The 281,046-nt window shown below is 43.2% G+C and overlaps 21 protein-coding genes and 1 pseudogene across 32 annotated transcripts; 14 read left to right on the forward strand and 8 right to left on the reverse strand.

The window, feature by feature from the left end:
- Positions 1-17,662: 17,662 nt before the first annotated feature.
- Positions 17,663-19,393, reverse strand: hic2 (hypermethylated in cancer 2; the record flags this gene model as incomplete). The annotated part of the gene is made up of 1 exon (XM_079269944.1): positions 17,663-19,393. Exon 1 carries the CDS (start codon positions 19,388-19,390, stop codon positions 17,663-17,665), a length of 1,728 nt encoding a protein of 575 aa, XP_079126070.1. The 5' UTR covers positions 19,391-19,393.
- An 11,995-nt stretch (positions 19,394-31,388) lies between these two features.
- Positions 31,389-32,285, reverse strand: LOC306779078 (adenosine receptor A1; the record flags this gene model as incomplete). The annotated part of the gene is made up of 1 exon (XM_079270827.1): positions 31,389-32,285. The coding sequence occupies one exon, from the start codon at positions 32,283-32,285 to the stop codon at positions 31,389-31,391; it is 897 nt and encodes a 298-aa protein (XP_079126953.1).
- Positions 32,286-34,194: 1,909 nt separating this feature from the next.
- Positions 34,195-35,613, forward strand: LOC306778310 (uncharacterized protein; the record flags this gene model as incomplete). The annotated part of the gene is made up of 2 exons (XM_079269775.1): positions 34,195-34,224; positions 34,720-35,613. The coding sequence occupies 2 exons, from the start codon at positions 34,195-34,197 to the stop codon at positions 35,611-35,613; spliced, it is 924 nt and encodes a 307-aa protein (XP_079125901.1).
- Positions 35,614-39,522: 3,909 nt separating this feature from the next.
- LOC306778453 (uncharacterized protein) lies at positions 39,523-40,392 on the forward strand (the record flags this gene model as incomplete). The annotated part of the gene is made up of 1 exon (XM_079269949.1): positions 39,523-40,392. The coding sequence occupies one exon, from the start codon at positions 39,523-39,525 to the stop codon at positions 40,390-40,392; it is 870 nt and encodes a 289-aa protein (XP_079126075.1).
- Positions 40,393-43,456: 3,064 nt separating this feature from the next.
- On the forward strand, positions 43,457-44,338 carry LOC306778675 (annotated as a pseudogene). Its single transcript has one exon. The product of its transcript is annotated as an uncharacterized misc_RNA (transcript).
- A 1,219-nt stretch (positions 44,339-45,557) lies between these two features.
- Positions 45,558-48,619, reverse strand: LOC306779185 (protease-associated domain-containing protein 1-like). Its single transcript, XM_079270991.1, has 5 exons — positions 48,457-48,619; positions 48,131-48,231; positions 47,905-48,014; positions 47,382-47,549; positions 45,558-47,281 (listed from the first exon to the last, which is right to left on the reverse strand). The coding sequence occupies exons 1-5, from the start codon at positions 48,530-48,532 to the stop codon at positions 47,161-47,163; spliced, it is 576 nt and encodes a 191-aa protein (XP_079127117.1). The 5' UTR covers positions 48,533-48,619; the 3' UTR covers positions 45,558-47,160.
- A 936-nt stretch (positions 48,620-49,555) lies between these two features.
- Positions 49,556-53,602, reverse strand: il12b2 (interleukin 12B 2). 2 transcript variants are annotated; one of them, XM_079271070.1, is made up of 7 exons: positions 53,468-53,602; positions 53,134-53,370; positions 52,781-52,886; positions 52,472-52,659; positions 51,989-52,137; positions 51,775-51,885; positions 49,556-49,835 (listed from the first exon to the last, which is right to left on the reverse strand). In XM_079271070.1, exons 2-7 carry the CDS (start codon positions 53,180-53,182, stop codon positions 49,677-49,679), a joined length of 762 nt encoding a protein of 253 aa, XP_079127196.1. In that variant the 5' UTR covers positions 53,183-53,370; positions 53,468-53,602; the 3' UTR covers positions 49,556-49,676. The 2 variants fall into 2 exon arrangements, with proteins under 2 accessions (XP_079127196.1, XP_079127195.1); XM_079271069.1 differs by lacking the exon at positions 53,468-53,602 and having other exon boundaries at positions 52,781-53,182.
- Positions 53,603-56,569: 2,967 nt separating this feature from the next.
- LOC306778375 (transcription factor BTF3-like) lies at positions 56,570-59,569 on the reverse strand. The gene is made up of 6 exons (XM_079269861.1): positions 59,491-59,569; positions 58,573-58,641; positions 58,343-58,456; positions 57,999-58,200; positions 57,234-57,296; positions 56,570-56,959 (listed from the first exon to the last, which is right to left on the reverse strand). Exons 2-6 carry the CDS (start codon positions 58,639-58,641, stop codon positions 56,913-56,915), a joined length of 495 nt encoding a protein of 164 aa, XP_079125987.1. The 5' UTR covers positions 59,491-59,569; the 3' UTR covers positions 56,570-56,912.
- Positions 59,570-59,907: 338 nt separating this feature from the next.
- On the forward strand, positions 59,908-66,584 carry utp15 (UTP15 small subunit processome component). The gene is made up of 12 exons (XM_079271125.1): positions 59,908-60,049; positions 60,766-60,882; positions 60,988-61,080; positions 61,165-61,349; positions 62,031-62,209; positions 63,275-63,400; positions 63,616-63,751; positions 63,854-63,938; positions 64,972-65,127; positions 65,286-65,387; positions 65,638-65,771; positions 65,910-66,584. Exons 2-12 carry the CDS (start codon positions 60,793-60,795, stop codon positions 66,208-66,210), a joined length of 1,587 nt encoding a protein of 528 aa, XP_079127251.1. The 5' UTR covers positions 59,908-60,049; positions 60,766-60,792; the 3' UTR covers positions 66,211-66,584.
- A 248-nt stretch (positions 66,585-66,832) lies between these two features.
- Positions 66,833-102,825, forward strand: LOC306778465 (rho guanine nucleotide exchange factor 28-like). Of its 3 annotated transcripts, none has more exons than XM_079269958.1 (39): positions 66,833-66,862; positions 67,717-67,765; positions 71,364-71,505; positions 72,327-72,436; positions 72,717-72,903; positions 75,044-75,227; positions 75,808-76,009; positions 76,219-76,294; positions 78,114-78,154; positions 78,734-78,803; positions 86,592-86,713; positions 86,814-87,190; positions 87,993-88,161; positions 88,656-88,767; positions 89,998-90,040; positions 90,830-90,919; positions 91,467-91,590; positions 92,301-92,445; positions 92,658-92,713; positions 93,474-93,531; positions 94,047-94,173; positions 94,448-94,569; positions 95,689-95,829; positions 96,051-96,301; positions 96,381-96,506; positions 96,608-96,725; positions 97,233-97,487; positions 97,574-97,650; positions 97,751-97,929; positions 98,042-98,139; positions 98,235-98,426; positions 99,131-99,262; positions 99,395-99,528; positions 99,613-99,660; positions 99,748-99,852; positions 99,993-100,157; positions 101,032-101,283; positions 101,375-101,756; positions 101,878-102,825. In XM_079269958.1, exons 2-39 carry the CDS (start codon positions 67,733-67,735, stop codon positions 102,066-102,068), a joined length of 5,436 nt encoding a protein of 1,811 aa, XP_079126084.1. In that variant the 5' UTR covers positions 66,833-66,862; positions 67,717-67,732; the 3' UTR covers positions 102,069-102,825. The 3 variants fall into 3 exon arrangements, with proteins under 3 accessions (XP_079126084.1, XP_079126085.1, XP_079126086.1); XM_079269959.1 differs by having other exon boundaries at positions 101,881-102,825; XM_079269960.1 differs by lacking the exons at positions 66,833-66,862; positions 67,717-67,765; positions 71,364-71,505; ... (5 more) ...; positions 78,114-78,154; positions 78,734-78,803 and adding an exon at positions 81,925-82,069.
- A 221-nt stretch (positions 102,826-103,046) lies between these two features.
- osmr (oncostatin M receptor) lies at positions 103,047-111,265 on the forward strand. Its single transcript, XM_079270586.1, has 17 exons — positions 103,047-103,119; positions 103,196-103,350; positions 103,489-103,642; positions 103,958-104,233; positions 104,487-104,616; positions 105,278-105,426; positions 105,552-105,685; positions 105,787-105,928; positions 106,265-106,350; positions 106,444-106,657; positions 106,816-107,007; positions 107,121-107,222; positions 107,686-107,829; positions 107,949-108,101; positions 108,241-108,322; positions 109,640-109,724; positions 110,402-111,265. Exons 1-17 carry the CDS (start codon positions 103,089-103,091, stop codon positions 110,777-110,779), a joined length of 2,607 nt encoding a protein of 868 aa, XP_079126712.1. The 5' UTR covers positions 103,047-103,088; the 3' UTR covers positions 110,780-111,265.
- A 659-nt stretch (positions 111,266-111,924) lies between these two features.
- Positions 111,925-114,246, reverse strand: LOC306778173 (uncharacterized protein). Its single transcript, XM_079269602.1, has 5 exons — positions 114,109-114,246; positions 113,573-113,627; positions 112,707-112,778; positions 112,466-112,550; positions 111,925-112,246 (listed from the first exon to the last, which is right to left on the reverse strand). The coding sequence occupies exons 1-5, from the start codon at positions 114,160-114,162 to the stop codon at positions 112,198-112,200; spliced, it is 315 nt and encodes a 104-aa protein (XP_079125728.1). The 5' UTR covers positions 114,163-114,246; the 3' UTR covers positions 111,925-112,197.
- Positions 114,247-114,881: 635 nt separating this feature from the next.
- ykt6 (YKT6 v-SNARE homolog) lies at positions 114,882-119,010 on the reverse strand. 2 transcript variants are annotated; one of them, XM_079270964.1, is made up of 8 exons: positions 118,983-119,010; positions 118,262-118,433; positions 117,925-118,007; positions 117,398-117,498; positions 117,204-117,308; positions 116,844-116,909; positions 116,591-116,692; positions 114,882-116,489 (listed from the first exon to the last, which is right to left on the reverse strand). In XM_079270964.1, the coding sequence occupies exons 2-8, from the start codon at positions 118,363-118,365 to the stop codon at positions 116,454-116,456; spliced, it is 597 nt and encodes a 198-aa protein (XP_079127090.1). In that variant the 5' UTR covers positions 118,366-118,433; positions 118,983-119,010; the 3' UTR covers positions 114,882-116,453. The 2 variants fall into 2 exon arrangements, with proteins under 2 accessions (XP_079127090.1, XP_079127089.1); XM_079270963.1 differs by lacking the exon at positions 118,983-119,010 and adding an exon at positions 118,830-118,961.
- Positions 119,011-124,178: 5,168 nt separating this feature from the next.
- gck (glucokinase (hexokinase 4)) lies at positions 124,179-127,996 on the forward strand (the record flags this gene model as incomplete). Its single annotated transcript, XM_079270292.1, has 10 exons — positions 124,179-124,253; positions 124,683-124,845; positions 124,979-125,133; positions 125,276-125,395; positions 125,496-125,591; positions 125,689-125,788; positions 125,887-126,070; positions 126,687-126,842; positions 127,437-127,670; positions 127,849-127,996. 10 exons carry the CDS (start codon positions 124,179-124,181, stop codon positions 127,994-127,996), a joined length of 1,431 nt encoding a protein of 476 aa, XP_079126418.1.
- Positions 127,997-129,807: 1,811 nt separating this feature from the next.
- On the forward strand, positions 129,808-131,485 carry myl7 (myosin, light chain 7, regulatory; the record flags this gene model as incomplete). The annotated part of the gene is made up of 6 exons (XM_079269480.1): positions 129,808-129,921; positions 130,701-130,776; positions 130,878-130,982; positions 131,080-131,158; positions 131,237-131,285; positions 131,381-131,485. Exons 1-6 carry the CDS (start codon positions 129,886-129,888, stop codon positions 131,483-131,485), a joined length of 450 nt encoding a protein of 149 aa, XP_079125606.1. The 5' UTR covers positions 129,808-129,885.
- Positions 131,486-133,036: 1,551 nt separating this feature from the next.
- agpat9l (1-acylglycerol-3-phosphate O-acyltransferase 9, like) lies at positions 133,037-140,049 on the reverse strand. The gene is made up of 14 exons (XM_079270994.1): positions 139,983-140,049; positions 139,428-139,639; positions 139,238-139,304; positions 137,948-138,096; positions 137,716-137,861; positions 137,020-137,094; positions 136,817-136,906; positions 136,639-136,732; positions 136,430-136,545; positions 135,951-136,006; positions 135,741-135,826; positions 135,487-135,615; positions 135,282-135,361; positions 133,037-134,587 (listed from the first exon to the last, which is right to left on the reverse strand). Exons 2-14 carry the CDS (start codon positions 139,569-139,571, stop codon positions 134,485-134,487), a joined length of 1,335 nt encoding a protein of 444 aa, XP_079127120.1. The 5' UTR covers positions 139,572-139,639; positions 139,983-140,049; the 3' UTR covers positions 133,037-134,484.
- A 2,559-nt stretch (positions 140,050-142,608) lies between these two features.
- LOC306778580 (A disintegrin and metalloproteinase with thrombospondin motifs 12-like) lies at positions 142,609-163,322 on the forward strand. 3 transcript variants are annotated; one of them, XR_013772061.1, is made up of 25 exons: positions 142,609-142,876; positions 143,041-143,399; positions 148,157-148,334; positions 148,466-148,671; positions 148,762-148,845; positions 149,525-149,649; positions 149,793-149,942; positions 150,664-150,807; positions 151,570-151,714; positions 151,819-151,911; positions 152,064-152,209; positions 152,314-152,483; positions 152,781-152,914; positions 153,075-153,195; positions 153,876-154,120; positions 154,421-154,562; positions 154,696-154,822; positions 155,550-155,760; positions 155,853-157,043; positions 157,896-158,048; positions 158,223-158,399; positions 160,053-160,199; positions 160,328-160,481; positions 160,665-160,868; positions 160,901-160,941. XR_013772061.1 is itself a non-coding variant. In XM_079270155.1 (25 exons), exons 1-25 carry the CDS (start codon positions 142,759-142,761, stop codon positions 162,400-162,402), a joined length of 4,800 nt encoding a protein of 1,599 aa, XP_079126281.1. In that variant the 5' UTR covers positions 142,609-142,758; the 3' UTR covers positions 162,403-163,322. The 3 variants fall into 3 exon arrangements, 2 of the variants coding, with proteins under 2 accessions (XP_079126281.1, XP_079126280.1); XM_079270155.1 differs by lacking the exon at positions 160,901-160,941 and adding an exon at positions 162,399-163,322 and having other exon boundaries at positions 160,665-160,740; XM_079270154.1 differs by having other exon boundaries at positions 160,665-160,943.
- Positions 163,323-169,515: 6,193 nt separating this feature from the next.
- On the forward strand, positions 169,516-183,096 carry LOC306779222 (fibroblast growth factor 10-like). Of its 2 annotated transcripts, XM_079271048.1 has the most exons (4): positions 169,516-169,847; positions 169,994-170,900; positions 177,387-177,490; positions 182,255-183,096. In XM_079271048.1, exons 2-4 carry the CDS (start codon positions 170,438-170,440, stop codon positions 182,444-182,446), a joined length of 759 nt encoding a protein of 252 aa, XP_079127174.1. In that variant the 5' UTR covers positions 169,516-169,847; positions 169,994-170,437; the 3' UTR covers positions 182,447-183,096. The 2 variants fall into 2 exon arrangements, with proteins under 2 accessions (XP_079127174.1, XP_079127173.1); XM_079271047.1 differs by having other exon boundaries at positions 169,516-170,900.
- A 3,105-nt stretch (positions 183,097-186,201) lies between these two features.
- paip1 (poly(A) binding protein interacting protein 1) lies at positions 186,202-192,767 on the forward strand. Its single transcript, XM_079269651.1, has 11 exons — positions 186,202-186,563; positions 187,666-187,808; positions 188,036-188,233; positions 188,366-188,478; positions 188,676-188,787; positions 189,408-189,533; positions 189,622-189,728; positions 190,095-190,212; positions 190,504-190,558; positions 191,205-191,289; positions 191,728-192,767. The coding sequence occupies exons 1-11, from the start codon at positions 186,374-186,376 to the stop codon at positions 191,813-191,815; spliced, it is 1,335 nt and encodes a 444-aa protein (XP_079125777.1). The 5' UTR covers positions 186,202-186,373; the 3' UTR covers positions 191,816-192,767.
- Positions 192,768-201,499: 8,732 nt separating this feature from the next.
- itga2.2 (integrin, alpha 2 (CD49B, alpha 2 subunit of VLA-2 receptor), tandem duplicate 2) lies at positions 201,500-223,735 on the forward strand. The gene is made up of 30 exons (XM_079270945.1): positions 201,500-201,594; positions 202,916-203,039; positions 205,166-205,275; positions 205,528-205,619; positions 206,102-206,216; positions 206,654-206,781; positions 206,885-207,033; positions 207,304-207,454; positions 210,437-210,602; positions 210,819-210,895; positions 212,542-212,680; positions 215,087-215,232; positions 215,329-215,472; positions 215,617-215,820; positions 215,956-216,086; positions 216,216-216,379; positions 217,203-217,354; positions 217,528-217,638; positions 217,979-218,064; positions 219,107-219,248; positions 219,510-219,593; positions 219,686-219,762; positions 219,872-219,955; positions 220,069-220,171; positions 220,268-220,378; positions 220,583-220,693; positions 220,999-221,112; positions 221,254-221,343; positions 221,450-221,566; positions 221,853-223,735. The coding sequence occupies exons 1-30, from the start codon at positions 201,549-201,551 to the stop codon at positions 221,940-221,942; spliced, it is 3,558 nt and encodes a 1,185-aa protein (XP_079127071.1). The 5' UTR covers positions 201,500-201,548; the 3' UTR covers positions 221,943-223,735.
- Positions 223,736-226,512: 2,777 nt separating this feature from the next.
- fsta (follistatin a) lies at positions 226,513-232,830 on the forward strand. 4 transcript variants are annotated; one of them, XM_079269696.1, is made up of 6 exons: positions 226,513-226,665; positions 227,868-228,065; positions 228,266-228,484; positions 228,570-228,794; positions 229,502-229,732; positions 231,246-232,830. In XM_079269696.1, exons 1-6 carry the CDS (start codon positions 226,575-226,577, stop codon positions 231,395-231,397), a joined length of 1,116 nt encoding a protein of 371 aa, XP_079125822.1. In that variant the 5' UTR covers positions 226,513-226,574; the 3' UTR covers positions 231,398-232,830. The 4 variants fall into 4 exon arrangements, with proteins under 4 accessions (XP_079125822.1, XP_079125823.1, XP_079125825.1 ...); XM_079269697.1 differs by having other exon boundaries at positions 227,868-228,059; XM_079269699.1 differs by having other exon boundaries at positions 227,868-228,059; positions 231,652-232,830.
- A 1,040-nt stretch (positions 232,831-233,870) lies between these two features.
- Positions 233,871-255,326, forward strand: ndufs4 (NADH:ubiquinone oxidoreductase subunit S4). Its single transcript, XM_079269848.1, has 5 exons — positions 233,871-233,981; positions 236,567-236,645; positions 250,021-250,193; positions 250,508-250,581; positions 255,129-255,326. The coding sequence occupies exons 1-5, from the start codon at positions 233,899-233,901 to the stop codon at positions 255,230-255,232; spliced, it is 513 nt and encodes a 170-aa protein (XP_079125974.1). The 5' UTR covers positions 233,871-233,898; the 3' UTR covers positions 255,233-255,326.
- Positions 255,327-281,046: the final 25,720 nt, after the last annotated feature.

Below are 281,046 nucleotides of genomic sequence, written 5' to 3' on the forward strand. Positions count from 1 at the left end.
AATAAACAAACCACGGACTTTATAATAAAATAGAAATGATCTGCTTGGCTTGATACAGAAATGAAGTGAATTGAGTATTTGGGTGCAGATTCGATTTTTAACATTGAAAAAGGTTATGAAGAGTTGATATTGATGAAAACCAGAAGCTGCTTGGAAAAACAACAGAGTGGTTTGGATAGTTTTTAGTTGTGAATTTTCCTAAATAGGCCAAAACATGCTAAACTAATTTTGTGATCCTTTAAAGATGTTTTATTGGACCCTTACAAAGTGCTGCGCTGCAGAGAAAAGGCAAGTGTGGCTGTTTTTGTTTTTTCCTGAATAAGAGCCATCAGTGGCCATTCAAAGAGACCCGACCAATGACGCCACATGAAGAAATGCCACAGTGGAGGGTCTTGTGACCTGACAGCCTCACTGCCACGCTAAATCCATGATCATTAAGGCTGTAGCTATGTAATGTTAATTACATACATAACATTTTCAAAACGCCACACCGAGTCACACAAAGGAGAGGCTGAAATGTTTGCTCTAAATCGATTGCACGGGGCCCTCCTTATGACTCATTGTACCGGCGCTTTCCTAGATGTGGATCATCAACACTTCGTTTGTGCTCATCTGGAGAAAATTGATATTGCTGTAGAGGCACATATTAACACTAAATAGATGAGCTGCTCGTCTTCGATCACGTGAAATGTGGAATCCACTCCTGTGTTGCAAGCCACAGCATATTTACCCTCCTCCCTGCCTGCCGTGCACATGCACGTACACACGCACATACACACACAAACAGTATGGCTGCCATGCAGGCAGGGTGGAATTACTAGAGATGTGCTTCAACTTGCCCAACGATATTCACCAGAAACCATGGCAACCCAGGTATAGCAAGGGTGTGTGTGTGTGCGGTGTGTATTTACTTGCCTTTAAGGATCTCCAGTGCCCATCAGCCTCACACAGGCTTGGCTGACTGCACCGAACCCTCTCGCTGGAGCCACTCCACATCTTTCAGGAGCTGAATGGGGTCAAGCCTGCATGGCAACAATCTCTTCCTCCTTTGTGGCTCTCTGGGATCCTTAAAAAGAAACCAGGAGGGCATAAAACCCATTCACTGACTTACCCACTCACTTGGACACACACACACACACGCACACATACACACACACACATGTACAGCTGCAGAATGTGGTGGTCTTGTGGGACTAGAAGGGTAAGTGCAATGCAACCTCAAACTGACCCTTGGTTGAATGAAGGTGCATGCATTTGTGCACACACACACACTGAACTTAAGAAGGACTAAGCCTAACCCAGGTTTCAAATGGAAATCCAGCATCGCCATTCAACTCCATCTATCTTCAACCCTTTTGAATAAGTATCTGGTATATTTTGATACTGTGCACAGTGGACATGGATTCCTGAGCGAGGCTGGCTTTCGGGTGAGGACAGCTAAGGGTCAGTTTACACATCTCTCCCTCTCTCTCTTTTTTCCTCCCTCTCCTCAATTATTCATACACCATAACATCCTCTCTTGCACCCAGCCAATCGCCATAGGCCGAGAATGAGGAGAGGAGGCCTGGGGGGGGGGGGGGGGGGGGGTTCATACAGCTCTACAGGGTCAGACACAGCTCTTTTGGTTATTAGACTCACTCCAGGTGCCTCAAATCTAAAACCGATCCCATTCAACCAGGATGCGGGCTCATTTCTGCGGTGTCAATATGACGTTATTCTATAAGGGCTCACTGATATTTATGGAATTGATGTAACTGTACTTAAAGCAGGCTAACCGGGGCATAACATGTGCGAGTGAGTGCAAAGGTTACCGAGCGGGAAAAAAGATTAGGACTCTTGTCTGGATGAAAAAATAATGAAGGACCCAAAGCAGTAAAGCAATTAGCACAGTTCTACAAGCTGAACTACAGTTCAGCTTGTAGATTGCCTTAATACAGATTGGTAAATGGGGAAACGTTAGCTAGGTTTGCTAAGTCTGTGTCAGTTATGTCTGCGTTAAGAAACCAAATGGAATTTCTATGTAGCAGAAAGCAGAAAAAACATTTGTTTTTAAAACATTCGCAAACTTCAAGACATTTTTTCATGCAAAAAGTTACATATATATACACAGTTTTATATACGGAGTGAACTCGAGTGCAGATCTCCACCACGTGTGTCTGCAAAGACCACTGTTGTAATGTTTGACTGAATAAATGCAAACCACAATCGGCTCCGTGCAGCTAAATGTGCGTCATGTTGACTTTTGAACATACTTAACTACCTCTGAACAGAAACTGTCAGGTCTGCTGTGTGTTTTGTTCCGTTAGCTTTTAGCTCTGTTAGCTGTATTAGCCCCGTTAAGTGTTAGCTCTGTTAGCCAAACACCCCACAGGACTCTGCTGCCCACCAGCTGCTAACAGCTAACTAGCTCCACTCCTGCCGACATATGAAAACATATCTTGTAATCACAAGAGACAGACATCCAGAGACCGATTTGCAGTCTCTACTACGAGTCAAGCTCCAAAAACACTGAATCCTACATGTCCCATAATGCAACTTGACAGAGTATGTTATTAAAACCCTACCCAATTGTCCACTTTTTTTAAACCCTACATCTCCTGTTTGAATGGGACACCATGACCCGTGAGCCATCTTGTACTGTCAGCTCACATTAGTTACCATATTAAATGAATCAGACTTAACCAAGATGAGGTTACATATTACAGTAATTGGTGTAATGAGCTACAAAGTGTTTCAGTTGGTTAACATGTCAGTAATTATTAAAAAGCACGATTTGCATTGTGTTGTGAGGAACTGAGCAAAAAGCCTAATCACAGATGCTCTCCGGGGTGACGCTGCCAGTGACCTCCTTCCCACAATGCACTCTGGTGGCTTCAGGGCAACGGGCGTAGCTCGGTGCCGCAAGGGAGCTTTCCTCCTGCGCTGTGACAAGCAGCCATTACCTTTATTCTACTCCTCTCTTCTTCTCTGTCTTTGAACACAAAGTAAAAGCCACAAAAGAGAGTGGAAGAGCGAGAGCAACGGAGACAATGAACAAAGGCTTTTTATTTTTCAATGAATATACTGCATTATGGGGAAGGAGAGCAAGACAAAGAAGTTACCAAAAAAGGGAAAATACAGAAAAAGAAGACAGAAGAAGGAATGAGAAAGAGAAGCAGATCAAATGCTGTCCAATTACAGCAGGAGCTGAGGCGTAAAGTGAAACGGTTAGGGGAAGGAGGAGGTATTCTTTCTAACCTAATGTAACCAGACAGAGGAGGGTCGAGGGAAGGAGAAAAGAGGAGAGGAGATTAAAACCAGTGGATGTTGAGTCAAGAGAGGTGAGAAAAGGATGGTGTTGTGAAAACTGATGGAGATAAAGAGGTGTCAAATGTAGCAAGAGACAAGAAACTAGGTTACAATAGGGGGGATACAAAATGGGTCATTGACAACCTTCTGTTCACAACTGATTCATAAAAGCTTTAGATGTGTTTGAGGATTTTGCAAAATAGAAAAATAAGTGAATACGAAGAAGTATTCAAATCAACATTAGATCCAATGGCAGTAGTGGACATGTTTACAGAAGCAGGTCAACCTACAAAACTCAAACTAACACTGAAGGAAACACAAAGGGGAACTGAATCCATGCAGGACAAGAGTAAGAGGATACAAAATACATTGTAACTCATCCTGTGTGTACCTATAGGTGGAGGCCTGCAGGATAATGACTGGCAGTATACATTTACTACAGTTCTAATTACATAAAATACCCTTTTCATGGGAGAATTTAGCTGACAGATATAGTACATTAATATGAATCTTAATCTGCGTACAGACACACGATTTATAAAACAACAAAAAAATGCTGACATAAAGTCTTCAAAAGAAAAGTCTATTATTTGCTTTTCTGTTTTAACGATTAATTAAAATAAATATTAGAAGAAAGGAAAAAATGTGTTTCTGTGATAGTGATGCTTCCATAAGCTAATTAATGCTACAAGTGTTTGGCTACGTAAACATATTACTGTTTTGATGGGGCTGTAACATGACTTCCGTAAACACGCCCCATCTAATATGTAACTCGCAGGAAGTAGAGGCTGGTTTTGAAGAGCGAAACTCATCATTGAATAACTCCAAATGGACATGCAACGATGTGCCTATTATTTCAACATGTAAAGCCCGCATAACAGCTTTGTATTGGGGATCCTTTACTCCTCTGGGCCTTTAATGAGGAGCAAAAGAAGGAGAGCAGCGGAATTTCTCTGAAACTGAAACGTGCGTCTCTTCACAGACTCACCGCTTGATCTTCTAACAGGGCCAGATCTTCCAAGGCTCTTTCCGTGCCATTATCGTTACTCCTTTTAAAATATTCAACACTGAAATGAGATGTGGGGGCTTTTTTTTTCATCCTTTGTTCACATGTACGTGCTTTGATTTTTACGTAGGGTCAGAAAGGACTGGTAAGAGACGTAAGAGAGAGAGTAATACACCCTGCTTTTTATGTGAAATCGTATTGTGAATGCACATATCTGTTTTTCCAGCAGTTTTGTTCAATGCCTTTTCTTTTCTTGTGAAACACAGAGCCACATAATAAATGTGCCACGCTGTATTAATGCAGCAGCCAGTAATTCAATTTTTGTTTTCCCCACAAGATTATCTGTATGATTGTGTCTGTGTGAGATGAGTGTTTCGGTGCATTAATATGCACATTGTGATCAACACTCAAAGTCAGCCTGTGAATGATTAATTAGGCAAGTTGTATTTTATCCACCACCGAAGGGAATTATAATCAAAATACAACCACGCACACACGCACGCACGAGGGAAAGAAATAAACAAATTAGTACAAAGGGGAGGAGATTAGAGACTAAATGAGTTTACCCATTTGCCATGACGCTGATTACTCTGAGACCTTCCCCCTCATGATATCCTTCACTGTTTATGACCTGTTGTGCTGTATGTCTCGTTGTAGAGGGCGAATGAATGAGAAACAGTGGATTGCCCCATATAGGACACTGTGCTGTGGAGGGGTTTCAAGTTTTCCGTAAAATGTGCCTTCAATATTAGACTACTGTTAATTAAATGAAGTACGGCTGCAATTTACAATTGTTTTCATTTGCAAGCAATCTGTTGACTTCACTTTGTATTAATTGGCTTGTTGATTAATATGTAAAGCAGAGAAAAGCACATTTGACAAGCTTGAAACATAGAATGTTTGGTAAATTACCTATATGACTATTATCCGCCAGGAGGATCATGCGATCAATCGCGCATGTGTGTCCGTGAGTGACTGTCCACCTCTGGATCTGTCCACGACCATCTCGCATTCTGCTGCAGCACACTGCATTAGATTTTGAGTGGCCCATTATGACTGCATGCTCAAGGACCTACTCTGCGACTAGAGACACATCGGAGGGGAAAACTGTTTGCTCACTTTTATTGTTTTGGATGATGTGTTAGCTAACAGCAAAACACCAAGCGGAGCTACCAATACACACACTGCTGAGTCAACGTATCCTCAAAAAACCGTTCGTTTGATATCTTGCAACTATACTCGTTTTTTGTGTTTTTTCTACGAAAGCCAATATACACGTGTCAATTTCTGCTCGTTTTTTCAAAATAAACTTCAGTCTTCACAAAAAACTTGGTTAGGTTTAGGCTATCATCAACCAATGATGGGTTGTAGTCATTCATTCACATAACACAGAGGTGGTTGTTGCACCTGGTGGAAACCTTCACTCCATGCACCTTTCTAGTTGATTATTTTCCCAGTTGATTAACCAATCAATTGAGTTTCACAGCCTTGGCAACAACCAAAAATCCCACCTCAAGGTCTATTCAAGCTCTGCTGGGGCTTTTGATCATACACACATGTTCTTCATCAGCAGATAATGATGAGTCTGCCCAGTTGACAAAGCCTTTCCTCTCTGATACATTATTTTTTTCTGAGTACTTTCCTCAACTGCTGCTGTAACTCAACTTTTATGCCAACGTGGACGAGAAGATCTGAGGTGTTTAGGGGGAAAAATAAGATACATCTTGTACGTCAATGATGTCAACAACATCGGGGCAAGTTCAGCTGGGAAGTTTGTGACTGTCCAAAAGCACTCCCTACTCACTGTATAGTACACTACATTTACTGTCTGCCATTTTATTTGAGTGTCTGAACTCTGCTCTCTACAGTGCTCTCAAAAACAAACAAAAACTTGTGTCTGTCTTGTGTTCATTACTTTTTGCTCACAATCCTCACAATGAAAGTGTCAAAAATCTATTTACTAAACAACTTAGCGCCTGTTGTTGCTATAGGTTTCAAAAGGGCACTAAGACTTCATAGACATAAGTTGGTATCAAAGAAGAAATCATTTTTCAGGTGCTCAGAGCATCAAGTCTTCTTACTTACTTCCTTGGATCCGGTCAAAACGTTTTACAGCCGACAGGAAAAGTTTACTGAAAGCCACTCTGATTTCTCTTCACGGCATCACCTCACAAAACAATTTAATAAAATATATATTTTCTTAAATCCACAACAAAAACCAAAAGCAGAAACTCACCACGAAGCCGGTCAGCCAGTCTCTAATTCTTATTTAGCTCTTAAAATGGGATAATGATGATAATGAGTATAATTACTGAAATGGACGTCTTTGAGCACAATAATCTAAACTGTCCATCACAAAGAGAAAAAAAGATCTGTGCATTTGTGTGTGTGTGTGTGTGTGTGTGTGTGTGTGCTCTAGTGTGTCACAGCTTACAGTACTACTCTGTAAATGAACTGGCATTAGCATGCTCTGAAAGGAGCAGGGCCGGGGTTGAAGGGAGCAGGTGAAAATCTCACTTTGAATCATTTCCCCTCCCGGTCCCTGCCATTGTTCCCGTTTCTCACACATGGCAGAGGCAGAGAGAAAGGATCCTATTATTCTGGCCCATGCCTGTTCTCCTCGTTTATCGTTTAACGAGGGGGAAAGAGAAGGGGGAATATTCTGATGGAAAGCAGGGCCTCTGTGGCAGCCCTCGCAGTTGTGTGCCAGCTGAAAAGACTCCGCAGGTCGAAAGCTGCGGCGGTGCCCACCACCTGCTGAGCCCTTTCTCCTTCATCTCTCCCTTCTCCCTCTGCTCTCTTTCTCTGCCTTTCACCACCAAGCGCTCGGTGACTCAGCGGTCCAGGTTCAATTCAGGCTGAGGCCTCATGAAATAAAGAAGGAGAAGAAAAAGAAGGTTACAAAAAGAGAGAGAAAAGATTAATTTCTTGAGTGGGAGAGAGGAAAGGAGTGAAAGAAGACAGATACTTAGGTACTGTATTTTGTGTTGCACTGAAAGGAGAGGGCTAAGCTGCACCTGGCTCTGGATTCTGAAGTGATTTTCATGGGTGTTGAAGAAGGATGAGTTTTACCTAACCCACCAAGAATCACAAGCTACAACTTCTGGTTTGTACATGTATCGCCCAAGCCCCTCGACCGGTGCCTACTTTGGCCTTGTCTTTGCCTTGCCGTACCTGCAACACAGGCCTTGGACATCCTCCCCGCGCTCCCTTAAACAGACCCACTGAATTTAAGATTAGGTATCGATGCTGAGTGTACTCAGCCCCCGTCAACACTGATGGGTTATTGATGAAGAAGTGAGTGAATCCCTGCACCGCATCGTCATGAGACCACTGTAGGGTAACATCTGGGCGTGATGAAATAATGAGACAGGGGCTAGAGCAAGGTGTTGTCTCATATATATATATATACACACACATATATATATATATATATATATATATATATACACACGTGCGTTTGTGTGTGTATACGTGTGCAGACCCACACAGCAAAATCAATGAAAACCCCACACAAATGGAGATGTATACATTGCCTGCAGTGTTGCACTTTTGTGCCAAGACACGTGTCTTCCCAGTGGGATGGGATCCACTGCACTCTTCCCCGAGGGGAGGGGGGCACAGTTAACTACATGGACAGAGGGAACGGCCCCACGGTGCAGAGGCAGAGGGATGAAAAGGTGAAACTATGAAGAAGCGATAAAGCGTTAGATCCCGGGATGAACCAGGACAGAGCTTTGATTCAGAGGGGGAGAGTAGCAGTGAATCAACACCTCTTTCTCCCCGGCTTCACCGGGCACCACATCTTCTAATGGCTGTACAGACAACCTGGGGGTTCGAGGCGTAAATTCAACACATTATTAATAATTGATGTGCATAAAACATTGAAGATATTTGCACACATGATCAGAATGCATAAATTCCACTTGTGGGTGATCCGCTCGCTCTCTCTCTCTCTGTTTTTTAAATGTATTAATCATGTATGTATGCAGCTGGTATATCTTTCCGCACTCTTTAAACTTTGGACGAATAGGAGACTCTTTGCATTCAGTTTCTGCACGAATCACAATAATCATTGTTAACTTCGGCTTAAATATCGACCCGATCACAGGTGGAGCTTTTACACAGCGAATGCAGAATCCATTTTGGTGGTGAGACTGCACTTTCTCTTAAAGATCTCACGAGTCTCCATCTTCATAAAAGCAGGTTCTTTTACCGAGCATCGCAACATTCAGAAAAACAAGTTAATGCTTCTTCCACGCACTCTGTCAAAGGGTAGCACATTGCTATCGCCATATGAGCGACATCTTTGTTCGACTCACTTTCTGTAACCAGTGTAGCAAAAAAGCATGATGGAATTTCATGCTAGCTAACTAGCCAGTTAGCTAGCTAATTTGCTTAAACGCTACACTGGTTACAGGAAGTGAGCCGAACAAAGATGTCGCTCATATGGCGATAGCAATGTGCTGACAGAGTGTGTGGAAGAAGCATTAAGTTGTTACATTTTTCTCATTTACTCCGGCTCTCTACGCTTTATAACGGTTAATATATGGTTTTAGTTGTTACCAGTGGCGGCTGGTGGAAGGTTTTCTAGGTAGGGCCATCCTATCAATCAAGTGTAATTATGAATACTGATGTTAAATTAAGCTATGATGAGTTTTCACTGTTAATTTAACATCTCTATTACATGTTGATGTCTCCATGACCAAGTTAAGCAGATGAGACTGAGGACAGCTATGTAGAAGAAAAGATGTTCACTTTGTCTAATATGTAGCTTGACAGAGTTCTCCATGTGTGTCCTGGTGTTCTCATGTTTCCTTACCTCCTCATCCCTCACTCCCTACCCTGGTGTTCTCATGTTTCCTTACCTCCTCATCCCTCACTCCCGTAGCTGTCCGTGCTGGATCCGTCCCCGTTGTTTTAAAAAGCTAAATAAGTTATTAGCATGACGTCATCCAGCTAGCCAAACCTGTCTGGTGTACAGCTAGTAGTGAAGCTTCACATGTACTGCTTCCCTTTCCCGCTAGTCTGCTGTCTGATTGTGAGGTCAGGCTGATCTGATATCAGCTCTTTGGCTGCAGAATCTCCGCCAAAGTTCTCCTCTCAAACGGGTCTTGGAGTAGTGCTCGCGCTGGCGCGCGCCTGTAGACACTTCTCCTGACGAGAATGTGCAGCTAGGACGTAAGTTATACAAATATTAACAATTTGTACAATTTATTATTATTTTTTTTTTTGTGTGGCTCAAGGTGGGGCCAGGCCCCATGGCCCTCTATTGACCAGCCGCCACTGGTTGTTACTGCAAAGCTACAACGGTGCACATAACAATGGCCGCTGCTCTGACCATCCTGCTACATTGATCTGAATAGGAATGTACCCTCTACTCCTACTCAAACAATGTCACACTATTCCTCACACAGAGGTTAAAACAGAGCCAGTGACAGAGCCAAGAGAAGAATCCCTCTGCTTAATATCAGCATGTAGACAAGAAGGTCCTCTGGCATTGGAGATAAAGCTGGGTGTGGGTTGTGTGTGTGTGTGTGTGTGTGTGTGTGTTCCACTTATAACAGAGGCTGTCCATCTCCCTCGCCCACCATGGGCAGGCCAGGCATCCACATTCCTCAGATAATGGAGGGCCATCCCAGACAAGCAGAGGCAAGCCTGGACCCTCCTGGGCAGACCCTGGTAAATTCCTCTCATGCTCGCAGACCCACTGGGATAAGAGCTGGGGAGAGGTGGGGGCATTTTTTAGAATTTCTCTCTTTTGCTCTTGAAAGCGGTGTTCTTGAGGAGCCAAAAGAGCACTCGACACGAATGACCCCTGGCACCTCTGGGTCTTTGCTGTGGGTAATGGCCACCCTGTGCCGACCAGACCAACCACCTACCTACAACCCCCCCCCCCCTCACTATTTTGTTTTCTTGACACTGATGTTATGGGGGAGAGAAAGAGAGGGGCTCGGGTGGGGGAGGGCAGGGAAGGGCCAGCGACACCAGGGCCATTGTTTCTCAGCGACCCCCATTCAGGGTCATTTAGCATGTGACACCTCTGGGGGCACAGTGCATTGCTAATGGCACAGAAGAGCAATAAACGTGCCAGCTCCCGGCACTCTGACCTGAGCCAGGATGGTGAGAAATAAGGCAGGCGAGATAAGAGGGAAGGAAGGCGGCTGGCGGAGGGTGAGCGGAGTCATCGTCTCGGGATGAGGGACAAGGAAAGCATCAGACGGAACGCATGAGAAAGACCAACGTAAAGCAGACAGAGCAGACGGTCGGAGGAGCCGTTCTACATACCTGGGGAGGGCGTGTGCGCGAGTATGTGTGATCTATGCAAGTCTGTGTTTACCTTGAGTGACGGGAAGGTCAGCGGCCCCCAGCCAGGGGCATTCCTGCATGGGCATCAAAAGACAGTGGGGGGGAAGGGGGGTGCCGCAGGCAAGCTGGAAAAGGCCCAGTGTTAAATTGGGCTTGTCCTAAGTACAGGAGGTGGAGACGATAGCTGAGACAATACAGTCAGGTGAAGCCCATCGTGTTCAGCTTGCATGAGATTTTTACAATTTTTGTTTGAATCTTAAAAGGAATCGTTTGACTGTTTGGGGAATAAGCCTTTTTTCCATTCATGCCGAGCGTCAGTTAAGAAGATCACTGCGGTTAAACATGAAGCTATAAGACTATTAGCCTAGCTTAGCATGACGACAGGGTGACTGCAAATTAACAAGCAAGTGTTACTTTGTCTATCTAGATTTGGCAGCGAAGGCGAATCTGAACGGCTACAAGGATTCCACAGAGGAAGCTAATCCCCCGAACACTTTGCATATTCCAACACAAATTTAGCGGGATGACCCAGATGCTTCGATGACACGATGGAGGGAGTTGTTCCAGCAATAAGCATCGGGATGAAAGAATCAGCAGGGTAACAGAGACGGTTTATTGAAGGCCCCAAAACACTTCTGATTGGATAATGACGGTCACCTGATCGCAAACATATCATCCATCAATAAGCCGATGATATGTTACAGCTGATGTAGATTGGCCGACGTGAGCTAATGCTAATTACTCTTCTGTCCCCACTGTACTTCACTTCAGGGGCCCCAATGCTTTTATCAATTGTCTATGAAGGACACTGCCAACAGGAAGGACATACACACCACACTACAAATGTCACTTGCGTGCTCATAGAATGCAAATAAATGAACCCCAAGGCAAACTGCACAGGGTAGCAACACCTGAAATGAGACCGGAAACATGTGACCTGCGAGCGGGGCGACATTACCAATTGGATGTCGAACAGAATCACTTGCACAACTCGAGAGGGGAACAAGGCACAGAAAAGTCCAAACACACTCTTGGTTTTCAATCAAGCTTTTAATGAAAAGATCATAAAATAAGTTTATTTTTCCTCACTGCTGTACATTAAGACTGCAAGGTTGTGAGTGCTGAGGTCAGCTGTTTTACACATTTTATGACACTGAGTTTGAGCGAGCCCCATCACTTTGCGCGGCGGCGGCAGCTCTGACCTGAATACGAGCTCTCTGAGGAGTGGAGATGAAGATAGAAACCCAGCCTGCGTGCTGCCAAAAGCCACAAAAAAAATGTGGGGGGTCACAGAATCTCACCTCCAATACTGGTGCGCGCATGTTAGATTGTGTTTGAAGTCTAGACGGTGGCATCTGCGTTCACATGGGTGGTACATAAGCAAATGCACCTGGGTGTGTGCCCCTCTGCATGTCAAGTGTGTTTGCCAAGGGGGAGGGGCTTCTCAGACTTTAAATTATTCATCAGCAAAGACCCTAATGTCCATTCCAGAGCCTCCGGAATCGTGATACATTGTTGAGAGGACGTTCCTGAAGAAAACCAGACCAGAGAGGAAGCTTGATACACCCACTTCATGGGCAGCTCCACTAATCAACTCTTCAAGTACTATATAAGTATTTGTTTCAATCCATTCATTAGCAGCTAATCATGTCTTTCCATTAATGTAGTGCACGTCAAAGTGACACTGTGCCTTTGTAAATTCAAAAACAGATGGAAATTAAATGAAAGGTTACATGCAAAAATATGCTGCTACATACTCCATATTTCGATATTTTGGTTACGGATGGACGGCAAAAAAAAGAAAGGAAAAAAGTAGGATGTAATGGCAAGAGAAGCACATTTCTGTAAACACTGAACGTTTTGAGGTAATTTGGTGTTTCTCAGTCACTACTGCAAAACGACACAGGAGGTACAGTAAACACTGATGTGAAACGTAAAAATGCCAAGAGGGCCATTTAAAAACTGGCTTTGGTTTTAGTCTGCCGAGGTAAGAAGGAGCATCTCCATAATAACCAGACAGACCAGCCCCTCTGCTTTACAAAATGCCTGAAAAAAGGATGGGAACGGCGACAACCGCACGACAATAATACCAAGAAGTGAGACGGAAACGGGAACGCCTCGGAGCCGAGTACAGTCCCCTCGGTTTGCGTTTTCCTGCTTTGTATATTCAACTTTTAAAGCTTTCGTAACACTGCATAATGATATGATACTTCAACAAACACACTGGAACAATGATGAGGTAAGGGGAGAGGGAAAATAGAGTGAACCGTCTGTAAAATGGAAACTGGTATGACAGCGCCCCGCTGTCATACCAGAGGCTTGGACAAAACATACAAAGTGCACTTAGTAAAGCTATCTCGCCCAACGTTTCTAAACTCCTCCCTTGTAGAACTAACAAGACGCTAAACAACACATATGTCATGTATAAACAGAAGGAAGAGGTGGCAAGTGGTTTTAAGACGAGAAATGTAACAATAGTCACCAGAACGGAGCGAAGTGTCGATTGCGTGCATGTTTCTGCTGCGTGAATGTATTTTTTTTCTGTTTTTTGGCAACACCCAGGGAGAGCAAGATTGAAAAGATACAGTAGCCTTCGTTCTGCACAGGCAGGTCAACGCGTCCTGCCTGCGTCCACAGACACACATGCACACAAGGGGTTAAAGTTCAACTCCCCTGATGTGCAAGAACACATGGGCACAAAAAAAATAAAATAAACACCCATAGTGAATCACATGAAATAAAAATAACAAAAAAAAGACCCTACAGACTGTCAGGTATAACTGAGAGAGAAGATATTAAATGCCATCGACCATTTTCTTTAAGTTGGAAAATAATAGAAGTCAGTTTTCCCCACAAAAAAAGGTAAACTTTCACAGGTTGTGGTTGATGGCTATATTTTGTGTCTCATTTTTGATTCTCAGCTTGAAAACCTCAAAACAAACTAAAAAAGAAGATGGTCCTGCCTCCACCTCAGTCTCACACACTGAGCTAATTCTTTGCAGAGGTTAAGGGAGGACCAGAAATAAATACATTCATCACTGACAATAGACATTTGATAAGAAAAAAGAAAGAAAAATAGAACACTGTCAATCAGTGTTTGCACCAACTTTATATGAGGTTCGGCCAGCCAGAGGTTTGTGCTGCTTTTACCCTCAGAACACAGGCAGCTCAGAGAGAAATAAAAGAATTCCAAAAACATCATAAAAGCAGAAAAACAACCATAACATTCACAGTTAAGACTACCAGATAAGCCTGTTTACATGCAGTGAACAAAACAGAGCTACATTCTCCGGGTAGGTTTTTTCGAGAACCGGCAGCATAAAAGAGATGTACCATGTTACTAAAAACAAAAAAACCATTCAAGCGTCGCCCATCCCAGCGCCTACATAGTACAAGACCCTAACCAGCAGAGGTAGTCCTCAAGTGCTTTCGGGTAAACGGAGACAAAAATTGAGCTGAAGACCCCAAATAACAATGTCTTTTGATTAATACGTCAAGGACGCACTGCCCCCCCCATCTCTGTGGTCCCATCTGAAGACAGGCCAGAGGGCAGGGGGGACCAGGGCTCAGGGTCACCCCAAAGCCAGCTGGCAGGGGGGGGGGGGGGGTTTAAGGGTCCCCCCCCCTAAAACCACACACCCCTCCCCTTAATTGAATATGCAGCAGTTCACCAGCAGTGTTTGACGCTATACTTTTGTTTTGGCAGCAACATCTGAGGAAAACCATCTTTATTTAAAAAAAAAGAAAAAAGAAAAAAAAGTTTTTAAATAACACAAAAAAAATGACTTCACCTCTCTGACTGGCCGAGCCTCGACTGAGGTCTGTAAAACTGTAAAAGTTTATGTAAACAATGAGATAAATACATATGTTTCTTTCTAGAGCCACACATGGTTCCATAATCATTCAAATGTGCTTTGGTTTAAAAAATAGTTTGTGGATTTGGGTATGAGCTTCTTTTTTTCTTCTTTTTCTTCTAAGTTCTTTGTACAACTCTGCAACTATTTCGGAACACACCGTGTCACTAACTAAAATGTAGACTTGTTTCGAGCTGCCTGGCCTTTGTCAAGACTCTTTGTGTTAGTTGAAAAAGTACCCCCCTGCTTGTCTTAAATATGAAACTAGTGTTTTTGCTTTTCCCATGATTAAAATACAGAGAAATTGATACAATACTATGTCTTACAAATGTAGCTGAGAGTCTGCATCCACAGATGCCGAACAATCCCTGAAGTAGTTGAATAGTAGTAGTAGTAGTAGTAGTAGTAGTAGTAGTAGTAGTAGTAATAGTAGTAGTATGGTCACAGTTTGGAGTTCGTGTTTTTTTTTCTGGTTTTGTTAATTGTTTTCGTTATGTCAAACAAGCAAGCATTCAAATGCGGCTGCAAAGTCTTTTGCAGAGATGGCTAGAGATCTTGATGTACAAAAACACCTTTTGCAATACAGACATTACGCTGTACTGCAGTAAGTGTTGACAAGTACAATAACGTTTGAAGGCAATGCATTGCGGACTCCCTCTTAAGCCAGGAGAGGTCACAAGCAACAGTGGATCAGGCGATAAATAACATGTTTCTGGTTGGGGGGGGGGGGGGGGGAGTGTGAAAAATGTGTAGATGTACCATGCAATCACTAAACGCCAGCTGCTCCCAACAGCAAGACACCGACATCCAACATAACCAAGTAACAACTCTGGGAGTCCTTTAAGGGTACCTTAAAAGGGTAGTGATGTTTGTGTAACTGTAGCTGCATCCCTGTGATAATAAACATTTCACAGACCATAACATGAGGACGAAGGAGGATTTAAAAAATCAAAAAAAAAATCAAGAAGATAGTTAAACCAACATAATAAAGGAATGCCTATACCAAAAACTTGTAGTGCAGGTTCATGCTCCACAGCGTAACTGTTAAAGAGTAGATACACTGGACAGGTTTCAGTGAAATCAACAAGACAACGGAGGGGGGCGTTCCAAGCTGACGGTTGCTTACGATGAGATAAAGCCTTAAGAGGTTAAAAATAATTTAAAAATCATTCTGTGATATCATACAATCAGGAACAAAAGGATGCCGCAGGAGACCGATGAGTTGTCCAACTGTCCAGTGCATCTCTGCTTCTCCCTTCTTGTTACAAGTTTTCACAAGTCCGGCTCAACAAAAAAACAAAAAAAAAAAACAACAAGCATCTTGAACTTCACATTAAATTCTGATTATAATACCTATCTTTTTTTTCGTTGTTTTTTTGGTCTGAAACAGAACACATACAATGTCATCAAGTCCTGTTTTTTTAAGTCAGGGAAGATAAAGTGATAAGGACTCTGGATATAAACCAAAAAGACATGTTCAGGGAACATGTCTTTTTTTTTTTTTTTTTTTTACTTTACCATATCCATTCGGGGGGTAAGGTTTAAATCATACCAGCCCACCAATCAGCACAAGCTTTCCTTGCAAACCTCGAGAATCTGCCTCAGTCTCAGAGTCATTAACCGAAGCTCCGTCAAAAGAGTAGATCTCTTTGTCCGGAATATAAATTCATAATTTGTTTTATACAGCAAAAAAGAAATCAAAAGTGAAATAATTTAGTGTGCTATATATCTTAAGTACATCCTTTTTTTTTTTTTTTAACTTTGGTTATGAACTTGTCTCGCAATTTTAGTTAGTTAGCTCTGTTCTCCTCAACATTCATAAGATCTTTGGAACACTATACATCTACACTAACTAACCACTATTTGCTCCAGGAGGGAAGCTACAGTACACTTTGAGGTGGGGCCGCACTGAGGAGGGCCCCCAAAAAGCTATATTTGACAAGTAAAAACAACAGCTAAAGAAAGAAAAAAAACTATATTAATGTGTAAAATCTATGAGCATTAAAAACCTGTGTTGAGAGATGGGCAGGTTAAAGCATTAGGTGAAAAGTTACCATAATCTACACACTTTTTACAATTAATTACATAGGAACTTTCAACTAATCAACATAGAGTTTGTAAGAGTAATCAGAGGTAGCGAGGTCACAAGCCTATATAAATAGACTTTTTTTTCTGAGGGGAGGAAAGCTATACAGACAACAAACTAAAACGTACCCACTGAACATAGTGTTCAGTCTAAAAAAACCCCTCCTTACCTCCCCCCCCTAAACTACCCACCCAACCCCCCTCCCCCCTCCACAAGAAAAATCCCAAGACTTTCCAGTTTAAACATTCACTGAAACATTACAAGTTCTTTAAGTAAATCAAGTACCTCGAAGGCGTTTGTCTTTCCAACCAGGATTCATTCCTGGGAGTACTAGCAGGCAAAACAGACAACAATAAAAATCCACCCTGAATCGCTGCGAGCAGCCATAGAGAGAGACTTTGAGTATTTGTGGTCTGTAAAACAAAAACTTAATCCAATGTCATCCCACCATTACTTTCAGGACTTTCAGTTAAAGCATGGAGATGGTCCCAACCCCAGTTACCCCTCCTTTCACACACAGATCCCCATCACCAACATAACAAAGGATATAAAGCTGTCAGGGTTAAAAATAATCTTTTTGCTGAATTATTGCCAGTATTGTTTGCACGGGTTTTTGGTCAAGATAGCACTGGAGTACAGAGGGGACTCTTGAGTTGATCAGTTTGAGGAGCAATCTGAAAAGCTCAAAAAGGGTAGTGGAGAGAAAGGCTGCTGAGGGGCATGAGGTGAGGGGGGCTCGACTTTACATCAGCTGCCACATTCACATTTGACAGACTTGCAATGCAGACCAGAAGTCGTGCCACACCACCATGGCTTTGTGACTTTGGCAAGAGACGGAAATAATGCGTCCCTCCAGAACTCCTGAGAGGTGAGCAGACGTCGCTTGATATAAATGATGACATGATCCTTGCATCAACAAGTTCCCACCGTCACCAAGAGTCCACTGTGGCTAACAGCTATATCATCCACTAAGCCGGGGCTTCGTAAACTGGAATTCATATGAAGGGAACTGCGAGTGTATGTGTGCATGTGCGTTTCTTTGCTTTTGAGATGGAAAAAACAAGGTAGAGGTTTTTTGTTTTTTTTCTATATCCCAGAGTTCTTTGGCTTGATGCGTTTCTAAGAGGGTGAGGTGTGCATCCTCAGGTGACTGATGAGGTTACGCTGCTGGGTAAACTTCCCCCCGCATAGCTGGCATTCATACGGCTTCTCCCCAGAGTGGACACGCATGTGCTCTGTCAGACGGTACTGGCGCGTGAAGCGCATGCCACACTCTTCACAGGCAAACGGCTTGAGGCCGAGGTGGCTGCGCATGTGGCGCGTCATGGTGCCCCTCTGGGTAAACATTTTGCCACAGATGTTGCAGGGAAAAGGCCTGGTCAGCCAATGGCTCTTTTCGTGTTGCCTCAGCGTCGCCGGGTCTTTGTAGCTCTTACTGCAGACTGTGCACTTGAACGGACGCGCTTCGGAGCCAAAGTTGGAGGGGCCCACGGCTGCAGAGAGGTCCTCTGCCTCTTCCTCATCCTCCTCTTTCACGAAGGTCCCTCCCTCCTCTTTAATGTAGAGCTCGTCCTCGTTGTGCGTCTCCACGTGGGCATTGAGCTGCTCAGAACTGGGGAAGCCCTTACCGCAGGGAATGCACACATAGAGGTTGTCTCCGAACGCTGGTTCAAAACCTTCCTGCCGGTACACGTAGTTGGCGCTGTGGTGTCCCCCTCCTGTTCCCCCTCGACCCCCTGCACTCTCTCCGTCACTTTGCCCACTCTCGTCAGTGTGGTCCTGTCCGTTCTCTCCACCGTCTTCCTCATCTTTACATTGAAAGGCCTGGTCAGAGGAGCGGCCATCTTTAGGACCCACAATCACCCCATTAACCAGGGGCCTGTCGTGATCTTCAGACTTCAACCCTGACGCCTCTTTCTTAGGCCATTCGTTCTTGCGAGCACCCTGTCGGGATTTCTTCTGGGGCGGGGGGCCATCGGGCTGGTTTTGGGTTTCCTCTGAGGCTTTAGAGGAGGAGTTGAGATCCGTGGTCTCTGAGCCACAGGTATCCACACCTGGTAGGGTGGTAGAGGAGTCATCCAGTGAGGCACTGTTGGTTGTGGATACTGAGGCAGATTGAGGAGACTCTTGGGAGTTGCTGTGTGGACTGAGGGCATCAGTGGCTGTGCCCGCAGAGGGAGGGCTCTTCTTGGACAGGTCCAGTCCAAGGTCTGGCTCCCCAGCACTTCCTCCACTGCTGAGATTACCGTTACTGCTGCCATTCCCCCCGTTTCCGTTCCTCCCAGAGCTGCCAACAAACATTTCATCGTCTGAGAGCTTGTCCCGAAGGCCTTCATCTGGCTGCGGCTGGTCGGCATCGGAAGGGGTCGGAGGATAGTGGTTTTTGGGGCCAGCAGGGGTAGAAGTGGAAAGGCGCTGGTTGTTGAGGCGTAAGCGGCTAAGGGGAGCTGGAGTGGAGGGTTTACCTGGCAGGGGTTTACCACCACTGCGCTTAAGCTTTTTTCTGCACAGAGCAGCGAGGTCATGGAGCTGGAGGTAGCTGGCTGCGGTTAAGAGGGCACTGAAGTTCTGCTCACTGCTCTGGTCCACCGAGGACAGGAGCTTCCCAGTGTAGATGAAGTCCAGAACTTGTCTGAATACAGAGGGGTTAACCATCTCTGTGTCGAGGTTAATGAGGTTATCGTGGAGGACCAAAGATTTGAAGTAGATGCTGCTCGCAGCCAGGATGTTCTTGTGGGCACGAAAGAGTGCATTCTCCACCACGATGATAACATCACAGAGGAACCCCTTGGCTCTCTGCTGGTTGAGTTGCAGCAGCAGTTGTTTGGCATGATTTGGCAGTTCCATTTCCACCTTCCTTCTTTCTCTCTCTCTCTCTTCCTACACGAGCACCACCTGAAGCTGGAAGAGAAATGAAAAAAGGTGGTTAACTTTACATTTTAGACGTGAAGAATTAAGCTTAGTTTATACTCGCCGTAGTCAAGCCGGCGCGAACGCAAGAAAATGCTGTCAAAACACACGTGACTGTCACAAATAGTTCACTTATAAAACTTATTGACTTATTGTACCCCCTCTGACATTTCGAAGAATAGTGTATAGAGTATAACCCCCCCCCCCCCCTGCGGAGGCTTGCGCTAAAGCTTTAGACTGTTAGGATAAATGACGAGTTGTTCAACACAGCGTGTACACACCAGAGTAAAAGACATGAAAGAAGTGTAGTGGTCTTTGACAGATCGCACAAAATGTTTTCACACTCAAGTCGAGTAGATGCCAAAAAATGTCGACCAAGAAATGTGTTGTATCAGGTAGTTGTACTGAGAGAGCTTTACTGTAAAGAACCAGTGTGTTTTCTGCACAATCTTGGTTTAATCTTTAGTTTCAGTAGGATTAAAATTTAATACAGGTTGACAGTTACACTGCTCGCATGTCTGACACATCAAACAATTGAACTGTGTTGCGACTCCCACGGTGAATACATCAATATAAGCTTTTAGCTCTCACAAGGAAATTAGCAAACTGTCAGCACAGCGTGCGACATAATCACACGGCACCTGAGAAACTGGAACCCTTCCCTTCCTCGTAACTTCCTTTTTAAACAAATTGCAACCCCATGTATATCAAGTTCTAATACACATTGCCACTGTTCTGGCACAAAAGCCAAATGGGCGGAGAAGAGCAACGGGTAAAGTAACTACTTTTCCAAGGTGCCCGTCCCCTCTGTTGTAGGTGTGGTTGCCCTCTTTGGAAACTCGGCCCACTCTAGTCTCCATTAGGTCATGGTAATGTCAGCCCTGCCCCATTGTCTAGGGGTGGGGGTCGGTGCCACAGCAGGGCCGGGGGAGGGATTAGGTGACACCTGAGCAGGTAAAACTACACAGGAGCAAGGGCAGAGGAGGGTGGGGGGGATGCGGCTCAACGACAAGGAAAGCAACACCTGATCCTCCGGAGAGGCCCTCATTTATGGAATTAGGACGGATGAATCTCATTCAGTGTTAGACGACATAGTGATGACCTACTACAGACCACAGTGCTCTACTTCTAGTCTGACACTGAAAACACTATTCATTGTAAAGAAATGTACTGCACTACACTCATAGAGCCTATCCACAGCTCAGGTGTGACGCAACAGTAGCAGTGTGCTTTAGTCAGAGCAGTCGGGTGTGTTTAACATGTTTAAAGCCCTGGGCATGCTGGGAAAATGGACACACAACTTTAATGTCCCTGATCAGAGCAGGGTATACCGTATTACAGGAGATTACACAGTAATGCAGAGAAATGCTTAACTTGAGCCGTAAATACATGTGAAAATGCAGCATTTGGAAACGGTGCCAACCTAGAGATTTGTTGAGAATCATGTTTCATACTGCTGGGGGAAAAGGGAGCGGTTCCTGAACTCAGCTAGAAGCATCGAAGTGGCAAGCCTGAGGGCAAAGACACACGACTGAGCTCAGTTTCTCAAAACACCCCTCTGAAATAAGCGTTCACCTGAAGGCTGAAATTCACAAAAATGTACCAGGCCAAAGCTCTTTCTAAAAATCCCGATATAGTATTGCCACACCTTTACTCATCCGTTCCATTAACCAGTCATTTCAGTTTGAATGAATTTAGCAAGCTTGTTCTCGCTATGCTTCCTCAAGGATTCCCTAGCGCAATAACGACATTCCGCATCACACCATTCTTAAACAAAGCCTTAAATGTATACTGACCAGGGCCCTACATTCCCTACACAAGACCCTGATGTGTGATAATTAACTCTCACAGGGTGAGAAGTGTATACTGGAGATGGCTGGCTGATGTATCAAATCCAGCTCTGTTGGAACAGTCAGGTTGGCTGATACAATCAGCCGGAGTGATCATTACTCTCAGGTCCAGGCCTGGGCTTGCCTCCTCTGCTTTGACACTTCTACTCATGGTCTTCTTCTTCTTCCCCTCCCCCATCTTGCCTCTGCTCCTCACCGGGCATGCAGACACATCCCGTCCCCAACGTGAATTACAACTAGCTATTCCGGAATACGTAACCCAGATCTGCAGTTAATTGCAGAGTGTGCTACAGGGGTGCGCGTGGCACTGAACGGAGGGGAGGGCTGCTAGACAAAGAAGGGCCTCTGCTACGATGCCAGCCAGGAAGCCATATATCAGTCAAGACTCTCCCTTAACATACATACACACACACACCTCTGCAGGCTTTAGGGGGGGGGGGGGGGGGGGGGGATTCAAGACGCTTTTCCAGCAGGCCGACATAAAAAGGGGGCTGGGCTCTAAGTGGAGAAGCTAGCTCAGGAAGAGAAAAAAAAAGAGAAAAAAAGAGCCCACCCCCTACTCTTCTCTTCTCATCCCTCTCTCCTCCCCCCCATCACCCACACATCTACCCTCTCTCCCCCTGGCCCCTCCAGTGCTCTGCTGTGCCGGCTGGATTCCAGGGAGCTGCTAATGGATTACGGCTGATCTATATGCAGCTAGGGTGGGACACGTGTAGGCCCAGCTCCCCTTCCAATGGTGCTGCCCAGGAAAGCAGGCTTAATACCACAGGAGACGGACAGGCCCGCGCCATCATGGCAGCTCTCCATCTGGGAGTGCACGGGCGCTCTGTGCCGTTTGTAGAGACATAAGCAACACAGCATCTAGGGCTGGTGCTCATTTTAAATCAGGGATGGATGCGCCATTAGTGAGGTGGCACTACTAGAATGATGTTTTCAGTATAGAGGATGACTAGTTCATTTGCATGATGTAATTGGTGGGCAGCATTTTCTGCAGGGTTGGCCCTTTCTTAGCCTTATGCAAAGGGTGGCAGGGAGGTTGAGAGATGCAAACATAGCCGATGAGGAGGGCCGCGAGAAACATTACTCGCTGAACAAATATTGCACCACATACCAACCGAAGTCAGCTCCGGGCTCGCACAGCGCACCAGGGTAGACGTTGCCCTTCGAGCACAAGCACGGGATCAGCTTACCTTGGCTGCAGTACTAACCTTTTCAAAAAACAGACCACGGTGTAATGATAGAGGGCAAACCTCATTTTAAAAAACACAGCACCCCACTGCTTTGCCTCAACCTTGGCTTGTGCCAGGTGCCTGCTGATGAGGAGATTAGCGGACCGGGGTGTTTACAACGACTTGACAGATCTGATCAGGATGACAAAATCCACGTGGCGCTCCACCACGAGAGACCGAAAACTGGAGCGTCACAAAGTTCCCCTCGGCGGTGAATTAATACGGTTACATCTGCGATCTGGATGATCTGGTTCTACACTATTTGAGACTGCATTCTGCACCCAAGGAGTTTATGATTAAACCGCGAGTTAGTGAACTTTTCAGAGTCCTAGTCCATGCAGCGACAGGGAGAGCAGTGGGCTGTGGCACTAATCTCCTGAGCGGAGGGGTAGAGAGCCAGGGGAAGAGGGCAGAGGTGAGGTGAAGTCCTGTGGCGCAATAACAAAACACACCCTACTGCTGCGAAAGGTCACCTGCTAAAACAACCAATAGAAAACAAGTGGGATTTCAAAAACATGTTCTACCTGGGCTCGTCCGTCCGTCATGGCGATTCCTTTATTAAAACGATACACAGCAGCGAAAAAAATAAAAGTGTGCAGGTGCTCAAGCTGTGCAGAAGACAGTGGGCGTGCAGGTGAAGACGAGGAAGGGAGCCAATCATGTACACGAGCAAAAGGCCTCCCTGAGTGTACACACTCAGAGACAGTGCACACACACGCACACACACACACACACACCCAGGGAGTATGCTGGTGGGCAGAGGGAGTGGGGGAGGGGTTAGGGGGGATGGTACAAAGCCAGTTTGAAATACAAACACCGAGCAACTACCTCTGAGCCCTTTTTTCAACATGGCTGCCGCTGATGCATGGGTACGGTTGGACTCTCTGATGCTGCAATTATCGGGGGAGTGGGGGGGGGGGGGAGGGGGGTTTTGAGTAACGTTGGGCAAAGTTTAAACGCTAAAAATATTAAAGGCACAAATTAGGTCACGGCAGGTAACTGGAGTATGGGTTTCTATGCAACGCAGTAACCGGGTGACTGCAATACCTGCAGTGTAATTTTATTTAATGCTATCTTATTTGAAGTGTACTAGTGATGGGTATTTTTCCCCAGAGCATTTGGTTTGGGCAGGCTGTGCAGTACATGCCGTGCATATGTTTAACAATCTGTTAAACTGTGGAAACTAGCTCACTTATTTAGTTTTAACCAGTTTGGATTGGGAGACATGCACTACAGAGTAATGATGTTTCATTTCATCCTGTCACACTGTCGTCACAGCAATACTTTCCACGTCTGAAGTCATAAGCTAAAAAAACACCTTTAGAAACCTCGATAACGTGTACATGGCAAAGGAATCCAGTGTAATGCTTTTTTTTTGCATTGAAATTGAAAACGATCCACAAGAGTCTTGGATTAGATTTTTGTAAACTGGATACAGTGATGCATCTCTCGCAGTGCTGCGGAGAGCAGAATATTCAGGGTTATGTTCCAACCAGAGACGACAGAGTGTGAAATAAAAAGTGAAAATCACCAGCTGGGGTCTCTCTTTGGAATAAAAAAAACATGCCTATGAATGCGTCTCCATGGCAAACGGCTGAATAGCTCCAATGCGGAGCATCTATTGGAATTCTGGACACTGATCCAATTCTGGTTATATACTCTCTTCAGAAAAGCTGTGGGGGGGGGGGGGGGGGGGGGGGGCATCCTGCTGCACAAAGTCTCAGAGACAAAAAGGAACGGCTGATCTGGATTTTTTCCTGCAGGATAGTTGGATACAAATACTAGAGAACAGGTGAGTGAACCCAGTGCTGCACAGCTGAAGGGGGGAGGGAGTGCACGAATTACAGTGTCCCTACCGCAGTCCTTCCAATTAAGACTCATTTTCTGTCAGGCAGTTCAGCCGTTCAGACAAACCAGTCCTGCCCAGGGTGCAGTGGAATGAAAGGAGCCCCGTCCATTTCCTCACAGGAGGGGGCCAAAGGTTGCTGCGTAGTACGTACCCCATGTGTAGCAGAGCTGCACAGCAAAGGGAAGCAGATCTGAGACTCTTTCTTTTTTCTTTTCGACACACAAGCACGTGTCCACAACTCAACCTGTGAACCAACTCTCTCAAGAGAACGCCTGTCTCAATAACATATTTTGCATTTCATGGTTTTCTCACATCGACACCGGCGGAAAGAAGAAGGAAAGCTCTTTGAGGGAAATTTCCGTAAAAAATGACAAAGCAGCAGTGCGAGTCTTAACCTGTTTTCCTGTATCACAATGAATGTATTTCTTATGTGGTGTTCGTGTCATCCACAAGTTACACTAGACGCTGAAGCCACAGCAGAGTCAAGAGGCAGTAATCGGTACGCTCTCTGGCCCCCCCTCATCGCACTTATTGTCGCGGTGCTGGATGCAATCGCCTACCGTCGGCTCAATCTCCCTCCGTTATATTTAAGACTGTGGCAAATGATTTAAAGTCATGATTAACAATACAGTAAAATACACAAACAGGCCGCCATGTTTAATAATGGCTGCAGAGGTATCAGCAGGCAGAGGTCAGCAGTCATGTGCATCAAACTGAAAGTACAATGCAAGGAGACAAACGTTCTGTAACATGAGGGTCATACAGTTTTCCAAAAATGTTTATTCTCCGTCGGATTTTTGGTGAATTAGAAGATTTCACTTCAAGATTGTTGAAACATCTGCAAAAAGCATGTTTTCACTTTAACATTATGAGTTACTGTGTGGAAACTGATGAGAAAACTGAATCCACTTGAATTACATCTTCAATGCAATTAAGTGCGTGGAGGTTGGTCGGAATGCTTTCCTTAGCAACTGTAACTGACAAGAACCAGGAGGCAACTGGAAATATATTAATATTTCATAGGATATATTTAGCTTCTTTTGCTTTGCCGTGCAGCAATTGTTGGTAACAAAATGAATTAATAACTCGATATCTAAATAATAACAAAACAACAGACATTCAAAGCCGTGCAGATGGCATACTTGCTATTTCGTGAAAGGACCACCTGAATGTGTGTTCTTTGTTGACAAAAAGAAGATTATATGTGAGATGTGTTGGACTGGGATGAACAAATCCAGGTAACTAATCAATAGAAATGTCTAACTCAACTAAGACTAGCTCCTATTGCTCTCTCTCTCGCTCTCTGCATGTGTGCATCTGTGTCCTCCATGCTGTGCTGTACTCTGTGGTTCTGTTGTGCTCAAAGTGCCCCCCCCCCCAGTAATCAAATAAAGACACAAATGAACACAGAGACTTTCGCCAGCAACACCCGCGAGCGGCACATCCTGCATCCCACTGTGCGCTCTCGCCCCACAACCAGTGAAGCAATCAAGCACTTCCCTAGCGAGCGGGCATATGATTGGAATGATACAGTGACCTCTGTCTTGAGAGAATGAACTTTGTTGATGAGATAACCCACCCACCCCCCACCTCTCAGTAAAAGGCAGCAGTCCCACATGACCTGGAGCCTAACGCTTTGGCTAAGGACAGAGGGCATGTTGGGTAAGGAGGGATCCTGTCTGGTCCAAGGTTTTACAGAGCTACCACCCCCTCCTCCCCCAGCCTTTAAACACAGCATAACCTTCTGGCTATCAGCGCTGCATTCCACAGACTGTTTCTTCTTCTTAAAAGAACAACAACAGCCCTGCCCCGAGGCCCTTTGGCCGACCGCACAAACCGAGCTGAACCTCCAAACACGCAGCACGGCAAGGCACGGGACAGGTTAGGTCGGATCCGTGTGTGTGTGTGTGTATATATATATGTATATGTATGTGTATATATATATGTATGTGTATATATATGTGTATATATATGTGTATGTGTATGTATGTGTATATATATATGTGTATGTGTATGTATGTGTATATATATGTGTATGTGTATGTATGTGTATATATATGTGTATGTGTATGTATGTGTATATATATATGTGTATGTATGTATATATGTATGTATGTATGTATATATATATATATATATATATATATATATATCTCATCAGCCAAGCACAATCTATAAGTCCTCGCCGAACATGTCAGCAGAAACATATAGCCTAAGTAGTCTTACCGCATTGTGCTGCCCCACCCACACACACACACCACCGTAAGCCACGATCGCCGGACACACAGTGTGTCAAGAAGGGGAAATGGAAGGGAACGAGCAGGGCGAGGCAAGAACCCAACTGGCCGATCATGAGGCTCATGAGGCAACAAACGCACACACATGGGCCTCAGATAACCATCCAGGCCCCGTCTTTGTAGTCCACGGTAATTAATGAAACTAGTCACACTGATCAGTTGACCTCTCTTGGTAATTTCTGTAGCCTATCAACTTGTTTGACGCTTCTCACTAGATGCGCCTACTGACAATGTACATTTGACGACAGCTACAACATGGTGGTTGGGCTTGGTGATGTCATGGCACGTCAAAGAGTGCGACGGGTTGATTTATTGAACTTTTTGGTCAATGTTTCCTCCTCGTTTCTGTGGGAATATCACAATCATTTGTGATATAGTTGACCGCTCCTCTTTGAAATGCAGCTCAGTATTCTGTATGAGTTTGTGAGTGAGACACTGGTCACCCGAACACACCGGCAGTCTTCGAAGCTCACTGCTGTTACAGATGCACTGTGATCAAACACTCTCCAACCTTACGAGCTTCACCTAATTAGATGATGCACATGCATGAAGTGGAACAAAAAAAACAACACACATTCGGATGCACCTCGACAAGCTTTCAAAAATCTTTATTTGGCTACATTGTTGGAAAAAAAAAAAAAAAAGCACAATTCAGCAAATTGCCCGGCTGAATTTCAGGTTAGAGCAAGGGCCCACTTCAACTGCACCTTCTGGGTGGGTGTAACCAGAGAAAATGTAGTCCTATAATCTTCACATTATAGGCTGCAGCACTCTGCAACACTCGAGCGGGATAGCAAGTTGAGAACATAGATGGATTGTGACAAAACTTCCCCTAAGAAATGTCTCAGCATCTAAAACAGTGAAACAATGCTTTTTTTTCTTCTTCTTCTCAAAACTCCTATCAAAATCCACTTAAAGAAAAAGACAAGCAGTTTACGTCAACAACTGCCCCACCGGACACAGTTCACGGTGTGTGCTTAAGCAACAAAGAGGACAAGAACAGGCCAAACAGACAGACATATCTGACAGTGGACCCAGGTGAGGGGCCTCCTGCCTCAGCTAGGGACAGGGACACGCTTAATACCAAGACGACTTTAAGAGAGTTACCAGAGTCTTATCAGAAGCGCATCGTGATTGTTCTCAGCCGAGGAAACTTAAGCAAAGCAAAGCTCACCCTTTTAACAGAACGACACATTCGGTTGTTGCATTACTGACATTCCTGTGCCTTATTATCTCCATGCCCCTTGGTACTTTAACTACACTAATCACCTGAGAAGCAGCCTTGGTGTTCACCTGCACATGCATTTAATCAGCGACCAACTCATTTGTTGTTGTTGAGTTACAAAATCAAATATTCTACATATATATATATACACTGACGTGGCTTTTGTTGTTGTTGTTGTTGTATGAGACACCCGGAAATCAATGGCAAGCAACACTAGTTTCCAGTTTTGGGTCACAATGTAACGTTACGCCCACAATGTAGCCGATCACAAAGATGGTCGATAGCAGCACCTTTACAAACCCCCTGCATGGATAGGCCTGCGATTCACGGTTACAAGTAGCTCAGCCTGCATTGTACTGTGTGTGTGTGTGTGTGTGTGTGTGTGTGTGTGTGTGTGTGTGTGTGTGTGCGCGCGCATGTTTTAATTAGTCGAACCTTCAACCAAGGTGGCTTACCCTACATATAAACAATGCAGGTTGCATCACACACACATCAGGAAGATTGCGCTAAAACAATACCGTGCGTGAAACCCGCAGTCCTGTTTTTTTTTTACACATTTAATTCAAGTGACTGAGAAAAAAACCCATCAGTGTTGTGATTACACGAGCGGATCTAAATGAAGCATTCGGTTCAGTCGCCTTGCGGTAAACGATGCATTGAACTCGTTGGATTGTTTAGTTAAAAAAAAGAGAAAACGACGTAATAAGTGCGGAAACGTTTCAGCGAAGACACCGTTTTTTGTTTGTTTGTGTGTGTGGATCGTTTTCTGTCGCCCGCTGCGCTTTGCCAGCCTGGTGAATATTTGGTAGCACACACTCGGTCCCGGGGGGGGGGGGGGGGGACATCTCTTATTATTTGCTCACGACGCCAAGAAAAGAAAACGCCACAACATGTGCCAACCCGTTCGTTTTGCGCTTACCAAGCCGGGGGTTACTGCTGACCAAAGCTAGGCTGGTAGAGCCGGAATAGGCACCAGCGGAGACCCCTTTTTTTTGTTGGCACGCCGTGGAAAAAAAAACACACCACCGTAACGCCGGAAAAAAACCCTTGCGATCCTTGCAGAAACCGGGAGAAAAAACGACCCGATCGAAAACGCGTTGCGCGTTTACGGTCCACCTTTAACAAAAGAGAGATTATATTTCTTTAAATACCTTATTACATCGGTAGGATCGTCCTCAAGCGTTCTTTACCATCCTCTTGCTCATCTCACAGCCTTCGGGACGCCATGTTGCAAAGCGTATGACGTTAGGCTTCCTCACCCCTGACCCACATTTGAATAGAAACCAGCCCAGAGTGCAGCAGGGGGAAAAACACAGCCCACTGTGGGAGGGTTTGGCCACTTTCTCAGCCCCAGGACCCCTGGCAACTTTACCTGCAATATGGCAGAGAAAGATGGGGGGTGTGGCGTGGGGTGGGGGGGGGGGTGAGAGAGAGGAAGAGGAAGACAGAGGGGAGGGATATGTTGTGGTTTTGGGCCTCCCCTCTCAGCCGTGGTTCTATACAATGCTTATAATGCAGGTCTACGCTGCAAAAAGTGTCCGACTCGACAAGTTATTTAATGTATAGCTGCTTCCTTGATTAAAAAAAAAGAATAATGAAACAAAGCATTTATTCATGAGAGGGTGTGAGCGAAACCCGCAGGTTTCGGGGGGTAGTTTCACCAAAATTCATTAAATAAAATAAAATAACAGTAGTGAGTTGAAACAAACTTTGATCACCAGACAATTCTCAATCATTGTATGATTGACAATATTGTACGGAATTCAATTATAAATTAAATTCATCATTTTAATTTATTCATATTTTTAACTTTTCTTTTGCAGTGTACACCATGTTTATGTGGAAGCTCCAGTCTTCACGGGGATGTTATTTCTATATGCAAATCATTTTAGTGCGCGAATTAAGTGCGATCAGCACAGAATACGTGTTTATCTTGAAGTCAGTTCATCGGCTGGACTTGAAACCACAATCACAATTTGAGACTTCAGAGGATTTGAGTCCTCAGAGCCATCACAGATCTCAGAATGATTGATGATCGAATGATTCACACGTATCAGCAGAGAGAGAGAGAGAGAGAGAGAGAGAGAGATGGTTCAGGTTCAAAAATTGGGCACCAGATGTGCGGAAGTGTGACGATCTGCTGGCTCCTCCTCTCAGCCCCAGAGAACCCCCGCCGAGCCAATGGACAAGCAGGGGACGTGGTCCCGTTTATTGGCCCCACCATCAACACTTTGATGATGCCACCTGTCTGTGGCTAACAATGCGCGTTCTCGCCCGTCGCTCGCAGCCAGCTGCTGGAAAGAGACACCCGTTTGATCCACATGGAGCACATCGGTTTGATCCTTCGCGCTTTATCCGTTTTATGACTCACATTCTGTGGATGGCGACGTGGTGGCGCCGTGCCAAAGCGCTCTACTGACGCGCTGTGGTGGCCGCGGGAAGTGCAGCATCCTCTGGCACGGCACGTTGAGTTGCATGATTAAGGTGCTCCGTGTGTTTGTGAGGCGTTAGCTCACGAAAATACAACACCTTATAAGACAGACATAAGATAAACATCATAAGGATATTATATACATCAAATGTCTAATAGTCAATGCAGAAGATAATCCGGTCATAGTTATTTCCCTATATGCTTTTATTAATGACTATTAACATGTATTATAGCAAATAAATGTATTTAATTAAGCTGTCAGGAATATAACAGTCTCTGGATATGGTGGTGGAGGCTTATCAGGACAATACATAATAATAAAGGCGTCGACACACTCTTCCCTTTTTCATATTTACCTTTTAATCTTTTCCAACAGGGAACCTTAGAATCGCAAAAAGAAACACCAGCATGCCTGAAAGAAAAAAGCTGCCACAGTTCCAAATTGTTGATGAACTTTTCTTTTCTTTTTTATTCATAGTATACAAGACAACAACATCAAATTACAACGTGTCATCTGTTTCATCCGGTTTTTCTTTTTTGCGGTACAACATTTGTCATTGCGACATTCAGACGACACATTTCACATTCAAATTCTTTTTTTAGAGCGCTTTGAGAACAACAATGGAAATAATCGGGCGTGCGAGGATGAGACGTTTTCCAACATCTTCCGACCTGGAAACCCCCCAAAAAACACGACGTTACTGACTTGATTATAGTGTTGGAAAGAGATGTAACAACAACGTTGGCTTTGACATCCAATACGTTCAAATTAGGCCGCATGGGGACTGGGTGTGTGTGTGGGGATGAACGATGACTATCAAGCACTAGCATTTAAAAAAAGAAATAGTTAAAGCATGTATAAGTGCAACATATTGCATACATTTGTTTGACCCTGCACAGTGTATATTCGTGTCAACGAGCTGTTAAAAATGAAAACATGATCATTATCTAAACAGGCCATGAATCCGTTTCCTGCCAAGTGATTCTGGGCTCAAATGAATGCGTAAAACCCTTTTAGAATTGAACTCTCGTGTAAGGATGACACTAAAACACGTTAACAGCGTGCCATCACCCTCTTACCCCCACCCACCCCGCCGCAGCGGGGTCTCCACACTCTGGCGAGTAGCGTCGCGCGGAGCCCGGAGCACCCTCTGATGTACAGGATGGGCGTCAGGGCGGCGTTAACTCGGGGCAAAATGCGCAGCGGGTCGGTGCCTTCGTTCTTGAACGTATAGCACGTCGTCCCGAAGAAATTGCACACTATGACATGACAGAATATGGGGAGCCACGTGCCCAGGAAAAACACGGCCACCACCAGTATGAGATACACCGACGAGCGCTTGCTGTCCCTCTCTTCGGAGGGTGGCTCCCGCTCCAGATGGAACCTGGCTATCACGAACAGCTGGATGTTCAGCCCTATCATTATGATCACCGTCAATATGTTACCCACCAACGAGCCAAAGCTCGTGATCCTCTTGGCGACCCCGATCGTCACCAGGTTATTCGCGGCCACTATGAGGAACGCGTAGACCCAGCAGGCGAGGATGACCAGCAGGGTCCGGTTTCGGGTCATGCGCTGCGAGTATTTAAAAGGCGACACCACCGCGTGGTACCGGTCCGCCTGCGCGGCCAAGATGGCCATGTAAGAGAGCCCCAGGAACGTGGGCACGATGTAATAGGTTCGCGTGGGGGAGTCGAAACTGTCCCTAACGTCGAGGACACCGGCGTAGTAGTACGACACGCCGGTGCATACGTCGCTGAGGCAGGTGCTCAGCATGTACATGAAGCGGTTCTCGCCGCGCAGCGCGCCGTCCAGGAGAATGGCGAGCGACACGGACACGTTGAGGAAGATGATGGTGGCGGCGAGGAGGATGTTGAAAAGGAACATCAGCACGTTGCTAAAGCTCGTGAGGGGCAGCACGGGAGACAGAGCCTGGCTGCTGTTACTCATCGGAGCGGCGTTTGCAACTGTTCAGGTCTTCATCGCACACACGGCAGCGGCGCAGCTGTGTGACTGCACATCTGTCCCCCTGGTCACCTCTGCTCTTATTTATGTATAGAGACAAGTCCTGGGTGACTTTGATGTTCACAGACAACAAGTCAACAAGCTGCTGATGCAAGGGGTCAACACGTTATTGACCTATTAGTGCATTTTCCCCCCTCAGTGCATAGATTATTAGTTTCAAGTTTCCATTATCAGCAGTTCTTACAGACTTTAACAGTCTTTATATAAAACAGAGCAGCCTCATTCAATGCCTTTTATCATTTGGATTGCCAACAACAAACCAATATATTCAGCTTTGCTTTCAACTCAAAATATGTTATTGCATCTCCAATTAGGTTTTGCGACTTTAAAAATCTTTCTTTTTTGGAGAATCTATTGCTGCATGCATGCTAAACCTCATACTTCTGTTTAAGTTGTCTGACCTCTCTCAATGTAAAGCACTTTGACTTTATACGAGCACTTCAGTCATATGAAAGACATCACACACGTTTATTAATGCCTTGAGAAACTTTGTGCTTGTTATAAAGTTTTAGGACAAAAAATGAATAAAGTAGGAAATATTATGATTATGTAATCTGCTGTAATAGTTAAATGTTCTTTTTACTTTATTTTGTGCAGTTGTTTCTGAAGTTGATGCTCCCAAAGTAAGGTTTAATTTGCTGCTTTTGGGCCATAAAAAGACCATTATCAGACGATCAGTTTTGATCTCTCGATATCACTCATTCACCTGTCTGTAACAGACTTACCTGTATAATCGCTTTGTATGGTATTTTACTATGCGTTATATTCAACACAGTCTCGCGGCAGTTCGTAAGTTAGTCATAAAATGCAATATATTAAAAAACATGTTTTTTTCCATAGCCAAATTGCTTTAGCCTACATAAGTAAAGTTATAGTTTAGGCAACGAAACAACTTAGTTAGGTTTTGGAAAATTCATCATGGTTAGATATCAAAACGAACATAACCGTCACGAATGTTATGTTTGGGCAAAACCACACAGGTTTAGAAATACCTACCGATAGATTTAATCATTAGCTTTCTAGCCTGTTTGACACTTACACACTACTAAACTCAGTTTTTATAAACAATCCCCAAATTCAGCCATACTTATAACCAAAACATGACTCTGTTTGTTCATTAAACTGACTTTAGCTCACAGAGAAAGGTACCCGATGGCCTTTTAGTTTAGCTAGCAGAATGTTTTTGATTTTCAGCTAAGATCAAATTCAATGTATTTGTATGTTACAGCTACAAGTAAGGCTATTCTCTGTAGTGTATTATTGTCTTATTAACAGGGTTTATGGTCAGTTTACTTGGAAATATGAAAATCGGTTGAAGTCAAAACCGCCTCTCTGTTGCGTACACAGCATTCGTGACAGTCTTCCTAAACCTAACTGTGTGGTTTAGTTGCCCAGACCTAACGTTCATGATGGTCTCTCTAAAGTTAGGTCTCGAACGACCTTTGTAACATTGCTCAAAGTGTCTTCATGCAGATAGCAGACTTTTTTTAAAGGTGTTTCAGTGACTTCACTGCTTTAGTATCAATCCGTGTACGTTAATCGTGTTTGAGGAAACTTCCGTGAACCAAAAGCATTAAACTTCTTTATGGCCTATTTATGAGAGAAGCTTATATATTTGGATTCAGTACGACAGTGCATTGAATATAAACTCAATTCAAAATGTATAGGCTTGAACTTATTTCATGCAAGACCAGTGATCACTGCCATCAGCAGGGCAAGGCCTTTTTGGCCTTACAGTGAAAACATATTACCATAACTCCCTCTAGTGGTTAAAACACGCATCGGCTTTAGTCCGATATTGTAGGTTGAAAGTTCTCATAGCTCGAACGATTTAATGACTTACAAGCGGACAGACGTTAATGAAGTAAAGCAATAAACAATACGAAGAGGTCCTCGAGTGACCCGCGCGTATTTGTTTTGCAAAATGCAACTGCAATAAAAGACAATCCTGTTTGTCTTTGTGTTCGTACGAAGTTATTTGTTTTTATGACAGAAACGAGAACTTTACCTTTGATGAAATACGTCAACTCATTAGTTCATCATTTAAGGTTACAGATTACAGATTCATGGGAAAAGTGAAGGCATCGAAGAAAAGTGATTAAAACATTGCTGAGTCATGACTTCAAGAAGAAATCAGATTAAAGCGGGCCGCACCGAACCACAGATTATGTTATGGAAACCACAGGACGCACTAACAAGCCACCAAACTGATCATCTTGTTCGTTGATTTTCACCATTACCAAACACCCGTGGGACTTGTCGTGATTCAGCCTCATTTATTCTGCCTGTATGTCTGACATGCGTCTTCCCTTTGGAGGTTTAAAACGCTTAAATTCAGAGCATCGCTCGTCTTTAAAAGCGACCAGTCGTCTCCGTCTTCTGGCGGAGCGCCAGGATGCTTCTCAACGGCACCATCTCTCTGTCTGTGGACTTCGACACCTCGGAGGACTACCTTATCTTCGCCTTCCACATCCTATTCGCCACGAGCGCCGTGCTGATCGCTGGCTCGGTGGTGGTCGGCATCTCCTCCACGCGCTCCCTGCGGGGCCAGAACCGCTTCTTGTTCATGCTGAACACGAGCGTCAGCGACACGCTGACCGGCTTCTCGGTCTACTACCTCGGCCTCTTCGACGTCCAAGAGGGCTACCCGTCCAGAAACGGGACGTACTATATCCTGCCCTCGTTCCTCGGTGTCAACCTGATGACCTTCCTCTTCGCCCAGTTCGACCGCTACTTCGCCGTGTGCCACCCGTTCTTTTACAACCGCTACGTCACGAGAGCCGCGGTCATCGGCATCTGCGCGTTCTGCTGGATCTACACGTACTCCTTCCTCACCGTGCAGAACATGATGCCCATCTCGAAGGCGGCTCAGATAAACGCGTTCGCCGTGATGACAGTGCAGATCATAGTTTTCGTGAAAGTGCTGATGACGATCAAGCTGTACATCATAGCCAGGAGCCACCTGGTGAGGGAGGCGCCGAGCGCGGAGCGCGACAACAAGAAAGAGTCGCTGCGCATCATCGTGTTCGTGGTCATCTGCTTCCTGGCCCTGTGGTGTCCGTCCTTCGTCAATATAATCGTGAGGCACCTGACGCGGAAAGGCCTGAGGTTCAGGAACGAGGCCACCAATCTGTTCGCCAGCATGGCGCGCCTTAACGCGCTCGTGACCCCGGCTGTTTACATCTGGTGCAGCCCGGCGCTGCGGGAGGCTGTGTGGAGGACGGTGTGCCCCTGCCGCCGGAGGGCGAGGTGAGAGAGACAGTCGTGTCTGCGGGTTTTAGCTGCAACCCGCGCGTTACGCACCGTGTTGAATGAAAGGTCTGTTTGTTCTGTTTGTAGAATTTTTTTATGCAAGACACTAACGTTAACTGTCTCTGTCCACCACCATGTCCCTCTTTTTTTCAGAATTGGCTTTCACTTTGATGGCGTAGCGGAACGTTGATAACGAAGCAGCCATCATCATAAGGAGAAGGGGTTAAATGGCCAAATCGCTCGGCCGACGTGAGAATGGCTCTCTTTCATCCCGTTTTCAAAAAATGACTGAAACAAAAAAACGCAGATGAACCCTTTTGCGTGAGGGATACAGGTGTGATAACAAAGGTGAAGTGTGGATGTGTTTTGGGGGTTGAAGTGAGACCAATGAGTGCCGCATATTTGAGGTAATCCATGACCGTTTGGGGCTAAGAACACGTATTTCTGGCATTTTTATTTGGAAACGATGTTTTTTTTTGTTATAAGAAACACACCTGTTATATTTGTAATACACGCTTTCAACAGAATAAAATTAAACTTGTGGATACATTTAATTTAAACAACTGCCTCTGTTGCTTATCTTGATTGTGTGTTTTTATGTTCCGGGAAACTCGTCTCCGTTGCAGGTTATGTCAGTTATGTCCCCTGTATTCAGTGTCTTGCTATGCTGTTTTACTTTTTCTTTAAAGCTGGCATTTGTTCATGCAACTTCCCATCACGGGTGAAACTGTTGAAATAAACATTTTGAATTCATCGCATGCAGTACAGGCCCTCAGTTCACATTGGACATTTATGTTCAATGATGCCCGATCACATTGGCAGTACGATTTGTGAAATTCAGCATATCATAATATAACAGACGGGATTTTTTTTACCAACTGGGAGAAAGGGAAATTTGAGCAATATTAAAATGTTTTAAAGACGCAGGACCCACTCCTTCCCTTCAGGCATGTTCATGTGTCTTTGTGGATGCCTCTGGTTACCGACAATGTGCATGTAAACATGACTGTACTGAAATAATATGTTCAGCTGCGATTAAGGTTCAGGCGTACTTCTGCTTCCCTGTGGCTCAGCTGGAGCGTTTGGAATATTCTAGCGTCGTGACCGCTGTCCACGGTGCTGATCCCGGATCAGGGAGCATTCTCGAATGTTTGGAACCGCAGTGGCTGAAGTTTTCTTGGTTTATTCTGATGTTTGGTCACATTCTGGACTTGTTTTATTTCCGTCCCTGAATAGCAATGGCGGTTGTGTCGTCTCTGAGCCCTTCTCTCATGGAAGTGGAAAAACGGCACGGAGCAAAATCTGCTGCGCGACAGACAAAGGTTGGTTAAACCAACAACTTTAAGGGGAAACTCTACTTGGTTTTGAATTGTGGAGGGTTTAGACTTGATATATTCGTTCGTTTCAGTCGCTGTAGCTCTGCAGGTGAACACAGCTGTATTTGAAACACATGACGCATTAAATTACCTGTTAAATGTATTGTTACAGACAAACGAGCGAACAGAACGGCAGCAATACGGGCCTTTTTCCACGGAAGGTATTTCCATTTTCAGGGCCATGGTATTGTGCTGGCTTGTGTTTTTTTTTTGTTGGCCTACCCTGTCTCCTTCCAAAAATACGTCCAATGCTATTTACAACATCAAATTTCTGTAGGAGAAAGCGTTATGTCGCCCGGATTAGTATTTGTGGTCGATGTGAGGAAACGCTGTTAATTAAATTGCAAAATGTTGATACAGATTCAGCAAAAAGCAACAGATCTTAATTTGTGTGCATTATCGAATGGTCAATTGGATGGTTTATGGTAATGATTTATTATTTATTATTCATTCAATTATTATTAAACAAATAAATAATCACAATGATCATTTAAGCAGCCTGTCCGTTTTACAAAGGTGTGGCTAATCTGTGTCCTAGAAATAAGCTTTATACCAATTTATTGCCCAACTTGTTGATAAACCTGCTGCCTGGATGTGTTCAGGCAACGTTTTTCGAGCAAATTCAGATACACACATCATGCTGGACATAAAATTGACAATATTTCAGTTAAAAGTTCTAATCATGCTACTGTCTTTGCTTTCATATCTATTCTTTTTTTATTTTGTTTTATATATGTTACATCTTGTTTTATTCTCATTTTACAAAGTGAACCAAAACACAACGAGAAAGATCTTGGGTATATAGATAATAAAGAGAGTAAATATTAAACCAAATTCAAACCATGCTAAGTTATTCAACTCGCCTTGGTGTATACGTGCTCAACCTGTTAGTCCGTCACCCTAGATCATCTTTGTAACATACAGTGATATAAATAAAGTTATTAGTATTATTATTATTATGGCACGCTGCGGTTGCGTGGTGGCTGAACGGCCCTGATGAAGGTCATCATGAGGGTCAAAGTTGAAGGTGCTAAGCTATGACCAAGTCATATGTCCCAATCTTTGAATGCTGCTCAAAGTACGAGCAGTGCGTATACTTTGGAACGGAATCTGCAGTGCTGCATGTTGTTTGGGAACACTCAGCAGCTATGATGACTTTAAAGTATCACATCCATCAACCATCAGTGAGTGGGAGGATGTTTTTTTGGTGTCTCTTGGTGACTCCACGAGGAACTACAACAGTACCAAAGCATACACTCAGCATACAGAATGACATGGCGACTGTATTCATGTGATTACTCTCACTGTCGGAACTCTGCATTGAGTTGAAATTTAAACAAAACGGTCTGCTATAGTTAACGAGATAGCTCGTTAGTTAGTGTGCCTTAAACAAATGAATGGTTCTCGACTTCATTAATTATTGTCGGAGAGTAATTTCAAAAACACCAGGGACCGACAGCAGCTTCTCACAGCTCCAAAAAACGTCACCTTACATTTCCAAACTTATTATAAACAAATTCTTTGGTTAAACAGATCTCATGCTGGGAATCTTAGTTGATACTTTTCCCCCGTATTGAAAAGTTTGTTTTTGTTGTTGTTTTTTGCAGGTAAAGCATGATAGAGCTGGCGACTGTAAGCAAAAGATACATTCCTCCCTAAAATGGAAGTAACATTAGAAAATGCAACCCTGTATCCTAAAAATTACTTTCTCCCGAAACTAAAATGCATTCTCAATTACGTTTGACCATAAACGTATTTTCTCTCTGATTATGTTTGTGTTTGACGTATTACAAAATACGTTTCAAATCAAAATTTTAACACTAACCTTTTTTTCCCTCTCCACCACCGCCTCTCCTCCCTATTATGCGGTCAGAATACTACCGCAACACGCCGCCTGTCTCCGGCAGAAATGCGCTGATCCACGCACGGGGGGACGTGGTTATGGTTAGGGTAATAGTAAGGACAGGGTTAGGGTTAGTAAATAAAGGCAAGGCAGATGACAGAAAAATAATAAAGAGCAGAGTATGGCAAAGATATGTTGATTAGAAACGTATTGGTAATACGTCAAACACAAACGTAATCAGGGATAAAATACGTTTCAAACGTAATTGAGAATGCATTTTAGTTTCGGGGGAACGTAATTTTTAGGCGATCGGGCTCAGAAAATGACGCAATGCACCCTTCAGGCAAAAGATACGGTGAATATGTTGCAAATCCCTGAATCAGTATGTTTAATCAAGTTACCACACAGCAAATGTGGGAACAAGTAGCACAGAAAAACTGTAGAGGGGAGGAATGGGGGCAGGAGGGTCAAAAGTGGCAGCAGCTCATGGTTTTCTGCAACAGCGCGTACATAGGGCATATTTAAAATGAGCTTAAATGTCTGTCATTATTTTAAAAGTTTAAGCTTAAACATTGATATGGAAAGTGAGATGAGGTCATGCCTCATGGGGTAAAAAACAGTTCAGTTTATGGGCAGTGGCTTCACAACCAGCTGTAAAAGGACATTAAATGCAAAGCGCATTTTTGGAACAATGCTCCTCCCCAACATCACAGACTCTGGAGGAGTTCCTCTCTCGGTGAACTTCGACAGTCCTGTAGATTTTCTCCTTTTTGGTTTTCACATAGTCTTCGATACAACCGTGGTTCTGGTAGCTGGTTCCGTGGTCGTCGCCATCTTGGCCACCAGAGCCCTCCGCCCCCAGAACCGGTTCATTTTCATGCTGAACACCAGTATTGCTGACACTCTGGTCGGGGTTTCGGTGTATTATCGCGGTCTGTTCGATGTCAGCGAGAGACATCCGCCCACAAATGGAACTATCAACTTGTTACCGGCTCTCCTCGGGGTGAACTTGATGGCATTTCTATTCGCACAGTTTGACCGGTACTTTGCCGTTTGTCATCCGTTCATCTACACGCGCTATATAACCCGGCGGGTGGTTATCTCTGCAAACGTCTATTGTTGGTTTCACGTCTATAGTCAGTCGATCGTTTTAAGTTTTGTGCCACTTTCCAAAGCGTTACAGCTGTATGTTTTCAGTATTATATTCTTACAAATCATCGTGCTCACCAAAGTGGTCATGACCGTCAAACTGTTCGTGGTCGCCAGATTCCAGCTCGACAAAGAGCCTCCCGGCGCCGACAAAGAGAGCAAGAAGGAATCGTTGAGGGTTATTATTTTCGTCGTCGTAAACTTCTTGGTGTTGTGGCTCCCCTCTTTTTCAAACATCATCATCAGATTTGTGTTTGGAAGAGGGCTGACGTTTAGGAACGAGGCCACCAATCTGTTTGCCATCATGGCTCGCTTCAACGCGGTGTGCACGCCGTCCGTGTACATCTGGGGAAGTCCATCTGTGAGGGCAGCCCTGGTCAGGACCGTGTGGGGCAGAGTGTGTCCGAGATAGAAGGAGGTAAAGGAGGAGGGGGACACTGTGCGGAACCGCCCGCAAAATGCATCATGTTCAACTTTGTTTTTATACTGTGATTTGATTTAGTTGTAGCCATTGTTCCTTATTGTCTACGTGTTTATTTAGAGTCGGCTCCTGTCACGGGAAGGAAGGTATAACAATTGATGGAAATAAGAACCAGAGGCCACAAATCAGCACGTTATTCTCATACTTCAACTGTCTTCTTTGTTTTGCGCGCTCTCTCTCTCTCTCTCTCTCTCTCTCTCTCTCTCTCTCTCTCTCTCTCTCTCTCTCTCTCTCTCTCTCTCTCTCTCTCTCTCTCTTTGAATAATTTGGATTGAAACCATACAGCCTATACTCAACCTACAGTCAAAAAGTGTATTATGCAAACGCTATTTTCAATGTTTCCATATTTTCATTCAATTTTTTTTTTCATTTTATCCACAATCAAATTAGAAGAGAAATTTCAGACAAAGCGACAATATGAAAGATGATTTTGAAATAAGGATTCAGTTTCAATTTGAAATAGATTAAACTAATTTGCTCTCATGATGGGTTTAGATGATAGCCAGGCTCCAGTTGATATCTGCTCAGATGAACATGACCAATGAACAACTCGGTGTAGTGAGATAATGAGCTTTAGCTGAAAGAAAATGATGTTGGTTTTTTGATCACTGATGCTTCCGTTGTGTTTTCGGCCGTGGTAAATTCCCTGCAGCTTCATTTGCTGCTTTCAGCGGTGTCGCTGTCCGCTGCTGTGGTGCTGAATCGCAGCTATAGGCCTATTTTCTACTTTTTCTCCCTGATTACGTTTGTGTTTGACGTATTACAAATACGTTTCTAATCAACATTTTAACACTTTAACCTTATTTTCCCTCTCCATCACCGCCTCTCATTCGCACTATTACGCGGTCAGAATACTACCACAACACGCCGCCTGTCTCCGGCAGAAATGTGCACATCCACGCCCGGGAACAACACCGAATTGTCGGCCGAGATACCACCAAAACACTTTACTGCAACGACGATGCCATTCTTTTCTCTCAGCAGTAAAGTTGCCATGCATGGAGTTGAGTCGGCTTGAGACCGGTCGGTGAGGGGACGCGGCAAAGGAAAGAGCTGTGAAGATCCAATGTCCGTGAAAAAGATGAGTTAACCGAGGACTCCGTCAGCAGCTGTAGTGCAATAATTCTGTGATGAACGGACTGTATGAAGATGACTAAAGAAAGACATGAAAAATAATTCATCTGCAAAGAGCTCAAGATCCTTTAACGTCATTTTCACCATGTTTCGAAGACAGTAAAATAAGTCAAAACTATTAGAAAATGCCAGGTGTATCGCTCTTCATATATACTGCTCTGTTGAGGGCGACTCTGCAGAGTCAAACTATTTTTACCGGCCTCCAAATGAATTAATTTACCTCAGGCTTCATCCACACGTTTCAGCACCGTTCTTAACTTTAATACAGATACTGTGACGCAGAGAGCCAACGTGAACCCCAATCAAACCAGCCTCATTACCACATAACAGTTACCCGTATACTTGACGACGGCATAACTTTTGCCTCGATTGGCACGAGGTCATTGTGGACAGCTCCCGGTGCTGAAGTTGTGTCGAAAAACAGATCAAATCAAGAGTACAAGTTAATTTAAATAAAACATACCTCGGTTGAAATAGAGTTTGAAGTCCACAACGACTTCTAAAAAAAACCCAGATTAAACGTCCCACAAACACAAATGATGACGAGGTTCAATTCTTTACCATACGATTTGCTGACATTGGCAGATTAGATTAACACTGTTGTCCATTCGTCTCAATATTTTATTTCGGACATGTTTTAATTGGTTATGTCACTGTGTTCAATGACGTTGACAAACAAAACATCCCTGCATTTTGAACTTTAAGAGGAGGATAACTTATGGAGGCTGCTGCTTCCTCCTGCTTAAAGAGACCACAAAGCTCCATGAACTATTAACGCACTAATGTAAGCATTCAGAAGTGTATACACTGTATCAGGTTCAGTTAGAAACATATTTCAACAACAGCGAATGTCTTATATTCAGCTCAGTAAAAGCCCAACGTTGCTGCACGTGAGGGTGAAAAAAAGACAAAGCAAAGGTTCTGGGCAGGATTTCTGCATGCGGCTCGTGTTAAAAGGGGGAAAAACAATATTAGATTTAATCTTGAGGACTCTTCTTGATAATAGTCCCTTTGCTCAAATTTAGTTAGTGAGCTTTATGAAAGTAATTAACTCAGTTGTGTGCTTATATGTTTCATATTCCCAAAATAATGTGTTTTAAGAAATTGCCAGAAAGCAAATGTTGGAGCAGGTTTGAGAGAGAAACACAAAAGAGAAAGAGGCTCTAAAGGGGCCCAGCAGATTCATGCGAAATTAACTTGTATTCTTTTTCTAAGACGTTTTTTTAGACATACTAGACTGACATTTTAAAAATAATGTTGGTATCACATACGATGCTTTTTACATTCTTTTGACATTCGATACAAGTACATTTTTTAAACATAGTACATGACCGTTGTCTTTGACTTATGACGTGGCTATTCGATACCATGAATTTTTCTCAATATAATTAAATTTTTTCGGCCTATACCATTTTTACGTTACTTTCGACACATTATGGCGTGACTTTCTAGGGTTCAGAATGTGATTGTGGTTTTGTTCCATACAAAACTTAGACTTTTTACTATACTGTGACTTTTTTTAACGTACTATTATCAATTATTTCTGTCCCTGTTTTATAATATCCATTAAAAAAATCTGAATTCTCTGAAAAATCTGAATAATGAAATGGAAAAACTGAAGGAAAACAAATGTAGACTCTACTGTTAAGAGTTTATTTGACAACGACTAAATAAATGGAAAAAAATAACCGAAAACGAACTTAAATGTCTGTCATTATTTTAAAAGTTTTTAAGCTTAAACATTGATATGGAAAGTGAGATGAGGTCATGCTTCATGGGGTAAAAAACAGTTCAGTTTATGGGCAGTGGCTTCACAACCAGCTGTAAAAGGACATTAAATGCAAAGCGCATTTTTGGAACAATGCTCCTCCCCAACATCACAGACTCTGGAGGAGTTCCTCTCTCGGTGAACTTCGACAGTCCTGTAGATTTTCTCCTTTTTGATTTTCACATAGTCTTCGATACAACCGTGGTTCTGGTAGCCGGTTCCGTGGTCGTCGCCATCTTGGCCACCAGAGCCCTCCGCCTCCAGAACCGGTTCATTTTCATGCTGAACACCAGTATTGCTGACACTCTGGTCGGAGTTTCGGTGTATTATCTCGGTCTGTTCGATGTCAGCGAGAGACATCCGCCCACAAATGGAACTATCAACTTGTTACCGGCTCTCCTCGGGGTGAACATGACGGCATTTCTATTCGCACAGTTTGACCGGTACTTTGCCGTTTGTCATCCGTTCATCTACACGCGCTATATAACCCGGCGGGTGGTTATCTTGGCAAACGTCTTTTGTTGGCTTCATGTCTACTCCCAAACGATCGTCATAAGTGTTTTGCCACTATCCAACGCATTTGAGCTGTACATGTACGGCATTGTCAGCTTACAAATCATCGTGCTCACCAAAGTGGTCATGACCGTCAAACTGTTCGTGGTCGCCAGATTCCAGCTCGACAAAGAGGATCCCGGCGCCGACAAAGAGAGCAAGAAGGAATCGTTGAGGATTATTATTTTCTTCGTCATAACCTTCTTGGTGTTGTGGTTCCCCGCTTTTATATACATCTTCGTCACATTTGCGTTTGGAAGATACATGACTGACTTTAGGAACGATGCCCACAATCCGTTCGAAATCATTGTTCGCTTCACATCGGTGTGCAGCCGTCCGTGTACATCTGGGGAAGTCCGTCTCTGAGGGAAGCCGTGGTCAGGACCGTGCGGGGCAGTGTGTCCGAGATGTGGAAGGAGGTAAAGGGGGGACGGGGGAGAAAAACACCGCATGCAAAAGTCACTCTCATGGTCAACCTATTTATCTATAAATGTCTTATAATCTAAACCTCATTTTATGTCTGCCCCTTTTTTCTTTAGAGTTGGCTCCTGTCACGGGAAGGGAGTTGAAAAGGCATTGAAATAACAACCCGAGGACCACCAGCTGATCAACTGTTTATTTTGCCTCCATCTCTCCCTCTCTTAATCCTACCAGAATTATTTGGATTTAAGCCTATGCGAGTTTTTGACTCGCATAGGCTTCCTTCTAGATTTTACGAGGTCTCACGTGTGGCCCATCAGTCCTGAAACAGCTCATATTAAATGTTAAATGATCTGCTGTGGTTTAGTGGTGCGCTGTACTAATGCCAACTGCATCCGCTTTGAAATTAGAAAAGTTATAGTAAAGTCAAAAAGTGTAAACGATTTAATAATCTATATATATATATATTTTTTTACAAGTTTACATTTACATCTATTATTTGCTCTGATAATGTGTGAGGGTACAGGTGGGCAGATGAACATGACACGAAGAACTCGGTGTAGCCTACTGAGCTAAGGAACATAAATTGACGTAAAAACATTGTTTAAAATGTATTTATTTTGTATCACCGATGCTTCCATTATGTTTTCCCATCAATTCCCACATAGGTTCGTTTGTACGTTGCTGTCAGCAGTGTCGCTGTCCATACTGATGTGGTGCTGAATCGCTATAAATCCTGTTTAAAACGCAGTAAAGTGCAGTCATGTCATATTTGGCTTTTGTGGTGTTTTTTTTAAACATATATATATAAAGTGCATTCTCTTAGGTTTTCCTGGTGTAGCTGCTGTTGCATGTAAGCTTGTATACATTAACACTTTTGGTGGTGTGCGTAAAGCTGCTTTTTGTACTCGGACACCAAGTTACCACTGAGCATTTGAACATTAAATAGACGGAATGGAAAGATTCAAAATATGCACCTATCTCTAATTGTTATTAATTACTGACATGTCTTCTTTCAAAAAAAAAAAAAAAACGGACAGCGGTTTTCACTGGGTTAAATAACCACCACACCTGCTATCACAGACTACACCTCTGTGAGGATCGGTGTGAGGTTGAAACATTAGTTAAGATATTAGTTCGTTCAGTAACCTTCTGAGTCCACAAACTATTTATCGAGATGGAAAACACTGTTTCTGAAAAGAATGCTACAATTGTGATGCAATATCTATTATTTATCATATGTATGTCCCTTTTCTCTAAGAGAAAATGGCCAACAATGGCTATCACATTATAAGGCAATACAATTTGAAATGACAGGCTACGTTACCCATATGCTGAGTGGTAGACAAATACAGATCCTTCTCAGATTTCTACTTGCAATCCACACATCAATAAACAAATAAATACAACACTATCCTTGTCTCCTCTGCTTTCATCTACGAGTGAATATACCTTAAAGTAAAGCAGTACATCTCTCAGATTCAAATGTTCTCACAGATACAATATTGTAATTTCAGCAAAAAGAAATAAGCAATTCATATTATATTCCCTAAAGAAGCTCAAGCTCTCTGAAGACAAAGAAAAGTTCACATGAAGACGGGCAGAAAGCTCATTGTGGACACCAGCCCCTCCCTCCATGGAGGGGCAAGTAGCAGACAGTCCAATAAAATACAGGTGCCAAGGTATAAGTCCAGTAAGTTTAATGTATCATTCTAATATCTGTACACTATCAGTACAAAACTACTGAATATTATAACAATGACAGCAAACAACCTAAAACCTTTAACAGGAATATGCAGTAATTGCAATGAACTTGAAATTTTGTTGAAAATAAACCATGAAAGAAAATGTGAGAGATCAACTAAAACCAGAAATCTAATACTTCATGACTCCTCCATAAGTTTCATATTTGAATGTTTTGTGCTCTAGTTTTCCAGATTCAATTTCAAAGAATCGTACTGACCTCTTTGCACGTTATTAATAAACATATACAAGAATATAGAAGCAGATACAAAACATCGTTGCATGCCATATAAAATCCAAGATGAAACTATTTCTTATTCATTGATCAGCTGCCATTAATGGATGAAGACGTATTGCGACCATAAATGCATTTACCTTTTGCTTTATTTTTGGCAGAAGAGATTCTGCCTTTGCGCTAATATTAGTATATATGCAAAACAGACAGAAAATGTGGGTCTTTAAAGTTATGTAGATATGAAAGGCAATAAATGATTTTATGCAAAAAAAAATACCCTTCCTGTTTATTAACCATATGAGAAACCTTTGAGTCAGAGTGCCGCCCTGTTTAACTTCATGCAAATAAGCAGTAGTTTATTATCATTTTACAGTGAGATGACATGCCTGGTATGTTGTAATGTACAAGAGTTAAATAATATATGGTGTCAGGGACTGTTTTGTTGTTGTTTTCACCCCAAAGCAGCCTGCGTAAGTTGTACCATTTCACAAGGCAAAAATAAATGGTGCACTTCAATCTGATACGAGTCATATTAACGTAAATTTTCCGGTTTCACCAACAAATCGCCCGTACAGAAGTATCTGGAGACTCATGTTAAAAACCAGCTGAGCACTGAGAATAAGCATGCGTGTCTCTTGCTGAAGTTGCCTCTCCTCACCTGGTTCAACAGCTCTGGTCGAAGAGTCCACTCGGACACCGTTGAAAGGCTCGCTCCTCATGCCTCTGGCCACGTGTTTGAGCGTGACATAACCATGTGTACATATGCTAATTTGACTGGTCCACCAGCAGTACTTGCGTATTTGTTTAACACTGAAGAATCTTTCCCTGCGAGGCTGCGGGTTAATTTCTACCACAGAGTCCACGGGGGCTGCTTGAGTGGGAACGAGGCAAACAAGGAAACATTAACAGGAATGGAAATGACAGCCCACGGCAGCGCTTGTCTCTGAAGCGATCGTCTGATCATCATCCTAGAATACATAAAAGGGCAGGGGGGGAGGGGGGGTTGTTAATGTCCCAAAATGTATTGCGTTAATCTAAAATAAAACAGGTCTGAATGATCCGTCTTACCCATCGCGTCCCAGCAGGAACAGGGCAGGAATGCTTGGTTTGGCAGCGCTTCCGTCGGTGATCATGTCAAGGTACTGGCTGTCATTGTCCGCTGCATCATCGGCGATCAGAACGGCTTTGCCTCCAGCTTCCTCCACGTGTCGGGCCTTTTGTACGAAGGAGCAACCTCTGCAGGGGCACGCACGCACACAAGTTGTGAGGAGCCACAAAAGGCCGACACTAAAGGTGGTTTGATTAAAACATTCCAGAAAAGCAACGTCTTCCCTGCAACTTACAACTAACTACAAGTCACTACAATTTCCCACAAGAACCCAGGTCTGCAAAGCCAGGCTGTGTTTGTTTTGTTAAAATATCTTTACAACTGAAAGAGTATCATTTAGGTTTAAGAGGGCTAAAAGTCAAAACCAATATCCTGTGTTTACCAAGCAGCTTAATATTAGACTACGTCTACAATGTAGACTACCAACTGACTCCATCCAAGCTGATACAGGTGATGCAGGCACGTGCACACATACATACATACCCTCTTTCCACCAGCACTACTTGTCCCTGTATGATCTCTATGTCCTCCAACTCCGAGCAGCCGTCTGCTGGGTCTGCTGGCACGAGGAAAATCTCATCATATGATGACGTCTGGTGGGCCAAAGGAGAGGAGAGGAACGTGATTAGGTGGTGAGCGTGCGGGTGTCTGAAGCTTTTAGAATCCCGTGGCCAACAAATGGGAAATCAGAAAAGGGCAGAACACTAACAAAATCTCCTCCGAAGTCTTTAGCAGGTGCTGCGCTAAAGATGTACCCGATCTCCTCTGGACTGATGACCCGGAAGTAAAGCAGCTCATTGATCCCGAGACCTAGGGCAGACCAGAGAAAGACGTTAGCTGGCTTATCTCAGATATGTGAATGACTGCATAGTCAGTATGCAGCCAGTGTTTGGTAAAACACAGCAGCGGGGTGAAATGAGATGTAAATGCACATATATTAAACACACAACAGCTACGACGACCCGTTAGCTCGCTAAATTAGCTGTCTACTAGCAATTGAACATTGCCCCCGCCCCCGCCCCCTAACTTACTCACCTGAAATGCGACTGAAGTGCATAAAAACACTCAAGAGGAATACAACTAAAGCTTTCGTCCGAACAACCTTTGCCATTTTCAAGACATTTGTAGAGCTCCTCCGCGTTACGTAGACGAGACTGTGCGGTATTCGTCCATGTGTGGTACTGTATGCTAGCTGTTGTTCTTTCAACAACAGAGCGGCAGGTTAGCAGCCACTTCCGCGGTTCTTTTCATGCGCATGCGTATCTCGCAAAGCCGGATTACCCTGCGAGGGGTCCGCGGGGTAAAGATGAGCCCTTGGGCCCCATTAGCCCCCTCGTTCGTTTCTACAATTATTACAACTCTCTGTGCAATATGTAGATGAGAGTTTTATATTAGCAGCCAACTTGTCAACAGATGTTATGTTATGTTAGCCTGTCATAGAAAGAGAAGCACATAAAATAAATCGTTTGACATTTTGGGAAATGCACTTATTTGCTTTCTTGCAGAGAATAAGATGATATTGTTGATACCAATCTCATGTAATGTTTCTAATATGTATGCAAAGCTAAATCAACCAGCTTCTGGGGGTCACATTTATCAATCTTCTTATCTTACTTTTGGCAAGAAAGCCTTGAAACATATTTCTCAAAAGAAACGATCGCTCCCTTACAGTTTACAAAGATAATAGTTATTTTCAGCTATAATTAATGTTGAGAATGTTACAGCTCCTTCAAATTCAGCCACAGGGACTTTCTTCAAGTCAGAGTGTCAAAATTGGGTAATAAATATTGCAAGGCCAACCTTAAGGCTCATCGCCACTTGATGTTCTGATTTAATGTTGCTTTTTTTTTGGTCCCAAACCAATTTTCGAAAACTCAACTGGAACTCAAGAGGAGGGAATGGCTTGCATTTCCAATCCCTTGCAAGATTGTCATGCAAATAAAATGGCAAAAAAAAACGGAACTAAAAGTGTTCCTCTGGTTAGCAATAAAGTTTACATTTTAGTTATCCAGCTGCTCAGAAAATGATAACTAAAATAGTAACATTGAAGCCACCCTTCATATAAAATACAGACAGTTTAAACAAAACCTGAACAACAAGACTTTCATGAACACTTAGATTTATTGCACGGCTATATGTGTTGCACTATCCCCAATGTTGAATCGTTTGACAAATACAATTGAATTACTTCAGAGAAATACACCCAAATCTGTGTCCACTTTTCCCAGACAGCATCCCAGTCGCAATGCATGTTGTTATTGAGAACCTTCCTTATAAATTGCCTGGCTCTGCTTGGCATCTTTTTTCCTTTCTTTCTTCTGTTTCTTCTTGCATTTGTCCAAGTATCCAGATGGCAACTCTGGGCAGCAGGATTTTGCTGTGTTTTTGCATTTGCATAGATTCCCTCTTCTCACCTGCAATGAGTTAAATGACAGATTAGGTTCTGAAACGATGACAAGAACATTGAATAAGAAATGCATACAAACTTTAATGTGTAAAATGAAATGAGTCTCTGCAAGTTTTGAGTATAAATATCAAGAATGACCTCTGTTACAGAACTTTAAGAGTGACTGTTTGGTCACTTTCACACTGAGCACGCTATTTGTCATTTACTGCTCAAGCTTCAAGCCCGCTCTGCTCCAAATGTGTCTTTGCGAGGCTCTCAGATAAAGAGGGCTTTGCCTGTTAATGAGCTGTCAGCCAATATATTGATTGTTTTACTTTTTAAGATTTGGGAGTATCTAAACCAAATGTTAAATTATTTTAATGTTCGTCTTTCGGCGTGTTAACCAGTTTCAGTGAATATTAGATGGAAAAATTTCCCTCTTAACCTGTTCATGTTATGAACTATAGGAGGAAAAAGTAAAATATGGAATTTCAGACAGCAACTGGTGTCATCACTGTGCATTTGCTCTCTATAACAAATCTGGTTTGCTAGTTTTAGCTGGTGCCTTAAAGGGTCTGTGATGTCAGCACATGTGTGTAACTGTTGAATGATGATATTGATGTAAAAAGTAAAAATATTAGAATAACACTGTAGCTGATAGTCGCTTGAGTGTCCCGTTGTTTTCCTAACTGTCTTAGGTGAGAAATTGTTTCATTTTTTTCTTCTTTTTTTTACTTTTAACTTCTTCAATGTTGGATTACAAGAATTAGCAGCCAGGTATTTCATTGTAGGTTTTACTCCCGAAACTAGGTGATCTTATCAAATTAAATAAAAAGTATTCATTGCTGGAAAGCTTCTATTTCTCATTCAATACCAACTAAAAACAGTTGAATATTATAAATATGAATACGGATTTTCTTTATAAGGACTAACTTGTTTGCTGATAGATTAATTCGTGTGAATTCAAACAGGGACTAGTCATTATGATCAAATCAGACACCCATTGTACTTGTTACTGTGACCCATAGTCATTAGTCACTAAAAGTACAAGCATCATGTCTCTTCATCTCATGCCCAGCTAGGAATATAAATAACACCCACTCAGTGACTTATGTTTCTAGTATTTTGTCCACCCCCCCCCCCCCCCCCCCATGTACATAAATGTGGACTGATACTGCATTGCATCCAATGGGGATTTCTAATTCGAGTCAGTGGTTGTGCACATGACATAAGCGACACATAAATGAAGAAGGAACATGTGTCAGGAAGGAAGCACAATGTTCTTTTAATAGCCGCTTGTTTTTGCACGGTGCCAAACAGAATACACAGAAACGCCAACACACTTGTACAGAAATACACAGGGCCGAGAAGAGTGTCGTGAGAAAGCCTGTCTAAAAGCAGACTCAAGTGGACACTCGTGTGAAGTGAGGTAATATGTGGATTTCCTTAGATTTCAATGTCAGGAGACCCATTTTATGGGATTTGGTCTCCATGAAACCTGACATATTTTGCTGGTTGATAAGATTTCATGTTGAATCACAGAACACAGAACACCCCCAATTTAGACCTCTGGTGGTTACCAGACCCCAAACTGGGGAAAATCATGTCTATAATGGTGTTTGCTTTACTTTTTGTGTGTATGAGTTAGAATAAATAATAAATATTAAGAATAAATACATAAATAGTTTAAATATATAATATAAATACAAATAATCTTTATTTATATTATATAAATAATGTATATATATAATCATATTTATACATATTATTTATATAATATAAATAGCAGTGTATACTGATCTTCTGTCCTAAAGCTTCAGTGTGCGATTGCCCCAAAGGGGAGACAGCCAGAGACACAATGAAAAACTCAGTGGGTGAGAGGACATGAGCGGACATTGTGGACATGTAAGGACGAACGACAGAGCACGAGAAGACAGTGGTGGGTTCGAAAAACATCAGTGGGTTACATTTTTCCAGGGGGTCCACTGGCTCCAGTGTGAGAGCACCAGCGGGTCTCTGGAGCGAGCCCTCAGCTTGCTGATGCCCTTCGGCAGCAGGACGGATGATGAATGTCCAAGCTAGAGTAAGACAGGTCACATGGTAAGAAAACAAAAAACAAAAACAGAAAAAAAAGCAACAGAGAGACTGACGGACAACGCAGAGAATCGCTGGACTTTGTACCTTGCCATTGTCTTTCAACACGTATTGGATCTCGTGCTCCAGACTGAAGAAGCTGTGCGGGGTTGACCAGCTGGACGGCGGCTCAATGGTCACGTTCAGGTCCTCTTCCCCCTCCTGACACGTCACAATCTGGGGACTGTCGGGTTGAACTGGACGGAAGACAAATAGAGCAAAAAAGTGCATCAGTAAGGATTCATGTAAATATGTATTTATTTACCTGCGTTCTTGTCTTATTGTACATGAGTTCTAAATGTTCCAAGTCATGACAGCTGTTTTTGTAATTGTTATTTTTGAATATTCAATTTGACACTGAATTTTATGTAGTTATAGTTTTTATGTAGAATATATCTTTTTACGTCATCAGAAAGTGACTTTTCTTTACAATGTATCATCGGGACTAAACCCTAATCGTTTGAATTCAAAATATTTGATTTCATCCTTTGAATCGTCTCTTTTTTCGTACATTGCGACTACAAAACTTACCGATGTCCCTGAGGTAAAATTTCTTGGTCTTCCTGAGGACAGAGCGGTGGACGATGGCCTCGGCGGTGACTTCCAGCATGGTGCTCTCCTCGGCGTAGGGTGAGAGCGAGTGGGACAGCTCGAGGTGGAATCTCCCGTCCACGAGCTGATCGGCACTGATCCAGTGACAGGACGTCCTACCTTCACTGCTACAGGGGGCGAGCGGTAACAACAGATCAGAAAGGCTTGTCGGTCTAGCTGTATGAACTTTTTGCAATACTTTTACTTGGTAATTTATCTGAATCTGCTTTAAAAAAAAAAAATCTTTACCAGTCATGGCCCAGTCCAAAGCGCACCGCTGTTTGTTCACTGTGGGTGCACTCACAACTGAAGTTACAGTCGTAAGACTTTGCCCGACAAATGATGGAGAGAGAATCTACAGATAAAAAAACGTGAGTGAAAACCGGTTTAATAGAAACCAACAAAATGAAGAGGACAATGTCACTAAATGCAAGACATTTATGTTGGAAGTGCATCGTAGAGAGAATCATCCACATGCACAGAGTTTCCAGACTTTACACATTTTGGATGTTACAATAAGTTCCCCTATTTGAAAGGACTATCTGACATTTATGGCACATGAACAGCAGAAAGAACGGAAACCGAAATTGGCAGCATCTCACTTGACACTTCCTTCTCAGCCTCCAGCAGCAGATGGGTGGATGATAACATTTCCGTTCCCCTCCAGCAGCTGTATTCTCCCAATATGGGCGTGTCCACCTCCGACAGGGCCAGGTGTAGTCCGTTCTGCTGGACGTCCTCCGGTTCCTCGTCCTGAAACTTCCACGTGACGGCTCCGGGGGCCTCCGTGCGGCAGGTCAGTGTGACTGGATTTGCGTCGTCCCTCTTCGCCACCACGACTGCCACATTTAAGAACAGGACAAGATGAACAGATTTAGAACCATTCACGACGATTTTAAAAAATATAAAAACATGTGGAGAGTAAATAAGACGTACAGTTTTCTGGGAAGCGGTTGAGTCCATGTGCTCTGGTGAGGCTGGCGAAGAGAAGCCCACATAACCACAGTGACAGAGTCTTCTGAGGAAACAGCAGAAAGAGGAGGGGATTATTTTAAAACATCTATTACTACCATTAAAACCTCAATAATGATCCCTTAAATTAAGGGAAAAAATTATACATTTCCAGGAGCTGAAAGCTTTTAGTTGAGAATATGTGGTATAATAATGCAAAATGACCAAAGTAGCAAAGCTGGTCCTTTACCCCGTTCTACTGAATCATTTACAAATAAAAAAAATAAATTGCCACATTAACTGGCCAGATAATAAGTACAAGAAGCATCTTTAATTCCAATAGTTATTTCTTACCATTTTGGATGAGTTTACACTGAAGCTATACCAAAGAACAAATCAGGAGAGCAGAAGTTCCGTGGTCGTAATCCAGAGGATCGTATGCTGCAACTGCCCACTGAGCATCATTTATATATCGTGGCATGCATCATCGTCATGTCACCTTTGGAAGCGTGGGGGGTGGGGGGAACTGAGCGATGTATTAAAGCTGATAAGATCTCACTGGTGGCGCATTTCCTCGACACCGTTTTGCAAGTCAAATGTCGTAGACCAAAAGTGCGAGTTTCGAGTGAGGGACGGTGGAGATGGAGATAAGAAGTGTTGGGTGTGGGTGTCCAGTAGGGCGGGGGGGGGCTGCCCTCAACCTTTTAAGTTGAAACACCGCAGTGTAACGCCGCATGTGAGATACGACATATCTGATTGCAAATCCTGGAATCATACAGAGCACACACACATTTGATCTTTAATCTCGTATTTTTGAGGCAAATCCTATCCCCCCCAACCCTGAAGTTCCTCAAAACTTAAACCTTTTCTGTAATTTTACTAAATTATAAGTCTACAGATATCATGCCTTTGGGAGCAGAACATAAAGGAGTTGAATAGAAAGTCGACAGAGATGATTGTTACGTTTCTCTCTCTATTAGTGAGCTTCCTTTTGTGGAAGTTATGAAATCTGTTTTTAGATTCACAAATGTTTATCTCATCTAAAGATCAGAGATTCGTCTGCAAGAGTCGAGCAGAAACTGACAAGCCATTAAGTCTTTGTTTTTAACCTTAGATGCTGACTGAAAATCACTAGTTGTTACTTCTCAAATGTGAAAATGTGCAGTTTTCGTCAATGATAAAACAAATCTTTGAAATTATTTGTAGCACAGAAACAAGCAATTTAAAATATGTCAACTTGGGCTTTGGGGCATTTATCACTATTTTCTCACACTTTCTAGGACATTCAAGTGAAAAATAATTAATCATCAAATGAATCTAATGAAAAACATCCTCATTCTGGACTCAAATCCCAGAAATTACCCAGCGTTACCGTGGGCATTTTTTAAACGTTTTATCTCCTCCCCATCATTGTGAGACATTTGATGCTCCCAGTTAAAGAGCACACACACACACATACACACACACACACACTAGGACTGTCCCTGCCCCATTAGTCATGTACGGGGGGACACCCACTTTTGTCCGGCCAAATGTCACGAGCGACTTCATGCTCAAATTTTATTTTATTTTTAAAGCAGTTTTCATTCTTGTGTCTTTTCCCCCCGCACTTTGTTATTGTGTTCATCCTAACAGATCATCTGACGTGTCAAACTGCGCGTGAAGTACTTCCTCAGTAAACAAAGCCTCGGAGGGCTGCGTTCGACATTTGTTTGCATCTCTGTCATGCCGTCGGTGGGTAAGCACATTTTACTCCAAGTTACTTAGAATCCAGCACCTACGGTATGACAAGCATATTGTCACCGCATTATGACCTAAAATTCTGCGAAGCCTGTCTGGTCATTCGAACAGAAATAGTTGGTTTCAGGTTTCAGTTCCTTAAAAGCATAAACAGCATTATTCATGCATCTGCTGCTAATTTAATGTACTCGAATATCCCTTCTCTCGTCTGTATTCGCAGTATTTAACGACAGAGACTGTGGTGAATTCTCACATTGTTGATAATCTATAGCTGCAACAAAAAGGTCCAGCTGTTGAATGAATGCAGAGCCGGTAAATATACGAGTTGATCTACTGATGGAGGACAGAATGGGTCACACAGGGGGTCTTGAACTGACCAGGAAGAGGCACAACTGTGTGTTGGTGGCCGGCACATTAAATACGTTGCTCTACCACTGAACTTACAATTTGATTTAGTTTAGTTTGTTTTTGTAAATTTTGTTTCAGTGTAGCTTCATGTTTTTTTTCTTCCACTCACACTTTTCAGGTCTTAAGACAGTTTTGAGTCAGCCAACTTCTTCTTTTTCTTCATCTGAATCTGATGATTCAATGTGTTACAAATCCCCCAAAGGCCTAAACCAAAGAACCTTTTCTAAACCCGGCTCTGAGGTCACTTCAGTCCAGAAGTCGGGGCAGCCCGTCAAGGTTTCAACATCCACCCGACCAAAAACACATCAGCGTCATATACAGACATGCCTCATCATGCTCCGTACGGCTTCTTTTGTGCCCCCGATTCAAACCTTTTTGGACCCTTTCACATCATACAGCTGAATGTTCACCTTCCATGACTGGTTGGCAACATATTGATCAGACATATCGCCAGCTGATATTCAGTGGTGAATGCCAGAGATGAGGTGACCTTAAGTGCTGATGTAGGAACATTGTAATCTTCTAGAAACTTTAATCCCAGTATATCACCGTTTCTGAGATTCATAGATTTACAGAAAAGCCCCGAGGTCTTGGGCCAGTAGATCTGTAGCACCTGAGATAAAACATGAGCACCGGCTCCTGTTTTCACGACACACCTCTGACAGACACGTGAGGAAGAGGCTTTTGTGTTTCGTGACTTAATATACAGTATGTTATTTCAAAGTGATATCTGACAGATTGTTGAGCGAACATTGTACTCTGGCATTTGGGCCTTCAGCATGGGTCACTGTGAAGAGGGGCGGCTACAGACAGAAACTGCTATACTTTCCCTATTAGGAGGAGAACTGGCCTGATTTCCATCACCTCAATCCCCTGTGGACATGTATTTAACTAGGACCATGAGTTTGATTATGATACAACTAACAAAATGCCTTCTTAATTTCTGATGTAATTTTTATTACATGATTCATTCCACCAATACATTTTGGATGTGGGCATCACAGGAGAGGCAGGGCATGTAAGAGCACATTCCACTGAATTAAATCATCTAATTTGTACTGCAGAATGAGGCAAATTGAATAGGAGGATAAATGAACAGTTACCATAAAAAAAAAAAAGAAGAAGTACATTTTAGCCCAATTGTCATGGTTAAAATTTTTAAAACCAAATTATTTTTTGTTTGTAGCCGCAGAGCGATTGCAGAGATTAACAATTTGAAAATGTGTTGCCGTGTCAAAGTACGGTGAGCCGAGAGGGGCCTCGACATGTTTGCTGGCGTTTGTTAGTTTGCCTCGTCCTTTGAGGCCTCGTCAAAGTTTTCAACGAGATCTGAGAACGGAAACAGGAGGGCAGAGAGGGGCGGAGGGCAGAAAAAGGTGAGAGGATGGCTCAATAAGCACAAGTTAAGGCAGACAAATGACAATTACTAAAGATGAATAGAACCGAAAAAAACATCAGCTCTCTGGATGAATCCGGGAAGACCAGAAACGTCTAGATCGGCCTGTTATGTACGGTTCATAATGTGGCTATTTCAATGCTTCATTACATTTACACTACAACTAATGCGACTTTGTTTTAAAAGGGGATGTGTAAACTTGCTCACCTGGAACCTCATCATCCTCCTCGTCCTCCTCAGCAATCACCATGGGGGCTTTGTTCTCTCCAGCTGTGAGGGGAAGAAGAACAAACTGTTCACAGACAGGACACAGAGCTACTGAAACAGATCAGCTAAGAGTTCTCCATTGATTATTCTAAATAGTTTCTATTTAATTCCCAATTAATACCCAAAACGTATTATCACCCATATAAATATAGAAACTGGTCTGATCCATATTTAAATATTTTATTCAATCATCTTCTCTTAAAAATAAAAATGTAACAAGATAAGAGACCCCATTTGTCAGACGCCTGATTTAAATCTAAAGGACAGATTCATTTTAACGGCGTTTGTCATAGCAACACTTTCCCGAAACTGGATCTGTATTTTTACTTAAGTACTTGATTTAAAACGGTTACGACATTAATTGATTTCATCACTAAAGTATTATGCAGTTCAGATAAGCAAATGTGCTTTTGCATGAGTGTGGGGTCGAGGGAAATCATTTACAGACTGTAACAACAGTCTGTAACATCACTTTAAGCCATTGCATCGCTCACACACACGGCTGTTTAAGTAAACAGGAAGCAGCCATGTGTGTGTGGCTATTCCACATCGTTGGGTCTCAGTTTAAAGTACTTCCAGACTTTAGAGGATCAAAGGGGAAGTTTTCGGGCTGCAGAAGTGGGCGCAGCCACTTCTTACGACGCAAATCTGCCATTTCTTTTAATAAATCTATGATGTCGTCAAATCGCTGCCCTATGTGGGTACCTGGTCTGGGCAGGTTTTCCGCTAATCTCCTGAGGCTGGTGAGACTGTCGGCTCCCAGCTGGTTTAGGATTCCCGGGAGCATCTCTGTGAGCTGCTTGTTCTCGGCGTGCCCCGTGATCGTGAAGGTGTTGGCAGCCAAGGAGGCCTGAACCTTTGGGTTGTTGAAGTGGATCACCGTCCCCTGGTTTGTGAACATATTCACCTACAGTGACACACAAACAGGAAAAAGTGAAGAGTTTGAGGTCAGAGGCAAAAAGAGTGAACCCTCCTAAAAGGATAAATGTCATGAAAAAAGCCCTCTCTGCACACTGATTGCTGGGCATTTCGGAAAGAACTCGCCGTACCTCCTCAATGCCAGAGATGTTGTTGACTCCCAGTTTCTTGAGGGAGAACTGCAGCTTCTTGTCATCTGCTGTTGCCGTCCTATGCACCACCTTCTTCTTCCTGCGGGCCGACCCCTACAGAGCACAACAATGAGCTAATACATAAACCAATAACCTGATGATAAAAATCTGGGGGGGAGAGAACAAACTAATTTTCTTAAAGAAGCTTGCCGGCACGCGTTCCAACTCACCTTGCCGCCTATGCGGACCTGCTCCTGCAGTTTGGCGAGCTTCTCCTGGTTCATTATGTACTCCTTCATCTGACACAGGGAACAACACGCACACATAATTAAATTATATATTTGCACACGTCATTTTGGAAAAAAACTAATTTCCACTAGACAGAGCTGGGAGACATATGAAAGCACCCACAGTCATGCCACATCCATTGAAGATATTTTACTCACAAATCCTGATTCTGTTTTCTACTAACGCTCATCTGCCTGCATAGTAATAGTTTGAACTTAAAATGAGAATCAGTAATAGAGAATGATGCAAAATGGTGCATAAGTCTACACTTAATGGCACATAATGTGTGAATTCAATAGTCCATTAGCTACAGGGGGGTTTGCGATTACAATCAGGTGTCAAACCTACCCCCCCCCCCCCCCCCCCCAATCGATTTGCCTGTTGGCACAGCGAACGAACAACAATGTACAGCTGACAGAAGTTCAAAAATAGCTGCACACTTTTTAGTCCCGACTCAGGTTCTGCGTGAATGAGATAGAGGTGGTCGGTTGGAGTTCGTGGCTAGGTTAACGTCGGGCTTCTTCTGTAAAGCGAACGTGACGAGCCTATTTTCCCAGAGTGCCCTAAAGAGAAGATGTGCTGTTGGCTCGTGCTTGACCTTTCTCACACCGAGAATGGGAAGCTTATTTGTCTTAACCCGGGTTCTCAGAAATTATGACAACTGAAGCTGTCGGCTCGTTAGCCAGCCGTGCTAGGCAGTTAGCTCAGGCCCCCTTCAAACTGATGCTAGCATCACGTATAATTGACCATTTCTCCCACAGCACGCAATGTGATTCGGTGAATTGTTATTTCTCTACAGAGTCAACTGACGTTATACGATGTTGATGCATCTTAATAAGGCCACAGAGACGTGAACTGACCTGGGAGTGTGTAAACACGCGGGTCACACAGCCGATAGAAGCTCAGAGAAAAGAGCGAGGACCGGAAGTGACGCAGGAGATTGATAACTTGCCGGATGAGCCGTTTCTTAATTCCCAGTATTTTCTAAATAATATAATCAGTCTAGTCATATTTTTAAAGTCGCAGAATCACGTACAACAACAACCTGCTTTGTTATACTGACTAAAAGTAGAACAATTGAGAAACTTTTGAAAATGAATTGCATTTATTTTTACGGTAATGGCTATACATTTTAACCATTTAATTTAATTAATCAATACATGGGCATATTCAAAAATTGTAATACAAGGTTCACAATCAGTGCCATTGGAAATATAAAAAAAATGAAGAAAGGAGTGTTCCTTTCAGTGAACAATAAATATATGACATCCACACCGGAAGTAGTCACGTTAGTAATCATGGCGTCCCCCAGTGCAGCGAGAGGCAACGTGATATCGCCTTAAAATGAGCAACTCTTGGTTTATATCAAAAACCAATATCGGTATCAACAAATTTTAACAAATCCTACTTTCAAAAAAAGTAAGTCTGCTCTCCCGGATGTTTTTTGTTCAAATGTTAGAATGACCAGGAACAGTTTAGTAGAAAATGCTAGGCGACTAAAGCTAAAGTGTGCTAGCTAACTCACTCCTGCTGTGCTGAGCACGTTGGCGCAGGCATCCTTTCTAATAAGCTGCTCTTACAGTAACACTATGTGTAATGTTACCTGTTGGATGAAACGTAATTGTAACGTTAGACTTTCTTATTTCATTAAGCGATTTGTGTGTATTAATAAACCGCAGTCCGAGAAGAAATCGAAACGGTAAAACCGTTAGCTTAGCCTTTACGGATAGCATGGCTTAGTGGGTTGTGATGCTATTTGGTGCGAAGTTGGAGTGTGAACTCCGTGCCATTCAGTCCGCGTTGTTGTTGGTTTTGATGTCCCGTTTCGCCGGTTGTTCACTCGTGGATCAAGCAACAGATCAAGCTTTTAACTCCTTTGTTACCATTTAATTTACGCAAGTTTATTTTCAATGGATAAGCTGTAAAGTGGTAAAATCCACTTTGTCTGACTGTCATATTCTGTGTATGATCGTTACAATATAATAATCGACATTTTGTTGTTTTATAAACCTAGTTTGAGTACTTTTGGACTGCACGTGATGAGTTTGTCTAAAAGTACCTACTAGCAGGCTGCCCGAGTGTCATGTCTCTTGCTATATGTAATAACCATGTTTTTATTTTCTATGTCTCAACAGACAGAGTGTTACGTGATCGGCAGTGAAATGGCTTCGTTTAAACCTACCAAAATCCCACTCTATCCAAAACTTGGCGAGAAAGTCACACAGGACACGCTGTACTGGAAAAACTACAAGGTGAGCCTCTTCCACTGTGCGCTTAATGTTACCGTGGGCGGGAGAAGCACATCCTCCGTGTTGTTTCTCGATCTTAACAATGCGTCTGTGTTTCTTCTCCCATAGGCTCCGGTCCAGATAAAAGAATTCGGAGCTGTCTCAAGCATAGACTTCTCCCCGGTGGCTCCACATGACTTCGCCGTGACATCATTCACCAGAGTATGTTGTCTTGAATTCAGCTTTGTTTATTGGAATGACTCCCTCCTTGCATCGTATGCACAACTAACTCTGTTTCCCAAACAGATCCACATATACGGGCCATTCTCCCAGGAGCCTGTGAAGTTGTTCACACAGTTTAAGGGCACCGCGTACTGTGGGAGGTTCAGGTCGGACGGTAAGATGCTCGTGGCGGGATGCGAGGATTCGGTGGTCCGGCTGTTTGATGTTGGCGGCAAGGTGGCACTCAGGATGTTCAAAGGGCACACAAAGTAGGTATCCGCCGTGTGTCACTGTCCGATGGTGTGTTTTAGTTGTGCTGTCCCGGCCTGAAGAATGAGTGTTCTCAAATAAGGCCTGGAATCGTTGAATGATGATATTTTTGAGTGATCCATCGTCTGAATTTCATGATGATTCTCAAGAATTCTGACAAACTGTCTGGCAGACTTGAAGCCTTCACACACTGGGGGTGCTTTTTGGGGGGGTTTTTTGCATGTCAATATACTTTTTTAAACTGTTTTTGTTGTGAATACTTTCACAGGGCTGTGAAAAGCAACATTTTTTTGCTCATTCCAGTCTTACCTTTCACAATAAAAGCCCTAGAAATATACACTGTTTACCAGCGGGAACATAATTTCCCCTTTAGAGCATTTCATTACAAGGAAACTCAATAAAATAGCTTATAGTAGCTTAGGCTGTACAGCTATTTACCTCAGACAGTCTGCCAGACGCTGCTCTTGGTCAGAAGGATCCTGGTAGTTGGCAAATCTATTTTATTCCGTTTTATTGAAGAAATGCTTCAACTGTTGCAAATTTGCATCGCTGCGTATATGAATAGTTTTGATGCAAAACATTTGCAAGTGAGTATCGCTCACTTTCGCATCGGCCTTTATAAACGTCTGGTCATGGAAGTGAACTGATGTCAATTCTGTCTTGTTTAATTTTCTGCTCAGGGCGGTCCATGTCACGGACTTCACCTCGGACAGTTACCAGATCTTCACGGGGTCAGACGACTACACCTGTCGACTTTGGGACATCACGAATGCCAATGAGCTCAACAGCTACAAAGAACACACGGACTACATTCGCTGTGGCATCACGAGCAAACTCAACAGAGATCTCTTCATTACTGGTGAGATGGAGGCGAACGGTCTTAGGAATAGTTAAAGCGAGGACAGTCAATTAACTTTAGCATCAATGATTTGGTGCATGCCAGAAGTGTTGGATCTTTTTGTAGCCGGTACCACCAATGAACGTCATCTCTCACAGTGGCTCTTAGATTAAACTTAAATAACAGGAACAGAAAAAAATCTGGCTACATTTGGCTTTTCATGACTACTAGAACTGCAACTGTGGCACTTACCTCAGTATTCCTATCCATATTTTAAGACGTGACAAATGATACCCAGCTATAAGAACAGCCTTAAAAACCAGGAAGTTAAAAACGGAGGCACAGAGAGCCGTTGCAATGGAGACAACACGCGTCTCGTCGCGTTGGTGTAAACTTGCCGGTATCAGGACGTTGCAGACCAACGCATTTCAAATAGTTGTAAGTTCCAATTCCTCTAATTAGGGGTGTAACGGTACGCGTATTCGTATTGAACCGTTCGGTACGAGGCTCACGGTTCGGTACGCATGACGAACCGAATACGTTTGGGGAAAAAAAAAAAAAAAAAAAAAATATATATATATATATATATATATATATATATATATTTTAACCTTTATTTAACCAGGTAGTCCCATTGAGATTAAAAATCTCTTTTGCAAGATGTAAGTAACAATACAAGATGTAAGTAACAATACTACATAACATTAAGGAGCAGTTTTTGTTTTTTATGCTTATGTGTTGCTAAGAAGACACCCCAGAAGACGGGTCACTCAGGTATAGTTCCATCATTGTTCAAAGTCAAAGAATAACTTCATGATGTTAGTTGTAATGAATAAATATATTTTAAAATAAAGTACATTTCTCTGGCATTTATAGTTTTCTACTGTACCGAAACGTACCAAACCGTGGCTCCACTGTAGCTTACCGAACCCAACCGTGAATTTTGTGAACCGTTACACCCCTACCTCTAATTCCTCAAGTTTAAATCTTTGGTCCGAGCTGGGCTCGAGACGGACTGCCACTGCAGGTTGAAGGACTTTTGTCTGTTTTCGTGTGACTAAACAACAGTTTTTGTTTAAATCCTAGGATCCTATGACCACACACTGAAATTGTTTGATGCCAGAGCAGATAAGAGTGTGATGACCATGGACCATGGCCAGCCAGTGGAGAGTCTGCTTCTCTATCCCTCTGAGGGGCTCCTCGTCTCTGCAGGTAGTCGGCCGGTCCAATCATCACATTTTCAGACAGAACATCCAGAAAAGGCGCCCAGATTTTTATTTATTTATATTTAAGGGTCCCTCAGCCTTGTTCAGGCTGTTGTTTGGACTTAAATTGGGACAAGAACAACCTGAACTGCACTTGTATGTTTCATTATATTAACAAATGTTTATCCAAGGCATTACAATTATTCTTGTCTCTCTCTTTAGGTGGGCGCCATGTGAAAGTGTGGGATCTGCTAAAAGGGGGCCAGCCTCTGGTGTCACTGAAGAACCATCACAAAACTGTCACCTCTTTGTGTCTCAGCAGCAACGGACAGAGACTGCTGTCGGCTTCTCTGGACAGGTACGGGGACAGGTGTTTGGAAAGCGTGCATGTCTGACATAATCAACTTTTTATTATACGAACCTGACCTAATTTAAATCCTTTTTTTTTTTTGTCTTGCAGGCATGTAAAGGTGTACAATACCACCAACTACAAAGTGGTCCACAACTTTGACTACGCTGCCTCCATCCTCAGTCTGGCTCTGGCTGTAAGAAATCCCATCGTTCATCCTCACAGGAGGATGATTGTTATTTATTGTTATTATTAAATGTTTTAAACAACTTAACAATTATTAAGTCAACGATGCCTTGATTACATATATATCAGTCATTGTATGGAATTATTGAGAAAAAATATTTTTGTAGCACCTCAAATATTGTGATATTACCCATTTTTGTGCTGAACTTATGCATTAGTTGTTGTGTGGAATTTTTGAGAAAACATTTTTATAGCACTGTAAAATTTTTTAAAATGTGCCATTTGAAGGTACAAATTCAGTTCAGAGTTTTTAATTAGTAAAATATCTTAATTGACTGTCAGTCAGGTATTATTCATTTCCAGCAACCCTCAAATCAAAGAATAAAGACACTTTAAGCACAATTTAGGTGTATTTTCCCTTTAACTCACGAGATGCAGGTAGCATGTTTTATACTTAATGTGAACATAATTAATTTAATCTCATTTCCATTATGCAATATGTATACTTTGTTGGCATCTTATTCTGAAAACCGGATGTTCGTCTTAAAAACCGGATGTTGTCTCATGTTAATCTTTCCGTTAACTTTCAAAGTCCTTCGCTTGCTCCCGATCTGCGCCGTTTAAATGCGTTTACCGTGAATGTCAGCATATAGGTGCACTGACATCTGAGTGTCTGCTGAGTTGACCGCAGTCACAGGTCTGATTTAAGAAGCGCCCCATTTTTTTCGGGGGCATTTTTTGCCCCTCTCCTAGTGATATCAGGGGCAAAATGATATTTCTTAAGGGCAGTTTTGCCCTTTGCCCTCGTGTCTTTCCGACGCTGATACCAGGTGATGGTGTCTTTTGGAGTTCTTGTGCATAAAAGGAACCGTTGAATGATGATCTCTTGAGTGATCCATCGACTGAATTTCCTGATGATCTCAAGAATTCTGACAACATTTTAAATCATTTTATAGACTTGGCGAACTGTCGTAAAATGTCTTCATTTCGTTCATTCCTGCTGGGATTCTTGACAAGTCAAACTTTTTTCTTTTTCTCCTCAGCCGGACGACGAGTCCATCATCGTGGGCATGACCAATAGCATCCTGAGCATCAAACACAGGAAGAGCCCCGAAGAGTCGAAGGAAGTCTCCGGCCAGCAGAGGCGACGGCCGTCGTATCGCGTTTTCATGAAGGGGAAGAACCACGCCCCCAAACAGGTCTGTTCACACCTGGTTAACATGTTGAGGCTGGCAGTCTGAATCGGGACGTTTTCTGCGGTGTGTTATTCCCCAACAGATGCCTTATTTCTGCGTTTATTATAAAGGGCTTTTCTTTCTCACCGTTTTTGATTAATTTCCTTGTTTCTCCTCTTCAGGGTGATTATCTTGTCAGCAAGCCAGTGAAACAGTATTTAGCCAAATACGACAAGCAGCTGAAGAAATTTAATGTGTCGAAGGCTTTGGATACGGCTCTGGAGGTATGCATTATATGTATTTTACAACATTAAATGTTAAATCTGTTGGTATCATTTACATGAATTTGCTTCTTGTTTCAAAGTTGTTTTCTTGTTTTTTCGTGGGTTTTTTTCAATTCACAATACAAAGCCGCAATATGCTACTTTGTACAAAGTGAACTCGCTGTCCTGGGAATGCGGAAGCCGAAAAGCAAAGTCGCAAAAAGGTGGTTTGATTTGAACTTTAAAAAGCATAATTTAATTGTATTTACAGACATGGACAAGACTGAGAAAGCCTGAGATCATGGTGGCTGTTATAAAGGAGCTGGATCGAAGAGGAACGTTGAAGAACGCTCTGGCGGGACGGGATGAGCAGGGGCTCTCTCGCTTGCTCAACTTCCTCGTAGGGTAAGAAGCAGAAAAAAAACGTCATCGCTCAAGCAACCAAGTGTTGAAATAACGTGTTTTCGGATGCTTTGAATTTGGGCGCTTGTACATGAAAATATTTTTGCACGTACCCTTCAACTTTTTCCGCGTGTCCTCCAGGAACGTGGTCGACCCCAGGTACGCCCCCGTGCTCGTGACGGCGGCCGAGATGATCCTGGACGTCTACAGGCAGATCATTGGCCAGTCGCCAGTCGTGGACCGCCAGCTGCTGCGTCTGCAGGACCTGCTGGAGAGAGAGATCGACTACCAGCAGGACCTCCTGGAGGTGCTGGGCATGTTGGACACCATGTTCGCCTCCTCCCTCCCCAGGATGGCGGTGCCGTGCCCCGGCACCAGCAGGGCTAACGGCCTGGCCCAGGGAGAAGCGGGTACCTTGAGACCACAGCTTCAGGCCACCTGAGGCTTATAGGGGGAGGGGGGGATGGCTTCAGATTTGAGTTAGAGTGCCTTCACAACTCTAAAACCTCTTTTCAAAACAATCGGACACACACTTCCCGTTGGAACAGGTTTTTAAGAGACTGACAAACCCATGGGCACATCACTTTGGTGTTTTAACTCCAGCGCAACAAAAAGAGGACATGCATTTACTGTGTGACGAATGTGTGAATGGAAAGTGTTTTTTTTTTTTTATTGGACATCTTGTAATTACACTTTGTAAATGTAGTGTTTGTGTTTCGAATGATTCAACTGAATCATGTCTGCTTTGTGTTTTCATAATATTTGGCATCTGTAAATGTTTCACAAGCAGATATGAATAAATCTTTGTAATATTGACGCTGACTCATCATGATTGTGTTGAAATAGTTTGAATAAGTCTCTGGACAACACAGATTGTTTTATCGCTGCCCACTAGAGGGAGGAGGAGGGCTCTGGTGAAAACAGTGGCGGCACCGACCCAACGCCATACCTCAACTTGTAGCTCCTAACACTTGGATTAGCAGCTAGCAACAAAAAAAAGCAGTGTGTCCGAGAGTTTGGCGCTCTGTTTCCTGCCGAATTTAAGCGGACTGTCGGTGTTTTCGTCCGCGGAGTTTGAGCTCCTGTGAACGGAGGTATGTCAATAATGTGAACCTATTTCTAACTAACGTTAGCGGTTGACTTTTTTTCTTTTTCTTTAAACGTGTCCGTCTTACATTATTGACAATTTGCTGACATGTTGACCCTGGTCAAATGGTGAAATGTAGCCGTGTAAAAGAGCCTCACTGCGGCTAAATAGGTCAACATTAAACTGTCAGTCCGGTTCATTTGAGACGTTGAGCAACAGCACAAATGTTTCTTGAAGCTAAACCGTCGAGTATTTAGTGTTAAATGTCAAATATTGCGTCCGCAGCCGTTGTTCTGTGACAATAAAGCTAGCACACTTACTAAAACGGTACTAAGTCCTCTCACTGTTGCACACTGTGACACGTCTCATGATTATGAATATATTATCAATACGAAATTTAATGTGACTGCGCAAGCAACGCATTTCTTGATGAGGCCTTAATGTTGTGTCCCGTTTATGAAGTGGCCACTGATGAGCAGATCTGAGCCCTGCAGCACTGAGACTCAATCGATTTCCTACTTTAGTTCACGCGCGCGCGCACACACAGGAGTAAGGTACGCGTTGTCTGCAAATCAGATTGGGGGCATATTTGGTGTTCTGGTCTCCAAACAAGGTACAAAAGCATCATTAAAATCATTTACACGCTTCAGATCAAAAGATGATCCGGTTTCCCTCAGCGGACCTCTGACTCTGCTTGGCAGTGGCACAGATGAGTTTAGAAAAAAATGATAATCTCTTCAGGATCAGAAGAGACAGGCAGACTAACCAGAGAAGTCATGAGGAGTCACGTGGGGCTACACTGATGTGCCTTTTCCTTGTGTCTCTCTAAGATGTCTTTTTAATGTCCACATTTACCTGCAGTTGCCGGGAGCTGGAGATGGAGCTGAGCAGGAGGAGAGTGCCTCTGTATGTGAGTATGCGCTCCAGTTGTGGTGTCAGGCTTGAGACCAGCTTCTCCGACTAATATTAAAAAGAGTTGGTTATCCCTTTGGAAAAATCTCTGCAAATTGAGTTTGCAATGCAGTGAGAGATCAGCAGCCTCATTTATTTATTTATATATATATATATATATATATATATATATATATATATATATATATATATATATATATAAATAAACATGTTTTTTGTGCTCAGGACCAATGCTTAATTAAAATGTATCTGAAAGGAATAGTTTTCTGCCCATGCATCATAGCTATACTTTATATTCAAGTTCACAAAAGTCACTAAGTGTAAGAAAAACAAGATTTGGCGCCATCATGACAGCAGGCTGGTGTTTTTGACTTTGATCAAGGGACTTTAATGGTCTTTGAATGAAACGTCTCAAGGTTTCACTGTTGGACTATTTGAGCACTGAATCATAGTTTCATAGAGTGACAATAGCCTGGCATTTGTGTGTATTAATTAGCAAATCAGTAACTCAGTGTTTTGTTCATAGTGATGTTTTTTGTGTGTTTTACTCGCTCAGAGTTGGAAAAGGAACTTAGTATTTGCGATCAGTTTGATTTGTGATGTCTCTGGTTGTTTGGAGGTTAAGCTGTATTCAAACAGGGCGGGACTGCGATCAAATATTTCTTTATTGGTTTCACTTTAGCGTTTTTTATCAATGTAGGCAAACAGGAATGAGAGCTAATGCTTCTAGATCAAACGGACTCGCAATGTATTCAGTCAATTGAACCCTTATGTGGCATGTATTCAATGCCTTTTTCCTTTTCGTCAAGATTACTTAAAGGTTACCAAATGTTTGTAAATGCTGAATGACCATGTAATGAAACACTATACTCCTCAGAACTGTAATAAATAATGTAAATAAATTATGCAATACATTATGCAACAACTATATTTTAACAGCAGAGGGAAGCGAGTGAAACTGAAGGAAGTTTTCAAAAATCAGAGCTAGCATGGCTCTGATTAGCTCAATTTTGAAGGTTTTTTTTATTTTTTTTTATTTTAAAAGTTGTGTAGCTTAAAAATACTGAAGTAAGCTGACCAGTGTTTTTCAGAAGGCTGGTCCACAGCCATGCTAGCAACTCAGAGGCTTGGAGCTAAATGCTAACGGCGGCTTGCTAGATGCTCACAATGAAGATGCGAACATTCGTAGCCTATTAGCATGCAAACATTTACTATGTGGCCCTAAACATGAAGTACAGCTGGATTTAATGGGAATTAGGTAAAAAAAACCTTTATTAGTTTGTTAACTTAATTAGTTTATTCATTTTATGTTCAACATCTGGTCAATCACACAGAGGTGAGGAGTCTCACTGAGGGAAGAGGAGAAGCTGCGTGGACATTAAAGAATTAGTGTTCAACCTGATGCTCCCTCTGTCAAAGAATTGACCAGAGAAATGAATAAATGAACCTTGAAGGTGGGATTAAGTGAGACGGAGAGAGAGAGGATTACTCTGTGCCTCTATGTGAAACGGTGAGAGAAGTAAAAAGAAAAGCCTTTCAGTTTTATAACGCATTAGGTCAGCTGATTCAAGGCTGATGGACTCTCACTCTTTCACCAGACAACACTAATCTGAGATGTTCATTTCATTTCAAGTCTTAGAATTCAAAATTTTTTGGGTGTCCCTTCTTTTCTTCAACCTGCCTCCTCTGCTCGTGCCTCCGTCAGTGGGTGGACGTGTGTCCCACAATAACCCACACGGTGTGTCTTGTGGTGTCTGTAGTTTGACAAGTTGATATCTTCCACAATAGATTTATTTCCCTGCAACTGATAGATGTTGGTGGAAAGCAGCAGCTACAAAAAGATGATTTTTATTCATTTGTTTTTTACTGTTATTCCGAGGGAATGAAACTAAAAGTGGATGTTTAATCTTTATATTTAAATAGTAAAAAAAATAAAAGAAATATATCTGCCTTAATAAAGCTCAGTTAAAGTTGCATTGGAGATCTACGCACTGCAGCTATTTATCCACAGTATGGGCATGGGCCCAGAAAAGTTTAAATCAATGCACCAATCAATATTTTTAATCCAACAGTGAGTTAAATTACTTTTTGTAGTGGGAAAGGGGTTGCTCGTTGTGACTCAAAGATAATTCTTATACCCGTAAATTTAGGTTTCCTCAGCTCTACAACGCTTGTGAGCCTCTTTCAGCTCGTTGTCCCGGTTTGATGGCTGCAGCTTTAAGACCAGTTCATACTCCGTGTCTGTATGACCGTGAGGGTTTTGGTCCAGTTTCCTTCCACAATCCAGTCCAGTTGATGGCTTGCGATGCTCAAAATTCAGGTCGTACTTGTCTCTGTATTATCACCAGTTAAGTCTGTCTGTGAGCAGTGTACTGCTGTTAAGCTTTCTATTTTAAACTGTTGATTGATTGAAAAATTCAGCCGTTTCAGGTTTAATTCATAAACAGTCCTTCAGTCTGTCTGTCTGTGCATGTCGCGCTGTGTGTTATCACCAGTTATAGCCAACAGTGACATGTTCAGACACAGAAACACACAGGTGATTTGGGTTAGCTGATTAATGCTCAATCAGTGTCTACTTTTTCTGATTGGTGCATCGCTTTTAAGCTCTTTTTTGGGACTCTGAAGTTTTTCTCTCTCACACTCACACAGACATAAACAGGGACATTCATGCTTTTATTCAACTTGTTGTCAACCTTTATGCTTTTAAAAATATCATCCTTATCTCTCTCTTATGCTCACATTAAACTGGTTTCAAATGTTGTGCTCTTTTCATCATAGGCTGTGATTGCAATTATATTACATTTTTATTTTTTCAATTCTTTAGAGTCCATCCTAACTTCCAGCTTTGACAGCATTACAGTTTAGTTTCCAGCATTTTTATCAATGTACTCAACTTTTAGCTTAAACCAGTTCTTGCAGTTTTCCATTTCTATTCCCAGGTTTTTCAGCAGTGCAGTGCCTTGTGCTTTAATACTTCTGCATTTTCACCAATGTTGTACAATTTTAGTTTTCAGCATTCACAGGCATCTTCTGCAGGAAAATGTATTTTCTAGTTGAGTACCGGTAAGTTGTCCTGTTTTTGGGAATAATTTTCTTTTTAAATTACACAAAAAAAATGTAATTTTGGTACTACTATCAAAACTACGATACTGTATTAGCTCATGTATCAAATCACTTCAAATGGCACCCAGCCCTAGATAAATCAATGACCTAGAAACAGCTCAACCTGGGCCTCTTAAGTGAGGATGTAGCGTCTAGTGAGGCTGGCACAAAACATGCAGTCAAAGGGTTTTTAACATATTGTGACTGCTCTCCCCTATTTCACCTTCTGCCTCAGATCAGAAGTCTAAAGTGTTCTGGCCTGGTGGGATCAGAGCACGTCTTTACAGTAGACACCAAGACATTCCTGTTTTCATTAAGGGTGAATGTTTTCTTGTACCCTCGAGAGGCATGCTGTCAGGGGATTTGGTGTGCTTTTGGAAATGTAGAACACTGGATCAGAATAGAGTCCTAATCTGAAGTGAGCACGCGTCTTCAGGAATAGATATATGTTTTGCTCTCTAGCGTCTTGATGCTTTCCCTCTCTCGCTCCTCAGGGCCAGGCGAAGGTGTTTGCATTACTGGAGGGTTACGACTCGGTGCCGGAGGATGCAGAGGTCTACGTTGTTCTGGAAGGGTCCACTCTGGTCCATGTCGCCAGGGCTCAGAGTGACGTCATGCTCTGCTTTATAGTGCCGGGTATGTTCATATGTATGTTGCGTACTGTGTTGCTGTGCTATTGTATGCATTTTGGGGTAATTTGCTACATTAGAAAGGAAGAATTTATTTGAAAGTTCAAATCTTAAACTGCACATGCTGACAACCCCAGGTTTCACAATCCTGTCTGATGTACTCAGGAACAGTAGATCGCGTTTTCAATCTTCACACACACACACACACACACACACACACACACACACACACACACACACACACACACACACACACACACACACACACACACACACACACACACACACAGTCTGTGACTTGAGGTCTGGAAAGGCACAGAATCTTATCAGCTTCCTCTCAGGAGGGAAACGGCTCCATAAACAATATGTCAACATTACCCAGCCTCTGTGTAGGTTTACACAGACAACAGGCAGTCCTGCAGGCTTGAGTGCTCTCTAAGATAGCGGAACTATTAAAAGCAGGTCTCCTTCTCCATCAAAAAAGAAGAAGAAATACCTTTAATTAACATACAATTTCAGACTATTTTTAACCACACAATGATTTTCTAAGGCACTTTCCTGGACTGAAATATAAAAGGCATATTTTTATTACCGCTGTTTTCTGTATTCCGTATAATTTTAATAATTTTTCATTCATTCATCAAAAACCACGAGTGTTTTTAGATTTCTTGCCCCATCAATTTCAGCTCATTTTATGACTAACTTGAATCCTTTTGTATGCTGTATTTCTGTATTTTTTTTGTTGCACGAGAACGCAGCTCCAAGCACTGAACTTATCATAGACCCTGAGTAAAGTCTGGCTTTTTGCTGTGTTGTGTCCGTCTTTAGGACACAACCTGGCTGAGGTGGTCTCTGTCCAGGCCTACCTGTGCTCTGAAGCCACACCCGTCGCCTGGGTGGGCGGGGCTTCACTGGAGTATGTGCAAGATGACGCTCAGGTAGTGACGACAATACAAATACGATCTTGTACATCTCACGTAGGTTTGTGCAACCCTGTGGTAAAATGTTACGCACACACATTCTAGTACACAGATTCTACATGCTGTGCAAAAAGAAGACACTTGCCTCGAGTCATACAATTCTCCAAAGGTTGTTTTGTATTGAAAGCAAGAAAAATCACCAGTTGCATAGCAGTAGTTTTGACTTGTTGCTGGTTTTTTTGCATTGCACACCAGTTGTCACAGATTGTATCTTAATCATGAACTGCTTCATTCTCAGGACCTGGCAGAGCACCTGGTAATCCACGGGCATTGCCTGAGCTCCACGGATTACAAGGAGCTGAGCAGCCTCTTCAACCTGGGCCAGGAGAGCTCACGCTGGGCTATGGATCGGCGCGTGGCCCTGGCCATGGCCAATCTGGATATCCCCCGAAGCTGGAACGTGCTGGGGAGCCACGGTGGAGACGGTGAGAACAGGATTATTCTATCACGCTGAACAGGCTTTCCTGCACAGCTGTGTTGATCAGAAGCACATCGTGGGCAGATGCAGGGAAGGAATGAAGGTGAACTCTTCATCTCCCCCCACACCCCCCTCCTCCCCCACCATCATTCCCATTTGACATCCTTACTGGGCTGAAATCGGAAGTGAACACGGTCACATGTGTGCTTCTGTTGAATTCATCAAAGCCAATTAAGCAGCATGTAATGTGGTTAATAGAGCCTTTCCTTCTGGAAGTAGCCCTAGGCAGAGCTGTGTGTGTGTGTGTGTGTGTGTGTGTGTGTGTGTGTGTGTGTGTGTGTGTGTGTGTGTGTGTGTGTGTGTGTGTGTGTGTGTGTGTGTGTGTGTGTGTGTGTGTGTGTGTGTGTGTGTGTGTGTGTGTGTGTGTACGAGATGCCACCATCTGTTTCTATGATCCGAGTGTTTGTGTTGGGCCACCTACACAAATAACAAACTGGATTTAGCGATAACATAGTTAAGGCAGTCTGTTTCATTGCAGCGTCTCCTTCTATATGTCTGCAGTTCATTTGATAACACCGCTTATGACATCACCGATGCTGCTGTATGCGACCGAATTGTACATTTTTAATCAATAGATTTCGTTTGCTTATAGTATGTTCTGCATTTTCACAGGCGCTGGAGATGCTAAACCTCATTCTGTCAAAAATAACTTGATTGGAGCTTGGAATCATGATGTTCTCTCTGGAGTGCAGCCATGAAAAATGTAGCATTCATATTTTTACTACAGCTGGCAAAAGTGTTATCTTTTGAACGATGTCTTTATAGCTCAACAAAGCCTGCACCCTGATGCAGAATATTCTCGTATAAAGAGAGAAACCGAGTTTTTAAGAACCAATGCCCTTCAGATCTGTAAAGTAAAGCCTGTTTGTTTGTATACTATAAAAACTGCGGTTCTAAATATTTTGTAACTTAAGGCCCTCTTCTGATTTAAAAAAAAAAAAAAAAGTATTCCAATAAATGAGGAAAAACAGGACAGTTAAACTCATTATGTGTTATGCCATTGTACCAAAATACACATTATTCTTGCCCTCATCCATCACTGCCTACCATTATGAATCCATATTCAATGCATTTAGGCTCATTTCCTCACCACCCGCTTTGTAGCCTTTACTTTGGCACAGCGGTGTCTCCCACGTCACGCTTTCATTTTAAAAACACGATCCATTTTGTGTCTCTGCGTCCGAGGGAACGGTAGCTAACAGAAACACGTTTCTCTCCACCTGATGATTGTGGTGGTGATATTCAAGCCTAAGTGGTCATTGAAATTATGCTTCCTTTTGGATTATTATGTTTTTTTATTTATGTGAATTCTTAAGCACATGTACATGTGACATTAACTAGCTTTTAAATGACCAAAACAACATTATCTTTAACATATAATCCAACCATCTGGCAGTACATATGCAGCCCACTAGATGGCGGTCTGAGGCTGGATAGTTGAGAACACCCACTATAAAGTAACCTTGGTATGAATACAAAAGAATATGAATCGCTTTTAAAAGTATTTCTTGCACAGATTGTGGGTGAAAGGTTTTTTTTGATTACCTGTAATCCTTATGTTTGTGCCCACCATGAAAAAATACTTCATAACAATAACACACCAAACCTAAAGAAATGTTCCGAGATCAACAGACATGAAGATGATGGTGAATTAATGCTGCATCTGAGATGCAACCTGCACGATTCCAGGCTTATGAGTCGCTTGAATGTAGCTGCTTCGATGCAGGCCGGTTACCCGGATCTTGTCGGACTGCTTTGAGTGTCGAGCACAGAAATAAGAAGCTGTCACCACTTTGTCGCAAAGCTTTGATCGCCTCAAAGTGGGTCAGTGGAGCAGAGGGATCCAGCGTGGCGGGAGAGACAAAATCAATCATTGATATTTAGGTTAATTATCACAAGGAGGTGGTTATCAAGACTGCATTCTTGTGGTGTCAGTTTCCTCCTGTTTATCTCACGTTTCCCCCAGTGGCTCTAGTTTTACCGTGATTCACACCTCCCCATGTTCCATTCAGCAGCTGTCTTCGATCCCACTTCATACTTTTTTTTTTGCAGTTTCACAAAATTATATTTCTCCCCTTCTTCTCCAGAGCACACCCTCAGGGAGTCGCCCCTCCACCTGGCCGTGCGGTGGGGTCTGTGTCGGCTGGCAGAGCTGCTGCTTTGTCAGCCGGGGGGTCTGATGGCTGTGAGTCTGCCAAACGAAGAGGGAGTCACACCACTGCAGCTGGCGCAGACGGCGGGCAACACGGAGCTCCTGGAGCTGCTCACGCAGTAAGATTCAGGTTCACAGCTTTGCTGTGTGTGCGGGTGAGGGAAAGCTTTCCTGCAGATGTAGAAACGACCCCATCCGTCCATTAGTTATACCTGCTTGTGCTATTCAGAGGGTCGTAGTGGGCTGGAGCCGATCCCGGCTGACATTGTGTACACACTGGACAGGTCCGCTAGTCAATCACAGAGCTGACGCATGGAGCGAACACGCAAACTCCACACATTGCTTTCTTTGGATCTGTGAAATACTGTAAATAAACCAGTTTGAAGTACATTTTATGACCAAATAAAACACTAAACACCTGTTAGTATTACCTGTCAAACTCAGGAATGTGTTGTGCCCAATCAGTCAGGCTCAATGTGGATCCATAAATCTTGAGCACACCCTTAAAGGCCTGTTTATGTGGCCTGAAAAATTAGAAGACCATCATCTGACGGTGCTTTTAGACGATGTTTTATAGATTCTAATGGCTTAAAAAGTCTCCCTACACATATTTTTAATTGTGTTTAATTTTCTCAGAATATAAATTTCTAATGTTTTTTGGGGGGAGGGGAGTTAACTAACCCATCCGTTGTGCTGCAGCCCGCCCAACCCTCTAGCCACGCCTCCAGCAGGTCTGTCCCAGGTGTGGGCAGACCGGTCCCGCTTGCTGAGGTTCTGCCACGATACAGGGAACCTGACTCTGACTGTCCGACAAAACCTGCGGTGGAGCTCAGAGGAGAGCCGGCACGCTGACGTCCTGCTTCTCAGGGGCCGGCTCAGAGATGAGTACTTCCTCAGAGAGGTGAGTTGGAGTCATCAGTGTTTACTCGTGCTGGTAAGAGGTACAAGATTAAATGCAAATACACCTGCAGTTTAAATAGCACATTTACATTCACAATTCTGCCACCAATGTACCATTAGAATAAAGCCAGCTAGGTAAGCACAGAGTCAAAATCAGTACATTTTAGGTCACAGCATCTTCTTACTCAAACGTCACCTTTCCTCCCATAGATCAAAGCTCTAAGGAGGGAGCGCGTGGAGACCATCTTAGGGAAGGAGGAGCTGGTGGATGATCCCACAGAGAACGGTATCCTACATACATTCCTAATGTGTTTGAGTGGTCTGGTTAAACTAAGCCATCCAGTCTTCTCTTTTAGGTATGTTGCTTTTTTAGGCTTGATACTGTGTACACTGACTGCTCTCCTGTGGGGGGTTTGAGGTATTGCAAGTCTAAAATGAAGAAGGTAGGGAAAAGAGGAGTAATCAGGCTGTTGCAAAAATTCATCAGAGCGAATTCTATTTTCTTGTGTGAATTTGATTAACAGTTCAGTGAAAGGTTATATGATCATAAGCAACCAAACGTATCTGATCTTTGATTTGAAGCATGTGAATCACATGTATCGATATAGTGTGCAAAATAGCAGAGCAAGTAAGCTATACGTTTATAAGTAGTGCTGAAACTATTAGAGAACAACTCCAAAGTTCATGTGATGTTCAAGAGCAAAGCATGTGTATGGGATGGAGTGGACACAGTATTTACGTCTTGGCCAGGACTCGAAAACTAGATTTGAATTCTCAATGACACTATCCTGGAAAAATAAACGTTTGATTAAAAAGTAAAATAAATATATACATAAAACTCATAAGAAGGCTCTCATTCATCCTTTCTTTAAAAATGTTATTGTTCCCAGTGCCTCTAAAACATCAATAATTACACCAGTGTTCAAATCAGGTGAACATTTTCATGATTACCTACAGACCCATCAGTATCCTTCCAGCAGTATTAAACATTGCAGATTGGATCTCTGAACAAATAATATCACATTTGAATGCTACTTCCTTCTCAATGAAAACATCAATCCACTGACACTGCAAATAGTTTTCTTTTGATCTGAAGAAAGCCTTTGATGGAGTTAATCATGCCCATCTTACTCAGTAATCGAAGTTTAATTCTTCACCAAATGTAATAAAATGGATAAAATCATACCGTACAGACAGAAAACAATGAGTTTGTGTCCCATAAAAGCTCACAAATGGTTGATAAATATGTTGGTGTACCTCAAGGCTCAACTCCGGGTCCTCTCTTCTTTAGTTTCTATATTGATGACTTACCTGAAGTTTGTCTTTCTTCTGTAGCCTATCAGCTTCATACTAGTGATACCGTCGTATATATCTACATGCTAAAAACAAGAAGCAAGCCTGAGAACTATCAGCTTTAATGGCCAATATCTCAAATTGGTTTACACCTCAATATCCGCAAAACTGTGTGTATGTCTTTTTTCAAAGTGTGGAAATAGAGACCCAGATAGTAGGGAGTAGACTAGTAGTGCCTGAGTTTAAATATCTAGGCCCAATAATAGATTTACAGCTTACACCAGGACCTCAGCAGTGAAAATACTTTAAACACTTTATAAGCAGGCGAAATAAAACATTGAATAATACAGGTAGAAATGAGCCTGTATGGACCTCTGTCAGATCACGATTATCTTTTCCTGCACATCTTTTCCTTTCTCAGCCTTTGCTGTTGGATTCTCCTTCCCCTCCAAAACCTGTACATCCTTTATGGGTCGCTTCCACTTCCCTCTCCCACATTCATACGCCTTTTATACATTTTTACGTGACCCCAGGCTTCGTATCACACCACCCAAACACTAATTCCTGCTTTGTTTCTGGTGAGCAACAGTGCACCGTGTCCTTTGATCTGGAATGCATGTGGTAGTTAAGGAGATCAAGACCACACGGTAAAGATCTCCCCAGGTTATGTTTAAAAAAACAAAATAGAATAACAAATGAAGACTTTACATGGTTCATACATCGTTAAAAAAAACTGACAAACATCTGTGCTTACTTGAGCCTCTTTTGAAGTTTAATGGCTGCTGTGTCTAAAGAATCTTTCTTTCTTTCAGCCCTGTATTCTGATATCGATGGAGCAGCTGTGGAGGAAACTGTGAGTATTTGAAATGAGGGCAGTAATGGAGATTCTCTTAATAAATGTGACCGGAATCAATTTTTTTCTCATACTCTACATCTCATGTGTGTTGACTCAAATATGAACACAAGTCATCTGTCCTTCCAAAAACGTTCCACACCAAGTGTGTGCACTTTTAACTATTTTGCAACAAAAGGTTGTCGCTGGAAAAAAGGGTTAAAAACTCTCACGGCTCCATTCAATCTCCGTCAACATCTGCATCAACCGGTGGCACCGCCTGCCCCTCAATGCTTCACATTGTTTCCCGCTCATTGTCGAGGTGTTGGAGTTGGCACCTTGCGCACGCCGCTCAATTGCCCAACTTTGTGAGCAGCCAAGTGTGTTTTTAGAGGCGTGTGCACATGATTCCGGTCATCCAATAGGACCTCTTTTATGCGATACAGATGGGTACACACCTAGGCACCAGCCAGACACTTGTGTTTTTGTACTTAGGTCCACTCTAGTTTCTTTTGCAGGTACGCTTGTAAGCCTGACGAGTGATGTGTCACGGTGGGAATGTGCGCGCCATTATCTGTGAACGGTTCTCTGTTTCTTCAGGACTACGAGGAGCCGCTGATGTTTCGCCTGAACGACGAGGAGGAGGACGACCCATCGCAGTTTGACTCCGGTAAAGATTTTGTCTTTTTAAATGGGAGCGAGGTCACTGTTTGTAGATACGGACTTAATTTCAGAGCTTGCGGTGCCTCAGGCTGGAGATCATGTTTTTACACAGACTGAAACCGCCCGTTGTTGTTTTAGGTGGCATTATATTCATAGGAGGTTATCCAAGTGGCGTCTAATCATTACTGCAGGAAGCGTTTCCTTTCCTGAACAGAACTTGGAACCCAAGTCTCTACCGTCCCCGCAGACTACAAGATCACATTTCAGCTTCTCTTGACCCCCCCGCCCCCTCTCGCTCTCTGGAGTCTTTGGAGTCATGTCACTCCGTGTTTTCAGTGATTGTGGCGCTAAGAAGGAATCCGGTTAATGCGCCTGTGCAGAGAGCAATCCCGACTCATCCTGTTCCTGCCAGCGGCGACACAAATGACTTCCTACCATGTGGCCGAAGGTGGCCTCACTCTGATCCTGCTTCTGCACAGGGGAACGGGAAGGATTCCAGAGTGGGAACAGCTTGTATCGCCGCAGAGCAGACCGATGCTTCGGCGTAAGAATGCTGCGGTCACAAGCAAGAGGCTTCAAGCTTTTATAACTCTTGGCACTGGACGTCTGCAATCTGAACTGCCTGCGGCTGGTGGTGTTGTCCATGCTGTACGGTTTAGTCATTTCACACTCGGTGTGTGTTTGTTGGCTGGTTGAGGGTTTTTCACATTTTCTGGTCTTTGAAGATCATTTGCCTCTGACCTCGACTGGTCCCCTTCAAACACTTTTTTTGTGGCTCAGACGAATAACGCTGCTCACTTGAATCCTGTTTTCTCCACGGTTTCCCCTCAATGCAATGCCATGCCAAGAGAAAAGCCCTGACTCAGAAGGATTCAGGCCTTACACATGTTATTCTTCCGGGATTACAATGCCTTTTTTGACCCCTTGAGAATTTCAACTCCTTATTAGACATTCCCAAGCTGTCGGGCATAACGAGTGACCAGCAGGTTTTTGTTTATTTATTTTTTAACAAAGAAGTGAAGCATGTACTGCGATTCCAGTTCCTGTTTTCATCACTGAGCTAATGCGTCATCCGATAGACAGACGGGGCTTCTGTAGCCAGAGCTTCAGCAAGGATGAGGAATTTTGAGCATAGCTGTCATGTCGTCGCCCCCCCCCCCCCCCAGCCCATCGTCGCGATGTCAGCTCTTTCCTCTCTCCAATTCAAATGGCATGGCCGTGATTAAATGCAGTAGAGCCACAGCAGGTTGCACCAGCTTTACAATGTCAATGTAATCGTTTTGAAGAGTAAAAAAGACAAGTTCCTCTCTCTTTGTCTTCCATCCTTCCCACACTTCTGCCCTCCTAATGCCACCAGAATTAAAGTACCACACCCAAAAAAACTAATTCCACACACTTACTCCCAGACCCATGTAACACTTGGGTCCCATCCTCCCAGATCAGCATTTTAATGTGAGTTCAGTGAACAAATGACAAATGCCACTTCATCCCAGAGGAGCTCTGCTCTCCACGGCTGAAAGAAAGGAGGGGGGTCGATGCATGTTTTTTTTGTCAGTGTTTGTCTGCAATTGTGTGTTTGAGAGGGGAGACTGCAGTGGGGAAGAGTACTCTGAAGGGGTCAAAGGGGTATGGGGAAGTAAAAAAAAAAGGGTGGGGTTGTTTGTGGCTGAATGGGGGTTGCCAGGGCATTGCTGAATGCAGTTTTCCAGCAGCTTGTAGAGATCGCCAGGGATGGGAGAGTGGAGGTGTGTGTGTGTGTGTTTATGTGCGCGTAATAGAGGGATAACAGAAAGAGATTTATGATATGGATAGTTTGGCCGTGTGACAACAGACAGCGAGCGCAACGCCAGGAACGCCAACAAGAGTCTCCGACCCGGGCCGAGGGATCTAATTGGAGAACGGAAAAAAGGGATTAAAACCTCCCACAGACCCCCACAAAGGCAGCATTAATGTTCACCAGTACAGTGCCAACACCCCCTCCCCATCTCACACACACACACATCCTCACACAGCAACTACTTTCTATAGTCTCAGTGTACCTATGCCCCCCCCCTCACCCCATATATTCTGCCGACAAAACCCTTCTCATCCCCCTTTTCTCTCTCTTCCCATTCTTTAATCACATTCCTTCATTTATATGCATTTATAAAAAGCCATGTTTGGCATATTTCCACGCTGCCATTGTCTGATTTTGTCTCTTAAAGCTCTGTCACTTTTACCACCTCGAGCTAAAAACTTACTGCCGTCCTTGCTGCTGCAGCAAATGGAGCTCTGCGCTCCTGCAAGTTGGCAACAGGAGAAAAGGGGGGGGGGGAGAAAGAAAAAAACAAAACTGTGTGGAAGAAGAAAACAGCAGCAGCTCTCACTGCTGTCTCCATGGTGAGGCTGCTGACCCCTCCACCACCACCACCACGCGTCCCCCCCCCTCAGCTGTGGCTTTGCCGTGCTGAAACATAGAAAGAGGGAAGGGCTCTCTTCAGACGTGGCATCGGGCAGATTCGGACAGTGTGTGCAGCTCGGCATGTCTCAGAGGCAATCATGAACTCACGGGGGTTAATGATTTCTCCCCTGTTCCAGAGACTCACCTCCGCTAAGCTGTCTGCCCCTCGTGTTTGTCTTCGCCGCACACTCTGAAGTCACTCCCATGTTTGACTTGGTCTCTCTCTCTGTTTCTCTCCCTCCTTCGGTCACTCTTTCCGGCAGCCAATACACTCCACCCCCCCCCCCCCCCGCTCCTGACAGCATGTGTTGATCTCCCTCCCACTCTCCCCCCTCTGTGCTGTGTGTGGTAGATGGTCAAAGAGAAAGACTTAAGAGACCCTAAAGGTTCGGCACAGATTTGAGGAGAGCAGTCAGAACAGACGGGAAAAGAAAGTGGACAGACGGAGAGGAAACCGGAGAAAAGGAGAAGAGAGTTCGGCTCTGTCGGACAGTTGGTGTGGAGTTGTCGAGGGGGAAGGGGAGGATTTCAGGGGGGAGGGGTAGCTTGGGGAGGGGAGGGGGGTAGACAGAGGGGAACATGCTGGCTCACTCCTGAAGTGTCAGAGTGTGTACAGCGGGGCTCTGGAAAAAGGAGAGCGAGCGCAGAAGCTCGTCCGCAGTCCATTGAGCCGCTTGGAAATGGATGAAGACTGATTCGCTGCTCACTCATTAATTCGGATGAGGATCCCCTTGAAGTTAGCAAAATCATGGATTCTGACTCGGACTCTCCTTTCAACTACTCCTGGCCCTCTTTTCCCAAGATGAGGATGCGCAAGAAGACGTGCAAAAAAGGTAACCCTGATGTTTTTCCATCCTGTCACACGGACGGTCATCTAACGGTCGCTGTTCAAGTTGACAGGGTCACTATTTCATCTCACAGATGGTCAAATACCGTCTGTACAGTTAAAGAGCGAGCAAAGTGCCACTGATATGTTCGACAGACGTTCCACGCGTGTGGTTTAATGTCATAAAAAATGTTTCACGTCTGTTCAGTTTCCCTGTTTCTCAGCTGCATCCCTTTCCTCCATGCATCACGTTACAGAAGACCATATGGAAGACATCGCCACAAACACTCACCGTGGAACAATACAGTTAAAATTAGACTGTTCCTATTACACATCGGCGCTCACAGGCCTGGGCCCCGAGTCCAACGGAGTGGGACGTCTGCTGGTGATGTAACCCGATATGTGACAGTATGTTGGGGAATGTCAGACGTCCACTCAAAGTCCATTGAGCGCTTTTCGGGGGGCCTTGAGCGTCCTCGGTCCTCTGTGTCGAATGGAAACCCTCAGAGGAGTCGTGGCCCCGTGTGACTAGCTAAAGTGGAGGCCCCATGCTTAATGTGTGCCTATATGCTCAGGCACCTGCTCTTAATAGTCTTGATCAGCGATGTGTCACCGAAGTGCCATTGCATGATGAATTTCCGAGAAACTGCACCAAAATCAACCTGAACTTAACACACAAGCGTGTCGCCTCGTCGTATGAGAGCTGAGGTGGATGCTTAAAATGGTGCCAAATTAAACCGGAATGGTTAAACAGTTCATCGCTAGAGAGAGAGAGAGAGAGCGCCAGCGCGCCAGCCAGCCAGCCAGCCGTGTGTGTGATGGCCCAACTCCAGCGGCCTCTTTTAACCCTAACCTCTGCGAGATTATCCGTGCTATTGCTTCTAAATTGTGATTGACATCTGCACGTTTTACACTCTTTATAAATATGTCGTGGCTTTAGAAACTGGTGAGAGGCCAAACGGCTCTGGCGGCAACAATGCACCTGCAAAGTGAAATGTGATTTCAGGTGTGCGGAAGCCACGAGTTTATTTCTTCACTCTTGAGTTTACCTCTCCCTGGATCTGTCGGAGCAGGGTGACGCACTGAGACGTAAACATGGCGGCGAGCGCAGCGGTGAGGGGCTTGGACCGGTACGTTTTGACCGCAGGTGTCATGACTCAAAGACCGGGTTTGTGGACTCTGGTGGACAATTGTTTTCACGATTCGAAATGGCCCTCCATCGAAAAATAATGAGCTCTCTTATAAGGTAATAACGGCTCTTTGTTTTCATTCCTTTGGACCCTGCTTGTTATTTCACTCTGCTCCCAATTTCTCCCGGCTCTCTGCGGAGTGACAGTTGTTTCGTGCGATCCTTAAAAAGCTGACTTACATCATAACAAGTATAATAACCCATTTTATACTCATAATAAACAATCCGAGATGTTGTCGCAATTGAGAATTAGGATTCTCTGTTTGTCTTGAACATTTCGTTTTTTTTGCCATTTTCAGCACCAGCGGCCTGAGAAAGAGAGTCAAACCTTGAGAAAAGAGCCCTTGTGACGGCCCCGCCTCCCCCACTCTCCATCCTGCCTCCTTCGACCTCCCTCTCCCGTGGGGTGTGCACGGGGTTGAAGGGTCACTCTCTGTGTTTAACGGCCCTGGTCTGGAAACCTGGCCACTGACTGCCGCCTTTGTCTGCGTCTCCGTAAAGCTCCGCCTCTCTTTTTCTCCTCTCCAAGCGCCGCTCCTGTATAGGGTTGGCTATCGCTCAGGGACATGCTCCGAATATCACATCGCTCGTCGAATGCACCGCCTGTTGAGCAAAATGCTATAGAAACAGCCCCACGCGCTGCTCCGCATTCCTCAAAAAACCCTCCTAAAAATAGCAACCCGTGGACCGATCTGCGTCCCCTGCGATGAAGACGGCCTCCCCCTGCGAGAAAGATTGATTTTGCTATCTTGTTAGAAATATGAACTCCTCGCTCCTCTGTTATTCCCCCCAGTTAACTAATGTTAAACACAGATCGCGGCGCCTGACAGCAATGTTCACTGAGGCCATGTTTATGGGTCAGGAGAGGTGTGTGAGCGATCGGGGCCCCCGTGGCAGCCAGCTGTGGCTTTGGACCCGGCCCCAGAACCTTTTACTATTAGGCCCCGTCTGTCAAGTCCTTAAGTGGGTTAATGTGAAACGATATCTGCTTTCAAACAGCGGTTTGACCCAGGTCCAGAATCTGCCCCCGTCTCTGGATTCGTAGGTCTACCGTGACTTTAGTGTCACACAGGTTCATGTACAGTATGATGTTTTCATGTGGAACTAAGAGGATCCAGACGTTTTAAGAACAGCAACTTGCGGTACATTTCGGTTCTGGGAGATATGATGCCGATACTCAATGACCTTTAGGGTTGATGTGGAGTCGGCTCCTGCGGTGGTTCAGCTGGAGTCTTTTGCATTTGTTGCGGATGGAGCCGGACTCATCTGGTGTCCTCATCAATGTCTGCGTGACTCCCTTTTTGCTTCTCAGATTTATAGCACTCTCCGCCTGCAAGAAGCGCAGCCAATTGTCGCTCTGATTTACTCTCTGCGGCGCCGGGAATCTACGCCGAAACCGAGGGTTTGCCATCGGTTCGATATCTGCTGCATGAGTTTAGGGGGTGAGAGCGGTGCCAAAGACATGTTTTTGCACCTCTGGCTTTGTTTCAGGCACGGCTTGGCCAGCGTGAGGCGAGACTGTCATTGGGAACATAATAATGTAACTGAGCTAATGAGGCTGCCTCTGCTGGTTCGTGTGACAAGCACTGCATTACCAGTTGTTAATGTGGTTAAAAGTTATTTTTTTTCCAGTGAATGCTTCGCACCAATTTCCTTGTCATTTGGTGATGTAGTTTTCTGTCTCCTGTTCATGACCAGCCAGCTGTGAAACACTTTAAAGGTGGTCTAAGGGCTTCTTTTTTAGACCAGCTTGTGTTTTGTTCAAATGTTCAGCAATCATACTGCGAGAAATTCATCATTAAAGAGAACGAGACAAACCTGCAAAAGCAAATCAGTCCTCATGGACTTCTATGTTAAAATCATAGGCTGTGTATAAGTAGTGGACGTAGTCATCGTGACAAACCACCGGTTTGTGGACTGTCGTTCTGAACCTCGATGTGGCCGTCGCCGTCTTGGATTACGGCCGTCACCGTCTTAGCTTTTTGCAACCAGTGAACGGAAGTGACCATATCAGGACTACGGAGCGGTGACATAGAGCGTATGGCTCTGGCAGAAACCTGTCAATCACAGTAAGCCCGCCCTAAAGCATACCCTGCTTTATGGTCTATTTGACTCTAAATGGACCATCATTTACTAAATGAACATCGTGCTGTATTGAAGAAGACTTGAAACTGGAGATTGAGACCATAAACTTGTGTTCACAATGTTTACTGAGGTAATAAATCAAGAGAGAAGTAGAGTCATCTTCTCATAGGCTTCTATACAATCTGACTTCTTTTTGCAACCAGAGGAGTCGCCCCCTACTGGCCATTAGCATTAATGCAAGTTTAAGGTACTTCTGCATCGGCTTCATTCGTCAGAACATGGTTCTGGTGTCTGTATTTAACATCCCCGCTCATGACAGCTGCACTAGAGACACATTTGTATACAACTCACCCGTTTAAATAATGGCATAATTGAGGGCGTGGACTCTTTGAGTGAAAGCTGGCGGCTGTTCCAGGTCGCTAGCTGCTAGCTCTCCCCTCTGCTGTATCAACCGGGCCCGCCTCAGCTCCATCGAAGCTATTTACCCATTTTTAAAGTTAGGCTGTGTCGTGTCTGTGACGGCCGGAGCCTCCCACTTACCTTTAGGTAAAGCTACGGGTGAGGTCACAGAGGCTACGTCCATATTTTATGCCGTCTATGTATATAGTCCACAGACATGCAGTATATAAAGTGTGGGCACCATATACTGTATACCATATGAATATAATTGTGTGTTCATTTTGATGTTCCACTGTTTATTTGGTGAAGGTATGTTTCATTACAATGTGCAAATGAGCTTAAACAGCGCTCCACTGTCTCATCAAAGGTTCCTGTTGTAGTGGCTCATAACGCTCTGCCTCTTTGTGTTTGTGCGAACTAGCAGGTTGTTTTCTAACCTGGAATACTTTCCAAGAAATCGTGTTTGTGGAGAAGCTGTGCTTTGTACAGAGCAGCCTCCCAGAGGAGGGGTGTGTGTGTGTGTGTGTGTGTGTGGGTGTTTTGAGAGCAGTGAGTGTTTCGCAGCAGCACCAGGCCGCTGCTCACAGGGACTCTACTGTGTTGGACGGGGTTTCCTCTCAATGCCACTGTGTGCTCACCGGGAGTTGTTTCCACCAGGGCGGGGAAGCACGCGCACAGACGCCCCGCTCGCAACTCTGCCGTTCAGACAGACACTCGTAAGGGACTCTCGCTCCTGAACAATGTTGTGCGACCGCCCAGGACGTCTACGTCACTTCCGGTGTTTGCGAGATGTTATTTGAAGTTGCTGTGGAAACTAAATAGAATACTCGCTCTCACTCCCTCCCTTTTTTTGTAGAGAAAGGCCAGTCCATAAGGGAGAGCCAGGCCCAGTCCCCGACTCTGGCTGCTGCTGTCAGACTCTCAGCGATGATACACGGCAAAGACAGAGTGTACGCCAACGCCATGCTGGTGGACCAGGTGAGTCGTTAGTGGTTCTTTCTCAGTAGGTTGTATAGTATATAACATTTAGTCAGAAACAGACTCATGTGATGTCAAATGTTCCACTTTTCTGTTCCAGGTGGATGACACTGATATTAAATACCGCTCTCCGGAGGAGGAGGAGGTGAGCCCTGAGCCCCGTCTTGGCAGCCCATGCTGGGACTCCTTCTCCACGACTCCCCCGGCCTCGGGGAACCTTTCCCAGAACCGGCACCCGTCCTCACCCCGTGGCGGGGAGAGGGGGATCCGAGGCCCGGAGATTCGCAAGGAGCCTTCCCCTCGCACGTCTGCCCCCTCTCCTTTCGCATCCTCCCCGTCTTTTCCTTCCTCCTCCCTGGCTTCCGCCTTCCGCTTGTTCGAGGGAGCGCAGAGGCGTCGGACGCAGCCGTGCCTGCCAGTTTCTCCTGCTTTGAACCGCAGAGGATGCAGCTTGACCGAGGCCAGCCGGGTCCTGAGGTAGGACGCTATAACTGTTCATTATTGGAGAAACAAATCAAATGCAGAGCTATTCTAATTTATTGCAGAACCTTTAACGAGAAAGCATCACGACTTGGTTGAGTATTTTCATGTTAAAGGGAGAGAACAAACCCACTGCATTATGGCCAAGTGGATTTTTTGGGGGGAATTATAAATTCAGCGCACCAATGTAGAAACTCGTTGCGAACACATACCACGACTAACAAGTAACATCCGTAATTTCAGCACAAGCCTTTTCTTGACATTTTGTGCAGTGATTGCAGTCAGAGAAGGTGCTGAAAGTGACAGGAAGCCCGGACACAATTGAGCTTTTTGTGTGTTGAGGTCGCTGAACATTCCTCCCAGTTTCCTCAGAGCTGCAGGATCCTCTCCATTAGCACTGAAGCCGGCCAAATGCTACACAGTTTAACGCCTATACACTCGGTGGCCACTTTATTAGGAACGCCTGTACAACTGCTCTGCCATGAAGAGGTGTTAATTAAATTATATGTTTTGCAACGAGGTCATAGTTAGTGTTGAGAGGTGTTTCTAATATTCTGCCCTCTTAGAAACATCTCTCTCAATATAATGTGGTCCACAACAACAGCACCAACAACCTCAATATTAAACCTATAATCAAATAATGAGTCCATACAGATTTGTAAGATCAAGACTGTTTCTGCTTATCTGTGCAAAAAGAGTCATTTTGTAGTGTTCCAACAAATGTGAATGTGTTATTGCCAGGAAATCAGTATGTTCCCAACTTTTGTGTGTTTGCATCTGTGTGTGTGTGTGTAAATAGTCCTAGTGTCGAGTGCGACAGTGGAGAGGAAGACATCCTGGGACACTCCTACCCCTGCTCGTCTGCGAAGAAGCAGTCCCTCCTGCGATCCAGCTCGAGGGAGGACTCTTACGACGTGTCACCAGACTTTAACCGCACGCACACTGACAGCACGCACACGCCCGCCAAGGTACACACTCAATATACACGTCATTGTGTTTCTTCATGTGTGTGTGTGAGATCCCATGTGGCCTGAGACACAACGCCTGAAAAACCTCCCCTTCTGGTTCTCTCACTTCATTATTCCAAACAATTATCTCAAACTAGAATGATTTTTTTTTTCTTACTGATTGCCTACTTCTACGAACTCATTCATATGCTTGAGAGGCTTGGTTTATTACTTCAGTTGACACATGATGTATCATTATTTCATTAAATTATCAATACATTTTTTTTTGCATCAAGATTTATATTAAAAGTGCAATTACAAACACATAAAAAAAGTAATAACCCAAAACTGTAGATAAAAAAGTAAAGCACATTACAGTAGACACACTCAATAATGTGGACAAAAGGTCAGACAAGTTGAGTTTCCTGCTCCCAGAATTGAACCTGTGAACTTACTGCTCTGCCTGATCCGTTTCCTTCTGATCTGTTTCCTTCTGATCCGTTTCCTCCACCCAGAACCCGCAGGAAGCGGAGGTTCGCCTGCGCTCCTACTCCTATTCCTCCCCCAAGGCGACGCCGTCGCGGCCGCTGCTGAACCGAGACGAAGCCATCACCGACCTGGCAGAAGGTGAGTCAACTTTGACCCCGTGACCTTTTCTGTTCCCCCGGGAGCCAGCTGAACGGACACATGTGCCACATGTCTCAACAGACAGGTGTCGTAAATCAACTGGACCTCTGTGGTGTGTGTGTGTGCGTGTGTGCGTGTGTGCGTGTGTGTGTGTGTGTGTAGAGCGTCAGCTCCGCTTTGATGCGTAGGAGCAGCGCAGCATTAAGGCCATGCTTTGCTCCCGTCTAGATGGTGCATTCAGCGGTCGCTCTCTGCTCCAAGCTTTATCTCTCTCTAAATCCCTCTCTCGTCTCAACCAAGTTAGTAAGTACAAGAACAGCGTGTCGGCATTCCAGTGTGTCCCTCTGCTCTTTCTGGTGAACCGTGGGATAAACCGGTGATTTTCAAGAGTTGCACAATTGTAAGGCATATCTGGTGTATTTAAACTGTCCCTGTATGATTTAACGGATACAAGATGGAAAATCTGGGGTGAAATTGGAGATTGAATGAGCCTTGAATGAAACCCAATAACTTTGCTTACATTTTGCTTGCAATTGATTCGCCTGAAGATTCTTTTGATTTCTTACAATTTTTGCAAAACAACGATGTTTCTCATTGTGGCCCAAATTGTGCAGCCCTTTATCTGTGGTAAGATTTAGTTTTTCAGCGGCGAGTGTGCGGCCCTCACATTGTAGAATGCACAAACTGCTGTCAATGCACAAACCGCTGTCTTATGCTGATTCTGATTAAAGGGGGAAAAAAACATATTCATTATTATTTTGAATCGCTTAAAGATCAAGAGCAGACTTTCTCCAAAGCTTGACTTCCTCTTTAAAAAAACTAAGTCCTCTCATTTATATGATGAATGACACGTAGAGGTCTGGATCTTTAAGACTGCTTATTTTTAAATAAATATATCCCGAGGCTTTGGATAAAATACTCTCCACATAAGTCTTTCAGATCTTCTGGAGGAGGAGCTGTTTCTACCCTGAGGCGGCTGCTCTGCTTCCATTTTGGTGCATATTATTTTGTTTCCCTCTTTGTTTTTGGTTTTCCATCTTTGGTGTCATCTGGTTCTCCGAGTCATCTTGTGTGGTGTTTGGTCTGTCTTTGTAGGGATTTGCTGGATCCGGGCTGTTTCTCCTATTTTCTTCTAACTCTATTCTGATCGGGGTTGATGGCTTTTTAATACATGTGACGTGTATTTCGACCGTACTCATTTCCCTTTCCCTGTTACTCTTTCCTTTACAGAGCAGAGAGGATTCAGCCTGACTGAGACTACCAGAGAGAAGAGGTAAAAAGGAGCAATTCCTTCCTTTTTTTTAGATCAAATGCGCCTCCATATGTGTGCGTTTTCATGCGTCTCTCCAGTATTAAACCTGTGGTTGGGGTCTGAGTGTGCAGGATGTTACATACTTCCTGTTGCAAGGTCGAGGCCACAACACGCCCTGATTGCAACCTCAAACCAATAAACATCAAAACTCTCCTGCCCTCGAGACCTCGGATACATCTTAGCTATTGTCTGAAGCACATCAGTCATACTGAATTTGTAGCGTAAACATGTTGCAATATATGTTTTGGTTATAGATTTTTAACAGGCGCACCTGAATTAACATTTGCTTTACAATCTCACCCTGTGGCACATTTTGCCTCCTTTTGTTTTCACTTCATAAAATCCCACAATTCATCCTCATTTTGTAGATCATTTCACCTCGCCGCCCCGTGCATATGTCACACGCTCATACGTGTTGTTTGATGAAAACCATGCATCGCTTATTGTTGAGGAAACATTTTCTGATCATCCTATGAGGCAATTATCATCTAACATCGTTGGATTACTGTATCACAATAGACATCTGAATATTCACAACACCAGCCTTATGAGACTCACTAACTAATATGTCACCTCTGGCTCATACGTGATAAGCTTTACTAAATCATCATCAAATCACAGGCATCAATATGACCATCCACATGTAGTTGGGTTGTACACTCTAATCTTCAATGCCACACATATTAATATTCACATTGTGAGTCTACCGAAACATTACATCCCGGTCTGAGGTGTGTCGTGTCCACGCAGGGTTTTGGGTTTCCGTAAGCGGGCCCAGTCAGCAGAGGAGGAGAGCGGCGCATCGCTCCAGCACCTCACCCTCACAGAGTTCCTCAAAGAGTACGTGTTCGCCACAACGGCCTTGCACCCATGCATGTGTAGCTTAACTCACTCTAACCCCCCCCCCGCTGTAAAAAGAAACCACAACCCATTCCCCGACTCATCCATTAACCACCCGGATTCTTTTTCTGCAGCTGTATGTGACCTTTTTTTTTTACGGCAGGTCACTGCATATGTTTGTGCATGTTTCTCTTCTTTACGTTCTGTCGCCTTTTTACCGGGAATGCTGAATGGAGGTACCGTAGGTTGGTGCAAATAGCTGACACATCATCAATTGCATCTTGCCAAGGTCAGACTATAAATAGTATCCCCGAGAGTCCATAGTGACTTCCAAGCATGCCAAGCATGTTGTTAAGAGTAATAGTCTGTGGCCCAGGGTTCCTGGAAGACCGTCTGGACATTGTTTCATTTCAGCATGACACCAGTGTACCTGGTTATCTGAGTCTTAGTGTATGAAAAGTACTGAAATGTTCGTTTTAGAAAGAGTTTACATGTTGGACCTGAATGTTGCGATGACCGCTGACTTGACGTGTTCACGCTGGAACAGGATCGAGGACGAGGAGTGGGATAAGTACATAATCCCGTCGAAGGTCGAGTCGGAGAAGTACAAAGTCAGCCGGACCTTCAGCTTTCTTAAGAGCAGGATGTCCAGCACTCGCAACAAGACCAAGGTGAGCGAAGATTTCCCATCTATGTGGGTTTAAAAAAAACGGGGATTTGAGAAAGCTGAAACAACCCTCCCCCGCAGTAGCGCAGTAAAAGGTTTACCACCTTCGGCGGGACGGGCCGGGTCTGAATTCCTGTGCTGGGGAGCCCATTGTCTGCGTGTGGTGCCTTTATTTGGCGAGGGAGGAAAAAGAAAATTCCCCTCAGGTCTTAGCAACGGGACGCAGTGAAAATATCCTCTTACATAACGCGTAGAACCCCCCCCCCACACATACACACTCACACTCACACACAGCGAAAGGAGCCAAAACACATTCCATAGTACAATCTTAGAAACGTGCGCATGTGTTCAAGAACAGGTTTGCGTATACAGACGCACGATGCACATGGAGAGTCGAAAAACAAAACATGCACTCCTAGAGTCTGATGAGAAAATAAGCATTGCACTATCACACACATGCACAGAGGAATCCCCCCCCCCCCCCCTCTCTCTAAGGATGAAGCACCATAACAGCAGCCGTCCACAAAGTAAACACAAGCACAGAGGCCCCCTTCATCCACAACTAACCCCACTTTAACAGGTGCGTTTCATCAGGAAGATGACCGCTTCTGGCTTCTTTGAGTCATGGTATTTCTCTGCGGTGTACGCGATATTGTGGCACATTGACTGCAGTAAACGCCAGCTGTTTGTGAATGTTCATGACTTGCGTTTCAGGTGAAGGGGAAAGAGGTGAAGGAGGGAAAGGAGAAGACGGGAGCCGCTAATGGACACCAGTTTGTCCCAGCGACTCCATCCGGTCCCGCTCTCTGTGTGGCCTGCGACAAGCCTGTTTCTGGGAAGGAGCTGCTGCAGTGCTCCAGTAAGTATTTTGCTGTCAGCGCTGTAGTTGTGTTTATGTCTCGCGGCGGCTGAACTGTTTTAGGGTTTGTTTAAAAGCTCTTCGCACGTGCCGCCTTGCTGTTTTTCTTCACTCGGCAGCCATCTGGACACTGATTCCAGAAACGTTGTCCTTTGGTTTGTTACCAATCATCTGATGAAATTAACTGGGATTTCATTTGTTTTTGTCCGTAGACTGTTTCCTCTATGTCCACAAGAATTGTCGAGAGTCTGTTGCAGCCTGCGGCAAGGTAACCACCACAATTCTTAAAATATTTAAAATCATACATTAGTAGAAGGGAGAAGCACGGGCCAAGGAAGAACCTATTCGATTTTGGCACAGATCCGAATCACACGGCAGATATACGCTTTTCTTTTTCACTTATTGAAACGGCCTTGGCGGAGGTCTGCGCTCTCCAATTGCCCCATTGGTTTACATCTATGTTTACTAGCTTGCAGTGTTCTTTTTAACTTCCTTTTGTTGGCGCAGTTGGATGTCTCTTTTGGCGCAATGTCAGCAGAACAGCGTCGAACCAACAACCTGCGACGGATTGTAAGCGTCCTTTACCACCAGTGGTGAAAAGCTCCACAAGTCGCCTTTAAGTACACAATTAACACTCGGTGGTCTGAAAATCTGTCTCTCTCGTGTTGTCACTGTGCTACAGCTATTGTTATTTAAACTCTGAATCCAATAAGTTCACATATGATCTAAAAATCACTGGAAATTAGAAATCTCCATGTCCAGCGGTTTGAGGCGCGTGCCGTGCAGCGTTAGCGGCGACATCCCCGGTTCAAATCCAGCTTTTTTTATTGCAGCTCATTCCCTCCGCCTCTGCCTGTGTTTCCTGTGCCGTCTCATAAAGGCGCAATGCCAAAAACAAGATATAAATCAGCGACAGGCTGAAAGGGAAGCGGGTACAACAGGAAGACTCAAATTCCACGTATAACAAAATGTGCCTTCGATGTTTCACCAAACGTTACAGCTGCTGATGTGATTATGTGTCTCCTCAGAAGCCGCAGGAGAGGAATGTGTTGCTGCTGAAAAGCAAGGGCTCGTCTCTCCCACACAGTGAGTCAAATATTACCCCCCCCCCCCCCCCCCCACCCTGCACCTTCTCTCCTGTAACATGTCCTCCCTTTTGTCCTTGATTAAGTTTTTACCTGTCCTCCCTGCCCCCCCACTACTTGTTGTTCTTGCTATGGTAAAAAAAAGTTACATTTTAATCCGTCTCAGTGGGGGATCTGGCCTGGATTGTGCTTGTGTGTGTACACAATGAATTCCTTGACGTGAAGCTCTGTGTCTTCACCGTCCGAGTGTTTGATGTCCGACAAAGATGTCAAGTGTCGAACCCGATCAGCGTCCATTACGACAGCATCTTGTCACAACTGGCAGGCCGCGTGCCCAGTTAAACAATGAGAGAGGCCTGCGGACGTCCTCACAGCTTTTATTATTGGGTTACTGCCACACTCGGGGACGACATGGACATAAAGAAAGCACGATGGCATTTGAAGTATTTATTTGTGGAAGGGGAAAGTGTGACTAATTCCTCTCCCTTGCTCTTTTTTTCCTGGTCTGTCCTCCAGACTCTGTGAAAGACAACTCTCCGGCCACCGTTTTCTCCTCCTCGTCTTCACTTCCCACGACGACCAGGGAGAAGAGAGAAACAGTCGCCCCTCTCTCCAAAAGCTTCTCCATCTCTATAGACAGCAGGTAGGATGACAGTGTTGCCATTGTGTCACTACGTCCATCTTAAGGTGGCTCTAACTCACCAAAACTGATTTAATTAATCTGTATTACAGTATGTTGGGAAATCTAATTCCAAGGAAAACACGAAACACTTAAAACAATGTGATCTTGAATATCAAACTGGAATCAGTTTTGAAATGCTGATGTAAATAAAACCATAGTTCACAATCATGCACACCCATGCAAACACTCTTCGTCCTAAAAAACATTGTAACTCACAAATTTTGTGTCTGTGCAGACGGCTGAGCGATGCGGCGGGGGTGGACAGTGAGTGTGGGGTGACAGCTTGCACCTTGGCTGATGAGGGAACGCCGGTCACAGCGACTCCCCCATCCACCGAGCCGCCGATCGCCACGCAGGGTGAGAAAGACGAGCTTACCACGTGATTGGTCACACCTAGACAAATGTAACATTGAGAATTACTGTAGAGTGGATTTAATAATAATAATAATGATGATAATGTGGTGGCCATTTGTCGGAAAAATCGAAACCAAACATAAATCAAAGCGCCACTGACACACAGATAAAAGAGTTCATTGTCCAGCCAGGATTCTGTGTTTCTCATGATTTATCTAACAAAACAAAGAAACAACTGTCGCTGTCTCTCCTGCCATAGTTAAAAAACCATAGGCCCACCCCGGTGCATGCTGGTCCTGTACTACTCATATATATATATAACCGCAGGTGTCCACAGTGTTACCCAATTCATAAACAAACAAACAAAAAACGAAGTGTACTAAACAACAAGAAATGTAACTTAACGAACGAATGAAAAAAATCAAATCTAAATAAACCGACATCTAGAATAATTAAACAATACTACTTATGGATAAAATAACTAAATACTTACATCAAATACATGGCTCCTACAGATAATGATGATGATAGTAATAATAACGCTGTAAAAATAATGTTCACAAAATGCTTTACCTACAATGAAACAAAAGGCAGCAACAATATGAAATAGAAATAAGCACACACCAACAAATAAAGGTGAAAAAAAAAAGTTAAGGACAGATTAAAACTTTGCCAAAACTGAAACGTGCATAGGGAGTGATTCACATAAAAGCCTTTTTTATAAAAGTCTGTTTTTTGAAGGGATTTGAAAGATGAAACTGTTTTGGCCAGCTTACTTTCCTCAGACAGTTAGTCCCAAAGTTCAGGCGCCCTAAAGGAGGAAACACAGCCCCTATTAGTCTTGAGCCTGTTGCCCGCAAGAACAGCCATAAGAGCCTCACATGAAGATCTAAATCTACGTCGTAAAGAGTCCATCAGTATAGGAGGGGGCCCGGCCTCTCTGTGCTTTAAGCACAATCGCTGAAGTCTTGCTGTCAGCCAGTGCAGGTATGCAAAGTCTGGGGTCTCTATGTTTAGCTTAGCTGCATCATTTTGAACAGGCTGGAGACGTGAAATCCATTTTTGTGACCGAGGCAGGTAGAGAGAAGAAAGACATCGTTCATCGTTTTCTGTCCCACACAGATGCCGTCGACGCTCCTCTCATGAGCGGCCTGTCCGCTGAGCTGCTGGGACTCGAGGTGGAGTCGTGGAGTCTGGCGGTCAGCCCGGAGTTCTGCAGGCAACACGACAGGCACACCATTAAACGGCAGGAAGTAATTTACGGTGGGACAATTCTCCTGAATATCGGGTATATGTGGGTGGAGCCAAAGACTCAAGTGACTTGACTTGGACCTGGTCTATATGTCTTTAATATAGATTTTGTTTGGAGGAACTGAAGCAGTTATGAAGCCACTTGCTGTTCCACTTGGATTCAGACAGACATTGGTTTGCCTTTAGCGATCCCATAACCCCCTCTCACCCCCCCCCCCCCCCCCACTACATAGAGCTGATGCAGACGGAGCTGCACCACATTCAAACCCTGACGGTCATGTCGGGGGTGTTCCGGAGAGGCATGCTGGAGGAGCTGCAGCTCGACTGTGACTGCGTGGCCCGGATCTTCCCCTGCTTGGACCCTCTGCTGCTCTTTCACAAAAACCTCTTCGGAGCGCTGCTGGAGCGCCGACAGGCAGCGGCCCAAGCCGAGAACCCCCACAATTACCTCATCCATCAGATAGGGGACATTCTGCTCCAGCAGGTCGGTTCAGACGGTTTCATGCACATAAACTGCGCACAGACACGCGCTTCTGATCGACCTCTCACGGCCTCTCGCTCAGTTCTCAGATGAATACGCCGAGGAGATGAAGCAGGTGTACGGAGAGTTCTGCAGCCATCACACCGAGGCCGTCAACGTCTTCAAAGAGCTGCAGCAACAGAACAAAAAACTGCAAAACTTCGTCAAGGTAAGCGCCTGCTTCCAGACCTCTTCTGCTTTTAAAATAAGCAGGTTCACAGTCAAATGTGGAGGATTGAACAGGTGCTCATTTAACCTCTCTGCTCACAGCAACAGAGCAATAACACTCTGGTGAGACGGAGAGAGGTGCCAGAGTTTATCCTGCTGGTCACTCAGCGCATCACCAAGTACCCAGTGCTGCTGGAGAGGATATTACATTACACTCAGGGTATGTCGGCTCTGCTGTGTCCCAAACAAAACTGTAAACATGTGCAACTCTTAAGCCTGTTACATATTCTGTGGAAACGGCAACACAAAGAGAAAGGCAAGAGACATGTTTTATGTTCTTGCATAGCAAAATGGTTTAAACTTTTTAACACGATTGAACTATTCGCTGCATGTTTCGGGCCAGACTATTGCATGGAAATAATACGCTAGAGACTATATTAACTATAAAAAGGGAGATTATTTCCTGTGTTCAACATCGTACTTAACTAAAATGTGTTTTTTCAAAGTGAAAGAATGCTTCTTTTTTTTTTGCTGGATGCTTGAGAATATTTATTTTCCATGACTCGTGACAATTAGCAGTTAAGGAATAAAGAAAGTCAATCTCTAAAAAGTTGCTAAGTAAGCAGAGAGCTGGCATGTGCTTAACACTTTTCTTTATGTACCTGTGTTGAGTGTTATAAATTAAAAAACGGTTCATTTGAATGCCACACCTCTTTCCCCTCCACAGAGGGAAGTCGGGAACACTCTGACCTGTCGAGTGCCCTGGCCCAGATCCGCGACGTCATCGCTGCGGTGGACCTGACCGTGAATAGGTACGAGAGGTGTCAGGAGCTGCAGGAAGTGCTGGCCCGGCTGGAGAACAAGAGCTTCGCCAAGCTAAAGAACGACAAGGTATTCCGCAAACAGGACCTGCACAGCAAGCACAGGGATCTGCAGTACAAAGGGCTGGTCTACTGGAAGACCGCCACGGGACGTCTAAAAGGTGTGCGTGACCCCCATCTGTGCCACGAGATCTTTTGAGTTTAACTGAGCACCAATCTATATGCATTTCTTGTCTCCCCATTTCAGATACTCTGGCTCTCCTGCTCACAGATGTTCTGGTTTTCCTACAAGAGAAAGATCAACGCTTTGTGTTTGCTGCTGTGGTAAGAACTCTTTGAAATAAAGTAAAAAACATCTTGTCCAAGCTGTCGACTCGTATCTCCCCCTCCTCTATATCTTGACCGGTTTTATCTGCTTTTTCAGGACCAGAAGCCTCCTGTAATCCCTCTGCAGAAGCTCATTGTTCGAGAAGTAGCCAACGAGGAGAGAGGGATGTTCCTCATCTCCGCCTCCTCAGTGGGACCGGAGATGTACGAAGTCCACACCACCACTAGAGATGAGAGGAACGCGTGGATGAGACACATACGGCAAGCTGTGGAGAGGTGTGTGTGTGTGTGTGTGTTACGTTTACAGTGTTTGTGTGCGCCTGGTTTATGTGTGTAAGTTCATGTTCGCGTGTCACCTGTCATCTAACCTACTGGTCTTACCCAGCAGTTGTCCTGAGGAAGAGGAGGAGGAAGAGCGAAGTGCCGAGACAGAGGAGGCCAGGCGAGTGGCAGAAGTGAGAGTTCAGAAGATCGCCAAGTTCCAAGGTGAGAACACCCCCCCACCCCCACCCCCTTCATCATTCTTCAACAGAAACACAAAATGCTTCCTGAGTCCTGATCTCTGTGTTTGTTGTGTGCAGAGACGCTGTCGGGTCAGGACCAGCAGATCTGCAACAGCCTGGAGGAGAAGTTACAGCTCTACGCCGAGCTCACAGAGTTAACTCTCCGCTCGCCAGAACCTGTACTACACCGCCATCTGCTGGTACAACCAGACACCGACGGTGAGACGCCACGACAGGCCTCGGCACTGCTCACCGCTGCGCTCAGAGAAGGTAAGAGCGTGGCTGTGTGGCCAATGAAGGGCGAAGGGCTGTGTGATGCAGCAGTGTCACTTCCTGTACTGCACATATTTAACAAGCCTAATCATGGCTAATGATGTCACTGTGATTAGTGACTAACCTACATGAGAACATGAACCTGAATGCATCGTGCTGGCAGACAATTTTTTGTCAATCATCACATTCAACAGCATTTCAAAACACATTTTAAAATACAAAAAAAATATTTTGGTGGACATTCAAAATCATACGCTGTATTAATCACTTAGCATATCGAACCGTATGTCATTTTATATGAGCCTTTCCTGAAAAGGAGTGTCTTAGCAACATTATCCCCGATGTGCAAACCAAATTACAAATCGCACAACGATGACCACGTAATTTGAGTTTGAGCTCTAATCCACTGAAATAAGACAAAACTCCTGTGTGTGTGTGGGGGGGGGGGGGCATGACTTTTAATCAAACTAGAAGCTCAACAGCACATCATCTGTTTTAATTAGACTTACAAACTTCAATAGGATGACTCTGCACATTTGAAACATACGATATTGTAGGAAACAACATAAAAGTGCGACTTAGTAACGTTTTTTTGAACTATATGCTATACTGTAGGTTTGTGTTCTTCTCATTGTTGGTTGGTTGGCATTTGAACATCAGACTCGCAGCAACACTCTAACGAGTTTTTGCTCCCTCTGCAGCGGAGAACATGATCACCATTCTGCAGAGTCGTGATGGCCTCGCTGTAAAAAGTCCGAGCTCTCCGGTCCGAGGACCAGAGTGCTGCAGCTACAACAGCCACGGGAGCAGCATTCAGGAGTCTCCCTCTGAGCGTGAGTCATTCGGACTATCTTTTTGTGATGCTTGTCCTTAACACTACTTGATCTTCACTGATGCAGGTGAACCACATTGCCAAAAATAAATAAATGTGCAGGCGGTGACGTTTACTTCTCGTTGCCCCGCAGCGGATTATCTGAGCACGCTCAGCATGAGCTCCGCCTCTCCCGGATCAGACGGCGAGCTGACGGGGCCGGACGGCGCGCTATGGAGCCCGGCTGTCGATCTAAGAAGAGGAGATGCCAAAGGGACGCTGCTGAAGGTTCAACCGCCGTACCTCCTCCACAAGCAATGATCAAATAAACCTGCATTATCGTTCACTCTGTAATATCACCGTTTTCTGCAGGTGGCAGAGAGCGTTCAGAGTCTGACTCAGCTCCTCTACAGTCTGCAGGTGAGGAAAGACACACACGTGCTGAATGCACGAGTGACGGGGTTAGTGACTGGAGCTTGATCAGGTGTCTCCTCTTTGTGTTGGCAGGCTGCCGTGACCGTCCAGGACAGCTGCTATGAAGTCCAGAAACTCCTCCTCCAGGAGGGCGAAAGACCTCAGCTCCGAACCCTCACGTCCCTCCAAAACAGTTTGGTATGAGTCACCTAATAGTTGTGTTAAAATACATATGTCTTTACCACACGCATACCAGTCAATGCTTTTTTAGGAAGTTCTGTTGCCTCCTTTTTGAAATGATGACAGGAAATGTTGAACCGGTTTCCGTTGTCGTCCAGGAGCAGGAGAAGCAGAGGAGCGTTGATAAAAGGAAAGAGGAAGTAGAGAAGAGGGGTTCAGAGAGGAAGAAGGAGGAGGTGGATGAGGTGCAGAAACTTCACGTGAAGCTGAAACAGGTGCAGCATCGTTGGGACAAAGAGTGTCTGGCCAGAGAGAAACAACAGGTAGGCCTCGTGCTGACGCGCTCTCATTTGTCTCTCTTCTTTTGCCTTTTCTGCCTCTTTCTGTAGTTTGGATATTACACAAAAACGAAATGTTGCGGTTAGCATTGTGCACGCCCACATCTTTCAGCTTCTGCTAGTTTCTGATCTTATCACATCCAAATGCAAGCTGGCGCAGGTAAAACGTTGATATACTCCTCTTTCGACTAAGAAATCTAATTCTAGAAACAGTTAGACAGATTCTGATGCAGCTTCATCAGCGTAAAAAGTGAAGGTTGTCACATAACAACAAGACCTCTGACCTGAATGAATGAATTCACCTCTCCCTGATCAGATGCGTTTAGATGTCATCAGTTTGTGACGTGCAGTGCTGCTCATATGTTATTTCCGTTATGAAATGTTGTAACTTCCTTTTCCCTTTACCCACAGCTGGGAGTTTTTTTTGCCTGCACTTCTGGCTTACTGGCTACTTTTCTAAACATCTGCGGCACATAAACTTAAATATCTTACATAACATGCAGCAGCGATGCATTCTTGTCTGTCGGGGTTACGGTTGGCGAGTAAATTGGAGTCTAAAGACGGTATGAATGGTGTGTTTAATAAAGAACCTCAAACACACTCATTGTAGATGTACTGTGTCACAACATCACGATGCCACACACAGCATCAACACACCCCACGACAATCACAATTTACTTACTTTTTGATAATATGTGGAAGTCATAAAAATGTGACGTTTTAGATTGCTGCGACATTATCTGCGATCATGCTCAATTTATTGTGTTATTATTAGTAAGAAAGTATCAAACTAAATTTGTATAGCACTTTTTTTTAATGTCAAATGTTTTTCATTACCCCGTGTGTTTGTGTTTCGCAGTGCGAGCAGGAGAGCGAGCTGGAGCAGCGGGAGCAGCAGTGCCTCCTGGAGGCCGAGCAGCTGCGCTGCGAGCGCGAGGAGCTGGAGGCTCAGCTGCTGGAGTACCAGCAAAACCTAGACCGACTGAGGGAGGGCCAGAGGAGTGTGGAGAGGGAGAAGGAGAAGATCGGAGCCCAGCAGATGCTGCTGCAGCGCTGGAGGCACCACCGCCAGAGCAGCCTGCCCGTGACGATACCGCTGGATGGATACAAGGTAAAGGAAGGGAAGGGAGAGACAAAGGTACAGGAATGAATGAAAGCAACAAAAAAAGTAAATAATAATTGGTATTGTTTCGACGTCCCAGGTGTCCAGCCACAGCCGCTCAGGCAGCCTGGACGGTAACTGTTCGGTGTACGAGAACGAGGCCGCCCTGATTGCCTCCCTCCAGCAGAACCACCTCCGCCGGCCCGCCAACAACAACCAGCACCAGCGTCTGCTCTCCGCCCCGCCGACGAAGAACTGCGACAGCCCGCTGCACAGCTCCAGCTACGCCGCTAACCTCGGTCTCAGCGCCAGCCTCTACAACAGCCTCAACACCCTGCTGAGCCAGGCGCACGGCAAGCAGCCTCCGGATGGTCGGACGTACCCAAACCACGGCAACAACCGCGGCGGCCCCCGGCCGCAGAACAACCCCATCCAGCCCTTCAGCGGCAGGGTCACCGCACAGCCGCACGGGACCAACAGCAGTAAGTGTGCTCATGCCCCCCCCCCCCTCTAAATACAGTGTGCTGCACAGTTAGTGACAGTTAGTTTCAGCTCGGCTCAAAAAATGTTTCTCCCTCTAAAACACGTTGTTGTCCCTCTCAGCAGACTTCAGCCCGACGTTGGACAGGCACTCTCCGGGTCCATGGAGGTCAGAGGTCACCGGTCACAGACTCTATGAGGACGACTACTCCACGTCTCCCTCTCTCACCCCCCTCCTTCCCCCGCAGGCCTACCTCTCTCTCGAAGGACAGAACGGGGAGGAGGGAGGCGAGGAGAACATTGTTTATCTCTGAGAGCCTCCTGAGAGGTTGATCTGTTGCTCGTGTGCGTTTGTTACTCAAATGAGGGAAGAGGGAGGAAGCATACACGGATACAAGTGTGCCTTTATCAGCGTATGTGGCGGCCATTAATCGTTCCTCTTCCTGCCTCCTGAAACCGTTGTGCCTTTTTGCGAACCGAGTCTGTGTAAATCAGCTTTGACACGCATGTCTTTTTTTACTCCTACTCTGATGCTTTTTAGTATCCTTTGCACTTGTTTGACGGCAGAGGCGCATTCGTACCCCGAACACTGGGACCTAAAGCACCAGGATTATCAGGACAGAAGTATCTAAAAGCACTTAAAAGAAAATGGAGATATTTGAGAAGCCAATTGAGCCCTTCCCCTAAATGTATAGAGTGCTGTTATCTCTCCATGTGATCTTAAATGATATTTATAAGGGATTGTGAGCATCTGAAATCCATTAAAAGTATACTGAAGTTATTGTATGAATATTAAATACATGTATAGTTTCATGGAAAGGCTACAGATGTACATTGTGTTGGAAGAGGAATTTATATTCCGATTATTATCATTATTATTATTTCATTCACTTAAGTGCCAAAAATCTTGCTCTCCGATACTGTAAGTGATTTGTGTTTTCTGCTCATCTTCTTTTCTGATAATTTATTGTGTGTAAATTGCTTCGCGTACTGTCGACATTGATCATATTTTTGTTGTAATCCTTGTAATCAGATTTGTGCCATATTAATATTGTGCTGTCTATAAAACAAATGATCGTATCAAACGTCTGTTTTTCAGTGTACTTTGCTCCGCCTTCAAAGCAACATCAGTTTGACATTTACACACGTCTCGTTGCGCAACACTCTTACAGTAGTTGCAGGCAGGCTGCCTTTAACCATCGACTCGTGGGACTTTCAGTTGGTACGTGTGTGCAGCGAGTGTCACTCTGTGTCTGCTTTTTTTATGCATGAAGAGGATGCCAAGTTCCAGAACACACTTCATTGACCTGCTTTGGTTGCAACTAATCTTTTCTATGGATCTCAGGGGAGGCTGCTTGGACACTGGTGAGTTTTGTTCAGCATCTCCAAATTATACAACTCCTCCAAATGTGTCCTGTAACTTTACGTGTGTGTGTGCCAGTTTTGCAGCCCCCGAGCCTGAGCATCAGTCATCCGCGGGTCGACAGCGACGGGCGAAGCCTCTCAGTGAGCTGGCGGGTGAACCACAGCAGCTTAGTGGGCGACGTTTACGAGATCCAGATCAGCCGTGCTGAAAGCCACGCCGTCATTTACACCGTGAGTAGCCTGCTGAGGGATTTGTCGTCTGGGTTTTGGGCTGTTTAAAGGCTCTTTAAATTTTGATGGCATTATCCTACTCTTTAACAGCATTCACTCCACAATGCTTGCTTCTTTTTTTTTGTTTTGTTATTCCAGAGGAATCTGAGTTTATCGTCCATGGATTCCGATGAATACGCATGGACGTGGACCTCCGATGTGCCTCTGGAGTGTGTGAATCACTCGGTCAGGTTGCGACAGTTCTATAACCGGTCTGTCCCGAGTCCCTGGAGCGACTGGGTGACCAACTACGGTGAGACGACGCTACCCTCGGTGCTTAGTAGAACTAAACCCAAACGCATATTGTGTTGAGCTGTTTCACTGATAAGATCGTGACAGTGATCGGGAGTGAGGCCCCCACCATCCTTTTTTTTTTTTATTTCACTTCCCTTCCATTGATCTTATCCTCTATCAGTGTCTCTCAACTGCTGCATGTCTGTTGCAATGTGCATTCTACTTCTTTTCCATTGGGGGGTGATTAGAGTTCAGTGGCCCCCAGAACGTGCCAAAGGGTTATAGATGCAGCCCCCCCCCCCCCCCCCCCATGAACCTGCTCTGTGCCCTGTAGGAGCCCAGGCACAGGATGAGACTCTGATCTTCCCCTCCCAGCGGGTGCTGAGGGAGCACACCAGTGCCGTGTTCTGCTGCATTCCCCCAAGAGGAGTCGGTGTTACCGGCATGGCCTTCAATAACAGAGGATACCCTCTTATCAACGTTGGGGCCACTGGAGTCAAGGCCATAGCTGTGCATAACCTGACCATCCCAACAACATTCATCAAGGAGCTTTTACTCTCCTGCAGCGACGCAAGAGGCAAGATCAGTCACACCCGGAACTACATAAGTTGTGAGTTTGTATTATTCATATTTATATTTACATTCTTGACTTTTCTTTTTAAATATCATTTTTCCTGTGTGTGTGTGTGTGTGTGTGTGTGTGTGTGTGTGTGTGTGTGTGTGTGTGTGTGTGTGTGTGTGTGTGTGTGTGTGTGTGTGTGTGTGTGTGTGTGTGTGTGTGTGTGTGTGTGTGTGTGTGTGTGTGTGTGTGTGTGTGTGTGTGTGTGTGTGTGTGTGTGTGTGTGTGTGTGTGTGTGTTGCAGTTCCTCCCCAGAGGCCCGGAAACCTCCGGTGCGCCACCTCAGACATGAGAACTGTCATGTGCACCTGGGATTCAGGCAGACAACGACACCTGGACGATGGCAACAAACAAAATCACACTCTCCACATAGAGTAAGAGCACACATTATCAGACAGTTCGAAAAACAATACTCTCCGGGAGGGTTACGTATGAGTTTCACAATAAAGACTCCAAAATCTTAATTTGAGATAAAAACTGAAGCCTTTTTTTGTTGTTTTGAATCCTCGAGTTTGCCATTTTGGTCGTTGTTTTTTTGCAACCAATGAACAGAAATTACCATATTTGGAAGCCCGCCATAAAGCATACCTTGCTTTATGGTCTATTTGACTCTAAATGGACTATAATTTATGAAATGAACATCATGTTGTATTGAAGAAGACTTGAAACTAGAGCTTGAGACCATAAACTCATGTTCACAATGTTTACTGAGGTAATAAATCAAGTGAGAAGTAGAGTCACTTTCTCATAGACTTCTATACAACCAGACTTATTTTTGAAACCAGAGGAGTCGCCCCCTGCTGGCTTTTAAGAATTCAAGTTTAAGGTACTTCTGCAAGTGTGGGATGTAAGCCCTTAACCAAGGAACAGTGACTGTGCCAGTTATAATCAAACGCCCTGTGGCAATTCAACTTTCCACGTCAGCAGTAATGTCTACATATTTTTCAACCACACTCTAAACAGGATTACGGGGCAGAAAAGCTCATTGGTTGTTGTTGTTTTTTCCCACTCCTTTCTTTCTCGGTGACAACACAGGAACTCAGACCGGAATCCCATCAGGTGTAAGCCGTTGTCTTGTTCTTTCCCGACCGTCCCGCAGCGGGAAGAATACAACATCAGTGTGGTGGTGAAGGACCAGCTGGGAGAGGAGACGGAGAGCTACAGCTTCAACATATCTGACAGAGGTCAGAGGTCACACAAACATTAAACAGGATATGTTGTAGCCAAACACGTTAAATTGATTGTGTGTGTGTGTGTCTGTGTCTGTGTGTGTCTGTGTGTGTGTGTGTGTGTGTGTTGTTGTCGTTAGTGTCTCCTGTGGTGGTGGTTGTCAGGGTGAGCCCTGGGGTGTCACACTCCACTGTGTCCTGGGTCGTCCGAGGCAACTTGACCCGACTGAACCTCCTCTGTGAGGTCACCACAGACCCGGACAGCAGCACTCAGGTGAGTTTAATCCGCTGTTCATACTGCAGAATTGAAAGTTGGACATTTCAGTGCATTTAAAAATGTTAAATAAACGACGACCTTCCGTCTGTGTGTCACAGCTGATTTGCAACAATGCGAGCGGTCACTGCGAAGTCGAACTGGAACATCTGCTTCCCAACACCTGCTACTCTGCGAGGGCACGCTGCTCTGCCGGCGGCAGGCTCTGGGGAGAATGGACACAGCCCATATCCTTCACTACCTGTAGGTATCACCAGGATAACGTGGTGGTCAAGCTCAATGAAGTCTAAATCAAGACCATGCTCAGACCAGAGATCAAAAAATGTTCAAGTTGAGACTAAATCAGGCAATGAATGACCTCCTATGGCCCTATGGTTGATGAAAACACGATCAAATAAACTGATTTAATACGGCCCTAAAAACTGTTGAGCCAACAATACAAGTCCTACATATCAAGAAGTTGGTTCAAGGCGAGGCTGTAAGCTACTGGTAGTACCACAGTCTGAGTAAGTACGAGTATACTGGAAGGATCTTCATGTCGGTGATGCCTGAAACAAATATTCTCTCTGATCTCCTCAGATCCGATGGTGTCCTTGGATGTGTGGAGGAGAATAAAGCAGCTGTCCGACCCGAACACTCGTCAAGTCACTCTATTGTGGACTACAGTGAGACACTGTGCTTGTTTTTCTTTTTTTTACCAAAGCAGCAACTTTTCCCCAACATGACCCCCCCCCCCCCCCCCCATCCTTTGTTCTTAGCATGTTCCCGGCTCAGCAGCCACGGTGAACATCAAGGGCTACGTAGTTCAGTGGTCCCAGGGAGGCCAAAACCGGACCGAGCGGAAGGACGGCAGACAAACCCAGGCGGAGGTCTCCATCGATGCGGGACAGCATGACTTCACTGTCCAGGCGGTTGTCCTCACCGGCTCCACCGTCCCAGCTCACATCACCGTCCCTCAGAGGGATGACGGAGGTGAGGTTCTCCTAGTTCAGTGTTGATGGAGGTTTTCCCTCTGCAAGTGTCCTCTAGTTGATTTTTGTTGTTGTTCTTGTTGCGTTTTTGGATTTACCCTCACTCATCATACTTTTCTGGTTGCAACACCACTGTCTGAAATTTGCGTCTCTGCCCAGAAACCCTCCCCGCGAAGAAGCGGGTGAGCAGCAACACGGCCGCTGGGTTTAACCTGTCCTGGGACGACGGGGACACCGCCACCTGTGGCTACACTGTGGAGTGGTGCATCTTGGGACACGCAGTACCATGTACCGATGCGGTGCGTTGGGTGAAGGTGCTGGAGGGAAACAACACGCTGGTCCTACCTGCTGGTAAGGTTTTGTTGTTTTCTTTAAGTGGTCTGTAAATGCACATTACGTTGTTGTTTTTCTGTTTTGGAGGGAAAAAAACATTTAGTATTTTTCCCTTTTTCTTTATTTTGCAGGACATTTCAAAGCAGGTTGTAGGTATACATTTAATATCTATGAATGCACAGAAAATGGACACAGACTACTGGAGGCGCAGACTGGATACTCACAAGAGCTCCGTGAGTGTTATGTACTAGAGATGTGTGTCTGTGTTCTCGTGTTCATGTTCTGCTGGTTCTTAGAGGGGTGATGGTATGTTTCAGATGACGCTGATAGTTCAACAGACAGTGAGACACACTGCAGAGGAGATGAGGTGTTGACGTGGTTAAAATTGAAACCAAGTCTTTATCAGAGGATATCCTCCAGATGTCATCTATGCACCATCACTTTCCTGTTTGTCAGATTCCAGGAGGGGGAAGGACAACAAGGCATGCAAATAATATTTCTGTTTACTGACGACCACTTTTCATTTTGTTAAAAAAAACACGAAAGCAATCAGATCGAAGCTTTTGCGGCAGGTTGTGACATCAGCACAGCGATGCCAGCGTCAGATTAAAAAGTCCCTGTAGGTTCTTATCAGTTGAGGAAGTTGCGTTCTTGCTTAACGTCTGTTGTTTTGATTCTATCTGTCATTTTCTTCAGAATCTGTAAAGTCCCCGAGTTTGGTTGAACCCGTTCAGAGCACATCATGCTCGGTGACGCTGGAGTGGCGCTACGACGAGGACGAGCCGGCCCACCCGGCATTCATCACGGGTTACCTGGTTACAGCACAGGAAGTCGGGTCCGGTAGGTGCAAAGGAGAGCTTCCAGTGATCAAGAATAACTATGTTCATAAACAAAACGTGCAAAAATGACTGTTCTGAAACATGAAACGAGGTATTTATCAATCTCGTGTACGTTTTTAGATCAGTTCAACGTGTCCGTGGCGGACCCCCGCAGGAAGTCAGTGACCATAGAGGGTCTGCAGCAGAACAAAGAGTACGCTTTCTCTGTGAGCGCGCTCACTAAGGAGGGGCCTGGAGAACCAACCAGTATCACCATCAGGACCAGAACCAACTGTGAGCTCCACAACATCCGGTGCAACCAGATACAACATTTATTTATCTTTATTTTAGAATCTCTACACGTGTCAGATTCCATTACACCGACTTTGAATTCCACTGTTTGATTGTGCTCGTCTTGTGTTTCCTCTGGTAGATGCTGCTCACCTGGCCAAGGTACTGACTCCCATCCTGTTACTGCTGGGCTGCATCGGTCTCATGTGGCCTCAAAGGAAATTGTGAGTAACTTGATCTTTAAATCTTGAGTTAAACGTTCCTTCCTGCAGAAGATGATCAGAGGCCTGTACCATGAAGCAGGATTTGGGGTTTAACGCTGTGTTCTTATGCTGCACACCTAAACCACTGATGAGATGAACACGTATAAAAGCACCGCCCTCCTGACCAATCAAAGCTCATTGTGCGGGTCAAATATTACGCAAATATAAAGATCACATTTCCACACATGGAAAATGAGAGAGAAAGTTCAAAGTCCTGGAAAAGCTTGTGTTGTGCTGCCACGTGTCACATGGCAGCACATGCAGGTTACAACTGAAGTGGCCGAAACTCAAATAATGTAAGTTACATTACCCTTCAAATGTAAAATATGAGGTACTGCTGGCTGGTAACTGGTAGTTGTACCTAAGAGATGAATCCATAGATGACACGCCTTTTTAAATTGGACTTCCACAAAGAGGAGCATCCCCGTCTGTCCTACCAACTAGATCCTCACAGAAAGAAACATTGCCTGCAATAGTCCACCTTCTCTCTCTCTCGCTCTCGCTCAAGCCCACACACAGCAAGAGACATCTTTGTAATGATGTAAACACTTCCTTAATTCCCAGAATGTTATTTTCTGATAAAATACCCTGCTTCAATCCATAATTGTAGGCGTTTAGCCTTTCAAAAACATGTTCACTGCTGTCGAGGCAATTCTGTAATCCCACTGACACCGTGGAACGAGACACAAATCTCCTGCGGTGTCACACTTTTAAAGCTCAGAGCATGGCACACATGACAGGTGTTAGGGTGAAATGTGCACCCCGATGAGAAGCTGTTCTCTGTCGCTTTATACTTTGGCTTGGTCATCCCCCTCTGGTTGCTTCCTTTAGTTAGTAACTTGCATGTGTTCAACAGACAAAGACTTGATTCGCCTTCTGATCGTCATCCAGGTGGGAAACATTTCCTTAGTTGATGTAATCGGACCAGGATTCGTTCCCTTACACTGCAGTCAAAGCGTTTACTCTCCCGCTCGCCACAAAGGGAGGAATGTACCTGTATAAACAGCAAATTACATTTATATAATCCCAATAATACAAACTCAGATTCTTCCATTAAAGGGCCAAGAAGTCATAAAATATGACAGACATTTGAAGTTCGGTCATATGCCGCAAACATAGAAACCCTGGCTTGACAACCACCACTGTAGGACGGCTGAGTGTGCCGGCGGTTGTTGGGGTTAGTGAAGCCTGAGAAGATGAAGATGCATCGGGCAGGTTGGACTCTCTTGGCAGTAACGGAGCCGCTCTCTCTCTCCCATCGTTGGGTTTCTCTTCCAGGCTCAGGAGTGGGCTGAAGGAGATATTTGCTTATCCTGCTGGTATGAACATCAAAACCCCGGAGTTAGACGGCTTCCTGCACGAGGTACGGACAAACCAGTGCAACGACTGTGTGCTCACCATAAGATACACTTACTACAGAATACTTCATGTTTGTTCTTTTTAGATAGCGTGGAATTATGAAACCATTTCAGCAAAGTGAATCTGATCAGGTCCTTCCTCCACCGTGGTTTAAAAAAAAGATTTGTCGTCTTTGGATTATTCTAGATTTCATAAACACTTAATTCAGGTGGCTTGTGAACTGCTTTGTTTTGTTAAATTGGCTTATTTCACTCACGTTAAGCATCACACAGAGATACTGTATTCATAAATGACAAACCGTAACAGTGTTAGTGTTTTGCAGAAGAGTTCAAATAGACCATCGGAAAGCAACTCCTCAATGAAATAACCTTATTTCTTTATACAAAACAGGTTTTCAGGCAAAATTCGGTATCTGTCAGTCTGGGTCTTATGCTCATATTTCTGGTCCATTATAGTAAGCCGTCACTTTGGCAAGAAAAATGGCACTCAGGGCAATGAGATTCCTGTAAAAACCCAAATTCAACAGAAATCATTTCAAACATTTTCACTTTGAGTGGAGACTAGATTTAATGCACAACCATTCCATGTGCAATCGGCCCACAGGCCCGCTTCTATTACCTGAAGTTAGTGTAATTATCGGCCTGGTATTAACATTTAACCCTTTCTGCATGTTTTGCACAGACTGCTGAGTGGCTGCGGCCCCAGAGGGCGGAGGAGTGCAGCAGCTGCGACATAGAGATCCTGAACACCGGATCTCCTCTGGACGAACCCACCGCACTGAGAGATCCAGATCCCCGTCCCGGTTCCCAGTCCTCCCCCTCAGCCCGGTCGCTGCTCCAAGCGGACTACTGTCCGCAGTCGGTCCCGGTGCTCTGGGGCGGACCGGCCCTTCAGCCGATCACATGCGTCACCAACGAGACTTATTTGCACACCGGGGAGGATTTGTCTGAGGCACAAGAAGTCCCGTTCACTGGAATCCAATCAAAGTTTGAGTCAGCGAGTGTTCTATATGCTTATATCTCCATTGATGGGTTCAAAGTTAAAGACCAAACCTGCTGACAGGCTTCTAGAGTTTAAAGACTGTAAATAGATGCTTTGTTCATTAGCAATGTGAGTCTTTCGAATGTAAATACAAGAAGCTTTGGTATTTATGCCACATTTTAACAGAACACATTGTAAGTAGAGCAGAAAACACAGCAGTTCAAAGTTAACACCACAAGAGGAACTTACTTTAAAAAGTTTGAAGATCTTATCTCGGCTACTGGATGAAGCTGAACATGGAATAGTGTTCGACGTTCATGATACTATCATATATTCTATGGTATTAACATTTTAGGAAATTAAAATGATTGATTTGGCTTTTTGCGCATGTTTAAGATCTCACATCTGAGGAAACAGAGTGTGGAACTGTTACACGTGCAGCTTCATCAATAAACACAGAACCGGTTTATAGCAGGAAATCTCCTACAGCTAATAACTGTGTGTTGATGTAACTTTTGTCCGAGAATAGCAGCTGTGTGACAGTTTATTTTGCTCTAGGTTATAATTAAAGCTCACCCTGAACGCCCTCATGAGGGGTTAAGCGTCGACAGTTTGTACTGGTGTAATACTTTTGACAAGTTTACATATGAGCAATGTTTTATTGAACTGCCAGAAATGTTTCAGCAGTTGTCATTTAACAGACTCCAGGTTTAGAACATCTGACTGATCTCTCTTCATACATAAACCCCGGCGCTGATGGATATTTAGAAAGTTATGTAATCTCTTAAGTATACAAACTAAATCATATGAAGTATAAACTACTTAAATCTGATTAAATCTGTGGCTCAGTGCAACCCAAACCATTTTTTCTTGTTTTGAAAAAAATGTATGCACAAGTCAAAAGATTGGTATCCAGCTATCAGTTACATCGGCTCTGCTGTGATGACTTTTCGCAGAATTTCCGCCTCAGTTCCGCTAAATCTCCTCCCCTGAGCTCAACTCTGGTTTCTACAAGCAGAACCGGTTCTGAAAAACCACAAAGCGTCAGACCGGCACTGTGATGTGGCTGTGACGGAGCCAGCTACTAGAGTAGCGACATTGTCAGAAGTCCACACACATTTCTTTCCTCATTCCTATAAAGACATTTGAAATACACCATCTATCACAGGAGAAACCATGTTGAGTCTGTCACAGAAATGAGCATTTCTTCACATTGCACTAAATGTTTTTTAAAAAGTCAGTTTAATCGAGTCAGAAGTATTTCAAAGCAGACAACAGATATAAAACATTTCCACAGTGGATGCTCGCGTCCAGGCGATTGGTCACGGGAGCAAGGCGTGACCTCGTTCCCTCAGTAATGCAGAGTTCACAGAAGAAGAAGAAAGGGAAACTAGAAAGCAGCAGGCTCCAACCTGCCGGACAAGCGGCTCACAGCAGTCTGCACCGGTTTACCTGGCGAACAGACTCAGGACACCCTCACACCTGAAAGCCAGTCTTCACACAGACGTCCTCTGTTTCACTCTCACCCTCAGTTTGCTGTGCTTTCTGAAAAAGGGAAACACAAATGAGTGTGTTTACATGACGAGTACAGAAAACTAAAACATTAATATGAAGGGGGGGGGGGGTCATGTCTTTTCTGTTGATGAGCTGGGATACAAAGTCCAGACATGCGACGCTAAAGGCAGGTGAATGAATGCCAGTTTGCAAGAGCGCTGTGTCAAAGTTTTAAATTGGAGCTGCGGCGCGAGTGCGTCCGTTCGTTACCGTTGGGGCGGCGACACCATGCACTTCCAGAGGACGGCGTAGAGAGCAAGCAAAAGGGCAATGAACACGGTGGCTGCAATAGCACCTGAAAGCAAAGAAATTAAAAAGCATGCGTTAAAAACACATGCAGCCCCGCGAGGACAGCACAAGTGTACGTCTGCAGGAGTACTGCAGGAATTATTTGTTTAACCGCTTTTAATCCCATGAATGAGCCAGCTCCAGTCATAAAAGCGGGGCTCACCGGGGATGATTCCACTGCTGCTGGTTAAAGAGTCCTCTGTGTGAGAGGGATGAGTGGCAGCTGTAATTGACCCTTCATGGAGAGAGAAATAAACAGAAATACTTAACAGTGCTGATATAAAAAGACAATGTGAGATAAGTTTGCCTCATAACTGATTCATTAAAGAATATATAGGATTTAAATAGGAATTAAAACTATCCATCTTTGTTGTCAGTAACTCCCCTCTAATCGACGAATTTAATAAGTTTTATTATAGGCATTATCTATCTAAAGCATTCATATATCACCAAGTTACACTTAGTAGATGTCATAAGAAAAGCAAAACAAATGATTTAAAAAAAATCATGTGTCACAAAAGGTTTAAAAAAATGTCAAAGTATATCAGGAAGATTTTTTAAAGTAATTTTATAGTATGTCAATTTCTTTTTTTTTTAAGTCAACAGCATATTGTAAAGAAGTTTAAGGAATTATTTTTGAAAATCAAGTAACAAAGTTTTCAAAATTGTATATCAAACCATTAAAAATGTAAATGCACAGTATGTCAGTGAGGAAAGTCGTCATAAAAAAAAGGTAAAATAAAAAGTACAGTACGTCATAAATAATGAGCATTTCTGTGATCACTTTTCCTCTTTGGAACTTTTCTCTCAACTAAAGTAGTTTTGATTGCCAGTCATCTGAAGCTGACATACCACTAGGTATGATTCACCCATTCATCTGGCACTGTAAAGTACTGTGCTAGTGGAAGTACATGTAGTTCAGATTTTTATAAAGAACGAAATAAAAAACGTGTATGTATATTAAATGTATAACAAAAAAAACACAGAACCCAGTTAAACGGCTCACGAGGGAGAAGACTTCAAACTCACCATTCCTCCGTTGAACAGTGTGTAAAAGCTGTAGTGTCAGATCTGGGTCAACCATCTGAAAATGCAGCAAAAACATTCGCGTTGGAACAACAACAAAAAAGAAAAGTGGAGCAGAGGGCACTGACAGGACACACGGCTCGGTCGTACGCAGGCTAAAACAGCCATTTAATGTGAAGGAAGAAGAAAGGAAGAAGTGAAGTGCAGGCAGGATCAGTGAGGCTGCTGGGAAACGTGCTGTAGGAAGTCCCAACAATGTGGAAAATCAGAGCGCTTCGGGCATCAAAGATAAGAAAACGTGCAAGACAAGAAATGTAGAAGAAAGCCACAAAGGCGTTTTAACCCCCCCAAACACTTTGCGCCGAAGCACGTGCTCCTGCAGCTGGGTGTTTAAAAACAGCTTCCAGTCGAGCCCTATACTGAAAACACTACACACTGAATGTAAACAAATAACGTTCAAACCAGCTACGAGTCAGCTTTCCGTCGTAAAGATACGAGTCTATCCTAAAGAGAGCTCTCTCCCCGTGCTAGCTTCTTACCTCTGAGCTGTTCCCGTCGCTGGTGACGTTCTTGTTTTTCACCTCCGTCCACATTTTCGTGCAGCTTTACTTCATCAATTGGTGTTTTCTTCTCACCTCAGCTGTGCGCCGAGGCGCGCCTCTCCTGCTGCCTTCAGGTGCTTTTTTTGAACTCGTAGCCTTCTCTTCACGTAGACCAGAGCCTCGCGCCACGCTGTAGGTCTATTAGGCCAACGTATTTTCGTGTTATTGAAGGATATGTAGGACATTGCGATTTAGCAGTCTGAATTATAGATTTAGTATTTTCAATTGTTTAACAACAAATACTTACCAATAAATGCTCTTTGTTTACATGTGGGCTAACGTTTGTTGAAAAGACCTCCTAGCTAACTACTTTAACTTGTGAGACTTTACTAACTTAATTGTCTGCTACACTCGGGCCTTTCTTGGAGCCTCGTTTAGCTTTGACATTTCCTACAACACGTGAAGGACACGCCAGTGTCTGGTCTACCTGTTTAATTAAAGAGGGAGAGGCCACGTCGCGCTGGTTTGCTGATCATTACGATGTTTAATAACGGTAGCACTGTTGACGTTCACACACTGCAAAGGACGAGTTTACCATCACATTGTTTGTCAAAACCACTTCGGAATGATATGCTTCCATTCGGAGGCCTGAAATGACCACAGACACACCGGAAGCCATTGTTGACGTTTATCTTGGCAAGATTATACGTTCTGTAAACAATCAGTGTTCCTAAAAAATAAAAGCGTTACTAGAGACAGAAAAGAACATTTTATGCTGTGAAGTCTTTATTTTGAATCCGCACACATCAAATCCGGATCAGACAGTTAATGCAGACCGTTGAAACACTCATTTTCTTTTTTAAGTTAACACATTAACTGGAAATTTAGAAAACAACCCTGGACACGCTTCACATGGGAATTAGTCATAAGAATAGCATATACAAAGGTCAATTTTCCTGTCCTTTTTGAGAGGTCTCGCCATATATTCTCTCTGCTTTTAAAAGAGACAGTCTGCAGACATATTGCACAAAAAGTTACACTGTAAAAGCAGAAAGATCAGATCACACAACAGTCCTCACGCACAGGCACTCTACTTAGATGCTGGATATCCGCAAATCATACACACATGCGGCAGAGAGAGAGCAGAGAAACATCTACAACACACAACCGAAGGCATCTCTTTATCTTAAATTGATCAGCAGTTACTGAAGAAAGACATTTCAACATATAAAGCGAACTGAAAAAAGTAAAGTCTGCCACAGAGTGTCTTAAAGTAAGAGAGGGATGTGTAATTCACTCAGGTTTACGTCTGTCCTCTTTCAAATGTGTCTCAGGAGAAGATTTCCCAGAATCAATGTCAGTGATCACAGATTTTGGGGGCACAGACGAGCCCCTGACCCGCTTAAGTGTCGTATGTGGATTACCAGAGTTTAAAAAAAAAGAAGAAAAAAAAAAGCATGGCTACATAAAGTAAAAGAATAGCTTACAAGCCCTGTCCTCCTGATGAGACGACATGGTCTCTAAAGAGGACCAGGGGCTGAAATAAGGCTGAGTCTATGAAGAAACATCTCTCTACATTTCACATCATCACACTCAAGAACACACTCACCCCAAAGCGGGAATGTTTTAAGATTTCACACTATGATACAAGTGAAAAAAAATTGATCAAAGACATCATGTCACTTGATCCAGTCTACAATTTCAAAATCATTGTAAAGGTTTGTGTTTTTCGATCAAACTCGAGGTTGAGGCCCACAGGAGCAATGTCAGTAAATAAACAGCGCCGCCTAGGGGGCGACGGACTGCAGGAAAAAAACAACGTTTGGGCGATGACAGAAACTGAACCGAAGAGGGCGACACATCGAATGAAATCCCAAAATGAGACCGTGAGATTGTCAAGAGTTGCCTCTAAGCAGAAGCACACCTGCGGTTAATACTCGTTTTATGAACTTTAAGAGATGAGATTCAATCCGAAGAACATTAAATGGTTTTGAAGACGCACTTTTCGAACGACACACCACCGATACATGACGTCACGCTATAATGTCCGCAGCTGGTATTGAAGCGCCACACGGATGTTTGAGAGGTTAAACATAATTCTAATGGTACTTCTTCCCTCACGACCAAACCCCCTCCCAGTCACTCCTTCAGCCCCCATCGGTCCCAATCCGGACAAGGGAGACACGCCTTCGCCCCCCCCTGGCGCCCTCAGACTGGGCGGCGTCTGTCCCGTCCTTTGTGTCGAGAGCTGGTGGCTGGTGCGTGATGGGAGTTTTAGGAAGAGCAGGAAAAAGAGAGAGAGAGAGACAGAGCGGCGTGTCCGCGAGGACGAGGCAGCGGCATCACATGACTTCACAGCACGAGTTCTGTTTCTTTGCCTGCAGTGGGAGTGAACATAAACACACCGTCAGACATCCGAGCGGTTTATTGCCATTAGACTTTCAGTGCAGTGTTAATGCAGCGAGCGGTCAGCACTTACAGTCTTGTAGAAGGCTTTGGACTGGTTTCCCAGGTGCTCAGACTTTGCCACGAGGTCGTCCAGCTTCTCTCCTCTCTCCAACAGACTTTCCATGGTGTTGTGCTGCACAAACAGAATAGGTGTTTAGGCAACGTGAAGAGTTTGACTTGTCGAGGGTTCCGGAGATGCTGCGGAACATCTCTCGCATGTGGAGCCACAATATTGGTAGAGAAAACCGATGTCACCGTCTTGGTTATAAAGCGTTGGGTCTTACCAAAATGATCTTTGTCTCGTCCAGCTCCGCCTGCACTTTGGTCATTGCATCTGCTTCTCTGGGATTCTGGGGAAAAAAAAAACAACTGGTAAACTGCATGATGATCATTTAGCAGCATGTTGTTGTACAAGATGCCAGAAACGCATTAAAGGATTTTTATCCTCATGCCTCCATCCGTGAGTTTACTCCAGAGCATATCTCAATATTATTTGGTAAACAGTGTGGAACCAGATCAGGAATTTTGCAGCTGTGAAGGCTCCCAAGGGAATCTGAGATTTTTCTTAGCACAAAACCAGAAAATAGTCAAACTTACAAGGGTTCCCTTTGACATGTTTTCTAACAAACGTGTAACAAACTGACCTGGTATTTAGAAAGGTGAATATCCAAGGCTTTGTAGTTTATAGTTTCAGGATTACCAGACGGCCATTCTATATTGTCCACTTGTCTGGAGAACTCCTCTAACACCTAAAAAAAAATAAGCCATAAGACAACAATCTGAATATGAAAGTTGACAGCAAAAGTGCAATATTTATTTCCACGTTTTTTGTACGCACTTTGTCTAGCAATGTGAAACAGACTCTCTGCGGGTATTCAGTATCTGCGATGACCACGGCGCTCAGGTTGTCGTTTCTCACATACACATGGCACAGGTACTCTGAGGGAAAGAGAAACCATGTACGGTGTGATCCAAACAGAAGTGGGATATAAAAACAAAAACAATTCTGGTCTTGTGGTAAGGGTCAACCCAGAGCAAGCTGCCACACTGTCAAGAAAAGCAGAAGTAAAAGTGATGGATTTTTAAATAGGTGTTAGGGAGAAAGCACAGGCACGATGCATGATGATTGCATATCAGTCATCGTATGGAGAAGTGATTTTTGTTTTGTTTAGTTTGTCTTCCTTGGTTGAATAGCTGTCAGTTATGATACACAGGAAACATGGTGATGATGGAAGATATGCAACAAAGCGTCCCTGGATCGAAGCAGGGACGTAGCTTGTCACATGCTGAGAATCGTAACCACCAGGATGCCTCTTGTATTGTGCTACAGAACTAGTGCTGAGCAACAGTGAGGCTCATTTTTACCTTGTTCTTTGACGGAGGCACGACTTCCTTGTGATGTCCGTTCCACAATCAAGGCACTGGTGAAGGTCATGAACTCCTGAACACTAAACAAAACAATAATGATACAGCAGTTAAGTATCCCAGTGTAGCCACGCTACATTGTCGAGCTTAAACATTATATTGTGGCTTGTGATCAATAATAGGATTTGCTGCAAAACAAACAACTGACGTAAGACAGGGCACCATGTTACTCATTGCATACTGCAATCTACACACAGAACATGAGAACAAAAAAGGTGCAAGACACGTTCAAAATGTTTTGATCGGTCAGATGCTGATTGTATGCAGTCAGACCCACCTGGAGCGCTGAAAGAAGCTGAAGGAGGAGAGGTCATAGGCCGATTTGAGGAGGTTGGCTTTGGTCGCTCCTTTATGGTGGATGCTGATGCTGTAGAGCTTCATGCTGCCGCCGTATGAGTTCCACTCGGTCAGTCGCAGCAGACACGGTCACGCAGCCCCGGTGATCTAATCTGGAAGATGACACAAGCAGAATCACATGAGCGCATTATCCATTATCCAGCGCAGCCAGCTAGCTGTCATCTCTGCTAACAGCAGCTAAACTCGAGTGAACGAAGTTACAGCTGACGTCAGCTTAGAAGTGAAAGTAGCCGACTTATTATTAAGTTAGCTACTAAGCTAGACAACTGTCGCGAACCAACCTTTTTTTCTCCATGTAAAGACAAATTGACAGGTAGTACACACTTACCACTCGGTAGCAAGCGCGTAAATGCAGTTTTTAAACTTGCATAGCTAGCGTTAGCTACATTTCAGAAATCAAGTCAAGTGCATTGCTAGCTAGCATATACTGTATATAAGAAGCTAGATACAGCTGCTATCTGGTCTCCGTGAGGCCTCCGCTAACTTACCAGACAATTCAGCAGTCAAAACAACCGAATAAACCTTCTCTTCCACGGAAACTAAAGCTCGTAGACATGTATAAAATACGCCCAGCGGCCTAATCACATTGTAGTTGTGGCAGAACTAAGTAGTTTTCAAAATGCAGGTAGATGACCACTCACCACGTCACGATCCTCATATGGTCCAACGGGATATCTGCTCCGGTGGAAACAAACACGCCGGTAGGTTAATAGTTCCGATGGGTTACGAGTTAAAGTTGGTCAAAGTATTTGATGATTTACAAGTCAGTGAAGGATTTTGTACTTTTAAATAATATTCAGCCTGAGACAGATAATATAACTTTTTTTGACAGTAAAAGAAAAAGAAAACCTTTGAACTGTTGGCTGCTGCTTGCTATGACACGCAGACTTCATTATGTATTTCCCTTTCATGTTGGTGGACTTTGTGCTGTATGGTAAAAGTCTAGTTCTATATTTGTAAAATTAAATAACTGTCTTTCTCAGGGTTAATAACCTATCATTATTTTCTTCTGAAAACCAGTTGGTGTGAAGCCAAACAACAAAATCCGTACAATACAATTCGTATATTGGAAATAGTGGACCTATAAATTGATGATAATAATTTGCATCCGATCATTATTTCGTCACCCCTAAATAAATTTCTCAAACATGTAGTTCAAGAAGTTTGACTTTGTATATAATTTGAGATCTTAAACGATAAGGAAAAATAATAATAACTAGAAAATGCATTTCCTGCTGAAAATGCGTTGGAATGCTGAAAGCTGAAATGAATCTCAAAAACATTGCTGAAAATAGATATCCAATTTAAAAAAAATTGCAAAAAGCTGAATAATTCAAAAAGTTGAAAGATTACAAATATGAAGTTATGTCACCCCTCTCCTGAAAGAGCTGAACATTTTGATATTCGAACGGTTTCTGTAGCTTAAAAGAATTCCAGCAGTAGTGATATTTGTTGTAGTAGTAGTAGAAGTATTATTCGCAGTATAAGTATGAGTAGCATTTGAATAAGTACTAGTTGTAGCAGTAGTGATATTTGTAGTAGCAGTAGTAGTAGAAGTTGTCGTCGAAGTATTTGTAATTAGAAGAAATAGTAGAAGTAGTAGTATCAGCAGTCGTACTAATAGCTGTAGTAGTATTAGTACTGGTTATTAGTACTGGTAGTAGCAGGAATAGCAGTATTAGCAGTTGTGGTATCAGTAATAGTAGTGGTAGTGGTAGTAATAGCAGTAGTGGTAGTAATAATATTCATGGTAGCAGTAATAGCAGTAGCAGTAGTAGTAATAGTAGCAACAGCAAAAGTTGTAGTAGTAGTGGTAATACTAGAAATATTAGCAGCAGTAGTAGTTGTCGCAGTATTAGTAAGAGCATTCATTATTTCAACAAAAAAGCCTAATGTTGAGCGAAACGTTTAAATACAGTTAATCCATGAGGCTTTTATTTTGAAAGGGTGGGACTGGGTGGGGGAGGGAGGGGGAGAGGAGACATAATCATCATGTTTGACACATAAACAGAAGTTATTAAATGACAGGCTTCATCACAAGCAGTTCAGTTAGAATTCACTCTCTGGGGCTTTTATTTTGAAATGGGGTGTGGGGTGTGGGGGAGAAGGGGAGAGGAGACAGAATCATAATGTTAGATAAACACAAACCGGTTATTAAATGACAGGCTCATCACAAGCATTTCAGTTAGGATTCATTCTGTGGGGCTTTTATTTAAAAATGGCGTGTGTGTGTGTGTGTGGGGGGGGGGGGGGTAGAGGAGGGGGGAAAGACCTCTAAAGATCCCTAAGACCTGAATGACTGTATGAGAGACACAGAGAGAGAGAGGGAGAGGAGTGTATGTGCGCGTGAGTCTGTGTGTTTATCAACATCACTAATTGGCTCAATCGCAAACACCTGTGTGCCTGAAGCAATTTCATGGAGATAAAACAGGGAAACACCTCTCAAACAAATCATCAAAACTCCCATAACCGTAGCTCCTATTGTTCCGATATTAATAATTGAGGGGAAGAATGAGTTGAAGAACAGATCCTGTAAAAATTGTGTCTGTAGTGTAAAAAATGTGGCTTAACTGGCGATCTAGAAATGGGGTACCGTGTTCTGTGGAAGATGTTTTTGAAGCAAAATTTAACATTGGTCTCTATGGAGCAGAAAGTTGGTTTTCCTCTCAATTAACGGCTTCTGTGTCAAATGTGGAAATCTGTGGGATTCCACAGTAATTTTTCTACGACAAGGACAATATTAGCTACTTCTACATCCAGAAATTATGCATGAAGAGTGAAGATTGTGGACACAGTGGCAAAATACAAATGTTTTTTTCACAAGAATCTCAAGCTGCTCTTCACTCTAGCGGTGACATCACTCACTCTAAGCTGCGCAATACACACCCATTATAAAGTCAGAAAAGGGCTGAAAAATCATAAAAGTTAAATTGCTGCAGTTCAAAAAGTTTAAAAGATAGCAAAAAGCTGAATCTTGTTGGCAATAGTTGAGGGTTTTCTCAACATTTGAAAGTTGAAATGGTGTCTGTCGCTGAAAGTATGAGGAAGTTGAAGGATTTGAAAGTTGAAGAAGTTTTTGAAGTTTTTGAAGGATTTGAAAATCTTCTCCATAGAAACCCATTAAAAAAAAAGTTGCAAAAAGCTTAATAATTCAAAAAGTTTAAAGGTTAGAAATAGAAAAAGCATAGCAGACATGAGCTGAAGGAGCTGAACATTTTGATAGTTGAACGGTTTCTGTAGCTTAAAAAATGAAGAAGAAGAAGCGTTGCGACGAAACGGGGGACGGAAGAAATAGTGGAATAAAGAAACAGGATAACAATAGTTGGAATGCTTAACAGCATTCCAACAATAACAATGGTCTAAACTTTTAAACATCTTGGTGGCCTTGTGAGTCTGCCTTTTTTTCCATAAAAAATATGGCACCTTCAATTTATGTTTTCTCTGGTAACCTTGCTCCATTTAACAATTCGCCCCTGGCTACTTAACTGAGTGGTAAGTGTTTTCCATGGCAGAAAGTGTGCCTGTAATTCATTTCCAAGGCAACATATTGAAACTGTTTGGGCATGGAAACCGCTAAGCGTTGAGGTGCGACCTGTTGACAGGACAGCTGCAGACCTGGGGGGGAGGAGAAGATTTTTCTTTCCTGGAACTAGTTTTGGTTGCGTTAAGATATCCAGGTAACACGGTCTGTAAAAAGGCCAGCCAAAGGGAGGTTTGCTTAATATTTTTCTGCTGTAAAATGTAATGTGCATCCTTGGAATGAGGGTTTGGAAGGCAGTGTTTTAATATTTTCTTTTGTTTCACCGGCTGATGGCGCATCCTATGCGTCAATGTGGATGTTAACTGGACCTGTTAACTGCAATAATGAAGACAAAGCCATAGTTTTGTTTTCCTTATATCTAAAATGAAAGTGAATGCATAGATTTTTGTAGGGATGAAGACAAATCCTTGTTTTTTTCTCCAGAAAATCTATTTTTAAAGCAATTCTGCCCTCCTTTCAAAAAGAGAGCATTTCACTGTTCACCAGAAAAAGGCCTTGTCAATACTGCAGTTATGTAAATGTGCTCGAGACTTGCTACTTAACATTATGTAGATCAGACGTGTTGGGAATATAATAACGTTTCCCATAAAAGGACAACATTTTCTTGTCGGACACGGAGTTAAATACAGCATAACTGCAGAAACTTGGGAATCTCCATAAGCCCTGAGGAACGAGAGGATCGCCACAGCAGAGCACTAATGGTCGGCAGGACTCTCAGGACTTAATCCTCGTCGTCATACGATGGATAAGGTAAAGAAAAAAGTTAGTTTGTCTCTCTGTCTGTCTTTCTGAATATCTGTCTGTCGGACTATCTGTCTGTCTGTTTATCCATCTATTTTTCATTTATCATCTCTCTCTCTCTCTTTGTCTATAAGCAGTTAATTCGAAAAATACACATATAAGTAATTAGGTTGGTATTAGCCAACAATTTAAACTAATGTTTACCCATAAAATATTTGCAAAATTAACAACTAGAGATATTTGTCAATGAATCCAGGCGAGCGTTGTGACGTTACATGGCAGCTTCTGTTTAAATATTTCACTCACCAACTGCCATAAAGCGTCAATGAAATAACCAGGAGATATGTGATTTGATCACATATGTAAAAAAAAGAAAGAAATCTCAAAAATGCTTTTTTCCAAACTTAAAGCGACTGAAGATGTAATTTAAGGAAAATGATTGCATGCTAGACTAGAGGGTATACATTATGAGCAGTTCTGGATTATTATTCTCACATAAATGTGTGTGTCTTTAGGTGAGTGTGACAGACTTAGATTTCCTACTAGTAGGGGACCGTGTCACCTCACAGCCAGAGGTCAGAGCTAAAAAAAAAAACGCTGACAGTCAGCTAAACTACTGTTCCTGATAAGCACAGAAGGCCTTCACCAAATTGTTTGTTTTGGAGGTCATTCATCCCTCGCTGTTGCTAGTTTTAGACATGTTACTAATTTTAACAAACATATAATGCGTAACCCTCTCAGGCTTCATTGAGCAAACCCGATGACATTGGATGCAGCTCTTCTACATGAAAAGATTGATGCGTTCAGATCACGGGGTTCATGTTCAGATGTGTTTGACTTGTCGTGTTGGTGGCTCGGTCGGTCGGCTGAGCTCTGGGTCAAAGGTCACGAGAATAATTTACAAAATCAAATCACAACTCTTTGTTGCTATACGTTAAAACGCCATCTGAGATAGACTGTGTACCCTAACAGTACATTCAGTCCTTCACACTGAGAAATAACATTTTGATTCTGTACGTTGTTTTTTGTTGTTGTTCGTATTACCTTAAAACAGGAAAAATCTCTCTGGCTGAGATAGCAGTAATTAAACTGAATTACAGACAAGCACAATGAGGCAGGGGACTCAAAGCTTATATGGTTCAAAATATTTAGCAGCAGCTTTAATTATTATTATTTGTAAAACTCTTCAAATTGTCACCATGATCACATCAATCTACAGTTCAGAATGGGATATATTGCCATTAAGTAGGTCACGCATTAACATGTCATCTAAGCTGCTAAGATTTGTTTTATCGACAAAGGTTAGACATAGATTCTTTTTTTTTCCGGTGGGGGGGGGGGGGGGGGGGCTTTGACCCTTGATGGCCAGATGGGGTGAGGGTGCTTGGGAAGGAGGGCCGGCCCCCCTTCACCTGAGCATAAAAGCAGCCGAGGCTCCCATTCAGCGCTACTCACGCCTCACTGACTCTGCACACACACACTCACCACACGCCTAGAAACACCAGACACACACACACACACACTTGCAGAGGCTCATTTAGCTAAACCTGCGACCATGCTGTGTGTCAGCTCTGTCCAGATGGTGAAGATGCCCTGCAGCCACGGCCCCGCGGCCGATAAGATCCTCATGGTAAGACTGGCGTCTCTGTCCAGTGGGACTTCGTGGTGGGTTTAAGTTTGTTTAGCGTTGCTGCGTTACGTACGACACGTTGTTTCAGAAGAAACTCTGAGTGAGGAGCGAGATTGTGTTCGATGATCAGATTTGTCCTGAAAATATGCTTGTATGTGGGAAGTGCGAAGCATAGCCTTCATTTGATAGTTTTGTATCGTAAAGCAGGGATTTTTAGCATGTCATTTGTCTCTTCTCTAATTCCCTTTTGTTGCTGTAACTGATTTCCCTTCCTGTTTTCAAAACTGAAACCTCATTTATCTTCTTAAAATAAGTGAAGAATCGTTTTCACGCGTGCGATTTGTAAGCGTGGGTCCAGTGCATTTATTTGGTCCCCCCGTGCAGCTCCCTGACCCGCTTCCACCCCCCTCTCCTCGTCTCTCGCTGTAGGCGGAGCAGATCCTGTCAGAGTTCAGGCTGAAGAAGGAAGAGCTCAAAGAAGTCATGACGAGGATGCAGCGCGAGATGGACAGAGGGCTGCGTCTGGAGACGCACGAAGAGGCCAGCGTGAAAATGCTCCCGACTTACGTCTGCTCCACCCCCGAGGGATCAGGTAGATACCCCATTATAAGATGATCCTTTTTGATTTTTTGATAAAGTCACCCAGATACAATGCTCCTAATGATTATCACCTGCGCAGGTAAAGCCAGTACGTGCACGTTCAGATGTAGTGTGTGTTTTGACAGAGGTGGGGGATTTCCTGGCTCTGGACCTGGGGGGGACCAACTTCCGCGTGATGCTTGTGAAGGTGGTTGAGGACGAGGAGAGGAGCTGGAAGGTGGAGACCAAGAACCAGATGTACTCCATTCCCGAGGATGCCATGACGGGCACTGCCCAAATGGTCAGACTCTAAACCAAAACTCTAAGAGACCTTGAGGGTCTGGTTCTCTCTCAGAAAGAAATGAGCTCCTATTATAGTTCAGTATCCCACATCTGATATCCTTTGTATCTCTCGCTCTCGCTCTCCCTCTCTCTCTCTGCAGCTTTTTGACTACATAGCAGAGTGCATGTCCGACTTTTTGGACAAGCATCACATCAAGCACAGGAAGCTCCCTCTGGGTTTCACCTTCTCCTTTCCTGTTCGACACGAGGACATCGACAAGGTAGGACATCCTACTGTGCATCGGACATGCCTTTAAACAAAACTGAGATCGGTCAAGGCATTTAAGGTTTGTCTTGTTTTTGTTCCTCCTCTTGCCGCAGGGCATCCTGCTGAACTGGACCAAAGGCTTCAAGGCCTCTGGGGCAGAGGGCAACAACATCGTGGGTTTGCTCAGAGACGCCATCAAGAGACGAGGGGTGAGTTAGCCGAACGTTACGATTCTTTGTTGAGAAAACGCCACAAGGCTGATTTGTAACACGGCTGGGCTGCCAATTCGCTGTTGTCGTTTTTTAGGACTTTGAGATGGACGTGGTTGCCATGGTGAACGACACAGTGGCCACCATGATTTCCTGCTACTACGAGGACCGCAGCTGTGAAGTGGGAATGATTGTCGGTGAGCGGTTCAAAACACTTTTCAAACACGAGCGCACGTACTGATGTGCGACACGCTCCTTTGCAGACGACATAATGTGCTTTCTTTTGGGTTAACAGGCACTGGTTGTAATGCATGTTACATGGAGGAGATGAGGACCGTGGAGCTGGTGGAAGGGGAGGAGGGCCGCATGTGCGTGAACACAGAGTGGGGGGCGTTCGGCAACAACGGGGAGCTGGAGGAGTTCCGGCTGGAGTACGACAGAGTGGTGGACGAGACCTCGATTAACCCCGGGCAGCAGCTGTGAGTTCATTCAGTCCAAAACACGCAGTTTGAAGCCACACATAGGGCAGCTCCATCAACCTCCACGTGTCCTCCAAATCTAATGCGGCACGTACGCACTCGAGTGTTCGATGCTCGGAAAGAGACTGTTATTTAAAGCGTGCCGCACACACCCTCCCTCATCCTCTTATTGTTCCAACAAATTAATCACCCTTTCGTGGCAATACTGACCTGACTTCCACCCAAGGCCTCTGGGTAGTTGCTAAGCTCCCGGCTGTTTTTCCAGCGGGTGTTTGTAAATGGCCAGAGCCCTCATACATCAGTGGTCAGTCAGTGCATGCGTCGGGGGGGGGTGTCAGATTAATGACTCCTCTCCGCTGCTTGCCACAGTGCCTGCCGGCCTAATGGCTGTTTACCTTTTTTGCACCGGCGGTCCCTTTTACGCAGACGACTGCCGTGCCCGGCCTCAATGCCCCTCTCAGGCGCTGATGTCACCATCCTCGCCCGCTCCCCTTCTTTTTCGAGAGGCAGCTGTTTGCCCAGTGTGTTTCGTGACGTGCACGTTGCTCTCTCGATATCCTCCTCTCGAGTCCTTCCCATCAATGTTTGTTTTAAAATTACTCCTCGCCTCCTGCAGGTACGAGAAGCTGATCAGCGGGAAGTATATGGGCGAGCTGGTCAGGCTCGTTCTGTTAAAGCTGGTGAACGAGGACCTGCTGTTTAACAGCGAGGCCTCCGAGCTGCTGAAGACACGTGGCAGCTTTGAGACGCGCTACGTCTCACAGATGGAGAGGTGAGGAAAGTTAGCATACATACATGTGTGTGTATCATCATATGTCATGTAAATGTATATGTATGCATATGTATATATATATATATATATATATATATATATATATATATATATGTATGCATATATATACATATACATATATATATATATATACATATATATATATATATATATATGTATATATATGTATGCATATGTATATATATATATATATATATATATATATATATACATATATATATATATATATATACATATACTGTATATATATATGTGTAAGAAATCAGACAAAAGATGGCTGATGGTGAAAATGATTAAGACGGTATTTTTCTTGTAGACAATCATGGCATTTGCATCAGCATAACATTTTCATACATGAATATAACAAAACAAATAACGTCTTATGTAATCTGATGAGATAAGGCTGATAGCAGTGTTGAGGGGGAAGTCATTTGTAGAAGCTTGACTTAACATTTGAACAGTACAAAAGGATATTATAAAGCGTGGTATTTCTATAATACATATAATATTCATGCATCGTGAACATAGTGGAACTAGAAATGATTGCTCTCTCGCTCTTTTTTTGTTGATCAGTGACACTGGAGACAGAAAACAGATCTACAACGTCCTGTCCTCGCTGGGTGTTCTGCCCTCGGAGTTGGACTGCGACATCGTGCGTCTGGTCTGCGAGAGCGTGTCCACGCGCTCCGCTCACATGTGCGGCGCCGGGCTCGCCGCCGTCATCAACCTGATGCGGGAGCGACGCAGTCAGGAGGCCCTGAAGATCACAGTGGGGATCGACGGATCCGTCTACAAGCTGCACCCATGGTGAGTAGACTTTTGAACACCTTCGTCTTCTGAAGAACAAGCAAATTAAATATTGGGATGATGTGATTAGATTTACCCAAAATGCACTGCTTCCAAATGTGACTGTAAATAACTGCTTTTTGGCCTCGTATTAAGCTCGTGAGGCTTGTTTAAACGCGTTGTTTTCCCTCCATCTCAGTTTCCGTGACAGGTTCCATAAAATCGTCAGGGACCTCACGCCTCACTGCGACATCACCTTCATCCAGTCGGAGGAGGGGAGCGGCCGCGGTGCCGCCCTCATCTCAGCGGTGGCCTGCAAGATGGCCACCAGCATGCTGACACAGTAAGAAAAGAAGAAAAAGGGAGCCGTGTGCGCCGGGACAGCAGTTGAAGCAAGCCCGAGAACTCTGACCTGAGAACACTGACGACATGTCACCCACAGCCGGCGGCTCTGGCCTCTTTTGGGCTCTGAAGGGACGTCAGCAGACCGGATATTCACAGCTGGAAGATGTACAGACAAGAAAGCAACTGTATTTTGGTAGCATTAGACCAACGTGTCACAATTTCAGTGTTTTTTTTAACTCTTTGTGTCACTGCCTGTTGCTGCCTGGGACTAAATCAGATTCATTGCTTTGTTGTGTAGTGATTTCAACACTGAATTATTCCCTTGCTATTGTATATTTGAATGTTATGTTTACCACTCTGTGTGTTAGGTTTTATGTGTATGATGACATGATGAAATGTGCCTTGGATGTGAATAGGCTTTACTTTAAATATAATTGCATAATTAAACTAAACTATCATAATAAACTAATGTTATTGGGGTTTTTTAAACTTCTAAATATGGCTGAGATTTAATGCCACAGCTGAATGAAATGTTTTCTCTTAAAGTTGTGACTTATTGCCACGTCTATAATGGAACAGGAAGATGCTGTAAATCAAGACACATTTTAAGACAACACTTGAAGTGTTATCACTATTTCAAGACACCAGTGGCGATATTCTCATTTAAACAGGTTTTTTTTAATATCAGGGAGGTATGAAATAAGAATAGACCAGTCCGCACACTGCCCTCTGACCCTGGGAGACATATAATTTGCTGGAATAACAGATAATCATATTTATAGGGAAATGTAGCATTGCACAATGTTGTTACTGAATCCTAATAATGATGCGCATAAAATATACATTCATTGATGGACTCTAAAAAGGGGGGGGGGGGCAAGGGGGAGTTGTCCGATGCACCTGGTTCCCCCGTATTTGAATGAAACGCAGTACAAGTGCCCTCTTGGATGCACGGTGCACCTATGGTAGATAAAACATGAAAAAGTGCCCTCTGAGGTGCAATTCCGGGGGAGAAAACACAAAGCGTCCTTCAGGGTTCCTTTCCAGTGGAGAAAACATGATGAAATGCGTTCTTGGATGCTCCTACTGCAGATAAAACATAAAGTGCCCTCTGGGGTTCTTTTCCAGTGAAAACAACATAATGGAGTGCCCTCTACTCTACGGTAGTCTTCCGGTGGAGAAAACAAAATGCAGTGCACCAATGGGTGCCCTTAAATGGAGAAAACATGATACAGTGCCGTATAGAATGCCCTACATGCTATACAACCTTCTGATGGTGCCTTTTTTTTAAATTACCACTGCCCCTCAGACAGCCTGAGTCCACCACTGCTTCCATTCAATTTACACATACAGCAGGATTTGAGCTCTGAGGAGTAAACATCATTCAGTTGAGTGACGTGTGATGTCAGAGGTCACCTTGCCCCGTCTCCTCTCTGCTCTTCATATCTCTATTTTCCAGTCCAGAGGAATCTTGGCTGCTTCATGTCTTATCAGGCACCTTCAGTGACACACAGAGAGCAGCCGTGGCCATGTAAGGGACTGTTCTGCCCACCACAGGCTATTATAGGAGGGTAGAAGATAAGATGGGCAGTACATAAAACCCACTCCGGCATCACACCTCGGCTGGGAGTCCACATACGATCATTCAGACATGGTAAGCACTCATACTTTCAGTCGGTGACGATTTTAAAAGTCGGAATCATTGTAATGGTGTATTCAAGAACACATTTGTTATTGTCTCTTGATTGCAGTTGTTTTGTATAAATCCGCAGACCAGAAAAAACATCAGCGTGTAAACTTAACGTGTTTGTGTTCCTCTACTCAGGCAAGTAAGAAGGCCTCCAATAAGAGACAGAGGGGAGGACAGAAGTCTTGCTCCAATGTCTTCTCCATGTTTGAGCAGTCCCAGATACAGGAGTTCAAGGAGGTACAGTGCTGCATCGTGTGTCGCCTTCACAGCTCCCTTTGAAACTTCTCTTGGGGGAAATTTGTGTGGGAACCTGTGATTTTTACAAATCAGTGCAAGGGAAGGAAAAAGGGGAAATGGAAATATTCAAGGAATTGAACTCCTTGAGTTAACTTGGAGCGGCCTTATAGACAAAATGCATCGATGAAAAGTACACGCCTATTACAGTTTGATTTCATGCAAGAGAAATTAAAAATGTATACGAGTTTTTAGTTAAAAGCGTGATTCTCCAAAGCAGTCATTCAGTTTTTCCTAGAATACATTTTTAAAATAAATGTTTCAGTTTTAAAAGTAAGGCATCAGTGTTCCTCCTGCCACAATTAGCAATGGTTATTCTCATCAAGCAGCTATGTGTACAAGAAGCCCTATAAAGAATCGATGCAACAATTCACTTTTATTATCAAGAGGAGTAAATAATCCAGTACTTCTCTTGGAAATGCACTCATTAAAATGATGATGAACCGATTGTAAAGAGGACATTTTACAGTTATAATTCACTAATAATAATTTGTGCATCTAAATTCCCCTGTTTTGACCCTTGTCACTGAGAAGAAAGAAATGCACTTACGTTCGGTGAAGGTAGAAAGGATAATTGTGAACTCTGCAGGGTCAAATAGCTCCTTTTCAGTATTTCTGTCATTTTCATGAATGACCATCAGCCTACCTGCACTTCAAAAGAAAAAACGTACATATTTGATTTGAATTCTTCACCATTGTTATTTTTGTGCTTCATCCCACAGGCGTTTGGATGCATTGACCAAGACAGAGATGGTGTTATCAAAAAACAGGACCTGAAGGAGACCTATGGACAGCTGGGTATTTTCTTAATCTTTATCTCTTCATCTTCATATATATATATATTCATATATATATATATATATATATATATATAAAATATAAATTGGTTTGTGTACCAGGGAAGCTTAATGTCAATGACGAGGAGCTGGACGAGATGCTGAATGAGGGGAAGGGTCCCATTAACTTCACCGTGTTCCTCTCTCTCTTTGGGGAGAAACTCAACGGTGAGGGCTTTTCACTGACAATCAAACAAATCTTTGATTTAAAAAATATATATATATAGTTAGAAGATTCTTTACGATGCTTGTGTTTCCCCCCCAGGCACTGATCCTGAAGACACCATACTTGCTGCCTTCAAACTGTTTGACCCCAATGGGACGGGCTTCGTTAACAAGGACGAGTAAGATACATTTGAATTATTATTTTCCATGTTATTTATATTTTCCATACTAGCTGTAACATGTTTTTATTCATCCAGGTTTAAGCGGTTACTGATGAACCAGGCTGATAAATTCACAGCAGAGGAGGTTTGTGTTTTCCATATTTTATTCTGACAGACTCCAAAACTATTCTGTGGGATGATCCCTTTCACCAGGCAAATTGTCACTTCATAAACCTGCAGGTGGATCAGGCCTTCGCTCTCGCTCCCATCGACCCGACTGGCAACATTGACTACAAGTCCCTCTGCTACATCATCACGCACGGAGATGAGAAGGAAGAATCCTAACAAGGGCCGTGGTCGGGTCATACAGGTCGTCTAAACCTGCAGACGGCTGCTTCTAAACGGGCTGGTTATCATTCGGAAGCCTCGATGACTGATGGAGTAATGTTGGAATGTCCGATTCATTCAAACGTTATAAATGCTGCAGTTCTGTTGCTGTTAGAAATGGTTTCATTTGTTTGTTGGCTATTTTGAGAATAAAGTGTTCCTCAAAAGCTTCTTTGTTAATTACAAATAATAAACACTGTACATGTAAAAAGATTAAAAATGCATCGCTACTGCTGTGATCCAAGGGGAAAGAAATCTAAGTCATACTTTTGATTATGTAAAAGATGAATGAATAAAGAAAGAAATAATAGTCAGGAAATATGTAACTTGAGTCAGAATCATATTCACACACTATACAAAATTACATTAAAAGTAAAGAAAACTATTTAAAGACAGGAGAGAATTAGAATTGGATAAACTCCAGACTGAATGCTCACTAGCAGAGAAGGCCGCTTTCTTGGTTGGTAAAAGGTTTTTTTATACAAGATTTTGTATAGGACTGTTTAAATACAGTATTTCACTGTAAAGTAAAGTAAAGAAGATGCCATGCTGTCCATCACATTCAAAGAGGCTTCACTGCTGTTCCATTCTTTGGCCACACTGTTGCCACGGATACAACAACAAACACCACAGCACACATTTACCTGCTCGCACAGCGATCAGACTGTCAACAACAAGAGGACTAGGAGTGTGTGAAATATATGCGAGGCAAGCCCCACTTTCAGAACATTTGCAGCAGCAGCAGCAGAGTTGCATCCAAATGATTGAGACTTCACTTTGGATTTTTTCAATCTGTAGTTCTTCCGTCAGAGATGCCGATTGCATCTGGAGCTGCAGGCAGGGTGGATGTGGGAGGAGAGCCTGACCCAGACAGACTGAGGACGAAGACCAAACCTGCCAACAGGAACTGTGACTCTTATCTGCAACGGTGGGTAGAATACAGTGCGACAGGTGTTGCGTTGCCTTTCATGTAATGAACGGGTAAGGAACGTTAATGCTGTTGCTGTGACAGTGCACAGAACATAGTGCATAGGCATGTCAATACAAGACATGCAGCATCTTTTTAAAGGAACAGTGTGTAGGATATAGGGGGAGTTATTGGCAAAAATGTAATATATTCATAACTATATTGTAATCAGTGTGTAATCACCTAAAACTGAGAATTTTTATGTTTTCATGAGATTAGAATGATGCATTCGTATCTGGATATAGATCTGTTTTGAGCTGCTGTAGAAACATGGCAGCCTCCGTAAAGAGGACCCGCTCCCTATGTAGGGCTCATTCTCAGCTAACAACACAACAATGTCCTAGTGTCAGCTGATTATACACTGGTGAAAACATAGTTATGCATATTGTATTCAATTTCTGCCAATAAATCCTGCACACTTCCTTTAAACCAAAGCTACGCATAACCAATTAGCTAGCTATATCCAAAAACACATAAACAAGACATCATAGTGCAACAATAGGATGCTCGGACAGTAAAAAACAACCACCATTGTATTCATTCAGGGAAAACCAGAGAGCAGCTTTATTAAAACACTGCCAGCCCGAAGGGACAGCAACTGGATACACACATGTGAAGCACGAATCGGGCTCATACATATTTCTCCTGGCGCGTTCACTAAAAGGACGAGACGGGAGGTCACATTTTCAAGATGCACTGGCTGTTGTAAATAAATTAGACAGAGTTATCTTGCCGAGCACATGGAAACGTATTGTCATGGTTGCAGATATCAGGAACTCCAAGAGAGAAAGACAAACAAAAGCAACGTGATGCAGGTGAGTACCGTCATAAAGTCTGGTTTAGAGGCCGCGAGACACAACGCGAGTGTTGCTCACGAGATTGAAGTGCCGTTTGTTTGTTACGCAGGGCACCAAGGACAAGACAGATCCGGGCGATGAAGAGAGCAAGGGTGAGGAGATATATATATATATATATATATATATATATATATATATATATATATAGTCAACATTCACACAGTTACAGGGAGTTTAAATCATCCATCTTTAAATTTGCTTTTAGGAGCCAAAGAAGGGAGCCCACAGAAAAACATCAGCAGTGAAGATCACCCTTCAGGAGAACCACTCAGTGGCGAGGGATCCAAAAAGTCTCGGCTGTGTGTTCTCCTTTAAGGCAGTCACGTCCCGTGTGGATATACAATTAACTATCTTGCACACTCGACGTTCTCATGTGTTATTTAAGTGCCAAACCCTTGTGTCTCTTGTGTCCATGCTTAACAGTTCTGTGGGGTCAAACTTGACAAAAAAGAAAAACATTACAGTGAAAGAGGTTGTTTTTTTTTGAAGAACAAAAAAGAAAAAAGTACATCATGTCTATCAGTGTTAAATTCAATAACGGAAGATTGTTGTCTTTCAGGTGTCGTGGCTGCTCATCAGTGTTAATTGTGTTGCAATACAACACTGCAAGATCTAAAGACCTTAAAACCAATGTCTAAACGCTGAAGTCACAACTATCTCAGTGTCTGCATGAAATGATGTTCCGTTATAAAACAGCACAACTACAAAATACATCCAGGTTCTTTTCTGCATAATCACACAACGGCTACTAGAAGTTGTAAACAAAAATGAACTGCACATGAATGAAGTGGACTGAACGTGAGGCCTTCACGAATCCAGTTTTTCTGAGCGGCTCGTCCGCAATCACAGGTTTCAAATCGCAATAACGGCTACGGTTTCTTCAGCAGCATTAAAACCAAAAAGGAGCCTTCCCCCCCCCGTTTCACGCTCGGCTCCTCGTAAATATATTGCACTTTTCTGTTTCCTGTGAATCGCTGAGACTCGCCCCCTTCTTTTGGCTGTACGTGAGAATTCACAGCGTGTTTAAATGTCCACATGGCGGCATCAGGCCCCGGCTAATGAGAGCATCACCAGTGGGGAGCGAGAGAGGCCCGTTTCCAGTGTGCGTGTCCTCCACAGGGCGGGGATCCGTCTCAGTCACTGCCGCTGTCGTCTCCCACCACCATGCTGCTGTACTGCTTCTGCTGCTCCTCTTTAAACGACTCCTTCACCTTCGCTCTCTTCAGGCCTCCATCCCTGCAGAGGCAAGCGTGTGGGGCAAACTGAGAGCAGTGCTAACCGTTGAAGCATATCTGTTTGATGTCAATGAATATCACTATCAAGCTTAAAAAAAAAAAAAAGCCTGTGGATGTTATAGTTCTTTTGGAAACCTTTTCAAAAAGCCATTAGGTGCATTTTATAACTTAAGTAAAATATTTTTTACCCACCAGCTGTGATATAAACGGTACATTTGTGTGTTAAAACACCAATAGTCACAGATTAAAGGGATAGACCCCCCCCCAAAATCAAAAACGACATATTCTTCCTCTTAGGAAGTGCTACTTTAGCAATCTCAATCGTTTTGTTGAGAGTTGTTTTGGAAATATCGGCGTCTCTCCAATATAATGGGACTTTATGGGACTCGGCTTGTGGTGCGCCAAAAATAAATACATCTGAAAAACTCAACAGCAGTGTCTCCTTCCAGAAATCATGACCCAGAACTATTCCATAGCTCCGACACGAAACTGCTCACATCAATGTCTGTGGATCATGAATTATGTAGTATATTATAGTGGAGAGACGGCAGACGTCTCTACGGCCAATATAGCACGACAGGTAAGAAGAAAAATGTGTATATGTTTTATTTTGGGGGTGAACTGTCCCTTTAAGCCCCATCCTGGACTTAACACCATATACTCTAGAAAGAGAAGAAAAATGCTCCGTTTCTTACCACTGTAGATCCACCAGCCCTCCCTGGTGAGCGATGGCCGACTTCACCCTGTTGGCAAACTGGACAGCATCTTCCCCCTCCTGCCATTTTGGAATACAACAACAATCAGTCGACCCTGATATATGCGTCTGTGTGTGTACATATGTGGAGAGGTGGGTGACCAGGACTTTTTATGCATGTGCTTCGCCGCAGGGGTCGTACACACCTGTTGGTGCATGGCTGGCAGGTACCAGACGTTGCAGACCAGGGCCCAGCTGGTCATCATCCTCAGCAGGTAACTGACCATGCTATACTTGGAACTGTTCCAGAAAGCATCTCCGAACTTTGGGTCATACTGAGAAAAAAAGAAAAATAGAAGAAGAATAAAAAGAAGTGCAACGAGGAAGCGTGTTTTGAAACATGCGAGCCAGAAGGCCAGAGAGAACAACTGAAGGAGGGACGCAGACAGGACCGGAGTACCTTAATGGCCACCGGATATATCGTTGCTCCGATTTCAAAACTTCCCTTTTTGAACATCATGACGGACGTGTTGTTGACACAGGTTCCTGCAGACAGCAGACATCGGGGTTTAAACCCACATGAAAAAAGCTTCTTGTCTGTCACCGCTGAGTGGCAAAACACGAAAAGCCGCTGTGTATGAGGTAACTCATCCCTCGTGGTCACTCTTACCCTCTGGAAATATCAAGATGGGAAGCTTTGTCTTGTCGTTCACATGATCCTTCAACCTGGAAACGACACAGAGAGGGTAATGGAAACCGTTTTCCTGTACACTTCGAACAACAACATCAAACATATGCGCGGAGCGTCTAGGTGATATTGTGAGGCGCTGGAATCCAAACCACGTGAGTCACCGCTCTGTAGCAACTTTCCAAAACATATCCGTTCTTGTTTGGAAACTCTCATTCACGATTTTACATGCCAACCTGTGTCAGTGCCAGAGCAGCCACAGTGAGAGAAAACACAGAGAGAGAGAGAGAAAACACATGGCGAGAGAAAGAGAGAGAAAACACAGGGCGAGAGAGAGAGCGAAAACACAGGGCGAGAGAGAGAGGGTAGGTGAGAGAGAGAGAGGGCGAGAGAGAGCGAGAGCGATGTGCAAATACAAGCCTGAACAGAAGTGCTGGAGTTAGGGAGGGGGACAATCCAACCTTTTGGTCACTAGGTGGCGATCTTTCATCTCTGCTCTCTCGAACCAGACGTGAGGACACGACCTCACCATGGCCCTCTGGAGGACTCCCATCAAACCTCCGTGTATCTGCCCCACCTGATGGTCACATTTTGACAGTTATGGCTGCATGAAAAAGAAAGGACCCATCAATGTAGAAATGTTAAAAAAAAAAAAAAGGAGTTTTCGTACCATAGCGTAACAGCCATCGTTGCAGAGTATCACTATGTCAATGGGACTAGTGTGATTGGCGACACAGATGCCTCCCTTCTGGGGTTTGTTTTCCCTGTTGTGGGGAGGTGAAGACAGATGTCAGACGGCGTTCCCGGTCGGACTGTTCGGCGAAGACGAGGCGAGGAGGCTCACTTACCTGTTGTGATAGCGGATGGTGGCAGAGAGTCCTCTGGCACAGATCCTGTAGCACATCACGTGGACCCATTCACTGAGCCAGAACTTCATCCTGAACTCACACACAAAGAAGCACGGGTGAGGAGGGAACCACCTTCATAAGAATAAAAAAAATAAAAAATATGGAATATGACTTCTATTGGTGGGGTTCGGGTTTGTGGTCACCTCCAGTTTGGGAGGAATCCAACTGCAGATGTTCCTATGACCAACCAGGTGAGGCCAATGCAGACCAGAGTTATCCTGGAGAAAGTAAAACACATTTATTTATTATCACTTTTACAGCAGAAGGAAATATAATAAAAACTCATACACGTGAAAAAATACCAAATAGCCAGTCTATACGACTTTTTCTATTACTAATTTGGAAACTAAAACATTTTGACACTTTTTTTCCGACACTTTTAGATCAGTATTGTTGTGCGCCTAATTAACAATATATGCAAAACAATGAAAAAATAAGATTTATTTGGATATTTTCATCAAAATTCTATCATTACAATTTGGTTTCTAAAACAAAATATGATGTGTGCTTCCGTAAGCTACCAACCGATTTCAACCAATAATATCGTGACATCCATCAATTAATCTGCAACTTTTAGAGGGAAGGGAGGCGTGTGTGTGTGTGTGAGAGTGAGTGAGTGAGTGAGTGAGTGAGTGAGTGAGTGAGTGAGTGAGTGAGCGAGTGCGAGTGCGAGAGCGAGAGAGTAGCTCCTACATTCCGAACCCGTCTCAATTTCAGCTTATACATCGTGTTTACCAGAACAAATGGTTCTACAACTGCTTTGACTCAAACTTTGACATTGTTTCTGCCTGGAAGACAACACTGCATCACGACATCTTAACTTGGCAGTCTGTGCGTACCTGAGAGGGGCGAGGATGCAGTATCTCACGACGATGCCCAGGCTGTAGACCAGGGTCAGCCTCAGGCTGATGAACTGGAAGTCGTTGTTGGTGCGAGTCAGCAAGTTCCACAACACCAGCTCCTCTGAGCTGAACCGCTGCGTCACCTGGATTTAGAATAAAACTAAAATTAAAAAATCTGAACAGCTTAACAGGGCCACTAATTACCGTTTACATACAGTCAAAACTATACCTCATCCTCTACAATGCTCTCAATTCCTCTGCGGGTGAAATAGAAGCTGTCACTAAGTGTGAAATCACCACCCACTGGTTGTTTGAGGCGACTGCATCTGAGTTCCTCAAACTCTTTCTCCATGGAGCAATCTTCCCTCTGGATGAGACCTGACACACACACACACACACACACACTTCAAACTCAATCATCGGATAGGAATCATTATGTTAACAACAAGCCTGGAAGATAAGTCAGCCTCGCCCTATCTCTCAGGATTGTGACGATAGTGTAAGAGGACGTAACGGAAGAAAAATAATCAAAGTTCATCCAGGAACACGTTTCGTGGAAGGACATTGATATTTTCTACTTCTGCAAGAATTCTGTAAAGACACAAAGCTAAAATAAACGGTTGCAATAAATCAAAGCACGGAACTGTTCTGAGATAATGAAAGAAAAATACTCTGCTTCACATAAAGACGTACAACACGTATCGCTTGGCATAACAGAGCAGACTCAGATCCCCAATGAGATACCGCAACAGATCCCAAAACAGCTAAGAGTTGGACTCCGTATTATCTGATCACTCAGCAGGCAAAGTCCAAAACCTGGAGGGACTAACTGTGCATTCAATACTCCGCCTCATCTCTGTTAATGAAGCGCTTCCACTTCTTCCCGTCGTCGTCCACATTTAGAAATGGAACACGGACTGACTTTGAACTCTGCAGTGGGCACACGTTTGCTGACACAACGTCTGCCTTGAGTTACTGCTCTGCAGCTTAATGACTGATAAAAGAGTTGCGCAAGTAATTGCGTCTTGTGAGATAGGAAACAAGGTGAAGTTCTGCCTATCATAAAAGTTCTCAAGTTTATTTTTATATCATACCTTTCTTAAAATTGAAAAAAAAGTCACTATCAGCTTGTTTTAATACTAGTATCATCCTGTTGTGTCTATTTTTTTCCATTATTATTTTTGCTTCTTGTGTCGTCCATTTTTAAACACCTGTGCATTTTTTTATTTCTATAATCTATTGTATTTCTCGTGAAGCACTTTGAGCTGCATTTCATGATGAAAGGTGCTACACAAATAAAGCTTATTATCATTTCACATTTATTTACAGGGCTATCACCACTTAGGAAATGCATCTGTATGCAAATCTCCACAATACGATTGAAACATGCTTGCCCAGACTTGTAATAAAGTGTCTCATGGAATCCAGCATTGCAGAGCAACACCTGTGTCACCTTCTAAAACCCAATATTTCACAATAAAAGATGTGACAGCACAGGTAGCCCCTGATTTCCACACACCGTTAGATGAAGAGGCGTTGAGTGTTCGTTCCTCTGCGTAGACTTTCTGTATCTTCAGAGTGGCCCACTGTGGAGGAGGACAGAAACAATAATGGACTCATATCTCACGTGGGTGACAATCTGCAGGACTTGCAACATTTTACACCTGTGACGGGACACACAAAAAACGAGACGAACAAGCATAGGCTACCTCTAAGGTTTTCACCAGGATGGTCATGTAGCTCTCGGAGATGCCCAGCGAGAAGCCGAACATGGCCGGGACCATGATGAGGCCGACGATGAGGTAGAGCCAAACCTTCAGGGCCCAAAGGGCCAGTGTCCAGAACTCCTCCATCTCCACCTTGTCTATTCCCTGCAGAAGCGTTGGAAGGATCAGCCCAGTGGCTCAGGAGTAGAGCAGCCCTGCATGTGGAGGGGGAAAGTTGTTTGTTGTTTATATTTATATTTGCACTCTTGTCACCTAAATAATACAGATAGCAACATGTGGAAGTCAACCACCACAGTGAGGAGTGGAGCAGACAATTATAAATAAAACGCTGACACTCCAGTTTATGTAATCAGGAGTCACCCGGTCACAGTACACCGCACAGAAACGCACGCTCGCGCAGCAACACTACACGATCGGTATCACGTGTGTCCCTGCCAATATAAAAGAATACTTTGAATAACCGAACCGCGGCAGGACTCCTCTGTCACACGAGATCAGATCGTTTCTGTTAGCTTTAGCCGCACCAGCTCACCGTACCTGTCAGACTCAAATCCATGTCCTTCTTCCTGAGTATAACTCAGAGGACTTAACACAGAGAACAAACACGCCCATTTACTACTGGAACAAAGTTCACGGAGCAGCCCCCCCCACACTCCCTCCCGCGGACAGGAAGGGAAGCGCAGACACGTGACACTCTATGCCCGTTTTGGTGGGGAAATAACTTGTTTTCCTTTGCAGAATTTTTTATTTTTAGATCTTTATACCTTCTAAAATAAAGATTGTGATGACAAAATATAAGGAAATAAATACAAAATGTGAGCCAGTTGGTTCCATTCTTGACCTTGTGAATGGCAGAATGGCTCCACTTTAGTTTTTCTGGAGCTTTCCTTGAAATTTGCTCCGAGCAAACTCTACCCACTGATGAAGACCACAGAATATGGTTGAAAGGTCCAGAACATATGGGTCTTACAGTAATAGTGTTTATTTAATTTATTTAAAAAAATTATATGCATCCATATATATATACATATGTGTGCATATACATACAGATAAGTGATATAATGATCTGCGTTTTGTCTTGTCGTTTGAGAGCAGCGGTCACAAACCCAGCTGCTAAATATGCTGACCTGAAACTGATGCGTGCTGGGAAACAGTGATGCCACTGTAATGAGATGTCACAAACCTCATGTTACTATACATGACATGGTGAAACCCTTGATGAGGAATGAGGCCACGATCTCTCTTTCTCTCTCCCTCTCTCTCTCCCTCTCCCACCTAAGACTAACAAAAGGTCCTGATCATGTTCCAGGTTCAGACATTTCACAGTCTGTTGCACATTATTGTAAGAGGACTTCAGGGGGTCAGTCAGGGTAACAATAAGAAGGCAAATACTTGGATATTTGGCAAAGATGCATTTTTAAAAGAAACTGCCTGCCATAGTAACATGCAAGAGTATATGAAGATGCAGTTCATGTCTAAAATAAATATTTTTCATAAGACAGCTGCGATTAAGCATTATGTCTTCACCGCTTTGTTGTTAAATCAGGCTAATGGCCCAGGCCTGCAATTCTGCAGCAGACATTCGAGATGTGTAGTAAAACACCCGCCAGCAACACACAATGTGCCCTTTAATGTCAGGGCGTGTTAGCTCCAGCAAGGCAGAGCTTGTTGGTTCTAAAATAGCTGTGTTTTTTTTAAATCTTTAAACCTCAACACAAACAGCTTATACAACAGCATGCAACATGGCAACACTGCTGCTTGGGTTTAGTTGGGGGGGGGGGGGGGACACCCCAACCTGCCCATTAGTGTTAGAAATTAAGAAAATGCAACAAACATTTCCCTGTTTAAAAGCCACCGCTCCATTATTCAGCAGTCTCAGGCATTCAAGTGCTTTGTTTAAAAGAAACAAAAAAGTATAAATCTCAGATGCCAATGATTTTAATGAGTTCACTGCCTCTGTCTCCCATGGAGCAGGACAGTGAAGGAGGGAATGTGTTGTGTCTCAGTAGCCTTCTGCTCCAGGGAGAAATAACTGAACCACAGCAGTATTTAGTGAGAGGATCCACCTCAGAAAAAGGGCCTGTACCTCGAGCCACAGTGTGTCGTGGTTCACGGGGGATTTGAATGTTCTCTGGAAATAATAAATAATGTCTTGCAGTGGGCTGTTATTCCACAGAGCACCGTTAACGTCAGACACGCTTGTCTACTTTGACAGTGGAGGCTGGAAGTACAATATATTGAAGTGTGAAGGTATTCTTGGGGTCCAGTTTCCCTGAATCCTCCACAGTCCTGCACACTGAAATCTAATTCTACTGGCATAAAAGGCAGAGTTAGAGCTAAACCGTATGGAAATCATTGTCTGACATGGAATTACCTAATATTTCTTTCCTTTGTCTCAAATAAAACTAAAGAACGCATGTGTTTGCATAGGGTTGGTCTGTTGTTTGACTTTTAAGACCAGTTTCTTATTCATGGAATGCAAAAATACGTTTCAAAGTATGCAAAAAAAACCCATTGAGCTAATTTCCCCAAATCTTCCCAAAAGCATCTGTATCAGAATCTAGAGCATAAAAGGGAGATCAATTGTACAGGCTACAATTACATAACTGTATATGGTGAGGCATTTTTATAGCAGTAGGCCTACTTCCGTTTGTGTTGAAGTGACAGGTATTTAATCTTATCATGTCTGATACAGCTGCCATACAGTTTGTCATAGTAACCTCGGAGATAGGGAATAAGGCCTATTTGAAAAATGCATTAACTCTGATGGACTAATAAACACCACTTTTGATTTAGTAGTTTTACAGTTGTAATATTGTAGGCGGATCTATAATTCCTGTCAGCAACCATCAAGTTTTTCCATAAAACGTTCCACCTAATTTCCTCAAGCGTTCTTTTTTTTTTTTGGAGAGGCAGTAAATTGCCTCGCGCTAATGACGCGCCGCCGGTGCAGGGCTTTGGTGCAAGTCTGGACACATAACAGACAGCGCCTCGTTCTAATTAACGAAGCCTGCTCCCCCTGCCGCTCCTCCCGCAAAGAAAAAAAGGCAGACGCTGCAGCCCAGAGAACACTCCTCCTCTCCTCCTCTCCTCCACTCCTCCTCTCCTTCCCTCCTTCCCTCTGCAGAGCCGGTGGAGTTTTTCTCCCTCTTTTAAACCACGCTCAAGCGGGCTCCCGGTCCCTCATCGGAGCGCGTTCATGTCATGTCATGTCACGGTGCAGCGCACGGTCGAAGTGGTCGCCTCTAACACCACCGGGAACCCCAATGCCCGGCACTCTTTCTGCAGCGGTTTGAGTTTGGCTACGTGAAATATGCGATGTTTGCGCGAGCGCCCGCTTCTCTTTCTGCTACACTTTGTTTTCACGTTGGCAGCGGGCCACGGAGAGCTCTCCGACTCCAGCGGAGTCTTCCCCCTCTTTGCAGAACAAGGTCAGTGTGGTGCGGCTCCAATTGGAAGCGGCATAGTCTGTGCATGCGTGAATTGAATGACTGCTAGAAGTTAAAAGTGCATGTTAATGTCAGTGTGCAGTAAAATCCCGTGCAAACAGTGCATCGCAATTCCAAGGGTCCTTCTGTTGTGTTTCACTCTGCAGGTCAGCTGTCCCAGTCAGATGTGTCCACTGTCCACCCGGTGAAGACCACTGGTGATGGGGAGTTCATCTCTCACTCCCTGGCTCACCAGTTTGAGGGTGGGCGAGCCAGGCGTGACCTCCGACCCCTCAGTTTGGGGGGACGAGTCTACTACAAGGTCGACCTCGGGGGTCGCTCTTTGATGTTCAACCTGACCGCCAATGATCGGCTGCTTTCGAGCAACTACGTCCTGGAGAAGAGGAACGGCACTGCCGGCGGTACCGAGCATCGCCGCCCTGGGGGGAGCTCCTGCCACCTCCTCGGCACGGTGGAGGCTACTGACGTGCGAGGAACTGCTGCCATCAGCACCTGCGAGGGCCTGGTAAGGAATCGCATCGTCTCATGTGCGTAGCAGGCCGATTAAAAAAAAAAAAAAAAAAAAAAAAAAAAACTCTGGTGTCTCATTCATCCTCTCATCCACATGAAGCTTTTCACCTTTTCGCCCATTGGGCAGGTAGGTTTTTTCTTAACACACAGGGGAAAAAGAGGAAGCTGGTATGTAGTTTGTGAGGCAGTCACTGGCTGTTCAGCGAACCCTTCCATCTCACAGTACTTTATGTGTTGGTTTGCCATTCAAAAGACTTCCTGACACCTTTTGCAGAGTGGCCGCGCTGCAGACCCGCCGACGGGTTCTGCTCCTCGGCCAACTTTAGAGACCCCGTCTGTGTTCTTTGTCTCTCAGAGGTTTTCCCTCTGTTCTTTCATCCTCATTCATTCACGTCGGTGTCCGTTTCCTGCAGAGACTCTCTCTGCAAAATCCCCACCCTTGGACGTGCAGCCTTACTTTGTTCTTCACTCAGATGTATATTTTGCCACTTTCTTTTTCTTTTTTTTACAGTCTGGAACTATAAGGTTTGACAGATGGAAAGACAGGAAATAGGGCTATACCGTACGTGTTTTTGTTCACGTTTTGACATAATTACTCATCCATTACAAATCACACCAATATTCTTTTGAGACAAATGAAAGGAACTCTGCGATGGGTCCGTTTTTCAGTCCCCAAGAATGCTTCGGAGTTCGTGCCTCATTGTGTCACAGCAGGAATGCCTCTCCTTGCAGGATCTTGCCTTGTTATGTTTGCGTGGGTTGCGCTGCACTCTTCCTGCCAAATCTTGTAAATGCATTCATTTGAGACGTGTCTTATATCACTCTGAATTCCAATTATCTACAACCTACTGCCCTCAGAAGATGTTTTTTATTTCTTTCTGTGGTCCCGAACGCTCCAGTGTGTCCCCTTTTTCTCCGACCTACCAGGGGAACCACGACGAGATGTTCCGCTGATTTTTTTCTTCTGTTCTGTGGAAGATGGTCTACAGCAGCTAAAACTACAGAGAGAAACCACCAAACGGCAAGACTCAGCCAGATAGATGTGGGAGGGAAAACCCTCCCAGCTGCAGAGGAGGTCATTCACCCTCAGGAGACAGATGGAGATGGACTGCTTCGAAATATAGATGCCTGATAATCCTTTGTTTATGTAGACAGGAGTTACCAAAGGCTAGAAACTAACAGTAAGCAGCAAAAACAACAACATGACAAAGACATCATTTACCATTGGTTTATAAAAGTTAGGGTGGCAGTTTTTCAAAAAAGGGATCCGTCAGCGATTCCTGATTATTTGATGAAAACTGTAATTATTATCATAATCAATGGATGTGCTGATCGGTTTCTCCATTATTCGTTTGTCTATAAAAATATCAGCGCGATGTCTCCAAATGACTTGTTTTGTCTGAGCGACAAACCGAAACCTCTACTCTCTTTTTCCTTTCGATATACTTATAGATTTATCGACTAATTTCGGCTCTTATTAAAGAGAACCCTCTGGTAACTCGCCTCTCGTGTTGATCATATGATGTCTGTGTCGGTGAAGCAAATCACTTTGCGAATTCAGAGCAGGATGAAGACTTTTAAAGGCCGTAAAAGCCACAATGTGGTCGCTTCTGCCACTTCATTAGCACCAGTTAAACTCCCACTTCTGGTTGACAAAATGAAGTCACACTTGCTTCAACAAATGGAACTGTGCGGCAGCGAGAAATATTTATTTTACACATGATTACGTCTCTTTACAAAGCCCTTTGCTGTTCACTGTACATGTGAAACCGTGAGGACCGCAGTAATTGGATGGAGGTTGCTGTCAGCGTCCCCCCCCCACCCCCCACCCCTCCAATTTCCCCGGGCTAAATCTTTGAAATCAAGCGAAGCCGAAGCTCTCTCAATGCAGTCTTCTGTAATCCTCGAGGCACACCACAAAGAAAGATCATGCAAGTTCAGACCCATTATGTCGGCATTTTCCTCTCTTAAATGCGTGTTTCTTGGCACTGTGCAAGAAGAGAAAAGATAATGTCTTCTGACTTCTGACTTCTGAGGAGTAAAATAAGCTCACAGGCAGAACTATCTTGTGAAGTATAAACAAACGTAAGGCTAGTGAAATCTGTAATTATCAGGAATCAGTTTTGTAAGAATATTTGTTAGGATTGATCTCATTGCAGTAACGAGCACCATCCGCCCCCACCGCTCCTTTGGGCCGCAGGATGCGTAACGGCAGGGATTTTTATTCCAGACCCAGTTGGCCAGCACTACAAAAACCCACAGAAGCAGGAAACCGAAGTAAAGCAGTTCCACATGGCCGATGTATTTAGAACACAGACCTGTGTCATGATCACCTCCCCTGGCTCTGGCACCTCGCACCCAAACACGTTTCCTCTAGGTCAGAGGAAAAGGAGGAGAAGGGGCGGGCGGGGGGGAGAGGTGGCAAAAGTGAATTCAAGTGCAACGATGAGTATTCGGGATTCCGAGCAAAAAAACAACAACAAAACTGTTGCGTCCCTATTTTTGCTCAGATGGAAGTCTTAGTTGGTATCCTTGTCTTTGTTGGTTGAGCGCAGACATCACACAAGACCTGTACGTGGTGATTTAAGGATCACGTAACAGCACTGTACAAGCGAAGCCGTGCAGTGCCGCGCTGCCTTTGGTACGCAGATCATACAGATCAAGCAGAGCTATGGCCTGAGTGTTTGGATGGGCCTCTCTGTAGCATTCCTTCCTGGTTGATCTGCACTCCACCACCTGCTTCTCGCTGCCAGGACTCACTTGGAAGTTCAACATATAGGAGACACCGTGATGACAGAGTATCTGCCCTTATATGGATCACAAATAAACAAATAACAAATCTTACTGCGGTTAAATCATGTTGACCCTGGCAAAGAAGAGCGTGCGGATGAGATGCAGAGTATTTTTCTGCACAGGACCGGTGGGAAGCGTTCCCAGCAGGCATATCGGCCTGCATGCTTTGAGTATGAGTCCACGACAACTCAGGGACCCCTGGCTGAAGGCCATGCTCTGAGTCAGTGGAAAACCTCTTAATCATTGCTACATTTAATCAGAGGTCGACTTTTGTTCATGGTTATTGTTCTGGTGATTTTTGAATGAAATAACAAGCAACGTTGTAGTACTTTAAACCGGTCTCAAGACCACTATTTGAAGGTCTCTGCCTCATCTCGTTATTGGCATGGTCTCATCAAAGTCTCGTTCTTGTCTCGATATACTCTGGCCTTGACTTGGTCTCAACCCCTTAAGGTCTCAGTATTGTCTCGATACAGTCTAGTCTTGGTCTTCACTTGGTCTCAACAACTCAAAGTCTGTCTGGTCTCGATACACTCTGATTTTGGTCTCGGTTTAGGTTGTCTTGACTACAACACCGATAAAAAGCCTGAAGAGCTTGTTTGTATCGCAAGTTTCTGCTCCAGATTGTGGACACTCCATCTTATTTTACAAGGTTCGGTTTAACGGGTGGCATAATACAGTTTTTCCAAAGGGAGTGCTCTTCTAGATTTGCACTTTCTGAACTCCCTGAATGGAGAAACATGATACTCAGCCAGAGCTATGCAGCCTGCTGAATGAATGCAGCTGAAACACAAGAAACGTGTCGGGATGACCCAGAAAGCTGAAGAGTGAGTTACAGCAGTAAACAGCGGGGTCGACCCTGGGGAACCACAACTGTAAGCGCTGCATGGCCTGGTCTTTCACATCTGCCTCTGTCTCCAAAAACACTGAGAAGCGATCCAAGAAACAGGTGCTATCAACATCATATTCTCGGAAATACTTGGCGTTGGTCTTGTTCAATTCAACAGATAATTGCATTTAAAATGAAATCTCCTTGGATACATTTTGTCATGCACATGAAAACATGCAAAATTCCTGCGGAGGAAAATAAATTAAAATTCTTTCACTCAGTTGTGATTTTCCATCTGTTTGGCCGTCAAAATGAGTATGCATCTCTCTCTCATTCTGTTTCTTGAAAGTTTGTTTAAGGGGAGAGGGAGGGGTTCATCCGGGAACGGTTTGGGCTTGTTTGGTCTCTCTCTCTCTCTCTCTCTCTCTCTCTCTCTCTCTCTCTCTCTCTCTCTCTCTCTCTCTCTCTCTCTCTCTCTCTCTCTCTCTCTCTCTCTCTCTCTCTCTCTCTCTCTCTCTCTCTCACACACACACACTTAACTAAATGAGGAGAACTTGCAAACACTGAGCTTGACTTGAGACATTCAGATTGTGCTTGGTTTAGAAGGAAAAGTCAAAAGGTATTTGTGTGTTTGCATGCATCTGTGTGTTCATGTGGGTACGTCTGTGTGCGAGGGCGCCCTACCCAAGTACTCATACATGCAGAGCTCACCGGTTGGCGAGTGAACAGTCTGCACCAGTAAGAACACGCACGGAGAATGTGCCTCGGGGAAGGAGAAAGCACAACATATATTCAGATCTGTTGAGTAATGATGGATTCCACCCAGATGGAAATTACTGAGGAATGGCTTTTTTTCAGTAGAGAAAGTCCATCTGTTGAAGTGTGGGAAATATTGAATTGCAGGACATTTGTTGTTGTAATCAACACAAAAGAATGCTACTTGAAGCTGCATTAGGCATGATTTTGGGATGAAATTAATCATCTTTTTAATTGTTAACAATCCGTAGCTGTGACTGAGCAGAGCCTCGTGTCAATATATTTGCCCTTTTTAGATTTTTCAGTGCAAAGGAAGGGCTTGATCCAGACTCACTCGTTTCTACTTAATGCATGTTCATTTTTATCTTCCTTAGAGAGGCTTCTTCTCGCTGCCGGAGGGACACTACTTTATCGAACCTGTCCAGAAGTCCCCCGATGATCCTGCGGGGACTCCAGAGCCCCATATCGTCTATCCAAGAATTCTAACAGGACGTCAGAGAAACAAACGCAGCGTTGAGTCCAAAGAGACGCCCAGCCCCTGCGGAGTTCAAGGTGTGTATCTCAATGTGTGTGGAACTGCAGATGTTCGTGAGCATTTATTTTTTACTCCGTCTCCGCCTATGTCAAGCGAGGATAAGCCCTGAGTGTATAGCAAGCGATGTCTTCCTTCGGCCGCGCTCTAGATGCTCCAAGGAACTCTGTCCAGGTGGAGAGGGAGAGGGAGGAGTGGGAGAGGGAGCAGATGGGGGAGGACCGGGCTCAGCCTCGCTGGCCGCGCTCGGTCAGCAGGGAACGCTGGGTGGAGACCATGGTGGTGGTCGACGCCAAGCTCATAGAATACCACGGCAGCGATAACGTGGAGTCCTACATCTTCACCATCATGAACATGGTGAGGAGTGAGAATCAGATTTAACTCTTCACATCTTATGTTAAGTTAAAAATATATCGTTTTATTGGTGAATGGTTTCGGTGTCGACAGGTGGCTGGGATCTTTCATGATGCCAGTATCGGGAACGCCGTCCACGTCATCTTGGTTCGCCTCATTCTACTCCAGGGAGAAGAGGTAACACTTTCCCGAAGAAGTTGGTGTCGGGATGTCTTTCTTTGACGATGCATGTGTTAAGGCTATTGCAAGAAAAGCACACGCATCTATAAAGCATTCCTCTGGGGGAAGTTAGGAGTTGATGTAAAGCAGGAGACTCCTTTGATTTGTTTTTTATTCGTGCATGGACAGCGCACAATTGACACTAATTTGCATCTGTTGACGCAAAAATTGGAAGAAAAAATTGGCTAACCACTAGCCAGTGTGACAAACTGGAAAATAAATTGACACAAAGTTCAACAAGAACCTGTAGGACTGGCGATGAAAACAACATTGTTTGTCCCAGTAAAATGTCACGATATTTGCAAAACTTTATTGGCTTAAAAGGAAAAGAACTGTCATAACTTGTGTATAAAAATACCTCTTTTGAAACGAAAGTCAGTGAAAGTGAAACGGTTGCCCTGCTGGAACGGTGCTCACATGGACATTACCTTCTAAATTCCCCTTGAAATGATGAAAACAATCTTCAGGGTCATTATTTTGAGATGCTGTCAAATGACTGAATGTAAAAAACTATATGTCTGTATGGACCCCGAGTCTGAAATAAAGTCTATCTATCTATATATAAATAAATAAACACAAATCGAAATAATGCCAAAGATGTGCAGAATGTCCTTTCTAATTCTACTGTCTGTTGCAGAAAGGGTTAAAGATCGTTCACCATGCGGACACCACGTTGTCCAGTTTCTGCGCTTGGCAGAAGAACCTCAATCCACAGAGTGACACGCACCCAGCTCACCATGACGTTGCTGTGTTGGTCACGAGGCAAGTGACACACACGCGCACGCGTTCTTAGGTCAGCTTCATCCATAGATAAATGAAACGATACGCCCTGATGCTCGGCGGCCCCTCTCATGGTGGAAATGGGACCTATACGACACATGGTGAGCCTGTGTTTCCTTTCCCAGGAAAGACATCTGTGCTGGGATGAACCAGCCCTGTGAGACCCTGGGTCTGTCCCATCTGTCTGGGATGTGTCAACCGCACCGCAGCTGCAACATCAACGAGGACTCGGGACTGCCGGTCGCCTTCACCGTCGCTCATGAACTGGGCCACAGGTCTGTCTGTGTGTGGACTTGTGATAAAATACCCCCAATGATGAAATATCGTAAAAACAATTGGCCATGTGACAAAGAAAGCGTCTCCCTCCTGTGATAAGGCGCTATAGAGGAAAATACAGTTGCTTTAGTAAATCTTCAAGCATTAGTGTCTGGTGAAGAAAAAAGATTGATGTGATGTGGGTGTTTTAATAATGGTGGAAGTGAATGGACAGAAACGTTTGATTTGGATTACTGGGAGACAGAAAACCTTATTTTCATTGTCAGTTCCATCAGAAGACAACAGTTTTTAAATCCATATCTGATTATGAGGACTGTATGACTGCGTTGGATGAAGGGAAGACTTGAACCTTTGTTTAGAAAGAGTAATGCATGAAGCGATGGAACTTTCTCTAAACTCCATTTAAACCTAAACACCTGAGATCCAATCCCACACTATATGCTACTAATATAATGTATACATCATGTACAAAATCTTCACAGTATGCTGTTTGGGAGAAGAATCACTGTACTTTTCTGCTTTGTACTTACAGGAAATGTGCAAACCAAACGAGGAAACAAATGTGTTACTTGCAGTTATCGTTGTAGAGTTCTGTTGAGGTCAGCAGGCAGTGTGTTCGGAGGCAGGGCCGACAGCCGAGGGCCGTCTAACATAACTCCTTTGTGTGTGCGGAGGGAAACATCATAACTAATGGTCATGTTGCTTGATGTCTGTGCGCAGCTTTGGAATCCATCACGACGGTCAGGGGAATGACTGCGAGCTGGAGGGGAGGCACCCGTTCATCATGTCCAGACAGCTGATGTACGACAGCTCGCCGCTCACCTGGTCCTCCTGCTCCAAAGAATACATCACGCGCTTCCTCGAGTAAGGCTTCACTTCATAACAAATCTGACATGGTTCACTCGGTTTTGATAGAATTTTTCTGTCTTTGTGGGGTGACACGCAAGTGGTCTGCAAAATTGTATGAATCGCCAGGGTTGTGAAGATAAAGTGGATATGCTGGTGTGGATTTGACTGGAGGTGGTGAAAATTATTAAAAAAAACCCAATGGGTGTGTTGTGTGTTGGAACAAAAAGTTCTGAAGACATTCATGTGTAGCAAACCATGACGAGGGTGAAAATGTGCTGAACGAGCTGTATTAATTCGACGCTATAGAAAATCCGGCACATGACAGAAAAAGCAAACAGAGCCCAAGGGAACGTTAGAGGGAGTTGCACAAATATCCTTAAATGTTTGCTTTGACTCTCATGATTTGTTCTTGAAAACCATCACAATGATGAACTCTAGAATTCCTGTCTGACAACACTGGTTTTGCCTGGAGCAAAGTCAGAGGTCGGAGTTCACTCCGTCCCACCAAACTTTGTAAATCAGCGTTTCACATTTCCTCAGTGTTTTCCCGTCACCTTTTTTTAATGTAATACTGGGCTGGGAGACTGCAGTACGGTATAAAAGCAAATGGTAAGCATGTTCCTTGACATGTCATGGCAATATGTAAATATATTTACATTTTTTGCTGAATGTTCAAAGCAAACAAGTACCCCGAACCCTGTGCCCCTTTTTCTTCTTCTTCGTCTGTCTTTCAAAAGGTCACTCATTCAATACCACACCTTCGTTTCTCTGTCCTAGCCGCGGCTGGGGTTTCTGTCTGGATGACCGTCCCTCCAAGAGGGACCTAACCACCCCGCTGGCTCGCCTCGGCATCCGCTACACCACGCAGCACCAGTGCCAGCTCCAGTACGGACCCAATGCCACCTTCTGCCACGAGGTTGACGTGAGTGTCGTGCGCGTCGGCGCCAACGGAAAACGTCAGAAATCCTCTTTAAGAAAAGAGTCCCTTTTCTCATTGCTCGTGGACATGTGTCTTTTCTCTCTCAGAACATGTGCCAGATTCTTTGGTGCTCGGTGAACGGCTCCTGTCGCTCTAAACTGGACTCGCCCATAGATGGCACCCGCTGCGGACCGGAGAAGGTGGGTGGTGCCCGGGTTGCTTTGTCTCGCGAGGGTGTGGATTTCATTGGCCCCGGGGATGGGGGTGGTTAGTGCTACGTATAGAAGGCCTCCACTATTATATGTGTCATATTACTAATGTGTTTCATGTTTTTGTTTTTCTCTCGCTACAGTGGTGTATCTCGGGAGAGTGCGTGATTGTGGGTAAACTCCCAGAGACGGTCAATGGAGGCTGGGGCTCGTGGAGCACCTGGTCTCACTGCTCCAGGACCTGTGGAACCGGGGTTCAGTCAGCAGAGCGGGAATGTAACAACCCCAAGTAAGAGAGCTGACTCTAGATCTGAGTTTGTCTATTCATTTCCATGTCTACCACAAACTGATGACACCAGAGGAACTGAGGGTTGAATCAACTGTTATCCGCAGACCAGAGTTCGGGGGCAAGTACTGCACGGGGGAGAGGAAGCGTTACCGGACCTGCAACACCAAACCCTGCCAGATAAATAAGCCGACCTTCCGAGAGATGCTGTGCAGCGAGTTTGACACCGTGCCCTACCACAATGAGCTCTACCAGTGGATTCCTGTGGCTAACCCATGTGAGTGATCGAAGCCTCAGACATGCGATCTTGTGTGTCACCCAGCAGGGGGCAGCATTTGCACTAGAAAGCCCCTCGGTGATGCTGCTGCTGTATCTCAGCAGGGGCATGCAACAGTTCAGTGCAGTAATGTCTGCACACATTCTTTTTTGTAATTTGTGTCATTTACCCAAATTTTTTTGAATCGGGCTCAGGAGTGGTTTGTCTGTCAGAAACGATTTTTAAAATGTCATCGATAAAAAGTAGACCGGACTCACAAGGCAGCATTATAATACTCCTCTTCTCCCCAACCTTCAGTGAACCCCTGCGAGCTGCACTGTCGACCAGTCGTGGAGTTGTTTTCTGAGAGGATGCTCGACGCTGTGACGGACGGGACGCCGTGCTTCATGAACAACGTGTCCAGAAACATCTGCGTCAACGGAGTGTGCAAGGTAGTGTGGCTGGGTAAGATACTAGAAGAAGGGCAGGAGGGGGGTGTGGGGCGGGGAGGTTATAGCAGAGCAGGATATTAGACAAGCTGCATTGTAAGGATCACGAGGAGGAGTTTTTGGTTGTCTGTCCGATGCGTTTGAACAGGTCTTGTGTCCGTAGGCGGTGGGCTGCGACTACGGCATCGACTCAAACGCCGAGGAGGACCGCTGCGGAGTCTGCCTGGGCGACGGCACAAGCTGCGAGACGGTTTATAAGTCGTTCGACAGCGGAGAGGGCTTTGGTGAGTTCTAACGCAAAAGGGGCACTTGAGCAGCTGGAAACCAATTCAATCACCCGGACGAAATAATTTCAGGACATTTCAGGACAGTTCAGCTGGCGTGTGTGCCTGCAGACTGACATGTCTGATTTTACTGTGCTTGGGAAGGAAAAGTATAACTCCAGTGCACACGGCAAAGACAGATTAATGGAGAAAAAGGCTCTAAAACTGATTTTTTTATAAAAATCCTTCCTCCTTTCCCTCTCCCCTTCTCTCTGTCTGTGTGCGTTCGCCCCACACAGCATCCTTTCCAGATAACCGGCCCAGATGTGTAGAACTTCAAAAGGCTTGGAGCAAGGGCAACCCCCCCCCCCCCTCCTCTGCACAAACACAGAAACACACACACCTTCCCACAAACATCATTAAACTCCAGAGACCGACTCATAGCTGCTTTCGTCCTCCCCCCATCCACACAATAAAAAACAGACAGAGACAGGGCAGTGCCCCCCACGCCGAATACGTACACACACACACACACACACACACACACACATGCCACCCACCCCCACACACCGAGCCCACCCTCCATTAAAGATCAGAGAGGAAACTGTCTGGTAGTCTGGATGTAAGAGCGTGGCAGCAGCAGCCATGGTGGGCCATCCATTACCTCGCCGTGACTCTGACTCCCCTCTCCACTCTCCCAGGGTACGTGGACGTGGGTGTGATACCCAAGGGAGCGCGGGACATCCTGGTGAAGGAAGTGGAGGAGGCGGGTAACTTCCTGGCTCTGAGAAATGTGACATCGGAGGAGTACTTCCTCAACGGCAACTTCATCATCCAGTGGAACGGGGAGTACGAGGCCGGCGGCACGACGTTCTACTACGAGCGCAGCGGGAACATGGAGAACCTCACCGCTCCTGGACCCACCAAATGGCCGGTCATGCTGCAGGTAGGCCAGGTTTTAATGTGGTTGAAGGGAGTGCAGGGTATTTTTGACAGTTTTGGAATGTTTCAGTGTTCTGAGATCTATAGAAGTAATCCATAATGTGGATTTCAACCAATCATGGATAGAGAAAAGTGACTTCAAGGAAAAATCAACCAATCAGAGCATGCAAACGTAATATAATAAAAAAAAGTCTCTAGTTGTTTTCTCAAACATTTCAAAGACGCAGATGCTGGAATCAAACTAAAGAGTCAAACATTCAATGATGAAACAATTCTCTGCATAACAATTCATGTGGCGTGCCAGTTGCTGTTTCAGGAGAAGAACCCGGGTATTAGGTACGAGTACACCATCAAGAAGACCAAGGAGACAGGAAATGACGTCATTGAACCCCTTTACAGGTGGAGGCATGGGGCGTGGACGGACTGCAGCACCACCTGCGGCTTAGGTCGGTGTTGCGTTTGACGAGAAAGAGAATTCCCTGTTCCGTCAATTTGTGGTAGTTGGAGGATTTCGGGGACATTTTAGTCACTGAAATTCTCTGCTTTCCCGTTTGCTTTCTGTCTCCCTGGCCATTTTAGGTGGACAGCACCAGCCTGTGCGGTGTTTTGAGGTGGACGTGGGGGTAGTGGACGAGTCTCTGTGTGACCCAGCCGGGCGTCCAGAAGACCGACACCGAAAGTGCAAGAATATGGATTGTCCTGCAAGGTGCTTTCTCTCAAACGCTTTTAACAGGGTTTTTTCTTTAACTGTCCTGAAAAAATATTTGACTGTGATTTTAGCTGTATAAATATTTCTTGATGATTATTGCCAGTGTAAAATTGGAGAGACACCAGGCTATCTAACTAGTTACTGTAGATACCCATGAAATATTACGTCTGGTTTAAGAACAAGGCAGTACTTTCACTGCTTTATTCTAAGTTTTTCAGTTTGTCGCAATAGTGATGATGCGTTCTCTCCCCTTGGCCCAGGGTTGTAACGACAGAATTTTGTCCAATGAAACCAATTATTTAAATCACTGATATTTTCATCTTTTGGGCCGGTTATAGAACTTCAATACTCTTTTGGGAACCACTTAAATGTGTTCATAGAACATATTAATAGCTGTCAAGTACCAGGAGTTTATATCAATGGCCCAGTCAGATGAATAGTCTTGTTTACTTCTTCTTTGATGACATATTTCCTGATTTCAATCAATATTTTACCAGTTATAGACTCAATTTTTTTTGTCTAACTTCTTCCATATTTCCTTGTGTTTTTGAGAACATTTAACAGTTTTCCTTCAAACAGGGTATTTAAAAAATCATTAACATCCGTTAATGCATTGGCAATCTAGTATTAAACATTTTTCGAATGATTACCATGTGGTCCCTGTTAAGATCTCTGAATGCCATCAAATCACTTTTACCAGCAGCCTCTTCCTCCCTCTGCCCAGGTGGTGGGTGGGTGGCTGGCAGCAGTGTACAGTCACCTGTGGATCAGATGGGGTTCGTAAACGAACGGTGCTCTGTGTCCGTACGGTCTCGGGGGAGGAAAGGGTGCTTCACCCGATCGAGTGCAAGCATCTCCTCAAACCTAAACCTGTGGTACCGTGCAACAGGGATGTACCCTGTGGAAAAGACTGGGCTGTCGGCAACTGGGAGGCGGTACGTGCAGCTATCGTCTTTCTAACTTTGGCCGTACGGATCACAGCCTTTTCTGAGTTAACGCAACCATCGTCTTCTTCCTCTTTTCGCAGTGCCCCGTCACATGTGGCGGAAGTGTTCGCTCACGCACGGTCACGTGTGAGCTGACGCCCAAGAAGACCTGCGACGTCTCGTCCAAGCCTCGGTCCAGATCGCTGTGCGCCCTGCAGAGCTGCCCCAACTCAAGTCTTCGTAGACGACCCGGGCCTGCTCCTAAATACCGGCACATCTACCCACCGAAGAGCCACCCCACCAAGGATCCCGAAGCTACCTGGGCTCCCACCCCAAGCGCCGTGGCAACAGCTGCTCCCACAGCGGCACCCACCGCTGCTATCACTGTGAGGAAGAAAACCACCACCAAAGAAACAACAACCGCTTTCACCCCGACTGCCGTGTCCCTTTCAACACCTACAATCCCTGAAATCGTAGACACGGACAATTATGACCTCAATGTCGTGAGGATAAATTGGGATGAGAGAGTTTTCCCATCTAAAGTCAACTCTGCTGGAAAGGACAGAAAAGCAACTGACGTGGAAAAGGTAGAAGAGAGGGAGCAAGGAGAGGAGGGAAGTACGCCAAATGTAGAGATGAACACTCCCGGGTACGACTACGTTGTTGAGGAGAGGACAACAGAGGAGGAGGGGATCATTGACCTAGACATCACCACATCTACCTCCCTCAGAAATCCTCTTAAATCAACTACGCCGACACCACAAATAGTCATCACGGCCACTTTGCAAACAAGTCCACATATCATGCAAACAACCAAAGCGCCCACCACCGCCTACCCCAACCCGAACACCAGTACTAAAACATGGGCAAGGTCCACTCACCGCTATCCCTCCTCCAACCCCCACACCACCCCTCGTATCAATGCATACAGCCCCCGGACACACAGGGTTCCCTTCACCACTCCCATGTACCACTCAGTCCCGTCGACAGCTGGCATCCGCACGACACAAGCTCCTCCTTCCACAACTGCGTGGAAACCGTTCACCACTGTGGCGTCACCCCAGTCCACGGTGACGATCGTTAAACTGAAGAAGCCCACGGTGACACCCAAGACAACTAGCCCTGCCTCCCGTGCCAAAAAGCCCTCTTCCTGGTCCAAAGGCAGTCGCTCCAAAGGTCAAAACCAGCGACCGGAAAGTCCCATGAGCAGCTCCGTCAGTGACCAAAGCAACCTGAGGGCCAGAGAGCCAGTCACCATGGATGTATTCTGGGTTGTAGGAAATTGGAGTGAGGTGGGTACAGACATTTTAGGACCATATTATCCTGCTCTGCGAAGAACCATTCCAGAAATAAAATAAATTTGCACGTAGCCCACAAACATGACTTTGAAAGATTTTCCCTTCCAGACATGCTTTCACTGCTATGAAATTAAAGCTTTAAAAATGTACCTTCAGATCAGGTGGCAACCTCCATTTGTGAGAAGTGAAGTCAATGCAGAAGTACCTTAAACTTACATTCTTTCTAATGGCCAGTAGGGGGCGACTCCTCTGGTTGCAAAAATAAGTCAGATTGTATAGAAGTCTATGAGAAAATGACTCTACTTCTCTCTTGATTTATTCCCTCAGTAAACATTGTAAACATGAGTTTATGGTCTAAATATCTAGTTTCAAGTCTTCTTCAATACAGCATGATGTTCATTTGGTTAATTATGGTCCATTTAGAGTCAAATAGACCATAAAACAGGGTATGCTTTAGGGCGGGCTTACTGTGATTGGTAGGTCTCTACCAGAGCGTTTTCTGCTCTGGGAGTTGTCCATTTTTTTTTTTTTTCAATTTAGAGTATAATAAGGGAAACGTAAGGAATAATCAAAGTCAGCTGTTTGGCAGCAAAACATTTTTTTAAAATACTGTTCCTGCCTGCAACTGCATAAAAGCTGCACTTAAGCGTTCGTGGTTCATCGTGAAAAGTTATCTGCTTTCATCCGGCAAAAACATGTAAAACCTCAGGTACAGTTCTTTAAGAATTTCTGGTTGTTGTTTGGAACATTCCATAACTGATGTACTTTACAATATTATTGCCTCGCATGTCACTTTAAATCAGCATACACATAAACCCACTCAGAAATCCCCCCCTCCTTCCCCAGTGTTCGACAACATGCGGGATTGGAGCGATATGGAGGACAGTAGTGTGCAGCTCCCAGAAGGACGAGGATTGTGCCAGCATGAAGAGACCTGAGCCTGCACGCACATGTCACCTGCAGCCCTGTGCCACCTGGCACAGTGGCAGCTGGAGCAAGGTGAGTAACGTTAGATTTCCTCCAGTCACCGAATCCGACAACTACACTTAATACTTAATTACAATTCCGCTTATTATCCGTTACTTTTCCATATGACGAAATGGGTTTGCTTCTGTCAGTTCAGTTCTCACTTGCCATGTATTTCTGAGCCATTTATCCAGATGTCGTCCACAGTGTCCGGATTCCTGTGTGGTGGTGGGCAGGAGGTACCGTGAAGTCCAGTGTGTCGATTCCCAGAGTAAACGTCCCCTCAGACCTTTCCACTGCCAGGCCGTGTCCAGCAGACCCCTTAGCACCTTGACTTGCCCCCACAAGCCCTGTATGACCTGGAGTACATCACCCTGGGGACCAGTAAGAACATTACTCATCACATCTTAATATATTTCTTTTGTTTTGGTGTAGCTTTAAAGCAGGGGTGTCAAACTCATTTTCACTCTGGGGCCACATCAGCATCACGGTCGCCCTCAAAGGGCCGGTTGTAAATGTAAGACGGTGTAAATGTAACTACGGTACTCCTAACATAGTTAGTTTAGTTTCCCGGGATATCTGTGACTTCCACAACACGTACTTCCAGTTGTGTGATTTCTCCTCCGCCATTGTTTCCTGTTGCTGCTGCAAAATGCATTCTGGGATATTTGGCTGTCCCAAGTACAGACAAGTCACCTCCGATGCATCCCGGGTAAAATGGGCAGAGCGAGCCACATCCGGGCATTAGGGCCGTGCTTGGCTCGATGTGAACTTTGAATTGGAACAGTACTTGGGCTGAGACTGATGACGTTTCAGTACAGAGAAGTACGCATGTTGAGAAACTTGTTGGAAATCCTCTTTATGGGCTGTTGCATCTCCTGTCCACCTGTTGTGATAGTTTTAATGTCGGCACACAGACAACATGCCATCTCATCACTTCGACTTTCTATCTCATAATTTCGACCATGGGGATATTTTTATTTTCACATCTAACTTTAAATTTTTGTAAAAAAAAAAAAAAAAAAAAAACTTTTTTTTTTTTTTGCTGGCGGATTCGCGGGCCACATAAAATGACGTGGCGGGCCGGATCCGGCCCGCGGGCCGTATGTTTGACACCCCTGCTTTAAAGAGTTCTACATGTTTTTGTATATGTACTGTCTGTCTTAACTCAAGTGGTATCTAAGCATGCAGATGGTTTCGGTTTTATTTGCTTCGATTTTGATTTTAGATCCAGCCTTAAAGCTTGAGATGGTAATCTTATTTTTCAAAAAAAGTATTGTTATATTTGTTGAGATTCTCTTTACCTACCGACAGCAACCAATAAATCAAATGCTCTTACAAAAACAAGAGAAAAAGAAATCTGGTATCTGTGGTTGTTGCTGTGAGCTCGTCCAATTAATTAATTTGGCTAGTATGCTCATTGTGCGTCATCGTAGTCTTTCACGAGCTGTTAGCTTAACAGCTGTGAGTGCTCACAATAGCCACAATCGTTGTTTATGTTCATTATCATCATTTTGGGGGAGTGGCTTTTGGTGGGTGTTGCCGACGCTAGATTGAGTTACCTTTGGAGCTTGTGCTGCTAGCTACTTTTGTTGGAAAAGAGTTGGTAACACTGCTGTTTTTTTTTTTTTGGTTGCATAATTGTTTTCATAGCGTATGCTTCCTAGTATCTGAAATTTACCATCCCTGGCTTAAAGCTATATCTGCCACCAATATTTTTGTAATTTGGGGCACTAAAATGTAAATTGCTTATTTTTTTTTACCTTTTCATAACAAATTTGCTTTACATGTGAATGATTAGTGTTCTGTTTACAAGTTATTCTTATGGTTATCATCCCATTTTCTAGTAACCGTTTCCACCAAGGACATCAATTATTGCTGCTTTGTCGCAAGACGTAGCCTCTAACATTGAGGATTTATGAAATTTAGGTCGTACCCAGATCCCTAATATTCCCATATTATACAGTTGCACATGTAGGGGGATTGGATTTCTGTTCCAATTAGATACCTCCGTTGAATCCTTGTGTTTTTACTCAGTGCTCTGGCAGCTGTGGCGAAGGCGTCAGGGAGCGGCTGGTGTACTGCCCCGAGCCCCACCGCTGCAGCGCCACACTGAGGCCCAACAGCACGGAGACGTGCAGTCTCAAGCCCTGCACTCACTGGACAGCTGAGGACTGGGAGGAGGTCAGTCACACAAGAGCGAGAGTACCTCGAGGCATTGAGGGCATTTCTAAACGTCATTCGTAATGAAAATAAACTAGACTGGCAGCAGTGGACTAAAATGATCACTCTGTTTGGGTGTGCATTTTCAGTGCTCTGTGAGTTGTGGTGCGGGTCAGCAGCAGCGGGAAGTCAACTGTGTGAGTGAGCAGGATTTGCCGCTGATGCCAAACAGCCTCTGTGAGAAGATTTCCAAACCAGAAACACTCAGGAAGTGCAATATGCAGGAATGCAAGATCAACACAGGTTTGTACGCAAGGCTCAATGTGTCCTGTCTGCCTGTCTGTCTGGCCTTGCAGGTTCACTATCAACACAATGGTTTTATTGTGACATACCTCTTGGTTACAATCACTCTAAATACACTCAATAGTATCTGTAATGCAGTGTTTCATGGCATGTGACCTCTGTGTCCTATTCCTTCTCATGCAGGTCCAGTTTGCAGGAAGAACACCATGTCATCTCGCTTCTGTGACAAGCTGAAGCTGCTGGGTCGCTGCTCTCTCAGGTCGGTCCAAAGACAGTGTTGTGTCACCTGTGAGTCATAGCCAGGGTTGCACAACCACATATATTACAATATGGACACATCCCAACTACAGTAATACTTACTGTACCCTCTTGCTGATGTAAAGCTATGCCCTCCACAGACTGAGACGTCAAAAACCAAAGTGCTACATGCAGCAGCAAAGCACAAACACTAAGATGAAATATATACATTTATATATATATATATATATATATATATATATATATATATATATATATATATATATATATATATATATATATATATATAGCCTATGTCTATTCATGTCTATTCATGTCTGTCTATTCATCATCAGTATTCATCATCAGTATTTATTAAAAAAATGATATATGTGTATATATATATATATATAGTAAAGTAAAACATCGGTAACACTATATTATTGTTGTTATTTTATTATTATCATTATTTTATTTTGTACCTATTTAGGTTCTTTGTAACATTTTCCAGTGAAGATTTTGCTAGGTTTCATAAAAATATTTAATACATTAAATAAATAAATAAAAAGTAAGTAAGATTACAGTCAAAACACTGATGATGAATAGACATTCAGACTGTTATAAATTAATGTTCATCGAGTTGAGAGAATCAAAAAAAAGAAAATTCATATATATATTAATTGGCAAGTTTAAGGATGTTTTAAAGACAGTGCACACAATGTGTCATAAAATCAATGTGATTCATCTCGTGCAAGGCCAAATAATTCAGTAGAAACATACTGAACAAAAACATAAAAGAAAGTCAAATTACTAATTAAAATAATAATCAGAAAGCACAATTTAACTAACTACACTGTTTTGATAAATTAAGAACACGAGGTACAGTGTGCAGCTTCTCTATTCAACAGAAAACCTACAGTACATATCTCTCTGGTCCTTTTATATTTGTGTTGCTAAACAGTCAATTCACCAGTTATCTTTTTATATGAAAGTGAGCTGGTAAAAAACGAATGTAAATTTAAAACAAATGTAGACCTCTATTAAATTGTTAACAGTAATGAAAATCTGTGCTTTTTTTTCCTGCTTCATTGTGTTTTTTATCCTCGGGGCTGGCATTGTGTGTTTACATTCTCCCGGGTACAAGTTCCTGCTTTAGTCATTTTTGTCACGATTGTTGCTAATTTGAATTCAAATCGGCTGCAGGAGCTGCAAAGCTCTGTGGTCGAACCTGTGGTGCTCCTCCTCTGGTGTGAGATTGACCAATAAGAAAGAGGTGTTGCAGGTCATCCCTCTCAGGTCCTTTTTTTAAAGATGGCCGCTGCATTTCTATCATGCTGTACAGGCATTACCATTACCAGTCATTGTACTTCACATCTCCAATGACAAAATGTGACGATAAAAGATGTTCGTGACTGAACTGCTTTGTAACTGAGACATGAAATAAAGCAAATATTTGAGTGTCTTTAATGTGTTTGTATGATGCCATTATTGTAATGTGCACAATAAAAACCCTTCTTTGCGTAGCTGCTTTATGACCTTTCATTTTCAGCAAGGTCATTCTCGCCCGAGGGCCCCACATGCTGCTGGATGTGTAACACCAGAATCAGCAGCACCAGTCTCTGTTTCAGGGATCGGGTTCAGCCAGCCCAGTCTGATTTCCCCGTCTCTCTCTTGTGCCAGATAACTTGACACGGACGGATGCTGCCCTCGCTCCGGTGCCACGCTGCTATCATTCAAGCCAGAGACCAAGAGTTAGTCAGCAGTAATGGAAGGAGTAACGCAATACGGGCACAATGTGGAGCCTGATGTCCTTACAACCAGCAGTGTGTGTGTATGTGTGTTTGTGCATTATCATGACAGGGCAAAACCATCCAGTTGTATTACCTAACCGCATCTCTCATTGTGTTACGTCACAGCATTGTCTAACTCTGTTGCAGAGTTAGACAATGGAAAGAAGTGGTTGAAATTGAAAAACAGGAAACGCCTGAAAATATCTGATTCTGACTTCACGGTGGCTTTAGCCTTCTTCCCTAATTTATTTTATAGCTCTTAAAGGTTTTAACATTTCCCTCGGTGTTTGAGACATATTTTTATACATATCCTGAAAGTCAATGAGCAAGTTACGTGGATGATAACAATTCCAATTAAAAAATACTGTCACCTTTACTCACTAAAACATAAGTGAAGTGTGGATGTGACCTGGCACTGCTTCATTTCTGCTATACAAAAATGGCCATAAAATTACTTTTAACAGCTTGTGCAAAACAATGTGCACATGTTCTAAAGCCAAACAATTGTGGGTTTGGATTCAATACTCCAGTGTTTACTTCAAGTGTGTGTAATTTCCAGGCTTTCTCTGCACAATGCAAACAGTAGCAAACAGATGTTGCCTTCAAAGGTTTAGGGCATAATGGTTAGAGCATGCCCGATTGGCATGTAAGAGGTGAATACAAAAAGCAAAACCAAACTGTTAAGCTTTCAGGTGTGTACGCTGTTGATGCAGCACTGAGTATGTGTGTTCCACAAACGAGTATTATAGAAGTTGCCTTTGTTTGAGTGGCTGTTTGTTACTCGGTACTCAGAATTTTCATTTACAATTTTGACTTTCAAGACCACCGAGATTGCTGCAGTTTGGGCTCTGTGAACATGGAGAAAATGTTCAGTAAATATTGGACTTTTAAACACATGTATTTCTTGATTTTTTTGAACATTGGATGCAAATTTCAATGCAGAGATGAAGTGTTAGGCTTCAGGGCACAAACATTCTCATTTGTGGACAAATGCACTATTTGAAAAATACATTATCTTATATAGTTTAATCTACTTACTAAAATGCATGACACAAACCATTTTTCTTCAGCACATTGTTCCATTGTTGGGTGTCCTCTATCACACTGTGTTATTCTAGATCAATATAAAATGGATAAAATAAGCATCTGGGAATGGCTGCTTTGGCTAACCCAGCTAATGAAATACCTGATAATGTAAGGGTTCTATGGGATTTAGAGCATTAATATAGCAGCAAACTAATAATTGCAAGGTAAAGATAGGCAAAGCCAGACGTGTCACGCATGCATTTTAGTGCATGCGAGTCTGTCTGTTGAGCCCCAATGGCTAGCTCATGGCCGCCACTCTGCACTGCGCTCATACGTTATGACACCGCCTTGACTCTCGCAATCGTCGTGGAACCACTCGCCCTCAGGTAAGCACTATTGCCATTGTTTGCCCAGAGAAAGACAGTCGGAGCGCATCAGTTGATCCAGCGACTGACCAATAAGTAAATTCCTCTGCCCTGCTGAAACTGACACTGCAGATGATGCAAGTGCCTGTTCAGGAGGGGGAAGATAACATGACAAACATCTATTGATCCCTGTAATGCAGGAAAAGGCAATCTCATCATGTAGGTTACCAGACACCCGCCAACACATCGGCCAGGAACATATTAAATATTTAGATTTGATGACCAACAGAAAAAAAGAGGCCTCCAGTGCGAGCCGAGCATGTGTTTGCATGTCATGTCTTTGGACCATGAGGTTACACATTTTCCTGTGATCACTGATAAGCTTTGAAGTACCATTAATGTTACTTTAATCTGGCGGTTTATCCCTCAAATCCCAGTATAAACCCAGAGAGAGGCTCGGGGAAGATGGCAGTGGTTCGTAGTCCGTGCACCAACTGGCTTATGGTTTGGAGTGAGAAGTCCGGTCTGGTGACTCTCATCTGGACCCCATCAGGTTGCATGTCCCCAGGCAGCCAGACTGGCATCCCTGTACCAGGCCTGTGTAGAGCCTCGGCCTCCTCGGCCTCCTCTGACCCAGCACACACAGAGCGGCCCCCAGGGAATGCAGACAGACACACACATGGTTCCCATAGGTCAGTATGGTTGTTTGTGAGTTGTGCGTTTGACTCGCTCGTAGGCCACATATGGATTTGAGTTTAACTAACTCGAAGTGAGGTGCTTTTCTTTGTAAAACATCTGCTTCATGATAGTGTACCAAAAGGGAAGTGCCAATATACTTAAGACGAGGCCAAGCAAAATCAGAGACATATGACATGAATGAGCTGAATTTCCAAAGTTCAGCTTGCTAATGCGATACAACATGTTGGACAGACAGAACAAACGCTTGCATGGTACGCTGCACTGGATCCACCTGCTGCCACAAGGATCAGGAATAAGCAATTGCTAATAAACGCAAATTTTCAGTCACGATCTGACTGTCTCAGCCAGGAGGATTATGCGCTTGCTCGTGCGTGGGTGCGTCCAGGAGTGAGTGTGCGCCTCAGTGTCTGTCCATGGCTTTCACATTCTGCTGCAGAACTGTATAATATTTTGTGTGCACTTGTGGCTGCATGCTCAACCCACAGCCGCTGCTCTGCAACCAGAGATACAGTGGGGGGAAACAGTTTGCTCACTTTTGGTGTTTTGGGCCGTGTGTTTGGCTAATGGGGGGGAATTCCTAACACTGAGCTCCTCTCTCTTCTCTCTCTTCTTCTGTATGAATTCATGTCCCATTAATGCACATTACTAACTTTGCTTCTTCGTGGTTATATCTGGACCCTGGTCTTGCCTCCTGCCGTGGTCCTGCCGGACATCAACTGCTACTATCACTATTATTTGTAGTCATATTGCTTGCTGTTGCCGATACCATAACTGCTTTTGTAATTCTACTTTATCCACTTCTGCTGTTATTATTAGTAGTGGTAATTGTTCCATCATTATTCTGATTACTATCATTACTTGAATAATTTCTGTCATGTTCTTTTAATGTGTTGTAACTCTGTTATGTTGTTCATTCTGTATACATGACATCTATTGCACTTCCGTCCACCCTGATAAAGGTTTCTTCCTTTTTTTTCTCCCCGTTAAAGTTTTTTTGGGGGGAGATTTTCCTGTTCTGATGTGAGGGTCCTGGGACAGAGGATGTCATATGTGTACAGATTGTAAAGCCCTCTGAGGCAAATTTGTGATTAGTGATTTTGGACTGTACAAAATATATTGAATTGAATTAACGGCTAACGGAACTACCAGTGTACACGCTGCTGAGTACCTCACGTCACTGTTCTGCGACCAGAGACACAGTGGGGGGAAAACAGTTTGCTCACTTTTATTGTTTTGGATGATGTGTTCAGCTAACGGCAAACAAATAACAGCTAACGGAACTACCAGTACATGCAATACTGAGTACATCGCCGCTGCTCAGCCGCTTCTTTGGCAGACAGCTTGGTGAGATGTCCTTTGCGTTGACTTTGATGCATACATCGGCGTTGGTTTTTGAGTTTGAATGATGTGTGTTTTACAACACCTTTCAGCCAATTAGTGTCAAGACTGGGGGGGGGGGTTGTTATTGTGGGTTTCTATTCATTGAATGACACAATACAGCGGTGGTCGTATATCAGACATACCTGGCGGAGATCTGCACTCTACTGACAAAGTCAGCAACGCCTGTAATCAGTTTTCCATGTTAAATTAACCTGGTAGTCGATCGGTAATCAATGTTGTTTATGATTTCCGGGAAATGGTCGCGTGATAAGGGTGTGACGAATCAGAGAAGGACATGTCATGACTGCTAAGAACCAATCAAGTAGCGAACAACGGGTGTGGGCGTCATCGTTTCCAAACTTATCCGTTTTCGACCGTCCACACGAATACGCAACCCCAGCGTTTTCAAACTTATCCGTCCTTGGGAGCGTTTTCAAACTTATCCGTTTTGGGTGCTCAAAAACGCCGGCGTAGTGTGGATGCTCAGTGTAAACGTAGCAAAACATATGCGTTTTCAAATGGAAACGGAGTAGTGTGGACGTGGCCTCAAACTTCGTTGATAGGAATCAGTTGATAGGTTCTGTAACGACCAAATAATGTATTCAAAATAAAAACAGAGGGGGACCTCACTAGGGACTTATAATCAGACTCAAAATTATATTTGGTTCTGACGTCGTTCAACAACCTTGACAATAAGTCAGTAAATTGTATCTCAAACGTCACTTTTAGAGCTGTGATTACAAGGTGCCTCAAATATGTACAAAAAATACAACACCATGAAACACAACAAAAATTTTAGAGAATGTTGTAACTGTCCAAAATTGTGAACTTTGCAGGCAGTCTTTTAAATTCATATTCAAATACGCAGACTTTTTACCAAATGATTAACAAGCAACTGCTTGTTTCAGCTTCCTAACTTGTTCCTGCGCTTGAATGTGACTCAAATAAAAACGTAAATGTGATCACTTAATACAACAAAAGCAACACCTGATGATTTCACTCTGTCAAAGACAAATGGGGGAAACAACTGTTTGCTTTTGTAAAGCTCACCTACATTACACGCTAAAAGGAATAAAGGGATTCCTTCCATGTGTTTCGCCTTGATTCGTTTTTGTTTTTGGCAATTGGTACTGTGTGAAATCAAATCTCAGATGATGCGTATGAATTTCCGGTATTTGACTTTTCATTGCCGTTGTTGTGATTACGCTTTGGAGAGTAACGTAAGAGCCTGGCTAGAGCCACAGCCTGTAGGGAGGGATCAGAAGCACATTTGTTTCTTCTATTGCCTATTGTTTTGAACTTTAATATGCTATTCAGGGATGGATCTATAAAGATACACGACATGCTCAAGCTGTGGAACAGGGAGGGAGATGAAATCACATCCAGACCCCGGCAAATCTCACTTATATTGCATTTAGGAGAAAAAACACGGGCACGGTTACGTCTATAAAGAATTTGCTCCTTGGCCTCTCAAGAAATCCCGCAAATCTTGCCAGTCTGTCAGCATCATTGCAGGCCTACATTCCTTGGAGGCAACTATGGAGGACATTACTGTCTTAGTGGAAAGAACACTAAGAGCTGAGTTTATCTGCAGTTTTAGGCTCCTCAGTCTCTGAACCCCCCGATCTGAGAATCTGCCGTCAAGCGCGTGATTGTCCAGTGAGCAAAAGATACACCATAAGAGTCCCAATTGCAAAATGTCATCCATAACAAGGTATTTATTCGAGTGTTTATCCCAAAATTGTATTTTTGTTAATTAAACATGTTTCATGACTTGGTATTTCTTCACCAAGGGCTCACTATCTTTCTGGATTTATTCATTTATTTATTGATTTTGTCACTTAAATTACTTTAAAAAGTAAAAACTGCGCAAGAAATTAGCTGAAGTATTTAACCTCAGTGGGAGATTTTTTAAGAAGGCAAATAAAATACAATCACTCGACAAGATTCAATTACTTAAAATAGACAATTTTGAATTCCGTACAAATGTGTTCTATCTATTTTCACAATATGTAGAGAGTTAATGTATAACAATTATAGAAACAATAATAGAAACACATAACCGCAAGACGTTAAACAAGACGTCATAAACCTTGAAGAAATGTACATTTAAATTTAGATTAAATAATAATGGTTTGATAGTATTTTGGTTATTTGAAGTAATTGCAAATAAATCTATTAAAAAAGAAATTACTCCACTATTATTGCTGCAACAATAATCCATATGAATGATGCCTGCTCGTCCCAGCTCTGTTTCCTCTGCACTGATTCATGATTATCACAGCGGGAAGGGACACCACAAAGGAAGCGGTGATAAGATAGCTTTGTTTGTATCCCCAGATAAAGCCATGCCAAGACCAGAGTTAAGACCAGACCATCGCTCTGGCCATAGATCGTTGAAAGACATTAAAGCAGGCACTAAAAAAACTCGGACTTAGGGAAAGGAGAGTGAGGAACAGCACAGGCCCCAACATTAAAGACTCAAGGATCAGGGGGAGTAGATAAGACTGCCAGCACAAGTTTTCTTTATCACGGCAGATTGTTCAAAATGTCACTATATGGCCCTTGATCTCCTCTTAATATGCCCCAGAATGTCTTGCTGGTTGTTTGGTTGGAGCTCTCTTTGCACAATCCATGTCTGAAAGGTTACTTCCAAACTTGTGTGTTGTTGATTCAATAGGGGAAATCAATTCAACCAATGAGAGATAAAGTTCTGGCTCTGCCTTGTCCGTGTACTTCGCGACCCTAAATATCTTGCGTCCACCTCGGCTCGAGGAGCAACTCGTAAAAAAGAGTCTCATTGGCCGAGGGCCACTCAGGGACACCTGACTCCCCTGAGGAAGGCAGAATCCTTCCCGAGTGAAACGAGAGCGCTTCATTGCATTACTGCACTGCAGGGACCAGATAACGCGCCACGATAAAGTGCCTTGAGGGGAAAGAGAGAGGGGAGAAGATGGCGGCGATAAGCCCGGCTTCCAGACTGGAACCGGCAAACAGTAACTTAATATGCTTTTTATCTGAAGGGATCGAGGAGGACGGACTCTTGTCAGGATTATCCCTAATGAGGAATAAGTGGGTCCACTTCAATTTTTTATACCAGCCCCGGCACGTGTACGTACTGGATGACAACAACAAAAAAGAACACGACAATTACTTTTCTTTGCAACCGTACACAGTTAAAAAACAAAACCACTCTTTGATTAATCAATGCAGCAATCAGCGTAGCTGCAGGAACTGATCCGACACTACCAGACTGTCGTCTTCCTGCCCTGCTGCATCTACTCAGATAAACCCTGCTATCACCTCTCACCCACTCTCATAAATTAAGATCTGCTTGTATGGCATGCGCGCACACACACGCACACGCACACACATGCAAAGCAGTACATGCTCCTTATGTGAGAGAGGGGGGAAGTTGAGTAAAGGAGGGAGGGATCAAATAACTAACAGAGTATGCACAGCCGCACACCACGCGACACACCAGTCATTTCTCTGCGATCGGCCTTCAGGTGAGGAGATCGCACCGGGAGTCCTTATGTGAGAGGAGCTGACGAACAGGAGGCGAAGAACTCTGACTCAACCACCCCCACCCACCCCTGAGACAAGAGAGAGAGAGAAAGAGAGAGACCTCCCAGGACCGTTACCTCGATGCTGCATGAAGGTGGAGTCATTTGGGGGTAGAGAGAGAGAGAGAGAGAGAGAGAGAAAGGGAGATGAGGAGAGAGCAGCGGTGCAACAGAAGTGGACTGATGGATTATTTGAAGTGGGCCTGGATTGACCAGCGTCGCTCTTTAAGTCTCGATCCCTCTTTTTCCTCCTCAGAGTGAAATTTGAAAACTGCTTTCCTGCACACGTGGAGCACAGCACAGGTAGATTGTGTGGCACAGCTTATATTTTGGGAGGGATTCCACTGGAACTAAGGAGTTTTACACTTGGCAAACTCTCTACCTGTATGGTCAGCGAACTTTATATGAATATTCTTTCCTTTTTTTTTGTTCTGCCTGGAAATACAAAGTTCACACTGGAGCAGCCAAGAACAGCCTCAACAATTTGGAACGAATTAGACAACGAAGGGAGGTGGAGAAGCAGGTTTGTTACTGGAATACACACAAACAGTAATCGGTGTATTGTTTTTTCTTTTTTTTAATGTAATCTTTGTTAATTTAGACAGATTTTTTTTCCAAAACTTTCAAGACTTTAACCTTGAACAGTGGAGAAGAGAACTCAGTGGAATATCAGCTGGAAACACTGACTTGTTGAACAGTGTAGTATACAATCTAACATAGGGACGTCTAAGGATTCCATCCAGGTGCTAAGTAATCCGGACTCTACAGGGGGATCATCTCGCCCGGTCTGGATCGTGGAGGGCTCCCCTGCCTGCCCTCCAAGCCTCACCTCGCCCCCAGCAGCATGTCCCAGGCTCCGAGGCTGCCTCTAGTCCTCCACACAGCACACTACCATGATCAGATGGGCTGCTGGAGGGAGTAAGGCCGCCTCTGCCTCGTCCTGCTCCGGGGTCGGGCTAGGGGCTCGTTCTGGTCACTGGACCAGCTCCAGACTGAGGTCATCTTCAACGCTGCTCTCCCCCCCGTTTCTGGCTCTCCTGGTTGCGCTGCTGTTTTTGTCCTTCTCACCGCCCGGCGCGGCATGCCACCAGCTCCGCAGAGACAGACTGAGGCTCGCCGGCCCACGGACTCTCAGGGTTCCACTGAACATTTCTGAGGCCGAGGTCGTCTCCAGGCCCAGGGCCACCGGGGGTCCCCTGGGTCGGACCGGGGGGCCGCAGGGTAGGCACGTGCGCAGCTACAATCACCTCCAAGGGGACATGCGGAGGAGGAAGCTGTTCTCCTTCCAGAAGTTTTTCCTGAGAATCGACAGGAATGGAAAGGTCAACGGAACCAAGAGCAAGGATGACCCCCTCAGTAAGTAGCTCTAACGGTGTGGATGAATGTACAAAAATAGATGAAAGAAAAGGAGTGAGACCTCATCGATGATCTCTGCTGTATAGCTTAAGTTAGATGTGACATGAACCAAGGCTCATCTGAGCTTTATTAAAACATCAGTTCTTACCTTTCAAGACAGCATTTCAAGGCCTTGGTGTGTTACACTTATGAACAAAAGCACCTGTTGATCGCTTCATGTCAGGTGTCTGTCAAATGTTCAGTTATTTTTAATGTTCATTCTTTGAAAAAACAAAAAAAACACCAACACAAATACATCAATTGGATACACAAACACAAAACTTGACGCAAACATTTAATTTCAATAAAAAAAACACCATAGCTCTCTGTTCATTTTTAAAGACCGCCGGCCTGGTACAGCTCGGATGAAGCAATCCCTGATTAGAGTCATCTTTTTTGGGGGGTTTTGTTTTAAAGCAGACATCCCGCCGATATCTCTCCTGTCCAAACACTCACACACAATGATGGTAGCTCTCAGATGGCTTAAAAAAAGTAGCAGGGGCAGATAACCCGGCCATTATCAGGGGGTCTTCACAGCCCTGGGTAAACAGCACTGATAACCACATAGAAAACAGGGCTTGGAGGTGGGGGATGAAGGATATGCTCAGTCTCATTGATGCTTTTAGACTCTTTCTGTCCCCCCCCCTCTCTCTCTGTCTCTCTCTCTCTCTCTCTCTCTCTCTCTGTCTCTCCCAACATTTCCCAACCAACCTACGTGTGTGTGCCTATATCAGCCAGCGGGCACTCACATGCTCCAGCGGGTGTGTGATCACAACACATGTGCTCGCTTATTTCCGACACACACACACACACACACACACACACACACACACACACACACACACACACACACACACACACACACACACACACACACACACACACACACACACACACACACACACACACACACACACACACACACACACACACACACACACACACACACACACACACACATATATATACATCTCTCAAAGCTTCTTTTTTCTCCACCCTATCCCCCCAGTCAGTGTATACGGAACCCTTTAATGTTCCTCTTGGGAGAGCTAAAACCACACGTTCAATCAAAGTGACTTTTAGGGGGGAAATGGCAGAATGTCAGGAGGATATGTTTGTTTTGACAAGGTCACGACAGAGGCGACTTTATTTACTGAGCGTATGACATCTCGATGCCTTTACTGCCGCCCATACGCTGGTAGCAGAGGTACACAGAAAGATAAAGGTCCCATCTGGAACTGAAAATGCTTCTTTAGAGTGATGCCATAGAAGACCCATTTCTGGTTCCACAAAGAACATTTCAGACCGAGGTTCTTTAAAGAACTGTTTTCTTAGTCCGTTTTTCAGAAACTTTAAAGAGAACTTCAAAGAACCGGAAAAGTTGCCTCAAGGAGCCATCAAAAAATGGTTCTTTGAGGCACCATTTTTGGTTCTTTGAATAACTCAAAGAATCTTTTCAAAAAATGTTCTGCTAATTTATACCATCCCCCACCATCCAACAATAACTCAAACATGAATTAAGAACCATTTCATATCTAAAGGAACCACATGACAAACGTGTAGAAGCATCCAATAGATAAGACGGTTCTTTAGTTGGTGATGGTTCTTCGTTGAACCACACAGCATTTTAAAGAACCAGTTAAGAACCATTCTTTTTCCCTGCGTAGTTTCTTTTAAGTTGCGAAACAAGGAAGTCTGACTCGGTTTGTCGTATTGGTGGCGTGTGAATTCGCCCTAAACTTTATCTACACGTGGGAGACGATTTACCGCTTCTGTCTTCTTTGGTTGACCTCCTGGAACATCTTATTTTTAAGAGCGTGTTGCCCTTTTTTTTTGAGTCACTGCCGACTGAGCGTTGGGGGAGGGAGTGGGAAAAGGAGCGCACATAGGGGACACTCTCTGGAGGCACAAGTTCATGAATGACACCGGCTGAGCATCATTGTGGCCACATCAAACCCGCGCGTCTTCAGTATCAATGGTTGGTGCCATCAAAAAGCCGTGTCCCGAGGGGGGGTCTGAGGACACTGTGTGTGGATTATGTGCCCCCCGTATCAGGTTCTCACGGTAAAGGATACTACACAACGGCAGCTTCGGTCTTTGCTCTGGCCCCTGGGGCTGGACATGATCCCAGGGCTGACGTCCTTTGTAGAACCTTCGATGGTCCATTGAAGTGAGAAAATATCAAGTTTTTTTTTGTGCGATGAGTGGGGAGCGACTCGCCTTTTCCTGAAGCCAGAAGTTGAAAGGAAAAGACACATTTAAAAAAAAAAAGAAGCATATATTCCCCATGTTGTGTCTAAGAAGTGTGTGGGATGTGGAGGGTTTTCTTTTTGGGTGCTGTCTGTGGCCCCTGCGAGGACCCTGGGCTCACTGTCTGTTAAAGAGCCAGCATCCATGCCTCCCACAGATTTTATGGGGATGCCAGCGTAAAACTGTCCCACATGGCTTTCCAAGCCGGTGGGAGCCTGTGCTAAGGTTACAGAGAGGCGGGGGAGGAAGGGGAGGGAGGTTGTGTTAATGTCAGCGAAGTAGCTATATCTGCGTGAACTTTGCAGCTCAGGGTGCAATATTGCTACCTAAGGCAATGGATTGACGGTAAAAAAAGGGGTTCGGGTGGTTAAACCGCAGCTGTGATGGTGTGAGAGGGCGAGCCCTTGGCAACACTGTGTGTGCGTGTGTGTGTGTGTGTGTGTGTGTGTGTGTGTGTGTGTGTGTGTGTGTGTGTTGGGGAAACCGGGGTTGTGTTTTCTGTGCTGCAGAAGGCCGGGCCGTATGTGCGAGATGCTTCTGGACATTAATGTATATATGTGTGTGTGTAAGTATGTTTCTTTGTGTTCAAAGTTCATCTTCTTTCATCAAAGCAGTGGCCTTTTGAGTAGGAGCAACAACATCACAAAAAACAACAACAGATGGTGCTTTTATGGAGGTTTGAGGAAAAGAGATGTATAGCTTCCCCTCTGAGGAGGGGAGGTAAGAGAGGGTGGATGTAAATCCTGCGTCTGTGTAAATACACTCAGTGTGGTCCCTTATCGAGTGGTATTACTATCCTGACTTACACTTATTCCGTTTTTTTTCTGCATGGGAATGGCAACCCATTGAAAAATGTACATCCTTATTTATCTGTCAAAATGTGTATTTTGTGCAGCTCCTGAACATTTTTGTTTTAAAGGAGCCAAAGTAAGAGTGAGAAACAATAAAAGCTGCAAAGCACATGTTTTTTTGGCATCCCACTGTGGGGGGGAAACAACTTTAATTGTTGGAATGCTATTAAGCATTGTTCTTCGAATCTTTATTCAACTTCTTCTATTTCTTCCGTCGCACCTCTTCTTCTCCTTCATTTTTTAAGCTACAGAAACCATTCAACTATCAAAATGTTCAGCTCTTTCACCAGAGGGGTGCTATGACTTTTCATATTTCTAACTTTTAAACTTTTTGAATTATTAACCTTTTTATTTTCAATGGGATCTCTGGAGAATATTTTCACAGGTGTTTGCGATTGAGCCAATTAGTGATGTTGGTAAACATCCAGTCTCACAGACACACATGCACTCCTCTCTCTCTCTCTCTGTCTCTCTCTCTCTCACTAATTCTTTCTTCTCTCTCTCTCACTCACTAATTCTTTATTCTCTCTCTCTCTCTCTCTCTCTCTCTCTCTCTCCCTGTCTGTGTCTCTCTCTCATACAGTCATTCAGGTCTTAGAGACTTTTAGAGGACCCCCCCCCACACACACACACACCCCATTTCAAAATAAAAGCCCCAAAGAGTGAATTCTAATTGAAATGCTTGTGATGAAGCCAGGCATTTAATAACCTCTGTTTATGTGTGTCCTCTCCCCCTCTCCCCCCCACCCAGCACCACCCTTTCAAAATAAATAAATTAACTGTATTTAAACAAGCTCAAAATTAGGCTTTTTTGTTAAAAAAATTAATGCTCTTACTAATACTGCGACAACTACTACTGCTGCTGATAATATAGTATTACTACTACTGCTACTACTACTTCTACTATAACTTTTGCTGTTGCTACTATTACTACTACTGCTACTACTGCTACCATCAATATTATTACTACCACGACTGCTATTACTACCACTACTACTATTACTTATACGACAACTGCTACTACTACTACTGCTATTCATGCTACTAAAAGTAGTAATACTACTACAGCTATTAGTACGACTGCTACTAGTACTACTACTACTGCTACATCTTCTACTGCCATTCCTATTACTACTACTACTACTACTACTACTACTACTACTACTACTACTACTGTGATATTAAATACTACGACCAATACTACAGCTATTACTATGACGACTGATACTACGTCTTCTACTACTTCTTCTAATTACTAATACTTCTACTACTAATGATACTTATACTACAACTACAACTTCGACTACGACTACAAATATCACTACTACTACTACTAGTACTTATTCTAATGCTACTAATACTTATACTAATAATACTTATACTACAACTTATACTACTACAAATATCACCACTGATGAATTTTTTTAAGCCACAGAAACTGTTCAAATATCAAAATGTTCAGCTCTTTCAGGAGAGGTGTGATATGACTTTTCATATTTGTAATCTTTAAACTCTTTGAATTATTAAGCTTTTTGCAATTTGTTTTTGAATTGGATATCTATTTTCAGCAATGTTTTTGCGATTAATTTCAGTTTTCAGCATTCCAACGCATTTTCAGCAGGAAATGCTTTTTCTAGTTCTCACTGGCGTTGAGCACCTCCATTACACACAACCGGCATACCATTTACTGTGGTAACTCCAAACAGAGCGTATCAAACAGGCTGCGCAAAAGTCTTGCAGCTACAAATGTACCCCCGCACAAAGCATGCATGGTCACATTTGAGGCCTATAATGTTGTAAAATGGGGGGGGGGGGGGCATGTAGCCCTTTCCCATATACTGCCAGCCGTGAGCTCATTGCCCTCCACCTGTGGAGCGTTCGGCGAAGAGCGGTGAATGGATATTTTGTATAGTTTCGCAGCCAGGTTGAGTTTGCGTGCAAGTGCACGCTCACCTGCCACAATATCAGCTCTGTGTGTGTGTGTGTGTGTGTGTACATACGACCCCGTCTCGCCCCTGCCTCCGGTGGCTGACTTTGATCAGTGATCATTACAGCCTTACTAATCCTCGCCCCACCCCCGGTCTCACTGTCATGGCTCCTCTGTCCTTCCTCTGTTCTCCCGCCTTTCATCCCTCCCATGTTTACAGAGCAGCCAGAGGACCGCCGTGGATTGTCTTACATCCGCGCTCCGTACACCGACACCCGATCCCATAAAAGAAACCGCCAGCCCTCTCAGATCTTCAATGGCCGTCGTGTCACAGTCCCTCGAAAAAACCTGCGCCCATCTTTGGACGCTTCAGACCTCCTCGCCGCCCCGAGGTGCCACCATTTGAACTGGGAAACTGATACGGTCGAGACCCCTGCTGCTGTGTCTTTAAGAGAAGAGGTGGGGGTTGTTCCTCAACAGGGAGCACACCTGCACGCCCACCGCTGTCCACTCACGTACCAGGCTGTGCGGCCTCAGAGTCCCCCCCGGTGCCACCGGAGAGTGGGTCTGACAGCAAAGCGGACCCCGCCACACAAACAGTCATCAGACAGAGGGGGAGGCTGATCTGATCAAAGGATGTCATCGACTCTCTGGACTTCACACCCCACGCTGAAGTGTGTGCGTGTCTAAATGCGTGTGTGTGTGTGTGCACATGTGTGCTTATCAGGATGAAATAACGACGGAAGTGGGGGAGAGGAAGTCGGGGAGGGAGGGGCATGAAATCAAACATGCCATGGGAACAGGGGAGGTTAACTACACACACACACACACACACACACACACACACACACACACACACACACACACACACAGACACAGGACGAGACAAGTGGGTTCTGACACATTAGGAAGTTATATCTCTCTGACCTCTGATAGGGAGACCACACAAACAACCACAGCTGTCTGCGGCTCAAGAATGCCCTCGTTATCTGGGGTATAAATTAGCCCCTCTAATAGCCTGTGCGAGGAGCCCGGATCGCTCGCATAGGGACTTGGAGGGGCTAAATACCGAACGGGGCACAAACAACCTGAGAATCTCTGCAGCATCCACCTATTAATTCTCAAACTAAGCGGCCTGCGCAGAATTCCCATAATGAGCATGCAATATGTTGCCTGTATACATTTGTTAACCTCGCCTATGTTTGTAAAAAAAACGTAATGGATTTGTCACAGGGTGATGATTCTTCTATAATCTTAGCATCGACGATCTGCCCTTCCTCTGTTTTCTATTTGTCTCTGTGAAAAAAGTTCTTTTTTTTCTCTCAGTGAGTTCAACTCAAACTTGTTCAAAATAACACGCCAGCTCAGTCTGGATGTCGACACGTGTTAATGTGACTTGTCTTTCTGCTGACTCGCTAGGTATTCTGGAAATCACATCGGTGGACGTGGGAGTGGTGGCCATCAAAGGGCTGAACAGCAACTACTATCTGGCCATCAGCAGGAAGGGAGAGCTGTACGGAGCGGTTAGTATCCGGGTCAAGGGGTCAATCTGGACGAGAGAGAGAGAGAGAGAGAGAGAGAGAGAGAGAGAGAGAGAGAGAGAGAGAGAGAGAGAGAGAGAGAGAGAGAGAGAGAGAGAGAGAGAGAGAGAGAGAGAGAGAGAGAGAGAGAGAGAGAGAGAGAGAGAGACTCCTGTCCTTATGAATGAATGAATGAATTTTATTTATATAGCGCTTTTCACAGACAGTAGTATCACAAAGTGCTTAACAGAGCAGAGTTGCAGGCAGAGCATTCCAGAGCCTCGGGGCCACTGCCTCAAAGGCTCGGTCACCACGGGTCTTAAATCGTGTGCGTGGGACTGACAGAAGACCTAGAGCGTTTGACCTGAGAGTGCGGGCGGGTGAATAGGGGCGAAGTAGATCAGCTACATAAGCCGGAGCCTGACTGTGAAGTGCTCTGTAAGTGATGGTGAGAATTTTAAAGTGTATCCTAGATGCTACAGGAAGCCAGTGGAGAGATCGGAGTACGGGAGTGATGTGAGACCGTCGATTTGTCCTGGTGAGTAATCTGGCGGTAGCATTTTGGATGACCTGCAGACGGTTAAGAGCAGATACACTGAGTGATGTGAAAAGTGTGTTACAGTCGTCAATGCGTGAAGAGATACATTTGTGTATGATCATCTCTAATTCAGGTGTTGATACTACAGATCTCAGTTTACTGATATTTCTTAGATGGAAGAAACATGACCTGGACAGCTGCTCAACATGAGGGTCAAACGACATGGATCGATCAAAGAAAATCCCAAAATTGCGCAGGTTGCAATGGGCAGCAGAGGAGAGTGGACTAATAATCTGCCTGATCATGGGGACAAACTCCTCTGGAGCAATAACTAGGACCTCCGTCTTAGAGTCGTTGAGTTGTAAGCAGTTTTCTGCCGTCCAGTCTCTGATGGCATTGACACAGTCCAGGAGCCTAGTTAATGTGAATGCCTCACTGGGTTTGAATGACAGATGGAGTTGGATATTGTCTGCATATAAGTGATAGGACACATTTAGGACGCTTTTTATGATCGGTCCCAAAGGTAACAGATAAAGGGAAAATAACAGAGACCCCAGAACCGAGCCCTGCGGTACACCACAAGAAAGTGGAGAGGTAACAGACACAAAATCACCCACAGAGACATTGAAACTTCTGTCATTGAGGTAAGATGTAAACCAGTCTAACGCTATGCCAGTTATGCCCACCCAATCACGTAGCCTCTTAATCAGGATGTCATGGTCTATGGTGTCAAATGCAGAACTGAGGTCCAGAAGAACTAACACAGAGCAGTCACCTGCATCAGCACACATGAGAATGTCATTTGAAACCCTCAGGAGAGCGGTTTCAGTAGAGTGTTGCTTACGAAACCCAGACTGGAACTTGTCATACATGTTGTGCCTCTCCAGTGCAGCAGTAAGTTGTTTGGCCACCACTTTCTCTAAAATGTTGGACAAGAAAGGCAGTTTTGATATGGGCCTGTAGTTCATGGGCAAAGCTGGATCTAAGTTAGGTTTCTTTAATATGGGCTGGATAGTGGCATGTTTGAAATAGGAAGGGACAATTCCTGGACACAATGAGGAATTGACAATAGATGTTACTGCAGGGCCAATAGTTAGCAGAACTTTCTTAAATAGAGAGGATGGCATTATATCCAGAGGGCAAGATGATGGCTTTGTTTTGTTAATTAAGTCCATCAGGTCTTGAAGGTTGATAGGCTGGAAAGAGTCCAGAACAGCAGGAGATTGCGAGGAGCTACAAGTAGATGAACAGATCCCAGGCTGAATGCCAGACCTAATACCTGTTACCTTATCAATAAAATAGATAAGGAATTTGTTGCAATCGTCAACAGAATAGCATGGTAAAGTGGAGCCAGACGGTGAAACAATTCTTTTAATTGTGTCAAACTGAATCTTGGGATTTCTCTTTGAAGAAGAGATTAGGTTGGCAAAATAAGCAGTACTAGCTTCCTTTACTCCAGTATGAAAAGAAACTCTGAGGTCTTTGAGATATAAATGATGCACTTCTAGCCCAGTAGCTTTCCAGAGCCGCTCTGTCCTGCGACACTTCTGTCTCAGGCTGCACACAGCGTCTGTCATCCACGGAGTAGTGTTATAGGCAGTCCTGGTCCTTTCCTTAAGAGGTGCCACTTTATCCAGCAAAGTGGTGCAATGTTCATTAAATGACTGTATCAAGTGTTCAACATCATTGAGATTTGTGTTAATATCACAGCAGAAGTGCATAGAGAAATGATCAGCTGTACTCTGAGTAATAATGCGGGAGTGGAATGTTTGTTTCAGACACAAGGGGTCAGCATTGACAGAAAGATCAAAGAAAATACATTGATGGTCACTGATCAGTAGGTCCTCACAACGGGCATTATCAATATCAAGACCCAGAGAGAACACAAGGTCCAAGATGTGACCACCCCTGTGGGTGGCGCCAGAAACATGTTGCGTGAAAATAAAAGATTCAGTAATATTGAGAAACTCAGCAGCAATACAGTCTGTGGTATTATTGATATGCAGATTAAAATCACCAACCAGAAGCACTTTGTCTAGCTTGATAATAGAGGTCAGAAAGTCTGTGAACTCTGATAAAAACTGACCTGCAGGACCTGGAGGTCGGTAAATTAAAAAACAGTAAAACGGCTTTAGCCGGCCCACTTTAGTCAGCTGTAGTTCAAAAGTAACATAGGATTCTGTGCCCCCCAAGTGGCAGGAAAACTGATTCTTCCAGACCACGGCGAGACCTCCACCGCGGCCTGTCAGACGCGGTGTCCCAACATAAGAGCAGTCCACAGGGCAGAGTTCATTGAAATGGATGCATTCCATATTCCGTTGCCAGGTCTCGGTCAGAAATAAAAAAGCCAAATTATGACTTGTGAACAAGTCATTTAAAATGTGAGCCTTGTTTGTTATAGAGCGTGCATTAATCAGACACATTTTGATGGGGGAAGACACTGTGTCGTCATCAGCACAGGAAGCTTTGGGGGTATGTGCAATAGGACGGATCACTCGTGCAGCACCTCGAAACCGACCATAACTAGGGTGTGAGCGCGAGTCTGTGATTCTCACGGGAATGCTCATGGGTCGTGGAGTGGAAGTTACGGTAGAGGCTGGGGAGAGAGTAGTAGGAGACCCTCCATGCCGCCAGGGGGAGCTAGTGTTGCTTGTAGGGGATGAATGCGGCTGATGAATGATCGTAGAGGAAGAGTGACAGCGGACAGGGGATCCAGGTGTAAACAGTCAATCATGTGAATGGGAGTGAACAGCATGCTGTAAATTAGCCGCTAGCAGGCGGCTACCCAGCTTGTTAAAATGAATACCATCCTTCTTAAAAGCGGAAGAGCGGCCCCAAAACAGATTAAAATTGTCAATGAAGCTCACGTTGTTGGTCCTGCAGGCGGCCTGGAGCCAGGTGTGGAGGCTGAGGACTCTGCTGAACCGCTGTGATCCACGGCCGAGTGTTGGACTTGGACCACTGATAAAAACAGACAGTCCACAGCTGTTTAAAAAGCTTAAAAGATTTGTAAAATCCATCTTGGTCAACTCAGACTGGTGGAGGGCTATGTCGTTAATTCCCACATGAATGATAATTCGCCGAATGGAAGACGGGAGGGCGCGCATCAGGCCAGGCAGTGTCAGCAGGATGTCTTGAGCCGTTGCTCCGGGGAAACAGTGTGTCTCCGCGTTGAAAAAACGGGTGTTCCTGATTATTGAGTCCCCGACTATCAGTGTCGTCGGGGCGAAGAGGGGAGGAGGCGGCAATACGTGTGGATGGAGGCGAGGATTCAACCAGTAGTGGCGGAGAAGACGAGCAAGGACTGAGAGAACGGGCGACCGAAGCTCGCCGCGGTGCTGGTGTAAAGCACGATATGGAGCGGCGTGTCCTGGGGCGAGAGGAGGGCTCAGGAATAACTGGCGTAGGGATGTGGGTCTGTGGGTCCCCCGAGGCAGCAGCTGGGATGATGTAGGAAGCTGGGAGTCTGTAGTCAGAGGAGGGAACTCACGCAGGGCAAGGGCGTTAAATCCATTATTCAGCTGGACATCAAAGCCATGGGGTGTAGGAGATGAGCGTCTCCCTCTCCGGCTGCCGCGAGCACAGACCAGGGACCAGGGCTCGTGATGTGATGGAGTTGAGCTGACCAGGGCTTTAGGCTTAGCTCCGAGCCGGAGGAGGTGCCGCGGCAGCAGGAATGGAAGCGATGGACTCATGCACGCGGTCGCTGGCTGTGTCAGTCTGTGATGGACCGAAAATGATGGTGTCCATGAGATTCTTGGCATACTGGATCCTGTAGAGCGTGGATATTCTTCCCTCCAACTCTGTGATTTTATCCACCAGGCGGGCGCAGCTGACACAGTCGGATGGAGGGGTGAGTGAAGCCATAGCAGATCAATGCAAAAACAGTTCTAGTTCTAAAAAAGTTCTAGTACGTATTGGCTGACATCGTACTATTAGTAGATCAATTAAAACTAGAAAAAAGGGGTGAAACAGACACTACGCACAAGTGAGCTGGATCAGGTGACAGGCAAATTGGAGGGAAAACAGCAGCACAGCTGCTCAAAGGAGGCCTTATCTTTACTCCTCTGGCTGCCGGGTCAGCTCTGAACATGCGATGCAGATGAAAGTTTAGGGAACAAGCGAGCTACCACGAGCAACCACAATAGATTTGCACAATGAAATGACCTGTGCTTGGCCTTAAGCTGACACGACAGGGGGTTATAACTCTAAACCTTTTCTGCTTCCAGAGGGAGTTCGGTGTCGACTGCACCCTGAAGGAGCGGATCGAGGAGAACGGCTATAACACGTATGCGTCGGCCGAGTGGAGGAACAAGAAGCGGCAGATGTTCGTGGGCCTGAACGTCCATGGGAAGCCGCTGAGGGGGAAGAGAACGCGCAGGAAGAATACGGCCACCCACTTCCTCCCGATTATGGCGTGAAACTTTGAGGACTCCGACTGGAGGAGGAGGAGGAGGAGGAGGAGGAGGAGGAGGACGACATGCAGCACTGGACAGAGAGACTTTTCGATACTGGAAGAAAAAAAAAGCTGTTGAATAAAAAGACATTCGCTGAGAAATCTCTCGTTTGGAAACAAGGCACTAACACTGTTACGCGGAAAAAGAAAAAAAACGGTCTCTGCTGCTGGTTGAGACTTCATTTTGGTGGGAGATAATGATATCTGTGTTTTCTGTGGCACGGGGATGCAATATTTATCCTTTTTTTTTTTCCTGTGCCAAACTGTTTGCAACTGGAGTATATGTGTGTGACGTGAACGACGCAGAGGACCCTGTCCCGGCTGACGTACTGTGCTAGAAATGCAGGAGATGTTATTTATAGTCTGCATTCTCCCCGTGAGACCCCAGATAATCTGCAACAGAGATAGAAAACTTTGATTGAAACGATCGGTCGGTCTGTCACGACAGCATTAAACACTAGCGGACGCGACACATTTAAAGCAAATGTTTGATACTTAACCACTGCGTTTTGACTGTATTGTAATGATTAATTTATTTTTGTGAAGTATTTAACTGGCGGGGAACACTTACAAGGCAAGCATTCCTTTTGCATTCTCTTACTTTTTATAGGAACTCTGTCACGTGGAAATAAAATACAGTTTTCTCCTCCGCAACGCGCTCGTCTCACTTCCTCTAAAACATCCAACAGAATACCGACTTCACTGAAGAACGTTTTTCTCACAAGCGGTGGGGGAACGCTGGCGAACGCTCAGGTCACGGTGAGTCTTATCTCTGCGGTAGGACGGGACGAAAAGGCAACTAGCCAGATATTCCATGTGGCAACCATTGCACTAATGATTAGTTCCCAAACACGCAGACCCACCACAACAAAATGGGAGGGAGGAAACTTCCGTGGTATGGCCTATAGTAGATGCTGACATAATTGTTGGAATGCTGTTAAGCTACAGAAACTGTTCGAATGTCAAAATGTTCAGCTCTTTCAGGAGAGGGGTGATATGACTTCATATTTGTAATCTTTCAACTTTTTGAATTATTAAGCTTTTTGCAATTTTCTTTTAATTGGATATCTATTTTCAGCAATGTTTTTGAGATTAATTTCAGCTTTCAGCATTCCAATGCATTTTCAGCAGGAAATGCATTTTCTAGTTTCCCAATATCAGCCCATTACAGCTGCAGCAGCAAAGATGCTGATAGCACAAGCAAATCCAGTCATGTTGGTCTGCATCACTGCTGTCAAATAGGCTTCCAGAGGGCCTTTTAAAGGGGAGTATCCGAGTGTGTGTGTGCGTATCCGAGTGTGTGCGTGCGTGTGTGTGTGGAGGCATAAAATGTGAATGAGAGATATGACCTGTGTCTGACCACCCACTTCCCCTTAGTAATCATCTGCAAACACACTAATCAATGACAGCTGCCTCGATGCCAGATCAAAAGAGACGCGGGGAGAACATTAACGCCACAGGCTTCCTTCCGGGCCTCATGTTCTCCTCTATAACCCCGTCCCTCTGAACTTCGCGTCACGCGGTAGAGACGCGGAAAAAGTTGGGGGGAGAGCCGGCGGAAGACGGGGGGAGGTCGAGAGGCGATTCCCAAATTCAATCAAGTCGGCCTCCAGCGACTCCAGGTGGGAAACGAGAAAAAGCGCCCGCGTGAACAGCGGGAGTCCAGAAAGCGTGGTGCTGCTCTTTAACGGCCGCTCAAGGAATCACCGCGACGAATGATTAACGCGGAGGAATGCCGCGGTGCATTCCCTCATGACAGTCAGGGCTAGTGGCAACATATGGAATAATATTTCATGACCGCCTCTCTCTGCGCCCGTGCACAGCACTGTCCGCTGCATTTGGAATGTGGCGGGGCTGCTTGCACCGATGCTCTGAGGCCACATTCTACAGCGTCCTGAGGATAAACCTTAGCTTTTGGACTAAATAGTGTTTTGATTTTTAGTTTTTCCTGTACTTATATTTTTAAACTAAAAGGGAGAAAGCAAGTACCGGTACAGTATAGTATGACAAAATATATACACCACATACAGTAGCACTGTGTTTTCCTAGATTTGTTTATAACAGTTAAAAAGATTACCAGGAAACCTGAAACTCAACTTTTTTTGGGAGGCATTTAAAACCTTTGCTGATGAGCATGCACATGACCCCCCCCCCCCCCCCCCCCCATCTCCTGTTAACACCAATCATTTGTCACCTTGTGCATTCCTGACATTTGTGAATGTTTGAACTTCCTTTCAAGACACTGGCCTGGGGGGGGCAGTAACCTCGAATAGGGGCAGCAATTAGAGTGGGTTATACGCATTTCTGGCAAAAGGAATTCTCCGTGGCATAATGTGAACCAGCTTTGGGAAACAAGTGGAAAATGACTGGAGGCTGAAAGAACTAATGAATACTTAGACTGAGAGCTCTGGTGCAACACATGTTTTATAGTGGGCCGCTACTGAGAGCGCGCGGGGAGAGACGGCACTTCTAAAGGGGTCGCACAGGTCCAGAATCTTAAATATGTCAGAGCATATTTTAGATCAGTATTATGTCTTATAACCACTGCCTAAATGGCAGTAGCTAACATTGCAGACACTCAAGTCATGTTGTCTGTATTCTTTTTCTGGAAATGTTCAACTAAACAGGAGTTCCATACAATCAAACCATTCGGCATATTATTTTTTGTTTTTTTAAAGGCAAACAATTGTTTTCAATAAATGTGACTGTGACTGAGGGCAAAACAAGTTAAACTAAAATAGAAATCAAGAGGTTTGTTATTTCTCCACCAGAATTCCTGCAGTGTGAGATTTAAAAAAAACAGCATTAAGAGAGATCATGTAGCATATACAATGTTTCAATACAACTTGAACAAGTGAATTAATAAAAAGAATGTGATCAGATTTTATTTACAGATGTTCAAGGGGGGCTTGAGGAGATGAAATCAATCTCAGTATCTTTTCTAAAAATCCCCCCACAGCGGATATTGAATGATGGTCAGGAACCAGATCTTTACAATAAATACCTAAATTACTTGAGTATTCCCATTTTATGCTACTTTATACTTTATACCACTACAATTCAGGTAGAAATGTTATAATTTGCATTCTACATCCTATAAACTACTTCCTACAACAATTAAATGCGTACTTACATACATGTAAGTGATACAATAATAATAAAACATTAACATGGGGATTTTTTTCTTGATGATCAGTGCTTTAATTTTAATCTTAGTAATACTGTACTTTTAGGGACAGTACGAAAATGATTAGGGTGGAGAGGGGAGGCAGAATCCTATATTTCTCTCTTCATAAAAATAAAAATATAATAATAACACAATTCTAAAAAGCAAAACCATCGTCAGTGTTGATTTTATTGGACACTTATTTCTCTAAAGGGAAGAATTGATCTGGGAGGATACAAAATTAAAAGACCCTCATCAGAAAAAGACAGTAAGAAGAAAAACAATAATTTGTGTACAGTATTCAAGTAAAGTAAAGTATGAATGCAGGACTTTTAAGTATAAAGTAATATGTATGCAAATGTAACTGTGGTATTTAGGCATTTTCTTACACCACTGATGACACCTATATTCCAGTCTGCACCATGCACCGTTTATAGCTTAGTTTCCACTCCACGCCACTAGAGGGAGAAAGTTTAATTTTGATATCCCACACTGTCGCGGATAATCAGCTACAGCGAGTTGTGTTGTTAAAGGAAGTGGCCAAAGAGAAGTTGTGTATATACTGTGACACTTGCCGTTAGAGAAAAAAGCCATCATGAAAGAGAGATAGGGCGTGCTTTGTTGTGATAAAACACAAGCAACGGATGCTACGCAAAACAAAAAAGCAGTGAACAACATTTCTCCATCTTTCTTTCTGATGCTGCTTTGAGAGTGAAGAGAGCAGTCATGGACGAGAGTTTTGACCGAGCTCCCGGAGCGGGAAGAACCCGAAATGTCCTCGCGGACCCCAATAACACCGCTGGTAGTGACACCAAAGGCACGCTGTTCAACCAAAGGGAGCCGCTGAGGCAGCCGCGAACGTCCCCGCCTTTTGGCGAGAACAACGTTAGCACGGCTGACGTCATGTCTGGTGGAAGTAAGGAGCCGTCAACTAGCTAGCTAACGACAACCGAGCTAACTGCTAATTTACTAGCTAGCGCTACTTTCAGATTCGATTTCATTTCACGTTAAATGTCACGCGCTGACACGGTCACTTAGGGCCCAAACTGTGTTTGGCTAAATTTAATAGTCGCCACACAGTTCCTCCTGACACTTCTTCTGAGAAGTGTCTGGGTGATACGATACTCGTTTAAACTGCTCTAAATCTTTAATTAGCTTGCTAGCTACTAAATACCATTAATGTTAGCTAGCTTTAGCATGTTGGCGTTGCGACATGCACCTGTTGGTATTGTTGTTTCATGTGAGGCAGCGCAGCTTCTAAATAAAGCTCCAGCTCAGATGTCACATAGTTGGTTAGTTACGTGCGTCACTTAAAGCTGTCTTACCCAGATTCAACTTTAGAGCTCTAACGTTGGCTATAGCTAACCTAACAATATGAACGTAGAGCAAAGTAGAATAATTGGTTTCCCTTCTGTTATTGTGGCTGGCGCTAAGAAATAAGGAGGTAAAGTGAGATGGCGTAGAAGTTAAAACAATACCATATTCTGTGCGTACCATTTGTAAAACGCTTTATCAGAACGAGTCTGGTGTTTTCACAATTGGAGGCCCTATTGTGATCTTTTTCTAAAGGACTAGTATGTCTCTGCATGGTCGTGGTCAAAACCACGTGATTGCATAGGTAGGTTAGAAATGCACAACCTGTGTTAAACTGCATACTTCTATGAACCAAAACGTTTTGGTATTTCCCTCTGAAAAAACACCATATCACTCCATCACCACAGTCCATAGCCAGCACGATCTAGTACTAATTTATGTGATGACTGCCAACCAACCACAGATATTGCACCACTAGGTTTATGTGCAACTACGTACTTTGTATTATTCTGTACTGTATTGTGTCTACACTCTACTAACATCAGCTTTACTTTAAAAGCACTGCAGGACAGTGCTGTTATATTTTGTTCTGTTTGGCGTGGCTCTATGCCACGGGCAGACAATATATTTGATTTCCCGCCAGCCTTTTCTTAGAGAGAATTGGCCCATGTTGGATACATTTTTTTTTTTTTTTTTTTGTTCAGGTTTTAAAAGACCCCAACAAAGTGCAAATGCCAACAGTACGTCTGCCTCCAGAGGTTTTAACGAAGTGGATTCGGTGGTCAAGTCATCAAAGCTTTCTGCCAGTGCCCCAGAGTTTGTCCCCTCTGCAGTGAACCCGTACGAAGTAAGAAGAATTTACAGAAGCCATTTTTAAACATTATATTGTCATGGTTCTCCTCACTTCTGATGTTAGTTTCCAAGGAGAATTTAGGAAATGTGTCAGTAGCGCATTCCATCATTACTTTTAAAAATACAATTTAAATGATAAACTATTTTGTATTAGAAAGAGAAAGTTGCTCTGGGCTTTCTATTTAGTTATTCGTGTATTTATTAAAACATATTTTTTAATAGGACCCCTCGTTTTATGACGACGACGAAAGCTATTACGGTGAACCGACCTTGGCTGAAACGGTCGCGGACTTCCTTGGCCACCTGAGCTCCTCACCGGGGTCCTTTGACTTGGATGTGGAACAGATAACTGGCATGCTCAACTCCTGGGTTACCACTGAAGAACTGCTGAACGAGCTGGTGGAACTGATCTACACACAGGTTCGCAGAAAAGCGTTCAGTCATCATTTAGCTATTTGTGTATCTGAAACAGTATGATTTTAAACCAAACATGACATGCACGTTAAATATGAAGATACATGTTTCTGATAAAACACACAACTTTCATTGCAGTCTACTGCCATTCCTAACTTCGCTTACACTGGGGCCAGGCTGTGTAACTACCTGTCCCATCATCTCCATGTCAGCCCGCCAAGTGGCAACTTTCGCCAGCTGCTCCTGAAAAGGTGATTTATTTCGGTCTGGTTTAAATTAATGTTTAGGGGCACGACCATGAATCCCCTCTGCTTTTCATGAAACACAATTTTCCAATAATTAGATTGTTCAAAAAGGTTAAAAGCAGTAGAAAATATTGATATCACACGAGCAGTAGTAGAAATATGTTTTAAGCTCCATTAAAGAAGATTACTGTGGTCTGCCGTAGATGTCAAACAGAATTTCAACAGAGGGACGCAGCGGTCGGAGGAGACCCGGAGACTCAGAAGAAATTCCACTCCTATGTGCTCTTTCTGGGAGAGCTCTACCTAAACCTGGAGGTAAGCTGTTCTCTTTGAGGCCGCGTTATGTTATCATTCCTACGGTTATAAAAAAAAAGCATGTATCTAATCAATTTGTCAGATTATACACAATGACTTCTGTTGTTGGGGGGCTACATGCTGCCCTGGTGGCACTGAGGGAAACACTTGGTTTTTGCTTGCTAGTTCGGCAGACAGCTGACAGCAGGTGTGCAGTTGTGGTGTCTATGTTGTGAATTCCTGGGTATTATATGTTCATCTGCAATTTTCTCTGAAGGAAGTAGCACATACCGGTAACATGAAGTGGTTAAGCTACGTTTGAGTCAATAATTGATGACTGTTGCTGTAATAGCCTCCAGAGGACGTAGTTGAGGACTTTTCGCATCTATTCATTTTGAAAGAGCGACGGCAATCGGGGAAACTTCATCACTCAGTAAGTCAAGGACAGACGTTGGTGTTTATAGAGGTGTCCCCGCTTCAGTCCAGTCCCTCAAAAGACAAAACAAACCAAACTATATACACCTTCGACAATTGCTGCCTTCCTTTAGGATGTCTGGTGCTGCTGCAACACCAGAATACTACTCGGCGCGCCTTCAACCTTCTCATATGATTTTTTGATGTTGATGCCATTTTTTCTTTAGGTAAAGAGCGTAAAAGGACCTCCAAACCGAGCAGATATCCTCCTCATTGCTCTGAAAGACCTGATGAACAGTCTGTTTTCCAAGCCTGTGGATGCAAATCTCATCTGCGCCGTCAAGCTGCTCAAGGTTTCAAATCTCAAGTCGATCATTTTACAGACTTATGGGTATGCTCCATTTTTCAGGTAGGTAATGCGAATGTGTTTTTAATTCCCAGCTGACGGGCTCCATCCTGGATGACGTGTGGAAAGAGAGGGGAAAACCGCACATGGAGGAACTGATCCAAAGAATAGAAACCATTCTACTGGACGCCACCTGCAGCCGGTGTGTATATAATGTGCTCTTTAGTGTGCAGCGGCGACTAAAGGCTTATGCTAAAGGTAACTTTAGGTTTGAAACATGCTTTTGCAGCAGAGATGCTGCAAATGCGTCCAGTGTTGAAGACAATCATACATCAAAACAGATATTCTTTAACAAAAACAATCAAGTATATACTGTTGTTACATTTGGGAGATGAAACCAATGTGTACTGTATAGTTTTAGCTTTTCAACACACACACACGGAACTTGTATCATCATTCAAAAGTCTGCCATAAACTGGCTGAAGTGCCCAAAAGCCGAACGGTTCAGAGAGAAACCCTCACCGACAGCCTGGCTGAGACTTCTTGATGTGGGTGTTTTTGTCATCAGGGATGTGAGACAGATGCTTCTGAAACTGGTGGAGTTGAGATCGAGCGACTGGGGCAGAGTCCGCGCCGCTGCAGCTTCCAGCAACGCCACGCCAGACAACGACCCCAACTACTTCATGGTGAGTGTCGACTGTACTTTCTTTCTTTTGTGTTTCTGTTCATTCACTGGTTTTTATTTTATTGTAGTTTATTTTTTTTAACTATGTTTTAACTATGTTTTACTATGTACTGGCTCTGTGGCACTCTGAGATTTTTGTTAAATGAAAAGTGCGTTACAAATAAAATGCATTGTTATTATTGTCATTACCGTAATACAATTCTACATTCGTTCTTTTTTTTTTTTTTTTTTTTTCACCCCCGCCCTCTCCGTTACCTGTTGTTCATGGAATTCATTTTTTCCTTCTTCTCAGAATGAACCGACGTTCTACACAGAAGATGGGACTCCTTTTACAGCAGCAGACCCCGGTGAGTCTTCCGTGTTATCAACCGTGGACGTGCAAGATTATCGTGGTGTCGGTAACAAATGCAAAAAATCCACTCTGGATTAATGTGACGTCGTGTCTGTTTAGTTTATGCGCACACATGAAATGGCTTCCTCTTACAATAGCTTCTCACCTCTAACTAATTAACTCAGTAATGAATCTGTTTTATAAATGGAACTCTAAGATATTAGACACTTTTCTGAGAATGAATGAATAGATGAAGGTGTTGATATAAATGGACTTCTCATTTGTTTATGATGCATTATTGTTGCTGATGGTAGAAATAGATTCTGCAGCATGAAGCAGACACAACTTTATATTGATGTAAAAGACAGTTGGTCAGTCAAGTAAACAGTTTTTTTCTTAAATGCATTAATATGTTTATTATTACACAACTATTTCTTGTAAACATAAGTAAAGGGTGCTGGTAAAGAAATGGGGGAGAATGCTGTCATTAGTCCTGGACGTTTCCACATTAACACTCTACATTATCATTTTAGATACAAATAATTGTTCTAAATCACCCTCCGCTACTCTCCTCACGCATTGAATGAGTCCTTTAGATTGTCAGAGAAAGCAGTCCTCTCCTCCTTTAAATGAGAAAAGAAACATCGTGTTGCTTTTTACAGATTATGCTGAGAAGTACCAAGAGATCCTGGACCGGCAGGACTACTTCAACGATCTCGATGGAGAAAATGGAGATGAAAGTGAATTGTAAGCACTTATAATGGGGTTGACACCACATAGAAGGGTCATGTGTGCCTTTTACATTTTTCATTAGGTCACAGCCACCCACTTTACGAGGCACTTGTTGATGCTTGCTGCTTATACTGCACTTCAAAGATGATATTATCTGATATTGCAGTAGTTCTGTGGGTTACTATTCACCTCGGTCATGTGACTGCATAGCGACTTCACCTGTGGGCCCCTGCACTTGGTGAATGCGTTTGAGCGGCCCACAATGCAACAGATTCAGTCTAGTCAGCAGTTGGGCGTGAAAGAGGGCTTAGCTCGCTCCTGTCCTCTGTCTCTCAGACCTGTGTGTCCGTGAGATCGTCAACTACGTACCCATGTTGTAGGTTGTGTTAATATTTGCACATTGGTCTCAAAGGTCGACAAAAAGTAACTCGCGTCGCTCTGCTGTGTTCACAGATACGACTCAGAAGATGAGATGGAGCCCGAGATGGAAGAAGCCTTTGAGAGTTTTTGTTTAGAAACGGAGAGGAAACGGCAACAATGACGCCAAGAGTGAGAATCTGTCACACCCGACGGGCGCATTCTGTACTTTTCCCACTCAACTTGCTGGAATGTTGAAAAAGCAAAGAAAGCTAGCATCCGATAGGTTCAAACTGTCATTTTTATTGTAAACAAGCATTTTTAATGGACAAGAGATGTTTTTTTTCTCAGTCAGCGTGGATTAGGGAATTGTTCAAAATATAAAAAGGTATTAATGAATTTCTTTTTTCTGACATGAAAGTTCTGTTTGTTTTTAATTTTGTCAAACATATTTCTTTAACGCCTAAACTAAATGCCAAGAGGGAAATAGTGTGCGTTGTTTTTTTTTTGGATCTTTTCTGAAAGGCAAATTCATCAAACGTGCATAATTTGTGAAATACTAATGAATGCCCCTCACATAAAGTACAGGTCAAAAAACTCAAGTCATTGTCAGGGACGCTTCATCTTCATGTAAAATGCACTGTAGGGGGGAGGTTGCTTTATTACACATATGATTTACAGCCTTCATCTACACTGATGAGGTAATGGTGTCTCGTGTCAGATGGCCAATATTTATCACTATATTCAAGGCTATTCACATGCTAATCTGGCTGCAGTTCATTTAAGTGGTCAGGAACTCTGCGAAGAGCTGCTCAGTTTGGAAAATTATCAAAAAAATAAATAGTTAAATTTAGTCACAAACTGCGAAGGGAATATGGATATAACTTTCTTTTTTTTTACTATATATATACATACATACATACACACACACATCTTTATGGGGCTAAAGTCAACATTTAAAAAAGTATTCAATAAAATGTCCAAAATTCAGAGAATTGGCATAACTGATCCACAGTTATCCCAAGACTGAAAGACTGTTTACTGGCAATCCATGAAGCCCATAAAAAGGAATGTTTAATAGTTTGTAAATATTATTTATGGTATTGTTTGCCTGCAATAAATTCTTTATAATGTGAGATTTTATTTGCCCGTTTTGTCTTCGAGCCTTCCGGAGGTTGAAGGGGATGTAAGCCGAGGTCCTTTCTGACTTTGGAAAGGCCTGAGATTTAAATGTGAAGCGATCACAGGCAGAGAGTTACACTGAGTTAGTTTATTAGGTATGTCAGAACAACTTCATACATTAGAATAGTCATTCTAACTTTCGTTAGACTTATAATGGTCTTCTGTTTTGACACCACCAGTTTTCTGTCAATGAAAGAATACCATAAATTATTGAATCAAATCCAAACTTACTCTTTAATCTAATTTTTCTTTAATCTAATTTACATGAAGAGTGTTTAAACTATATTTTAATGTTCAGGTTTTAAAATGCTTCACGTTTTCAACAACTCATTCCACCAAACAAGGGTAAAAGAAAAAGGTTCAAGCTACAGAATGAGAGGCTGTGGAAAGATGTCAAAGTGAGCACATTATTCTAAAGCCTTTGCCTCCAGCTGGTGGTCAGGTTGAGTAATATTTATTTTGCTAATCACATTTGTATTATTTTTTCACAATAACGTCATTTTGTTACAGGCATGAGCTTTGTACAATAGTTAACAGAACATAACTAAAAAATAAAACGAATAAAAACCAAATTACAGAAGATGAAATAAAATAAAGGAGAAATACAATTTTTTATTCATAAATGATTTAATGCTGGTACTGAGCAACAATCTTAATAACTGACTTTAAAGTGAGCATTTCTTTACCCATTTTGATGTTGCTATTTAAGTAAAGGGTTAATCTATTTACAGCCGCATCATGCAGGTCAGCTGCAGCAAGAGAACAAGATGGTGAGAGTCCAAACATTCAAGATGAAAACCTGCTTGTCAAAAAAAAGGTAAACAAAGGACGGCTCACGTGTGTTCAGCCTGTCATATTACATTTACTCAGAAACATTAAGAGTTAAAAATGAAACATGAAATCAGAGAATATTTATTTATTTATTCATCAAATAATAGATTTTGTCATTGAAGCTGTTTTGACAAAAACGAGTAAATAGATGATATGAAGTTACCTCTCATCATGTGAGGAAAGAGCCTGAAGACTTTCAAATCAGGGAGTACAAAGTATAAAATAAATACACACAAGTATACATCATATTTTGTGTTGTTTTCATGGTAACTTGATATGTTGCAGCAAAGTGCTGTCCCATTCCTACACCATCTCAAGCCTTCACAGTCTCACGCTCAACCACTTACCAGGTGACGTCAGTAAGTCCTTGAGGGTTCAGGGTTTGAGGCTTTAGGGGGGACATTGGGATTGGGCCAAGAGCTTTGGGACGGCAATATGGCGGTGCAGAACAACTTCCGGTTCAAGCGAGGATCGAGGAAATGACAATTAAGAGACTTGGGATGTAATGTAGCGTCTAAGTCGCCATGGTGCAAATTTGTCAAGTGTTGCTTAGAATGGCCTTGAAAATTTTTTAGCGGTTGCCTGAGCTCAGAGGAAAATGTCAAACAGACATACCATGACATTGCCTAACCCTCCAACGCACCACAGCTATTTTCCTCGCTACAATAAAATAGCTATTTACTGCGGGTTTGCACTTGCCAAGTACACTACACTGCGTAACATAATAACCTCATCAACCCCTGGTTCCAGCCTTGCTTGGGACCTTTTTTGTTGTTGCGTGTCACCCCCCCCCCACACCGGGTGTCAAAAACCAAAGTCTCAAACTAGGTGGCATACTTTAGTGTGGTTGTCCCGTCATATTGTCTGTGAGATATCATGTTTTTTAGCATACTGTTTCACTCTACTTTCATTTTTCAACGTGTAAATTGTTAGCATCTGCCAGTTGCTCCTACTGTAGACCAGTTTTTTGTTCAACACTCCCACAAGTCTGTCTCCAATTTATTGTCAACAAGGCAAGGAAAGGTAAGGTAAGGCAAGTTTATTTGTATAGCACATTTCAACAACAAGGTAATTCAAAGTGCTTCACATAAAACCATTAAAAGCATCAAAACATAAGGCAAAAGAAAAGGAGATTTAAAAACAATTAAGAACATTCATTAAAACATTAAAAAAACAGTGCAAGAAATAAAATGCAGTAGTAAAATGCAGAAATGCAGGAAATTGATTAATATATGAATTGAATCTGGTTCAATTAAAGGCAGCAGCAAACAGAAAAGTCTTCAATCTTGATTTAAATGAGCTGAGGGTCTCAGCAGACCTGCAGCTTTCTGGGACTTTGTTCCAGATATGTGGAGCAGAAAAACTGAACGCTGCTTCTCCATGTTTAGTTCTGACTCTGGGAACAGAAAGTAGACCGGTCCCAGACGACCTGAGGGGTCGGGATGGTTCATAAGGTAGCAGCAGATCAGAGATGTATTTTGGCCCTAAACCATTCAGTGCTTTGTAAACCAACAGCAGGATTTTAAAGTCAATTCTTTGTTGGACAGGAAGCCAGTGCAAATACCTCAGAACTGGAGTAATGTGGTCCACCCTCCTGGTCTTAGTGAGGACTCGAGCTGCAGCGTTCTGAATCAGCTGCAGCTTTCTGACGGACTTTTTACAGAGACCTGTAAACACACCGTTACAGTAGTCCAGTCTGCTGAAGATAAATGCGTGGACAAGTTTTTCCAAATCCTGTTGAGACATAAGTCCTCTAATCCTTGATATATTCTTCAGGTGATAGTAGGCTGATTTTGTAATTGTCTTGATATGGCTGTTCAGGTTGAGGTCTGAATCCATAACTACACCTAGATTTCTGGCTTGGTTTGTGGGTTTTAACATCAGTGACTGAAGCTGAGCGGTGATTTTCAATTGTTCGTCCTTGGTACCGAAAACAATTACTTCTGTTTTATCTTTGTTTAATTGAAGAAAATTCTGGCACATCCAGTTGTTGGTTTGTTCAATGCAGTTACCCAGCCCTTGTATGGGATTATAGTCCCCTGGTGACATAGTTATGTCAATTTGTGTGTCGTCTGCATAATTATGATAACACACTTTGTTGTTTTTCATAATCTGAGCTAGTGGAAGCATGTAGATGTTGAACAGAAGAGGCCCCAGTATTGGAACATCACATGTCATTTTAGTCAGCTCTGATGTGTAATTAGTAGGGGTGTAACGATACGCATATTCGTATTGAACCGTTCGGTACGAGGCTCACGGTTCGGTACGCATGACGAACCGAATACGTTTGAAAAAAAGAAGAAGAAAAAAAGATTATTATTATTATTTTTTTTTTAAACCTTTATTTAACCAGGTAGTCCCATTGAGATTAAAAATCTATTTTGCAAGATGTAAGTAACAATACTACATAACATTAAGGAGCAGTTTTTGTTTTTTATGCTTATGTGTTGCTAAGAAGACACCCCAGAAGATGGGTCACTCAGGTATAGTTCCATCATTGTTCAAAGTCAAAGAATAACTTCATGATGTTAGTTGTAATGAATAAATATATTTTAAAATAAAGTACATTTCTCTGGCATTTATAGTTTTCTACTGTACCGAAACATACCAAACCGTGGCTCCACTGTAGCGTACCGAACCCAACCGTGAATTTTGTGAACCGTTACACCGTTATTACCGTTAGTAATCAGCTACAGACACAAAGTATTCTCGGTCCTTCAAGTAGGATTCAAACCAGTTAAGTGCTGTGTCAGAGAGTCCCACCCAGATTTTTAGTCTTTCTAGGAGTATGGCATGGTCGACCGTGTCGAATGCAGCACTGAGATCCAGTAACACTAAGACTGAACTTCTGCCATTGTCTATGTTCAAGTGGATGTCGTTGAAAACCTTAACAAGAGCAGTTTCAGTGCTGTGGTGCTGTCGAAAGCCTGACTGGAAAACATCAAAGCAGTTATTTACGGCCAAGAAGTTGTTCAGCTGTTGGAAAACCGCTTTTTCAATTATTTTACTTAAAAATGGGAGGTTTGATATTGGCCTAAACTAGCCTTCTTTAGGAGCGGTTTAATAACTGCAGTTTTTAGGGCTTGTGGGAAGACACCTGAGAGAAGGGATGTGTTTACAATTTGTAAGAGATCAGTGGTCATGCAGTTTGAAATATTTTTGAAAACGTGTGTTGGTAGAATATCCAAGCAGCAGGAGGATGACTTCAGATGTTGTATCATGTCTTCTAGGCTTCTACGGTCGATTGAATGAAATTGTGTCATGATATTTGAATGGATGTTATTCAGAGATCGGGACAACACATATCCTGTGGTTGGTGTGGAGGCACTGACTGCTTGTCTAATTTTCTGAATTTTGTCAGTAAAAAAGGAGGCAAATTGATTGCATGCCCAGGTGGATTGGAGCTCAGCAGCTACCGACACTGGAGGGTTTGTTAGCCTGTCGACGGTAGCAAATAAGGCGCGTGTATTGTTATTGTTTTTGGTTATGATGTCAGAGAAGAAGGACTGCCTTGCATTTCTAAGTTCCAAATTATAATTGCGAAGTCTCTCTTTATAGATGTCACAGTGAACCTGGAGATTAGTTTTTCGCCACCTGCGCTTAGCTTTCCGACACACGTTTCTCTATTTTGACCAACGTAGCATTTCTCCAAGGAGATCTTTGCTTACCCGAGACAACCTTCACTTTAGTGGGTGCAATGGCATCAATAATATTTTTAACTTTAGTTTAATGTGGTTAAAGCTTTCTTTGCCCAATTTATTTGGACAGGCTGACGAGGAATGTATGTTAAGTTTGATAAGTTTGCAGGTTTACGCAGCCTCACCTTTCTTTTTCTATAAGCTATCAGGACAGGAATCAGGACAGGAACAAGCTTATCTGGACCAAGGACTGATCTCTGCGTACTGTTTTACCGTAAATGTGTTACACTGCAGCCTCTCTTCTCATTATCTAGGAGGACAGAAATGATTTGCGCGTGAGAGTGAGTGTGTGTCGTCCATAAAGGATGTTGAGGAAGCACACAGCACAGGGCTGATATCTTAATCTGCAAACCACTGGCTACCTGCTCATGACTTGCGTAAAAAATAAAGCATCGGCATGCTCCAATTTTTGTGCTTCTCTTGGGGATTGTTGGAAATGCACATACAAATCGAACACATCTTTTTTTGGAGGGGTGGGGGGTTGAGGGGTCATGTGACAGGACGGTATAGCTTCACCCACAAGTCATGTTACCACCGTGTCTGTGTGCAGTCAGTGACTCGTGAGCCCTCTCTTATCCCGCTGGTCTGGCTCACAATGCAACAGGGAAAACCAGGGGCCTTAGATTCCCATTGGTCAGCAGATGGGTGCTAGAGAGGGATTAGCTCCGTGCTACAGTCCAGTCACCCAGGCCTCTGTGTGTGTGTGTGTGTGTGTTTCTGTATCTGCACCTGCATCTCTGGATATATTGCAGTGTGGTTTTAAACCACACATGAATTGACAAGACAAAAGCAGTAAAGCAGCAATGTTTTTCTACCTGCGAGCATAATTGTATGAAAGCTTGAGGGACAAAAAAAAAGTCTGTGACTCTAAATCACCGTCAAATGATTTGATGTTGTTGAGATGAAGTCCATGTCTGAGGTTTGTCAATGTTTCCCTTTAATCCGAGAGGTGCTGAGGATCTATAGTACAGTTCTGCAATGATAAACACCTTGTTGAATGTCATTTTCCAAGTCAAACCTGGAGAAAAACTACTCAACATTTATAATGTTGTAGAGTAAAAAAAAAAAAGATTCACGGTCGTCCTCTTCTGTGGGGATTTTTAATGACACACTGCTCCGTTACGCAACTGACCCGACAGGAAACATAGAGCTCAGACTTTGCTCCTTTATGAGCCGTCCTTAGATTGTGCAAGATGATTCAACAGAGTGAGCTGCCTGAAACTCTGAGGGAAAGAATGTGTACGGATGAAGGAATGCAGCGTTCTCTTAAAGGGAGAGGGGATTGTAGTTCTGTCTAAGTAGCATCACAAGCAATTACCTTTTTTTTAACACTTCTGTGAAAAGTGAGTGGATCGGTTTCTCAAAGCGAGTCGTGCCAACGCAATTGTCAGATAAGAAGATCAGCCTCTTCCAGGAACCGAACCGCGTCACCACACAAACGCTTGTTACCGGCTCATTTGGAATTCTAAAGGTGCTCCGGCTCACCGGATGACTTGCACACGAATCATGTTTGCACAAACAGAGCAGTGGGGCCGTGGGGTGGGGGGGTCTCGGCTGCTGAATAAGGTTGTGTGTTGTTGCACCCGAACCCATTAGCTGAATCACAGAGGGTGTTGGGTCCTCAGTGTATCTGACACACTGCATTAGGAAGTCAAGAAAACATCAGAATAATGTTTTCATCTGCCTCACTACTAACTCCCCACCAGGGCTCCTGTGAAAAAGGGAGGTTCGTATAGGCGGGTTTTGAAGATCTGCCTTTTAATGAATTTTTGTGGTCGCTGATGTGAAAGTGTAAAGTTTGGCAACTTATCGGGCACGCCTAAGTTCATAACTGTGATTTAAGATGACCCACTTTGCAGGGTGGAGATAGCTGATGCTGTTCGACTCGTCTTTGTTATTAGAGAGTATAGGTTCATCGGTCTAAGCAAGGACGGCAACACGGACGCATCAAGTCAGTGTCATAGGTGTACTGTTACCGTACTGTTGGGAATACATTTCATATAATTAGACAAAATAATTCAGTAATGTCAAGATTTTACACCACAAACTGCCACTGCTTCTTTGCTCAGACAGTCGTCACTTTTCCAACAGACTGTCTTGATTAAGGGGAGGTAATCAGGGGCGTAGATATAGACAGTGCAGGCACTGTGGTTATGCTGGGGCCTGTGGGATGGGGGGACTTTGAGAGAACAGGCATATGCAAAGTCAATCAGATTACTGGGATCGGATAACACATATTAAAGTGAAGATGAAACGGGCATTTCAAGGTTATCTGGCTTCTGAATCCCAACGTCTTTCCCAGTAAAACAGGACCGGCAGGCAGGACATAGCGTTGGGAGGAATTTGATTGGCTCATGAACAATCGTAGTGAGAGATTGGATATAAGAAGTGGACGTGGTCACCGTGACGTCACCCATTGGTTTGTGGACTGACGTTTTGAAGCCTTAATTCTGAGTTTTGGCCGTCGCCATCTTGGATTACGGCCGTCCCCATCTTGGCTTTTTTGGCAACCATTGAACAGATACTTACCATATTTGAACCACAGAGGAGTGACGTAGAGACGCAGTATACGGTTCTGGTAGCTAGCTCCCTGACAATCACAGTAAGCCCGTCCTAAAGCATACCCTGCTGCTTTATGGTCTATTTGACTCTAAATGGACCATCATTTACTAAATGAACATCGTGCTGTATTGAAGAAGACTTGAAACTAGAGATTGAGACCATAAACTCATGTTTACAATGTTTACTGATGTAATAAATCAAGAGAGAAGTAGAGTAATTTTCTCATAGACTTCTATACAATCTGACTTATTTTTGCATCCTCCCCATAATGTAAAACAGTCAGTAGCAATCCATAACAAAATTGAATGAAGGATATCAATTAAAGGAATCATTTCTTTGGAAACTTTGTCATATATAGATATGCAATAATGATGTATGCGTAGTATATAGTAAAACAAATGAATGTTTTATTAGAAACAAAACTGGTCAAAATAGTTGCAGCTGAGGCCGAGCTATCCAGACTTTTACTTCAGTATAATGTGTCAAGATGGAAAAGCGCAAATCCTCTATTTCTCACAATGCAACCAAAAGCATCTTTTCGTTTGCCCCTGTCCCTGCCCGGTAAATGCCCACCATCTTTCAAAATTCCACAGCCCCATTACACAATGCAGGCTTTCTGTTAAATAATATCTGTAGCTGAGATGATGTCATCAGGGTCAGACTTCCTCCAGAGCCACAGAGGACGCACACACAACAGTTTTTCACAGTATCTCCAATGTCCCTCTGACGTTGGCGTTGAAATTGTTACTTGCTGTGATCTGGAGTTACTTGCACACCAAACAATACATCAGATGTTGTAATAATCAGTCTGGTTGGCAACAAAACATTCTTTCCAAAGTAGCATTTTGGAATGAAACCACTGATTGAAAATGAAATGCCTTTCAACTCACCACCCCACCCATGTCCTTTAAAGTCTATAACACATATGATCCAATTAAAAAGTCTCTCACATCATTGTCTTCCAGTGACGGAAAAAAACATTAAAACTGTTGTCATTCTTCTAACTATCTTATAATAGACCTTCTATGGTTTGGGCTTTTGTTTCTTCATATTCTAAATTTCTATTTTTCTTGTCTCTCAACTCTCTGCAAGGAGCTGTATGTAATAAATAAATTACAGGGTTCAAGAGGATGAGACATGAGACAAGTCTCATGTGGATTTCTTTTGTTTGACATCTGTTGATTTAAGTGCTGTTTGTCCGCTGGTGTTGTGGCTGTTGAATAACGATTAAGAGAGATTGAAATTAAGCCTCATGGGTGTGGACTTGTTTTGAACAGTTTTTTCCCCTTTTGCTTCCCTTTGAATTTAGATTCGATTTTTATTTTAATTTTTTTACCAGTAAATTACTTTTAAACTTCGTCATGACATTCGCCCGTCTGCGGCTCCTCTTCAGCTCTTCGCCTGATCTCAACTGGATTTCCTTCGACTTTAGTCACAGATTTCACTTCACACCCTTCGGCCACACCTGCAAAGTCCAAAGTTTGTCTTTCGACAGGTAAGAGGCCAGAGAGCCTGTCCTTATTTAGAGAACGCGTCCGGGGCGTCACCGCTGCTGACTCCCGGCGCGCTGCGCAGCCACGACTTTGGCAGCAAGTGCGTGCGGCTCCATTCAATCGCCTCACACCAATGGAATAAAGGACGACGATGGAGTTCTGCTGGGGGCGAGTCTTCTTCACTGTTATAATCATTAGTAAGTACTGAGTTAGTTTTTTTACACTTTCAACCTGTTATTTCCACCATTCCCTCACCCGAAGAGGAAAAAAGATGCAAATATTTTCGCCACAAAAAGCGAGGTTTTTTTTTTATGTCGTTTTCATGAAAATCGATTTAATTAGTGGATTTAATGTGATTATTAAATTGTTTTATACACTTTAAAGGCACCTGAAGAGCAGCACAGGAGCATAGACTCTGTATTCTACTGAAAAAATCTGCCTGGAAGTGCTTTTGTTTTGAAATGTATTTCCCATCGACCAAGCGAAGTTTCTTCCTCTGTTTACAAACGCATGATCCAAAATTAACCCACATGAGATTACAATCCGGATCGGTTCATGTCTCACTGTGCATCACATGGCGTATATAGTAGAGAAAAATAAGTTATGTGATGCGTTGCTCGATTTCTGCTCTGTAAGCAGCAGCTGGACGTTTGAAATGATTCTCCTGTTTTGCACATTTATTTCTAAAAATGAAAAGACATGTTGTTTTCTGGGTTATTGTTGCGGAGCCCCAGAAGGAGGCAACGTGTTCATTTGCGCTGCAGGTAAACAGGCGTGGCATGATGGGTGTGCAAGTGACGGTCTCTCGAGTCCAGAACCCATCCACATTCCTCTGCCTGCCGACTGAGGTGGGGTAGTGGGAGGGAGGGCTGATAGCTGAGCTCTGCCTGTACGGGCATGTGGGTCTGATTCTGCAGAAAGACTCACTCACATAATATCCGGGGGGGGGGGGGGGGCGTTGTAGAGCTATTTCAGTGGTCTGCCATGCCATTCGTGAGTCAAGTTGATGTGTTGTTTTTTTTTTAAAGTACATGATTCAGCCACTAAAACCACCCCCACCACTCAAAAAGAGGAAGTCAGTATGTCTGATGTTGCTGAAAGGTAAAACGTGAAACCTGTCCCCCATAAACAACCAGAGTCCTCATAACAGGCTTGTTTTGACTTTTAGAAACACAAATAGGCCGACAAACATGCAAAATAGTGAGATATATGTCAGTATTACATTTATCAGGCCTATTTGTGTTCATATATATATGTGTGTATATATATGTGTATATATATATATATATATATATATATATATATATATATATATATATATATATATATATATATGTAAATAAATAAATAAACACACACATATATATATATATATATGTATGTGTGTGTGTGTGTGTGGGTGTTTATATATATATGTGTGTGTGTGTGTGTGGGTGTTTATATATATATATATATATATTTGTTTTTTTATGTTGATCATTGTCACTGTCATGCGAGCCCATCTTTCTCCTCCACCAGCTGACAGAATCCGACCCTCGCAGTCCTTCAACGTCGGCACCGCAGGCGCCAAGATTTTCAGCGGGCCGGCTGCAGAGGAGTTTGGCTACGCGGTCCAACAAGCGACAAACCACGAAGGCAAATGGTATCGATTCAAGCGTTTTATTCTCTTCAGACTGCCTCGCTTTTTTAATTTCCATCACAAACATGCGTCTTGTCCATGGTGCTGTGTATAGCTTTCAAGTAGTGGTCCGGTAAATCATTCATTTAGTTAATATTTCTTTGAAAGAGCAATAAATGTGGAGAAGATAACAACATCCGCAGGCTATGTGAATATTACGCAGAGAGAAGTTTTATTCTTGAGCAAACGTTCAAGTGGGTACCCGTCAATACAAGCCTCTGCACCAGGACGGGCTGAATTCCAGGTAAAACAAGGTGGAGACATGCTTCACAGGGATCAGTCTTGGTCTATACTGACTGAGTTTGAAACTGCTGACTGCATGACAAAACAAAAACCCATGTACCTAATCCCAAAGATACTCCACAGGGTTGAAATCTCAAGGCTGTGCAAGTTGTTGGTGTACAACAACCGTCACGCGGGAGGAGTTCTTTCTGGTAGAAGTATCCATTTTAGCAAATGAAAGGCCTGTCGCCGTGCAGAGATGCACCTGGTTATCAGCAGCGTCTAGGTATTCTGTAAACAACTGCCCACACCGATACGCTATACCACCACTAAAGCCAGTACTGGTGACGACACTGAAGCCGAGGATTGCTTCTCTTAATCGTCACCTATTCCCGGGTTTGTTGGAACGGACACCTTGGTTTAAAAAAGACAAACATTTCAGTTCATGTGAGGCCAGCTCGGCTGTGAATATTTAGCATTTTAACTAAAGGGGAATGGAAAAAAACAGGAGTTCAACACCACTGTACCTCCACTTGTTTCTAGCTTTTGTTGACTGAAATGTTTTAAATAAATGGATTGCTATCGTACCAATGTTCACCCCTGACTTTCCCTCCAGCACCACCATGAGGTTTTACATTTGTGTTTTTTTTTACTGGAATGAGACATTTTAGCATACCGACATCAGCATTTACAGTTCGTCAGAGCACCAAATGTGGCTGCACAGCCTCACAGATATGTTGACTCGGCTGTTAGCTTTTTTCCCAGGAAATAGATTTTGTCACTTTTCAGTTGATTAGTAATATTTATTCATTAATGTGCAATATAAATAATCTGTGCAATCCACTGTGCAATACAAACAACCATTCAGTCTGATTACATTTTTTACTTATTTATTATACCTTTACTGTGTGATTACTTGTTTATTATACTTGTTTTGATGTTGTTTTTCTTTTACTTATTTACTACTTGTTAGTACTCCCACTATCCACTCTCACTATCCACTCTGCTGCTGTAATGCTGCAAAAATGTTCCCACTGTGGCATTAATAAAAGCATTATCTTATATACAGCACAGTCACTACTGGATTTTAGAGGCAGATACCAATATTTGGGAGTTTAAAAAAATGTATTTTTTGAATTATTGGATGAGCTCTACTGATAAGTTGTTACATTGCTGAATCATATAACAAAGATTCCAAGTCAGGCAACAATGTGCAACACCCCGTTTGGAGCCACGTATATTTGGTCATTTTAGTTAAACAGTAGCCGAGCCTCTCAGTGATGTCTGGATGTAGTGCACTCTGAGTCACGGTCTCGCAGAGTAGCTCACTGTCTGGAAAGAACCATGTGTCCCGTCATTCGTGCCTTATTTGACACTGTGGGGGATGTGACACTGTCGTGAAGTGGTGGTGTATTAGGTCATCTTCATAGCATTATTGGGAATACATTTTTGCCTTACTGGTGAAGTGTGTGTGTGCGTGGGGGTTGGGGGGTTAATAAAGTATTTGAAGTTGATACTTTCTGTGTGAACTTGTAGAAACTTGTTTGCTGTTTGTTAAAACATTAAAAGAATGACATGGCGGACGTGTCGGCACACGCTTACTGTTACAGTGATGCAGAGTGATGTTTATGCTCATTTCGTATCGCTTTGGTCTTACAATTGGCCCACTGCGGGGGAGTTTGAAAGCAGTAAGATTACCTAGCTTTTTTTGTGAATACCACGAGTCAGCATCTATAGATTAGACGTTGTGTGACCGTTGTCAGCGTCAAATGATTTGGATGAGTCTCGTGGACTGCTGTGTGTGCAGCCGGTCATGCACTGCGCACAGGAACCTTCAGAGATGAATACTGTTGTTGTTTTTTTTGCAGGCTCCTGGTCAGCGCCCCGTGGAGTGGTTTCAACCGAAACAGGAAGGGGGATGTTTACAAGTGTCAAGTCTCGGGCTCCAGAAACAGCTGTGACAAGCTCAATCTTCAAGGTACGGTCTGGGGTTTTGTTGTTTAACCTCTGACCTCTCCCACCAAACATTGGCCGTGCACTTAAAATGCCTAAACAGAGCAGTGCATTCAAACAAATTCAGGAGGTCTCCAGATATTTGGCTTTCTCTCTGATTTGCAGCAACGCCTGTATTTTGTTCACACTTTGAGCTAATAATTAAATAAATTCCAGATTTAACAATCTGAACTTTAATATGTGAGCTAATTTGTTGTCCTTGCCACTTCATCCATAGATTCTCTGAGTATGCCTGATGTTAAAAACGTCAACGACCAGATGTGCCTGGGTTTGACTCTTACCCGGATGCCTGATGTCAATGGTTTGATGGTACGTGTGTTCACAAAGGAAATCATGCTGTTTCAGAGATTGGCAGTTTTTTTTCTCTTCTTTTCAACCTACAATAGAACATTTTTCTTATGAATCTACTTCTTGTCTTTGTGTTTGGCAATTTATTATGATACCGGCTTCGATGGAACATTCAAATTGTTGATGCATGTTTAGCGCAGCGGCGTGACCAAGAACCGGTGAAGTCATGACTTCCTTTTTGAAATTTACATCAAATGTTTGTGTCTCGAAGAAGGAAGTATTTCGGTGGCTGAGGTGAATAGCTGCAGCGGCAAGCAGTGTTGTTAAATAAAGACATCAGCCACTGCACGACTGCTATTTAAGACGGTTAAATAGCTGTTCTTTAACACCAGAACACTTTGATGTGACTTAAGTCCAACTTGCAATCAACAACCATTCAATTCACTCACCCAGACGTGAGAGCGTGTTGGGACCTCTGAAAAGTCTCCTCTCGTCTGATACAGATGTGCGGACCTCTTTGGGGACAAAGCTGTGGTGATCAGATCTTCTACCCAGGAATATGTACAAAAATGAGCCCCCTCTTTCAACCGCAACCCGCCTTCTCTCCTGCCATCCAGTGTAAGATCTGACTTTATATATATATATGTATATATGTATATACATATATATATGTATATATGTATATACATATATATATGTAGATGTTGATTATGGACATTTTGAGCTTTGTTTGGTTAGATATTTTTAAGACAGGCTATAGTTAATATCAGATTATAAATCCATCATAGTGACACACATTCTGTTACCATGTTGTGTCCTCATGTGTTAACGTCGACTTGGGACTATTTTGCTTATGGGAGGCTGTAACATCATATATTTAATGTTTGCTTACAAACAGCAACATTTTTAAGACGAGACATGGCCAAGTTTGAATTATCCTTTTCCTTTATTATCATTTGTCTACTGGGTTTGATTTTTGAAGATATAAAATACCTTGGTCAGCATCGGTTCCATTCATCAGCGCTGCTCAAATGTGTCACTATGTGTCTCTCTAGCATGCGGAGGGCCGATGGACATCGTGATTGTTCTGGACGGCTCCAACAGCATTTTCCCTTGGCCTCCAATGATCAATTTCCTCCAGAAATTGATACCTGGACTCGACATCGGGCCCAAAAGCACACAGGTATAACATCGCGTTTAATTGACGGGGAAATTCAAGCAGAGATCAAGCAGGGGATGATGTTGTGGTCAGTGTGCTGACAGCTCTCTGTGCTTTATCACGCCAGGTCAGCGTCATTCAGTACGCCGTTAATTTCAAGTTTGAACTCCGACTCAACCAGTATAAAACCAAAGATGAGGTAATAGCTGCGGCGTCCAAAATCACACAAATGACCGGTGATTTGACCAACACCTTCGATGCCATCCGATTTGCCAGGTTGGTGCTGCACTAAAACTGCCTTTCATGCATTTCCGTTTATTTGTTTACCTGTGTATTTGATCTGTTTATTGTACTTTCTTATAATTTGTATGCTGGTCTGTCTGTCTTGTCCATTTGACCTGATCAGGATGAATTGTCATTTTGATGCTGGTACATGATTTTATTTAATTATTTTAAGTTTAAAATTTCTTATGAACATTTCTTTTTAATGATAAATCCACAAACTCTAACAAAAAAAAGAGTGCCCACCGTGTCTTCTCTCTTCAGTCAGTGGGGTTTCCACGAAAGTAACGGCGGTCGACCAGGCGCCGCCAAGGTGATGGTGGTCGTCACCGATGGAGAGTCTCACGACAAGGACTTAAGAGAAGTTGTCATTGCCGACTGCGAGAAGCAAGGCATCACCCGCTTCGGTATCGCTGTAAGTAATGGCCTGCCACTTACTGCTATTTTTATACAGTGTATTTATAGTTAGTTTATATTTATCTCAGTAAATATGAATGATGCCTGCATGCTGACCGCATAGCATTGGATATCACATTAAAGTTTCTAATCAAGGTTAGGCAGTTAGGCACCCATAGTAATTGCTGTCATAAATACTGACATATTTACAATTCATGAGCTTAGGCCCCCACCTCGGCCGGAGCGAGCCTTCGTCGGTTGTTTGGGGTGTTGAGGAATGATTGATGGAGATTTGGCCTGATGCGGTTTGGGGGAGGCTCAGCTGCGGCTCCCGGGCCTTGCAGATCCCCAAAATAAGCCTGTGCGCTGGTCGGCAAGATCGAGTGGGGATTTGTGGGTTTAAAGACGGCGTTGGATATGGCCGAACCGATGTTGGACGGGTGTCTGCAGGAGGGCTGAACTCCTGGGATGGGACACGAGAAAGCCATGGCATTGCAGTGGCCCGGACGTGAGCTGCATCGAGGACGCGCCCTTGGCGGACGGGTGTCGCAGCGTCATTTGATGATTGGGTAACCGACTGCTAGGTTGTCCGGAGTTTAAGGGATGGACTTGCTGGGCCATCCGCGGCCCCACGTGATGGCTGTGGCTACTATTGGTCCGATTTCGTAGCATGAGGGGAAACGACTTGGCATCTGCTTGCAAGATCCGAGGCTGGTCTACGGCAAACGTCGTCTGTCGTGGAAGGCATCGTTGTTGGCCAATTGTGTGGGTCCATCGCTGGAAGTGGGCGGGGTGGGGGCACTGGCATCCCGGTGCCCGGTGTCCCGGCTACGGCAAGTTGCTGTGGTTGCTGGAAGTAGGTGGCCGGGGGGCGCTGGCGTCCTGCGTTCCGTTGTTGCTTTGCGTTCCGTGCTTGCTGCGTCCCGTTGCCTCTCTCTCTTTTCTCTTTCTCTCTCGCCTTTCTCTTTCTTCTTCTCTTATTTTTCTCTTCTTTCTCTCTTGCTTTTCCTTCCTTTCTTCTCATTTATTTTTCCTCTTTTCTCTCTTCTCTCTCTCTCGCTCTTTCTTCTTCTTTCTTTCTTTTTCTTCTCTTTTCTTCTCTACTTTTCTGTCTTTTCTTTTCTTTCTCTCTCTCTCTCTTCTTTTCTTTTCTCTTCCTTTCTCTCTCTTTCTTCTTTCCTCTCTTCTTTCCTCTCTCTCTCTACGATTCGTTGTTGCTTGCTGCGGTTCGTTGTTGCTTGCTGCGTTCAGTGGTTGCGTTGTTGCGTTCAGTGGTTGCGTTGTTGCGTTCGGTGGCTGCGTGGCTGCGTTCCGTGGCTGCGTTGCGCTTAGAGGGGGGGACAGCTTAGAGAGGGGGACAGAGGAAAGAAGACCTGGCAACCCGGTGCCAAGAATCTGCGTAGTGGGAAGAGCACGCGTAGTAGGAAAAGCGGGATAGGGGGGGACGGAGGAGAGGGAACAGATTCTGGCGGGTGGATGCAGCTGGTCGGCGAGGTGGAGATCGCGGGTTTGGCTGCCCGGACCCTCTCGATGGCGGTTGGCGGCGTCCTCTGCGTAGTGTTCCGGTTGCGAGTGCAGAAAACGCGAGTGTGCCGAGGCTTAGAGTGGGTAGGTAGTTATAGGAGTGTGGCCGGAAGTGGGCAAGTGGCTGAGGTGTGGTCCTGCTCCTGAAATTCAGCTAAGTTTTATCTCCAAAAAAAGACTACATGGTATTGCATTTGAAATTATGGAAAGATTACATTGTTAATGTCATAAAAAAACAATATTGTACTGACTACCCTGCTACCACTTAATTCAATAAAATACAGCACTTTGCTGTGTCTTAGTAGACGGTAGTATAATGCTGCGTTCACACCAAACGTGTCGCGAATTATTCGCGCGAGTAGATTACATACAAAGTCTATGCACAGACGTGATGAGACTGGCGCACGAGATGGACGCGAATTTGCGGTGCAATTGACGCGAATCCGCATCAAACGCCAAATCGCCCCAACGCGCGAGTTGAAATTTTTCAACTTCTGCGAAATATTCGCGTTACGCCCGGCGCGATAGCCTATCAGTGTTGAGTTGCTCCCCCTGTCATCAGCGATGTCCTGCCGTTGTTGAATCAGGAAATAAATACTGTAGCCGTCTGTGTTCACCCAGAGCTCTACGATACCTCATATCAATAGAGACCGGACCAAACTGTCTGTATAAATGTGTGTGTGTAAACCATATATTACAAACAATGGATAGATGCTGCCGTATTTACGTCTAGATGACGTTATTCTGACTGTTGGTAGAGCTGCTACAATGTTAGCATAGCCTAGCACCGATCCATCCCTGCTCCATTGAGAAGACAGATAGCCTACAAATCGGCATCATTACGTAGTTATTTCGGAGTCCCTTTTTGTCGGTTTATTGCCATTAAATCACAGCCACATCAGTTTATTTTTGTGTTCATACAGCTGTAGTAAACAGCGACAGCGACGTGTGGCTTGTGGCGATGTGTGGCTTGCACAGTGAATACAGCGCGATAAAATCCATGGAGCTCCTCTGGACAATGTTATGAACCAGACATGACGGCGTTTAGTTTCCCGGGATATATGTGACTTCCACAACACGTACTAAGCAGAAATAGAGGTTATTTTTTCCATGGTTAATGGTGGACAGTTGAACAGCTTTCAGGGCGATAAGCCGCGCGCCCTCTCCGGTGCGCGATTCACGCGAATGAACACTTGGTCCCCGGTAAAAACAGTAATGTACTGGCAACTTTGCTGCCAGTAGTCTATGGTAAAATCAAGAAAATACAGCAAATTACTGTAATTCTGCACATTGTATTAATACAGTAATATAATTTACAGTTGATTACAGTGGGACTACTGTAAAGTGAACACTGCTGCCAGTAGTTTACTGTTAATCTACATGATAATAATTCTTATATAGCTTACATTTGCATACATTATTTTCCCTCTTTGCAATCCTGATTTTGCGGTGTTTCCTCATTTTGTTTTCTTCCTAGGTCCTGGGTTATTACTCCAGACAAAACATCAACACAGACAACCTGATAGCAGAAATCAAGTCCATCGCCAGCGTACCCAAAGAGAAGTACTTCTTCAACGTGTCGGAGGAGGCGGCCCTCTCCACCATCGCTGGAACATTGGGGAGCCGCATCTTCAACATAGAAGGTGCATGATCCCCCTCTTGTTGTTGCAGGCGCTGCATGTGTAATCTATATGCTCATTCAAACACTCTATTACTCATCCATGCCAAAGATCCCAAGAGAGATCAAAAGAAAATGTGTTTCCTTTTTCTTCTTCTTCTCACGCACATCCTTTGTCTGATTCTGGATCTGCCCCACTGCTTTTGATTCTGGCGTTAACACGATTCTCTGTTCCCACAAGGCACTGGGAAAGGGGGTGACAACTTCGAGATGGAGATGTCCCAGGTCGGATTCAGCGCTCACTACTCCAGCAAACAGGTACAGAGCGCCGGCTTGAACGCCTCTAAAATGAATGTTTGTGTTTGTTGTGACGAAGCAAGTTCTTTTTTTTTTTTTTTTTAAACACTCAAACGTGCAAAAAGCACTGCAGAAGAAAACCTAACTGGGGTTTGTCGCTTGTGGCGGTGTGTAACCTGATAAAGGAAGTCCAGTTTGAAGACTAATCAGATGTCAAGTCGTGGCACTTTGGTTTTGTGCTCCTTTGGGAAGTTATCACAGCAGCAATGTTCTTCTCCTGAGTGTCAATATTTGCGAGGAAAATAGTAAAATTCGATTCATGCTAAATTATTTTCTGCTGAACGTGTTTGTGCACTCGCATGGATTTGGCCAAAGCAGTGTGTTGATGGATGAAAACTAAAGTTTACTCCATAATCTGCCACACATCACATACAGTGTTTCTGACACCACAGGGTCAACAGTGTAGACGCATACACCAGCTACCAGTTTATGCTATTGTTAGGGTTTAAAACAGAAGAATGTGAGGCTTCAGCAGGCTGCAGGGAGAGTTCTGCTTCAAGCTTCCTACTGCACACATGCATCAGAAAAACGGAACTGGATCCGGTTTCAAAATGAAACAATATTTAATGTACTACACAAAGTTCACTTACAAACGGAATTAACTATCCATAGTAATGTTCTCGAGAACAGAGACCACACGCACGCATCTCACTCACAGGTCTGAATTCAGGTACTGAAAAACGAGAGCAGATGTGGCCTGAGGAATTTTCTCTAGAACAGTCTCTTATATGTCATAAAACGTGTGACTGATCCTCCATTGATCAGTGATTGGCTCCATTCGAATTCTGTCCCCTCCCTGGATCGATCCTTTAGCGGAACAGCTTTGCTCCTTGCAAAACATTTCTTGACTCCACCTCTGGTCAGTTGTCCTCCCCACTGACCACATCCTCCATTTGCTGCATGTCTCATTCAGAATCCCTGTCTGACCCTCAAACTATTCTTACAGTGTTTTAATACCTTTAGTGACGATACTTTTATGATTTAATACATTCAATTAGTTAATATACTGTAACACATATCTTCTATAAGCAAGAATATTGTAAACATATTGTGACTAACATATTATTATTGTGACACTTCTACTCATCACTAGGGGGGTTATTTAATCGTACTTATGTGTTTAATACTGAAATTCTCCATACTATCAAACCTATGAAAATACATGATACTGAGTAAATCGAGTAAAGTAACCCTCATTTACTGCAGCTATCAAAATACCTTATGTGGTGGCTGTTTGAAGTGACAACAAAGCTGGCCACAGAGTCTGACCGACGACCCCTTTCACAACAGCCCTCCTGCTGCAACAACGCGGAGTTCTCACTGAAAGAAAAGAGGACGCCAAACTTCTTTTTTTTCACAGCAGTCTGACTTAACTTAAGGAGCTGCCTTTTTTATTGGCATTCAGAGGATATTCTGTTCTCACACTGCGCACCATTTGTGGTTTTCATCATTTTTCTTTGTTTTTACAGAAAAATAAATCCCTTTGATACATTTCAAAACCAAAAAATAAATGGTGGTTTCAACCCTGACCAAAAATACGAATGCTGTGATCCACAGTGTTGTTTGTATGTTATCCGCTGACTGGTCTTTGACCTGTGCTGTTTAAGGATGTGATGATGCTGGGAGCAGTGGGGGCCTATGCCTGGAGCGGGACTGTTGTCCATCAAAGGGGGTCCAAAGCAGACATTCTCCCCTTCTCAGCCTTTGCGGGAACACTTCAAGACAGAAACCACAGCTCATTACTGGGTAGGAATTTACAGCCTGCCTCTGCATTTACGTTTTGATCCTGTTTTTTGAAAATCTTTGCATGAAACAACACAGGATTGGGAGTGGAGGGTGGCTGTTCTCAAGTGTTTTTCGCTAAGCGGGAAATACAAGCGTAATCACTGCAGCTGCCCTGCTTTGGCAGTTATTGTGTTTTTAAACAACACAACTATTCTCTAAATATCTGTGATGTTTTTGAGTGTGAACGGATTTGTAAAATCGCAAGCTTCTCGCCACTGCATGTGTCACCATCTTTTTTTCTGAGAAGCAGAGCATCGTGACATTTCTTTTGCATCGTCTGTAATGAGTATAGAAACATTCAGTAGAAGCTACAGGGTTAGAGCCACCATATATTACATAATATCTCAGTGGCGGGCCTTGCATTTTATACCTGGGCCTTCACTGCTGTCCTTCAGCTGAAACACAGCTACGTTATTATTTGTTTCGTGTAAAAATGAAGCCAACACCTGTAGATAGAGTGTGTCTCCTCTCTGCTCTGACTGCAGCTGGGACTGCAGCGCGAGGCTTCTGTGGGCGGCGGCGAGGGGCTCACGGCAGCACCTGCTGCTCGTTCACGACAGTGCAGGACGTACGTGCTTTAACGTCAAAACACCAGAAAATTCTCCAATAACACCAGAACAAGTCGCTAGATTTGTCACAAGTAGCTTTTGACAAAAAAAAGTCTCCATGAGGGTTTGGAAAGTCGCCAGATTTAGTGAGAAAGTCGCCAAGTTACCAACACTGGCACTTGCTAAATATGTCCCCAGTGCAACACTGGATGTAACAATGGTTCCTATCACATATAAAACCAAACAAAAATCTTCATAAAAACAAGTTGTACAAATAATAACATATGAACAAGCATATTAAAGCTACTGCAGATGTAAAAACAAATGCATTTAACTTACCAGAGCTGCTGTTCACTTTCTAAAAACAAAGTGCATCCTCCTTTCTTTGTTAATAAAGAGTTTAATCTCACAGTTGTTCAGTACATCCGTGCATTTTAGTTCCAGTAAGAAGTCCTTCTTGATTCATGGACGCCAGTGAAGACAGTCGAGCCTCCCCAGTTGTATTTCTTGAATAGGTTTTAATGTGTTTGAGGCTGAAAATGTCTGCTCCACAGAGGCAGCATATTTTGGGATTGTCACCGCCCAACACGTCGGGCTAGCCCACTGACCAATTACGTACTTGTAGGCCAGCTAGCAGGCTCTGACACATCAAAGAATACGCCCAACATGTCAAACTAAAGATCTGATTGGTTGAAGAATATGACAATCAACAATATCGTCCCCATTCACTTAAACTGCAAAGGGATTCACTTGAGAGCCTGCAGGCCTCGGGCCTCTCTTCTTACGAGACACAGAGGTGAGATCTGATTGGATAAAAGCTCTACTTAAAACAAGCTGCACTGGAAGCAGAGCAACTGAGGAAGACAGTAGCTGTGCAATGAGAAAATAAGATAATGGGGAAAATAAGAAGTATTCAGATTGTGCACTAATCACATACGTAAATGTAAATAGTGCAGTTACAGTATGTGTTACAATGTATGTAGCAATTAAAAGTCCTGCATTTCAAATATTACCTAAGTTAAAGTAACAGTTAGGTAAAAGTATGTAAAAATACACAAGTATGTCAGAAAATGTCAGAGTATTAAAAGTAATAATTATGCAGAGTGGAGGGTTTCAGGGTTAGTTATTATTATCATTATTATTATTATTATTTGTTCATTTATTTGATGCATTTAAGTATAAGCAGCATTTTTAATGCTGTAGCTTGCAGAGGAAGAGCAGATTATAACTACCTTTTATAGTTTAGTGGTGTTATAAATAATAATAATGCATTGTTATTATATAACAATGCATTATTAGAGGTATTATCACTTATGTCACTTTTTTGGGCTTCTGCTTCGGACAGTGTTGGCGTGTAGAAACCGCTCTTCTTGGTTGACATCTCCTTCTCGCTGTTGTAAACCTCATTGTACGTGTTGAAGCAGGAACACTTCCGCTGTTATTTGTCTTGTCATAGAGTTTAGTGAAATCACTTACTTCCCAGAATAGCTCCACCCAGCCCACGCCTGCCTAGAGGTCTAACCAGCAAGAGTAATGTGTGCGTGAGTGAGTTTATGTTTGTGTGGCGCTGGACAAACACTGCTTTTTGTAATACCATTTTCAACACCTGTGTGTAGGTGTGCAGAGCCCTTCATTGGCAAAGTAACTAGTAATTATACCTTTCAAATAGTAGCTTCAAGTAGCAAAAACAAATGGAAATACTAAATAGAGTACAGAACTTGAGTAAATGTTTTTAGTTAGATTTGCCACTGTTTAAGTCAGAAGTTGTCCAAAGTTCAGATGTTGGCGATTTAAATGTGTTATTTACGTTAATTTCCAGGTTATTCTGTCACCACGCTGAGCGACAGACTTATAGAATACTTTGTGGCTGGTGCACCTCGATCCAACCACTCCGGACAAGTTATCGTCTACACCGTGAACGCCCAGAAGCAGACTACTATCATCGACTCAGAGCGAGGGAAACAGGTACCGATAATGGAGGGATGTGGTATTCACGTTTTGTGCCCCAGGAACTAACTGTGTACACGTAGAAACCAACTAGATGTGCACTTGTTGTCCTAGATTGGGTCGTACTTTGGAAGCGTCCTTTGCCCCCTGGACGTGGACAGAGACGGGGTGACGGACCTCCTGCTGGTCGGTGCGCCCATGTTCATGAGCGATCTGAAGAGAGAGGAAGGCAGGGTCTACCTCTTCTCTGTCACCAAGGTAAAATATGAATGACATGTCACTTGGTGGGTGCAATGTAGGAAATAATATATTCTCAAAGCTGGATTTCATTTGTAGTTTTCTTGAAATTGAAAGGAACTGTAGCACCGTATACATCATATTCTCTGTTGTAATGATCTGAAGGGTATACTGAACGAGCAAGGATTCCTCAGTGGTCCGCCCCCGACTGAGAACGCACGCTTTGGGATGGCCATCTCTGCCGTTCCTGACCTGGATCTCGACGGTTACAACGACGTTTTGGTTGGAGCTCCGCTTGAGGACAAAGGGAAAGGTGTTGTCTACATCTACAACGGGGAGAAGAAGGCAATAAACAAACAGTTCTCACAGGTACGGAGAGACATTCGTATCAGACTGACAGAAAGTCTGTTATGGAAGTTTTTTAGTTTTCGTTGAAGCTAAACAAACACATCATTTAGTTTATCTGTAATAATGAGACTCATCATTGTTGATAATCTCTTCCAGAGAATCTTTGGCTCCAAACTGGATCCTCAGTTGCAGTATTTTGGAAGGTCCCTAGATAGCGACAAAGACCTGAATGATGATACTATCCCTGACATCTCCATTGGCGCATATGGCAAAGTGGTGCAGCTCTGGTAAGTTTGGCAACCTGTAATAAACTGTGAGTGATTAGGAACTGGGTAAATAATGTCATGATTTGCCACATCATATTATAGAATCAGCAAGGCTGTTCACGATCATTTAAAGCTGCATTTGGTTTTCAGGTCCAGAGGTGTGGCGTCCGTCTCGGCTAAAGCTTCTTTCAACCCCGATAAAATCAACATTTTCAACAAACCCTGTGACATTAATGGACGCAAGCTGACGTGTTTCAACACCAAACTCTGTTTCACTGCTGCATTCAGGCCCAAGAAACCTGTTGGACCCATTGGTAAATCCTCTTCTCAAGAATAAGTAGATTCCTGTTACTTAAAGGTGCTACATTTAGAATTCAGCGCTTTAATATAACAGCAAACAACTATTTGTTATGTAAGGATGTATAAGTAATGGTGTCCTGAGCAGAGAATGAAGTCACTCTCCCTCTGTGTGTGTTGTAATCCGAGCTTCTTTGTTTACATAGCTGGTCTGGCCGTGCATGCATGTTAGTGAATGTGACTACCAGTGTGCGTGCCCTGCTGGCAAACTAATCGGCACCACTTTGCGCTGCGCTCATACAGCGGTTAGCACCAATAGCGGTGTCCTGATCCCATCGCCCTGAATTTGGAATTTAGCGCCTTTAAATTATAGTTTTTGGAAATACACTTTGCCTTGTTCATGCTGAGAGTCAATGTGAAGATCAAAACCACTCTCATGTCTGTACAATAAATATGAAGCTAGAGCCACAAGCTAGTTAGCTTAGCTTAGCTTAACACAAAGACTGAAAGCAGGTGAAACAGCTAGCTGTCTGAAGGTAAAAGAAAAATCCAGCTACGCGCACCTTGTCAAAATTGACAAGTTGCAGTTTACTAGTTGGTGGATTTGTTACTTTCGGAGAGCCAGGCTAGTTGGTTGCCCGTGTTTTCGGTCTTTATGCTAAGCTAAGCTAACGGGCTGCCGGCTATAGCCCTATATCTAGTGTACAGACATGAGAGTGCTATCAATCTTCTCGTCTAACTCTCGGGCAAGAAAGTGAATACAAGAATTTCCCAAAATGTCAAACTCCTAAGATGTTCATGGATCATTTTCAAGACAAAAATATCGCACTCTTCTTTCAGATATATCCTACACTTTGACTCTGGACGCTGACCTGCAGGCTTCACGAGTGACGTCAAGAGGACTGTTCACTAAAAACAATGAACGCTTACTCACAGAAAAAGCTAAAATATCTTCTGTGCCCCTGTGTCTGGACTACCAGGTTTATGTTCAGGTAATAGATGAAAATCCTCTGCTTTGCAGTCACCGAAGAGCATAATTGACACATTTGATTAGATAGGGTTAGGCTTGCAGAGATATTACTTCATATTTCTTTTCTTCTTTTTTTCCAAATCAAGTATTCTGAAAATAATCTGCTGATTTGTCCCTGTGTGGTTTCTTCAACAGGAGGCGCCAGACTTTGTCAATTCCCTCAGTCTGAAAGTAGAGATCGAGCAGCAGAATGCAGACGTGAACCCGGTCCTCGATATGTCGTCTCCAAGTGCCTTTGAGTTCTTTGTAAGTGACTTGTACAGTACACGATTTCTCTGAGTCTCTGTTCAATGGTTTTTTTTGTTTAGCCTTTGGGTCTTCAAAAAGGTCTACAGGAAACAGATCAGGTGACGAAGACTTTAAACATAGTTGTTATGTTGCAGAGTCGTCTGCCCGGTTATTTAAGATGAAAAGGTGTGTGATTACTGGCTTTTTAAAACTTTTAAAGTGATTCACTAAAGTCACGCACGCTCTCATATTAACACACTTTGTGTTTCAGCAACAGGATTAAAGTTCATCCAATGCAGTAGATATATAATAGATTCCCTTATTGTTATGTGAGTTTGCTGCTCTGTTGTCATTTCAGGTCCAATTCACAAAAGACTGCGGCTCTGATGATGTGTGTGTTAGTGATCTGGTGCTGAGTGTGAAGACAGACACAAAAGCTTCCAGGTGAGAATCACTGACCTCGTTTGTGCAAGAAGTAGCATGTCATACTTGCTGACCATTATATGTACAATATACAGTTTAGATGTAAACACAAGATAATACTCTGTTTCGTGGTTTCACTTGATGTGTGATGGTTTCCTCAGGATAAAGGATTTCGTTGTTGTTCATTTAGTGTTGAAGTGGAGAGTAGAAATAATGCTGTGTGTGATGGAACTTGCCCGGACCAGGCTTTGTCCTTCTTTACTATGAGTCACTTGTGAGGCGAGGCGATTATCTTCAAGCTAGGGGTTGGTGATCTTGAGACGCAAGACTACACAACATTTTTAAACACTATCCAACAGAAAAACCCAGCCCAGGGTTGCCAATACTTTTCCAATTACAGAAGCTAGCAGCGCTAGCTCCGAAAGTTGCTAAATCTAGCAGGGAAAGTCACCAAGTCGGCTACACTGACAGCACGTCCCTTAAGGCCTTCCTTTCAAAGCCACTCCTCCAAAATTATCCAAAGAAATATACCTATATTTACTGTTATTCCCTGCACTCTTAACAACCATTACGCCAACTTCTATTTTCTCTGTTTCATGAGTCCGTCTTAATTGCCAATAGAGCTGCACAAATTTGAGTGTCCCCGTGTACAAAGCAACGTCATAGCCCATCAAATGGTCGAGTCAGACTCGTGTGCTTGGAAAAAAACCTGCATAAAGTTTGGGAGATATGTGCCGAGTGAATTATCTCAGACGAAAGCACAGGAAGAAGGACTTTAGAGAGACATTGGAGACACTTTCACACACATTTGATCGCATGCGGTTTTGCAGCTGCTGTGGATTTTTCATGTTTGTACATTTTGTTCTGTGCTGCGTTTTGTGCTTCACGATGGAAGCGATGGCCCCGTGATTCATTCCTACATAAAATGCTGTATTGTGCAAATTAGGGTTCATCCAGTTGACTTCACCTTTAAAACAATACGAATAAGTCACCCACAGCTCACGGTGAGATTCCTTCTTATTGCTAAACTGCGAGTACAGTAATCTGAGCTCTTGTGTTACAGCTCAGCTCCCGTCCTGGTCAGCGCCAATAACCGGGAGCTGTCGTTTGAAGTTGTCGTGAAGAACAAAAAGGAGAACGCGTACAACACTCAGGTCTTGGCGACCTACTCTGGCAACCTCTTCTACTCCTCCGTCTTTCCTCCTGTGAGTGAAAAAGGGCACATTACACTAAATAAATGTATCATCAAATCCTTGAACACTTTTTTCCCCATTAATTGAACCCATTTTTCAACATTTACAGAAATTGTTGACTAGAACAAAAAGAGTGTTCAGTGTATGTTTTTGCACTTTTCTGTCTGTGCTGCTGAAGTTATTTGAATAACATTAAAAGCCTCATTGTAATGTATTGTTAGTGTAATACAACAACATAGAAGTTATTTACTATTCAGATTCATGAATTCACAGACGGACGGAGTCAAATGCACCTCAACACAAACACAAACCGTCACCTGCCAAGTGGGATACCCAGCATTAAAGACAGACCAGGAAGTAAGTAAACTCAAATATTTATTTACTATTATGAACTATTTTGAACAGATTTTTGGGCTGTGCACATGTATTTAATTGTTATTCAATTACAGGTGAAATTTCAGATGAATTTCGATTACAATCTTGACCAGCTGCAAAACCGAGCTGAGGTGAAATTTGAGGCCAAGAGGTAAACTGGAATTGTCAGAAATTCAATAAAAGATTGTGACTCTTCATCAAAATGGTTGACCCTGTGATAATGTTCTGTACCTTTTAAAAAATATATATATTCTTTACAGCGATGGTAAAGAGGAAAGACCTGCAGACAACACGGTGGACATATCCATTCTTGTGCGATATGATGTAGGGATTGTTTTATCCAGGTGATTCCGCTTTTTGTCACTTTTAATGTTTTTTTTTCTAATTTGAATCGCACCCTGAAATTGACAGTTGACGATGGAAACTAAAAAAAAAAGTTGTGCTCTCTTTGTCCCAGGCAGTCAAATATCAATTTCTACGTGGCAGATGCCGCCGTTCCTGTGGTAACAACGGTGAAGAGTCTCGATGACATCGGCCCAGAGTTTAACTTCACAGTGAAGGTGCGATTACTGAATCTGTGCCTTAAAATGTCCGAATCTAATTCATCATTGTATTTATTACATTAACATATGAATTAAAACAAATTGTATTTCAAGGTTTCAACAAGTAACTTCCCTGTCAGCCTCCTGTATCTGACCATCGCTCTGCCAGTGACCACTAAAGGAGGAAATCAGCTCCTCTATGTCACCAGTGTGGACACGCAAAGAGTGAGTACTCGGTTACCAAATACCAGCAGCTTTTTAAAGAGTTTAAATACATAATAAATACATGAATAAATGCCATGGTTGACACCCAACATGCAATGTGGTATCTCAAAACTTTAAAGCCAAGTTTAGTAAAAAGGTCTTTGAATTTTTCCTGTGGGATTTGGACTGTGTCATTTATTGATGGAATAAATTCTCTGCCTGCAGGGAGGTGCTGTCAGCTGTGACTCCAGCAGCCTGGTGGATCCTCTGAAGATCGGAGTGAAGAGCCACAAAGTGTCCTTCTCCGAGGAGAGTCTCAGAGGGACGGAGAAACTGGTCAGTCACTTACTCCTCGGCATGTTCTCATCTTTGTGCACATACTCCAACTCTTCTTCTCACCTTGTATTTTCACTGAGAGAAGCTAGTGAGGCACACTTCTAAATTGAATTAATATTGTTTTTATTCCTCTAAATCAGCTCAACTCGTATACTTTAAACTAATATCTACAGTTGAATATACATTGTTGTCTTGTTTTTTTTAAATAACCCAGATGCAGAATAAAAGTATATATTTTTTAATTTAGGCTTGTTTACTGATTTCCTTTTGTTAATGTTGTTGTTTTTTTGTTTTTTAACTGACAGGACTGCAAGAGTGCAAAGTGCGAGTACATAAAATGCATCCTCAAGGACACGGAAATTAAAAGCGACTACTTTGTGAAAGTCAAAACAAGGATCTGGAGTGGCACCTTTATTTCGGTAAATATGTTCGATAACACATTTGTTTTTACTACTGGTTGTTTTGTCTGCTTTTACCTCCGTTTCTCAGATGACTGATTAAACAAATTCACGCTTGTAGTTTTAAATGGCGCTCTCACTTGTAAAAACTTGTCACGACAGGCCACCTATCAAACCGTCGAGCTGACCTCCGAGGTTGACGTCGAGACCTCGAACCCCGATCTGCTCGTCATCGGCCTCAAACGGCTACCGGTAAGATGTTTGAGATTTCTGTTGCTGTGGGATTTTTACAGTGGCCGGAGACTCGTGTCGTATTAGATGTGAGACAGACCGTGTCTCCTATCCTCCTCCTGTCCAGGTGGTGGTGGTGATCAGTAAACCCGGAGAGAAAGGCGACGTTCCAGTGGGAGTGATAGTCGGCAGCGTCATCGGCGGACTGCTGCTGTTGGCTCTGGCCGTTGGACTGCTGTGGAAGGTGACCCTCAATAATAACCACACACAGAGTAGATTATCATTATCATTCTTATTAGTCTATTATCAGTTGATTATTTGTGAAATAAGCTATATAACAAATGAATGGCATGAATATTTCATCTCTGCCATGGTGGGAAAAGAGAATAGACCTGATTTGTGTTTTTATAGAAATGCGCAGCTTTATGTCTATAGATTCAAAACAAAACTGGACTTGCTCACAACCAATCTTTTTGTTGTTGTTGTATGAACTAGAACTGTGTCTAAACTGAAATCCTTTTACTTTCTAGTTTGGGTTTTTCAAAAGAAAGTACCAGCAGCTTCAGATGGAGGCCGATGAAGACGAGCAGAGCCGCCCGCATGTAGACGAGGTGCTGTGAGCTGAGGAGACCCCCCCCCCCCCCCCCCCCACAGCCTTCTCTCCTCACTGGATCGTATCCATCGTGGAACATTGTCAACGCATCACAGGGTCTTGTAAAGTGCAATCGGACTGCGGGTCAAACACTGAAAGTCTGGCATTTTTTTTAATGAAATTGAGGCTGTTCAGTTTGTGAATAACTGGGATTCGATCCTCTGTCCATTTTTTTTTACAGAGGATTTATATAATTAGTGCTTTTTTTTTAGCTTTGTGGACTGTACATTGACTAGTTGCTGTTATGCACTGATTTTGTAAGAACTGTATTTTTCCAATCGTGAAAGAACAATTATTTTTTAGATGAAGTTGATTTGGAGTTTTACTTTGTAAAGGCATCTCATTTATCCACAGCCTTTTGCTATGACAACTTCAGGGCAACATGGTGGAGAAATAATATTTTTTAATGAGGGAAATCGAAACATTTGGTCACAATTTGAATCACACACGCTGTCATATCCGCAGCATAACTGCTTTGAGATGCGCTGTGTCCTCTGACATTCAGGGCTTTTCTTGCCGAAACAACAGCTATCGTGTGAGGAGTGAAATCTGTCGCTGTGTTTGCATTGTACATGCTGTAAGATAACATGATTATCATTTATATTGGGTTTTACATTATGGAAAGATTAGAGGCAATATGGGTCAATGGGGTAGTTACTTGTTATTGTTGTTGCTATTGTTATAAGAATATTGTGTTTTCATTATCTATGAAATATTTTCCCCATTAATGGTCTCTTTAATTCATTTTTTTTTGCTTTCCTGGTTTCAAGGTGATGTTTTTAAATTGGTTGTTTTGTGTAACTTACATTCCAGAAACCCACATTGCTGTCATGTAAGACCAAAAAAATCAGTTTGAACCAGCAAATAGTTGGCTTTTTGTTTGTTTTTTGTAACTCAAAGCGATTACCAAAATATTCTTAGATACAATCTTTCCTGTTAATAAGCTGATTGATAACTTATAGTTGTTCCAGCTTTAATATTGTTTATCTGGAGGGCAAAGGGACACAAACGCCCCTCTGGCCCTGAGTCCTGTGTCTGAGATGATGCCTGTTCCCATTCACTCTTGAATTAAACCCATTCTGTGCCATTGTTTTTATAATTTACAGTAGGAAGTCTGTGAGAGAGCTTTAATCTGACGTAAACCAATCCTGCAGGATCTACATATGTATTGGCGGAGCTTCGCCACAATGTGGCAGCATGATACAGATGAGTTGGTTCTCACTGCTCTGGTGATGACGCGAACACTCCTTACCTTCCCTTCTCACTGGAACACCTTTTAGAGAACCTCACCCCTTTGAGAACAACCCCTCCTCTGACCACTTCCACTATAAAAAATAATACAAGCACAATTCAAGTTCCCCCTCAAAGTTGATTCATTTCCTCTCGCGTTATTTGGACAGTCGCGTTCGTCCGTCCCCCGGACTGTGTCGGAATGTGAATGATTGCTGTTAGTTTTTTTTTGACGGACCAGCAGCACCAGCAGTGTCTTGCAGCATTCACTTCTCCGGAATCTGGCGAGATTGAAATATGATATTTGTCTCTAATAAGGAGCATATTTAGTTTTGTTCCGGGAAAGCCTGGGCTCGATTCCACTCCATAGTTGATGAAATGTGATACAGGTGGGGAAGTGTGTGAAACACCTTTCATCCCTGCAGGGGTTTTCCCTGCAGATGATTGGCAGATACAGCCAAACTAACTTGACCCGTGGCACAATGGGTTGATTGCTCACAAATTGCTGCAATGTTGCAATTACAAAAACACTGACGACATAGCAAATGATTTGATAACTGTTAGCCCCCCCCTATCTCTCTCTTTTTTTGAAAGACCTTTGGCGTGACTTTGACTGTGATCCTCAAGGGTTTCATTGTAGCTACTTTTTATAAAAAAAAAATTTAACAAATGATTTTAAAAAGAGGATTTATCATTAACTTGACTTGATTGTCAAAAAAGATGTTGTCACGCACGTTCTGAGTATATTGGAGTTTTAGACTTTTTAAGGCAATACAAAAAAGGTGTGATATCCCCTATATAGCATCAACCAATCTGTGCTGTATTATAATCTGCGACAACAGTTCCAATCAGCGGCAAACGTTCGCCGCGTGGGTCCTTCTGATCCAAATTCAGCTGCGGAGCCGGGGACATGGGACTGTCCCCTCTGCTGATGCCATTAATGGCTCCAGAAAGGAGCGCAGCCAGCCCTTTAAACTTGATACAGCGGAGGCAGAAATGGACTCGCATGTCAGGGAGTGTTTTTTGGAAGCTCCGACTCTACAAAGACTCTGATGCCATAAATCACACACACACACACACACACACACACACACACACACACACACACACACACACACACACACACACACACACACACACACACACACACACACACACACACACACACACAGACGCTGCGTAACTCAACATCAAGGTAACATTTTTTGGGGGGGGATTTGTCGCAAATACTGACTTGTGGTTTCTGCGACAGTTTTAACAGCGTGATGATTCCCGAACATGCAAACTGCAAAGGTTTATACACTCAGCTGTCGGTCTGCTCATGAATGTTCATGTTCAATAATTTCACAGACTTTCTATTGTTTTCAATTCTTAGTTCACAACGGGGGATGAATGGGGCAACATGGAATACAAAATAACCACATGTTCGCTCTGCTTGATGCGATTAGAAATAGAGAGTAGAATAAAAACAGTAGACCTCCTCAAGTGTGTCATTCGTGTGCCCTGGGAGAGATCATTTTCACTGACTGATTGCGTCAAAACACTGTAAAATCTACAGTCTTCAGAAAGCATGTTGATAAGCATGTTCTGCAGTAAGTGCATGTGTGGAGGTGCCAAATGTGCAAATATTTGCCACAAGATAATGAAAAGAAGCTCATAAGTGCCGGAGAGAATCTACATTATTAATGTTTCATTTTCTGGGTATTTAGGACCATTTTTGAAGAAAAGAAAATGGATCGCACTCTTGATTTGTAATGTGTTGTATGTGACCTGTTGGTTGTGCTCACAAATCAAACCTTCTCCCTTTAGTGTTAGATGAGAGACGGTGTCATATACTGAATGACAGGGGAAATATGATTGCAATAAAGAAACTACAGAAACACACAAGTGTTTCTGTAGTTTCTTTATTGGAAACACCTTTGTTTCCTGTTTCTGTTTGTGTTAGTAATAGTTTGTAATAGAAAAATCAATAATACAAATAAAGTTATTCCAAGAAAAGTTATAACAAGGAGAATACATGCAAGTTTGTTGGATGCAACACTTACAATATGTGAGAAAGACATTTTTTATGATCTGTTTCAGTAGGCCTACAGCTGCACTTACAGAGTTTTCATTGCATATATTTTGTGGATTAACGACATCAGTGGTATTTTGCCCGGGGGAAAAAGGAGAACGCAGGGGATCACAGTGTCTTCTTCCTGGCCGACAGACAATGAACTCCCTGGTGTCTGATTCACACTTTGCTCTTTTGCTCTGGAGAGCTGTAACCAGAGTTCCGCTGAAGAGGTCGCGCAAGGACTTCTGACGAAGTTCAGCCTGTGCGTCAGTGAGTGGAGAGCTGTGTGTGTGTGTGTGTGTGTGGGTGTGTGTGTGTGTGTGGGCGCGTGCGCGCCCGTGTGTGTGTGTTTCATTCAATGAAATGCAACACCCCGCTCTTCTGTCTGAAGCCTCTTCGGAAACAGGTTTGATTATATTTAAAAGCTTGACCCGGGAGAGAAACCCAAACAACTGTCTGTTCTAATATTAGCCGCGCGGCTGCGGGACTATTATGATTTATATTATTGTCTGGGGGCGCGGATGTATACCCGAAAAGGCAACTCTTGTCAAAAGATTTACACTTTTGTCTGCAGGTGGTGGAAAAGAACTATCAGTTACCGACAAGTAGCCTAGTGCCCCTTAATTTGAAGGACTGACAGTATGTCCAGATAGGCATGTTGGCTGTGGGCCGTTTGATCATACAGTAATAAAGCCCCTGATATATGAGTACAAATGACCTTCATTATCACTGTTATTATTATTATCATTTAATATTCATATTTTTTAATATGTATTACAGCTTTAAAGGCGCAAGTGCGTAAAAGCGAGCTATCTGCATCGCACTGATATATCGCGATGATAAAAACCAAAACAATTAAAAATGAATTCTTAATAATAGTATTCTCCATCAAAACACAAATCCATATCAACTGACACAATGTGTCCGACCTGCCGTGTTTGCGCTTTTGTTTTACCGCAAAAGCTGCGTAATTCCGAAGTGCGGCATCTTTACTACAAATTCAGCCATATGTCGCTTTCAATATCCTCCGATTAATGTGGCAAAGAGAAAGTTGCTCGTATAACGATGTCACCTGATGAGGATTGAAGGAACTTTAGTGAAGAAAAAAAAGAAGAAAAAAAAGAAAAGAAAATCTCCCCACCCCCAACAGAAGAGGAGACCGCCCACCAGAGACAGTCAACCCGAGACCCCTTATAGATTTAAAAAGAGAGGCTGCATTCTCAGACTGACACTTATTCGACACTGCCACCTTAAGCAGATTACTTTTTTGCGCTGCCTGTGTCAAACACGTAGCTCACTTCGCTTCTCTCCATCATGTTCAGGATGCTGAAACACCACCTTCACCCGGGCTTTTTTCTCTTGTTCATATGGCTTTGTCACCTCATGGAACATCAAAAAGTTCAAGGTAAGCTCTCTTCTGCTATTTCCTTTTATTCTTTTTTTCCCGTTTTGGAAAAAAAAACTTCCGACGTGCTGTCAGCCACACACACAAAAACGCGTTCTTGCTGCAATCGAGAAACTTTTCAAAGTGAGTTTTCTTATTTCTCTCTCCTCACTGATTCAACTCTCTCTGCATCAGACGGTGCGTGCGCGTATAAAGCGTCCATAAAACAGGTGCCATATGGGACACTTCAAAGTGAGACTATAGGCAAGTTACGCGGCACACACTTGGAAGCCGCCACGCCGTGCCGGTGGCAGCGCCAGCTCTCTATCCACCTGAGCATAAGGATACGATGATGTCTTCAAACCCTGTAAGAAACTTTAGAAATATCCACTGTGAGTTTTATTTAGGGCGTGATATAAATATTTTTCGCGCACAAATCCACCCAAAACAATTTGTGTGTGCGTGTGTCTGGGGGGGGGGGGGGGGGGTGCAGTTTTACATCTTTAGGACAAAAAAGAGGACACCCATAGCATTTCGTTCGGGAGCTTGTAATTAAAATAGATAGAATAGAAATCTGTCCTTGATTTAAGCAGCAGACCAGCTCGTGAACACTTCATGGCATGCGCGCGTGTGTGTGTGTGTGTGTGCCCGTGTCGGTTCAGACATCCTGCTGTTGTCTGGATCAAAGGATATTCTTGCACCACAATAAATGGGATAACTATTCAGTTTTTTAATTTTTTTATATTTAAATCAACTTTACACTGGTTTGTTCATAAGCAAGGCGTTGTCTGGTACATGTCTGGGATATTGTTCGGAGGCAGACGGCGGTGTGCTCTAAGAACCGTGGTTTTCTGAAGGAGATTGGCTGCTATTTAACGCTGTCTAGACGCTCCACTTTCTGTCCGCTGATAACAAGGAGGCTCGAGGAATAAAGGAACCCCCCCGCCCCCCAGCATAGATTCTTCTTACTTTTTGGGGGGTTTGCGGTTGCATTGTAATGGCTGTCTGTCACAGATGGGAAAGGCAAGTGTTAACTGTGTCGCAGAAAAAAGAAGAAGAAAAAAAATCCGACAAAATACAGCCGGGAGGGCGAAAGGGAGGGAGGGAGGGAGGGAGAGTCTCGGATAATACGGGCTGCGTGTGTGTCTAGTCGTTCTGGGTCGGCGGTTTCAGACGCGCGACATTCGGGTTTTTATTTCTTTCTTCTTTTTTTATGGTTACAGCTGGGAACTGCTGGCTGCAGCAGGGGAAGAACGGGAGGTGCCAGGTGCTCTACATGCCCGGGATGAGCAGGGAGGAGTGCTGTCGGAGCGGAAGACTGGGGACGTCCTGGACCGAAGAGGACGTCCCCAACAGCACGCTCTTTAGGTGGATGATCTTCAATGGCGGAGCTCCCAATTGCATACCTTGCAAAGGTGGAGGTGCACTCATTTCCCTTCGTTATCTTCACAATACACACCCTCAAGTAATTTTTGTGAAACAGATCCCAAAAGCGATGATCTTTACGCGCTCCGAAGTGCGTAAATGATTCCGCACTTTATACGCCAGAGTAATCTTTACGCACATAGCCATGAATCTTCCCCAGCGTCACCTAACGCGGACTTTTTTTCGTTCATTTTAGAAACCTGCGATAATGTTGACTGCGGACCCGGGAAGAGGTGCAAGATGAACAGAAGGAGCAAGCCCCGCTGCGTGTGCGCACCGGACTGCACCAACATCACCTGGAAAGGACCGGTCTGCGGCGCAGACGGAAAGACCTACAAAGATGAATGCGCACTGCTCAAAGCGAAATGCAAAGGCCACCCCGACCTGGACGTGCAGTACCAGGGAAAGTGCAAGAGTACGTAAATGTTATGTGTAATCTCTCACCACTTTTTATACTTTGTGTCACGTCTAAACTTCTTCTTTTTTTTTTGCCTGGACAGAAACGTGCCGCGACGTCTTGTGCCCCGGCAGCTCCACGTGCGTCGTGGACCAGACGAACAACGCGTACTGCGTGACGTGTAATCGGATTTGCCCTGAGGTGACATCACCCGAGCAGTACCTGTGCGGAAACGACGGGGTCGTCTACGCCAGCGCGTGTCACCTGAGACGAGCGACCTGTCTCCTCGGTAGATCCATCGGAGTGGCGTACGAGGGGAAATGCATCAGTAAGTCCGCAACATGGGAACGCGAGAGTGCAAGGCATTCGGGAGCGCGCCTCCAGCCACTGACTTTGAACGTTGTTTTTCGGGGTTTTTTTGTGTGCCAACATTCCACTGAGGAGGGGGATCTTAGAGGGATAGAGAGAGAGAGAGATAGAGAGAGAGAGAGAGAGAGAGAGAGAGAGAGAGAGAGAGAGAGAGAGAGAGAGAGAGAGAGAGAGAGAGAGAGAGAAAGTGAGTGTTTGGTAGTTGCTTGTGTTTGCTCAAGAAATGATAGACATCTTATTATTTCCTGATGTTGGCAGCACTATCCCATATGGGAGAGAGGGAAGTAGAGGGGGGAGGGAGAAAGGGAGAGCAAAACAGGGGAGTGCTGGGGGCCATAAAGACATGCTTGAAGTTAATATTTGAGTCAGATGGATTCTTATCCAGAAAGCAGCCTTGAATGCAAACTAAATCAGAACTTTATGCCCCCCGCCCCCGGCCCAACACCATGATTTGTTTTTTATTCTGAGTTTAGCTGTCCAAATAAACGCAGCTGTCATCTGATCCTGCTTTCATGATAATCCATCTAATCAAAGATTTCCCCCTTCCTCTCTCTCTCTCTCTCTCTCTCTCTCTCTCTCTCTCTCTCTCTCTCTCTCTCTCTCTCTCTCTCTCTCTCTCTCTCTCTCTCTCTCTCTCTCCCCCTGTCTCTGTCTCTCTCGCTCTAGAGGCCAAGTCATGTGAGGACATCCAGTGCAGCGCGGGCAAGAAGTGTCTGTGGGACGCTCAGATGAGCCGGGGACGCTGCTCGCTGTGCGACGAGACCTGTCCGGAGAGCAGGACGGACGAGTCGGTGTGTGCCAGCGACAACATCACGTATCCCAGCGAGTGTGCCATGAAGCAGGCCGCTTGCTCTATGAGGGTGTTGCTGGAGGTCAAGCACTCGGGATCTTGCAACTGTAAGTAGATAACAAAAGCAAAAAAAATATGAAAGAAAATGAACACACGAAAAAAAAAAAAAACGCCCTCCTTCCTCTCCAAGCAAAAAGACAATATTCCATGTTGCTTCCCCATCAAAACAAACCTCCACTGAGAGTGCCCCTACCTACCCCCCTCCCACCCCTCCAAACTTTCCCCCCCCAAAAAATCCCACCCCAGCCTCACCACCAAGCACAGCTTAAGCAAGCAGAAAAGGACTTGAGAAGAGAAGAACTTGCATGACGTTGTCTTTGTCGCTAGCTTTTGTTGTTGTTGTTTTTTTAAGATTTTACTTGTTTTTTTTCCACTTCTTCTGCAAAACAAAACAACAGAGAGGTAAATGAAAAAAGCATAACTATATATCAGCAGACTCAAGACTAAGAGTCTTGGGAAAAGCTAACTCCATCAACGCAAATAATAAAGGAGACTGATTTTGTTTGCAGTGGAACAATCCTGATATTTAAAAGTGCATGAGATTGTAGGTCAACCTGCAATCGCATGCACTTTTAAATATCATTTTTTATTCATTTTTATGACAGTGGTCATATCTTTACAGCTTGTAAATTCCATGGTTGCATTTGCTAATCTCATGGGTAATGGTGTACTTGTGTTTTTGTATCATTATTATAATTTCTTTCCTTTTTGTTGCTTTCGGCTGTAATCAATCAATTCAAAATGCACTGCCTCTTGTGACATTCACCACACTGCCAACATGTCAGTAAGAACAGACCGCTTTTGAATATACTCATACGATGTGCATAAGGTGATTGTAACATTGGTGCCATGTTAGCGACGAAGACGAAGGATTTGAACTTAAGTCGACCGTAGAACCAGAGCCATTCTGGGGGCCAAACCATCAGAAATCAAACAATAGCCTCAAGGGAGCATGGACATTTTACATTCCGAGTTGCTATGTAGAAGAGTGTCCCCTTGTTAGTTTCCTCTCTCTCTCTCCCCGACTGAGTACCTTAATGTGATGTGCCTAAGGTATGCAACGGAATCCAAGGGACCAACTTTATGATCACCTCATGAGCTAAATATAAATGTAATGCTTTTACAGGATAAGCTCGTAGAACCACGCTCTGCTTCTCATCTCATTAGAAAAAGACACTCACCTGCTAACTTTTTATTGTGCGTGCTGTTTCCAGTGAATGTATTGTCTACCAGAAAATGTATCAGAAATGACAAATCTATTTGGATTGATGAGGGACTTATTCTTTTTTTTTTTCGTATTGTCATTTGCTCTCGGTTTTGTGCTTTTTTTCCTTCTTTTTTTGTGTCCGATGTAAATCTCTTCTGTAAAAAGAAAAAAAAATACCTCAGAATTGTGTTGCAGATCTCTGACCTGCTTGCTAAGGCCAGGCTGTGACACAGAGTCCTCCCTCCCTGTACGTTTGAGCCAGAAAATAACCATCGGAGCAAAGAAAAACTCGCAAATACAAGAACACAAAAGCACCTTTTTCTTTTGTGTCACGTGTGTGTGTCTGCTTTCAGGGAATCATGCCCAAAAGAGACCCGAGCCACTGGAACCCATCCGATGCCCCCGAAACCCACCCTGTGACTCCCTAAACCCCCCCTCCCCTCCAAAGCCTCCCTTGCACCCTTCTTTTCCATCGCCCCAATTTCTTCTCTTGTTGCAGCCCTGACTTGCTACATCATATAAGTGGAAGTTTTATGATTGAGGATGCCACAGTATTTGTTGATGCCTAGTCACACAGAGACCCTTCCTCACACACAGAGAGAGAAAAACACAAACATATACACACACACATATATAAAGAAACAAAAGGGAAGCTGTATGCCAATGGCTTTGCTGTGATAGAAAAAATAGCATTCAGTGATATTCTGCGCTGTCGTGGTCCATATTCATACAACAGCTACCATATATTCTCCCATATAGCCATTACAGAAGACCAGGAGGAGGATGAGGATGATGAGGACTCAGACTACATGGCCTATGTCCATATATCTTCTATACTGGATGGATAGGCCCCCGTCACTAGGGGAACAGTCCTAGGGCAAGGAATCATGTCCATACTGTACATTATGTGTATGCTTATTTATTTTTTAAAGAAAAAGGAAGTATACATGTAGTTCAGTCTGCTAGATGTTTATTTATACTTTGTGTGTGTTTTATAATTTATACATTTACAATGTCAGGCTTACTATCTGCCATGATATATTGTGTTACCACTCATTTCCCCCTATTTGTTGTTGTCCCTTTTTACTTTCCTTTCTCTTTTTTTTAATCATGAAGAAATATATTTGTCCAAAGAGAAGCAGTGTTATTTATTTGTCATGTTACCGTGTAAGTATAAGTCCTCTACAAGCTGTAAATTGCATTCCCTGAAGCTGTAAAAAAATCTGCTTGTTCCTGTCAAATCTCTATCACAGATGTTTATGTCACACATACGTAAATGCATGTTTAAGCTGTGTGTTTATTTATTGGGAATATATCAATCATTTTATGTACAGAAGTGTTTCTGGTTTGTTTACAACTCATAAGAACTGACCAAAGGGATTATCTCAATGGTTTTCGCAAAAAGAGCATTGTAAAGGTTGCAACACAGCAGTGAGGAAATGGAAGAGAAAAAAAACGAGCCATTTGTATTTCTTTTCTCATTTCTTTGATTACTTCTTAGTTTTAGCTCTTTAGATTTGTTTTCACATGGAGACGACGACGTAAGACATTATTTTCAACAGCATTTATTTTGTCTGACCACATTAGAGCAGAGGTAAGTTTTGGACAATACTTGATTATTTTGGAAACAATGTGCCATTAACATTTGTGTGCTGTCTTCTTGCCAATGTGCTCCATTTTGCTCTCGCAGAGCTAAAACAGGACTAACGTACTGCAGTACTCTTTCGCTATATCGGACGTGATCACTTTGTTTCTTTTTGTTTTTGTCCGTTTTTTTCCAAAATGCATTTTTATTTTCAAACATCACAAGAGAAATACAAAATTCTGTTATGAATATATAGTTTTGTATTTTTTATGTAAATGTCATATGTACATACAAAGTTTGATGGTATTTGTACAGATATGAAGAGTGAAACAATAAAAAAAAATTTCCTTATACTTTTTTCTGACTCTGCTCTATTATTCCTTCATGAATAACATGCAACTTGTGATGAATGTGTTTAATTCAAAGGGGACCTAAATCACATGTTTAGACATACATGCAGTATACTGTAGGGTTGAGCAAAGTGATTATATGCCGTATACAGTGAGATGAGATACATTTACCATGAAAATGGTTAAAAATATATTTTATACTGTGGAATCAATCCTTTTATATATCTGGGTTTATTAGGCGATTGTGGGCATTGGTCTTCATACGATTTTTGCATCAATATGATAATATATTGAATTCATTTGGATGAGCCAAAAACAAACACTGCTCTCAATTCTTTGTTTTTATCCATGAACAGTTTCTGAACTGACATGCCAGAAACGTAATCATATCATTATTGTTACAGAAAATGACTTTGGCCCTGATAAAGGATTGTACCCATATTGCCACCTCTGATACAGTATGTTCCAATAAAACCCTGAATCCTAAATACACAATAACCTGTATATGTTGTAGGCCAACAGTAGAATGTTTAATACAGTTAATAATAGCCCTAGAATCACTCCATATACTGTGAATATATATCTTAAAATGCATACACCACTTACAAAATCAGGTGGAAGAACCCTTATAATAAATTAAACTCATTAAAACCATTTGATGAAGCACAACAATATGGGAAGCTCATATTCCTAAAAAAAGATCAACCATTTTTTTATAAACCCATGAATCATATTTGAACCAAAGATTGATAATTAAGCAAAAAAACTGAGGTTAAGAATAAAAGGAAGGGAATATGCTTCTAGTAGCCTATAAAGCAACGGTTAATCCCTCTGGATGTGCTGTTTCTTTCCATTAACACCATCCTCGTCGTTATTTGTGGTATGAAACAAACATCCACGGCGTAAATAGACGGTAGATATGTCTGGGCATGTCTTGCAGCATGTAAGGCATCCATGTAAAGTAATCTTAGCTGCTGGCACCAGTCCTCCACCTCTCAGCCAGTTGTCTCCGCCAGCCGCTCGCACGGTTTGTTCCTTCGCGGTCTCCGTACGTCATTGTTGACAACAATCATGGCGTCCTCAATGTCACTTCTCGGCTTGGGACGTTTATCTGTGGTCAATGCAGCGTATACATTGGCCCTGAATCCTATCAGGTAATTCCATATGAATTATTTATTAACTTTGTATTCGGGCGTGTTACTCTGAGTCATTTTGTTTGAAACATGTCGACTAAAGACGAAGCAAGCAGGCTGTGTGTGTGGCAGGTCACAGGGTAGTAAGTGATTATAAGCTAGCCAGCGGGTTTCCCTCTTTATTGGGCTCACTTAGCTAACGTTACGTCCTTGCTTGCATATTTTAGATCTTTAAAGTGACTTGGCTGTTTCCTAATCTCGATGTTATCCCCGTGTCCTTGCAGCTAATTAGCTAATGCTAGGTTCAGCTGGTCTTGTTAGAAATCAGTTTAAGACCAAACGCAATTTAACGCTGCTCACTGCTCCACACGTGTGCTGCAAAACTTTACCATGACCAACATTCGGCGAGACGGGGACTTTACTTTATGACAGACCTCACCGGAAAGGTCACTTTCTGACTAGTTAAGTCACAGCTAGCTCCAACCTAACAGCTAACCTACAGTTAATGTAGGGAGCTCGGTGATTGTTACAAGGAAGCTAACAGCTACCGTCAAAATAAGACGTCAGTCTACGAGTTTTATGTTTAGACTCAATGTATTTATTGTAGTAACAGATACGCCTCTGCATTGTGGGTTACAGTTAAGTCTTATATAAGATATTACTTCACTGGACATATTGTGTTATTTTCTATATTATTCATAGTAAGCAAAGTACACTTAATATTTTGTGAACTAAACTATTGCACAAATGGTAATGCCGTTATATCTCTTGAAGTTACATCTGTAATGTTACTTTATGCCTTTTCTTTCTCGCACGAATGTGTCCTGTGCTGCTCTAAAACATTAACCCACGAATAAAAATAAGTCATCTAATCTATCCAGATATCTGCTTCAGTAAATTAGTTGGTAACAAGAGATCTATACTTGATTTTATACTTTAATAGATACAAAATAGGAATGTGCGCTATGTGGGGTTGTCTTGGCCTTGGTAGACACAACCTAAATCTTTTGATGCAATGATTTGACAGTATATACTGTCTGACTTTGAGAAAGAATTATTATTAAGATACCCCAATGTAGTGTTTTCCTGGCAGTAAGGGCTAAACACAATATTAGCCCCAATATTATATTTTATTGAGGTACTGACTTAAGAATATGACTATTTTATTTTGTCAGCGTTTCTTAGCTTTAATTAAGCTTTTGGCCTGGCAGACATCAGTTGGTGTCATAAACATAAACCTTCATAGATAGCTGCCTGCCACGGTTGGTCCCTTTTTAACAAAACATTTCAAGTGCAAAGTGGCCCTTTGTCAGGTAGACAGGTTCCTGAAATAGTGACCATTAAGACGGGCTGTTCTTCATACTTACTTTACTAAGGTGTGTGATCCAGTGCATGGTGCAGAAAGGCTTCTGAAGTGACGAAAGGTTTTGTTTACTTGCTGGTTTTGTTTTGCCTTACAGAATTGAACAATGTGAGACAAACTCTTTATACACGACAAGGCCTCCTCAGCGTTCATATTTAGACATGAGCAACATCGTGCGATGAGGTCACTATAAATGTGTGCCCATAAATAAAGCAATGTTAAGAAATTTATATTTTATATGAGTTTGTTGGCTTTTAAGACTGTCTTTGGCGAAGTAAGGGAAAAGGAAAATAAATAGGTGAACAACTAATTTGGCAAAGTGTTGACCATGGAGTAATGTAACAAACAATTTTCATTATTAATTGAACAATCAATTCTTCTTTTAGTAAACGGTTGCCTTGTCAAATATAATAAATAGCCTTGTAAAATGATGCATTGTATCGGATCGGCAGTCAAAATCTCTAAGCATTCATTCATAATACCATGAAGTTGTAGATAACCACTCTCGCTTAAAAATCTCAAACCAAGAAACATTTGGCATTTTTTCTAGAATTTAAATGGAACTAAAACTAATGATCAGTCCTCAGAAGTGGAATGTAGTCCTTTCAATCTATTCATTAATCGGTTGATGAATAAATTGTTCCAGCAAGAAATGATTGTACATTTTGGTCATCGGATACAGTTGTATCTATTCAACATTTTTCTGTCAGTGAGTGCAGAAAACAAAGATTCATTTAAGCAATGACTTAAGGAGCCGAATATACAATAAATAAAAAAAAATGCATCTATGTAGAATTTTCACACCAGAAACCAGGGTCACAATGGTCGCCTTCATTTTCTTATTTATATTTAAATTCAAATATGAGATAATTGTGGGGGGAAATTGCTGATGTAAAAATTAGCCATGATGGCCGTTTAGTGACGGCACGGGACACGAATGCACATTCACAAAGAGCCACACAGTCCTCGCCTGACAGTTGACCACGGCCAACATTAAGCATGTCCTGTCATTAGGATGGGAGCGAGAGTCTGCCAGAGACTCACCAGACAGAACTAATAGATGGCGGGGGGGGGGGGGATTCCCTCCTTGTCTCTTATGTTCACCGTATCCTCGTCCCGCCGCTGCCTCCCAAGATACTCAGGGATTGCAGAGTGCAATTTGTTTGTGTAATTTACTTCTTTGTTTCTTGTCCGCCTTTGGCAGTCTGTGCTTGGCGTGTAATGTCTATCTAATGGCTTTCAGGTCTGCAAGCACATCAACATCAAGACTGGCAGGGAAACCGGGACAAGACGCGCAAGTTATTACTGTTGATGAGAAATTGGTGAGTATCCCTCTGAGGTCAACGTGACACAGATTGATGTTGGTCTGATCTACTGTCTTCCAATTACCCTCCTGGAAAAATAGTTAGATAAAACTCTACTTAATCCATTGCCAAATTGAGCTCGTATTAGACAGAAGGCTTTTGTAACAATATGATGGAAAAAGTTAATATAGGTCGTTCTTCCATTAATCCTCCTAGCAACCGTTGAAGAAAAGTTAGTAACGAAGTTACTCCATTTACTGAATAGTAGTTTACTAAATGGAATTTAGGTGAAAAATTATAGTTTAATATGACAATGATCTGCTTTAGTTCAGGCTAAATTAAAAAAGGAACATCATTTTGGGGGTGGGCCAAAATAACAGCTTTCATGAATCCGTACCCATATTGTACATTTTATGGGTGTTTTCTCAAACCAACCCATCTATATCAATGAGGTCATACTAACTATTCAAAACACATCTCAGTCTACAGCAACTTTTTGTAACGGTACCACAGCTTACAAAAAATCCATCTCTAATGCACTGAACATTTGAACCTTGAGTAACCTGCAGCTCTTGGTTTGGTGTTTTGATTCTCTTCTTTTGGAGCAACAACATTAACAGATTTGAGGTTGAGGTCACTTAAAACATTTCCGACTCACAGTTTGACAAGTTATTGCTACAAACTAATGCAAAACAAATCATTGAAGTGTTTGACAGTTGCTCAAGGGTTCTGTTTGGAATCAACAGCACCAGGATGATATTGATGTTAGTTGCATCGCCTCTATTGACATGACATAGCCGACATACTGTACAGGTCTTATCCAGCTCATTCTTGGCCTCTTCCTAAATTTCCATAGCGTCCACTCTGCAGACGGATTGTAATTAGTTATCTCTGCTACATTGTCCTTGAGGCAGCTTTCATTTATTTAGCTTAATCTTACATTCGGTGCTCTTGTTATCTAGTTCAGTTGGTGATATTTGTACTATTCCTTTGTACTGTGTATACTCCTCAAAGAAGACAATATGATCACAAGAATAGCCTTCTCTACACTCCAGCACTCCTATGACATTGTCCGAGTCACTTTTCAAAAATCAATGCAGCAGAACCAGAAATGTTGTCTTTTTTTATTTTTCCACTTTCGTCTTCCTTGTAAAAAACGCCTACATTACCCACAATGCAGCACTATTTTCGACAGTTTGTTTGGAGATATTAGCGGCGTTACACGACTTTATTCACATGTGGTCTGACAGAATGCATTTGTTGCTTTGACTTGTCGTTGTGATGTAGCTTGTGGAAGGTGAATCCTGTAGCACGTTCACATTGACTATAGTAGTTACTATGATTCTGTGTCCGTACTGTCACACGTTTAATGAAACCAGTTTACTGAGACCTCCACATGCTAGTTTGTCCTACTTTCGTTCTGCCCCTGTGCTGCTGCAATATGTTCTGTCTATGCTGATGATCAGTCGATAAATCAGTTAGTCGATGGACAGAAATGAATCAGCCACATTTTTGATAAATAATTAATCGTAAAATATTTTTTCAAACAAAAAGGCCAAACATTCACTGGTCCCTGCTCTTCCATTATGTGATGGTAATGTTTTAATATTTGTCTTACATTTTGTGCATTAAACGACTAATCCATAATACAATCAGCAGATTTAATGACTCTACTGGTAAAAAGAATACATGGCAACCCTAAACATTATGTGTATGCACGGCCAAGAAAGTGTCTTTCTCCTGGAAAATCTTGCTGTAAAGAAAGTAGTTTCTCTAATCGCGACGTACATTTGTTGATGAAAGCAACGGGGGAAAGCCGACTGTCAAGTTATCCGTCTTTTTACTGTTAAGTTAAGTTCTTAACGTCTGCATTTTGCCCACTTGAAAGGGATCGAGTCCACCTGAAGGGTCCCAACTGGATTCCACTCAAAAACCAAACTACTTTTACTTTTTCCTCCTTTTATTTGTGGTAGGTTCAGTTCAGTACAGTTCAGTTCAGCTCACTCAGTGTAGCTTAGCCACTTAGCCTTTTAGCTTAGCACTTTTAGCACTGTTAGCTGTTCAGTTCTTTCAGTCAGGTAAAAAACCTTTAAATTGAAAAGAAACAGAACCCATATTAAATACACAGTGAATAATTTACACAGGCAAAGCTTTCATAACGGCTTGATTAAATAAAGCACCAGTGTCAAATCCTATAATCTAAAATGCCCTGATATTAATAAACACAGTTAATGCTATCATGTATATTTACAATACCAGCAGTGAATAATTTGACCTCATACGATTACAATTTACCGCAACCAGATAAAACACATTTGTGGACAATCAATCATTAAACAGCATTACAAACAAAGGGTGATCTGTGCATGCAGCTGTGAAGAGCAGGTTGCTACGTGCTAATGCTAGCAAACTGGACGGCAGTTTGCTTCACATCACTTCAAAGTCTGAGTTGTTTATACGCAGTGTCCGCTTTCTTACCGGCTGCCTCTCCAGACCTTTCCGACTCGTCAGTCATGCAGTGACGTCCGCAGATCTCCACCCGATACGATCTCGATGGTACTTGCTTGTCCAATTTCTGGACACTCAGTCACTGGTTATATACACCTCCAGGCAGATTGGTTCCGCCCTGCTTTCCCTCCGAACACACGCAGTCAGTATCAAACCCTTTACTAACGGTTTAATTTATTATTTTATTTACCATTAGTTTAAATTCCTTTCAGTTATTTATATTGTTTCTATTTATATAAAAGAAAACCCCTGTTTGACGTGACACCGACTGTGACCCGAATACTTTAAGGGAAACTCTGTGACTGAGCGGAATGATATAATCCAGATGAAGCTAACGTCCTGTATTTTGGTCCATTTACCTTTAGCAGTTGAAGACTACATCTGTGGCTTTGTTTCACGACCTTCTATGAACAGTCCGACCCTCATCAACAGGTGTGGCTTGAGCCAAAAGAACTTGAAGAGCGGGTTTTAGTTTATAATGTGTAATCAAAGGCAGCTCATGGGTCAACGGGTGACGATGAATTCAGAATTACGTTTTTCTATGACTGATGTGGTCCAGCTGTAGATAGCTTGATAGTTCATCAGACAGGGCCTCTTTTCATGAAGTGATAAAGCACAGCCTAAACATCATCTGAAGTGGTCAAGGTTACCAACCGCTGAAAACAAAGAATGATCTTTTGAAGTGAATGCCTTGTCATTGAAAGAATGAAGGAGATAGGAGATACCGGGGAAAGAGGGAGTTTGGGGAGAATGTGGGAGTCTGTTGTGGACTTGCTTTGGGGGGGTAAGGTGGGTGGGTGAGGGGGGGATTTGCTGTGTGTGGGCAGCGTCAGTACGCTTTTGTTCCAGACCAAAGCTGACCATACTGGCAGACAAACCTTTGGCTGAGCGGAGTGTCTGTCTCTGTCCTCTCAGTAGGGGCCACTGAGAGGAACAGCGGAGGGGAGGAGGAGAGCCTCTAAAAAATGAGGAGGGGGTTGAAAGAAAATAAGCTTGCATGGAAAAAAGTTTGTGAGACACCCTGAGACTCGCGAAAAAAGACAGTGGCCACTTCAGTGTTGTCGGCCACAGAGGTCCCTTTGTGGCTTGCCGGTTGCTGGTGAAGGCGGGAAGTACTCTAATGCTCACCCAGACGGGGCCCAAAAAGAGAGGCCCTCAGCTGTTTACAGTACAGTGGTCTCTGTCTCCCATGGAAGAGGGCAATGAGAGCACTCTCCCTTTTGGGCATTCAGCGTATGTCGGCACACTAGTCACTCATCAGGCCGTCAATAAGTGCGAATTGCTTTCTGGTAAGACCAATCAAACAACGGTCTCGATCCGCTGAGAGGTTATGCTGGGTTTGCACGCTGTCTCTCTCTCTCTCCCTCCCTCTCTCCCGAGGAGAACCTTGTACGCCGCTTATTGTACACTATAGGGCACATTTCTGAATAACCTCATTTAGATGAGGTTGCATTTTGGCTGGGGTAAATGATATTTTGAACTCGCTCCCAAAAACAAAAATCTGTCAGAAGATTTGTGTGACACCCATTATCTTGTCCTTAGTTCTCGTCTGACCCGAAAAATGCACACCTCGCAGGAACTTCCCTCTCTGCAGTTTGGTAGGCCCTCTCTATTACGGACAAATTTAGGCGAAGGGCAACTATCCTCTTGTGGCTTCAAAAATATGAACTAATCCAGTGGAGAGGATTTGTGAACAATTTAGCAGGAGGTTGCGGACAAAAATAAATAATGGGCAAGTATATGTATTTGTCATTAAAGTGGCTTTAATCAATGTTTTACTTTATGATAACGATGGATCCAATGACTCGTAGTGATATACCCACTAAGAAGTAACACCTATTTCTGAGCTTATTTGTGTTTTTCAGCTCATTGTTTTGGCAGTAAAGTTCTACTAAACCCAGCGCACACTTCCTGTCCAACAGCACAAAGTCAGCAACCAGGTGGTCAACACTGTGGAGCATTTAGAGCCTGATAATTCCCTCAGAAGCTAGTGGAGACAAAAACCAGAGCTAAAAAGAGAGGGAATATTGGAATACTATTTTCCTATATCAGAAACAAATATTTCAGTTTTAGAGTAGTTTTTTGAATCCATATTTTGTTGTGAGGATGTGCTGCTTTTGTTTGTCTCACGTTATCGTAAATTTAAAATCTTTGAGTTTTGACCTGGACAGAACGCATAGCTTGATGATGTCACCGTAGACTTGAATAGTAAATAGTGATGGCATACCTTTTTATTAACAGAACAAATGATCAACAATTGAGACGGCAGATTAAATATTGAAAACAATTACAAGTTAAGACTGTTTTCATATTCTTTCCTCATATTTAAAAGCTCACAAAAATCAAAAATTGAGATTTGTGTGAGCACAAACTTTGAAGGCATTGTCTGACTTTCAGTAATAATGCCAAATAGAAAGACCTGCGTGATGGAGCTCCTGTGCCCAAAGCTGTTCCCCACAGTGCCCCTGCCGACCTGCCTTTGTTTATAATTACTGTTTGATTAAGCATGCTGGGCAGCTCCCAGGGTCCGGCTGGCTGGCCAGTGATACACGGCTTTCCACGAAATGTCTGTGACCTCCTTTAATTAGAGTCAGGCCTTTCACTCTGCTCTCCGGCCCTTCTGCAGAAACCACTGCGGTTCTAAGCTCAGCAGCTGCTTCAATGCACCTCAATACAATATCATCCACTGAGCCTCTACTCCCGCTTCAGCCGCGGCCAAGTGCGCTCCCTCTCTCCACATAAAGACGACCCCGTAATCTTAAAGCGCTCGTGAAGCCTTGTTATAGAGTTCTCTAAAGGCACTAGGGTTTTACGAGACAGAGGAGGACAGTTAATAGAGAGCGGGGGGAAGGAGGGAGGTAGACCGGGAGAGGCAGAGAGTATTAAATTGGTAGGACCATCTGACGCTCGGCATGTTACATTTGCTGATCAGAAGTCTTTGGTTTCTCGTGCGTTCGGAACACAGTGCTTGCTTAAACATCCCATCTGGACAAAAGATGTGGGGTTTGATTGAATTAATGTTGTTGAGTCTGAAGGCAGGTTGTTGGTTGTTTTTAAAGGCCTAAATTGAAATCAGATTGAATGAGCCCGAGTCTTGTCTGTCAAGATTCATCGCTCAAAGATATCAGAAGATCCCCTGATGCAGAATTACTCAAAGGAAGCCGGTCAGTCAGACCCATTCAACAGGACGTGGCGGTTTGCTTGAGAACTACATTTCCGTTGAACTAAATGCATTTTAAGAAAATTGCAACTGCGAGAAAATAAGCGTGCAGGACAACGAACACCATAAAAAGAACCCAGCTATCCCAACTATGAGGATATAGTGAGCACTAGCCGTTTAAGTCTGCAGTAGTGCGGTGTATATTCTCTAAGCCTATCCTCAGACACAGAGTGACCTACAGTGGAGCAGACCACATTCACCCCTCCCTCTCTCACCCGCCTCTCCCACCCTTCCTCCCTCCGACGCACATAGACAACTTAAGTGTCTGTTTTGTCTGGTCGCCCTCTCATATGGCGCGCTTATGCAAAATCTCTCTCTGCTCAAGTTTGGAGTTGCGGGTCAGAGGATGTTGGTCTTTGAAGAGTGCCAGACAAGAGGCTTTATTATGTATCATCTACTAAATAGTATTTCATTCGTTAACACTCTTCCATAGAGGCTAAGCCTCTTAAGAGGACTCCTCAGACCCCGTCAGCGCTGGGTGCTTTTAGGAAGTGTCTCGCTGCTAAGTGTTGTGTTTGCAGACCGGATGGAAACAGGCTCGCTACTTCTGTTTGCCTACACTTCCATTTATTCGCGCCAGTCGTGAGCCAATAGCTCTTTTTCTGATTTAACAAACTAGTTTTGGTGTCTTAACACGATCAGAAGTGGTTTCTAATGTTTAATGTTACCTGTTTATTTTAGGTTATTACAAAAATCAAACAAAAAGCATCTTACGGTTAGTCTATTAAACGATTAGTTGTAATTCAATTTTCACAGAGCGTATCTTCAACTTTATTTATGGAGGATCGTTAAAGTTATCTGTGATTCGCCGGTTCTTAGTTTGTCTCAGTCGTCTATGATAGCACACTAAATGTGTCTTTGCACTGTCAGAGGAAACAAGACGTTAGCGTGGGCTCCAAGACGTTCTATAGGCCGAACCATTAAGCGACCGGTAGAAAAATCGATTGAATAACGGACAATGAAAATAGATCAATCGGTGGTTAGAGCTTCAATGTGCGCTACTAAATAACGACCATTTCTTTTGATTCATTATTTAGATAACAAAATGTCAAAAATAATTCTGACAAGTGCCGTTGCTCAAGGGGACGTCTTCGTATTGTTCGGTTGTCCGTCTAACAGTCCGGGCCTCAAAGATATTCAGTTTACGATGAGATGTATCGGAGAAGAGCAGCACGACAAGCTGAGCCCTGAGCCATTTCTGCTTGATGAATTATGATAGTGAGGGGTTATTCATGAAGAATACCTATGAAAACACATTTGAACGGGCGGCGTTCATAAATGTCCCCCTCCTGTCCTCTCCTTCCGATCCTCACTGGTATGTGTAATGTGAGATTCGAGATGACCCTCGTGCCAGCTGCTTCTCGTTCTCCTGTGCTGAACCACTCCCACACATGAGGAAGCAACATAATATTTGTTTCTATTAGAGACGCCTCCCCCCCCCTCCTATGTCCAATCAGTAATTGGCACGCTTTCGCCTTTTCAAAGAGGTCTGAAGGTGGGAACCGGCCGAGGCTGATGAGTGAGGCTCTCGGCCTGGGTGTGGGCTGGACAGTGGGGGGTTAAGGGTGATGTGTTTGGGCTTTCACCACATGCTGACTCAACATGATTCAGCTCGGCTGACCTCGTGACCCCTCCTGGCTGCCAAGGCGCAATTCTTGGCATGCGGGGGGTTCGTGCTAAGATGGGCTGTACTGTACTTGTGTCACGGTGTCCACCGTCACCCATAACAGTGTGGTAGTGACGCTAGAAATGTTTTGTCTGAGCCAGTCATGCACAAACATCCTTTATTTGTTTGTCTGTTTATAGCTGCACTAACAGGAATACACTCTGTGCCTCAAGTCTTAAAAATAAGACCACCAGCACCAACGTGTTCTCAGGACCTCAAGGACGATCTTCTAGGATTAGAAGGCACATATGTCTGCAGCGAATGATTATTTTCATTATTGATTAATCTGTTGATTAGGCTTTCAATTAATCAAGTATTTGGTTCATCAATAAAACACCTGAAAATAGTGACACACATCCCATGACCCATGGTGACACCTTTAAAATGTCTGGTTCTGTCAAACCAACTGTCCAAAACCCCGATCACATTCAGTTTCTAAAGCAAATCCTTACATGAAAGAAGCTGTAACCAGAGTATGTTTGGCGTTTTTCCTTCATTAAATGGCTCAAACAATATAAGTCAATATATCAACTTCATGTCTGCCTCACTTCTCTGGTTTATTGAGTTGATCAGAATTGAGGTTGGGATCATTGCAAGAACAGATGTGAATTTCCTTTTTAAGGGTTTGTTTTAGGTTTGAAATGATCCTCTTGTTTTAAATAAACACAAAGGGAGTATCGGGTGATGGTGCGTGGAGCAGACGGGGCTCAGTTCACTAAGTGAATGAGCAGAAAGGTGTTCAGAAGACAAGACCCCAGGACGCTCCACGTACACCAGGAGGAACCGCTTCTCAGACCTCCCCCATGCAATTAATATCTTCATCAAAATGTATCTGGTTAAAAACATTCCAGTGATTTGTGTTGCTCAGCCATTTTCTCAACATCCAAAAGTGATGTCTGGTTTTCATTATATATGAATATCTTCTTACCGGCAAAACACTTTTTTAACTGCAGGAAATGTGGACGTTCATCCGCAAATCATCTGAAACTGACAAGAAGTGTTGAAATGACTTTGGGACAGTACTGGCGGAGTCGTGTTGGTGTTTCCACATTGGCCGCCGCTCTTTCAAAATGAATCGGCGCGACAGCGTTTCAGCTGATGATGCCATCAAACAACAGAAAAGCCTCGTTTGAGAAATTAAGAGGGAGCTCTTTTTGGAGCCACAGTTTTGGAGTTCAGTTTGTGCATGAATAAATGCTGCAAAACTTCGGCCCTGGAGGCCAAACCAACCCCCCCCCGGTGCTTCCCAAACCACGGTCTGGAAGCTGAAGCAGGAAGCTTATCTTGCTCCGTTTTCCTTTAGACCAACATTGGAGTCTGGCATGTTCATAATCGTCATGGGATATAACTTAGGGTCTGTACACAATGACACTTTAGACTGGTGACCCAGAGGAACACTTTCTTCATATTGTTGAATATATTCAAATAAAGGAGTCCTGAATTATTAGTCCCGAACTTATCTTGTTGTTGAGAACAAATAAGCTTTTAATGGGAGCACTACAAAACATTTAACATCCAGGAATTCACTATATAGACGCCGCTGACTATCCCTGAAACAATTTGCCCACAGTTTCGCATTTTGACCATACGCGCGGTCCAGACATATGCTCTGTTCTTACCTAGCCTGGTTTTAGCTTTCGGATAGAGCTGTTTCCATTCTTCATGCTCAGCTCAGCTCACCGTGTCCTGGCTGCTGTTTCATGCTCAATGGACAGATATCAGAGGTGTCTAGAGATCTTCTAATCTAATTCCAGCCTCTAACGCCAATAAGTGCATTTCACAAAATGTTGGACTATTTAAATAAGTACCGGTATATTTCTTTGGCTGATGTGATGGGAAGAAATGTGTCATCTACTCCTTATTGGCTAGGGTGAACTAACAGCGCTAACATGAATAGAACCAAGTATTAATTCACCCTGATTACCACATTAGAGCATATTGTTTGCGAAAGATTTTAAATGGATTCCACCAAGTTGAATAAATTGGACCTCACATCTTGTCAACAAAAACAAATGTTTAAAAATTGTCATAATCTACACCACAGTTTATTTATTAATAAGTAGGACACCTCTGTAAATGGAGAAATGAATCCTAAGATGGAAATAGTTGGCTTTATTCACAATCTGAATACCGTTTGTTCCATGAATGTTTTGATTTCGAGACAGCTAGTCTTCATACTATGCTTTGTGCTTTGTGATATCTGATATATAGTTATTTCCTTCATTTTTCACCACCGAAGCACATCGAGATCTTTGAATGTTGTTTACACGGAAATCTTCCATCTCAGGTCTCTGTTGGCGTATTAGGGGTACCGGCTCTCAGCACTCTGGTGGGCCCAGCGGCCCCACAGCAAGTCCCTATGCTCTTTATTTGGCACGCAGCCTGGAGGTGTCAGAAATATCGACACGCTTTCACGTGACGGGGACTTTGCCAGCCCCTTTCCCCCCTTTCTTAAGCCCGGCATTCTGCCTGCCCAGCCAGGTATTGTAGGGCCCCGTGAAGGCCCTCTGAATAGTGTCAAACTTGATAGTTCTCATTTTGCTTCCTGTACATGGCAGAAGAAAAAGTGCCCACCGTGTGGGTTTTCCTTTTGTGATGGCCCTCTCTAGTCTTCCTGGGAACACACCACATTCCAGTCACAATCATTCTCTTTGTGAATCCGGGTATTGTGGGTGAGTCTGTTATGCCGATAACCCTCCTGGCTTTCAGTGTTATGCATGCAAGTATCATAGAAGTCTAGACTCGTGTTTTTTGCAAACAATGCCAGATAATGAGCAGAGTGTTTTCAGTGGTTTGGCAGAGCTTTTGTTTTGACACATCCTCCCTCATTCATGAATGACCTTTTGTGCTCATCCACGCCTAAGATGTGATTTAAGGCCTGCTACATCTGGACAAATTATTGCGCCAGTTTACCATACATGGGCCTCATGTGTCAGTTATGGTTTATGTAACGTACATACGCGTAACCATAGTCTGGCCTGGTAATCCCAAGAGGGTATAATTCTCAATGCGTCTCGGAGAGGGATTTCCATGAATCCATCCCCCAGAAGACACAAATCGGAAGGTACTTTTCGTACTTGATTCACAACTCCAAATGTGTTGCGGTTAAATGTGCACAAAGCATTTTAATGGTTCTTGCCTTTCCTCCAAAACTCTCAGGAAGTTTTTCTAACCTCCTCGTTTAATCGTGTCCCATTAAAATAGAGAAACGACACGTATATCCTGTAGAAAGCAATGTTTTAAAACCTGGCATCTCATTCTGCTGCTCTCTCAGTGTGCTATATTGTGTCATGAACCGTCTACCATTACCCCTTTTGGGTGAAGAGAACATGTTTTCCTCCTCTCTGTGACAAGAAGGAATTGTTAAGGTTAAGTAGATAGGGCAGCCGGAAATAATTACCAGGCACTTGTGAAGTCCCCCCCATCCCCCCCCCCCCCCCTTTGTTCGTCTTTTCCCTTTCATTTTAACAATCTTTTCAAAGTGCAGATCTTGTTTATGATTAAATTCAGCCGGGTCTTGCCTCTGAGCATGGCACAAGATGTTTCACCGAAACGAGCAGGAGTTTAGCAATTGGACCTGTAAATTACTGCGCTTAAATACCGTTGGAAGCTCCTTTGCCAAAGGATAGGCAGGCCTTTGTGTGGAGTTCACGCAAAACGACCTCCTCTCTACAAATCAACTGGCAGATGACAGACAATGATGAAAATTTGATTCTTTGAAGTTGTAATGGCCATTGAAATGTGTAAAAATCTGTTATTGAAAGGAGAGCGCCCTGGAAAGCCCTCAGTCTTGGGTGGCTGGTGCCTGCGTGCTGGGAGGTTCGTCTGTGTTTTGTCGCCGACTTCCCATTGCTTGTTTGCTAATTCCCTGAAGAATTGGACCAGCTCCTTGATAGGAGCTTGAAGGGGCTCCAGTTGCTCAGGAATATGCATTTAGTGCCCCCATAGGCCCCTCCTCCTCCCATTGTCGTGCTGGCCTACTTTCTGATGGTCTGGAATAAATCATCTCAAGTATTAGGCTTTAATGTCATCTACCTCAATGCAAAAGTTTGAGTAACAGCATAAAGATGGCTATTGTATTATATTTATCCTTTGAATCCAGCTATAGTTTCTTTCTGTTTTTATAATGCTGTTAATCCGTTATACTAAAATTGTAAAGTCTAAAACCCCAAAATGTGAAGACTGAACCTTTGCCTCAGAGAAGTACTTAGCCCATTGAACACTGATGGACATTTGCAAGCAACATGTATCACACTGACAGGTTAAAGCCCAGGAACGTTTAATTGTAGTTAGTTGCAACAGTTGTGCTGGCAGAGGCAAAAGTTCCAGACAAAACCAATAAAAATACAATCCAAACTCTTGTTTTTACACTACCTATAAATAGTGTGCTTTGGATTTTTTACGTTTTATTGTTTTTCTGACATCGAAGATGTATTTGAGCTATTTTGACCCCGATATTTAAAAGTGGAAATAAATGTCTACAGATTGATGTGGAGTACAAAAAATACGAAGTACTTTTTATAGCCACCGAACATTTTCCGAGCTCCATTTTTCTGACTCTAAAGACGCGTTGTCAGAGCTTCAAGTTGTATTTTACAACACCTGCAAACTAACCGTCAGACAACCTTTTTCTCGACAAACACGCACATATATCTTTGGAACCTCTCGTTCTTTGCAGGGAAGGAAAAAGACATCAGTCACAAAGTCAAATGAAAGTCAGAATGGTTGTGGAAGACCGCCGGTCGCTCTGCAACGAACAAAACATGACTGTTTGTTGTTATCGTACACATGATTTTCTTAGCACAAGGGATTTCATCACCGTCACCACGTTCGGCCATGACATGGACTTTGCTATAATGCCCATACCGTGAAAAAGAAGCACGCAATTGGGTTTTAGCAAACACACAAAAGGACGAGGGAGATACACCTGATGAACTACTCCCACACAGTTTACACTGTTTCTGGGCGAGGAACCTCTTTCTTGTCAGTCCATGTGAGCAGCACGGATGCATGTGGCGTCCACTCAGGCAGCATCACTGCTGCCGTGTTTCTACGTTCAGCCCTCAAAAGATCTTCCGCCGTCTATTTTTGTCTACGCGGTGTATTTTCAAAGTCTTTCTTCATGCGTGTTAAGATGTAAAAGGTCACGTCAGCTTTTGGTTTCTTCAAAGACGTAAATTCTTTTAAGTGTAATGGAATTCCCATTTGGCTACAGCGAAAACAACTTTCTTCACATTTTTGCTGTTATTATTTCCCAATAGTATTTATTGCTGAGATCCAGGTTGCTCGGCAATACAGTTCACTCACAAATCAAACCAAAGGCACCGTTATTAATGCTACAAACTCTGAATGACATTTACATCTTGGGGCATTTACAGTTTTTTACATTTTTTTCTTTTGTAGCTTACAAACACTAAAGCTGATTAATTCTCCATTAATCATTTACTTGATCCACATTTTGAAATAATTCATTATCAATGTGTTACTTACTTGTCATTCGGTTGTTTGCCTGCATGTTTTCAAATCAGGTGCTGGTCCAGAGGTGAAGATTCACAGCGCGTCAGCACAAACGTGTTTGTAAAGTTAGATTTATTTATTTATTGGTTTATTTGAACGGGACAGTGCACATTAATAAAAACATTTCTGCAAATGTGCCAGAGTTAGCCAAAAGGCTATTTTTCTGTAGTCCTAAAAAAATGATTGTTATTAAGTGCGATCAAATGAGGTCCCACTTGATTGTTAGACCGATATGTAAATGAGGTTATGTATATATACACATATGTATGTGTGTGTGTATATGTATATATATGTATGTGTGTGTATATATATGTATATGTATATATATATGTGTATATGTATATGTGTGTGTGTGTGTGTGTATATGTGTATATATATATATGTTTAAAATTACAGCCATCAGAAACAGTTTTAATTCCTTGTATTTCAGCCTGAAATCAACAGTTTCTTACAGTAGGGCTTTATTTCCGTCTGTCCCTCAGGACATCAGCAGTGTGACTGGAGTCCCAGAGGAGCACATCAAAACACGCAAGGTTCACATCTTTGTGCCGGCCAAAACAGCCATGCAGTCAGGAGCCAACAGCACCAAAAAGTGGAAGATGGACTTCGATACCAGAGAGCGCTGGGAGAACCCGCTGATGGGCTGGGCCTCAACGTAAGAGCCTCCTAACTGTACTTGTACAATTTTCACAGTACTTGCATGAATGAGATTGTTTTGCTTCTGTGTTGTGACTTTTTTCATTCTACTTTTATCAAATTGTTTTTGGTATCGAGTCAAGTTTAGTTATATAGCAAGAAATCTCAAATCAACCTCAAAGGGTTTTACAATATTTTCAACATACGACACCTTCTATCTTTAGACCCTCTGTGTAAAGTTTTTTGCATTTTGGATCTTAAAAACATTCCTTAAGATATTTCCCTCCTATTCTTTGACTTTTGTGTGGCTAACGGCTCTGTTTTGCCTTTCAGGGCTGATCCCCTATCTAACATGATGCTCTCCTTCTCCTCCAAGGAAGACGCCGTCGCTTTCGCTGAGAAAAATGGTAATTCAAGAATTTTAAAAAAGTTGAGAGGGAAACATTTAAAGTGAGACTTTTGTATCAAACAAAACAGTAAGTACAATGCCTCCACGAATCATGGCCAACCAGCTCAGTTTTAAAAAGGACATGACATGAGTAATGACACACACGCAGTTCTTGGAGTTTCATAACAATGTAATCAGTGGAATGAACAGACCACCATTTAAGTTGATTTTAAAGGTTTTAAAACTGTTATTAGTTGTATTGGGATTTGTTTGTTGCCTGTTTGTTTGTTGGTACTGTTGTTGGTCAGGGGATTGTGATGCTGATAAGAAGTGAGCTGGTTGCCAGTTTCGCTGCATTGGCTGCATCAGGGAGTGATGGTTCTGTGCTGGAGGAACTACATTAAATCTGGATCAATGTGCACTTTTATCCAATCTAAAATAGTCAGTTACAGCATTTTACGTAGTGCAAATATTTTGGTTACCTGAATGGTAACTGAAAGCCAATAAAAAATACCAAGGTCAGCAGAGACAATCGTACTCTTTGGATATCGGTAATATCATTTTATTTATAGGCTTTTACACACAGAGGGCGTAACTAATGAACGACAAAGAAAATGCAAAGTATTCCACTGCAAATATTCCACATCAAAACTATTCCTACCAGTGGCGATGCGAAGTTGCGATACTCGCAACGCTTTTTCAATACAAGGTTCAAACAGATTTGCATGGATGTGTACATGTTTGAGGAGCTGCCCTCATCCAGAAGGTCCCATGTCGGTCTCATCCATGCCGATGAAAGCGGTCATGGTCCTGTCGTTGACAAATTTGTACAGTGGTGTGACATTCCTTCAACTAAATGGGACAAAAACTAAGGACGCGAGTATTGATTTGCGGCATCAGCCCTCAACCCCTCAGAGGACGATCATCAAGGGACAGGTGGCAGACTCGGTTGTAACCAATGTTCCCTCTAAGCTGCGCGCTTGGGCAATCGCGCACTGCTCGCACATTCTCAGCGCACAAGAAAATCTATGCAGCGCATAAAATAAAATTCAACATAAACGTATTAATTAATATCTAATATTAGTCCTAATCTTATCTAATCAATTAAACCAATAATAATAATAATTTTGTTTTCTGTACTATTTTGCAACGTAACTCAGTGAGTGACAGGTGTCCAGCCAATGATACGATTCGGTTCACTTACGCTACGCAGCCAATCATAGCATTGACACTATTGCCCTGCCCATTCGCGCCGTGCAGGTTAGCTAGCTAACGACAGTGCGGCGGAGTTACGAGACGCAAATGCTAACCCCTTATCATGGCGAAACGAACGGGCAGCGACACATCCACTCACCAAGCCATTGGAAAAAAGAAATGTGGTTCTTTTAAGATGGAATGGCTGTCGGAGTATGTTCAAATAGAAGAACAAGCGGTGAAACTGGGTGAGATTTTTTCTTTTTCGAGTGAGAAGGCTCTACTCTGCAAAACATGCAGCGAAGCTAAAGTAGCAAATGAGTTTTCCGAGGGAAAAATGTGGACTGAATGGAAGTTGGACTACCTCAAGCGTCACATTCAGCAGAAAAGTCATTTGAAAGCTGTTGGAATTGTACGAAGACTCAAGATGGGACAGGGGATTGGTACATTATTGCAGGAAAACGCAAAAGACAGAGAGAAAAGGAACGAGCTGTCACACAAAACAAAATCTGACCCCAAGCAAGTTAAAGTTGTCATTGACAACATTTTACTAGCCATCAAAATGAATGCATCAATACTGTCAGTTCAACAAATCCACGATCACATGGCAAAGTATGTGAGTATACCAGAAAGCTGGCGAAGCAAAAACTATGCCTTTGAATTTGTGAACTCAATCAATGAGATAGTGCAGAATGAGACTATGTGCAGTGTTAAAAATGCACCCTGGCATACCCTGATAGTAGATGAGAGCACAGACATATCAGTACACAAAATGCTAGTCCTATATATTAAATACAGGAAGGAAAATGATGTTAACTATAAAACTGTGTTTGGTGGCATCATCCAGCTGACAGCATGCACTGCTCGGGATATTGTGCAGGCAATAACTCAGTTTTACTCCAAACATGGACTGGACCTGCAGAGAATGGTGATGCTGACCTCCGATGGTGCCACAGTAATGCTAGGAAAACACAACGGAGTCGCGGCTTTGTTAAAGCGCCAAATACCACACCTAACCGAACAACATTGTGTGGCCCATAGAGAGGACTTGGGCATTGATGATGCCTGGAAAAATGTACCTATGATGCGAGATGTGGAAACTCTTCTTAGAACTGTGTATTCCACTTTCTCTCGGTCCACTGTGAAGAGGGGCAAAATGGAGGACCTAGCAAAGATTCTTGATGAAGATACACTGTCATTCAGGCCTCTGAACGAAGTGCGATGGCTATCGCGGCACCAAGCTGTCAATGCTGTTCTGAGGAACTACACTGTGCTTGAAGAATACTGCAAGAGAGAATCCAGTGATAACGGAGATCCAGTGGCAAAGTACTGCTACAAAAAGCTGAGTGATTCAAAGTTCAAGGTTACTGTCACTGCTCTGGGAGATGTTTTGGGTGAGCTAGCACAACTCTGCCTCACTTTGCAAAGACGCAACCTGACTGTGATGGAAGGACATTGCTTTGCCAGAGCAAAGATTGAGAAGTTGCGTTCCCAATACTTGAAGCGGAAGGATGTACAGTGGAGTGACCGTGTCAAAGAGGCAATGGGGACCTCATCAGCTGATGGCAGAAATACTGGTGAGATTACTCTTCATTAGTAAGCTCTGTGATCACATCGATGCTCGTTTTCCAGAGGATGAATTAAAGGAGTGGTCTGCATTTGACATTGAAGCACTGAGCTCAGACATCAGTTTTGACTATGGATCAGCAGACATTGCCACACTGGCAAAGAAGTATGAGGCCATTCTCCACCACCCACAGTCTATGGAGGCCATTAACAGTCAATATGCTGAATTCAAGTACATAATGAAGCAAAAACTTAAACAGGGGTCAATCAGCACATTCTCAGATATGGTTGCTGCAGCACTTAGATGTGAGGAGCTAAAGGAGATCTCACAGCTTGTGGATATTTGTGCTACATTTCAAGCTTCCAGTGCAGATTGTGAAAGAGGATTCAGTTTAATGAATCGTATCAAAACAGCATCCAGAAATCGTCTTGAAGTGGCACATTTGGACCAGCTGATGCGCATAAAGTCAAAGCAAGAAGCAGACGAAGCCATCAACCTGGACAAAGTGTACAACCATTGGAGAAGTGAGAAGGACAGACGTGAAAAATAAGGTAAAATTTAAGTCAGATTTGTGCATATTCTCGTGACATTTATTAAGATTTTTTACTTATGGATATTAATCATTAAATTATGTTACTACTAGATCATTTATGGGTAGTAGAAATGATAATAAAAAACTGAGTAATTACATATTTTACAGACAGAGTTACAGGAATTTACACTGTATCACAAGCTACAGCACACGTCATTGTGCAAAATGTGAATGTTTTAATGTGAACAAAATGTTATGTCTGAAAGGTGTATATGTATCATTTCTTCCAGAACAGGACCCTCACACAGGCCACAACAGGACCTCACACAGGCCAAAGCAAGACTCTTCCCATGGCCAAGCAGGACTCTCACATAAAACATACTACACATCTCATGAACAACAAGATTTTTGTCTTTTTCCTTTAAAGTTTGTCAAATCACTTATATTAAAAGTAAACTAGTGAAAATTGCTGCTGTAATTTGATTCTTTTAATAAGCCATGTAACTTGCTATGATCCAAGGTTTTGAACAGGTGTGATACTGGTGTGTGGCCACAGCGTGCACATCTGATGTTGCTCACAGTGGTCCTCAGTGTGCTCAGGGAGCTTGTGTGTATGCCCAGACACATGAAAAATTAGAGGGAACATTGGTTGTAACACTGAGTTGCTGTGTTTGTTCCCAAAGATCGACCTCGTTCCAGAAAAAAGGGACGCTTCTGGTTAGCCGTGTTGTATTTGTGTTCTGTGTGAAAGCACTCATGACTAAAACAACATAAATTAAACAAAATGAATGGCACACAAAAAATGTGCCTCAAATGTTCACACCTTATTAAATCTTTCAAACCAGGATTGACATCAGGTGATAATGAGTCGTAAACGGCACCTTTAAATACATTTATGGCAATGAAGACGTCTCATGAGAATGTTTGGGTCGCAACAAATCAAGTACTAAAACATGAACTTTTGATGGACTAACGGGATGGAACAGTGTTGGGTTCGTGAAGGTAAACACAGGTGGTGCGGCTTTCTGTCCAGCAAAGCTCAGCAGAAGGTTCACTTTGACTCCGAGAACTGAACCATCTGGGAAAGTTTGTTGAAACAAAGCAAAGGAAACTGGCTTACTCTGTTTATTGCACCATGAAAGTGATTGGTGAAGTTCTGACTACACGCAGCCTGTTGATGTCGACAAAACACCTCGTTGTGTTTGGAACGCATCCAAAGTGAATGTACGTGACGCTCTCGCCCCCATCACTTACCCTGATGTTTCTACTTCAGGTTGGAGCTACGATATAACAGAGAAGAGGACTGCAAAGCCCCGGGTGAAGTCCTACGGAGCAAACTTCTCCTGGGATAAGAGGACCAGGAGGTCTGCTAAGTAAACTGAAGACACCCATCTGTTCGTTGGATGGACATCAGTTCGTCCCACAGCCGACCTGAGTCATCTTTGTCAATAAATGCATAGTTACGTGTGTGTGAACCAAACATTTGGGTCCTTATCGCTTTATTCTTCAAACATTCACCTCATTACTGACTACTTACCACAGTCTACCTGATTAATGAAGTGTTTGTTCTGAGTCAAGTTGTGCAACAGCAAAAAAACAAAAAGAGGGAACATATTACAATTAGCAGCAGATTAAACACAGGGATCAACGTATCTGGAGGCCAACACCACATTTCCCCTGCATGCTTGTCTCTATCCTGTTACCTGAATAGGTTCAGTGTTTCCAGAGCTGCATTACTGGAATTTTGAAATAGAAAAAAGAACCTGTAGGTTGTGTTTTATGAGCATTAACCTGAAATGTTAACCTTCAATACCTTATTCGTAAGACCTGCAACATTAACTTGATTCTGATTTCTTTGATATAATTTTTGTGGAACTACTAATAGTTGAGCTGCGACTAAGGATAACTTTCTATAAAATGTCAGGAAAAAAATGCCTGTCACAATTTCATAAAGCCCAATGGGACATCTTCAAATTCATTGCTGTTGTCAACAAACAGTCCAAAACCCCAAAATAATCAGTTTGCTATCATTCAGAACAATAAAAAACATTAAATCCTCAGACTTGAGAAGTTAAAACTAAGGAATGTTTGGCATTTAGCCCATAAAATAACTTAAAATGTTTGCATCCATTTTTAGAAATGTTTGCCAATTAATTTCCTGTCATTCAACTGAAGCTTTTCTGGAGTCCCACATTAAACCACGATATTAAAAAGTACAGTTCATTTCAGCTGGTTCAAAAGCCCGACCATCTTTTCCACATATTTAAAGTTTATTGCCGAATTCCAAATAGTTCAGAAAACAGTAAGCTCTGTAATGCTGGATAAGCAGTTTGCTTTTATATGAAACACATACTGATTTCCATTCTTGATGCAACAAAAAAGCCTTTTTATTCTTATTTGCCTACAAAGATAGTGTTTCAATATATTAATAAAATAGTTAACTACATTTCTCTCCCTATTAAGATATGGTTGGAGACCTTTAAATACTTTGGAATGCCCAGCTATTTACACTTGGCAGTGTCCTTGCTGCCAGCTCTTGTTTACGCTCTTTGTGTTCAGTAAACAGTCGTGTTTACTCTGCGCCGAGTCCCAAACTACGTGACTGCACTGATATTCACACAGCAATCATGGGCGCCTAATTGGTATAGCCCTTCATTAATTAACGCACTGCATTGCAAATCTTTCACAGACTTGCGCTCGCTATTTACTTTGTTCCGTCACTCGGCACATCAGACGCACCGACCTGATACGAGTGTGATGGTCCATCTGAACGGCAGCCATGAATGACAGCATGTTGTTGCTTTCCCCTTTGAAATCCCCGCGGAGAGAAGCGGCGCGGAGAAACACTCTTGGCACAACTTTGCATCATAAAAGTTGAAAGCATTCCGCACGTCTTGGCCTATAAGCACAATAATGTATGTGAGATGAGCAGTGGTGTATAAAGTACTCAAATGCCATACTTGAGTAAAAGTAAAGATACCTTACTGGAAAACTACTCAAGTAAAAGTAAAAAGTCACCTATTAGAATACTACTTGAGTAAAAGTCTTAAAGTATCTGATATTTATTGTACTTAAGTACAAAAGTACTTAAGTATCAAAAGTAATTTTCTGATATTAAATGTACATCATAACCTGAACATTAAATGAACATCATAACCTGTTCATTGAAAGTAAAAGTACAAGTAAATGCTGTTAATAAAAAAGCAAAGGGTCAGAATTTTGAGAATGATGAAGTTTATTCTTTTAAGTGCTGTGGCACCATGACCAAGGACAAGGAGCTGTGTTGAACATAATTGGGTTGGCTGTGATCCATCCAGGAGCAACAATGTTCAACATAATATATTGTACATAAGTATACTTTTGCATCTACTATGAACTTATCATCATAATTCTCCGAAAAGCAATATGACACTGAAGGAGTTGTAACAGTGCGTTTATAAGTCTGCTCATTAGACTAGACTCTAGTCTAGGGGTGTCAAACATACGGCCCGCGGGCCGCATCCGGCCCGCCACGTCATTTTATGTGGCCCGCGAATCCGCCAGCAAAAAAAATAAAAAAAATAAAATAAATTATTTTTATTATTATTATTTTTTACAAAAATTAAAAGTTAGATGTGAAAATAAAAATATCCCCATGGTCGAAATTATGAGATAGAAAGTCGAAGTGATGAGATAGCATGTTGTCTGTGTGCCGACATTAAAACGATCACAACAGGTGGACAGGAGATGCAACAGCCCACAAAGAGGATTTCCAACAAGTGATCGTGGCTTTCTCAACATGCGTACTTCTCTGCACTTGTAAACTCGTGGACTTGTGAAACGTCATCAGTCTCAGCCCAAGTACTGTTCCAATTCAAAGTTCACATCGAGCGGAGATGTTTGAGTATAAAAAAACTTTGAGTTGAGCCATTCGCGCCGCCGGTCTCACCGGGGGCTATTTGTGTTCATTCGCACTGGACGCGTCGGAGAGGGGGCGGGGCTTATCGCCCTGAAAGCCGTTCAACTGTCCGCCATTAACCATGGAAAAAATAACCTCTATTTCTGCTTAGTACGTGTTGTGGAAGTCACAGATATCCCGGGAAACTAAACTAAATATGTTAGGAGTGGTTACATTTACAACCGGCCCTTTGAGGGCGACCGTGATGCTGATGTGGCCCCAGAGTGAAAATGAGTTTGACACCCCTGGACTAGAGGATGTAGAGGGCAAATGCATAATATTGTGTTCAGCAAAAGATATCCACTTGATGCATCAGGTCAGTGTTTTGAGAAAGGACACCTGCCTTGTAAACTCCTGTGGGCCTGATTTGAACACAATAGGCAAAGGTTTTGCTCAAGCTGCATCTGCAATTGGGCGACTGCTACCATCATAACTCCATCTGATCATCCACAACATGACTCAAATATCAAAACATGATCAATACTAAAGCAGAAGCGAAAGTAACAACCCAGTCATTACTTGAAACTGAAAAATGTCCTGTTCATCTTCAAAAGAAGTTGGTTTTCAAACTTGCGAGAATTCAGTCTCGCTCTTCTTGGGCTGAAGACTAGTCCTGCGATACTAAATAGCCTTTCACAGGCCGCTGAGGCAGGTAGAGGTGTGTTCAGACAGCTTGCGCACAGCTGGGAAGAATTCCCCCGAATGCTGCGCTCTCTCGGCTCCCATCAATCCTATGGTGTCGTGGCTAGCTATAGCTAACGTTAGCCAACTAGTGCTGCACAACTGTCAACACTTCCTCAGCTCACTAACTCGCTAGCGATCCACGGGTGTTGGTCTTCGTCACCACCGTCGTTTGTTGCGGGACTAGCAGGTGCTTCCATTTATGCTTCCATCATGAAATCAGTCATCGTAGAGTGGAATGCTACTCATAGTCGCACGCTAGCTATAGCATGTAGCATCACTGGGAATCAAAACGCCGCGGCTTTGAGAGCACTTGTTTTCAATTGTGCATTAACGTGACTAACCAATGATTTAACTTGCTGCTAGGACCACTGATTCGCCAAACCTGCTTGCTTGCAGTGCAGTCTGTGTTCCACCACAGTCCCCGACGCTGCTCTCATGATTCATTTTTTTCTAAAGATAGATTTGATTTTGTAGCGAGTAACGAAGGTTTCAGGGGAAATGTATCGGAGTAAAAGTATCAGTTTTCTTTGCAAAATGTAGTGAAGTAAAAGTAAAAGTAAACAGAAATATAAGTAGTAAAGTAAAGTACAGATACCCAAAAAAACTACTTAAGTACAGTAACGAAGTATTTCTACTTAGTTACTGTACACCACTGGAAATGAGCATGGTGGCGCGGTGTCGTTCAAAATCATCATTGCGACGCAAACGTTGGCGACAACTGCTCTGATCAGTCAGGACATAAACATTGGCTGAAAGTGTTTAGTATTACACACAGATGGGACATTCCTAGCATTTGGTGCCATTTGCGTCCCCACTACATAATATGGTATATTTTGTGTAAAGATGGGCTTATAATTTTTTCTAAAAGCTTGTCTTGCATGGTTAACCCCCCTCTACCATAAAACAGTCTAAACTAACTTTTAATCAATGTTTCAGAATGCTTGAACGATGTTGTAAACCATAACATGTCCACCCTGTTATGCTTGGTCATAGTGGAAACCAATCATTTTTGGTAATTTTGAAAATAAGGTTAATAAATGTACTAAAAAATGTGCTAGCTTGCTTTTCATCTCATGAGTAGTAATGGCTAACTTTAGCATAAAATGTCCCCCCTCTTACCGTCCACCCTGTTACTGTTTTGCACAGTAACAGGGTGGAAATTACATTGTGCCTTAAAATAGAGAACATCTTTTTTCAAATTAAAGCTTGGTTGTAAATACTGTTCAAAATATATTTTAAGGCTAAAGTAAGGGACATTTTTACTCTTAGAAAATGTAATAATTACAACACCTGTGTATTCACAACACATATTAATAGAGATGTGAATGTCCTGTAACAGGGTGGACATTTGGTCTTGCTCACATGTAAAGAACTGTTCAAAATGATTAGACCATCATATCCTGAGCTTGACCAATACACTTTTCTTATAGTTTTACAAGCCCTCTTTCAGATAAAATATAAAAATCATGGACAACTAGAAAATGCATTTCCTGCTGAAAATGCGTTGGAATGCTGAAAGCTGAAATTAATCTCAAAAACATTGCTGAAAACAGATATCCAATTTTAAAAAAATTGCAAAAAGCTGAATAATTCAAAAAGTTGAAAGATTACAAATATGAAGTTATGTCACCCCTCTCCTGAAAGAGCTGAACATTTTGATATTCGAACGGTTTCTGTAGCTTAAAAGAATTCCAGCAGTAGTGATATTTGTTGTAGTAGTAGTAGAAGTATTATTCGCAGTATAAGTATGAGTAGCATTTGAATAAGTACTAGTTGTAGCAGTAGTGATATTTGTAGTAGCAGTAGTAGTAGAAGTTGTCGTCGAAGTATTTGTAATTAGAAGAAGTAGTAGAAGTAGTAGTATCAGCAGTCGTACTAATAGCTGTAGTAGTATTAGTACTGGTTATTAGTACTGGTAGTAGCAGGAATAGCAGTATTAGCAGTTGTGGTATCAGTAATAATAGTAGTGGTAGTGGTAGTAATAGCAGTAGTGGTAGTAATAATATTTATGGTAGCAGTAATAGCAGTAGTAGTAATAGTAGCAACAGCAAAAGTTGTAGTAGTAGTGGTAATACTAGAAATATTAGCAGTAGTAGTAGTTGTCGCAGTATTAGTAAGAGCATTCATTATTTCAACAAAAAAGCCTAATTTTGAGCGAAACGTTTAAATACAGTTAATCCATGAGGCTTTTATTTTGAAAGGGTGGGACTGGGTGGGGGAGGGAGGGGGAGAGGAGACATAATCATCATGTTTGACACATAAACAGAGGTTATTAAATGACAGGCTTCATCACAAGCAGTTCAGTTAGAATTCACTCCCTGGGGCTTTTATTTTGAAATGGGGTGTGGGGAGAAGGGGAGAGGAGACAGAATCATAATGTTAGATAAACACAAACCGGTTATTAAATGACAGGCTCATCACAAGCATTTCAGTTAGGATTCATTCTGTGGGGCTTTTATTTTAAAATGGCGTGTGTGTGTGTGTGTGTATGTGTGTGTGTGTGGGGGGGGGGAAAGACCTCTAAAGATCCCTAAGACCTGAATGACTGTATGAGAGACACAGAGAGAGAGAGGGAGAGGAGTGTATGTGCGCGTGAGTCTGTGTGTTTATCAACATCACTAATTGGCTCAATCGCAAACACCTGTGTGCCTGAAACAATTTCATGGAGATAAAACAGGGAAACACCTCTCAAACAAATCATCAAAACTCCCATAACCGTAGCTCCTATTGCTCCGATATTAATAATTGAGAGGGAGGATGACTTGAGAAACAGATCTTGTAAAAATTGTGTCTGTAGTGTAAAAAATGTGGCTTAACTGGCGATCTAGAAATTGGGTACCGTGTTCTGTGGAAGATGTTTTTGAAGCAAAATTTAACATTGGTCTCTATGGAGCAGAAAGTTGGTTTTTCTCTCAATTAACGGCTTCTGTGTCAAATGTGGAAATCTGTGGGATTCCACAGTAATGTTTCTACGACAAGGACAATATTAGCTACTTCTACATCCAGAAATTATGCATGAAGAGTGAAGATTGTGGACACAGTGGCAAAATACAAATGTTTTTTTCACAAGAATCTCAAGCTGCTCTTCACTCTAGCGGTGACATCACGCACTCTAAGCTGCGCAATACACACCCATTATAAAGTCAGAAAAGGGCTGAAAAATCATAAAAGTTAAATTGCTGCAGTTCAAAAAGTTTAAAAGATATCAAAAAGCTGAATAATGTTGGCAATAGTTGAGGGTTTTCTCAACATTTGAAAGTTGAAATGGTGTCTGTCGCTGAAAGTATGAGGAAGTTGAAGGATTTGAAAGTTGAAGAAGTTTTTGAAGTTTTTGAAGGATTTGAAAATCTTCTCCATAGAAACCCATTCAAAAAAAAGTTGCAAAAAGCTTAATAATTCAAAAAGTTTAAAGGTTAGAAATAGAAAAAGTCATAGCAGACATGAGCTGAAGGAGCTGAACATTTTGATCGTTGAACGGTTTCTGTAGCTTAAAAAATGAAGAAGAAGCGTTGCGACGAAACGGGGGACGGAAGAAATAGTGGAATAAAGAAACAGGATAACAATAGTTACAATAACAATTGTTGGAATGCTTAACAGCATTCCAACAATAAAGAAACAGGATAACAATAGTTGGAATGCTTAACAGCATTCCAACAATAAAGAAACAGGATAACAATAGTTGGAATGCTTAACAGCATTCCAACAATTAAAATAAATTGATAGAAGTAAACCTGGCTGAAATGGCACCGAATAGTAGGAATGACCCTCCTAATATTTAACACCATAGAAACAATGTTTTTATCGTGTTGGCAGGGAATTAGACAAGAGAAGAAGAAACATTTCTTTATTCGTCCCACAGTGGGGAAATTATTCTCTGCATTTGACCCATCCCTGTGTATATATAGGGAGCAGTGGGCTGCCAATGACAGGCGCCCGGGGAGCCGTTAGGGGTACAGTGTGTTGCTCAGGGACACTTCGACACATGACACGGTGCAGCCGAGGATCGAACCGGTGACCTTTCGGTTGGCGGACAACCCTCTCTACCCAGTACACAGGGCTAAAAAACAGCTCACTAGGATGAATTCAGAGTTCTGTACAGTTACACTGTCACCGCCATCACAACCACTGCCTGTGGTCAAGGACAGAATTCCAGTGGAAGGATTGTTTTGGACTATGGCTTGCAAAGCTGCTCTGTTCACAGGAAAAAGCTCAATGAATTTGTACTTTGTGACAGTGATTCTGAAAAGTGACGTTAAATGGAATTTTCCAATGCTGTGAGCACCACCAACAAAATGCCATTTACTTCCACTGAATTGAGGTGGTGGTTTTAAGTAGCCTGCCAGCTAATCAACACGTAATGAAGACTGTTCATTTATGTGTAATTAATCTATGATGTATTCAGCATATGTAATATATTTACACGTAGCACATTGGTTGCATATGTACTGAGTGCAACCTGCACTGCAGCATACACTGTCATGAGAACTGTCATTAAAGCCGTGTTTTATAGTGTTTTCAGCCACTAACAGTGTCATAGTGTTTTATTGTTTTATGGGTTAAGTAATAATTGGCTTCACCAGCTGGATGATACAATAAAATAAACTCTGCAGCGGGTGGTGCTGGAGCAAACCACACACTATTACACTTCATTCATCATCATCATCATCATCATCATCATCATCATCATGCGTTCACATTTTATAGTGCCGACGGGGAAATGTGGCTCACAGAAACTAAATGTTTCTGCAAGAAAACGTAAGTTAAGGAATTCATGTAGCACTTCTATGTCTACAAATGGCGTTTTTCCATTGGGGAAGAAATCTCAATCAGTCATGAATTGTTTGTATTTCCTGTTCTTAAAAGAGGTCAGCCTCCTGAAAAAAAAAAGAAACTCTTTTGGAAAGATATACAGGCCATTGTCGAGCTGTGCGTCCTGCTTTGACGCAGCAGCTGGACAGAAGAACTGATGTGAAAGTTTTAGTTTGAACGTGTGCCAAGTTGTTATTTGTTAATGGAGCTTCTCTAAATAACACTCACACCTTCACTCACGCAAACCGCTCTCTGGCCCACGATGACCTAATGATCACTGCTGTCTGTGGCCGATACTGTGAACTCCCCAACCCAGGCAATGAGGCACGCAACCTTACTCGTCTGCAGCCAAAGACCTGTGTGTGTGTGTGTGTGTGTGTGTGTGTGTGTGTGTGTGTGTGTGTGTGTGTGTGTGTGTGTGTGTGTGTGTGTGTGTGTGTATGTGTGTACGTGTGTGTGTGTGTGTGAGAGAGAGACTGCGCGCGCACGCGCGTGGGGGGGGGGGGACCAGAGCTTGTTTTGAAGGGCACGGATCGCAGATTGATGATGACTTCTAGTTATTTAAACAAAAGTTCATAGCAAGCAGCGCAAAAACAACCTGTTTACCTAAAGTGTACTGTTTATTATCCTTTTATTTGATCAATTTAACATCCTTTTTTTTATGTTTATCCAAAAGTAATCACAGCAAGCTTTCCAACTTTGTGAAAAAGTGAATTATAGTCAATATGAAGATTTATAAATAAGTTTTGTAGCATTAGGGATTTTACCATACTGTTCACAACATGTTACCTTTTACTTAAATATCTCTGAATGTATGAGGCCTTTGCTGACAATACAAATCAATAAATATGTGATACAAATGTCACAAGAGTATATCATGCAAATGTTATTAAATAAAAGCGATACACATTTTTAGAAATAAATAATCATAATATAGCATGGCAAAAAATATCAGTGTTATAAACATAGTATCACTCTATTTTACATTTTATACAAATGTTGCAAAAAGTGAGTGTCATAAAATGAATAAAATATTCATAATATAGTATGTCATTAAAACAATGGCATAGTGTAATATACTAAAATAAAAAGAGATTCATAATATCGTACAAATTGTCATAAAAAGTCATAGTATAGTCATAAAAAAGCATGTCATACAAATCGTCAATAAGTCAAAGTATAGTTAGTCGTATGTCATTATACAGTCATAGTATAGTACAGATTTCCAAAACGATTACTTAAGTACAGTAACAAAATATTTCTACTTCGTTACTATACACCACTGGTATGGTGTGCCATGAAAAGTGATAGTATGTCATAACAATATACAAAAAACTGACAGTATGCCTTGAAAATATCAAAATACAGTAGAGCATACCATAAAAATGTCATAACAAAATATATTGGTGTAGTTTGTTTGATATAGCAATTGAAACCTTTGCCATAGCCAATCTGTGTCACAAATTCATTCAAAGCACTGTTTAAATACAATTTCAAAGTACTTTTAGAGCGTACCAGAGGGGACCTGAACGCTGGACAAATCTCGGTCTGCACAATATTGCCTAGGTTTTTATACCCATTTCAGATGATCCCCATATTCATACCAAAATATTTTTTTAGACATTTGGACAAATTTATCTCCAGCTTGATTTGGAATAAATCTACCCCTCAGATTAGAAAAGCAAGCCTATTCATTATTGATCAACAAACCTTTCTCAAGTCATATTCGGGATCTGCAGGCAAAGAAGAACCTCGATGGGCGACCATGGAATTACAATCTTGCCTTCCTGTCTCTCCAATTATAATGTGGACCCAGTTTCTTTAGAATACAATGTATTGAGATGCGTCTGGCAAAACTGTCCTCGCACGATTCCCGTCTTGCACGGCATTATTTTGGATAAAGAGTTGTATTTTATTGTTGCTTATTTATAGAGCTGCAACGATTGGTTGACTAGCCTTTCAGTCCATCGCCAGAAAAATAACTATTTTGATAATCAATTGATAGTTAAAGTAATTTTTCATGTAAGAATGTAAGAGGATGGTGTTTTCCCTCTCTCCGATAAAAGGTTTTCCTGCTTTTCTCCATTGAGGTGGGTATCTTTGGTTTGGACTGACAAAACGAGACATCTGAGGATGTCGCATTGGACTTCGAGAAGCTAGGAAAAGTTAGCGGTTGGCCAACACCATACAAACAATACCCATTGTATTTCTATATGATAGAAATAATTGGTCCAAGCACAGAACCTTGTGGAACTCTGACACACTTTGGCGTGCATGGAGGATTCTTTGTTTATATGTACAAACTGGGATCAATCTGGTGAATAGGATTTAAACCAGCTCAGTTCCTTTAATGCAAATCAAATGTTCAAGTCTCTGTAATAGGATGTGATAGTCAATAATGTGAATGCAGCACTAGTGTAAAGTCTTTTGTCTGATGTAATTAGTAGGTCTTTCGTATATTTCACCAGCGCTGTCTCTGTGCTATAATGCACTCTAAATCCTGACTGAAAATCCTGAAACAAACTATTATGTAGAAAGTCACACAACTGATTGCCGACGGCTTTGTCGAGGATCTTAGAGAGACGGGAAGGTTGGATATTGGTCTATGTTTGGCTAAAACCTTCTGGATCAAGGGTAGGTCTTTTTAAGAAGAGGTGTAATTACAGCTACTTTAATGGACTGTGGTACATGGCCTGTTTGTAAAGTATGATTGATCATATACTGTTATGGGGTGCTAACTAAGGGTAAAACTTGTTTGAGCAGCCAAGCTGGGATGCGGTCTGAGAGGTAGAGGGCTAACATAAACAAAATTGAAGTCAATTAATGAAGGTCAATAGAAGAAAAGCAGTCAAAATATATATCAGGTTTTACGGCTGTTGCTAAAGTTCCCATGAGGATACATTGGTACTAGTTGATTCATTTAGTCTCTAAATGAATGAAGTTAGAATTTTGTCATTAAAAAAGCTCATGAAGTTGCTACTGAGACCTGTAGGAATGCATGGCTCAAAGGAGCTGTGACTCTCTGTCAGCCTGGTTACAGTGCTGAAGAAGGTGTGTGGTTAAAACAGTGAGTGGTTTCCTGTACACTCTGAAAGAAGCCAATTTAATCTAATGAGATGAATGCAGTACTAAGGCTATCATTATCAATGTCTACAGAAATATCAAAATCACCTACAATAATTACTTTCTGTTTTAAGGACAAAATTTGATCAACATCTGAGAATTCAGATTGAAATTTTGAAGACGGACCTGAGGTGCGGTACACTATAACAAATACAATTGGCTGGTTGGGTGTGAAAGACTTGGGTTGGGTTGGGTAAGAAAAGTCTTTCAGATGATTTATTAGGTTAGGTTAAGGGTTAATTAAAAGGCTTCAGTCAAAGATGGCTGCAGCACCACCTCCTCTGCAGGCGCCTTGAGTGATGTGAGTATTAATAAGACTGTAGTGGATTCATTTCTTCATGACACAGTCAAAAAGTATAGTATTTAAAAAAAAAGCAATAGTACAGTATGTTAAAAGAAGTAATTAAAAAGAAAGGCATAGAAAATGTATAGTTTTTGTCAAAAAAGGTATAGTATAACATGTTGCAAAGTCATTAAAAGTGATAAAATAATTAGTTGTAAAAAGTGTAGTATAGTATGTCAAAGTCATGAATAGTCAGTATACGATTCAAGTGCAGGCAGGAAAGACAGGCAACAAGCAAACTAAACTCCATGTGATCGGTAGAATGAACCAACAAAGAATCAATGAACAGAAGAGTTTTCGTCAGGGATTAATGTGGGAACAGGTGAGCAGTAGGTCTGGTGACTACAGGGCAGACAAGAGGCCGGTGAAACTAATCAGGGATGCAGGGATTAGAGGTAGGTGGCCGGGGGCTGGACAGGCCGGAGCAACAGATGTCAGGCTGGCTGCATCGGCGCCGGACAGACAGTCAGAACCTCTGGAGGACGTGCATGAGGACGACCAGACGGACGGAGCTGCTCTGGTGGATGACCAGAAGGCAGAACTGAGGAGCAGAACCCTTCTGGAGGCCGGTGTCGAAGGGGAACCCCTCTGCAGGCCGGCATCAAAGGCAGAACTCCTCTTGGGGCCTGCAACAAGACAGAAAGGAAATCGGTGTGGCCCACCGGGAGCAGGTGTCTGTCAGACCGCCAACAGGATACAAGGAGCTGAAGTCGACCGGACCACCGGCAGGACACAACGAGAAGGAATCTGTCGGACCAGCAACAGAACACTCGGAGCTGGCTCGATGTCAGCAAGGACCTCGGACAAAGGAACTGGCTTGGTGTTGACAGGGAACCCTGAAACAACAAAGGGCTGGATGGGATCAACAAAACAGGAACGGGCTTGACACCCCTGACACAGAAACTGGAGAGACACACACAAGCCATGTAGCTGGACAGCAGAGGTTGCCGAGCAGTTTGGCAGATCGACGTCTTCAAGGCCCCTGTCTGACTGGGGAGCAGGCTGGAGGCTACTAGGACCTCCCAGGGCCAAGAGAGTTCCCAGCAATGGCTTTAGGGCTGGAGCTGGCTCACTGCGAGTCCTACTTAGAGATGCATCTTTGTCACCTGAACAAGGGATTCTCCTCCACTCCCCATTCATTCACATGAGAGTATATGACAAGTCAAGAAGTTCTTCCTCAAAAAGAATGTCAGCTGGGTCCATGTCTGGACAATATAGTCATGAAAAATAAAAAAGTCATTGTAGTGGACGAGAGTCATAAAAAGTCATCGTATGGAAAAAAAGTCGTGGTGAAGTTTGTCAAAAAAGGCAGAGTATAGTATAAAAGTCATAAAAATATCATAGTAGTTTGTCGTAAAAAAAAGTCATGAATATATGATAGCATAGTATGTCAACAATTTAAGAAAAAGGTAGCAGTATAGCGTGTCATGATGAGTCAAAAAAGCGAGTGTAGCATCTTATAAACTGACAAATAAAGACAAAGTCATCACAGAATAGTCATAAAAGAAAGTCAAACTATATGTAAAAAAAGTCCTAAAAACTTTGTGGTATTGTCTACATTTAAAAATTCATATATTCAAGAATATAACAAGTCATAATATAGTATATCGTAAAAAAGTCATAGTATATTCGGTCAAAAAAAGTTATAGGATAGTATCAAGAGAAAAAAGTTTTTAAAAAGTAATATGTCTAAAACAGTCATAGTATAGTTAAAAAAGCTATCAAAATTCATAGCATAGTATGTTGAAAGATGTCACAGTATTGCATGTCAAAAAGGTCATATGGAAGCCATCGTATAGTGTAGTATGCCATGTGCCATGCAACAGACACAGTTGACAATGCCATTAAAACATGTCATCAAAAGAAATTGTATTGTGTAATATACATTTTTCTCAAAAAAGTTTGTGTTGTATGCAATAAAAAAGTCATAGTATAGTAAGCTATACAAAATGTCATTGTAAATGATAGTATGTCATAAAAAAGTCATAGTAAAGTATGTAATAAACAACTCAAAATATAATATATCACAAAAATGTAAGTATCGTATGCCATAAAAAGATAGATGAAATAGCCACAGTATACTGTATTATGCAATAAAAAAGTAATAGTAGTATGACATAAATATGTCAAAAAGCAAATATAGCATAAATTATAATATGCCATAAATAAGTCATCGTATTGGTGGAATTCTCACAAAGAGTAATTGTAGACGATACCATCAATAAGTCATACATTTAAAAATTCATATATTCAAGAATATAACAAAAAGTAATAAAGAGTCATAGTATACAATGCCATAAATTAGCATCGATAAATGACAGTGTTCAATAAATCAGTGATAGTCGTTATATTGTTGAGAATAAAACTCAGGTGAACAGACTTAGGTCGAGGCGTTTAGCTCAATTCAAGCAATAAGGTTTATTTGTAACAGAAGTATTATGTCCAGCAGTTAAACGTGCACGGACCTAGAAAAGTTCACTCTGTAGGAGCGAATGAAAAGCTAAAAGACGCTTAGACAGAGTGCGCGAGCCGTGAATAGGTTCTTCAGATGGAAGCCTATTGGTTGAATACAAAGTAGGAGGCGGATCTGTTTCTATCTTACAGACAGCCTGTTGGAGCACTGGGCATCTCCGCCCACACTGGCTCACGTCCGGGACCCGCCTTCTCTGGAACGTCAGTGTGTGTGAAATGTTGATGTAACAGCATATTGTTATGTTCGGTCGACTAGATAAGCGGGGCGCTAGATATGCTAGGGCGCCTTCACTCTATCTCTAAGATGGAGCAGGCAGTTGAAACTAGTTCTCTGTAAGACTATGTGACATTTAACTGGGGCAAAGGCTATCCTTCAGAGTTCTAGTCCTTTCCACTTTGTTCAGGCAAGCGCTAGAGTACCCCGCCTGGAGTTTTTGACCTTCGTGCACTAGAACTCACATATCCGCATATAAGCTGTGTTTAACATTGAATGAATATATATTTTATTTACAAATCCCCCTTTTCACACCTGCTTGGTGTGAACTCTATGTTTTGGAACTACTCATTCAATGGCTGTAACTCGATGTTTAGGTCCCTATCATCCGAATTGTCTGGATCGGAAGCTGGTGGGGTGCTATGTCTAGTCCGGGTGTGTGTCTGATTCGGGGATGGAGAGGGAAGAGGGGCAGTTGAATGAGATGGGTGCTGGTGTGTCTGATACTTGGTTTCTAGTCCCCAGATCAAGAGGGCAACTAGTATGCCCATACCCACCCCCATTATAGTTTTCTTCCCACATCCCACCCCTTTCCAGGTGAAGCGCTGCCGACCTCGGTACTGCTCGAGTCCTCTCGATCTGTTTGGAGAGAGCTTCAGTAAGAGAAGTTAGGGCACTCATATAGTCAGACATTTCAATGTGCTGTACATCCAGAGGTGGCATATGACCTCCATCTCTGGGTGGACCTGGCATCGGCCGGCCAGTCATGATCTCGTGTGGGGAGAGATGTATTTCTCCCCCTTTTCCGGACCTCATGGCCATAAGGGCCAGGGGCAGGGCCTCAACCCATGTTAATTTGGAGCCCGCGCAAACTTTGGCAATTTTGGCCGTAAGGGTCTGATTCGATCGTTCCACCAGGCCCTGAGATTGCGGGTGATAGACTGACCCGAATCGGTGTGTGATTCCCAGATCAAATATAAGCATAAATAAATAAGCAAATATCGCATAAATTATAATATGCCATAAATAAGTCATCGTATTGGTGGAATTCTCACAAAGAGTAATTGTAGACGATACCATCAATAAGTCATACATTTAAAAATTCATATATTCAAGAATATAACAAAAAGTAATAAAGAGTCATAGTGCCATTAAATGACTGGGCAAATGCCATTAAATTAGCATCGATAAATGACAGTGTTCAATAAATCAGTGATAGTCGTTATATTCATTAAAAATATCATGGTAAAATGGTAAATGGTCATAGTATAGCATGCCATGAAAAGTCGTAGTGTAGTTACTTGTTACAGCCAATGGTTCCTACTGATGACAAATATCTTTAAAATGGGGTAACTGATGGAAACTTTCATTTTAAAAACAGGCTTAGTAATTAAATAAAACAGCTGGGCTCTATAGTTTAAATAATGCATTTGTTGGGGACTTTTTACACATTTGGTGGTCTAATGAGTATTTGTTTGTGCGATCTAATGAAAACAAACTGCAGCGCAATAAGGGAACATGCAACAGTGTGGCTCACTGACGCGTCTGTAGGACGGAAGATGAAGACATTTTAGACTTCAGCTGCCACGGCAACACAATTCATGGGTTTTTTATGGAATTGGTAGACAATAAGAAAAAAAGAAAAAATCTGACTTATGTTTCCAGCCATGTGCCAAGAGTCCCACTGAAAGCTAGCAGAATGTATTTGAGGCATGCTGCTTCGTTTCAGCGTCGCTCTCGTCAAAGGAGGACTGTTAGGTGGCGCGACGTCCCCCTTTGCTTCTCAGGTCTCGGGCAGAGGAAAGGTTGGGATGACGGCCCTCTCCTGGGACCCAAGGCATCCACAGCATAACACACCCATGTTCCGCTATCTATCAATTGTTGGATTCATCTTTTTTTGGTTTTCCCATTCACACCACTATCAGGTTGAACGTGACCCCCCTCCCCAGAAGGTCAGGATAACCCCCACCACACACAAACACACCATAGGATTGTCCTAAAAGAGATCAAAGATGCTATTCGTCAGCAAAGAAGACAAAACGGTTAGCTGAGGTAGTCGAAGTAGCTCAGTTAGCGTGCTGATCCCTCGATGTCTATTTCAGCAGCCGTCCTGACGCTTAAGATAAATTCCATTGCTGGATGTTAACATCTTGTTAAAGGGTGGACCAGACCTGAGAAATGTCTCGACAGACAAGTTCAATGTAGTTTTCTCAGGGCATAAATCACTTTAAAGCAGCATTCTTGTGATTTCATTCTCACATGTCTTTGCGGAGGCCTTTCGGGTCGATTACGAGTTGAACTTATGTACACACTCATCTCCTGGTTGCCAAATTAAGAGCAATTTTTTTTTTTAAATGTCTGGAAAAGTAATTCATTTTTTTTGCCAGTGTTTGAAGTTGTCTGGCACATGGCGGGTGACGATGAATTGTCCCCCAAAGAGTTAATTGATGGAGAGGAGTAAAACCTTCAGGGAGGGAAAAAGTTCAGTTTCTCTAACTCCCTGTCCTGTTTGAAGGAGATGTGAGTTGGCAGTGGAGGAGAGGCTTGAAGATTAATGTTGCAATAGGGGGCTCTGACAGCCTCTCCGCTGGTTATGGTTCTCTTGGGTGGCCCGATTGGTCTTGGATGTCACTTTTGCTACTTAATCTTGTGTATGTGAACCAGGCAGACTCAGAGGGGCAGTTGGGGGTGGGGGGCTGGGGGGGATGTCCACTGGGCAAGAACACGAGTCAGACTGAGGAGAATGCAAGAATATATAAACACCACCAAAGTATTTAATTTAAATAAAAAATGTTTGATTCTTTGTTGAGTTTTAGTTTCATTTTGTTGCTGTTTAACGTATGAATCAATTAGTTCTATAAATAACCGAAGAGTCTATGGAACTAAATGATTGGTCTTTATTGACTCAAATATAATGCACACTACACTGTATTCACTTTTCTTGTTTGGTAATCAGCAGTGGAAATATTCAGATATTTTACATGAGCAAAGGTAGCGATCATTAAAATGACATTAAAAACATTACTACGGTAAAAGTTTAAGGTATAGTGTGTAATCACGCTGTCGATTGCTGTCCATAAACACAAAGTTCAAAATTCGGCCCTCCTTTTTGGCTCAACTAATGTTTATTACTGTAATTCTCGTAATGTTTTTTATTGTTTCATGGCGGTTCGGTTCTAAAGCACAAATTAACACATCACACCTCCTTCACCAGCCTGCCGGAAGATGCTGGATTTTGACTGAATGCAGCCCAAGACGCCTGCACTTTGTGTTGGACGTTAAAGAGTGCCGAATATCTCTCGAGCCTCGGTACGCCAAGGGGCGGGGCAAAGCGGCGGTGTTTGACTTGGGATAATATCAACATCTTAGGAACAGCATGTGAGATTTAGTGACATCTAGTGGTGAGTTGCAGATTGCAACCAACTAAATACTCCTCTGCTCAAACCTTCCTTTCGAGCGAACTACGGTGGCCTTCAGGTACGGATAGGTAAGGATTGTATTGCTTCTAGGAGCTACTCTTTTCAACATTCAGTCCATTTTCATGACTAAATAATTGCTTTTAAAATACTTTTGTATCATTTTAAAAACATAAATTCAGAACAGAATAAGAATTTAATCATAATTTATATCGAACTATAAATTGTTTCGAGAGCAGCAACAGTAATGTTTACAACACTGAAGTCACTACAGCAATTCATTATTATCTCACCGGAAACAAAAAAAATGTCAATAAAATGTCAATAAAATAAATAACATTCCTGACTAAAGTTTATAAAGAATGAAAAACAGACCTCTGTCATTCCACGCACGCACGCACGCGCACACACGCACACGCACGCACACAGTTCCTTTAAATGAAAAGCTGAATACAGAGTATACATGTGATAGGGTCAGACATAAGATTACTTTCAACCTTAAAGCTACTTAAAAGGGAAATGAATGATCATAAAAACGTGTTTTCTTCCTTAGCTTTGAAATAATGAACAAACATAAATAGTACCGTTTTGTGGTTATTTCACAGGAGAGATTTTTCTTCTTTTTTCTGTCTGTCATTTTTTCATTGGTCTGAAGTGGGCGAAACTAAAATAAGGAAAATTGTAACAAATGCCTGTGAGGCAATTAAGATGAATCAATTCTTAAAATCGAATTCTGATGACAGCGGTCACTGTCTAATCAAACCTGATCAATCCCACACACACAGCCCTGATGATGTTAAACTCTTAATAAAACATACCTAAAGATGTTTTATTTACTTTGCATATGTACCATTGGATATTTAATGTTGAATAAAGATTTGAAGCCAACTTTTCAGAGCATTTGACCGCCGTCCTTCGAGGTTGAAAGGTTGTTGAAGTGTCCATCAGTGAAGTTTCTCCATGGGGGGTTTCACTGCTCCTGAAATGCAAAGGAAAGGTTGAATGCAGAGGTCAAAGTTCATGTATGTACCTGTATGTAAATGATAATTGCAATAAAGTTGAAAGTCTTAAATGGGCATATTAAAGGAAAATCAATCTGCTGCCTGGTGACTGTACTCTGTAACTGATGTAGACCTGATACGATTATGTAACTGGGTCATTAAGTGTAACGTTTAACAATGCTTCTCAGGGGCATTTGTAATTATTAGAGCAAATTTTTGAAGAAAAAAAAAGTATACTTACACTTTAAATTAAAGTAAAATCAAACTGATTGACATTTATTGTATTATTCTTTAAAAAATTAATTGAATTAATCATTCAATGAAATTAAGACATCTTATTGTGAACAACGCTTTAAAAACAAGTGAATAAGATTTGGGCCTAAACTATAATAGCTGTTGGTCAGTGAGTAAAGAGAGCCGGTATATTTTCGTCTTCTGGCTCTCTCCTATTGGCTAATCCCATTGGAGGATGTTTAGGCTCAATGCTCAGAACAAAAGTAAACAGAGTGGAAGCTGTGTCATGTGATCCCAAAACACTGATCCGGAGACATTTCATCATTCTCCAACTGCCCCAAAAGAACATTTCAGAACATTTCAGAACTGATGTCATGTGGAAAGTGTTATTACTAAATGTTTTGCTTCTGAGCCTGGGGTTGTTTCTGTCCTGTACTTCATCTTGTTATGTGGGTGTTAAAATAACTAATATGTATAGAATAAGTCTTTGGACTTTATTGGTTTTATTGGATTTCACTTTACACTGAGTCAAAATATATTGTTTCAGATCCATGAATTGTCTCGACTTGTCAAAGAACTTTTACTGAAGGCCGGGGTCAGTTTCGTCATTGGTAAGTATAAAAGTACACGTCCTACCAGTATACGATGTATACCATTGGTGACTGTAAAAGAATAGAAAGTCTCAGAAATGCCAGTTGACCAATTGTTCAGAAAGCTCCTTACAGATAACCTCTCTAAGCCAATCTAAACTGGTCTCTTGCTTGACCTTTCTGACATTTAACCCTAATTCTCAACACCTTAAACTTTATTCCTGGCTTCGGCTCTGAGCTTATTCCCACTATGTGACCCAGTGTTTGTGTCTGCGGCCAGCAGAGCTGAATCATCTCGGCCCCACGCTGCGTGCACCGTCTCCTGTTTCTGTTGTTCACTCGGATCTCATTTGTGACCGACTCTGCAGTTTCCTCTGCAGACGTCGAATTTTGCACTTGACCAAATATGGCTCCCGGCAGTGATCGAGCTGCTGCGTGCCAAAAAACTTTGGTAAAACACAGGTGTTCGCTCTCTGCGCAGCGCCCCGTGTTTACTAGATTGTTCCTGTGAAAGACTCACTATTTCTCCTTTTTTTCCACTTTCACACGAAACGTTTGTATTTTGAGAGCTGCAAGCTGCCCACATAGTGTCGTCACTGGAGCTGCTCTCCCCATAAACTGTTTGGATTTGAATGACCTCATCCACCTACGGTGTTTGGCTCGGTGCCACGCAGCACACCAAAACAGACCATAGTGTATAAAAGGCCGAATTTATGAGCGGCAATTAAGTATTTATGACATATTAGCGACTGAATAATCACCTGTGGCTACTTACGAAACGTTCACTGTGTCGGCTCCTTTTCGGAGTCATCAAAGGCCGAGTCCCATAGAAACTGCGATTAAAGACAGTGAATAAAGTAATGTTGTGTTTGTGTAAAATATCATTTCACTCAGCTCATGTCATAGAAAACATTCCCTTCAACAACTTTTTCTCGTGCTTCACGTTGATGTGAATTTGAAGCTGGCGCCTGCGCTACCTGAACGCCTCGCCACCTTCTCAGAGTGCAGCCAAAGCACAGCTGTACTCTGCACATGTTCATCTCACTCACACAGAGCGAGGCAGTGCATGTCAGAGGCCTCCCCCCCTTTTTGTTATTCCCTGCTTGCCGCAGCCAGGACAGTAAATTCTACAGAGTGCACAAAAAGGACGGTGGAAGTCTTTAAAGAGTAACGACAAAGGACAGAATCACTGGTAACAAAAAAAAAAAGGTGAAAAATGTGATAGACACCATTCTCTAGTAAATGGAGCGCTGAGTCTAGACCGGCTCGAGACGGGCGTGTTAAGGTCGCGCTCATAAAAGTCCATAGACACCACGTTCCATTCAGGCCTGGAGGGGACGACGAGCTGGAGAGGGAATCACCTGCACAGATGGGTCGGGAGCTGCTCCACTGCTGCTGCTGGAAGCCCATCACACAGCCAGAGAGAGCAAGAGTTTTCATATGTGGCACGTCGTGAATCAGGCTCAAGCGTCAAATAACTCAGAGCAGACTGACCCGGGCTGTGAAGGGTTGGAATGCTGGGAGAACAGGGCCGCTATCTTTAAAACACAAGGCTACAGAGGTGCCTTCGTGTTGAGGGGATTCAAAACATAGAAGAAGAATTTATCCTAAAATCCAAAAATTCATAAAGATGCAACAGATGCTCCCAGTGGCCAACACTAATTGACCTCTCAAAGGAATGCAACGCCTTCTCCTTGACTGACATTTGCTTTTAGCGGCTCCTGTGGGATGGGGCGGTGGGCCGGTGGAAGGCGATAGCAGGGGGAGATCCTCTGGAGATAAACCGCCATGCCCCCCTGTTCCTCAGACAACAAAGAAAGTGAGTGATGTTTGTCTGAAAACCAAGAGCCGTGATCCCTCTTGTTTTGATGTGTGGGCCACCTGGGATGCGGGGTCTCCATCAGCACTCCGGGCCCGAGGAGAGGGGAAGAGAAACAGGACTCACACAGATCTCGTCCCCAGGACAAACAATCTGAGTGACAAGCCCACTGGAATCCCACGGAAGTCACCCAACAGACGAGGCATTCAAACACGCAGGAAAAACAAGAGGCGTTTAGGTGGCCACAAAGGCCCCGGAGTAGAATTGCACAGCGTGGTTTCCTCAACTTTTCGAGGACAAAAGTTGAAGTCCTTTAATAGCCGAACATATGCGGGAAACCTACAGGGCTGAATATTCATTTCATCTCAGACTAACAAAAAGTTTTATTTCTGTTTTATGACAAACAATATCACGGCAATTAAGAGGCAATTATTGTACCTACTCGTCCACTTCATTTCATTGAAGAGCTATAGTTCGTAGTTCATTTAAAGATAAATGTTATACATCCAACATATATGATATGATGCATTGTTATAGATTAAACGACCCAACAGATCATTAAGTAGTTTAAATGAGCAACTTAAAGCAGCGACATCATAAAATACAGCATACACAGTAATTCATCCAAAACAACAATAATCTAATAATATTTACACTTCCGTGCTCAAGATTTTGATGACTGTTACTTGTAGTTGAGTCATTTTAACTTCAGGTGTCGCCTCCTTTTGTTGGACTCGGAAACTCTGAGTACTTCTTCCAGCGCTGTTGAAATCTGGGATCAAGATAAATCAATCCAAGCCCGGCATACTTTGTTTTACAGCGGAGATTACTTGCATGTGGAAAACTATGCGTTATCGTTCAATTTATAGTTTTCACGTTTTTCAAATGTAGAACCGGAAAAAATAAGTTGTGCAGCAGATAAAAAGACTTCCTGTCCACCGAGGTTTACCTGCTGTGGATTGGAGACTTGAATCCGTGAAGATGGCCAAATGAAGTTTGACACAGCAGGTCAAATGTCTTCCACAAACAGACACACTGTGAGGGTTTGTGTGATGACGGGAAGGTCTGAGCTACCAGTCATCCCAGTCTAGAGTGGATGAGGCCTTTCTCGTCCAAACAGGAACAATTAGAAAGAAATGACTTTGACATTTGTCCAATATCCACTTCTGATCAGTCTGCATGTATTTAAGTAATTTAATTTAATCGTGATCTTTACATGAGATATAATAAAAACTGAAAAAGTATGCGTGTGACTCACAAAGCACCACGGAGGGAAAAAAATCCAGCTGAATATTAATTAGCCGTGATAATGATTGTGGCGTGTTGCTGCTTGGCGGGGGTGCAACTTGTTAAGATTCTGTCAGCTTTAAACCGCTCATTAGTTTAACGGCTCCACCACAGACCTGCAGGTATCACATGCACGACGGGACCTCAGCTCTGAGGAATCTACGGCCGCACATCTGAGAACACAAAGACGCCTGTTAGTTTCAAATCAATATCAGCTTTCAATACATTTCATTAGATTGGTTCTGCTGACCTAGAGCACCATATGAGTAATGAGCTTTTATGAGTTAGTGTAATGTATTATTGTCTAATAATAGAGTTTACAAAAGTAGATGAATGGAAGTCATCCTTTTGGTTGAGGAGGAAACCTCGGCACGTTGTCCTCCTTCACCGTTGCCACTAAAGATGCAGCTCTTTATCCAGCTCCTAAAATTGACATACGAGGTTGATACAAACTGCACAGTTTGGCTCTCACACCTTCAGCATAACTAAAAAATAAAATAATCGAGTCAGAATGTCAAAGTGCTGCACATCAAGTAGACTCTTTGGAAATAATCATCTCGCAAATCTGGAAATGATTATTCGGTCCAGGGAACATTTCCTCACTAGCTTACATCATATCGAAGGATTTCCAACACTTGTGTTTGTTTTTCAAAGGTGTGTGTGTGTGTGTGTGTGTGTGTGTGTGTGTGTGTGTGTGTGAGAAGGCAGAAGAGTGTTGAAATGAAGGAGGAAACACCTCCGTTGAACCCGGAGGTCCTGCCTGATAACGGACACGCACACATGTACCGTGAATGAAAGCAGCGTCGAGGCATGATGTCTGTGCTGTGTCACCGCTGAAGCCCCCTTGCTGGCTTCAGCGGGGGGGTGTCCTGCGTGGAGCATCGGCTGTGGGAGGCAGAGCAGGGGTACGAGGCCCAGATGGATGTCAGGGCAAACATCTGTTCCACCTCCTGGACTGCTCTTATCAGCAGAAATGCTTTGCCACACATGTGCGCGCACACACACACACACACACACACGCACACACACACACACACACACAGGATGAGAGAGAGAAAGGGGCATTCTTCGCAGGGTTTAAGAAAACATGCATTATGTTTGTCCTGTAAACGAAAGTTAGGTCCCCGTCAGGTCGCGGGTTTGCACTTCACAGAGCTCACAGGGTTCCTTGTGTTGGGTGTGACCGCACTCGTTTATACTTCTGGTCGGTCTTCATACTGCATGTGGCACACTTTCATCCTTAGAGCTATATACTTGTGTATACTTACAAAAAATATTCAAAATCCAATGATTCGTCTTCAAAAGCGTCCCAACCAAAGGGACAAATGCAATGTTAAAGTCTGTCCCTTAAACGTGTATAACTTTGTGTATTTATATAATCACTGTATTCGGTATATTCTGTCACGAGGTTAGATTTAACCTTTTGTCAGATCAAAAAATAATTGAAACAAATTCAAGAATATTGGCGAATGTAGAATATTTCACTCATTTGTAAAACTGCAGCAGTTTGAATGCACTAATATCTACTTTAGAAATGTTTCCTAAAATCTGTCATAGCTATAACATATTGAATTTGATGCTGCTGATACTTTTGTTGTTGTTGATATTTTACCTCTCTGTAACATGTTTTAATATCGGCAGATATGGATTTATCAAAAGCTTTATCCATTTAAAAAAGAAAAAATTGTCATTGGGGTAAAGATAAGTGAGCAGCAGTGAAAGCACTCGGGCATATTTCACTGTTTGAGGAGTCACGCTGAGTTTGTGCTGGAAAAGATAAAAGGTGGTTAAAGTGTGAGGATAATATTTTGTCAAAAAGCCCACATGGCTTCGTTCACTCTGCTGTCGGTCTACTTCCGTCACTGTCGGATCACCACTGTTGACTTTCAGCTGGTGCTCAAATCCAATCCACACATGATTCCTTGTGATGAGTGTGTACTGTACACACTCTGTACACACTCTGTAACCAGGTTGTTAATGCAACACCGAGAAGACAAACGGTGAATAACCTGCGCTGGAGGCTGCGGCTCTGCACGTGGGAGGAGAATTGTTTTGTGGTGAGTTGAGTTCCCTTTTGTGTGGCGTCTCGTTCTCTACATGCACAATCTTCCCCTCTGGCATCCCTGCGTGTTTTTCGCCCTTTTGTGACAAATCGCACCGTCACTTTATATTACTGCCAACAATTAGGCTTGCCATAGTTTGTTCGGTTTCTCAAAGTGTTTTTCCTCCCTTCCAGGCAGCCATTAATTACCATTCATTTTAGGGAATTATATAAAAAAAGAAGAAAGAAACTTGCAGACTTGAATTATTTCTTGAGAGAGATACTGTATCCATCACAGTAAACATCACGTTTTGCTCAGTGATGCACAGATTGATTAAAACAATAACATAACTTTGCAGAAAGTTATCCGTAAGCCTCACTGAGGGTCTGCTGCCAACGAGAACTCTCTGATCAGAACCAGTGATTAAACAGGTACAGGCTCAGTGTGGGAGGAGAGCATCGGCTGCTTCTCTTTTCTACCGGGGGAATACAATCTGTACAGACAGAAAAAGAGAGAGTGTGGAAGGGCGGAGGAGAGAGAGTTTCTCCAGGGAGGGCTGCTTCGCTGAGGTCCCGGCCTCCTCGCTTCCCCCCTGGGCATCCTGGATGCCCATGCTGAGGGAGGGCTGCTGCTGCTTCGGCGTGACCAAAGGGAAGCAGAGCGAGTAAGAGAGAGACAGAGATGGAGAGAACCTGAATGGCAACAGAAAACGGTGAGGAGAGAGAGAGATAAAGAGGACTCAAAAAAACAGGGAGAAAGTGAGAGCGACAGGAAGAGAAAATGGAAGGGGGGACGGGGGACGGGGGGACGGGGGGAGAGACGAGCGCACCGGCCCATGGTTTGTCTCAGGGCTGCAGCAGCTTCCAGAGCTGGTGTGCAGCAGACTGAAGAGAAGCACGTCTGCCCCAGAGGCAGAGACTGGAAAACAGGATCAAAGAGTCGCCGGGGCAACCTGCATGACACACATTGTATTAAAGCCACACGTTCATTTGAAAGAGAGGGGAGCAAGAGGAGAAGAAAGGGGAGGCAGAGGTGGCACGGAGTCGAGTATATTTATTAGGAGCTCCTGTCTCACTCGGTTAACTTTCCACTCAAAACTTTCTTCAGCTGCTCCGCTTGGACTTTGAGTGCTTTTCTGTTGTTACTTTGACTCGACCTCATCTGGCTCATCAGCGTTTTCCCCCCGATTATCTTCCAGGGTCTCGGGTTTCCACAGGTCA

The sequence above is a fragment of the Melanostigma gelatinosum genome, assembly GCF_949748355.1.
Source record: "Melanostigma gelatinosum genome assembly, chromosome: 6".
Lineage (NCBI taxonomy): Eukaryota > Metazoa > Chordata > Actinopteri > Perciformes > Zoarcidae > Melanostigma > Melanostigma gelatinosum.

Bases quoted from the DNA above. Each gene is read 5' to 3' on its own strand.
- LOC306779185 (XM_079270991.1), bottom strand. From the start codon at position 48,532: ATGGCAAAGGTTGTTCGGACGAAAGCTTTAGTTGTATTCCTCTTGAGT. The intron at 47,550-47,904 runs GTATGTATGTAT...GTGCCCCTGCAG, and splicing joins GTAGTGCTGGTGGAAAGAGG to AGGTTGCTCCTTCGTACAAA. The intron at 47,282-47,381 runs GTAAGACGGATC...TATGTATTCTAG, and splicing joins TTCCTGCTGGGACGCGATGG to GATGATGATCAGACGATCGC.
- il12b2 (XM_079271069.1), bottom strand. From the start codon at position 53,007: ATGTGGATGATTCTCTCTACGATGCACTTCCAACATAAATGTCTTGCA. The intron at 52,660-52,780 runs GTAAAGATTTTT...CGCCCCCTGTAG, and splicing joins TTTGGACTGGGCCATGACTG to CAGTGAAGGTAGGACGTCCT. The intron at 52,138-52,471 runs GTAAGTTTTGTA...TCTTCCGTCCAG, and splicing joins ATTTTACCTCAGGGACATCG to TTCAACCCGACAGTCCCCAG.
- LOC306778375 (XM_079269861.1), bottom strand. From the start codon at position 58,641: ATGAAGGAGTACATAATGAACCAGGAGAAGCTCGCCAAACTGCAGGAG. The intron at 57,297-57,998 runs GTACCCACATAG...TTCCCCTCACAG, and splicing joins GGAAAACCTGCCCAGACCAG to CTGGAGAGAACAAAGCCCCC. The intron at 56,960-57,233 runs GTGAGCAAGTTT...TTCCGTTCTCAG, and splicing joins GGAGGATGATGAGGTTCCAG to ATCTCGTTGAAAACTTTGAC.
- utp15 (XM_079271125.1), top strand. From the start codon at position 60,793: ATGGCTTCGTTTAAACCTACCAAAATCCCACTCTATCCAAAACTTGGC. The intron at 60,883-60,987 runs GTGAGCCTCTTC...CTTCTCCCATAG, and splicing joins TGTACTGGAAAAACTACAAG to GCTCCGGTCCAGATAAAAGA. The intron at 61,081-61,164 runs GTATGTTGTCTT...TTTCCCAAACAG, and splicing joins CCGTGACATCATTCACCAGA to ATCCACATATACGGGCCATT.
- LOC306778465 (XM_079269958.1), top strand. From the start codon at position 67,733: ATGGAGCTGAGCAGGAGGAGAGTGCCTCTGTAT. The intron at 92,446-92,657 runs GTAAGTATTTTG...TTTTGTCCGTAG, and splicing joins GGAGCTGCTGCAGTGCTCCA to ACTGTTTCCTCTATGTCCAC. The intron at 101,757-101,877 runs GTAAGTGTGCTC...TGTCCCTCTCAG, and splicing joins GCCGCACGGGACCAACAGCA to CAGACTTCAGCCCGACGTTG.
- osmr (XM_079270586.1), top strand. From the start codon at position 103,089: ATGGATCTCAGGGGAGGCTGCTTGGACACTG. The intron at 104,234-104,486 runs GTGAGTTTGTAT...TGTGTGTTGCAG, and splicing joins CACCCGGAACTACATAAGTT to TTCCTCCCCAGAGGCCCGGA. The intron at 105,929-106,264 runs GTAGGTATCACC...TGATCTCCTCAG, and splicing joins GCCCATATCCTTCACTACCT to ATCCGATGGTGTCCTTGGAT.
- LOC306778173 (XM_079269602.1), bottom strand. From the start codon at position 114,162: ATGTGGACGGAGGTGAAAAACAAGAACGTCACCAGCGACGGGAACAGC. The intron at 113,628-114,108 runs GTAAGAAGCTAG...CTGCATTTTCAG, and splicing joins GCGACGGGAACAGCTCAGAG to ATGGTTGACCCAGATCTGAC. The intron at 112,779-113,572 runs GTGAGTTTGAAG...CTCTCCATGAAG, and splicing joins CACTGTTCAACGGAGGAATG to GGTCAATTACAGCTGCCACT.
- ykt6 (XM_079270964.1), bottom strand. From the start codon at position 118,365: ATGAAGCTCTACAGCATCAGCATCCACCATAAAGGAGCGACCAAAGCC. The intron at 117,499-117,924 runs GTAAAAATGAGC...TCTTTCCCTCAG, and splicing joins TGCCTCCGTCAAAGAACAAG to AGTACCTGTGCCATGTGTAT. The intron at 116,490-116,590 runs GTAAGTGCTGAC...CTCCCACTGCAG, and splicing joins CCAAAGCCTTCTACAAGACT to GCAAAGAAACAGAACTCGTG.
- agpat9l (XM_079270994.1), bottom strand. From the start codon at position 139,571: ATGGAGGAGTTCTGGACACTGGCCCTTTGGGCCCTGAAGGTTTGGCTC. The intron at 137,862-137,947 runs GTATAGTTTTGA...TTCTAAATCCAG, and splicing joins AGAGCATTGTAGAGGATGAG to GTGACGCAGCGGTTCAGCTC. The intron at 135,362-135,486 runs GTGTGTACGACC...CCAAAATGGCAG, and splicing joins TGCCAGCCATGCACCAACAG to GAGGGGGAAGATGCTGTCCA.
- LOC306778580 (XM_079270154.1), top strand. From the start codon at position 142,759: ATGCGATGTTTGCGCGAGCGCCCGCTTCTCTTTCTGCTACACTTTGTT. The intron at 148,672-148,761 runs GTGAGGAGTGAG...CGGTGTCGACAG, and splicing joins TCTTCACCATCATGAACATG to GTGGCTGGGATCTTTCATGA. The intron at 154,563-154,695 runs GTCGGTGTTGCG...TGGCCATTTTAG, and splicing joins CAGCACCACCTGCGGCTTAG to GTGGACAGCACCAGCCTGTG.
- LOC306779222 (XM_079271047.1), top strand. From the start codon at position 170,438: ATGATCAGATGGGCTGCTGGAGGGAGTAAGGCCGCCTCTGCCTCGTCC. The intron at 170,901-177,386 runs GTAAGTAGCTCT...CTGACTCGCTAG, and splicing joins GAGCAAGGATGACCCCCTCA to GTATTCTGGAAATCACATCG. The intron at 177,491-182,254 runs GTTAGTATCCGG...TTCTGCTTCCAG, and splicing joins AGGGAGAGCTGTACGGAGCG to AGGGAGTTCGGTGTCGACTG.
- paip1 (XM_079269651.1), top strand. From the start codon at position 186,374: ATGGACGAGAGTTTTGACCGAGCTCCCGGAGCGGGAAGAACCCGAAAT. The intron at 187,809-188,035 runs GTAAGAAGAATT...ATTTTTTAATAG, and splicing joins CTGCAGTGAACCCGTACGAA to GACCCCTCGTTTTATGACGA. The intron at 190,559-191,204 runs GTGAGTCTTCCG...TGCTTTTTACAG, and splicing joins TTTTACAGCAGCAGACCCCG to ATTATGCTGAGAAGTACCAA.
- itga2.2 (XM_079270945.1), top strand. From the start codon at position 201,549: ATGGAGTTCTGCTGGGGGCGAGTCTTCTTCACTGTTATAATCATTA. The intron at 215,233-215,328 runs GTACCGATAATG...TTGTTGTCCTAG, and splicing joins ACTCAGAGCGAGGGAAACAG to ATTGGGTCGTACTTTGGAAG. The intron at 221,113-221,253 runs GTAAATATGTTC...TTGTCACGACAG, and splicing joins GGAGTGGCACCTTTATTTCG to GCCACCTATCAAACCGTCGA.
- fsta (XM_079269696.1), top strand. From the start codon at position 226,575: ATGTTCAGGATGCTGAAACACCACCTTCACCCGGGCTTTTTTCTCTTG. The intron at 228,066-228,265 runs GTGCACTCATTT...CGTTCATTTTAG, and splicing joins CATACCTTGCAAAGGTGGAG to AAACCTGCGATAATGTTGAC. The intron at 228,795-229,501 runs GTAAGTCCGCAA...CTCTCGCTCTAG, and splicing joins GTACGAGGGGAAATGCATCA to AGGCCAAGTCATGTGAGGAC.
- ndufs4 (XM_079269848.1), top strand. From the start codon at position 233,899: ATGGCGTCCTCAATGTCACTTCTCGGCTTGGGACGTTTATCTGTGGTC. The intron at 233,982-236,566 runs GTAATTCCATAT...AATGGCTTTCAG, and splicing joins TTGGCCCTGAATCCTATCAG to GTCTGCAAGCACATCAACAT. The intron at 250,582-255,128 runs GTAATTCAAGAA...TTTCTACTTCAG, and splicing joins CGCTTTCGCTGAGAAAAATG to GTTGGAGCTACGATATAACA.